Source organism: Myotis nattereri, assembly GCF_964212035.1.
Source record: "Myotis nattereri genome assembly, chromosome: 2".
In the NCBI taxonomy this organism is placed as follows: Eukaryota; Metazoa; Chordata; class Mammalia; order Chiroptera; family Vespertilionidae; genus Myotis; species Myotis nattereri.
Window position 1 is genome coordinate 116857631 of NC_138076.1, and position 288358 is coordinate 117145988.

Consider the following 288358-nt stretch of genomic DNA (forward strand, 5'->3'; position numbering starts at 1 on the left):
CTCTAACCACCATCTGTAGAATTCAGTATCAATTACCTTTCCTGTATAGCCTAAATCCTTGAATATTACTATGCTTACAGGAGACTCAGAGACTATCTTTTGGTACTTTCCCCGGAATAGGAATTATGCTTCTGTCTTGTACCAACTCCCTACTTTATTTCAACTGTCAAAATAATTGAAAAACTACTCTGTAAGGCTGTTAAGTGCTGGTACAAAACACAAAGAACAGCTAAGTTTCTATTATAAAACATTTACTGAAAGGACAATAAAGTACATAAGATACCCCTGCCATCACAGACATCCCCATAAAGTTTATTATCATTCATAAATTAGTTGAATTAACAAAAAAATCTTAATTCTTCCTTAATCTTAATTAACCCTATGAAATTGGTGAAATATCTTCTAAATTGAGGTTCAGACAAGCTTAGCAATTTATCCAAAGTCAGAGTCATTTAGTAGTAGACAATCCAACCCGATTTCAAATCTTGGTGCTGTCCAAGACTTGAAATCCAACATATGGAAAGCACTCTGGTCATGTAAATGGAATGACAAAGCAGGTTGAACTTAATCTGAACCTACTCTCTCAGGAGCAAAATATCCAATCACATCTTCACTTAAGCTAAGCCAACGCCTCACTTGGTAGAGACAGTAAAGAGTACCCTTTTGCCATTTCTTTTCCAATCCAAATGATTTCCATAAATTCTATTCTTGCTAGGAAAGTGGGTATGAAAGCATTTCCCTACACATTTCCCAGCCTTTTGCATTTGGGGCTTTGTGAGATGTCCTGTCAATTGCTCCTCATTCCACACTTTTGCTGTTTGAAAAGCATTACAATGCAGAAACTTGGCTGGATGCTTATCCATTCCTCGTTACACTTTCCACCTCAACAGGAATAGCTGCAGATGCTGCCTCATTGTTATTATTCATAACCAAGCAATTTGTCTAACAGATTAGGTGTTTTGCATGAACACCAATTTTTTGTCCCCTTTAAGTAGGACTGAGTTGAAGAAATGCTATAAACATGCATATTTCAAATAAATTAAATTCAACTTAAAATTCTCATGCTAAAAGAATGAAAAGCCTACCTTGTTTATATCTTAGCAATTCTTATTGCTATTTAGCAATGTTTTATATTTTAGCATTTTTTCCATCCCAGTCCAGAGAAAATGCTAATGTACATTAGTGGGAATACATTAGAGATAGGAAATCAAGTTGATATTATTTAGCCACAATTTTTAGAGGACTTCAAGAAGAGTGTGCTATAGTTTATTCAACCCTTGGAATTGGGTTCAACTTGAAAACAGAAGGCCTTAAAAGATACCTGGCAAGATCAGAATTAAAAGTTCAAGTAGCCATGCAACTTCCTTTACAGTCTTGACTCTTAGAACTGGGTGAAAAGTTCTATAGTTAGAATACTTTTCTTCATTCTCAACAAGTTTAAGAAAATGGAATTGTACAGTACAGGATTTATAAATTTACAATCTGTAATGATTACTCATTTAAAAAAACCTGAATTTCAAGGCAAGGTACATAATCCTAGCACACACATACATTACTCAAAACTCAAGGATTTTAACTTAATTCATCTAATAAAACTTTGCAAACTAATCTCTTTATTTGCAGGACATTCAGATGTAGCTGCCCAAGAGTTGTAAATATCAATCGACCTTCAGAGAGTGAGCTCTGAAATCTGAGTGTCAAGTGTATTAGGGATGACTATAACAGAAGTCAGTGGTTCTCAAACTGGAATATGCATCTTAATCACCCAGAACTTAAGTGCTGGGCCCCAACCCCAGAATTTGACTCAAGTTGTTCTGATACAGGTCTGCATGTTTATGCAGCCAGTTGGGGACCCATACTTTGTGAACCACTGGCTTAGAACTCTACTCGTAACGAAATTATGGACAGATGTGAAACATTAAGAATCCAGAGAGGGAAGTGAGACATATTTAAGAACTGGGAATAAGTATGGCAGAAACCTGTGGAACTCTGGAAGAGGGGAAAAAAATTGGCAAGTATTTAGGGATAAAGTCAAATTAAAAAGCTAGCAAGTGGTTGATACACTTTTGAGTAATAGTTTCATGGGAGTGGTGGAAGCAGAGCCATATTTGCAGTGGGACTAGGAAATTACGATACCAGAGAAAAGCACAGGAAAAACTGCTCATTTTATTTGCTGCTTTTCAAAAGTCTGTATGCTAAAGTTAAGAAAGCAGCAAGTGGAAAGGGTCAGACACCAGAGATCAGAAATAATCAGTGAAAACATAAGGCAGAAACAAGAAGCCTATTAGTACCAACTCTTCCCTCTGCTGTCCTACACTCCTTGATACCTTATTTTGCCTTGAAATGGCTAGACAAGATATTCAGGAAATGCAATTTTAAAATATGCAAAGTAAGACACATTAGAGTTAAAAATGATTTTAACTGGACACAGTAGTGCCATCAAAGATTGGAAAACAGCCCTAGCTGGTTTGGCTCAGTGGGTAAGAGCATCAGCCTGCAGACTGAAAGGTTCTGGGTTCGATCCCGGTTAAGGGCACATGCCCAAATTGCAGGCTTGATCCCCAGTAGGGGGCATGCAGCAGGCAACCAATCCATTATTCTCTCTCATTATTGATGTTTCTCTCTCCCTCTCTTAAATCAATACATTTTTTTAAAAAAGATTGGAAAACATTAAACAGGAATGACAATTGAAGCAATTCATAATGTTCCTGGTTGCTTTCTGTGATAGTGAATTGGTGACCAATATAAGCATGTTTAAACACAACTTCCTACTCATAGATGTAAACCTGTTTAAGGCAAATACCCATTTGACTTATGTTAGATATTCAACGAAATTCAAAACCAGGTTTGCTGGATTCCAAAGTAGACCCATTACCACCACACTTCACTGGAGTAAACTGAAGGTGGCTAATATTGGGCTTCCTACCCATTTATAGCACTGACTTAAGTTATACAAATGAATAGGTTCTTGTCATTGAATCTATTAGTAGGGAAGAGAATACTCAGAGGAACGTCAAGGTTTCCATGTCAAATAAACTGATACTATTGCTATAGGGATCACAGAATACTGAAGGCAGCTAGGATAGGATGTCATCAATTCTTTTTTGGATGTTTGCCATGTCCAAGTAAATATCTAGGAAGAAACAGAATTAACTTAAATGTGCTCCAACTACACAAAGTAGCTTTAAAATGTTCCCATTAATATGAAGCAATTTAACACCAGAGATTAAGACCGGGTAACGGAGCCAGGCTGCCTAGGTTTGAATCTGTAGCCTTGGGCAAAGTTGTGCCTCAGCTTTCTTCTATGGAAATTGGGCAAAACATATGAAGTGCTTAGAATGCAACACATTAACTGCTACATAAATGTTTATCTTCAGATGAAATAAAAAAAGGGATTCTAGTTCCAAATTATCAGACACTATTTTTTCTGAGCCAAGTTTCATGAAAAGTGGAAGCAACTCAGAACTAGTATGTAACTCACAATGAAGAGGGTAATTTGAAACCATCTAAGTAGCAGACTTCAAAGGCAAGTTTCTAATCCTTAACATAGGGTACTTAGATAATTATCTAAGTAACCAATTTTCCTTGAGCTTAACTATAATGCAACAGATGCAGCTTCCTAACTAATGGAGTACATTCTTTGTTGCAAAGTAAACCACCTCACATCTTTCAGCAAAAACCCCCACTAAATTCAAATAGTAAAGACATCACCCAATGAATCAGGACACAAAGTTTTTTTGTGTTTATTGATTGGCTGTCTCCTGCACGCCCCCTACTGGGAATTGAGCCCACAACCCAGGCATGTGCCCTTGACTGGAATCGAAACCGGGACCCTTAGGTTCGCAGGCTGACTGTCTATCCACTGAGCCAAACCAGTTAGGGTGACACAAAGTTTTCAATTATTCTTTGGGTGGAAGGGATGCCACACTTCTACTCAATTAAGAGAAACATTTTTATCAGCACATAAGTCTTTTTTATTTTTTCCCACTTATCATGCCATGAATTCATAGGGAATGGGTTCCAGCAGCTCAGGCTCCTTTCCATTGGTTCTCACAAAGTGTGCTTCTCTGGGTGGAGCAGGCTATTAAAAACAAATAAAAATAAGGCAATGGAATAATTATGTTAAGAACTGTAATTCAATTTCAAAGTTCTCTCAGAACCAATGAGGTAACGTATCTACTCAATGCTTTAACTTTACTAACTTTCATATAAAAGAAAATTATCACTGAGCAAAATTTCAGTTGTCATGATCAACCAAAAAACCCTTTGTCAAGCACTCACCTGACGCTTCAGTTGAACCCAGGTACCTTTCTCTTTGGCTTCCTTCTTTTTCTGATCATTTTCCTTCACACGTTTCAGGAAGCTATCTCGGCTCTTAGAGTGCTTAATATGCTCAATACGTACATTAATTCTCTTAGCAAGAATCTTGCCCCTGGAGAAAACAGAAATTCTTATAAATGCTTCATAAAAAATATAACCAAATTAAAAAAAACTTTTTGGCAGTTTCATTTATGAAATAAACCATGAACCCTTTACCCACAGACAGAATAAGTTAACAGACCCCAAAACACTAAATAACTTAACCAAAACCAGATCGCTAATAAAATTTGTAGCTTTTTATATTTTGGAAACTAGAGCTGCCTAATACCAAATCCTGTAAGTCTATTTTGTTTCCTCTGACAGGATACAAAACAAACACCCCGTTTGCTTGAGTTTTAAAAGGACATTTCCTTTGCCCCACTTGAATGACCAATAAGACATAAGTCCAACTGGCAAAGTGAAAAAGGGGTGTGAGGGAATACGAATCAAAGAATTACTTACTTAACTTGCTTGTTCACAATAATGCCCACTGCATGCTGGGTGACATTGTAGACTCTTCCAGTTTTGCCATGGTAACATTTGTGGGGCATTCCTTTTTGAACAGTGCCCATTCCCTGTTAAGAAAGGAGATAAACGTCACCTTAGCAAGTGCCTCCTCCTTTTAAACCGTGACTTTTATTAAAGTAACTAAAAGATTTTTCTCTTTTAAATGGCAACTCAAGAGCTTTCAGAGCCGGTGAAATGCATTTTTCACGTTGCTTTGAGCAATCAAAAAGACAATCATCATCAAGCTCCAGAGTGCCAGAATACATTCAAATATGGCTCTCAAAAGAACATAGCTTTCGCTGGTTTTATTAGTAATCCCCATTAATAATTAAACTCTGCACTAAGGTATCCCTTTTCACCTCAATAAATTCTCATGATTATATCTCCTATATTTTTCTACTTGCTGTTAACAAATAAAAAAACTGGCTTTAAAAGTAAAATTAAATTAGTTGTTCAAAGGCAATGGATTTTCCCCCATTTAGGAGGATAAAAAGAGCCAACAGGTGTACTATACACTAGTATTTGTTTTTATGTTAGACTAAATCCACTTTTCTTTTAATGCTATTTCCCCAATTTTACCTTGATGTCCACAATATCACCTTTCTTGTAGATTCGCATGTATGTGGCCAAAGGAACAACTCCTAAAAATAGTGATATCAAGATTAAAAAGTCAAGTCAAAAAAATATAACCTCACTAGTTTTCAACACACTCCCATCTTTGACAGTGTAAATTTTATTTTAAATATATATATATTTTTAATTGATTTCAGAGAGGAAGAGACAGAAACATTGATGGGAGGGAAACTTCCACTGGCTGCCTCCTGCACCCCATTACTGGGGATCAAACCTGCAACCTGGGCGTGTGCTGACTAGGTATTGAACCAGCGACCACTTGATGCATGGGAGGATGCTCAATCCACTGAGCCACTCCAGCCGGGCAGTTATGTACATTTTTATTTTAAAATATATTTTTGTTGATTTCATTAATCAGATGCCTCCTGCACACCCCCTACTGGGGATCAAGCCTGCAACCTGGGCATGTGCCCTTGACCTGAATTGAACCTGGGATCCTTCGGTCCACAGGCCAAGGCTCTTATCCACTGAGCAAAACCCACTAGAGCAGTGGTTACCAACCGGTGGCCCGTGGACCACTGGTGATCCATGATGTCTGAAAGGTTGGCGACTGCTGCTCTAGGGCATATATACATTGTTTAAATCTTGCTAGTTGACAATGTGAGAACTGCTATATAAAATTCATGCTTTTTATTACAAAATTAAGGTAGGTATAGGTGGTTAATTGCTACTAAAACACATTATATTATCTGCATCTCAAGTGTGTTAACATAGCACAAATGTATACCACCATGGTTGATTTCTAAGAGGACAAATCTACTTACCATGTTTCCTAAAAGGCCTAGAGAACATATAGCGGGTGCCTCTCCTCTTCCCCTTTGTGTTAGTCATTTTGGCGAGTTACTGAAACCGCAAAGAACAAAATAGTCAAATATACCTGCAAAACTGTTACTAGCCCCTTTAACCAAAAACCCCGTAATTGTAAATGGTTGCATCTCAGTAGCAATGCCAGAATTGGAAAATGATCTAAAAAGCTGGCTCATGAACAAGTATTTCTTACAAAGGTAAAAACCACCATTTTAGCAAGTAAGATCTTTGCCAAACCTGCCTAAGTTCTGTAACATTAAAACTCTTTAAGTAGCAGAACTGGATTTTAGGAACTAAAGCAGTACTTTGCTTGTTAAAAAAATATGAAAATACAACATGACCTCTACCACACTATTACCTGTAGAACCCAGCCTAGAATGCCAAGGGCGTTGGAATTGTTAACTACAAGAGAGTTTATTGTTGGAAGGCATAACTCAGCCTTGCATTTTATGTTGTGAATTAAACCCCTCTTACAGCAAACCTAATCTTTGTGTGACTGTATCTCTTGTACAAAATCTATTCGCTGCCCAAAATCTTCCTCTCCATATTTCTGACTGTTCACACAATTGCTTACTAGGTAATGTATGTACGGGAGAAAAATAGATTTTATAACCACTGACCTAATTTTGACAAAGGTTCTGCCACCTACTTTCTGGGAGACCTACATTTACTCCCTGGTTCCCGCTTTTAACATGGGACTAACATTATTTTGACAAGGAATTGAGGTAATGGCTACAAAGCACTCAGCCATTCCCAACACATGCAAAGTGCTTACTAGAAAATGGTAGTTAACTCATCAGTCTAAGAATTCCTCTATAGGCATTCAGAATGGAACCTTTCACTTTGTTTCCCAAAAGATGTCCATTGTTTCAGGTCATCTAAGGACAGAGTTACCATTGCTGACAATGACTGCAGGCAAAACAGGCCCAAGTCCGGTTTCACTTGTTGACAGTTCTAACACAAACTGGTCTCTTAACACTCCTCCATCCTAAAGATAAATGACTCCACCAGAGGACCCCTTCTGGGGCCAGGAGATCCAAAATAGTTAACCCAACCACCAGAGCCAAACAAACCAGTGTTACAACAAACGCACCCTTGAACTTTAAAAAGCAACCAAGTAGAAGTGACAGGTACCGGGTTTTCATTTTCAAAATATTAAGTTCACATAAACTTGTGTTAAGTTCATCAACAAGGAAAGATACTCAAAGCGGCAGCATCAGTCATGGGAGTAATATCTGATTCAAGCCCATGCTGCTTGCACCAGACTCGTCTTCCCGCGTAAGAAATCCATTTTACATCCCGGCCCAATACGCCCAAGTTCCAAAACTGGAACCCACCGCGGGGTGCACCCTGCAGTTCGCTCACCTCCGGTGGCCGGCAGCTACTACCTACAAACCGGACAAGAAATTATGTGGGTCGCGACCCCTTTGGCGGTCCAACGACCCTTACACAGGGGTCGCCTAAGACCATCCTGCATATCAGATATTTACGATACGATTCGTAACAGTAGCAACATTACAGTTATGGAAAAGCAACGAAAATAATTTTATGGTTGGGTCACAACATGAGGAACTGTATTGAAAGGGCCAGAAGGTTGAGAACCACTGATTAGCGGGTTCTCAGTAACCTTTCCCCCAAACTTCTAAATCAGACAGTTATTCGGGAGTTCATTCATTCAACACAAGATGCCCCAACATTAACAAAACAAAGTCTGGAACAAAATGTTTTCCTTTCGTCCAACTGCGACCCGGGTCCAAAATTAAAAAAAGGAAAAGTCATTTCATGCACCAAAACCGAGTGGTCTGGGATTCACTATCCAGGTCGACACAGTTGGAGCCTATTTCGTCCGCCGGCCACGAGGCTTCCACACACAACCAGGCCGCACCGGAGTTAAGCCCGTTCCCACCATCCCGCAGCCCCAAACCGACGGCGTCACAGGGTTAAGTAACAGATGAGGGGGAAACACCGCGTTGAAAAGTTTAAAAGGCATCACACCACGCGGCCCGACCCCACAAAGCCTGTCCGAGAAGGCCCAGGACGGCGGAGGGAAGCCGTGGGGACACAAATTTTGAGTTCCTTTCCAGACCGACCCGAGTCGCCTCAGGCAGGTCATGCGGCCTCGCTGTTCCCGAGCCCGGCCCCTGCTAGGCCGCGGCACCCGGGGGGCCCTCCGCGCCCGACCCGAGCCCGGCGCCGCTGGCCGCACGCCGCTACCGGGCCGGGGAGGCACAGCTCCGACCCCCAGGCCAGAGGGACCCAAACAGTCTGCACGGTCCCTCCAGGGCCCCAATACGCGGCCTCCGAGGTCTCTGGGTTAAGACTCACGTCTGTGCGACCACGGTCGCGGGGAGCCACGCGCAGGGCCTACCTGGAAGATGGCGGTTCCGGCCGAAAGGAAGGAGGCGGGGCCGCGGCGCGCGTCTTACAAGGGCCCGAGGGCTGCCCGCGGCGCTGCCGGAAAGAAACGCCAGCCGAGAGCGTCTCTTCTGGAATTAGGGAATCGTCTCCGACAATAAGAAGAGCCTGTCAGGATATTTTCCTTTCTTATGAAAAAGCAACAATCGACCAACATGAGCTGATACTTGGATCTTGCCAGACAGCCCGGAAGGGGGCTTTCCAGGGCGTCAAACACACGCCGCCTCCGAGAGCGCCTGCGGCGGCCCTACGTCAGAAGCCACGCCGGAAGCAGACGGCGGGAGTGGTTCCTGCACCGGAGCTGTAGCAGCGCTTCTAACTCAGTGGTTCTCAACCTTCTGGCCCTGTAAATACAGTTCCTCATGTTGTGACCCAGCCATAAAATTATTTTTGTTGCTACTTCATAACTGTAATGTTGCTGCTGTTATGAATCATAATGTAAATATCTGATATGCAAGATGGTCTTAGGCGACCCCTGTGAAAGGGTCCTTCCACGGCCAAAGGGGTCGCGACCCACAGGTTGAGAACTACTGTAACTGCTGTTTGTAGAAGTGATTACGTGAGCACAAACGTCATATTATCCAGTTTGTTTGTCTCTCAAAAGTTGTTTTCGCCAAATGCGTCAGAACATACTGCTGGTATGTGCATACATGATACAACCACTTTGAAAAGCAGTTTGGCAAAATCTAGGGGCACTGAAAATATTTAAGTAGTAAATCCCAGCATTCCGTCCAACGTATGTTATCTTGCAGAAACTTTGATGTGTAGACAATGATGTGCATAACAGCACTGTGAGTAGAAGCAAACACATTATGGGATAGTCATATGATGGAATATTATACTCCAATAAGTTAAGAATGAACCCAGAAATAGGACCAGGCAAAAGAGGATGATGTAGATTATATGTAGTATGACAATTTATATGTACACAATTTTAAAACAAAACAATACTATATATTGTGTAGGTACATATACTTCTGTAGTGAAAGTCAAGGAATACAAAGACATAAAAAAAAGTTTTGAAAAAAGATGGGGGACTATAACGGAAGAGGTATAAGGGAGGCTTTAACTGTTCACCATTTTAAAGCTGGATATTGAGTGTACGGAAGGCCATTATTTTCTTAACAGAGTTTATTTTTCAGGGTAGATTTAGATTTATAAAAATTGGAGATAGTACAGAAAATTCTCATCTCAGCACCTAGTTATTAACATCTTAACATTAGTATGACACATTTGTAAAAACTAATGAACCAGTATTGTACATTATTGTTAACTAAAGTTCACAGTTTATTCAGACTTCCTTAACTTTTATAATACCCTCTTTCTATTCCAGGATCCCATCTAGGATACCACACTCCAGGTTGTTATCATGTCTCCTTATGTTATGGCAGTTTCTCAGACTTTCTGTGTCTTTTATAACCTTGACAGTTTTGGAAGACTACTGATCAGGTATTTTGTAGGAAGTCCTAATAGAATTTGTCTTATTTTTTCATAACTGTATGTATTGTTTTTTTTAATTTATTTTTCCATTATAGTTGACATATGTTAGTTTCAGGTGTGCAACATAGTGATTAGATTTATATGCCTTATGAAGTGAGCACCACAATAAGTCTTGTACCCATCAAATACCATACAAAGTTATTACAATATTATCTATACTCCCTATGCTGTACTTTACATGCTCATGATTATTTTAGTAACTAGCAATTCGTACTTCTTAATCCCTTTCACCTTTTTAATTCATTCCCCCAACTCCCCTCTCATTTGGTGACCATCAGTTTGTTCTTTGTATCTGAGTTTGTTTCTGCTTTGTTTATTTATTTTGATTTTTTGGCTTTACATAGAAATAAAAATCATGGTATTTGCCTTTCTCCGTTTGTCTTACTTCAGTTAGCATATGTTACAAAATAAAGAATAGGAAGAGATAATTTGAAATGTAAGGTAAACCAATAAATTTTACTATATCAGTGAGAAACTTCACTGATAGCATTTCGGATTTCACATTCCAACTACTCTTTTAAAAAATCTGCCACTTATTGAGTGTTGAGGTAGTGTCAACTAAGAATAACCTCAATTACCTGAAAAAGGTATTGAAATACTCTTTTCTTTTAGAACACATCCGTATGAGTCTGGATAGTCTTCATATACTTCAATCAAATAACATATGCACTAGATTTGATGCAGAAGCAGATATGAGTGTCCAGCTGCCTTCGACTAAGCTAAACATTAAGGATATTGCAAAAATGTAAAACAATGCCACACTTCTCACCATTTGGGGAGAGATATAATTCTTTGTCATAAAAAGCTGTCATTGCCCTGACTGGTTTGGCTCAGTGGATAGAGCGTCGGCCTTCAGACTGAAGGGTCCCGGGTTCAATTCCGGTCAAGGGCGTGTACCTTGGTTGCAGGCACATCCCCAGTAGGAGGTGTGCGGGAGGCAGCTGATCGATGTTTCTCTTTCATCGATGTTTCTAACTCTCTATCCCTCTCCCTTCCTCTCTGTAAATAATCAATAAAAAATATATTTTTTAAAAAAAGCTGTTATGTTAACATGTAGTGGGGCTTTTATTATCTATACTAATAAAAGGGCAATATGCTAATTAGACTGGACATCTTCCGGACGTCCTTCCTGACAAAGCTGGGCCTGGGAGAAGCCACCCGCCTGCGATCCCAGGCGCCGGTGTCAGCTGCTGCAGCTGCAGTCTGGGAGAAGCCGCCCGCCCCTGGCCGCCTGTGGCTGTGGCTGGCCCGAGTCCAAGGTGCCTGTGACCTGCCAGAGGGAGGGAAGCCCGGGTCCCGGGTTCCTGTGGCCAGCCAGAGGAGGGAAGCCTGGGTTCTGGGTACGGGGCCAAGGCAGAGGCGGTTAGGGGTGATCAGGTAGGCAGAGCTGGTTAGGGGTGATCAGTCAGGCACAGGGGTTGGGGGCGATCAGGCAGGCAGGCAGAGGGGTTAGGGGCGATCAGGCAGGCAGGCAGGCAGGTGAGTGGTTAGGAGCCCGTGGACCCAGATTGTGAGAGGCATGTCTGACCGCAGCAGTTGGACATCCCCCAAGGGGTCCTGGATTAGAAAGGGTTCAGCCTGGGCTGAGGTACGAACCCTCGCCCCCGTGCACAAATTTCATTCACCAGGCCTCTAGTTTTTATATAAATTTATGGACATACCTAAAAATTCTTTATTTTAATTTCTAATATGGTAAATATTGATAGATAAAACCATGTAAACAAAAGTTCTAATTGGTCCCAGTAATTTTTTAGAGATAAAGGGGTTGTGAGACTAAAAAGTTTAAGAACACTGTCCTAGTTCCCTACTTCTGCTGGATGTGCTTTGACTCGCAGAAGGAGAGCCAGGAATGTCACTGCAAGTTCCTGAAATAACCTCTATTTGACACAAACTTTGACTAATGCAAGTTGGGTGAGTCCTAGGTCAAAATATGCATGTTTCCATAGTGATCTTGCTTCTGCAAAGTTATTCAGGAACATGGACACATGGGGTTATTTCCATTTTGCTTTATGAATTCTGGACAAGTCTCAGTACAACTCTTCTGAATTGCTTAGGACTTGCATTTTTAATTTATCCTGTAATTGGGCTGCTTTTGCTTCACTGTTATTCTGTCATGTCCTTAGATTTCTAGCGAAGCTGCTTATTAGTCAAACAGGTCAAATTTTGTGGGAAAATCAGATAGGAAACTAGCACTTGGTTATGCCTGTTAAATTTTATCTTGGAGGCACTTTAAAAAGAAGCCCACAAGAGCTTTCTCAAAACAGTCTTTCTGGCTGTCAAATGAAAGAGGGGAGCAAATGCCCTATGAGTAGATTCAGAATTTTCTGCTAACCAGCACAGTGTCCTTTCTCTGTCTCTCAGCTCTCATTCAGGTACTTGACTGTACTCTGATGAAGTAAGAAGAATCTGTGGTTGAAATACCTTAACTATAGTACTTGCTGACACAAGACTAAAACCTTTTTAGCCATTAGAAAAATTACTGTGGCTACAGTTTCATATATGCCAGGAATTACTGAAATAGATTTTTTTGGAAAATTGACAATAACTTTAACCATTATAATGAACCACAATGACATCAAAATATTCCTACAAAATAATTTGTACAAAATGCTTTTAAAAGTTTCAGCACGAGGATTTGTAGCTGAAGTATAAATGTTGTGTGAAGAACCTTTGTAAGACAGTTGTTGTTGTTTTTTTTAATGAAAAAGTTTTAATGTTGACTTAGATTAATGCTGATAATTTGCACTCAGCTTTCAATTTTTATAAATGCATTTCTAATGCCAACTATTTTCTTCAAACTATTCTTCAAATATTTGTGATGCTTAAAACTTGGTTTCTGCAGTAATTGAAAGATGATTTATGTGCATGAAGTTGATAAGGTTCAATTTAAATCATTTGCTAGAATTCAATTTAATTTTAGATGATTGATGATAAAAATAACCTGAAACTGAATAGTAAACTGGATAGGGAACTTCTAGGAATAATGGTGTGATGAAGTTTGCACAGTGAATTTCAGACAATTATAATGTAAGCTTCATAAAGGTAAGGACTTTGTCACTATAGGTATACTACTTTATATTCAACTAGAGGCCCAGCACACTGAATTCATGCACGTGTACGGTCCCTAGGCCTGGCCTGCGATCAGGGACACCTCCCCTGGCTGCAGCCTTACCCCCTGCCACCACCCACCCTGGTTCCCTGTTCGTCATCAGGTGATCGGAGCCTGATGGCCGGGGGAAGGGACCAAGACGTCAACCATTCCCACCCGCTTTCCAGCCCTGTCCTTGCCACGGCTTGCCCTTTGTGTGGGGGGCAACTGGCAGGGCAGGGGCCTTGGCCTGGTGCACCCCATGTTCCCTGCCACCCACCCCTGGCTCCCCATTCACCATCAGGTGATTGGAGCCTGCTGGCTGGGGAAGAAACCAAGAGGTGGTCAGTGTGTCGCATAGTGACTGGTCGAGCAGTCATTCTGGTCATTCTGCTGTTAGGGTCAATTTGCATATTACCCTTTTATTATATAGGATGCTTAGCATATAGTAAATGCTCAAAAAATAGTTGGAAACAGAGATCAGTATTAACCCCAACTGGATCAGTATTAATATTGATAATTTTAATAGCATTAATGGAATTTTAAGAAAATGATTGTTCACAGTTACAGAGTTTTATGTTAACAGAATAAATCTGTATTTAGGATCCACATAAATACATTGATTGACAATGAATACAACTTAGTCTGCTGCCCAGCTGACTAGTTTCCTCAAGCAGTGCCCAGAGCATCCATTCCTTCATGGAACATACATTTATTGAGTACCTACTATGTGACAGGCATTGATCTAGTGCTGGAAATAGGAATAAAACAAAAATCCCAGTGTTCTTGAAGTTTACATTCCAGTGGGAAAAGAAAGATTATAAATAATACACGATTTGCATTATTATGTTACAATTTATACTTTATGAAAGATGAACACCAATGCTATGGAGAAAAAAATCAAGCAGGAAAGGGGGAATAAGGAGACATTACAATTTAAAATAGAGTGATTAGAGAATACTTCACTAAGAAGGATATTTGAGCAAAAGTCTGAAGAAAGTGAGGAAGCAAGTCATGCTGAAATCTGAAAGAAAAGCATTTCAAGCAAAGAAAACAGCAAGTGTAAAGGTCCTGTGTACAGAGTGCCTGGCATATTTAAGGACTCTTGAGGGTGGGGTGTTGGCAATGGACTGATTCAAAGAAGAGAAGTTGGAGGATGGTATGGAATGCAGTAAGAGGTAATGGAAAACATTTTGTTGGATTTTTAGGCATTGCATATACTTTGGTTTATATTCTGAACTAGAGGCCCAGTGCATGAAATTCGTGCATGGGGTGTGTGTCCCCCAGCCCAGCCTGCACCCTCTCCAATCCCTGTGGGATCGGGCCAAAACTGGCAGTCGGACATCCCTCTCACAATCCAGACTGCTGGCTCCTAACCCGTCGTCTGCCCGCCTGATTGCCCCTAACTGCTTCTGCCTGCCAGCCTGATCACCCTGTAACCATTCCCCTGCCAGCCTGATCAATGCCTAACTGCTCCCCTGCCAGCCCAATTGCCCCCAACTGCCCTCCCCTGCCGGCCCAGTCACCCCCAACTGCCCTCCCCTGCTGGCCTGGTCGCCCCTAACTGTCCACCCCTGGTGGCCTGATTGCCCACAACTGCAGGCCATCTTGTGGCAGTGGGTGCCACCATCTTTGAGGGTGTGGCAGTCAATAGCATATTCCCTCCTTATTGGCTGTGAGCACCATCTTTGAGGGTGTGTCAGTCAATTAGCATATTCCCTCCTTATTGGCTATGGACGCTGCCACCTTTGAGGGTGGGGCAGTCAATTAGCATATTCCCTCCTTATTGGCTGTGGGCACTGCCATCTTTGCAATGGCATGAGTGTCAATTAGCGTATTCCCTCTTTATTAGATAGGATGAGGTGGGAAGGCATATACAGTTCTCAACCTTCCTAATGCCGCAACCCTTTAATTCAGTTCCTCATGTTGTGGTGACCCCCAACCATAAAATTATTTTCGTTGCTACTTCATAACTGTAATTTTGCTACTGTTATGACTTGTAATGTAAATATCTGATATGCAGGATGTATTTTCATTGTTACAAATTGAACATAATTAAAGCATAGTGATTAATCACAAAAACAATATGTAATTATGTATGTGTTTTCTGATGGTCTTAGGCAACCCCTGTGAAAGGGTCATTCAACCCCCAAAGGGGTCGCGACCCACAGGTTGAGAACCACTGCATTAGAGAATTTTGAAGAGGAGTGACATATCTGACTTATTTTTGTAAAAGATCAACCTGAGGTTAGTGCTAAGATTAAACAGAAAGTAATTGAAGGGAGAAATTACAAATTCAGAATTAACAATTGAGGATGTCAATACCCCAGACAAAGATAGAACAGCCAGACAGAAAGTTAGCAAGAATGTAGAACACTTACCCTGGCCGGTGTTGCTCAGCAGCTAGAGCGTCGGCCCTCACACTGAAGGGTCACGGGTTCAATTCCCAGTCAAGGGCATGTACCCGGGTTGCAGGTTCATCTCCGGCCCTGGTCAGAGCACACACAGAAGGCATCCAATCAATGTGTCTCTCTCACATTGATGTTTTTTTCTTTCTCTCTCACCCCCCACAACACTTCCCTCCCTTCCACTCTTTTTAAAAAACAATGGAAAAATATCTTTGGGTGAAGATTAAAAAGGAAAAAGAATATAGAACACTTGAACAATACTATCAACCAACTAGACAAAACCGACATCTATGGAACATGCAAACAACAATATCAGAATAGGTATCTTCTCATGTGCACATGGAACATTCTCCAGGATATACCATATACCAGGTCACAAAACAAGTCTCAGAAAATTTAAAATAATTGGATTTATACAGAGTATGTTCTCAGAACATGATGGAAACCACAAACATGGAAATTAACACATAAGTTATCAATGGATCATAGAAGAAATCTTAATAGAAATTAGAAAATACTTTGAGATGACTGAAGATGAAATATACTAATATTTATGGGATGCAGTGAAAGCAGTGCTTACAGGGAAATTTATAACTGTAAATTCTTTATTGAGGATAATTGACACATAATACTAGTTTCAAGTGTACAACAATGATTTGATATTGCAGAATGATCACCACAATAAGTCACATTAACAACCATCACCATACATACTAAAAAACTTTTTTCTTGTGATGAAAACTTTTTAAGATCTACTTCTTAGCAACTTTCAAATATAATTAACTATAGTCACCATGCTGTACATTAAATCCCCATGACTTCTTTTAAAATTAGAAGTTTGTACATTTTTCTCTCTTTACCCATTTTGCTCATCCCTACCCCCTGTAAATCTCATATTAGAAAAAAAACACCTCAAGTAATTTAACTTTTTTATATAATTTTTTCTTTATTGATTAAGGTATTACATATGTGTCCTTATCCTCCCAACAAGTAATTTAACTTTACATTGTTAAAATGTAGAAAAAGAAGTGCAAACAACACCCAAAGTAAGCAGAAGGAAAGAAATAATAAAGAAAAGAGATGAAACAAATGAAATAGAAAGCAGAAAAACAACAGAGGAAATAAATGAAACCAAAAGTTGGTTTTTTGAAAAGATCAACATAATTAGCAAACTTAGTTACACTGACCAAGAAATAAAAATGAAAACTCAGTTATTAAAATTAGGAATGAAAGAGGGGGTATCACTAGTGACTACATTAGTTACAGGGATTATGACGGAATGCCAACAAATTAGATCTTACATTAAATGAACAAATTGCTAGGAAGCTACAGATTACTGAAACTGACTCAAGAAGAAATAGAGTGGATCCAAGATGGCGACAGAGTAGATGGAAGTTACACTCACCTCCTGCCAGGACCAAACTGGAATTACAACTAAAATACAGAGCAATCAACCTGACTAACCAATTGAAGACTACTGAACAGAGGTCTTATCACCGAGGATTTACAGTAGAAGCCACATAGAGACTCTTAGGAAGGACAGAGAAGCTACAAGGGCTGGCCCCACAACCACGTGCTGCCGCTGTGAATCCAGAAGGATATCTCAGCTGCAGAGGTTCCCCTTGAGGAGTGTGGGCTCTCAGCACAGTGCTGTTAAGAGCACCAGAGCAAGGAAGAGGAGCCCACATAACCACCGGCTGTGAAAATGAGCAGGGATTTTGTCCACCTGGGAGAGACAGGCGTCTGCTAGAAACTCAGGTGCCCTCTTAAAGGGCCAGTGCACAAAACTTTGTTTGCAGTCACTCACATGGGCTCTGGCAGGGGGAGGGTGGCTTGGAGCTGACTAAAATCATGCAAGGAGGTACTGAGTTGTGTGGCTCTGGGGAGAGAGCTGAAGGGACAGCTGCCAGGGTCCCTATGCTGCGTTCCTCTTTCACAGTGCCCACAGGATGCCGTCTCTTTTGGGTCAAGCACTCCCCTCCATATGGTGTCAATATGGAATGCAATAGCCTCAGCATCTGACACCCTGTCGCCCTGCCCTGAGGAGCTCACACTCTGCAGAGCAGTCACGTGCCTGGGCAATGGTGCAGATGTCCAGGCAGACTCAGGGGGTGTCAGAGACTGAGCCATGTGGCTCTGGGCAGAGGCCATTTTTTCCCCTTCCTGTGAACCTGACTGGTGCTCCCTCGACTACCCTCAGGAAATCCACTAGCCCCACCCTTCCAACTCCCCAGTGGCCCTGTCCTGCCAAGCTTGGGCTCTTGAGGCAGCATCTGGGACAGACTGAGTTGTGTGGCTCAAGGGCAAGGACCATTTTTCCCTCACATGTCCGAACAATGCAGAGCTCTACCTGCACACAGCCAAATCTTGGTCTATTGGGGCCTGATAAACATGGCTGGCCTCCCCCTGATGACTCCCTGAGACCCTGCTGCCGCTACAAAGGACCGTGGGCTTATGGGGAGCGGCAGCTGGCCTTGGTATGCCCTGGGACTTTTCCTGAGTCGTCTCAGACCCAACACTGGCACAAAGTTTGAATCTGCAGCAATCTGGTGAATACGACTTGCTCCTACCTGGTGACTCACTGAAGACCTGTCTCATGAAACTCGAGTATCACCGGAGGGTCTTTCTTTGCGCGGGAAGGGTTTTATCTGTTTGTTCGTTCGTTTGTCTGTTTTTAAGTGTGCGCAGGACAACCCCTGGGTATTTTCGCGAGTGAGTACGTTTGAGAATTAAACGATGAAAGAGTGTAACGACGGCTAATTTGTGGCGGAGAAACAACTTGTATGCGGTTTGGACTAAACCATTCCGACTCGGGACGCAGACTGAACGTCGTGAAAGCGGAAGGGGCGGCCCGCGGTCCCGAGTGCAGCGCGCGGGTCCTGGCTAGTTGCTGCCCGCAAGAGGCAGAGGCCCGCAACCCCAAGCTTAACCCTTTCCCCGGCACCATCACCCTTCAATATGCGGCCATGCTTTTCCAGTCGCTGACGACGCACCTGCTAAAAACCAGGCGCTGCGCGTACCCACTGTGCTTTTTTAATAAATGGAGGCCGCGTTCATACCCACTGCGATTACGTGAGTCTTGGCATCTAACCACGGTGTAATGCCTTTCAATGAGGAATATTGTCATCGTCCCAGAAGAGTTTCTCATGCCTCTTCCCAGTGTACTCTCTGACCCTCCCCCCTTTATTTTTATTTCTGTTTAGAGACCTTAATATAAATGGAGTCATAACCGTATGTGCTTCTTTGTGTCAGGCTTCAGCATGATTTTTGTGAAACTCGTCCCTATTATTACATGTATTGGTAGAGTATCAGTATTTTGATACTTTTTTTATTTAGTATATGACATTGGATTCTTTATTCTCATTTTGATGGCCTCTTGAGTTGTTTCTTGGTTGGGGTTATTTTGAATAAAGCTACTATTAACATTTAAAAAAAATAAAAAATAAAAAATACATTTTTATTGATTTCAGAGAGAAAGGGAGAGTGAGATAGAAACCTCAATGATGAGAGAGAATCATCGATTAGCTGTCTCCTGCACATGCCCTTCTAGAGATCAAGCTGGCAACCCAGGCATGTGCCCTTGACCAGAATAGAACCCAGGACCCCTCAGTCGGCAGGCCGATGCTCCACTGAGCCAAACAAGCTAGAGCAAGGATCTTTCATGACTGAATCTAACAGGCAGCCAGCAGATGGAGACAGGAAGATGAAGATCTCAGTGTGCCTTAGGCCTTTTGCTAACCTACGCCCCAGGCTCAGTGATGAGGGAAGCCAGCCTTGGTGCATAGCTTGGTCCTTCCCATGCACAGTCAGGCTCAGCAGAGGCAACCACAAATTATGGATTGCTTTGTAGTTCCAAACAGGTTGCCCAGAGCCAGTCACAGGCACTGTCTGACATTGACCTGCACTGGTGACCCTCTCAAGAGGCCCCAGAATGAACACACATAAGACAACATCAGAACAGGATCCAATTGGCTCCACAAGCAGTACCTCTAAAGGGAGAGCTTGGCAAGCACCAGATCCTGCTGAAGCAAATTGTGCTTTGTGTGGTCACCACGCACACAGCAGCCTGTACACTGTGGTTGAGGTCTATCCTTACAGTCAACCAACCTGAAGACTGGCTCTCACACACAGACAACCCAACAGCAATTAAAACTCAACTACAGCAGGAGGGCTTATATAAGCCACACAAGGGACAGTCCAGGAGCATCCAGCTCAGGCGATCAAAGAGCATATCACTGGGTCTCACAGGACACCTACTACATAAGGACACCCTACCAAGACTGAGAGACATAGCAAATCTACTTAATACACAGAAACAAACATGGAATTGAACCAAAAATAAGGAGACAAAGAGATATGCCCTAAGTGGAAGAACAGGAGAAATCTCAAAAAAAGGAACTAAATGAAATAAAGGCAAGCAATCTACCAGATATAAAGTTCAAACCAATGGTTATAGGATGATCAATTAACTTAGAACATCAACAGAATGAAAAAAGGCATAGAAACTATAAAAAATAACAGTCAAAAATGAAGAATATAGTATCTGAAATGAGGAATACACTAGAAGAATCAATAGTAGGTTACATGAAGCAAAAGACTGAATTAGTAATTTGGGATACAAAGTAGCAGAAAACACCCAATCAAAGTAGTAAAAAGAAAAAAAATAAGTATAGTTTAAGGGACCTCTAAGATGCCATTAAGTGTAACAATGTCCACATCATAGGGGTTCCAGAAGGAGAAGAGAGAGAGCAAGGGATCAAGAACCTATCTGAATAAATAATGACTGAAAACTTCCCTAACCTGGTGAAGGAAAAGACATACAAGTCCAAGAAGCACAGTGAGTCCCAAATAAGATGAACCCAAAGAGGCCCACACCAAGATACATCATAATTAAAATGGCAAAGGTTGCCCTAACCCGTTTGGCTCAGTGGTTAGAGCATCGGCCTGCGGACTGAAAGGTCCCAGGTTCGGTTCCGGTCAAGGGCATGTACCTTGGTTGCGGGCACACCCCCAGTGGGAGGTGTGCAGGAGGCAGCTGATCGATGTTTCTCTCTCATTGATGTTTCTGACCCTCTATCCCTCTCCCTTCCTCTCTGTAAAAAATCAATAAAAAATATATATATTTTTTAAAAATGGCAAAGGTTATAGACAAAGAGAGAATCTTAAAAGCAGCAAGAGAAAGACAGTTAGAAATCTACAAAGGAGCTCCCATAAGATTGTCAGCAGATTTCTCAACAGAAACTTTGCAGGCCAGAATAGATTGGCAAGAAATATTCAAAGTGATAAAAAGCAAGGAATTTTCAACCAAAACTACTATACCTAGCAAGGCTATCACTTAAAATTGAAAGAGAAATAAAGAGCTTCCCAGACAAGACAAAGCTAAAGGAGTTAATTTCCACCAGACCAGTATTACAAAAAATGTGAAAGGGCCCTAGCTGGTTTTGCTCAGTGGATAGAGCGTTGGCTTGCAGACTGAAGGATCCTGGGTTCGATTCCAGTCAGGGGCATATGCCTAGGTTGCGGGCTTGATCCCCAGTAGGGGGTGTGTAGGAGGCAGCCGATCGATGATTCTCTCTCATCATTGATGTTTCTCTCTCTCTCTCTCTCTCCCTCTAGCTCCCTCTCTCTCATTCCCTCTCTGAAATCAATAAAAAAATATATTTTTAAAAATGTGGAAAGGACTTCTTTACAAAAAAGAAGAAAGAGCCCTAACTGGTTTTGCTCAGTGGATAGAGCATCAGCATGTGGACCAAAGGGTCCAGAGTTCAATTTCAGTCAAGATCACGTACCTTGGTTGCAGGCTTCTCCCCTGCCAGGCCCTGGTCATGGTGCATTCAGGAGGCAACCAATCGATGTGTATCTCTAACACTGATATTTCTCTTTGTCTTTCCCCCTCTCTTCCACTGTCTCTAAAAATCAATGAAAAAATATCTTCAGGTGAAGATTTTAAAAAAGAAAAAACAAGAGAAACATAGCTATTAAGAGTAAAGTGTTAATAAATACACACCATGATGGCATGAAACTATAAATCAATTAAAAGAAAAAATCTGAAAACACATAAACATGTTTATTACTAAACAATAAATGGGTTAACAATGAGATCAAGAAAAAAATTAAAGTTGAGGGAGGTTTCCTGTTAAGATAGCGGTATGCGTAAATGTGTTACTTGCATCCTCCCACATCAAAATTACAACTAAACTACAGAACAACTATCATTCAGAATTGCCTCAAATCTAGATGAACAGAAGTTCTACAACTAAGAATACGTAGAAGAAGCCTATCGGACTGGTAAAAGGGATGGAGACTCAGAATAGGCTGGTCCCACACCCATGTGTGAAGGATAAAAACCAGGAGGGATATCTTGGTTGTGGAGGTCCCCCCTGCGGAGGAAGGACTCTTAGCCCCACACCAGAAACCCCAGCCCAGGGTTCTAGTGCCAGAAAGAGAAGTCCCGACAACTTTTGGCTGTAAAAACCAGCAGGGATTGTGGCTAAGTGAGACAGAGGGCAGCCAGTGTCCCAGGTGTTCCTCTTAAAGAGCCCAGGCATTGACTTACTCAGACTCATTCGCTCTGAGACCCATCATAGGGGCAGCAGCTTGAAGGGCACTTGGGACAGATAAATAGGAATTGAATTGTCTGACATCAAGGCAAGGGCTGGAGGGGTGTTCTCCCAGACAGAAGTGCTGACAGAGGTCATTGTTTCTTTGCAGGGCCTTTTCTCCACAGAGCAAGTGGGTAGGAGCCTTGCCTGAGTCTCTATAAAACTGGCTATCACTGTTTGCCCTGGCTTGGTGATTCCCTGAGACCCTGCCCCACCCAACTTGTGGACCCACCCAAGCTTTTTCCATAGGTTTTTCCATAGGAATGGCCTATCTTGTCTCATGCCTCAGACTTTCCTAAAATTTCTCAATAACATCAAAGAAAATAACATACTTTAGAGTAAGTGTAGCAAAAGCATAAGACTTCTACACTTAAACGACAAAATATTGCTGAAAGGAATTAAAGAAGGTGTAAATAAATGGAAGAGCATTATATGTGCATAGATTGAAAGACTTAGGATTGTTAGAGAGCAAAAACAAAACAGAAACACAACCCATCCCCCAAAGTCAATGGTCTGCATATTCAATGCAGAACTTACTAAAATCTCTGTTGGCTTTTTTGGGGGTTAGGGGGGCAGATATTAACAAACTAAATTCTTATGGAAATGCAAAGGACTCAGAGTAGTCACAACAATTTTGAAAAAGAATAAAGTTTGAGAACCTACACTTTCTGATTTTAAAACTTAATACAAAATTACAGTAATCAGGACATTGTGATGCTGGCATAAGGATAGAATACAGATCAAAGGAGAATTAAGAATCCCACCACCAAGTCCTGGCTGGTGTGGCTCATTTGATTGAGCATTGCTCTATGCACCAAGAGGTTGCTGGATTAATTCCTGCTTGGGTTGCAGGCTCATTCCTCAGTAGGGGTTGTGTAGGAGGCAGCTGATTGGTGTTTCTCACTCACATGGATGTTTCTCTTATATTCTCTCTTACTCTTTCTCTCCCCCACCCCTTCTCCTTTCCTCTCTCTCTAAAATCAATTAAAAACATGTTCTTTAAAAAAAAAAAAAAAAAAAAAAGAAGCAGCCCACCAATAAACTATTACATTTATGGTCAATTGATTTTTGTCAAATGTACCAAGAAAATTCAAGGGAGAAGAAGAAATCTTCAAAACTGGTTCTGGGACAGTTGGACATGTACATATGCAAAAAAGAAAGAAGAAAAAGAATTCAGACCTCAATCTCACACCATACCCAAAAATATTAACTCAAAATGGATCACTGATTTAAATGTAAGAGCTAAAACTGTAAATTTTAGGACAAAACAAGGTCTTTGTAATCTTTGGTTAGGCAATGATTTCTTAGAAATAATACAGAAAGCACAGTAGTAAAAGAAAGTATAATAAATAAGACTTTTTAAAATTAAAACTTTTGCTTTCCAAAACACTTTCCAGAAAGAGAAAAAAAACCTGCAGAATAGGAGAAATATTTGTAAATGTTGTATTCTGTAAGGGACTTCTATCTAGAGAATATAAAGAACTCAACTACTCAAACAGATCCAATTTATTTCAAGGGCAATTTTTTTTTCTTTATTGAAGTATAATTTACACTGCACATGTTAAAGTGTACAATTAACACATTTCAGCATATCTGAATTCGTCATCAAAATAAAGATAGTGAGCACATTTATTAGCCCAAAAGTTCCCTTGTGCCTGTTGGTAATACCTTTATCTTGTGCCCAAGCAACCACAGATCTGTTATCACTATAAATTAGTTTGCAATTCTTACAATGTATGATCCCTAGAATAATACACTATGAATTCCTTTTTTAAACATCTGGCTGCTTTTGGGATGATCCTTTTGAAAGTCACCCATGTTGTTGCATATATTACTAGTCTGTTCTTTTTGATTGTTAAATAGTATTTCATTGTATACCTACATCAGAGTTTGTTTATCCATTTCTCTGTTGGTTGACATTTGGGTTACACCTAGTTTCTGGCTGTTAGAAATAAAGCTGCTTATGAACCTCTTTGTACAAATCCTTGTATGGACACATGCTTTCATATCTCTTGGGTAGACATCTAGGAATAGTAAGGCTAGATCACATGGTGGGCTATATATTTAACTATTTAAGAAACTGAGAACTGTTTTCCAAGGTGGTTATATCATTTAGAATTTCCACAAACAGTGGATGAAGATTCCAGTTGCTCCAGATCCTTGTCAGCATGTGGTAGGGTCAGTATTTAATTTGTCATCATAATAGACTAGAGGCCCAGTTCATGGATTTGTGCACCGATTTGGGTCCCTCAACCTAGACTGCACCCTCTCGCAATCCAGGACCTCGCAGGGGATGTCGGACTGCCAGTTTCGGCCCAGCAGTCCTGTGGGGATCAGGCCAAAACCAGCAGTCCCACATCCCCCAAGGGCTGTAGCAGTGCACAAAACGGCAGGCGGTAGGGGAGGAGCTTGAACCGGCTTGGCGCTTGGCACTCGGCGCTCCTAACCGCTCGGCACTCACACCTAACGGCTCAGCCCTAACTGCTCACCCCTTACCACTCACCCCTTACTGTTTGCTGCTTGCTCCTCACTGCTTGCCGCTCACTTTGGCTCCTTAGTGCTTGCCAGCTGTGAGCCTGGCTTCTGGCTGAGTGACGCTCCTGCTGTGAGAGCACACTGACCACCGGCGGGAAGCTCCTGCGTTGAGCGTCTGCCCTCTGGTGGTCAGTGCGTATCATAGCAACCAGTTGTTCTGGTTCTTCTGTTGTAATGGTCTCTTAGGCTTTAATATATACAGTAGGTCCTGGACTTACGTCAGAGATCCATTCCTACGGCAAGACATACGCGATTTTTGCCATAAGTAGGAATTCATCTACATAAGCACCCTACGTCACTCACATGGAGCACATACACAGCAGGAATGAAGTGAAACAGTAAAAAAAATTTAAAAGAAAGATAACAATTCCTGACCTTTACTTGTGGTAAATAAATAATAAAAAAACAAAAAAGCACATATGTACATACGTCAAAATGACAGAACTTTTTTTTTTTTTAAATATATTTTATTGATTTATTTTACAGAGAGGAAGGGAGAGTGATAGAGAGTTAGAAACATCGATGAGAGAGAAACATCGATCAGCTGCCTCCTGCACATCTCCTACTGGGGATGTGCCCGCAACCCAGGTACATGCCCTTGACCGGAATCGAACCTGGGACCTTTCAGTCCGCAAGCCGACGCTCTATCCACTGAGCCAAACCGGTTTTGGCGACAGAACTTTTTTTTTATAAATAAATGGGAGATAGCGACGTAACCATGAAACGATGTATGTCGAGTTTAACGTAACCCAAGAACTGTCTGTATTGATATGTAGTAGTGCCTCATCTTTTCATGTGCTTATTTGTCATATTGTATCTTCTTTAGTAAAATGTCTATTCAAAGGGCAAATGATTTGAATACATATTCCTAAAAAGTGATATACAGGTGGTCAATTAGCATATGAAAAGATGTTATTAATAGTAACTAAGGAAATGCAAATCAAGACCACAATGGGATATTGCTTTGCATGCACTCTAGTGGTTATAATAAAAAAGACTGATATTGCCCGGTCAGCATGGCTTAGTGGTTGAGTGTCAACCTAAGAACCAGGAAATCATGGTTCAATTCCCAGTCAGGGCACATGCCTGGGTTGTGGGCTCAGTCCCTAGTGGGCGTGCCAAAGACAGCTGATCAGTTGTTCTGTCTCATCATGGATGTTTCATCTCTCTCTCCCTCTCCCTTCTTCTCTGAAATCAATAAAAATAAAAAATAGATATTAACAAGGGTTGGCAAGGATATGGAGGTAATAGAGCCCTCAAGACACTGCTGATGAGAATGTAAAATAGTGCAACCAGTTTGGAAAATAGTTTGGCAGTTCCTCAAAAAGTTCAATCTGCCCTGACCGGTTTGGCTCAGTGGATGGAGCGCCGGCCTGCGGACTCAAGGGTCCTGGGTTCGATTCCAGTCAAGGGCATGTTCCTTGGTTGCGGGCACATCCCCAGTGGGATTGTGCAGGAGGCAGCTGGTTGATGTTTCTCTCTCATCGATGTTTCTAACTTTATCCCTCTCCTTTCCTCTCTGTAAAAAATCAATAAAATATATTAAAAAAAAAAAAAAGTTCAATCTATGTAGCTATGACATGCACTGACCACCAGGAGCAGAAGCCACAGGCATGGAAACATGGAACAGAGAGATGAATCTCAGAGGGCAGGGGGTGGGGGAAGGGTGGGAAGAGATTAACCAAAGATCTTATATGCATACTAGAGGCCAGGTGCATGGATTCGTGCACTGGTGGGGTCCCTCGGCCTGGCCTGCAGGGATCAGGCCGAAACCAGCTCTCCAATATCCCCCAAATGGTCCTAGATTGCGAGAGGCCTCTAGTATAAAATAACCATATGACCTAGCAATTCTACACCTAGGTATCTGCCGAGGAGAAATAAAACCATATGTTCATATAAAGATTTTTATGTTGAATATTCAGAATAGCAATATTCACAGTAGCAAAAAAATAGAAACCACTCAAATGTCTATCAGTTGCTGAATGCGTAAACAAAATGTACATCCATATAATAGGATATTATTTGACAGGGGAAAGGAATGAAATATTGATACATGTTACAATATGAATGAACTTCAAAAACATTATGCTCAGTGAAAGAAGCTAGACACAAAAAAACACATATTGTATGAATCTATTTAAATGAAAAGTCCAGAATAGGCAAACCTATAGAGAGATAGGAAGTAGATCTGTGGTTGCCTAAAGCAGAGGGGAAAGAAGAATTGAGCACAAGGTTTTTGTTGAGAATGATGGAAAGGGTAAAAATTAGATTGTACTAATGGCTGCACAACTCTGTGAATATAGTAAAAACCACTAAAATGGGTTAATTTTGTAGAATGTAAGTTATACCTCAAAAAAGCTATTTAAAACAAATACTGGCTCTTGCCCAGGAAAGTCTTTGCCCTGAGTGACTGTGAGATAATACTGAGGTAGAATAGGCCCACTGAAACCATGGAGACTGACTGAATGTTATGATAATAGGATAATGGATATCAGCATTGCCTCCCCCCCTTAAATAATTTAATTAATTCTTACGAAAAGCTTAGAAAAGGCATTATAGAATTTTTAGCAGTACCTGTCTTATCCACATTCATTTTTTTTTCTTTTTTGTTTGTTTTCTTTTTCATTTTCTTCTTATCCACATTTCAAAGGGAAAAAAATTTCTGTTACAATTTTAAGTGGATGGCATTTTATTTTAGTGATCAAAGAATTGTGTCTTTAGCCTATTATAAAAAATTAAGGAATTTCACTTATCATAATGTTTTCAAGGTCTATCTATATTGCAACTACAGTAAGAATTTCAATTCTTTTTATGCCTAAAATTCCATTCCATTTTGTTTATTCATTCATCAGTTGATGAACATTTGGGTTATTTTTATCTTTTGGCTAATGTGAATAATGCTGCAGTGAACACTGTCATACAAGTATCTGTTAAAGTTCCTGTTTTCAGTTATTTTGGGAATTCCATGTAGGAGGGGAATTGCTGGGACATTTGTTAAATCCTTAAGTTTTTGAGGAACCACCAAATTGTTTTCCACAGGTGCTGCATCATTTTACATTCTCAACAGCAATGTACAAGTGTTCCAATTTTCTATATCTTTGCCAACAATTTTTTTTTTCCATTTTGGTTTTCATTTCCCCCAAAACTAATGATGTTGAAGATCTTTCCATGTGTTTACTGGCCATTGGTATATCTTACTTGGAAAAAATATCTAATGACATCCTTTGCTTATTTTAAATTTGGTTTGTCTTTTGTTACATGGTAAAGATTTTTTTATATACTCTGGATACCAGATCCTCATCACATACATGATTTACAAATATTTTCTAACATTCAATTGGATTGTCTTTTCACTTTCTTAATAGTGCCCTTAGATGTACAAAAGTATTAATTTGGATAAAGTCCAATTTATCTGTTTTTTCTTTTGTTGCTTATGCCTTTGGTTTTATATGTAAGAACCCATTGCCAAATCCAAGATCATGAGAATTTATCTCTATGTTTTCTAACAGCTTTATAGTTTTAGCTACATTTAGAACATTTAGGACTTTGATATATTTAGGGATAATTTTTGTATATAGTATGAGGTAAGGGTCCATATTCATTTCTTTGCATATGAATATCCAATTTTCCCAGCACCATTTGTTGAAAAGATGATTCTCTTCTTATTAAATGTGTGCTGGGCCAGCTCAGCCAGGGGTTTGGGGAACCTGAGGGGGGGGGGGGCAGTGGCGAAGGATTTAGAAAAGACAGACAGAGAATAAGCTGGGTCTAGGTCAGTGATGGCGAACCTATCACACGCGTGTGAGAGGTAACACGCGAACTCATTTTTTTGGTTGATTTTTCTTTGTTAAATGGCATTTAAATATAGAAAATAAATATCAAAAATATAAGTCTTTGTTTTTCTATGGTTGCAAAGATCAAAACATTTCTATATGTGACACGGCACTAGAGTTAAGTTAGGGTTTTTCAAAATGCTAACACGCGGAGCTCAAAAGGTTCGCCATCACTGGGTGCACTTCCTGTGCCTGGCTGAGGCCACAGAGAGAGAGACCCAGACAGCAAGCTGAGCCTGTATTTTATAGCCAGAGGTAAACAAGGTAGTGGTCACCATAGTTACAATTTCTTGTGAGTTTCACTTGTTTTGGCAGCACTTGCTGCATCTCTCTCAGCCCATTAGCTGCCCAGATAAGATCTAGGGAGCATCATAAGGTCAAGCCTAATTATGCTAAGAGGGCTGTGCCCTCTAAACTGGGACTTGTTTGTGGCTTTGCCAACAGGTCAGTCCCAGGCTTAACGTTAGAGCTGCTCCCTACAAAATGATTCCCTTTTAGCATTCCCTTTAAGCATTGAGTTGACTGTAGATATATGGGTTTATGTTTGTACCGTCAGTTCGTTTCCATTGATCTATATGTTTATCCTTACACCAGTATCACACTGTTTTGGATCACTGTGACTTCGTAGTTAGTTGAAATAGGAAGATGGAAGTTCTACTTTGGCCTTGTTTTTTCAAGATTTCTTTCATTTTTTAGAGTCCCTGTACATAAATTGTAGGATTGGGAAAAAGGCAGTTGGAATTTGATAAGGATTGCACTGATTTTGTTTATCACTTGGGAGATTATTGTCATTAACAATATTAAGTCTTCCCATCTATGCACATAAGACATCTTTCCATTTATTTAGGTCTTCTTTTACTTCTTTCAACAATGTTTTGTAATTTTGTAGTGTAGAAGTCTTGAACGTCCGTGGTTAAATTTAATCCTAAATATCTTACTCTTTTTGATGGTTTTATAAATGGATTTATTTCATTACTTTTCTGATTCTTCATTATTAATGTATAGAAATACATAATTTTTTTGTATGTTGACATTGTATCTTGTAACTTTTCTGAAGTCATTTATTAGCTCTAAACTTTTCTTGTGGATTCTTTAGTAGATACAATATAAAAGATTATATTGTCTATGAGTAGTACTAATTTCTCTTTTTCTATTTGGATGCCTTTTTTTCTTTCCTTATTGCTCTGGCTAGGACCTCCAGAACAATGTTGAGAAGAAAGTAGTGAAAGTGGGCATTTTTGTCTTGCTCCTGATCATATGGGGAAAGCTTTTAGACTTTCACCATAAAGTATGTTAGCTATGAGTTTTCAAACATGCTGTTTAACACAATGAGGAAGTTGTCTTCTATTCTTAGTTTTAAGTACTTTTATCATGAAAGGGTGTTGAATTGTGTTAAATGATTTTTCTTTGTCAACCGAGATAATCATGTGGGTCTTTTCCTCTTTTCATTATATTAATGTGCTGTATTTTATTGATTGATTTTTGAATGATGAGCTACTTTTGCAGTCCTGGGGAAAATCCAAGGTTCCATTTGGATTCTGTTTGCTAGTATTTTATGAAGAATTTTTGTGTCTATATTCATAAAAGGTATTGGGCTGTAGTTTCATTTTCTTGTGATGTCTTTGTCTGGCTTTGGTATTTGGGTAATCCTGGCCTCATAGAAGGTTTTAGAAAGTGTTCCCTTAAACACGATTTTTTTTGGGGGGGAGGGGAGACTTTAAGAAAGAATGGTGTCAAGTTTTCTTTAAATACAGTTTCTTTTTATACAGTTCACCAGTGAAACTTTCTATTCCTAGCCTTTTCTTGGCAATTTTGGAACACTGTTTGAATCTCTTCAATTATTACAGACTTATTAAAATTTTCTATTTCTCTTTGAATCAGTTTTGGTACTTGGGATATTTCAAGGAATTTGTGCATTTCATGTAGGTTCTCTACTTTGTTGGATTTTAACTGTTCATAGTATTTTTTTAGAAGCTGATTTTCATTTCTGTAATGTCCCCCACTTTTATTTCTCAATTTAGTAATTTGAACCTACTTTCTTTTTCTTTCTTTCTTTCTTTCTGATTTTCATTTCAGTAATGCCCCCACTTTTATTTCTCAGTTTAGTAATTTGAACCTACTTTCTTTTTCTTTCTTTCTTTCTGTCTGTCTTCTAGCTAAAGGTTTATCTATTTTGTTGATTTCTTAAAGAACCAATGTTTGATTTCCTTGATTTTTTAAAGATTGTTTTTCTGTTCTTAATTTTGTTTATCTCCACTCTAGTCATCATTATTTCTTTCCTTCTAACTTTGGATTTAGTTTTCTCTCATTTCTCTAGTTTATTAAGGTGTATGGCTATTGATTTGAGATTTTTTTTTTCTTAATATAGTCATTTACAGCTATGAGTTTTCCTCAGCACACTGGTGAGCTGCATCCCATAGATTTTGGTATGTTGTGTTTTCATTTTCACTCAACTCAAAGTGTAGTGTTTTCTAATTTATCTTGTGATTTCTTCATTGACCCAATTGCTGTTTAAGAATGTATTGGTTAGCCCTGGCCTGGTGGCTCAGTAGGAGCGTCGTTTTGTGCACTAAAGGTTTGCGGGTTCAATTCTCCGTCAGGGCGCATGCCTCAGTTTCAGGTTTTATTACCAGTCAGGGCGCATGGGAGAGTCAACTGATCAGTGTTTCTCTCGCACTTAGATGTTTCTCTCTCCCTCTCCCTCTCCCTCCCTCCCTCCCTCCCTCCCTCCCTTCCTTCTTCCCTCCCTCACTCCCCTCCTCCCTTCCTTCTCTAAAACCAATAAACATATTCTCGGGTAAAGATTTTTAAAAAATAACGTGTTGTTTAGTTTTCATATATTTTTAATTCTCCAGATTTTCTTCTGTTAATTGATTTCTAGTTTCATTCTCTTATGACCAGATAAGAAGATACTTTGTTTGATTTCAGTCTTTTTTCAATTGATTAAGATTTGTTTTGTGGTTTAATATATTGTTTATTCTGGAGAATGTTCCATGTGCACTTAAGAAGAATGTGTATTCTGTAATTGTAACCCCTAGAATAATCACTATATATATGTCAGTTAGTTCTAGTGTTGTTCAAGTCCTCTATATCTTTGGTGATCTTTTTTCTAGTCGGTCTATTCATTATTGAAAATGGTGGATTGAAATCTCTAACTATAATTGCAGCATTGTCTATTTCTCCATTTAATTTTGTCTATTTTTGCTTCATATATCTTGGAGTTCTTTTATTGGATTTTTAAAATTAGGTACTTCATATATTTTGTAATTATTTTATTAGGTTTTATATTCAGAGCTCCTTATATATTTTGAAGGTTTTTTATTTGTGGCTCCTTTATTAGACATAATTATTATAACTTCCTGATGGTTTGATTCTTTTTGTCAATAATGTATATAGTGTCTTTGTTGTAACAATATTTTTCTTAAAGCCTATTTTAGCTAATATTAGAATAGCCACCCAGATTTATTTTGTTTAATATTTACAATAGAAACATTTTCCATTTTTCACTTTCAAACTATTTGTGTATTTGGCACTAAAATGAATCTTTTATAGACAGTATATAGTTGGATCATGTTTTTAAATCTATTATGGTAATTTCTACTTCCTCTTTGGAGAATTTAATGCATTTTCACTCAAAGTAATTATTGTTAAGGAAGGATTTACTCTGGCCATTTTTCTATTTCCTTTGTTCATGTCTTATATCCCTTTTGTTCCTCAATGCCTCATTCATAGCTTCTTTTGTGTTTAACTTTTTCCCACTGTACTGTTTTCTCTTCTTATTTCTTTTACCTTATAAGTTTTAGTTATTTTCTTAGTGATTATCCTGGGGATTACAATTAATATTATTATTGTTAACAGTCTAGTTTGAACTTATACCAAGTTAGTTTTAATAATATACAAAGCTTTGCTCCTATATAACTCCATATATGTTATTATGTTCTCCCTTTTATGTTGTTGTCACAGATTAACATCTTTCTACATTGTGTGGTGATTAACATATATACAGTGTTTTTATCTATTTGTCTTTTAAAAAATCTTTATTGTTGAGAGTATTACAGATGTCTCCCATTTTTCCTCCATTGTCCCCCTCCTCCCAGTTCCCGCTCCACCTCAGGCTGTCACCTCTTTATTGTCTATATCCATAGATTATGCATATATGGACATAAGTTCTTTGGTTAAACTCTGCCTGCCCCCTTCCCCCCTTCCCTCTGGTTTCCATCCGTCTGTGCCATGCTTCCATGACTCTGGATCCCTTTTGTTTGTTGGTTTATTTTGTTTGTTAGATTATACATTTGTCTTTTAAATCATATAGGGGGGGAAAAAACCCAAGGAGTTACAAACCAAAACTACTATAATGCTGGCTTTTGTATTTACTTATGTAGTTACCTTTACTGGTGTTCTTTATTTCTTTGGGCAAAGGAAGACTTAGAGACAGAAGATTTTATTTTACTTTCATATATTTTTTATTGATTTCAGAGAAGAAGGGAGAGGGAGAGAGAGATAGAGACATCAATGATGACAGAAAATGATCGGTTGGCTGACTTCTGCATGCCCCACACTGGGGATGGAGCCTGCAACCCAGGCATGTGCCCTGGCTGGGAATCGAACTGTGACCTCCTAGTTCACAGGTCAACACTCAACCACCGAGCCACACCAGCAGGGCAAGACAGAAGACTGTAAAGCAGAAAGTAGTTGAAAAGAGAACAAGGAGTTAGACTTCAGGAGAACTCACTCCCCAAAAAGAGAACCTACCTAGTATTTAATCACATAGACCAAAAAGTTAACTAGATTCCGAAGTTTATATTAGTGTATAATGGTGGCAGTAGACAACTTCCTCACGTGATTATGGCCATAAAGACCAAGATATATTCTCAGACATCAACATAGCAAAATCAGAAATAAAACGGTTTTTGTTCAGAATTCCGGGTATATAGGATATTCTATATTTTAATATCTTGGAGACCCAAACAAGTTAGAGTGACCCTGTTATTTTTGTTTTATCTCAGAGGGAAATCTCCTTTACTTTCTTCCTGGTTGTTTCTGTGAAGTGCTCAGTAATTTTGGAAATAGAGCAGGGTGTCAGTGTTGGCTTCCTGCGTAGCCTCTTTTGGTCAAGTTCCTGCCATTAAGCTGTAGATTTGACTGCAGAGTTGGCTTGTAGTTGTTTTAAAAATCAGTATCATTAAACAGCATTTTGTGTTATTTGACTAATAGGAATAGCTAGGGTTGTTTTCCTAGAAAATCCTTTTCATGATTAAAAAAAATACAGTCATATATTATGGAGGCTTAAAAGTACACTTTTTTGGGGGTGGGGGAGGAGATTTTATCCAGCCCTTAGGGTTATAACTTCCTTTTATGTTTGTATTTTACTGCCCTTATAAGATCTGTTAGAATTGGAAACGGGAGACTATGTTACTCTATAAGGTTGGTCTGAAGTAATAATGACTGTAAGGGTCACCATGTTTGTACTGTCCCTGGCCTACAAGGACATGACAAACTCAAAATATGGGTAAGAGGAAGGTTTCATAAGCCACAGAGCATACACAGGCAAGTTTTTCTGGAAGGAATTTGTGGGTATTATTTCCACATGTAAATCAGACCTTAAAGATTTGAGCAGAAATAACATAAAGACTGAAAAAAATATATAAAAAGTCAATGGAACCAAGAGCTGGTTCTTTGAAAGGATAAACAAAATTGATGAACTGTTAGCCAGACTCATCAAGAAACAAAAAGAGAGGACCCAAATAAATAAAATCAGAAACAAAACTGGAGAAGTAACTACTGACACCACAGAAATACAAAGGATTGTAAAAAACAAAAACAAAAAACTATAATACTATGAACAACTATATGCCAACAACTTGGACAATGTGGATGAAGTGGAAAAATTCATAGAAAAATATAATAACCCAAAACTGAATCAGGAAGAATCAGAAAACCTGAATAAGCCAATAACAACTGATGAAACAGAATCAATAATCAAAAAATTCCCAGCAAACAAAAGCCCAGGTCCAGACGGCTTCACAGGGTAGTTTTACCAAGCATTCAAACAAGAACTAACACCTATATTCCTCAAACTATTTTTAAAAAATCCAAGAGGAAAGAACACTTCCCAACTGTTTTTATGAGGCCAGCATTATCCTAATTCCAAAACCAATTAAAAACACTACAAAGAAAGAGAATTACAGGCCAATATCCCTGATGAACATAGAGATTAAAATCTTCAACAAAATCCTAGCAAATCGGATCCAGCAACATATTAAAAAGATCATACACCATGATCAAGTGGGATTTATTCCAGGTATGCAAGGCTGGTACAGTATTCGCAAATCAATAAATGTGATACATCACATAAACAAACTGAGAGACAAAAATCACAGGATCATATCAATAGATGCAGAAAAAGCATCCGACAAAATCCAATGCCCATTTTGATAAAAACTCTCAGCAAAGTGGTAATAGAGGGAGCATATCTCAACATGATAAAAGCCATATATGACAAACCTACAGCCAACAGCATACTCAATGGGCAAAAAATAAAACTATTTCCTCTAAGAACAGGAACAAGATCGGGATGTCCACTTTCACCACTCTTATTCACCATAGTACTGGAAGTCCTAGCCATAGCGATCAGACAAGAAGAAGAAATAAAAGGCATTCAAATTGGAAAGGAGGAAGTAAAACGCTCATTATTCACTGAGGACATGCTATTGTACATAGAAAACTCTAAAGACACTACCAAAAAACTACTAGATTTAATAAATGAATTTGGTAGTGTAGCAGGATACAAAATCAACACCCAAAAATCAATGGCTTTTTTATACTCCAATAATAAATTCTCAGAAAGAGAAACTAAAGAAACAACCCCATTTACCATTGCACTGAAAAAATTAAGATACTTATGAATAAACTTAACCAAGGAAGCAAAAGACCTTTGTCAGAAAACTGTAGGACATTGAAAAAAGAGATAGAAGATATAAACAAGTGAAAGAATATTCTGTGTTCATGGATTGGTAGAATCAACATCATTAAAATGTCCATATTACTCAAAGCAATCTATAGATTCAATATAATCTCCATTAAAATACCAATGGAATATTTCACAGAGCTAGAACAAATACTCCAAAAATTTATATGGAACAACAACAGCAAAAACCTGAATAGCTGCAGCAATCTTGAGAAAGAAAAACAAAGTTGGAGGAATCGCAATACCAGATTTCAAGTTTTACTACAAAGCCACCATAAGCAAAACAGCCTGGTATTGGCACAAGCACAGGCATATAGATCAATGGAACAGAACAGAGACTCCAGAAATCGACCCAAGCCATTATGCTCAATTAATATTTGACAAAGGAGGCAAGAACATACAATGGAGTCAAGGCAGTCTCTTCAATAAATGGTGTTGGAAAAATTGGACAGCTACATGCAAAACAATGAAAGTAGACCACCAATTTACACCATATACAAGAATAAACTCAAAATGGATAAAAGACTTAAATGTAACCCATGAAACCGTAAAATTCCTAGAAGAAACCATAGGCAGCTAAGTCTCAGACATCTCTCACAGCAATATGTTTACTGATACATCTAAGGCAAAGGAAACTAAGGAGAAAATAAACAGATGGGACTACATCAAAATAAAAATCTTTTGCACAGCAAAAGAAACCATCAACAAAATGAAAAGGGAGCCCACTGTATGGGAGTACAAATTTGGCAATGATACATCTGATAAGGGGTTAACATCCAAAATATATAAGGAACTCATACAACTTAACAAAAGGAAGACAAACAATCCAATTAAAAAATGGGCAAAGAACCTAAGTAGACACTTCTTCAAAGTGGACATACAGAAGGCCGGGGGTGGGGGGTGAGGGTGGGCTATAAGGGGTCACGGGGGGGGGGGAGAGGGAAGGGAGACATATGTAATATTTTCAATGATAAAGAATTATTTTTAAAAAAGAAAGTTAAATAAATAAATCAGACTTTAAGAATGGGTTTATGATACTTAATTCCAGAAGTATTGAACACTTAAATGTATAAAGATAAGACCTTTTAGCATTTAGAAATGAGACTATCTTTTTAAAAAATCTTTGCATAAGAAAGGACTTAAGGATGGAAACCAAGATGGTGGCATAGGTAAACACCGGAGATTGCTGCCTTGCACAACCACTTCAATAATACAACTAAAAGACAGAACGGGCATCTTTCAGAACCACAGGAAGGCTGGCTGAGTGGAAATACTACAACTAGAAGGAAAGAGAAAAGCATACCGAGACTCAGAGGAGCTGCGGTGCAGAAGTTAAGTGCACAGGTATGGAGGCGGACTCAGAAAGGGCTGAGGACACGGTTGGCTTTTTCAATCGGGAGGGAGTCTCAAGCTCCTGACTGCTCTGAACTCTAGTTCAGGGTGAGTCTTTGGGGACCCTGACTGATACGGGGAGAGGCTAGAGTGTCTGGCATCACTCACATCTCGAGGGCGGCTTTCTCTCAGAGGTGCTTGCAGTGATTACCCGGACACTGAGACTCGGGGCCTCTTAGGGAAGGACTGATGATCAGCCATAGCTGTTTGCTATGCCCTATTGATCCCCTGGGACCCCGCCCTGCCCAAGCTGTGAACAGAGTCTTTTGCAGCCTGAAAATTACCTAACAAACTTGCAGCTGGCCCAAGGCCCCAGGGCAACTTGCATTCCTTCACAGCTGAGCTCCTGCTGAGTAGCCTCAGGCAAAGGCTAGATTAGCACCTCCTGAAAGATCCAGGAGCCAGTATACTCGGTGGTCAGAGTGGGACCATCCAGATTGCAGCCCCTCGGACCCATAAGGGACACACTCAAGGGGCAGACTCAGTGAGCACCAAAGCCTCATTGAAGCAAGTCTTGCCCCGGAGGGATGTCTCCAGCAGAGAAGTTCTCCCACTGCAGACACAGCTGATTCTCACAGCCAATTGGCCTGGAGGTCAATTCCTCCTAGTGATACCTACAACAATCTAGGCCAGCTGTGGGCAAACTACGGCCCGCGGGCCGGATCTGGCCCGTTTGAAATGAATAAAACTATTGAAAAAAAAAGACTGTACCCTTTTATGTAATGATGTTTACTTTGAATTTGTATTAGTTCACACAAACACTCCATCCATGCTTTTGTTCCGGCCCTCCGGTCCAGTTTAAGAACCCATTGTGGCCCTTGAGTCAAAAAGTTTGCCCACCCCTGATCTAGGCTTAACTACAACAAGACTGTGCACAAAGCCCACCAGGGGGTGCACCAAGAGTGTCCTCCTCAGGTAATTGGGGAGGCTGAGCCACTGGGCCCTATAGGACACCTAGCACAGAAAGCCACTCCATCAACCCAGGGAAGCACAAAAAATGCGGAGACAAAGAAATAGGACACAAATGACAGAAATGGAAGAAAGCAAACACTGGATATAGAGTTCAAAACCACACTTTTAAGGTTTTTCAAGAACTTTCTAGAAGCCGCCGATAAATTTAGTAAGACCCTCGAAAAGACTGGTGAGACTGCTGATAAATATAGTGAGATCTTCAAGAAATCTAGTCAGACCCTCGATGTTATGATAAAGGATCAACTGGAAATTAAGCATACACTGACTAAAATGGAGGATATTATACAGACACCCAACAGCAGACTAGAGGATCACAAGAATCAAGTCAAAGATTTGAAATACGAAGAAGCAAAAGGCACCCAACCAGAAAAGCAAAATGAAAAAAGAATCCAAAAATACGAAGACGGTGTAAGGAGCCTCTGGAACAGCTTCAAGCGTACCAACATCCGAATTATAGGGGTGCCAGAAGAAGAGAGAGAGCAAGATATTGAAAACCTATTTGAAGAAATAATGACAGAAAACTTCCCCTACCTGGTGAAAGAAAGAGACTTACAAGTCCAGGAAGCACAGAGAACCCCAAACAAAAGGAATCCAAAGAGGACCACACCAAGACACATCATCATTAAAATGCCAAGGGCAAAAGACAAAGAGAGAATCTTAAAAGCAGCAAGAGAAAGACAGTCAGTTACCTACAAGGGAGTACCCATATGACTGTCAGCTGATTTCTCAACAGAAACTTTGCAGGCCAGAAGGGAGTGGCAAGAAATATTCAAAGTGATGAATGCCAAGAACCTACAACCAAGATTACTTTATCCAGCAAAGCTATCATTCAGAATTGAAGGTCAGATAAAGAGCTTCACAGATAAAGAAAAGCTAAAGGAGTTCATCACCACCAAACCAGTATTATATGAAATGCTGAAAGGTATCCTTTACGAAGAGGAAGAAGAAGAAAAAGGTAAAGATACAAATTATGAACAACAAATACACATCTATCAACAAGTAAATCTAAAAATCAAGTGAATAATCTGATGAACAGAATAAACTGGTGATTATCATAGAATCAGGGGCATAGAAAGGGAGTGGACGGACTATTCTTGGGGGGGAAGGGGGTGTGGGGGATGCGGGAAGAGATTGGACAAAGATCGTGCACCTATGGATGAGGACAGTGGGTGGGGAGTGAGGGTGGAGGGTGGGGTGGGAACTGGGTGGAGGGGAGTTATGGGGGAAAAAAGAGGAACAAATGTAATAATCTGAACAATAAAGATCTAATTTAAAAAAAGAGAGAAAGGACTTAAATAAGACACAAATAGCTCTAATTGGAAAGATTGATACAACTAACTAGATTAAAATTAAGAACTCTGTTTATCAAAAGACACCAATAAGAAAATACAAAAACAAACTACAAACAGAGAAAATATTTGCAACACAAATCACTAACAAAGAAAGTAATGTTCAGATAATGCCTTTTTAAAAAGCAGAAAAAGACAAACAGCCAATGGAAAAACTGCCTCAACACATGAAAACAGATTTCACAAGGAGAAAAAACAGAGATGGTGAATAAACATGAAAAATTGCTCAACTTCATTAGTAATTAAGGAAATGCAAGTTAAGACAATAAAGAAATACCACGTAAAATTGAATTTCAAAAGTCAATAGACACTCTTACTGCTGGTGGGATGATAAATATATTAGTATATAACCACTTTGGACTCAATTTGTAATATCTTAGTAGTTCAACATTCACATACTTTGTAACCCAGCAGTTCCACTAGAATGTACCCTTACAACAACTTCTGCACATGTACATAAGGAGACAAGCAAGGACATTCATAGCAAGACTGAAACTTCATATTTCTACCTTCTTTTCTGAAAGCATTGAATAGACATATCAACTGATGGTTGTTGGTGCCAATTCAACCCCAACAGGAATTTCCAATTTGGAGTGCAGTGAAGAAAGAAAATTTATTCAGTGCAGACAGCTCAATTGTGATGCAGCACAATTGTGAAACAACATGGCTGTGGAACAGCTCAATAGTGTTATAGCTCAACTATGAGGCAGCAGGTGGTGGAACAGCATGGCTGTGAGGTGGCCCTGGGGGTAAGGCAGCCCTCAGGCCCTCTCTGGTTAAACAGCTCCGCTCTGCTCTGCTGTGGTCCAATGAGACATCTTTGGTGCTTCATATCCAGCTTCATAAATGCAGTCTTCACTGTTTAGTAGAAAGGGAAAGTGCATTCTCTAAGCTGGAAGAAAGCTGGCATGAAATTTGTGCACCAGAGGGAGGGTCCCTTCAGCCCAGCCTGCACCCTCTCTGATCTGGGACCCCTTGGGCGATGTCCAACTGCTGGTTTAGGCCCAATTCCCAGGATCGAGCCTAAACTGACAGTCGGACATCCCCCTCACAATCCAGGACAACTGGTTCTAACTGCTTACCTGTCTGCCTGCCTGATCGCCTCTAATTGCCCCCCATGCCAGCCTGGTGACCCCCAACTGCCCCCCCACCAGCCTGGTTGCCCCACGCAGCCTGCTGTTCAGTCATTTGGTCGTCCCTCACTAACCCCCCTGCTGGCCTAGTCGCCCCATGTAACCTGCTATTTGGTCATCCATCTGGTTGTTTCAGTTGTGATGGCCCCTGGCTTTTTATATATTAGGACTAGAGGCCCAGTGCACAAAAATTTGTGCACCTGGGGGAAGGGGGGGTCCCTCAGCCTGGCCTGTGCCCTCTCACAGTCTGGGACCCCTCGGGAGATAACGCCCTGCTGGCTTAGGTCTGCTCCCGGGTGGCAGAGGGCAGGCCCAATCCCTAGGTGCAGCCCCTGGTCGGGCTCAGAGCAGGGCAGATTGGGAGGTTGCGATGCCACCCTCAGTCATGCTCAGGGTAGGGCCGATTGGGGGTTGGGGCACCGCCCCAGAGCAGGGCCGATCAGGGGGTTGGGGCACCGCCACTGTCACACTCAGGGCAGTGCCGATGGGGAGGTTATGGCTCTACACTGTCACACACAGAGCAGGGCCCATGAGCGGGGGGAGGGGTTGGGGCACTGCACCCTGTCACACACAGAGCCGCAGGGCAATCAGGGGGTTTGGGCACTGCCCCCTGTCATGCTGATCTTGGTGCCTGGAGGCCTCACGGCTCCGCTGATCCCTGTGCTGGGAGGCATATTACCCTTTTACTATATAGGATAGAGGCCTGGTGCACAGGTGGGGGCCTGTTGGTTTGCCCTGAAGGGTGTCCTGAATCAGGGTGGGGTTCCCACTTGGGTGCCTGGCCAGCCTGAGTGAGGGGCTGATGGCTGTTTTCAGGCTGGCGGGTGACTGAAGCTCCCAACCGCTCCTTTTTTTCTTTTTTAATTCTGGGCCAGCTTTAGCTCTGAGGCTTGGCTCCAGCTCTTAGGCCTCGTCTGCTGAAAGCAGGTATCTGGTTTGTTTGGGTTTCAACTCCAGCTCTGAGATCCCGGCTGGCTGAAAGCAGGTTTCTGGGGTTTTGTTTAGCTTCTATATTTGTAACAATGTTTCAAACTGCAAGCTCAGAGGCCGGCAGCAGCAGGTGGGGAACGCTGGTTTCCTCCATCACTGAAGCAAGCAAGTCTCATGTTTGCTTCAAGCTGCCTGGCTGCCGGCCACCATCTTGGCTGGCAGTTAATTTGCATATCGCCCTGATTAGCCAATGGGAAGGGTAGCGGATGTACGGCTAATTACCATGTTTTCTCTTTTATTATTAGGATTCTTCCAAAAGAACATTTGTAATTGATACTATAATTTGGGTTAAATGGATCACTTCATATTTATCTTTTGAAGTGTTTTCCAAACAGGACTTTGCACAAGGATGTCAGCTTTAGTTGTTATTATTCTGTAGAACAGAAATGAGGCTACTCCATGTGTAGTTTGGAAGTAATCTTAGCTATAGTGCACATAAGATTAATAGCTTTTCTATGTTGTGCCCTGGAAGTATCTGTAAGGTACTACCCAGGAATCTCTGCTGAATCCTGGACATCAGTTTCCATTCCTCAGGCCCATGGAGGACAACAGAGAGAACCAAAAAACTATATTGGTGAACGTTAATAAACTTCTCAACTTTAGCTAGAAATATTTCTTCAACTGACATAATGCATTCTTAAGCCTTTATCAATAAAAATGCAACTCCAGGAAAAGAAAACATAATCGATCCATTTTCCATTGAATCTGAATACTGAACCTGAGGCTTCAATTTTTAGGGTAGTTGCAACTTCACAACTTTTAAGAGTTGAGCTAAGAATGGTGTTCCATTTAGTTTATTTTTCTAGCATTTTCAGCCATTTGTCTGTCTTGTGATTAACTCTGCTTCTAAAGGTGCCACAGTTTGATCAGCAGGTCCTTGGTGCCAGCTCAGTAACTCCCAAGAACCTTTGGTGAGCAGCAAAAAACACTGCTCTAGATTCTGTTTTAAAACTTGAGCCCAGTTAGCCACCAAGGGACCTTCTTGGTAATTATCTTCTTTCTCAAAGATCTATATCTCTGGCTCCTGGCTGAAGTCATCTAGAATTTTAGTTTTGTGCATAATTCCTCAGGGAAGTGCTTCAACAAACAAAGAATGTTTTCATAAAACTACTCATTCTTCTTTTTATCCTGGATAATTTTAACATATCATCTGACTGGCAAGTCACCTCTAATAAAATATAAGCTGAAAATATATGTTTTTCTTCCTGGTCTAGACTACTTCATTTTGTTCTCCTTTGCTATTTCTAGTTCCAAAAGAAGCAGTCTGGTGTGAAATTTGTGGGGAGAATGCTAATCAGAGTTGAATTTCCTTATGTAGAAGCCCAATGAAAATCCAGCAGGAAGAATGTAGATATTTCTAGAAGATTCTAAAACCTCTATGAAAAACAAAGAATTCATAGACATAATTTCTCTAAAATAGAAGATTCAATCATCAGAGTTGGAAATTGAATAAATGAATGAATGATTGAATGAAGTCAATTAAAAATGCATCATTAATGAGTTAGAAATAATCAAGTATGTCATTTTGTTCTAAAAATATTCATCTAAGGAATCAATAATATATGGAAAACTTTTAAAAAAATGACACCCAATCCTTAGCTGAGTGAAACCTTCAGATGACTGCAGCTCCAGTCTGCACCTTAACTACCGTATCATAAGAGACACTGAACCAGAATTATCCAATTAAGCCGACAGTGTACCTCACATGTTTCCTTTAAGACACATGAGTTCCTTGAGGTTGAGAACTATGTGTTCTTTATTTTTGTAACTCTGGCACTGTACACAGGACCTGGTTGTGTCAGTCAAGTTCCTGGCAGGAAACAGAGGGCACCCTCAAACTAGGTGTTTAAGGACAGTTTAACAAAGGGACAAAGGTGTAGGCAGGGTTTAGTGAAAGCAACATGGAATGCTGCATTACTCTAGAGTTAATAACAACAGGGCTTGGAGAATGGGCAAAGGGAGGGAATGGTTACCAAAACTCAGACAGAGGGCTGTATGGAGCTCATAATGGAGGGACAGTCAATCCATAGGGACTCAGCAAGAAGAGAATCAGGGGAATAATTACCTCAACTTCACTTTTCTCCCACCCTTTGATCTTCTGCTCATGTCTCCCATTGGCTGAATAGAACAAGAACCTTGAGGTCAGGAGAGCCTACTGCTGCAGGCCATACAGGTCAGCACCCCCACCCCCTCAGGTCTGCAGAGAGCTGGCTGGGGCAAATGGAAGAGATCTGGTACAGGAGCTCTCTGCATCCACTCTTATCTTTTCCCAGCACGTGGTATCTCATAAGGTCTACTCATTGCAGTGTGATTTCAATTCAGTCATAGTCCTACCTGAAGTTTAAATGTTAGCCATTGCTAGTGCCCTTCATATAAAGTATGGGGGGGGGGGGTAGGAGTAAGTGGGAGGGAGGAAAACAATTAAACTAATCAACATAAAACGTAACTGCATAACTGCTACCAAACCTGTTTCTGTAGTACGCCACAAAACCCAAATGGGTCAACACAGCTTTCTTCTTACACCACCCATTCCACATTTGTCTTACCCTCTGCTGGGCTGAGTGGGGCTTTGCTACTTGGTAGGGTAGACCAAATCTTCATTCATACAGGCTCTGAGACCTCGATAAACCTATCTTCTTGGGTTGCCATCATTTTGCATTGAGTACTAGAACAGAGGTGCATCAGTGAGATGCAAATGGCTGAGGGTCAGACTGTTTTAACTTCCACTTGAATGGAACTGTGTGTTCTCTGACAGAAACATTCCTCCTAGGTCTCTAAGCCCAAGCTCAAACAGGAAGCAAGATTTCTATCAGTGGTTATTTTGTGTCATAGTGAGAGAGGCCACTGCTACCTCTATCCCTTGATTCCCAGACTGATGTAATCTGGTTATGGGGGAGATGCTGGCTGCTGGTTTGAGCAATTTACCTTGTTGGGTATTATACCTCCCAGCTATAACGATCTGTATCTTCCACATGCCATTCCACAATTCTATTCAGTCATCTCTTTCTAGGGAATGAAGCATGTGATAAAATCAGTGAATTCTGTGGTCAAGAACCCACTGTTACAATACCATCTCTGAGAAGTGTGGCTCCTTTGCGGGGAGTTGTTGAGTTGTAACAGCATAGTGACAAGTACAACATTCTCTAAGTCTGTGAATGTTGGTGCTGGCAGAAGTTCTGGGGACAGGGAACACAAATACACACTTGGAGCAAATACCAATCTGAGACTAATTCTGGACCCTCCCTGATGAAAAGCACCCATTGTCATCTACCTGCGTCCATGTCTCTGGTTGGTCCCTTTGGGGAATGGTGCCATTTCAGGTTCTCAATGTTGATCAACTGCCAGCAGATTGGCCTTTCAGCTCTGGAAGGAGCCAGATCAATCTTGATGAGAAAAAGATAGGTTATTGAGCCTGTGCATAGTTTCCATCCCTACCTCATGCATACTGTGTACATAGGCCTATGGAGGCGAGGGAAAGAGACAGACAGATTTGCACAGGATGGATTATCTTGGCCATGAGATTATTGTTATCTGCTGAATTGTGTCCCCCAAAATTCATATGTTGAAATCCTCTACCCCAATGTTTCTGTATTTGGAGAAAAGAGGCCATGTAGTAGGGACCCTAATCCAGTAGGTTGGTCTTAGTAGAAAAGGAAGATTATGTGGCAGTAATATCTTAATAAAGCTGAGGAAATTTTTTAAATAAGTAAATAAAAATGAGGAATTGTGGGAAAAGACAAAAGAGGAAGAGACATCAGAGAGCTCTCTACATGCATGCACCTAGAAAAGGCCATGTGAGGACACAGAGAAAAGGTGGCCATCTACAGGTCAGGAAGAGAGGTCTCACCATTCTTCACAACTGTGAGAAAATAAATGTCTATTGTTTAGGCCACCAAGCCTGTGGAATTTTATTATGGCAGCCTGAGCTGACTAATGAGATTATTGAGAGCCTCCTTCACAGTGGATGCCTTGGTGGACATTTACATGAGATATCAATAGCTTCACATTCTAAAAGTCTATCCACATACCTCTCTCCCTGCCCTCTTTGTCACCAAACATACACTTTATTTTTTCCAAGTCTCTGAACAACCTGGTGAACCTGTTAACCACTGCCCATGAATTAGGTGGTCATGCTTCAGACCATTTTCTTTCGATACAAAGTAAGCCAGCTGTCATACCTGAAGCTCTACCCACTGAGAGGCTTGTTCATCCCTTTCTTACAGGCCATCCCAGAGTGGGGCTCTAGTTGAGCAGCTCATCACTTCCATCTGGCTCCATCATACCATGTAAATCTGTTAATAAATCTAGCCCCCACTACGTCCTCTATAAGCGGCCCTAGGGAACTCCCTATTAGGTCAAAGGTGTGTGTTGAGAGAGGGTTATGAAGCAGTAGGAAGAGGTAGCATGGGAGCCTATATCATCTGACCCTGAAGTTTATTTGTGGTTTCCAGGTCTGCAGAACTTGGTCTCAGACATATCATTTACACTTTCCAATGAGTGCTACTGAGCATGCCCAACTCGTGATGGTCAGTTTAACTCACATAGTCATTTGCAATTCAAGGTCAGATGGTCAATCTCTCAAATAGTCCATGAGCTGTTTTTTAAGTAAAAAAGTTATCAAGAGTTGACTTTACTTGGGCTTCCTTGGGTCTTGCCAGGGCCGTCTATGGCATCTGTTTGTCACAGATTCTTCCACTCTATTGGGTCTGCTGGTTAGACTGCCTGTAATGCAGCTTGGATTTGTTTCTGACCTTTTTCATAGCCTGTGCCCATTCACAACTGGTAGTCTTGTAAGTCACGCAGTAATTAGATCTGAACAATACACCAGAATATGGTTCCAGTTACCTCTAAAATCCAAAAGAAACTCACGAAATGTTGCCTTTCCTATCTGGTATGCGGGGCAAGGTGTAACAACTGTGTCTCACTTGTGCAAAGAGATAGTCCAACATGTCCAGGACTACTGGACCCCAGAACCCTCACTGACATAGCAGCCCCTGAACATTCAAGGGATTATCTCCCAACTCCTTGGCATGCATGTGTGTGACCAATGTGCTTAAGGTGCCTGCCAGCTGTGTTCCCTGGATCCAGTTGGCATAATGCATTGGTAATGGCCCAGAGTAATATTCTGTGGACTATCAAGACAAACAAGGTCCCTCCAGATAGTATGATAGTGGGGTTTGATTTAGCCCTGAGGCAGGATAGTTTTAATATAATACTGACCTTCACACATGAAGGCAAACTACTTTTAGTTATTTTTGCTGATGGAGGAGAGGGTAGTGAAAGCATTTTCTAGGTCATTAGCTGCATTCTAGGTGGCAGGAAGTGTTGCCTTTGGAGCAGCCAACTCACAGCAATACTGCTGAGAGAAAGCCAGGGTAATAAATATGCCATCCACACTCCCACACTCTAGTCCCCGCCAAATAGCCAAACCCAGCTGCAAGCCAACCCTACAGTTCAGCCTTTGGGACCCAAAGCAGAGTGAAGAACATGAAGACTGGGTCTGAAGATGCAAATGGAAACCATCCACTGCACATGACATAGTGCTTGTCTGACAAAAGAATGAATAAATGACTTCTGCTCCCATGTTAAGGGAAACTTCCTTTTCAGGCATAAAATTAGTTAGGAGTCATGTCTCTGGGCAGGAAGCTCTCTGGGCCAAGTTTATTCAACTTTTCTGCCACTACATGATGCACTTTCTGACTACTTAATGTAAAATGGAGACAGTGATCATGTATGCTAGTGATACTGATAGCAGTAGTGAGTACAGGATTTGAGATTTTGAAAATTCTAGTGTCCTCTGCTGATTCATCATGGTTCAAGAGTCTCATTAATGTGGAGTTTTATCACAACTTAATTCTTCCCCTTTTTTAGCTCAGGCTGGGGCACATTCTTCCTTTTGGAAACTCTCAGGAGGTGCAGGGCATTAAAAAGATATTGGCACCTATGGACAAAGCTTGAGGACATGTTAAGTGAAATAAATTGGTCATGATAAGACAAACTACATGATTCTAATGATATGATGTCCCTAGAGTAGTCAATCTCATAAAGAAAGAGAGTAGAAGGGTGGTTGTCATGTGTTGGGGATGAGGAGCTGGGGAACTGCAGTTTACTAGGAATAGAGTGTTTTTTACAAAATGAAAAGAGTTCTGGAGATGGATGGCAGTAATAGTTGCACAAGAATATGCATGTACTTAACACCACTGAGTTGTAACGCTTAAAAATGGTTAAGATGATAAATTTTGTTATGTGTGTTTTACCACACATACTAAAAATAGATATTGGCACCTAATGTAGAAAAGCATGTGGCCTTTAGAGATGCCCCAGCTTATTAAAATCCCAGCATTAGCACCTACTGGCTGTGCGGCCTTGTTACTTAACCACTTGGAGTCTCAATTTCCTTATTTCTAAAATGGCAATGGCTATCACTGGATTACTGAGAAAATGTACATAAACACTTCCAGCAGAAGCTCTTTAGAGATGCTGATTCTCTTCCTCCTTTGAAATAAAAACATAGGACAGAGAATGTTTTAAGTGAGCAGGGTGGGCAGCTTTCAGAGGCAGCTTGTTGGTGCCCTTCCTGTCCCATGAGGCATAAGCATAAGGATGTTTTCAATCCTTTATGCGGCTAGCCACTTTTACCTGCATGGATTACACATTTCACAGGCCATTCCTTCAGGCTGGAAGGCTTTTTCCTCCCTTCTTTCTATCTTGGCCACCACTTCCTCTTGCCCTGACATAATCTCTGTTCACTCTTCACATCTCAGTTTAGACACCCCTTTCCTTTTGCAGCCTTTTCTCACCTATAAATCTCATTAGAGAGTCCCTCCTGAACACTCATTGTGCTAATGGCAGAATTGTCTGTTAAACTTCAAGTGCTTGTTTACTATTTTTTTTCTTGTTTACTATTGAAGAACATAAACTCCACGAAGAGGGGACTGTGTCTGTCTTCTTCCCAGTTGTAAGCCCAGAGCTAAGCAGATCCCACTGAAAGGGAAAAGAGTATAGAAAAACAGTGGAAAGACATGGGGCCTTGAAACAAGAAAGCACCAGCCATGGACAAGACCGTGAAAAACTGATAGAAAGTAGATGGGATCACGACAGGACAAAATGGTAACCACAGGCACGATGGACAGAGTAGCTGTTGCTCCTGTCAAAGCTCTGGAGAAATTTCAAGACTTTTTTTGAGTCAGCAAGTTTGGAGAGAAGGAGTGATGAATGGAAGGACCATCTACAGAATGAGTCTGTCACTTAGGTCCTCCCAATCCATTACATATTTGGAGCAGCACCGTTGGCCCAGTGGCAGCCCCGTGTATCCCTCCTCCAACGAAGTCAAAGCTATGTCTGGGGAGATGCCTCCATGAAGTTATGGGGGCTGCAGATTGAGGTGGAGCAGCATTGAGAGACTCAGGTCCCCCATAAGAAGCCACAGGCAAAGGACTCCATTTTCAGAGGAGATTTATTTATTTTGGCAATTCTGAGACTTCTGCCTGTGGGAGGACACATTCATTTACACAGAGATTTCTCACCTTCTATTCTGATGGGGGCGGAGGGTGAGAGTAGGGTGAGGGAGAGGCCTCTGAGTAAACAGGCCTATCCATTTATAAAGGAAGCTCCGGTAGCTTTATAAAAATCAATATACCCCATCATTCATAAGCCACATCAATTAAACTCATAAGACATTTAAAAGAAACTAATGCTGAGAAGGACCAATTTGAACTAATAGAGCAACTCCTGAACTCCAAATTCAATGGGAGAAGGGCTAGAACAAAATACGAGAAAAAAGAGGGAGAGCCATCACTGAGCACAGGCAAAACAGAAAGAAAACAAAGACCACACTACTTTAATATGGAAAGCAAAGTGTTATTCTTATGTAAGTCCACTCATCTCAGCACCAATGTGAAACCCAGAACTCCAGAGCAGTTGCTTTCTATCTGCTGAGAAAAAAAAGACTGGAAGGAAATACACAGAATGTTAATAGTGAGAGGAGAAACCAAGATGATGGCATAGGTAAACACTGGAAATTGCTGCCTCCCACAACAACTTCAAAAATACAACTAAAAGACAAAACAGACATCATCCAGAACTACAGAAAGGCTGGCTGAGTGGAAATTCTACAACTAGAAGGAAAGAGAAAAGCACACTGAGACTCAGAGGAGGTGCAGAGGTGGAGTGCAGAGGTACGGAGGCACACGCAGCAAGGGCTGGCAACTGAGGACGCGGCTGTCTTTTTTTTTTTTAAAAATATATTTTATTGATTTTTTACAGAGAGAAAGCGAGAGGGATAGAGAGTTAGAAACATCAATGAGAGAGAAACATTGATCAGCTGCCTCCTGCACGCTCCCTACTGGGGGATGTGCTCGCAACCAAGGTACATGCCCTTGACCGGAGTCGAACCTGGGACCCTTGGGTCCACAGGCTGACGCTCTATCCACTGAGCCAAACCAGTTAGGGCATCGCTGTCTTTTTGAATCGGGAGGGTGTCACAAGCCTCCGACTGCTCTGAACTCCAGTTCTGGGTGAGTTTCTGGGGACTCAGACTCATACGGGGAGAAACTGGACTGTCTGGCAGCAGGCAGAACTCTCAGAGGTGCTTGCAGCGATTACCGCGACACTGAGACGCGGGGCCCCTTAGGGCAGGGCTGAGGATCAGCCATAGCTGCTTGCTCCACCCTGTTGATCCCCTGAGACCCTGCCCCCCCAAGCTGTGGCAGAGGCTTTTGCATATGAATGCCCTGGCCCCTTGCAATCTGAAAATTACCTAACAAACTGCAGCTGGGCCAGACAGACCCAGAACTTCGAGAGAAGGCCCAAGGCTCCACAGCAGCTTGCATTGCTTCACAGCTGGGACTCATCTGGGCACCTCCAAACCCTAAACAAGGAAGGGGAATCTGCTGATCTCTTCATAGCTCCTGCTGGGTAGCCTCAGGCAGAGACTAAATTAGCACCTCCTTAGATCCAAGAGCCAGTGTACCCAGTGGTCAGAGTGGGACCATCCAGATTACAACTCCTCAGATCCATAAGGGACATACTCAGGGGGAAGACTCAGTGAGCACCAAAGCTCCACTGATTCAAGTCTTGCCCCAGAAGGGTGTCTTCAGCACAGAAGTTCTCCCACCATAGACACAGCTGATTCTCACAGCCAATTGGCCTGGAGGTCAATTCCTCCCAGTGATACCTACAACAATCAAGGCTTAACTACAACAAGACTGTGCACAAAGCCCACAAAGGGATGCACCAAGAGTGTCCACCTCAGGTAATTGGGAAGGCTGAGCCACTGGGCCCTATATGACACCTAGCACACAAAGCCACTCTACCAACAGGGGAAGCATAAAAAATGTGGAGACAAAGAAACAGGACACAAACGACAGAAATGGAGGAAAGCAAATGACTGGATATAGAGTTCAAAACCACACTTTTAACGTTTTTTAAGAACTTTCTAGAAACCGCCGATAAATTTAGTAAGATCCTCAAAAAGACTGGTGAGACTGCCGATAAATATAGTGAGACCCTCAAGAAATCTAGAGAGACCCTCGAGGGTATGAAAAAGGACCAACTAGAAATTAAGCATACACTGACTGAAATAAAGAATATTATGCAGAGTTCCAACAGCAGACTAGAGGATCACAAGAATCAAGTCAAAGATTTGAAATACGAAGAAGCAAAAAGCACCCAACCAGAAAAGCAAAATGAAAAAAGAATCCAAAAATACGAAGACAGTGTAAGGAGCCTCTGGGACAACTTCAAGCGTACCAACATCAGAATTATAGGGGTGCCAGAAGAAGAGAGAGAGCAAGATATTGAAAACCTATTGAAGAAATGACAGAAAACTTCCCCTACCTGGTGAAAGAAAGAGACTTACAAGTCCAGGAAGCACAGAGAACCCCAAACAAAAGGAATCCAAAGAGGACCACACCAAGACACATCATAATTAAAATGCCAAGAGCAAAAGACAAAGAGAGAATCTTAAAAGCAGCAAGAGAAAGACAGTCAGTTACCTACAAGGGAGTACCCATATGACTGTCAGCTGATTTCTCAACAGAAACTTTACAGGCCAGAAGGGAGTGGCAAGAAATATTCAAAGTGATGAATACCAAGAACCTACAACCAAGATTACTTTATCCAGCAAAGCTATCATTCAGAATTGAAGGTCAGATAAAGAACTTCACAGATAAGGAAAAGCTAAAGGAGTTCATCACCACCAAACCAGGATTATATGAAATGCTGAAAGGTATCCTTTAAGAAGAGGAAGAAGAAGAAAAAGGTAAAGATACAAATTATGAACAACAAATACACATCTATCAACAAGTAAATCTAAAAATGAAGTGAATAATCTGATGAACAGAATAAACTGGTGATTATAATAGAATCAGGGGCATAGAAAGGGAGTGGACTGACTATTCTTGAGGGGGAAAGGGGTGTGGGGGATGCGGGAAGAGACTGAACAAAAATCGTGCACCTATGGATGAGGACAGTGGACTGGGGGTGAGGGCGGAGGGTGGGGTGGGAACCGGGTGGAAGGGAGCTATGGGGGGAAAAAAGAGGAACAACTGTAATAATCTGAACAATAAAGATTTAATTAAAAAAATGTTAATAGTGATTTTTATCGGAGTGATGGATTATGGGTGAATCTAATTTCCTTCTTTATGCCTTTGCATGTTTTCAGACTTGTATAATGGTAAGAGAAGTAATTTAAAGGATTTCTGACTGTAAAAAATCAGCACTTTAATTCCATGTGCCAGGTTAAGAAACATACAATAATGGAATAAAATAATTAAAAGATGGAAAAGACTTCAAGATATAGCTTCTGAATCTCTAGGCCAATTCCCAGTTGCTTTAGAGATAAACTTCCTCCCCTCCATGTGTCCTCAAGGCCCTGCAGTCACACTGAATTGAGAATGTCTCAAATATGTGTTTTCTTAAACAGTTGGTTCAGGTTTGCTAAACACTTGGTTTAAGTTTGCTAAAGAGAAATGAAAAACTTAATTATTAAATATTTATTAAGAATTATGTTTCAGGAACTGTTCTAGGCTCTGGGAAAAACAGGTGAACCTCATGTTGATACATTCTGATGGAGTTTACATTTAAGTGAAGGAAACAGGCATAAGTGAATTTCTGAACAAATCCAAAGGGGTCAGGGTAGATGGAAAAGGAGTCAGAATGTCCTGAGAGATGATTTTTAAAAAAATAATTGCTCTTAACAGATTCATTCATTCATTCATTCATTCATTCACTCACTGTGTTCCCATTAGATGTTGAAGGTATTACAAAGATGAAGTAATGAGCTTCACATGGCTCATGTTCACATTCCTTATGTATATATACTTTAGGAGGAGTGCAAATGAAGCAAAACAGTAGTTTTAAGGAGTGAGATATAGAGATCAGGGCTGACTACATAGAGGAGATGACATTTGGACTTTACCTCAAAGTCCATAGGATTCCAACAGGTAGAGAGGGGAAGATGCCATTGTTTCCCTGAGGGCAGGAACTATGTTTACTTGCTCACTACTGATTCCCAGCTATTAGCTAGGCTAAAATGAAGGTATCAATGGGGCTGTATTCTTTTCTGGAAACTCTAGAAAGATTCATTTCCTTTTCTTCAGCTTTGAGAAGCCACCCACATTCCTTGCTCGTGGCTCCTTCCTCCATCTTCAAAGCCAGCATGGTAGCATCTCTCTGATCCGGTTTCATCATTACATTTTGCTTTTTCCCTTCTGACAGTGCTTGTTGGCCAGGGTGGCCCTCATCCCTCAGATAGCCTCATGCCTCAGCAGGAGCTGACCCTCAGCCCCAGCTCCAGGAGAGAGCCTATTTCATCAAGGGAAATCCCACGCCTGTACCCTCACCAGTGATTTGTACAGAAATGCGCTTATGTCTGTTTCCTCCACTTAAATGTGAACTTGATCAGAATGTATCAACATGATGTTCACCTATTTTGCCGAGAGCCTAGAACAGTTCCTGACACATAATTCTTTTTAAAAATATATAATTTTTTTTATTGATTTCAGAGAGGGAGAGAGAAATAGAAACATCAATGATGAGAGAGAATCATTGATCAGCTGCCTCCTGTATGCCCTCTACTGAGGAACAAGCCTGCCACCCAGGCATGTGCCCTTGACTGGAATTGAACCCAGGACTCTTCAGTCCGCAGGCAGATGGATGTTCTATCCACTGAGTCAAACCAGGTGGGTGTGACACATAATTCTTAATAAATATTTAATGAATTCAGTTTTTTATTTCTCTTTAGCAAACTTAAATTGAATAGCTACTACATGCCGTGGACTTTTCTGAGTGATGGAGATGCAAAAATATGTAAGACTCAAGAATTCTAGCAGGGAAGACAGGCATGATAATAATAATACACCGTGTTGTCATGGTAAACACTGTCGAGAAGTTACACATAAAAGGCTGAGTGAGCACTGAAGGAGCCATGGATTTCCTTTGTGGGACTTGGGCAAAGCTTCCCAGCACTGACAGTGAGCAGGTCCTGGAAGATGAGCAGAGATTTCCCAGGTTAAGAATTAGGGCATATGCTGGCTGGTGTGGCTCAGAGGTTGAGCATTGGACCATGAACCAGGAGGTCACAGTTTGATTCCCAGTCAGTCCACATGCCTGGGTTGTGGGCTTAATCCCCAGTGGGGAAGTACAGAAGGCAGCCTATCGATGTTTCTCTCTCATCAATGTTTCTCTCTCTCTCTCTCTCTCTCTCTCTCTCTCTCTCTCTTCTTTCGCTACAATCAATAAAAGTATATTTTAAAAAAAGAATTAGGGCATATGTAGTGTAACCACATAACTTGGTGCCCAAACCCTGACACTTTAAAGAGTAAAAAGGGAAGCTATTAATAATTATACTGAACAACAGGTGTAAACAGAGACTGAGGTCACTCTTGGTAGAAGGAGCACGGTGGGGGAACACAGGGGATGGTGGGAGCACCTGGGGAAAAACCTGCACTTCTGTATGATGCTGTGAGGAGCATAGCGCAGCCCAACGAGGGGCTGGGACTGGTGCGTGGCTAGAGGGTCAGGGACTTATTGTGGCATGCAAAGAATGCCAACTAGTCACTCCAGCATTGGGCACCCGTGGAGCTTTCTCAGCAGGAGAGCACCAACCGGAAAACAGCTCTAGCAGCCAGTTGGAGGAAGGTCTGGAGGGGCACAGACCACAGGAGAGAGACTAGACAGGAGGCTGGTGCAGTGGCTCATTAGGGGCTGATGGGCCCCTAATCTTAAGCAGTTTACGAGGGTGGGTTCAGAAGGAAGCACATACAACAGGCCCCTCTGATGTGGAATTGGCTGGGCTGCAGGGAGGGGCAGGAGATGTGGGGAAAGAGAAATGCGTGATGCTAACGTTTCCAGAAAATGGATGATGGTGGCTTCTGCTCTCATTTCCCATAGGGTGGTGACAAGCAGAGAATGTCCTCAGCTGCTTGGCAGACTCTGAGAGCTAACAGCGAGCATATAGAGAAAGCTGACTCTTGCAGGGGCCAAGTGCCAAGCTGAGTTACTAAACTCAAAGGGGTCAGGGTGGATGGAAAAGGGGTCAGAATGTCTTGCGGGAACCAAGGATACCTCTGAAGGAAAAGCAATGAAGCAGATGGGAATAGCAGGTACCCAAGGCCTGGTTATATGTTGAGCCCCATGCATTTGTATCCTCTATACCCCCTAGTCATGATTCAGACTGCAGCAGGTATCCCTGGGCAGAGCCATGAAAGTAAGATATGTGTCCTAAGAATGGAGTGGACTGGATGGCAGAAGAGGTATGTCTGTAGGCAAGTCAATGTAATAAGCAGTGTGTGCTCTGGGTGCCCAGAGGAGGAAGGAACCCTGTATCAATGAACAAACTGGCATTCTGTTTTGTCTATGATTCCTTGGTAAGTTTTTTTTTTTTATTGTGGTAAATGTATATAACAATATTTGCCATTTTAACCATCATTAAGTATACAGTTCAATGGCATTAAATACATTCACATTATTTACAACCATCATCAACATTTATACCCAAAACTTTATCATCATCCTCAACAGAAACTCTGTCTCCATTAAACATTAACTCCCCTTTTCCTTCTCCCAGCCCCTAGCAACCAACATCCTATTTTGTCTCTGTGAATTCCACTGTTCTAAGTACCTCATATAAGTGAAAACATACAATATTTGTCCCTTTGTCACTGATTGACTTCAGTTAGCGTCATGTTTTCAAGGTTCAACCATGCTGTGGTATGTATCAGAATTTCCTTCCTTTTTCAGGCTGATTAATATTCCCTTATCTGTATTTACCATATTAAAAATGTTTTTATTTATTTCAGTTAGAGGAAGGGAGAGGGAGAGAGAGATAGAAAGATCAATGATGAGAGAGAATCATGGATTGGCTGCCTCTTACACACCCCCTACTGGGGATTGAGCCCGTAACCCAGGTTGTTTCCACATTGCTATTGTGCATTCATTACTTTTGAATCATGGAAGCACACAGTATTCTGACTGAATTATCTTGTTGAGGAGGGGAGAGGAAAGATTCTAAGTGAATAACCATGCTTTCCTCTGATATTATTCATCCTGGGGTCCACTGAGGTTCTGTGTACTTATGCACAGTATCTCATTTAATTTTTCCAACAATAGTAGGGGTGTTTCCCTTTGTATAATGAGGAAACTGAAACTTAGAGGGTTAAGAGCTGTTCAGGATCACCAACTGGACATCCTGGGAGGAAAAGAGGGGAGATTCAACCAAGCCTTTTGACACCCTAATCCTTGAGACCCTGTAGTATTTCACAGCCCAACCACTACTTTAGAGCTTTATAAAATTTGACTTTTCCTTATTCATTATTTTTGTTGTCTATTTCCTACTTCCCATGCAATAATTAACTAATTAACAACAGAATCTTTAAACTAAACAAATTCCTTGCTGCTTACAGGCAGAAAAGAGAGGAAGCGGCAGCTCTGAGAACATTGTGTGCCAGGCTGTCAGGAGAAGCGGCCATGGGCTTAAGCTGTGGAAAGATGGGTGTGCATTTCCCTGTTACCTGGAAGCTTTTTAAAAAGAAATTCTGGTATAATCTATTATTTGTGGCTCCTCAAGGTTTGTTCCAGGAAGCAGATATATCTGCTCCTGTGCATAATTGCTGTTTTTTGGGTTTTTTTTTAAGTAAATTTCAGTTTATACCATGCCTGGTAGAATTGACCAGAAGGAAATGGGAAAGGCTAAAGCAAAAAATAAACAAAAACACAAACTCTACCCAAAAACCCAGAAAAGGTTAAGATGTAAAAGTGCCTGCGAAGATGAGGGTGCTTCCTATGATGGGGAAGAGCCAGCTACAGGACTGCTCTGCGAACAGCCACTGGCATCTGATCATGTAATCATATGATCGAGTGATAGACTGTGAACATTGCTTGTCTTTCCATTTGGGCCTTGAGGGTGGAATGCTAGGAATATGAAAATATAAAGGAATTTCTGGGTTCACTTCCCTTCCCATCTCTCACCCCACAACTTCTGCCTTTTGACAGAGGAAGAAAACAACCCATGGACAGCTCTCTTGAAGCAGGCAAATAAAAGCTTGCCCTTTAATTCATGTGTAAAGAAACTGTGGCTTTCTTTACTAGGAGAGTCTGAGCCAATGAAGGCAGAAGATAAGAGCTGTAAGAGAGTCTTAGTATTACTGGAAGGGGGACCTGGCCCATGGTGGGTCTGCCTAGGGCCAGCCTGTGGTGTGTAGGTTCTTGACTTCGTGCAGGAAAAATTTCACAGCATGAGTCCAGGTGACTATGAGGGAACATTTATTAAAGCTGGGGACATAAAACAAGAAAGGGCTTAGCATAGAAGGAGCAACAGGAGAGCCGAGGCTAGGCTGCCCTAGATCTCTGTGAAGTCAGAGTAAAGGGGGCTTTGGGATCAGGTTCAGAAGTTAGCCCAGGATGAGCTGCTGCTGCCCGTTGCTCCCCTGGTTGCAAGCCTCCTGGGGTCCTTCAGGGTTTAGGAGAGGCATGCCTGTGGGGGAAGAAGTGGGAGAAGAAGAGGGGATAGTGGGGGCTGCTCCCCAGAGCGAGAGCATTGCTGGGTACTTTGTCTTGAGACTTTCTCTCTTCCTCGCAGGAGAATCTTAGGGAGGTCTCAGGGGGACGGCTTTAGTAGAATATTCATCAGTTTTCTAGGTGTGCTCCTCCAAGGCCTTGGGATCCACTGATTGGTCAGCGTCAGTGCAGGAGGTCCTTAGTCATTGCAGCTGGTCCTGGTGTAGCCTACCTGGTTCTGCTGCTTTTCTGGGTGTGGAGCTAGGAATACAACTGAGGCCCAGATGTTATTTCTAGGGGGGTGACCTTCTGCATCTGCTGTAAATGGCTGTGCAGTTCATTTAGCTCTCTGTCTCAGGTTCCCTATTCCACTGGCCTGTCTCACTAGGGAAGGAAGTGTCAGAGTTCAAGTTCATATTCTACTCAGATTTAAACTAGGCTCACACTGAGAAGTCACTTTTAAAAAGAAAAAACTTGAGAATGTGCCTTGTAATTGAAAACTACTGTCATTTATTGTCATAAATGTCTTTTATTTAAGCTTTAAAATGTTCAACTTACTTTTTGAAATAGTTAAACATTTAATTCAATTTAATTTTTGAAATAATTAAATATTTGCATGGTTCAAAACTCAAAAAGCATTAAAAGGGTACAGTAAAAATTCCCTCTTTCCTCTTGTCTCCAATTTCCTCATTCCTACATCCTCAATCCCAGGAACTTACCATTAACAGTTTCTTGTATATCTGACAGGAATTTATGTGAAATATATTTTGGAATTTTTGCTTTTGTTTAATGCTGCTATGCTTAACTATTTTAATAGAGTATTTTTAAAAAAGAAGAAGTGGAAGCCATGCCTATTTCCCTTAACTGATGTGTGAATGTTTCAGGAAAGCCCCAGGTGGTGCACTGCCTCTCACTGGGTGCCCCAGGGAGGTGAATTAGGCCAAGTGGCAAGGGGGTCTGCTGGGTCTTTGCTAACATGCACACTTGACAGTAAAATCACAAGTTAGAGCCAAATTCTTACAATACAAACTCTGAACCTATGCTTGAACTCTTGAAAGCATATAGAAAAACCACCCTGAAACATTTGAGAAGTAGGTAATAGGTAGAGGGCAGGGTGAAGGAAGGAGCTGTCTCTACAGGAAAACAACAACAACACACAACCACAACCTCCCCCCCCTCCCCCCGCCCCACCACCAAAAAAACAAAAAACAAAACAAAAACAAAACACAGTAAAGAAAATCAGAGTTATGATTGGGGAAGTTAGACATAGGTACTGGATGGAGACCTTTTGGAGTCCAGATGAATTTTCCTGAGAGCTGAGCAAATGCTGAGGTGAAAATGGGGAACTCCAACCTGAAGAGGGTTGAGAAGCAACAGAGTATCTGCCACTATTTTAGGAACCTTCAAATTTATTGTGTTGAATAGTCAAGATGAAACACCTCTATCAGAATTCTTTTAGTTTTTTTATTTGTTCTAGGGTTGGGCATACTTATAGTGTAAATGTTTATTGGTTAAGTTCATTCAGTAGCAAGTATTTACTGAGCACTAACTATTCTCTCCCAGGCACTGGGGATAGAGCACAAATAGACAAGGTTTTAGTTCTCATAGAGCTTCTGCTGAAAGGAGTGGATCGGGAGTCAGGGCAGGCCTCCTTGTGAACCGGTAAGAGTGTTCCAGGGAGAAGGGACGGCATGTACAAATGCTCAAAGGAGGCATGGAGCTTGTTGGAAGCAAGTGTAATATGAACATGGTGATTGAAGCAGGAAGAGGATGAGATGAAGCTAGAAAGACAGGAAAGGGGAGGAGGAGGAGACAACAACAACAGATATATCTGTTCTTAAAGATATAATTATGTTACTCTTTCAGATTTTTCCACTTTCCCCTGTGTAGCAGGATTTAGTATGTGGTATCATTTTTGATGCCTAAAGAAGAAACAATCCCTGGATGGGTAGCTTCATTGGTTAGAGCATTGTCCCAATACCCCAAGATTGTGGGCTCTATCCCTGGTCAGGGCACGTACAAGAATCAACCAATGAATGCATAAATAAGTGTAACAACAAATCAGTGTTTCTGTCTCTCTCTCTCTGTCTCCCTTCCTCCTTCACTGAAATCAATTTGGAAAAAAAAAAAAAAGAAGAAACAATTACTCTCTTCTCTTAGCCCTTATAAAAGCATAAATTACACAACTGGCACCTATCTAATTTAAAATTGTTTGCATATACGTTTCTCTCTCAATCAAATGGCAGACTTTTTGAAGGCAGGACTCTTGTTCTTTAAGTGTCTACCAATAAGCAGGAGGTACTCAACAGACAAGTTGACTAAAAAAATGCGATTCAGATATACATGGCTGAATGCTTGTGTGACCAGAACGGATCATGTTTTCACATGAGGTTGTCAGTGGGGTCTACATTTTATGCCTCTATCTGTCTGTCTTCCTCTTTTCACAGAAGAAAGAGGTAACTAATGAAAGCACTGGGGGAGGTATCCAGTAAAGTTCAGCAAACTTTACTTGAGAAGGGGATACCTCCCCCAGTGCTTTCATGATTATGTCATCCTCCCCAGCATCTGAGTAGTCTCCTCTGGAAAGGCCCTGCTTAAAGAGAATCCAGGGTCACAAAGAAAATATTCTGGTTTACTTCTCTGCTCACCACAAGTCAAGGTTTCTCTCCAGTTATAGACCTGTTAGTTGTTAGGTTTGATGGAGCAATTGAACTGATAACCCTCCCCTGGGAACTGGCTTTTCAGATCTTTTCACTATGGACATTCCCTTGCTGAAGACCACATTTCATTTGTGGTGACCACATTCCATTTTCTCCCCTCCGGGGATGCATACAGAAATCCCCGCCCAGAAAAATCCCGCCAAAAGTCCTTTAAAAGCCGCTGACTTCTGTCCCTGGGTGCTGGAGCCATCCAGGCTCAGCCACCTGGTGTGCGGATGATCGAATAAATTCATAATCCCTCACCACTCTGGCCTCATGCATTTCTCCTTCTGCCATGTTTAGTCTCAACAAACTTCAGGATTAGGAATCCAAACTGATACTATGAAGAACAAAGAAGAAGGTTTAAGGCAGGCTGATTTTACCACTTACTGATGGATATGACAGCAGAGATCCCAGAGCCCATAACCTTTGCTGGTGTCACTATGGGTTGGATTGTCCACTTAACATCCTACTCATCTCTATAAACTCCCTGCAAAACTCCTCATGAGGCAGCCTTTACATATCCCATACTCTTTCAGGGTCCCTGTAGGCAACTTTCCCTCTACCTAAGAGACCACTGCCTTCCACTCCCCCCTCACTGTTCATCCTCTCCTGATGAACAGTTGTCCTCAGCTTATCCCCCCTCAGGCAGAGCTAGTCCCTCTCTCTCCCATCCCCAGCTGACAGCAGTTGGTTCATTTTCTTAGCTCATTTTCCGTACAAATCATCTGCCTACCCCAATAGACTGTGTGTTTCCTGAGGGGAAAGATTCTTTAGTCATCTGTAGATGAGCAATAATAATAGTTTTGCCCTGGCCGGTTTGGTTCAGTGGAGACAGCATCAGCCTGTAGACTGAAGGGTCCCAGGTTCGATTCCGGTCAAGGGCACATGCCTGGGTTGTGGGCTCGATCCCCAGTGTGGGGCCAGCAGGAGGCAGCCAATCAATGATTCTCTCAGCATTGATGTTTCTATATCTCTCTCCCGCTCTCTTCTTCTCTGAAATCAATAAAAATAGAAACTAAAAAATAATAATAAAAAAATAATAATAAAAAAATAATAATAATAGTTTTAATGAATGAACTTGAATTTCAGTTTTAAATAGAGTACACTGGGGCTGTGCTTTTGGTTCTCTTTAAAACCTAGATTTTAATAAAGACAAGTTTTAGATATATTAATTATATGCCATCCCGCCCAGCAAAGCAGTCATGTGTCCACTGTGCAGATGACTGGACTTTGCTCATTTGCATTAGGAGTAAGCCTTGAAAAATGAGTGGCTGACTTGTGATTCGAACCAACAAAAGAACATCACTGGTTTTTGTTGTTGTTGTTTTTTTAACATCACTGTTTTGATTAACATCTACCTTTGAGCAGCTGGATGATGTTAATTCATGCCACCAGGAAGGTTCATTCATTAAACTGTCAATGGGCAGGGTGGAGGAGGAGAGAGGTCATGGGTTCCCAGTCAGTGTCTTGGTGTGGACCTGGCTCTGCCCTGCCGGGCCAGCACCATGCTGACTGTGATAAAATGAGCAGCAAGTGACTGAGCTCCAAGGGCATTGGAAGGGTTCCATTAGAAAGTGCATCTGAGAACTAGGCGTCTGGCACACAGCAGAGGCTCATTAAACCTGAGGAAGTGAACTGGCATCCTGAGGGCTGTATTTGCCCACCTTGGCTTTTAAAATGTTGACTTTGAATAGCCATTGTGAGTTCTCCAGCTTGTATTGAGGGTCAGGCTATTCTAAATATGCTCCATATTTTGTCCTCAGAAGTAGACATAACCATTACCCTTATTTTCCAGAGGAAGAGAGTAAGATAAAGAAATATGTCTTTGATTATGTAGCTAAAACCTTCATGTGAATCCCAAAGGAGTCAGTGCCTCTCAGGTTCATCCTACTAGAATCCGAATGAGGCACTTTTACGGAGCTGGCGAAGCAGCAGAGTGGATGCAAGGGTGGCTTCTGGAGCCAGGTTCAGATCCTAGCTCCATTGCTTACTAGTTGTGCAACCTTGTGCAGGGGAAGACAACTTTTCCCTTCTTCCCTTCTAGATTTTTTGGCTGGTTTAATAATTGACATGACAGATTAACAGGAGAAAAAAAATTAATTTGGTATTTACAAGAGCTCATAGAAATATGAGACTCAAAAGAATTGACCAAAGCAGGCAGCTTTATACATTTTAGACAAAGAAACAACACACTTGTAAAGAGCTGACAAATGGGTGTGGGCTGGGGGTAGCTAATGAGTGGAGAAGTATCACAGTTTTTTATACAGCTTTCTCAGCCCTGAGTTCCCTATCTCTAGTGATAAGGCTGTTTCTCTATCCTCCTGGTACAGGGAGGGAACCTTTCACATGGAAGATTTATCTCCTGCTTTCAGAGAGATGAAGGAGCTGAGTGTCCTTCTTACACTGGCTTTTTCTCAAGTAACTTTAATTCAAAATAATCAATATGACAAAGTAGTATGTTTGGGGATAGCATATTCTGCACCCTCTCACTTGGGAAAGTTACCTGTGTGCCTTAGTTTCCTAGAAAATGGGGTAATAATAGCACCACTTTCATGGCTTTATGAGGATTTGATAAAATGCGTGGTGTAGCTCTAGCTGGTTTGGCTCAGTGGACAGAGCGTTGGCCTGTAGACTGAAGGGTCCTGGGTTCGATTCCAGTCAGGGGCACACACCCAGTAGAGGGTGTGCAGGAGGCAGCCAATCAATGGTTCTCTCTCATCATTGATGTTTCTATCTCTCTCTTCCTCTCTGAAATCAATAAAAATATATTTAAAAAATAAAAAATAAAATGCTTGGTGTACAGAAAACTCCTTAATAAGTACTACCTGTCGTTATGAATGTCTCATATCCCCTGTATTCCCCCCCCCACACACACACACACACCACTCCCCACCCTGTCACAGGCAGCATTTCACTCATTTACTAGTATGTTAACTGGTGCAAACCCAAATGCTTTTAGGGAGAAGAGGAAGAGAAGTGGCAGAAATATATGAGGGACATTTGGTTTGAGGGAGACAAGATAAGTAAGAGAAATATGGGTGGCTTGCAAGGAACTGGACAGTATATGATTGTGTAAAAGTCTTCAAATGAAACAAATTTTAAAAATGTGCCGACCAACGGATTAAGGATGGCTCTAGTTCATTTACTTGCTTGGTCCTTGAGGTTATCTGGGTCTGTTTTGTAGCATATACTCTCATGAAGGCCCCAAAGAAGTCAGACGTACTCAAACTCATCTTTCTCTAGGCATAATCAAGCACTTTGTAAAACTGATACAGTCGTAGGTAAAAACTGTGTTCTAAGCCCAGATGCGCCCCCCCCCCCCCCCCCCGAGCTCTAGGTGCAAAAGTGTGGCATTTTAGCCAAATATTATGTTCAACTGCATTATATATAGTTAAAAAAAAACACCCCAGGGCAGCGCATAGCACATAGAAGAATCCTTTTTGTTGTGCCTCTCTGATTAACCTTAAGCTGGGGAGAGAAGGCAAGGTGAGGTTGTGCAATTAGGTTCTATGATATCACCTGCAAATTTAGATGGCTATAACATCAAGCACAACTCCAGAAGATTCTATCAGAAATTCATTTTTAAAAGGTCTTGTTTTTCCATAAACTTATGTATAGGGCTGGTTGCCTCTGTTCCTGTGACGTTTAGGATTCATGGACAAGGTGACATGGTGGTGAGCACTGTAGATGGAGGTGGGGCTTAAATTCTGTTACATTAGACCTGTGTACTGGAACAGAAAAGCAAGTGGGGAGGACAGAATGACAATAGACATTTATCCAAGGATCCAGGAGCATTGTGACAGTGGTAGGAGGCCCAGGCAGGCCCTGGAGGTCTAAGTAGAATGGAACACAGCAAATAGAATTCAGGTGGGTGACACTAGGCAGGAAAGAGGAGGTAAACACCCATATACCTGAATCTGAATGGGTGGTGATAAACAGGGTCCTAGGCACTGGCTTGCGTATCAGGCAAAGAGGGAGGGCCCCAACTAACATGGAGGCAGGTGCCTGGAGAACCAAGCCAGATACTGTGGGACTCGGCTATATCCTATTTGCATTTTTTTTTCTCCAAACAAGCTTATAATGAAAATCATTATAGAAACAGAATTCATGTACCAGAAATCTATTTTCCACCTAATATTTTCTTTGAATGATTTGTGTTTTGAATACTTTGAACTATGGTGTAAAGCATATCTGATTTTATAAGTTTGTCTGAATTCAGTTCATCAGCCCCACTGAAATGGGGGAACCCAGGAAAGCACCCCATTAGTACGTTTCACCAATCAAAAAATATCACAAGCTTTCTAATATAATAATTTATAAAGTTATGCTACACACTTGAACTACTTTCTCAAATAGAAAGAAATAAAGCTGAGTTGCTTGACACGAACAGGGTAAAATGGATTTTATAAGCGTAGAAAAGAGGAACTATACCGCTAGCTAATACTGCTTAAATGTTTCTCACCGGACACTTCTGGTTTGAGAGATGTCTGGTCCTGGTAACATCATCATCATTATTGGGCTAAGATCTTCTCCATTTTGCAATTCAACTTTCAGGATGAATATGTTTAGAAACTATATTTATAAACAAATTCTGAATTTATGGCCAACAGGCAGGCATAAGGCAGCTTCGCCCTCTTTTCCGACCCCTTACCATTACTTACCTTTCTTCTTAATTCAAAGAGTCAAACATAGTTTCTTTTTTGCCTCTTTCATTTTTATGCAATTGGCCTTTTGCTAAGTTAGGGAGTTTTGACTCAGGCGATTCACCAAAGAAACAAACCACCTTACATTTTGTTTAGTGCTTGGAACGTTAGATTACCTGGGTTATTTTAAATGTACAGAGGCAGGTTTACTGATATCCCACTCAGAATTATCCACATCACTGCCCCATTTTCTGCTTCAGCAGTGAGAAATAGCTGTCCTCTCGCCCTCGGTGGAGGCTGCGGGTCAGTCCCTCTGGGATTTGCACACCCCTTCCCCACCCCAGCGACCCGCACCTCCCCAGCAGCCCTTAGCTGCACCTGGAGCTCGCGCGGACGGGAGCAGGCTCTAGGACCGCGAGGGACGCCGGCAGGAAGCGGCGCCAGGCCGAGCGCCGGGCGGGGCCGGCTCGGGAGTTCCCCCAGAGGCGCGCTCCGGGAGGGAGGGGCGTGCGCGGGGAAGTGGGCGGGGCTGCGCGCGAGGAGGTCCCGGCGCGCGGCGGGTGGGCGGGGCGCGCCGCTGGGCCGCGCAGCCGCGAAGCGGGCGGGGCTTTAGGGCCTCGGCGGAGCCCGCTTCCCAGCGCGCTGGGTGGGGTGCGTGTCGGGCAGCTTCGTGGGCAGGCGCGGACCCCGAGGCAGCGGCTGCGCCCTGTGCTGGGGAGGAGCCGGGGGCGGGCGGGCGGCCAGCAGGAGGGGGCCGGGGCCCGAGGTGGCAAGTGCCGGAGCGCCGGCGGCGACGACGGCAGCGTTGGCAGAGCAAGCTCGGTGCGTGGGTCCGTGGCGGATCGGGGTCCGCCCGCGGGCTGCGGTGCGAGAGGGCGGCCCGGCTCCCCTTCTCTCCCGCCCGCCGCCGCCGCTGTGATTGGGTGGAAGATGGCGCTGGGCGGATGGAAATCCTAATGACAGTCTCCAAATTCGCCTCCATCTGTACCATGGTAGGTGCGGCGCGGGGCGGCCCGGGACTTCTGGGGCGGGCTGGCGGCGGGACCCGTCCCCGCCCTCTGGCCGTCCGCGGGGCCCGGGTGGGGGTGCTGGGCAGCGGGGGCAGTTGGACGGCGGCGGGCGGGGAGCGCGGGGATTAGCGGCCCGGTGGACGGGGCGGCGCGAGGGTGACAGAGGGGGCGCCCGTGCCGGTCGTGGCGGGGGGCGGGCCCCGGTCTTCAGCGTCCTGGGGCTCAACTGCTGAAGGCTTCCCGAGGCGCGGGGGCCCGGCGGCGGGCGCACCCGGGCTGGAGCGCGGCCCCGGCCGGGGTCGGAGGTGGGAGGTCTCCGGCGCGCGCGCTCCGCGGCCGTCTGGCAGCGTGCGGAGCGGGGAGGTGGCCCTGCCGGCGGCGGGGGTCCGCGGGCGGGAAGGCGGGGTCTCATGCCTGCCCAGGAGAGGACGGAAGTCCAGTGCGGGTTCCCTCCCGGCGCCCCGGGAGGCCGAGTCCCCCCCGCCGGTGCTTAGGGGAAGGGGTGTGTGTGTATGAAGATGGAAACTTTAAATAAGTGCTGTGGAAATTTTCTCCATTACTGCTCTTTCGAGAGTAACGAGCTTTCCCTTACCCAACCTTGTGCCCAGGTGGCAGTCTTGTCTTTGGGAATCTACGTGAATGTTGCAAACCGCTTAAGCTTTCCTGTCGTTTGTTTACTTGAATATACTAGGGGCACATCTATGTGTGGCTTGATGTAGTTCTGTGCAGGGACTGACTGCAAAATTATGGTCTGTGTTCTCTTGGGGTTTCTAAATAGACTTGAAGGGCAAAGTGCTAATGCCTGTTGAAAAGTCCCAAGTGAAGCAAAACGTGGGTGCATGTAAATCTTGGTGATTTTTGTGCTTAGCCAGGAGGACCACAATTTCCCACCTGATGGGGCAAATTCGTTTCAAGCTTTTTATGAGCTTACATCTGAGAGTCATAATTATGGGCCACCACAGAAAAAAGTTACTCTTTTCAACGCGAGCCTGGTAATTATGTTTTAAAAGAATTTTGAAATCTTTCCTTGTGTTTTGTCTTACTAGCCTTTTTATAGGAGATCCCCAAACAATCTTCGATTTAAGGGTGGTATATTTTATATACTTTTTTTTTTAGAGGAGTGGTGAATCAGGTCCGCAAGATGCTTTAGAAGCAGATTCGATACTGCATGCTGATGAACAGTATTAAAAAATGGCTGAAATCAGGTGGGATTAAAATCTACAGCAGTGCTTTTCAACCTTTTCATCTCATTGCACACGTAAACTAATTACTAAAATTCTGTGGCACATCAAAAATATATTTTTTTGTTGGTCTGACAAAAAGATATACTTTTAATTCATTTACACTGATGGCTGTTGTTGTGGTGGCTGTTATCATTTTTTTAATTTGACAGTCTAAGGGAAAAGAGGTCAATGCCCCTGACTAAATAATTAGATATTGTGTGTTTTAAAAATTCTTGTGGCATACCGGTTGAAAATCATTGATCTACAGGATATCAGAAATCATGTTGAAGCATGAATCATTGGTGAATTCATTTCCTCAAATAGATATTTGTTTTTCTCACAATTTATATTTTAGGAGGTATTGATATTAAAGGAACTATATTAACATGATTTTTGAGGGTCATTTAGGTTATTTTTAGATATTCCAGTTATTCTATTTCAGAAGGAATATGATAATTAAGTCTTTGAGAGTGATAATCTTGCCAGATTGCTGAGCTACACAGATTTTTGGGTCATAGTTCATTATCAAAGTCTAGTTCTTCAGGAGTGATGTGTTACTCTTTACTAACCATTCATTTACTAAGGTATATTAGGTATACTAGTGCATTTGGCACCCACTAAGGGCTAGATACTGCTGAGTGTTAGGTAAAGAGCAGTGATCAAAACAGCCTCTGCTTTCATGGTGTTTACAATGTAGTTGAGGGAAACACACAATATTCAAATGAACATATTAGTAAATGTAAAATCTATATATATAAAAGGCTAAATTGATTCGCGCATGTGCGATACACATAAAACTCTCTGGTACCAGTTGCACATGTGTGTTTCCATCTGTCATTGTCGATGGCGAATTTGGTTGACACTTTTATTATAGAGAGGGCAAATAGTGATATTAAAATATTTCTTCTAATTAATTTCCTTTCAGTGTGCACAAATCCGTGCACCAGGCCACTAGTATACTATAATCAGATTAGGAAAATGAGGCACAGAGAGATTTGCCAAGTCAAACATGAGTAAGTGGGATTCTGATCTCAAGAATGTAGACTCTGAAGCTCTTCCTAGGGCTTCCACTCTGGGGCATTAATTGCATGTGGTGTGTGTGTATTGTTGGCAAATACAAAAACACCAGTGCCTGGCCAAATGAGAATGTTTCAAAAGTAATGTTAAAATTGTGTCTATATTTATATTTTGATGTGCTTCCAAAGTAATGCTAAATATCTCAAAGTAATTTGCAATTTTATCCTTTAAAGAAAACTGTAATTTACCTTCTGAGAATTTTAAAATTAATAATCAAGGAAAATGAAGATATTTACCCTTGTGCTTTTATAAATGCTATTTTTCTAGGCTTTGAACACTCTGCCTCCCCCCTTGTCTGGTGAATTCATAACTGTCTGTCAAGCAGATAGCCTTACTTGAATAATCGTACCCCTGTCTGTCGCTATCCTTCATCCCCCTCATATAACTTAACTGCATTTTTGTTATCGCAATAGCACTTATCATATGTAATGTGTTGTACATTTTCCTCTTATCTGCTTTTTAGATTGTGAAGGTTTAAGGGGAGGGGCTGTCATTTATTTCTGCCCTTTGGTGGAGCGCTAACTTTTGCATATAATAAAACAGTTTCCAGAGTCCTTTATACCTGAGCGAAGTGAGTTTGGTTAAACATGGATGAGATTGGAGGTGTGTGTGGAGTGGTGGAGAGAAGAGGGGCTGGACCTAAAGAGAATGATAGTTCTCAGAGAATCAGCAGCTGTGGAAACATTTATGATGAATTAAAATTTTATTCTATAAATAATAAAGTTCACATAATTTTTTCATTTGTCAACATAAGGTGCCTGGGCAAATTGGCAGCACCTTAATTGGGTTAAATAACTGTGTTAAAAGCAAATCTTTCAGATATGTCTTTTTTAGATCACTATTGTTCTGCTTACATGTGAAAATTAGTTTGCTTTTCTTGTTAGCCTGACTCAAATGAGTGGTTATGTTTAGATTGCCCTGAATAAATTTGCAAAGATATCTGTAGAAATGACTCTTGTTATTTGTCCGTGAAAAATACGTTTTCAGTATCACATGGTGTTATTTTGCCTCTGAAGTAGTTTTGAGACTTTCAGGGCCTGGCACAGAATAGCTATCCAATTTTTAATATTGTACTTAATAATGATGAAATAATGGGAAAAGTGGCCAAAACCATAGAGAGGCCTATGTTTTGAAATTGAGGTGGAAGTTCAAGAGCTGTTTTTGGTGGCCTAGGACTGGAGAGTGATAGTATGGATCCTGACTGTTAATCCTGACTAGCTCCCACTGTGATAATTATTGTCCCTTCCTATTCAGTGGTAGTAGGTGTCATGGTTGGGAAGGGATTGTTGGGGGAGGGATTGGATAAAAGGAGAAACTGCTGCAGCGGAAGGTAGGTAGATCATGAGGTGGCACTGGCCTGGCTGCTTGCTCACCTGCATCCATAGGGTGAGATAGGTCTGTTACAACGTGGTGTCAGTGAGGCCAAGGCCACAAGTTAGCTGCCCAGTGGATCTAACAGGTTTACCTTGAGCAAGCCTGTATCTAGCACAGCACCCTGCCCATGTTTAACTTTGAACTACTCCCAGGTGAAGCTGCTATTTGTCTTTTCTTCAGTCTCACTGGCATCATTCAGTAAGAGTAAGCTGTGTTGTGTGGTCATAGCACTCCAGAAAGAAAGGAAGGGAAGAAAAACCTCCAGGCTCATGCTTTGTTAAGGGGGTGGTTTGATAGTCACCTTTTTATGTAGTCAGAATATTACCCTATATAATCTATATAATAAAAGGCTAATATGCAAATAGACCGAATGGCGGAACAACCGAACAACCGGTCACTATGGCGTGCGCTGACCACCAGGGGGTGTGCGTGGAACATGACGGGCGTCAGCTGCAGCGGGATGGTGGAGCAGGTGAGCAGGGGTGCCAGACCAAGGTGGCACATAATTTGCTGTCATTGGGGCGAGCCTCTGGTGGTTACTGAAAATTCTTTGTTCCCGCGTGCCGTGGTCCCACCTGGCACTCACACCTGCTGCTGGCGCTGGAGCTGCCGCTCGCACCCACTGCCAGTGCCAGCCCTGCTCGCACCTGCAGAGGGTGCCAGAGTGGCTGCTCGCAACCGCTGCCAGTGCCCGGCGCTGGTCCTGATCGCTCGGCACCATCAGCAGGTGCGAGTGGTGGCTGCTGGTCCTGATAGCCCCTGAGGGCTTCTCCACCTCCCCCTGCTCTTCGGGGGCGATTGGGGCAGCAGCTGCTGCTTGCACCCACTGACAGCGCTGGCCCCGTTCGCACCCACTGTTGGTGCTGGCCTCAATAGCTCCACACTTTCAGCGGGTGCAAGCAGGGCTGGTGCTGTCAGCGCGTGGGAGCGGCGGCGGCGGGAGTGGGGCTGCTGGAGTGGGGCTGCTGGCGGACAGGGGACAGGGGGCCGCGGTGGGAGGGGCCAGGCAGGGGTGCGGAGGATGGGCCAAGACCCACCCCTGTGCCTAACGCAGCCTCACGGCCCACAGTTCCTTTCAAGGTTCACGAATTCATGCACTGGGCCCCTAGTATCCTATATAATAAAAGCCCAATATGCTAAGTGTATGACCGTTCAACCATTCAGCCAGTTGCTTTGATGTGCACTGACCACCAGGGGGCAGACACTCTGACTGGTAGGTTAGCTAGCTGCTGGGGTCCAGCCGATTGGGACTGAGTGAGACGGGCTGGATACTCCCTCGAGCACTCCTGCGGTACCCACCTCCACCCAGTTGGCCAACTTTCTGCGTCCCTCCTCAGCCCTGATCATGCACCAGTGGGGGTCCCTTGGCCTGGACTTCACCCTCTCAAAGTCCAGGACCCCTCGGGGGATGTCAGAGAACTGGTTCCAGCCAAGGGACCCCACCAGTGCATGAATTCATGCACCGGGCCACTAGTTAGATAATAAAATTCCTTATATTGTCCCAAGAAATAGGGCCAATGAAATTTTTTGTTAGTAAAATATTTAATTTTTATTAATATCTTATTAATAAAATAGTGCTTCAATGATAGGAACATTCAAAGTGAGTTGCCATTGTTTTACTAATTTTTGCTGTTTTTACGGTAAATATTAATTTAAGAGGGATGAAAACTTCAAAAGTAAGGAGTCTTCTATTATATACATATTGATTAAATACTGATAAGGAATGTTTGAGCATGTATTTGAGTAGGCTTAGTGGGGAGAACATTTAGCATAAATATTACAAATGTTTTATTTAAGCCTGCTGATATTTTGAATTTGGTTAAAATACATATTGGACATTAAAAATTTTACATTTTTATAGAAAATTTGGAAAATATTCTATAAGAAAGAGTTTGGAAATTCTTAAAGAAGCAAAAAAAAAAATAACTTATTTTACCTCTCAGAGCATATTTTGTCTTTTTTAGAAAACTTCATTGGGGGGTGGAGTGGAGGAAGGTAGGGGGCGGTAAAAAGCGTTGGAAAAAATAAAATAAAGATAAGTAAAACTTCATTGAGTTTATACCTAGATAAAATTTTGCTTTTTAGTTTGCCCCATAAATAATTGTCTTACTGGTTTTAAAATCTGTACAGTTTCAGAATTAGTGGAGAGTTAAATGTTATAAAATGATGATATAATAAAAAAGGCACAGTGATAGCCTACCGAGTCCTTCACAGGTTATTTCATGATTATTAGAGGACTAGAGGCCTGGTGCACAAAAATTTGTGCACTGGCTGTGGGAGGGTTGTCCCTCAGCCCCACTTGTGCCCTCTCACAGTCTGGGATCCCTTGGGAGATAACCACCTGCTGGCTTAGGCCCACTCCCTAGGTGCAGCCCCTGGTCGGGCTTAGAGCAGGGCTGATCGGGGAGTTGGGGCACTGCCCCCTGTCACGCACAGAGCAGGGCCCATCAGGCGGTTGCGATGCCACCCTCAATCACGCTCAGGGTAGGGCCGATTGGGTGGTTGGGGCGCCGCGCCCTGTCACACTCAAGGCAGGGTCGATGGCGAGGTTGGGGCGCCGCCCCCTGTCACCCACAGAGCAGGGCCAATCGGGGTTGGGGCGCTGCCCCCTGTTACACTCAGGGCAGGGCCGATGGGGAGGTTGCGGCTCCACCCCGTCACACACAGAGCAGGGCTGATGGGGGGGTTGGGGCACCGCACCCTGTCACACACAGAGCAGGGCTGATCAGGGGGTTGGGGAGCTCCCCCTTATCAGGCACAGAGCAGGGCCGATCAGGGGGTTGGGGCGCCTTCCCCTTTCATGAACAGAGCAGAGCGGATAGGGAGGTTGTGACCCCACCCTCTGTCACACACAAGAGCCGCAGGGTGATCAGGGGGTTTGGGCGCTGCCCCCTGTCACGCTGCTCCAGGGGCCAGGAGGCCTTGTGGCTCCGCTGATCCCGGTGCTGGGAGGCCTCATGGCTTTGCTGATCCCAGTGCTGGGAGGCCTCGCTGCTCTGCTGATCCTGATGCTGGGAGGCCTCACAGCTCTGCTGATCTCGGGTTCGGGAGGCCTCACGGCTCCGCTGATCCTGGTGCTGGAAGTAATATTACCCTTTTACTATATAGGATAGAGGCCTGGTGCACAGGTGGGGGCCTGATGGTTTGCCCTGAAGGGTGTCCTGGATCAGGGTGGGGGTCCCGCTTGGGTGCCTGGCCATCTTGGGTGAGGGGATGATGGCTGTTTGCAGCTGGTCACACCCCCTTCAGGGTAAGGGTCTCCACTGGGGTGCCTGGCTAGTCTGGGTGAGGGGCTGAGGGCCGTTTTCAGGCTGGCGGTTGACTGAAGCTCCCAACCTCTCCTTTTTTCCTTTTTTTTTTTTTTTAAATTCTGGTATTTATTTACCTTCTATGGCTGTCACTGGAGCTGAGAGCTGGCTTTAGCTGTGAGACCATCGGCTGCTAAAAGTAGGTTTCTGGGCTTTGTTTACTTTCTGTATTTGAAACTTTGTTGCAACTCCAGCTCTGAGATCCTGCTGACTGAAAGCAGGTTTCTGGGGTTTTGTTTAGCTTCTATATTTGTAACAATGTTTCTTAGAGAGCAGCTCAGAGCCCAGCAGTGGCAGGCGGGGAACGTTGGCTTCCTCCATCACTGAAGCAAGCAAGCCTCCTGTTCGCGTCAGTTGCCTGGCCGCCGGCCGCCTTCTTGGTTGGCAGTTAATTTGCATATCGCCCTGGGAAGGGTAGCTAAGTTATGGCTAATTACCATGTTTCTCTTTTATTAGATAGGATAAAATTATACAGGAAGTAGAAATTGAATTTTATAAGAGATGGTGGGTTTATTCTAATCTTAGGCATTTATTAGTTATTACAAAAAAAGGTATGACCACCAGGATTTGAAACTTTTAATATGCTTTAAATTTAGTTTTACGTATTTTATTTTTAAAATTTTATTTAAAAATTAAAATAATTTTAATGTTGACATTATTGCAGACTCCCCCCAATCTCTGCTTTCCCCACCTCCACCTATCCCCAATTCCCCCTCTCTTGGCTCTCACCACATTATTGTTCCTGTCCATTTGATATGCATATATGTTTTGTAGCTAATCCCTTCAACCTCTTTATCCAATTAAATACCATATTCAGTGATGTGCAATGTGTATAAATGCTCTGGTCTTCTTTTATATCATGTGGCTTTGTGTATCTGCTTGCTGGTGGTTTTCTCTTTCCACCTCTGGCTAATCTATCTATATATATAAAAGCCTAAATGACCGAATGACTGGTCCCTGTGATGCAGACTGACCACCAGGGGGCAGACGCTCAATGCAGGAGCTACCCCTGGTGGTCAGAGTGCTTCCACAGCCAACTTCCCGCGAACTCTTCCCCCACCGGCCAACCTCCCGCTGCCCCAATCTTCTTGATCGCCTGCCAGGCCAAGGGACCCCACCCATGCACGAATTCATGCACCCGGCCTCTAGTCTTTTCATAATAGATCTTAAAGTAGGTTAATTATCTAATTTATCATGAACCATGTAGCCACTCTCACCCAGACTTTATCACAACATGTGTTATCTTATTTAATTCTAGGCTTTTTACCAAGCTCCCAGAGATTGAGTTTACTTCCTTTTTATCTCAAGTTCTTTTTTCCTTTAAAGTCATATCTGTTCTTGCTCTCCTAAGAAACTTACTGTTTCAGGAGATTATTGAAGCATTTGTTTACTTAGGAATTAATCCCTCTCCAGAAACCTTTATTTTTCAGATTTAAATAATTTAATTTTGTTCTGATTTCCTTTTTAGTAGTTCAATTTCAGAAACTTTATATAGTATTTTATGTATCCTACAGCATGGCATATTAAAAAGAGCAGTTGAACCATAAGGTAAATTCTACTCCAGATTTTGACATTTAGATCTATATAGGAAAGTCTTTTAAAACTTTGAGTTGATTTTTCTCATTTGTAAAATAAAAGGATTGGACTAGACACTCTTTAATAAATATTCCTTATATGTTTGTTTCCTTCTAGATTTAAAACTCAGAACTCTATGATCTTTTGAGAGGTTAGAAATGATTATTGATATCTTCATCATCATTTTGGGAGCTCTAATCATGTTTTAGACAATGTGAGGAGTATGGAATTAGACATAGTTAAATATGAATTATGACTAGTTTCCCAGTTTTCTTTTTAATGTTATTAAATTTATAGAAAGTTACAATCCAAAGTAAATATATTTCTCTTCCTTTAAAAGCATTTAGTGGAGGTTAGTGATATCACCATTTTATTCATTATCAGGCTAATTCACATAGCTATTTACTCACTTTTGACATTTTTTTCTTTTCCAGTGCCATTAGAAAAGATTTTAAAAAAGAAAAAAGAAAGAAAAATAACAAAAATGAAAAAAGATTAGAATTGGTTCCCTTTTTTTCCAACCCTCATTTCCTTAGCCGTGAGTGAGATCTTGAACAAGTTACTTCTCTGTACTACAGTTTCTTGTCTTTAAATTGGGGTAAAATAATATCTTAGTTCATAAGGTTATAGAGTAGTCCCTGGGCCATGGTAATCACTGTGGTGGTGGTTATTATTGTTGTTATTATTACTATGATTATTCTAAATGGATTTGCTCCCCTCATGTGGTTAGAGGACTCATTGGCAGCACTAATTAACGTTAGCTCAAAAAATGCTAGTAACCAAAATTGAAATTTGTTTTATGAAATGCAGTTATTTCAGCCCATTTTCATAATAAGAAACATTAGTTTACTAGTAATATATGCCTCTGAGAAAAACACAAATTTTCTTTGAAGTTAAGTGGATTAGATTATGATATAAAATAAAAATATAGATCATCTTCAACTAAAGGACTTGTATGCATGCATATAAGCATAACCAGGGGACATAAGACATTGGGGGATAGGGGAGGCTAGGGGACTGTCTAGGGCGGGGGGATAAAATGGACACATATGTAATACCCTTTGTAATACTTTAAGCAATAAATTAAAAAAAATATATAGATCATCTTATCTCTGTGTTGAATAGTTTGTAGGAAGAGATTTTATTCTGTCAGGGGGTAAAACTGATCTAATTTGTGACATTCTTAAACATGTCTTACAAGTTTAGATAAGTTGGGAATACTACTTCTTTTTTTTTTTAAATATATTTTATTGATTTTTTACAGAGAGGAAGAGAGAGAGATAGAGAGTCAGAAACATCGATGAGAGAGAAACATCGACCAGCCGCCTCCTGCACATCCCCCACCGGGGATGTGCCCGCAACCCAGGTACATGCCCTTGACCGGAATCGAACCTGGGACCTTTCAGTCCGCAGGCCGACGCTCTATCCACTGAGCCAAACCGGTTTCGGCGGGAATACTACTTTTAAAATAAAACCTTAACATATCCTATATAATAAAAAGGTAATATGCAAATTAACCATCAGGCACTTACACAAGATGGCCGGCAGGAGAGGGCAGTTGTGGGCAATCAGGCCAGCAGGGGAGGGCAGTTGTGGCAATCGGGCCGGCAGGGGAGTGGTTAGGGGGTGATCAGGCCGGCAGGGGAGTGGTTAGGGGGTGATCAGGCTGGCAGGCAGAAGCGGTTAGGGGCAATCAGGCAGGCAGGCAGGCGAGTGGTTGGTAAACCGGCAGTTGGACATCCCATGAGGGGTCCCAGATTGGAGAGGGTGCAGGCTGGGCTGAGGGATAACATCCCCCCCCCCCCCCAGTGCATGAATTTCATGCACCAGGCCTTTAGTATATATATATTTTTATATATTTTATTGATTTTTTACAGAGAGGAGTGGAGAGGGCTAGAGAGTTAAAAACATTGATGAGAGAGAAACATCAATCAACTGCCTCCTTCACACTCCCTCCTGGGGATGTGCCCACAACCAAGATATATACCCTTGACCGCAGTCAAACCTGGGACCCTTCAGTCCACAGGCCGATACTCTATCCACTGAGCCAAACTGGTTCAGGCAACCTTACCATATTTGTTATACTAAAGAAAAGCACAACTTTTTTGTCATTAGAATGAGGTATATGTCTGATAAAAGTCAGCTTCAGGCCTTAGTTCCTTTCAGAATTTTCTCTGTTTACTGGGGCCATATTATTGGACTTAATTCCCTCTTGCCTTTGTCCTTTACTCTTGTTGGCCTACAGTGCAGTTACCCAACTTGCTTTTAGACATCTTGTCTACTAGTAAAATCTGTTCTCCCTATCTTGTGAACTGGAAGAGGATTATTTAAGTATCTGTAAAGTACTTTAAGGTGTTGGAAGAAAAGGGTAAATGCTAGCGATTATGAAGAGTTATGGGCTGCTGAACTAAAAACTCATACCCAGGATTGTTGAAAATATCTATTTATAAGATTTGATCATTTAAAATCTCGTGCACAAAATTTGTATTATAAGGAGATGAAAGAGACAGTTTATATACATAATTTATTTTGGAAGAAAAACTATTAAGTCTTAGACTGTTTTCACAGAAGTACCCAATGAAGAATTGTATGATAGTGTAAAGTACAGAATCCTATATAATAAAAGCCTAATATGCTAAGTGGCCGGTTGACTGGTTGGCTGTTCAACCAATCAAAGCATAATATGCTAATGATATGCTAAGGCTGCTCAACCGCTTGCTATGGTGTGCGCTGACCACTAGGGGGCAGATGCTCCAACTGGTAGGTTAGCTTGCTGCTGGGGTCCGGCTGATCGGGACTGAGCGAGATGGGCTGGACATGCCCTGGAGCCATCTCACGGTCCCTCCCTAGCTGGCAAACCTCCCATGTCTCTCCCCAGCCCCAATTGTGCACCGGTGGGGTCCCTTGGCCTGGCCTGTGCCCTCTTGCAGTCCGAGACCCCTCGGGGGATGTCGGAGAGCCAGTTTTGGCCCGATCCTGCAGGCCAGGCCGAGGGACCCCACTGGTGTATGAATTGTGCACCAGTCCTCTAGTATTTAATAGAGAACATGATTGAGTGAGATTCTGTAGTTCCTCATAATCCAGTATGTTCACTGGTTGTGTTTTTCTGTTGCTTCTCTGTAAGAAAGACTATTAGCTTTTTCTAAAAATTGTGTTGTGACTACAGAGTGATGTATAAACTTGCTTAGCATCTCTGTTTCTAGTAATCCACATGTCTAAAGCTGCAAACCTATAACAATTTATTTCCAGCTTAAAATAAGTGGTATTGATTTCAGTGACAACTGACAGAAATTCTTAATGAAATACTTTATAGGTCCAGGAACCATCTATATACATTTCCTATTTGTGAATAGTGTTTAAGTAATGGGATATTTTAGTGGTGTCTGAGTATTGTTTCATTCGGTTTTATTTTTGAGCCCTACTGAGCCTTCTGCCTGATGGTGAATAACTGTTTTTCATGGGATGAGGGGCAGGATTTTTTTTTTTTTAAACCAATAGTGACTTTTTTTTTTTTTTAAGAATACCTTTTCTTTAGTAAGTACTTACTGGAAGAAAATGGAGCCCTACATTATATTAGGGTATATGTGGGTTCTGAGAATACAGGGATGGCTATGATAACTCTGGTTTTATGGAGCTCCCTATTTTGCGTGTCCTGCATGGGGTATCATTTTGCTGAGAATGTAATCTAATCATCTTGGCCTCTGGGCAGCCAGGAGGTATCTAGGTTGACCAAAGACTCTTGACCAGTCACATCCAGGTGAGAAGAGTCTTATCTGTATAGTCTTGTGGGCTCTACAGCTCTTTTCTATGTGTTCCATGATGAGGAAAAATTTGGAGGGAGGGGAGACATATAGTACTAATGAATATAATGAAATGGTTTTCTTCCTGTTAGTGTAATAAGTGTATGTGGAAGAGAAAGTGGTTACTTTTTTTCTGGGAGAGTTAAAAGGGTTTCCAGGGAAAAAAACTGAATAGACTAACTTTATGAAATGAAGTCATCTATTGTATGGACAGGAGGAGATGGAATTTCAGATGTGAGCAAAGGTATAGAATCATGGAGTAACGTGTTATTTTTAGATTCTATAGCTGGATTGGCATGGAAGGGGTTTTGGGAGAAATAGGCTGGAGAGGAGGAATGGGCCAAATCAAGAAGTCCCAAGAAAGTTTACCAACTCTTGACTCTCATTAAAATATCAATAAAACATGTATTTAGCTGTAGGAAATGTAAGTTCAGAGGAAAGTTGTGGGGATAAAGAAATAATGGAATTGCTAAAAATATGTTGGTAACTTTCATTACATTGATTGTTAAAAAGTTACTTATATCAAAAAAAGAAAAAAGCTAAAATGATGACCATAACAAGATGGGTGAAGTAGGAGGACTATTCAGTGGGTAGTTAAAACCTATTAAAGGTCTTGTTGCCCAAAAGCCCTAATATTAGAAAGCTTAAATCTATGTATATATGTTAAAAGTAAAGGATAAATACACACTACACTAAGCATGTCAAACTCAAAGGCTAACAGAGGCCAAATAAGGTTTAAGTTTAGGTGGGCCACAAAAAACAAAAGCTTCAATTTTCATAGAAAAGTAGGTTTATTTCGATAGAGACATGCTGAATAGAAAGGGCTGAAATAAATGAGTAATCGTTAACATAAAATAATAGAACATTTTAATAAAAATTAATATTTTTTTGAACATTAACTTACCAGACACTGAATAAGTGCACAAATTAATAAGCATAACGCAAATAAACCTATTTTTCTTCTTCTCTGAAAGCGAAATAGTTCCTGTTGCGCACACCAAACAAGTCAGTCCAAGATTAATGACGTGGCAATCGGCTATTAAAATATTCGCTGCTAGTATTAGTGGAAAGAAATGGTGCACCTGCACGTAAGGCACATAGGGAAATGAATGCAATACAATTATAGTAATCAGTCATTAGTGAACGTTGTAGTTTGTTATTAATAATTATGTATAACAGAATATTGTAAAAATTAAATTATGAAATTTTTATTAAAATGTTTCTTACATACCGTTATATTGGATGGACTGCAAAAATATCCGTTGTGGGCCGCGAGTTTGACATGTTTGCACTACATGATAAATGGATATTTTTGCTTCAAACCAGCAGAAACTTAAACTTATCATTCAAACTTTGAGGGCAGGAAAATAGGAAAAACAAGATGAAAAAGGAGAGGATAAAAATAGAAAACCAAAATAATTTGGAAGGAATAAGCTTTATTTTATTAATTATAGTAAGTCAAAATGGGTCAAATTTATCTGTACTATATTAATAGAACTATCAGATTGATAAAAAAGCAAAATATTGCTTAACAAGAAACCTGCCTAAAACAAAAGGATGCTGTATATATAACAACACAATACAGTTATCTCACCTAAGAAAATGAAAAATACTGTACATATGTATATTACTTTTTGAGATATTTCAAAAGCACTTAGTCCCTTTTGTTTGTTAGTCTCATAATCTTTTTCTCATGTCTGTCATCGCCATGATCCATTTAGAGCTAGGGAAGCTCAGGTAATAGCCCACTTTCACAGATTGGAAAAAAAGTTCCATTAACCATAAATTCCTAACACATTAGATTAAAAAAGAAGTAATCCTAAACTTAGCTTCATTAATGACCAGAGCATCTTAAGACCAGGATCACTAAAATACTTATTTTCAAACCTTTAAATGACTACGTAAGTGACAAAGGTAACTTGTGAGTCCTGTTATAACTTCCACAGTTCATAGTATCTTAATGTACCTCTATCCTTTCCTAATGTGGACCAGGAATTCTGCCAATAATCTATATACATAAAAGGCTAATATGTAAAGTGTCCCCTTGGGAGTTCGACTGGGAGCCTGGGAGTTCGATCGCTTGTTATGACGTACGCTGACCACCAGAATGAAGGAAGGCCCCAATTGGCCCTGATCGCCGGCCAGGCCTAGGGACCCTATCTGTGCACAAATTTTGCGCACTGGGTCTCTAGTAATCATATAAGAATGGTTTTAATTTATATGTGCAGTACAAAAGACTTTCACATGCATTCTCTCATTTCATCTAATGTGGAAATTATTATTCCACTTCATAGTAGAAATCAGGTACCTGGTCTAGCCAAGTACAAATAATTAGTAAGTGAAGTAACTTTGTGTGACTCAAAGCCACACAAACACACAGAAAGCTTAGAAGTTAGGAAGAAAATAAAATCTCCATATTTTTTTGTATAAAATGGAAGAAAAAAAAACAATAAAAGCTGCAACACATTGGCTTGTAGATGTTTTCATGAATTTGGGAGTAAAGAAATGCGGACCTCATCTCTAGTGGATGTGTGGTTGCCTTTGCTCAGGTCACTGCTCCTTCCCGGCATTTCGTGGCCCTGCCCTTTGAGTGGTTTTTGCTTCCTTGTGTACTTAAAGCCTTTTTTCTGCTTGTTGCACTTTTCTACCCCAGACATTAGTTGCTTTAATTACTAACCATCTTTTTTCACTCCTGGAACCGAGTTGTAGTTATTACGCCGTTTTAGTGCTAAGAGCCTGGCTTTATTGTGATGTTTTTTTGCTATTCTGTGTTAATGATGACTTGGGTCTTCTTAGCAGACTTTGTACAGTTAAATGTGACTTCTGTAATTTCAGCTTTCTCAAGGATCTTATATAGAGATCTGACATTTATTGAGTGCCTGCTTTGTGCATTTGTGAGGTACTTTACAAATTGATATCTCAAAAATTAAGTTGTAGAAGGGTTTGGAGTTAGGTAAATTTGTAGATGATAAATGTAGAGTGGATTATTACAGAGAATTCAGATATTTGAGGACATTTTTGGTTGACATCAAAGTTAATAAGACCCTCTGTAAATGTTGCATGACTGGAACAAAGAGAAGGCTGAATGAATAAATGTGGCTCAGTAGAGAAATGAAATTCAATGATGGAACATTTGTAAAACCTCCAGAATTATATGTCTGGCAGACATGATATGGTTGGTAAATGTTATATTATTTTCCTTCTGTCATTTTGCAAACTCTATGTTTAATACTGCCTCTGAAATATAATAACATGGTTGCTATTAGAAGTGGAGTGCTAGATATGCCTTTATAGTTCAGCAATTAATGAATTGCTTTGAATTATCAAATTGAGGACTTGAAATATCAGCGTTATTTACAACTAGTGGCCCAGTGCATGGATTTGTGCACATTGAAAGGAAATTAATTAGAAATATTTTAATATCGCTATTCGTCCTTTCTCTGTAATAGAAGTGTCAACCAAATTCACAATCAACAATGACAGATCAAAACACACGCATGTGGTTGGCGCCAGTGAGAGCTTTATATGTATCATGCATGTGCCAGTCAACTTAGCCTTTTATAGATATAGAATAAACTTGCTTAATTAGACCTGCTTTCTGATTTAGCTAAACTTTTTCCAGCCAGCCCAGTGAAGCACCCGAACTTCTCTTTCAGGTAATTGTCAGCAACACAGCAGTAAATATCAACACGAAGCAGATTATTATTGTAAATCTCGCAGGGAGAACAAAGGGTGAAATATTTAACTGCAGCAGTGTTTGACTATATTCTGTGCAGTGAGAAAACCTGAAGTCATTTTCGAGGTCCACCATTTCTTACTTCTTTTCAGTCGGGTCAAGTTTCTAAACTTTCTAAATCTCCATTTTCTAGCTAATGAAAAGAAAATACAGGACTCTACCGAGTCTCCTTTCTACCTACTCCAGGACTTCTGTGAGGATCAAATGAGATGAGGCATGGGAAAATGCTTCACAGACATTTGGTTAAAGTGTAAAATGTTTGCACCTGGCTGTAAAGCAAGTTGTGTTCCTGGGCTGAAGAAACTCCAAGGAGGCTGGTCACTAGGGAGAGGAAGCCGGGCGTTGCTATGTGACGTCATTACCCGGTGCCCACAGTGACCGTTTCCAGGCTGGGCTGGGCTGTGGGCCGCATTTTGTGCCATGGGGTTTCAGCAGCATTGGCTGCGATTTGGTGGGCTGTTGCTCCGGGGTGGTGGTGGGACCTGTGTCCTACTTGGGGGAAGCCGAGTGTTGCTTTGTTGGCGCCAGGTCTGCAGTGCCATTTCTTTGTAAAATGGCCAGTGTGCGTCATGGCAGCTCCTGCGTTGAGCGTCTGCCCCTGGTGGTCAGTGAGCATCATAGCGACTGATCGGACGGTCAGAGGGACACTTATCATATTAGCCTTTTATATATATAGATCGCTAAGATCTGGAAACAGCCCAAGTGCCCATCAGTAGATGGATGGATAAAAAATCTGTGGTACATTTACGCAATGGAATACTATGCAGCTGTAAAAAAGAAGGCTTTCTTAACTTTTGCAACAGCATGGAGGGACCTGGAGAGTATTATGTTAAGTGAAATAAGCCAGTCAGAGAAAGACAAGTATCACATGATCTCACTTTTACGTGAAATCTAACGAACAAGATAATCTTACAAACAAAATAAATTCAGAGACATGGAAACATGCAACAGACTGAGGATTCTCGGAGGGAAGGCGGGAGTGGGGTGGGCTGGGGTGCAGGGAAGAGATCAACCAAAGAACTTATACGCATAACCCATGGACAAGATAATAGTGGGGGGAAGGCCTGGGGAAGGGACAGGAGTGGGGAGGGAGAGGATCAATGGGGCGGAAAAAAGGGACATCTTTAATACATTCAACAATAAAGATAAATTTTAAAAAATAAATAAAACACTATTTTCCTACAAAAAATGAATTAAATCACTCAGGTTTAACTGCATGTATTGTTAAAAAATAATACAACATCTGATTACCTTTTGGAAACAGTTTCTTTGAATTCTACATTTTAAAAAAGTTAAAAAAATCAACCACTTATTTTTCTAAAAGTACAAAATTATGGGAAGTAAGAAAAATCCTCCTACTACAAAGACTTTTAAAGAATGAATTGCTTGTTAAGAGTTTGTATGTATGTGTTTGTGTGGTTAGACATTTCCTGTGTATAATGCAAACTTGATGTTATGGGTTTGCTATTCCTCCTACCCCCAAATAAAATCTGCAAATTTATTGGCAACTTACTCTTTCACTTAATGTGTCATGGACATTTTCCTTTGTCGTTATGCTGCTTCATTCTAGGTCAGACTGGGCTCATTTTAATTCTCTATTATCTTTAGTATCTATCATATTAGGAAGGTTTGATTATGTAATACTGTTTCATTTTCATAAACATCAATTGTATTAATTTCCCAGGGCTCCAAAACAAAGTAGCAAAAACTGTGTAGTTTAAAATAACAGAAGTTTATTGTCTCACAATTCTGGAGTCCAGAAGTTCAAAATGAAGGAGTTGGCAGAGTTAGTTCCTTTGAAGGTCCTCTAAGAAGAGTCTGTTCTCTCCCTTTCTCCTAGCTTCTGGTGGTTTGCTAGCAATCTTAGGCATTTAGATGTATCACTCCATCTTCTGCCTCTGTTGTGTCTCTTTGGATTTACATTGTTTTCTGTCTGTGCATGTCTGTCTCTGTGTCCAAATTTCCTCCTTTTTTAAGGACCCCTCTCCCTCTCCCAATCAATACATGGCTTTTACTGCATCTTTTAAATATTGCAAATGAATCTAAGGAATCATTCAACATCTTGCTGTTTCTATAGCTGGACAACATGTCTTCTTTTTTTTTTTTGACAACTTATATCTTATTCATGAGCCTACTGAACTAATATTTTTTCAGAAACAATAGGAACTATCTCCAAATTTCCTGATATCCTTGTTTCGGCAGCTGAATTTGATACAAGTTCAATGTCATTTCCTTCAAAAATCCACTCAACTTTCTGGGCTTGATATATGTTAAGTGAAATATATCTGGGCTTGATATATATTATGTTGAACAAGCAACATATGATACATGTTAAGTTGAACAAGCAACACCTGAACTCTGTGGATGTATTTTTCGCCCAATTTCTGATTTCAACAAGCGAACAATGGCTTTGATGGGGAAGTGAGCATACACGGATCTCATCTTGTAATGAAAGCTCCATGGAACACCCTTGATTATGTTTTGTACATGACTGCAGATAGTGCAAATGGTGGCCCTTTCTTTCCTTTTTCCCCACCATTGGTTAACCGGAGCCTCTTTCTTTCCAAGGAGACTGAGTTCTACATTGATGTGGTTGAAGTCCCCCCACAGGGTCCCTCTGGGGCCCTTCCCAATAACTGTATGTCCCTTCAGAGTGATATTGATATTGTCTGAGATGTCCACAGTCTGATTGCTGAGAATGGTCTTCATTCTTGCAGTAGATGTGGCAAAGTGAGCTGAAGACCCTTTTTTTTTTAAAAATATATTTTATTGATTTTTTACAGAGAGGAAGGGAGAGAGAGAGTTAGAAACATCGATGAGAGAGAAACATCGATCAGCTGCCTCCTGCACATCTCCTCCTGGGGATATGCCCGCAACCCAGATACATGCCCTTGACCGGAATCGAACCTGGGACCTTTCAGTCCGCAGGCTGACGCTCTATCCACTGAGCCAAACCGGTTTCGGCGAGCTGAAGACCCTTTACATAGGGCCCAGCATGACCTTTTAACTTGATTACTGTTTCCAAATAATTGAGGTTCTGGGGGTTAGGACTTCAAATATCTTTACAAGTCATCCCATCACATCAATGGAGCAATCAGGTCCATTTTTACAATCAGTATCAATTAATGTTCAGTAAATAGGGATCTGTACCAGACACTAGATATGCAAAGGTTTTTCAGTTTTTGTCCTTAAAGGCAATCTATTTGGAAAGACCAGGCTTGTACATAACAAAGTGAGCAGTGAGTGAGGCAGACTTGATAGCTAAGTGTTAATGATGCTTACATGGAAGACAGGATGACACTTGGAAGTCTGGGCCCATTGGAGAAGAGGGCTTTTGGGAGTGGTGGAGAGGGAGCTGGGTGGGATTTGAAAAGTATTTTATGGAAGATGAAGAAGGGGAAAGGGTTTTGGAGAGGAGGTGAGATTGCGAATGAAACAACTAGCAAATATTTAAGAGTTTAGTTATTAAAATTGCTTATGTAGTTTAATGTCTCAGTAATGTTTGTCCTCAGACTTTGTGCTTCCTCAGGAAGAAAGGATGGGAAAGGGTTACTTGGGATATTTCTTATTCAAAGTGGAAAGATAGGGAGATTCTTGTAGGATGTGAGATTTTTCATGTTTAAAGATAATTATTAGAAGAAATTCTAACTTTAGGATTGCCAGCTCTCAAATGATTTTTGTTTTGCAGTTATTAAACAACTTTCATCATTAGATTTGATAGCTCAGTAAATTTAAGAGAAGTAGATTGAAACAAAAACCTGGACATTTAGGAATTTTATTTTTCACATTTTGCTTATGAGTTTAGAGGAAAATCAAGAGAATAGGGAAGATTAAGAAGAGACATGCTAAAGAGAAGAACCAGTAAATCTATTCAGTACTGTGCTAGGTGAATTGGGCACAAGAGCAGTTTCTTTCTTTTTTAAAAATATGTTTTTATTGATTTTAGAGAAAGAAGGAGGGAGAGGGTTGTGAGAGAGAAACATCCATTGACTGCCTTCTGCCCCTGTGCTCCAACCAGTGAGTGCATGGGGCAATCCTCACAACTGAGCCATACTGGCCAGAGCACAAGAGCAGTTTCTTTTTTTTCTTTTTAAATATATTTTATTGATTTTTTACAGAGAAGAAGGGAGAGGGATAGAAAGTCAGAAACATCGATGAGAGAGATTGATCAGCTGCCTCCTGCACGCCCCCCAGTGGGGACGTGCCTGCAACCAAGGTACATGCCCTTGACCGGAATCGAACCCGGGACCCTTGAGTCCGCAGGCCGACGCTCTATCCACTGAGCCAAACCGGTTCGGCAAGAGCAGTTTCTTAAAGAAGATTTGGTCTTACTGGGGAGATGAGACTTAAATTCATGGCATTGAAATATCAGAAAAGTGGGTATATGAGCTTTGCAAGGATTGTCTCTAGAAAGGGGAAGGTTGTCTGTTGAATCCTCAAACATAAAAATTGTAACTCTACTGTACCAGTTAACAGATTGTAGTACAACTTTCTGCTCTTACACAGGTGAGTTATTCACTCTTGCCATTTTCATTTTTGTAGTAGTTTATTGTTACTAGATTTTACAGAAATTATTTTATTTGAAACAACACAATAGTTATATGCTGTCACTTTATATATTTACACGAATATATGTCCATTTTATCTACACAACTATCATTTATATTGGAGACTATAAAAGTGAACTTGAGGTTTGAATACTATAAGCTCCCCCCCCTTTTTGTGGCATTTTTATTCATATTACACGTGCTAATGTTAGAAAACAAGCAATACATTGTTGTAATTAGTAATTTACCATCTCTATTTCCTAAGCCCAATACAGCTTTGTTCTTAATCATCTCATGTGTTGTTATCAGTAAATATGTTACATATAAATTACATTTATATATGTTATAGGCTGAGTAATACCTTATATACACACATATAATGTTGCACAGTTTCTTTTTAAATTGGTTAAGAGAGGAAAGAAGGGGAAAAAGTATTGATAGTGTTCTTTTTAGGGAAATAATTATCATTACAGGTTCTCTTTTAGTTGTTGTTCAAATGGACTTGAATTACTGCCGAGATCACCTGCTTTCAGCCTGAATAACCTTCTTTAGTATTTCTTATAAGATGTGTCTGCTAGCAAAAAAATTGTCAGGTGTTTTATTTTATTTTATTTTATTTTATTTTATTTATTTCACATTTAGTTTGAAAGCTTTCATGGATTTAGTATTCTTGGTTGACAGTTTTTTTTCTGTGAGTACTTAGAATTGTTACCCCACTTCCTTTAACTGCATTATTTCTGCTGAGAAGTCAGTTATTGGTAGTCCCTTATAAGTGACTTACCCTTTCTTTCTTGTTGCTTCAAGGTTTTCTATTTGTTTTTGATGTTCAGCATTTTTATTATCATGTGTCTGTTTGTGGGTCTCTTTGTTCTCATCACATATATTAAATTCTAGCTTATGTTAAACCTATACCTTTTAGTTCGAAGTATTGTTTTTGTTTTGACATTTCAGTTATAGCATAATATATCAACTTTATACGTTAGAATGATTACATTAATTTAGATTTGTTATGTCTTAACTGAAAATATATTACTATAGTTAAATATTACAAACATTTTCATAGAAGCCATTCATAAGAAAATTGGAATCAAACTAAAATGAAATAACAGTACAAATTCCTTACATAAGTTATACTAGTATATTGTACCTGCAGATTAGTAGTTGTGCTATACAGTTCACCCTTGAACAACACTGGTTTGAACTGTGCTGCCTCACTTACATGCACATTTTTTTTAATAACTACCTAAGCAGCCCTCCCTATTTCTAGGTTTCACATCTCTGAATTCTACCAACTGTGGATTAAAACCAGTATTCTAAGTCCGTGGTTGGGAATCTGAGGATGTGGAGGCTGACTATATGCGTTGTTCTGTGCCATCTATATATATATATAGAAGCCTAAGTGACCAGCCTACCGGTGGACTGACTGACTGGTAGCTATTTTGCGCACTGACCACCAGGGGGCAAATGCTCAATGCAGAAGCTTCCCCCTGGTGGTCAGTGCACTCCCACAAGGGGAGCGCCGCTCAGCCAGAAGCCGGGCTCACGGCTCATGGGGACGGTGCCTACGGTGCCTAAGCCGTCAGTTGGATATCCCCCGAGGGCTCCCGGACTGCAAGAGGGCACAGGCCGGGCTGAGGGGCCTCCTCCCCCCTCCTTGAGTGCATGAATCTCGTGCACTGGGCCTCTAGTTTTATATAAGGGACTTGACTATCCACGGATTTGGGTATCCAGGGTGGATCCTGGAACCAATTTCCTGTGGACACAGAAGGACAAGTGTAGTTACGTTTTTGGGGAGTCAAAAGTTATATGTGGGTTTATTCTACAAACAAAATTGTTCACTGCTAGCTCTTTTAAAAGGCAGTCAACATGAGGCTGTTTAGCTGCATAGAGTTTATAGGATGGTGTATTAGTTTCCTAAGGGCTTATGAAACAAGTACTACAAACTAGGTGGCTTAGAACAAGGGAAATTTATTGTCGTACAGTTCTGGAGGCCAGAAGTCCAAATTCAAGGTGTTGGCAGGGCTATGCCCTCTCTGAATGTACTAAAGAGAGATCTATTCTAGGCTTCTCTCCCAGCTTCTAATAGCCTCAGGGATTCCTTGGCTTGTAGATGACCATCTTTCCTTGTATCTTTTCACATTGTCTCTCCTTTGTGTCTGTGTCTAAATTATCCCTTTTTATAAGGACACCACTCATTAGATTAGGGCTCACCTTAATATCCACATTTTAAATTCATAATTTCTGTGAAGACCCTATTTCTAAATAAGGTCACATTCTGAGCTACTGAGAGTTATAACTTCAGTATATCCTTTTTTTAGGGGATGGGCACAGTTCAACCCACACCAGATGGTAGGTTAAAGAAATATTGTCATCTTAAGTCCTTTCAGAAACAAGGTAAGGACCTAAGGTACTGTACTTTTTAAAGGGGAGTAGCAATTGGTTAGTTTAGTTATCTTTTTAACTAGTTTCTATAACCTCACTTATAAGTCAGTATCAGACCTCCACAGTGATGGAATTTATACTTAATTTTATATTAATCTAATAATGGCTGACATTTTCCAGTAGTTAACTAATTGATTGATTTTTTCCCCTCTTTTCCATCTTTGTACCTGCTCAGTCCCCTCCCTACCTCTACCCTCCAACCTTTTACAACAATGTAATTTTCTTTTTTTTACTTACATGGGTACTTAATAAGAAATTTAATTGTTTATTGGTTATAAAAGGAATATATGTTTGAAATGGATAGAAATGTGTAAAAGATACTAAAAGTCAACTATAATACATTAGTTACTAGTAATTGATAACATGTTTGTGTATGTTATCCTGGCCTTTAGAATATATGGCAAACATTTTTAAAACAAAATTTGGGTCATTACTAGTAAATACCCTTTTAACTGTTCTGTGGGTGATTGAATTAGTTATTAATGTTAGTGCTCTCAACAGATTTTTTTCCCCCGTCCTATCTCCTTTTATTCTGTAACCTCTTGAGGGCCAATTTATTTTCATTGTTTCTCATTTTATTTATTGATAACAAAAGTTTGATGTTACAGGTTTATAGAGTTTTGGAGTTAAAAGGGACCTTAGGACAACTAGCCCTTTAAAGTGATAAGTACTGTAGGGGAACTAATCTAAGATCATGATATTTCACAGTGATGAGCAGATTCTAAATGAATTGGTTCAACATAGTAATTAAATTGAAGTTATGTAGGAGCCAGTTTATGTTAGTTGATTGGAGCTCATCATTCATTTTCCCATAAATTCAGTTTCTTAGCCAAATGGTTCAGCACTGATGGTTATTAAATGTCAGTAATATTATGGCAAATAGTTCATTCATAGGGCTACTGTCGCCATATGGAGAAGAGTGTGGCTCAGAATTTCATATCTTTTGCCACCTGTCATTCTTCAAGAAGGAAACTCACTGGGAAATACCTTATACTTTCATAGTTATTTGAGGAGAGCCCCATATTTGGGGAGGAAGGGGAAGGTAGGTGTAGTTAAGAGTGGGAACTCTGCATTTGACCAGAGACCTGTGTTTAGGTTTCCCCACTGCCATTTATTAGTTACAGCTGGGGGCAAATTACTTTAAATTCTTGAGTTCTGTCTATTATATGGGCCAAAAATAATGTGTAAAAATTAGGTAGTACTTACTGTCTGCCTGGCATTATTTTCAGCTCTTTACCCATATCAACTCACTCAGTTTCCACAACAACACTGTGAGGTTGGAACTGTTGTTATCTTTATGGATAAGAAAACTGAGGCACAAATAGCTGAAGGATTTTCCCCCACATCATATGGCAATGAAACTGTTAGAGTGGGGATCCAGGTCCCTGAGATTTGGATTCAGAGTCTTGATTTATAACTATCATACTCAGCTGCTTGTCTAGAAATACTGCTTTAAGGTTTGTTGATAGGAGTAAATAAGATAGTGCATATCAGGTATCCAGTTCAGTAAATGTTAGTTCCCTTCTTCAATTCTTTAGGTGTCTGCTGGGAACCTTCTATTTATTTTCATGGCTGACTGAACTCATAATCACAAGGTATGAAATTCCCTATATCAGCAGAATGAGTTTCAGTAATATAGTACCTCTCTTGATTTGCCTATACATTCTCTTCTTACTACAGGTGAAAATCCCTAGTCAGAATTTAGGACAGTTTCAGGGTGAGTGGAAAGGGGAGGGAAAAAGGCTGGGAAAGGTCTGGCCAACACAGTAGTAGTGTCACTTTAAGACAAGGATAGTCAGGGACTGGAAACTTCTGATAAATGTATTTCTCCTCTCTAGGGATTAAGAGCCTTCTCTTTGTAGTCTTGAATTATACTTTTCTCTTCCTTGATTTAGCCTCCTGCACACCCCCTACTGGGGATTGAGCCCACAACCCCGGGCATGTGCTCTTGATCAGAATCGAACCTGGGAACCTCCAGTCCACAGACTGAAGCTCTACTCACTGAGCAAAACCGGCTAGGACTCAAGTTAAAAAATCTTTTAAAGTGAGTTTATTATATTTAGATACTACTTTATTTACATATGAAGACTGAATAGCATTAATTAAGTTTTCAATCTTTTAAGGATTCAAATAGCTAATTTTGTTATCTGTCAAATTAGGATAATATCTAAAAGGGTTGTTTTGAAATTAAAATAGATCATGCATGTAAAGTACCTGGTATAGTATTTTGCCCATGATAGATACTTTTAAATGGTACCTATTATTGTTATTGAGCCTATTTGGCCTATAAGGACATAATAAGCATTAAAAATTATTTGATTAATAGTCCTTGTTGATGTAGATCTAAGATTTCATATTCTAAACTTTGGACTTTTTGTGTTTTCATAACTAGAGGCCCGGTGCACAAATTCATGCATGGGTGGGGTCCTCCTGTCTGGGTCCGGGGTGTGGGTGAATCAGATTCGGAGCTGTCACGACCCCAGAAGCAAGGTCTGGGTCAGTGCGCGTCATAGCTACCAGCCGGTCATTGATTGTTCTGGTTATTCAGTCATAATGGTCGCTTCGGCTCTTATATATATATAAATATTGATTTGCTTAACATTAAGTGAAAACCTCAATGAATTTTCAGACTAAATACACCTATGCAACCAGATCCAATATTAAGATACAATATTATCAGCACTTCTGAAGCCACTATTATGTTCCCTCCAAGTCACTCCCACTGTCTTTAATTTTAAGGGACAGTACGTGAATTTTTCTACTTTTTCTCTATTATGCCCCTCACAAAACATAAAAGAACTCAATTTTTGAGATTAGAATTGTATTAGATGAGAAACTTCAAATAGGTTTTGTAAAAAGCTTTTATATTGCATATTGTGATTTTTAATGTATCTACACTAGTAATATATTTGCAAGTGGAAAATAATTTGTATTACCTTATTACAGGGTAATCAGCAAGTAGTCTGTGAACAACAAAGGAAGAACCTCAATTTCCTTTTCTGTAGAAGTAAGCTGACTTTGTATCCCATATCCTTAGCATAGTCCCTAGTACATAGAAGATAATGCTTTTAAAATACAAGGTGGAGCAAAAGTAGGTTTACAGTTGTGAGTACTCAAAACAGTATATTCTTGTATTATTATTGTGTTATTTTTCATATGAACAACTGTAGACCTACTTTTGCCCCACCCTGTAAATACATGAATCAGTATAGGCAAGTACTTATATATATGACTTCACCTACATTTTTTAAAATCCTCACCCAAGGATATGATTTTATTGATTTTAGAGAGAGAAACATCAATTGGCTGCCTCCTGCATGTGCCCCGACTAGAGATCAAACCTGCTGCCTAGGTATGTGCCCTGACTGGGAATTGAACCCACAATTGTATGGAAGGATGCTCCAACCAATTGAACCACCCAGCCAGCGTGACTTTATCTACATTTATTTTTATCCTACCTATGTAAAATAATTAAAGTGGGACTTGCATATGTGAAATTGCTATAAGAGAGAGCTCTCTATTTCTAAAGAAATTTCAGGTATTACCAGTTTATATGAATGACTATTTTTGAAAGAATTTTATACAAGTATGTAGCATAAACTGTAGGAAACTTCTCATAGTTGTAGGAATGTAATATTATAGGAACTGAAAATACTCCATTCAGAGGTAGGGTAAGGCAAACTCTATTAAGTGTATTTGCACAGTAAGTATTGTGTTTTGATCTGTATGCTGAACATCTTTGCCATAGAAATCATCAATCTGGGAAAAATTTAGCAAAATGTTAACTGTAATGATTAGAGATATGAATGCAATTGGAGCAAATGAAGAGAATAAGATGATCTTGTCTGGAAAGATAATGATTTTTTTTTTATTAAATCTTTATTGTTCAGATTATTACAATTGTTCCTCTTTTTTTCCCCCCATAGCTCCCCTCCACCCAGTTCCCACCCCACACTCTGCCCTTACCCCCCCACTGTCCTCATCCATAGGTGCACAATTTTTGTCCAGTCTCTTCCCGCATCTCCCACACCCCTTTCCCCCCCAAGAATAGTCAGTCCATTCCCTTTCTATGTCCCTGATTCTATTATTATCACCAGTTCATTCTGTTCATCAGATTGTTTATTCACTTGATTCTTAGATTCACTTGTTGATAGATGCATATTTGTTGTTCATAATTTGTATCTTTACCTTTTTCTTCTTCCTCTTCTTAAAGGATACCTTTCAGCATTTCAGATAATACTGGTTTGGTGGTGATGAACTCCTTTAGCTTTTCTTTATCTGTGAAGCTCTTTATCTGACCTTCAATTCTGAATGATAGCTTTGCTGGATAAAGTAATCTTGGTTGTAGGTTCTTGGCATTCATTACTTTGAATATTTCTTGCCACTCCCTTCTGGCCTGCAAAGTTTCTGTTGAGAAATCAGCTGACAGTCGTATGGGTACTCCCTTGTAGGTAACTGAGTTTCTTTCTCTTGCTGCTTTTAAGATTCTCTCTTTGTCTTTTGCTCTTGGCATTTTAATGATGATGTGTCTTGGTGTGGTCCTCTTTGGATTCCTTTTGTTTGGGGTTCTCTGCGCTTCCTGGACCTGTAAGTCTATTTCTTTCACCAGGTAGGGGAAGTTTTCTGTCATTATTTCTTCAAATAGGTTTTCAATATCTTCTCTCTCTCATCTTCTGGCACCCCTATAATTCTGATGTTGGTACGCTTGAAGCTGTCCCAGAGGCTCCTTACACTATCTTCGTATTTTCGGATTCTTTTTTCATTTTGCTTTTCTGGTTGGGTGTTTTTTGCTTCTTCGCATTTCAAATCTTTGCCTTGATTCTTGTGCTCCTCTGGTCTGCTGTTGGGAGTCTGTATAATATTCGTTATTTCAGTTTGTGTATGCTTAATTTCTAGTTGGTTCTTTATCATAACATCAAGGGTCTCATTAGATTTCTTGAGGATCTCATTAAGTTTATTGGTGGCTTCTAGGCAGTTCTTAAGAGACCTTAAAAGTGTGGTTCTGAACTCAATATCCTCCATTGACAGTTTTGTCCTGTTTCTTTGTCTCCACATTTTTTATGCTTTCTTGGTGCACCCCCTAGTGGTCTTTGTGGGCAGTCTTGTTGTAGTTAAGCCTTGATTGTTGTAGGTAATACTGGGGGGATTTGACCTCCAGGCCAACTGGCTGTGAGAGTCAGCTGTGTCTGCAGTGGGAAAACTTCTGTCCTCTAGGGAGGTGCTAATCTAGCCTTTGCCTGAGGCTATCTGGCAAATGGCTCTTTGCAGGGCTTGGGCAGGGCGGGTCGCACGGGATCAACAGAGCAGGTGGAGGGATCAGTTATGGCTGCTCTCAGTCCCGTCCCCAGAGGCTCTGCCTCTCAGAGTCCCAGCAACCGCTGCAAACCTCTGAGAGAAAGCTGCCCTCGTGTTCTGACCGATGCCAGACAGTCCCGCTTCTCCCGTTCGAGTCTGGGTCCCTAGAGACTCGCCCAGAACTGGAGCTCAGAATCTGAGACTCCCTCCCGATTGAAAACGACAACTGCACCCTCAGCTACCAGCCCGCTCCGTGCGTACCTCCGCACCTTTGTATTTTCCGCACTGCACCTCCTCTGAGTCTCCTATGCTGTTCTCTTTCCTTCTAGTTGAAGAATTTCCCCTCAGCCAGTCTTCCTGTGGTTCTGGGTGATGTCCGTTCCGTCTTTTAGTTGTATTTTTGAAGTGGTTGTTTGAGGCAGCTAACTCCAGTGTTTACCTGTGCCACCATCTTGGTTTTCTCCGGAATGATAATGATTAATATGTAGAAGGTGAATGAATATAGGGCTGAATGATCATTTATTGTCTAAACTGGGGCTCTTTGGGAGTGAAAAGATGTGCTATTACTTATGTCATGATGACAACTGGCACACACTCTCTAGGCAGACTGGGACATTTGATCTCCTGTTACATGGATTCTCTGCCCTGTTCTACAGTTCCAGAGTTCATATTTCTTTAAACTCAGCAGAAGTAATAATAGCACAATTAAAGGGGCAAACACTACACAAAACATGTAAATGTGGAGCTTTTGAATTGAAAATAGAAGGGAAAGTTGTATTAATTTTCTGTGCCATGGAACAAATTGTCACAAATTTAGCAATTTAAGCCAACACACATTTATTACATAACTAGAGGCCCGGTGCACGAATTTCGTGCACAAGTAGGGTCCCTAGGCCTGGCCAGCGATCAGGGCCGATTGGGTCCTTCCAGCTGCCGGCAGGGGCCTTCCTTCATTCCGTGCCACCCCCTGGTGATCAGTGCATGTCATAGTGAGCAATAAAACTCCTGGTCAATCTCCCGAGGGGACAATTTGCATATTAGCCTTTTATTATATAGGGTAGATTCTGTGGGTAAGCTGTGCCCACTGCAAGGCTTCAACCCATGTGTTGACCAGAGCTCAGTTCTCATCTGGAGTCTTGACTGGCCATGGATCTGTTTCTAAACTCACTAAGGGTGTTTTGATTTGTTGTAAGATGGAGTGAGGGTTGGAAGCCACCCTCAGCTCCAAGGAACTAGTCATGTGGCCCTCTGTGTAAGCCCTCACAGCATGGCAGCTTGCTTCCATGAGTAAGTGAGTCAGAGAACAATACGGAGTCTTCTGTAATGTAACACAATCACAGAAGTGATGTCCCATCATCTTTGTTATAATCTGTTGGTTAGAGGCACATCACAGGTCCTGCCCATATTCCAGGGGAATGCTTGAATTTCTGTCCACCACAGTGATGCATTCACAGTAGCTTGTCAGTGAAAAGTCCCAGTCTGACTGAGGTTTAAGTCTCGCCTTGTGCGGTGTCTTATTTGTGATTATTTTATTTGCAGGGATGTCTCTTTTGGAACTAATGCAATTACTATCCAGATCATTTATTTGGCAGTTAATCATATATTGTATTTTGTGTTAACCATGCCTAATCTTTTTTATTATAGAAAAACTTAAACATATATTGAAATGGAAAGAATAGTATTATGTACTAGCTGCAGCAAAAAACCATCTGTGGACCAACTTGTGTCTTTTTTTGTTCCTACCTTCTTTAAACCTTCCTGGATTATTTTGAGGAAAATCCCATGTATTATTTTATTATTTAAATGTTGTGTGATTTGACTTTTTATGTGTTTGGTCTAGGTCCCCCTCTTTTATATTGTGTCTTCCCTGAGGATAGGACCATATATTGTGCATATTTGTCCTAGTAGTGCCTGGTGGGTAGTCAGTACATATTTGTGGTAGTCAGTATGTATGCATACACTTGGAAATCAGAAAGTCTGTGCTCTCTAATTAGTTTGAATTAACTCTATAAACTAATCTAGGATAAGTTATTTATCTACTTTATTCTCTCTTTTGAAGAAAAATTTTATCTTATTAAACTATTCAAAGGGTTTGTATTAAGGTCTGTTTTGTTCTAGTTATTCATAAGAGTAGGATTTAAGAGCCTTAAATTTTTTGGTGCTTCTCAAGCAAGTCATAGTTTTTTTGAAATTAAGACAATAGGTGGAATAGAACATGGAAAACAGTTTGCTTTATTATAGTCACTTAACAATCTCACCCTCAGCAGTAGGGCAGAAAATTAGAGTTCTGCATAAAATATCTTCTTAGAGCAGGAATCATTTTGGAATCCTGCAGCAGTGGGAAACTTGACCACTCTTCCTTGTTGCTTTTTCACAATTGACCTGTGTTGGGGAAATGGCCCTTAATGGCAGTAGCTCAGGCGTCCAGTGGGAAGAGTGGGTGGTAAAAGGGTCTGTTGCTGTCTGAATTCTAAGACAAAATGAGATGGCATATTCTTACGCAGCTTGGGAAGTGAAGAAAAGCATGTTTTCCTTTGTCATTCCCCCACCCCTTCTCATGCTTGCTTCTGGCAGTAAATGTTTATATACGGTTATATGCCTATATATAAAATAGCGGATGTCTAATAATATATATGTCATAGACCTTAATATTTAAGAGTTTGAATTATAAATCTTTAGGGATTCACACGCTATCGTAAAGGGTTACTTGTATTTAACTTATAAATTTTGATATACTTAGAGATTTGAGATTAAAAATTATAAATGTTTTCATTAATTTTATGATAATACTAGAGGCCCAGTGCATGAATTCATGCACCAGTGGGGTCCCTTGGCCTGGCCTGTGGGATCGGGCAGAAACCGGCTCTCTGACATCCCCTGAGGGGTTCCGGATTGCGACAGGGCGCAGGCCAGGCCGAGTGACACCCCTCCCGTACCCCCACTGTACGATCAGGGGCGGGGAGAGACACAGGAGGTTGGCCAACTGGGGTGGGACCATGGGAGGGCTCCAGGGCGTGTCCATCCCATCTCGCTCAGTCCCAATTGGCCGGGCCTCAGCAGTAAGCTAACCTACCGGTCGGAGCATCTGCCCCCTGATGGTCAGTGCACGTCATAGTGACTGGTCGACTGGTCGACTGTCTGCCCCCTGGTGGTCAGTGCACGTCATAGCAAGCGGTTGAGTGACCTTAGCATATCATTAGCATATTACGCTTTGATTGGTTGAATGGTCAACCAGACACTTAGAATATTAGACTTTTATTATATAACTAGAGGCCCAGTGCACAAAAATTTGTGTACTCAGGGGGAAGGGGGTCCCTCAGCCCGGCCTGTGCCCTCTCGCAGTCTGGGACCCCTCGGGAGATAACGACCTGCTGGCTTAGGCCTGCTCCCGGGTGGCAGAGGGCAGGCCCAAACCTTAGGTGCAGCCCCTGGTCGGGCTCAGAGCAGGGCCGATTGGGGAGTTGGGGCACCGCTCCCTGTCATGCACAGAGCAGGGCGGATCGGGAGGTTGCGATGCCACCCTCAGTCACGCTCAGAGCAGGGCCCATCAGGGGGGTTGGGGCTCCGTACCCTGTTACGCACAGAGCAGGATCAATTAGGGAATTGGGGAGCTCACCCCTGTCAAGCACAGAGCAGGGCCCATCAGGGGGTTAGGGAGCTCCCCCCTGTCACGCACAGAGCAGGGCTGATCAGGGGGTTGAGGAGCTCCCCCCTGTCATTAACAGATTAGGGCCTATAGGGGAGTTGGGGCACCGCCCCTATTACACACAGAGCAGGGCAGATCAGGGGGTTGGGGCGCCGCCCTCTATCACCCACAGAGCAGGGCTGATCAGGGGGTTGGGGCGCCGCCACTGTCACACTCAGGGCAGGGCCGATGGGGAGGTTATGGCTCTACCCCATCACACACAGAGCAGGGCCCGTGGGGGTGGGGGGGTATTGGGGCGCCGCCCTCTATCACCTACAGAGCAGGGCCGATCAGGGGGTTGGGGCGCCGCCACTCTCACACTCAGGGCAGGGCTGATGGGGAGATTATGCCTCTACCCTGTCACACACAGAGCAGGGCCCGTGGGGGAGGCGGGGTGGTTGGGGCGCCGTACCCTGTCACACACAGAGCGGCAGGGCGATCAGGGGGTTGGGGAGCTCCCCCCTATTAGGCACAGAGCAGGGCTGATCAAGGGGTTGGGGCGCCTTCCCCTGTCACAAACAGAGCAGGGCGGATAGGGAGATTGTGGCCCCGCCCCCTGTCACACACAGAGCCGCAGGGCGATTAGGGGGTTTGGGCGCTGCCTTGTGTCACGCTGATCCTGGTGCCAGTAGGCCTCTCGGCTCTGCTGGTCCTGGTGTGGGAGGCCTCGCAGCTCTGCTGATCCCGGTGCTGGGAGGCATATTACCCTTTTACTATATAGGATAGAGGCCTGGTGCACAGGTGGGGGCCTGCTGGTTTGCCCTGAAGGGTGTCCTGGATCAGGGTGGGGGTCCCGCTTGGGTGCCTGGCCAGGCTGGATGAGGGGGTGATGGCTGTTTGCAGCTGGTCACACACCCTTCAGGGTGGGGGTCCCCACTGGGGTGCCTGGCCAGCCTGGGTGAGGGGCTAAGGGCTGTTTTCAGGCTGGCGGGTGACTGAAGCTCCCAACCGCTCCTTTTTTTCTGAGCCAGCTTTAGCTCTGGTTCCAGCTCTGAGGCCTCTGCTGCTGAAAGCAGGTATCTGGTTTGTTTGGGTTCTATAATCAAAACACTGTTTCAACTCCAGCTCTGAGATCCCGGCTGGCTGAAAGCAGGTTTCTGGGGTTTTGTTTAGCTTCTATATTTGTAACAATGTTTCAAACTGTAAGCTCAGAGGCCGGCAAGGCAGGCGGGGAACATTGGCTTCCTCCATCACTGAAGCAAGCAAGCCTCATGTTCGCTTCAAGCTGCCTGGCTGCCGGCCGCCATCTTGGCTGGCAGTTAATTTGCATATCGCCCTGATTAGCCAATGGGAAGGGTAGCAGATGTACGGCTAATTACCATGTTTCTCTTTTATTAGATAGGATATTTTATTTGTATGATTTATTCATGTAATTATTCATGAATATCTTTTACATCAGTGTTTTGTTCACCTCTAGTTATTTTTTGTGATATCTAGTATAGGTTGTCAGCGTATCATCTTTTTTTATTTAAGTATATCTCTACACAGCAGTTTTCACATGCATTTTTTTCTAAAATCCTCACCCAAGGACATGTTTCTTTTATTGATTTGAGAGCGAGAGAGAGAGAGACAGACAGACAGACATGGATGCAAGAGAGAAACATTGATTGGTTGCTTCCTATACGCGCCCCAACCAGGGATCGAACCTAGGTATGTGCCCTGACTGGGAATGAAACCCAACCTTTTGGTGTATGGGAAAACACTCCAACCCAGCCAGGGCCCACATGCGTTTTTGATGGCATCAGTGGATGCTGTGGCTTGGGAGAGCATTTCTATTTATTGACAGTTTGTTTTTTGTGTGCTTGTTTGCTGATATTCCCACATAATATGTCACCGATTGCTGACCTATTCTCTCCTTTATAAAAGTGATTTGAAAGGTGTTTATGATCACATACATCATGTATAATAATGAGATCATTTTTCTAGGCATAATTAATCAATGTGTTCAAGTTCTTCTGTAAAGAGGAACTATCATTTATTGAGGTTGTTTCAGGTCCATGATACTTCGTTGGACAACCCTTTGTTCAAAATGAGGTAATTGTGAGTATTTTTTTTGTAATCTGAGATAAAACGTAACCTGGATAGAAAGTAATTCCGTCTTTTTTGAGAGATTTGGATGGAAGTTCACCTTGTTTGTGCATGTAGATATATGTACTCCCACCTTGAACTCTCTGAACTCTTATTTCCCCCCTCTCTGACTGAATAAAGGGGGCCTATTTTTTTTTTTACTAGTTATCTATAAACTTTTTAGCATACATAACTATAATTTTCTTCTGAAGTTATCAACATTTCTGTCCTCCCCTTTCATTTGTCAATTGCCTTTGTATACACTCACTACCATTTGAGTAATCTCTTTCCCCTTATGTTTTTTTGAATAAAGCATGGCAGATTTAGTTATAATTATAGAAGCAAAAGTAAGTGTTATAATCCTTGGATATATAAAGAAGTAATTGGGAGGTGGGGGAAACGAGATGTAGAAGGAAAGAAAAATGTGCTAATTTCCTTTTGTTTCATAGCAGAACATTTTAAAAATACTACATGAAATTGGTAAATCTAGCTGGAGATGTATCTGATGTACTGGTTTATAATGGTGGATTTGTAATCAAAGAAAACACGATAATTTCAAGAGAAATATCAAAAGTGCTTTATTCAAAGTAATGTCCATTGCTAGCTACACATTTCCCCCATCTTTCAGGTAATTTGTGGATACCATTCCAATAGAACTTTTCTTGTTTTGAAGGAACCATTCAGAGACTCAATTTTCCACTTCTTAGTACGTTTTGAAGTGCTGCTCAGAAAGTACGTGTGCCATCGATCAGAACAAGTGGTAATCTGAAGGTGCAAGTTCTGGTGAATATAGCGGGTGGGTTAATACTTCCCAGGCAAGATCTTTTAACGTGTCTTTAACTGGTTTTGAATTGTGTGATGGTGTGTCATCATGAAGCAAAATTACTTTGCCGTGTCTTCTGGCCCATTCTGGTTGTTTCACGATCAAAGCGTGGTTCAAATTATTTTTTGTCGGTAGCGATCAGTACTAACAGTTTAGAAGCTCGTAATACACCACACCTTCCTGATCCCACCAAACGCAGAGCATTGTCTTCTTTCTGAAGCCATCTGGCCTTGCAGTCAATGTTGATGGTTGACCTGGATCAACCCATGATTTTGTATATTTGGGATTCTCAAAATAAATCCACTTTTCATTGCCAGTCACAATTCAGTGCAAAAAGACTTTCTTTTGTGCCGCTGAAGCAACATTTTACTGATGACTTTTTGGTTTTCCATTTGTCTTTCGTTCAGTTGATGTGGCACCCATTTTCCTTCCTTTAAAATCTTTCCCATTACTTGTAAATGATTGGAAATTGTTTGCTGAGCAACGTTTAATCTTTCTGCAAGTTGTTTTTGAGTTTGATACGCATCTTCATCCAGTAATGCCTGTATAATTGTTGGTCTTCAGACTTTTTCGGTTGACCTGGACGTTGTTTGACAATCACATCGAAATCATCACTTTTAAAGCATTTAAACCAGCGTTCACAAGTATCTTGAGATGGAGCATGTTCACCATAAGCTTCCTGAAGTATATGATAACTTTTTCTTCAAAATAAAAGACGGCGCAGAGCGATTTGGGCTGGCTCCAGCAGCAGGTGTGAGCGGCAGCTGCTGCTCCGATCACCCCTCAGAAGCAGGGGGAGGTGGAGAAGCCCTCATAGGCGATCAGGGCCTGCAGCTGCCGCTTGCACCCACTGATGGTGCTGAGTGATCAGAACCAGTGCTGGGCACCAGCAGCAGGTGTGAGCGGTGGCTCCGGTGCTGGCTGCGATGTGAATGGGGACGGTGCCGGCAACGGGTGTGAGTGGGGCCAGCGCCGGTAGCAGGTGTGAGCGCTGGGCAGGATCGCGGCACGCGGGAGTAAAGAATTTTCAGTAATCACCAGAGGCTTGTCCCGATGATAGTGACCAGTGCCCTGCCTTGGTCTGGCACCCCTGCTCACCTGCTCCACCATCCTGCCGTGGCCAACGCCCACCATGTTCTGCACATGCCCCCTGGTGGCCAGTGCACGTCATAGCGACCAGTTGTTGAGTTGTTCGATTGTTCTGTCAGTCGGTCTATTTGCATATTAGCTTTTTATTATATAGGATGATGTTCTTCTTTGTCTCATAACTTCTCCTCCATGCATTGTTGAGATATTGTTGACATATAACATATGTAAGTTTAAGGTTTGTATACAATGTGATTATTTGATACATGTATATATTACAAATTGATTACCACCATAAGGTTATTTAACACCTCCATTCCCTCACATAAATAACTGTGTGTGTGTGTGTGTGTGTGTGTGTGTTGATAACATTTAAGATATATTCTCTTGCCCTAGCCGGTTTGGCTCAGTGGATAGAACATTGTCCTGCGGACTGAAGGGTCCCAGGTTCAATTCCGGTAAAGGCATGTACCTTGGTTGCAGGCCCATCCCCTGTAGGGGGTATGCAGGAGGCACTTGATCGATGTTTCTCTCTCATCAATGTTTCTAATTATCCCTCTCCCTTCCTCTCTGTAAAAAAATCAATAAAATATATTTTAAAAAAGATATATTCTCTTAACTTTTAAGTATGTAATATAGTATTATTATCAAATTTTTACTTAAAATATCTGATAACTAGAGGCCCGGTGCATGAAATTGTGCACGGGATCGGGCCTAAACTGGCAGTCGGACAACCTTCTCACAATCTGGGACCACTGGCTCCTAACTGCTCACCTGCCTGCCTGCCTGATCACCCCTAACTGCCCCCGCCTCTGCCAGCCCGATCACTCCTAACCACCTCTGCCTGCCAGCATGATCACCCCTAACTGCCCCCCCACCCCCGCTGGCCGGGTCGCCCCCAACTGCCCCTCCCTGCTGGCCTGGTCACCCCTCATGGCCCCCCCGCTGGCCTGGTTGCCCCACGCAGCCTGCTGTTCAGTCATTTGGTCATCCCTTACTAACCCCCCTGCCGGCCTGGTCACCTCATGCAGCCTGCTGTTCTGTCGTTACTGTGACAGAGTCCTGGACAATTTGCATAGTCCTCTATTATTAGCATAGATAATATGGCTCCTTCCCCTCCAATTCTCTTGTAGTCACTGTTGATATTTACTTGATTTTTTTGTAATGTACCATTTTGATTCCCTTTCTTCCTTTTCTGTATATTTTTTTAGTTTTCTTGGGGATTACCATTATCTTAAATTGATGACAACCTATCCTATCTAATAAAAGAGAAACATGGTAATTGGCGTACGACCGCTACCCTTCCCATTGGCTAATCAGGGTGATATGCAAATTAACTGCCAGCCAAGATGGCGGCTGGCAGCCAGGCAGCTTAAACTGAACATGAGGCTTGCTTGCTTCAGTGACGGAGGACTGCAACGTTCACCGCTTGCCTTGCTGGCCTCTGAGCTTGCAGTTTAAGAAACATTGTAACATATAGAAGCTAAACAAAACCCCAGAAACCAGCTTTCAGCCGGCTGGGATCTCAGAGCTGGAGTTGATACAGAGTTTTGATTATAGAACTGGAACAAACCAGATACCTGCTTTCAGGAGCAGAGGCCTAAGAGCTGGAGCCTCAGAGCTAAAGGTGGCCCAGAATAAAAAAAGAAAAAAGAAAAAAAGGAGCAGTTGGGAGCTTCAGTCCCAGCCTGAAAACAGCCCTCAGCCCCTCACCCAGACTGGCAGGCACCCCAGTGGGGACCCCCACCCTGAAGGGTGTGTGACCAGCTGCAAACAGCCATCATCCCCTCATCCAGCCTGGCCAGGCACCCAAGCGGGACCCCCACCCTGATCCAGGACACCCTTCAGGGCAAACCAGCAGGCCTCCACCTGTGCACCAGGCCTCTATCCTATATAGTAAAAGGGTAATATGCCTCCCAGCACCGGGATCAGCAGAGCCGCGAGGCCTCCCAACACCAGGATCAGCGGAGCTGTGAGGCCTCCCGGCACCGGGATCAGTGTGACTGGGGGCAGCGCCCAAACCCCCTGATCGCCCTGCGGCTCTGTGTGTGACGGGGCAGGACCACAACCTCCCTATCCGCCCTGCTCTGTTTGTGACAGGGGAAGGCGCCCCAACCCCTTGATCGGCCCTGCTCTGTGCCTGATAGGGGGGAGCTCCCCAACCCCCTGATCGCCCTGCGGCTCTGTGTGTGACAGGGTGCGGCTCCCCAACCCCCCCACCCCACGGGCCCTGCTCTGTGTGTGACTGGGTGTGGCGCCCCTATCCCCCCTCCCCCCCATGGACCCTGCTCTGTGTGTGACAGGGTAGAGCCATAATCTCCCCATCGGCCCTGCCCTGAGTGTGAGAGTGGCGGTGCCCCAACCCCCTGATTGGCCCTGCTCTGTGGGTGAAAGAGGGCGGCGCCCCAACCCCCCTATCGGCCCTACTCTGTGAGTGACAGGGGGGAGCTCCTCAACCCCCTGATGGGCCCTGCTCTGTGAGTGACAGGGGGGAGCTCCCCAACTCCCTGATTGGCCCTGCTCTGTGCGTGACGGGGGGCAGCGCCCCAACCCCCTGATATGCCCTGCTCTGTGTGTGACGGGGTGGTGCCACAACCTGCCCATCGACCCTGCCTTGAGTGTGACAGGGGGTGGTGCCCCAACCCCCCAATCGGCCCTACCCTGCGCGTGACTGAGGGTGGCATCGCAACCTCCCGATCCACCCTGCTCTGTGCATGACAGGGGGCGGCGCCCCAACTCCCCAATCGGCCCTGCTCTGAGCCCGACCAGGGGCTGCACCTAGGGTTTGGGCCTGCCCTCTGCCACCCGGGAGCAGGCCTAAGCCAGCAGGTCGTTATCTCCCGAGGGGTCCCAGACTGCAAGAGGGCACAGGCCGGGCTGAGGGACCTGCCCTTCCCCCCGAGTGCACTAATGTTTGTGCACCGGCTCCTAGTCTATAAATATAAAAGCATAATATGCTAATTAGACCAGAGAGCAGAATGACCTTCCGGACATCATTCTGGATGTCCTTCTGGATAAAGCCGCAGTGGCGGGGGCTGAGCCAGAGGTGATTAGAGGTGATCTGGCAGGCAGGCAGAGGTGGTTAGGAGCAATCAGGCAGGCAGGTGAGCAGTTAGGGGCGATCAGGCAGGCAGGCAGAGGCAGTTAAGGGTGATCAGGCTGGTAGGATAACAGTTAGGGGCAATCAGGGAGGCAGGCGAGTGGTTAGGGGCTATCAGGCAAACAAGCAGAGGGGTTAGGGGTAATCAGGCAGGCAGGCGAGTGATTAGGGGCAGTCAGGTAGGCAGGTGAGCAGTTAGGGGCATCAGGCAGGCAGAGTGGTTAGGGGTGATCAGGTAGGCAGGCAGGCAGACCGGTTAGGGGCAATGAGGCAGGCAGGCAGGCAGGCAGGCAGGCAGGCGAGCGGTTAGGAGCCAGAGGTCCCAGATTGCGAGAGGGTGCAGGCCAGTCCGAGGGCCTCCCCACCCCATGCACAAATTTCGTGCACTTGGCCTCTAGTGTTTAATAATACCAATAGTACACAAACACTCTGGTTCTATACATATCTGTCTCTCTACATATATTAATTGTGCACCCATTAACACAGTTTTATAGTTGTTTAATGTGTTTTCCTTTTATGTCATATATGAAAAAAGGGGGGTTAAAATCAAAAGTACAGTTATAAGAGATGAGTACTAGGGATGTGATATACAACATGATGATGATAGCTGACACTGCTGTATGATATGTAAAAAAGTTGTTAGAGTAAATCCTAAGAGTTCTCATCACAAGGAAAATTGTTTTCTTTGTATTGTATCTGTATGAGAAGATAGATGGATGTTAATGAACCTACTGTGGTAATCAATTCACAATATATGTAAGTCAAACCATCATGCTGTGTACCTTAAACTTATGCAGTGATGTATGTCAATTACTTCTCAATAAAACTAGAATAACTCCCAAAAATGCAATAATACTGACTTTTATATTTATCCGTGTTCTTTACTTTTCTACATGACTTTGAGTTATTGCCTAGTGTCTTTTCGTTTTAGCTGGAAGGGCTCCCTTTAGTATTTCTTGTAGGACAGGTCTACTAGTAATGAATCCCCTTAGATTTATTTTGGAATATCTTAATTTCTCTTTTACTCCTGAAGATTAATTTTGCCATTTTTAGAAATTGGTAGACAGTTTTTCTCTCCTAGCACTTAAAATGTTATCCTCTGCTTTCTGGCATCTGTGGTTTTTGATGAAAACTCCGCTCATAATCTTGCTGCAGATCCCTTGTATGTGATGAGTTTCTTCTTTCAAGATTTCGATTCTCTCTTTGTCTTCTACAATTTCTCTATAATGTGTGGATCTTGTTGAAGTTTTTCTGCTTCAAATTTGTTGAACTTCTTGGATGTGTAAATTCAGGTCTTTCATAAAATTTGGGAAGTTTTGGGCCATTATTTCTTCAGATTTTTTATTTGTTGTTGTTGCTTGCTTCTTTCTTTCCCTCTGGGATTCTCATGCATATGTTGATATGTTTGGTGGTGTCCAATTGGCCCCTCAGTATCTGTTCATTTTTCTGAATTATTTTTTCATTGTGCTCTTCAGACGATAATTTCAACTGCCTTATTTTCGAGTTCACTGATTTTTTTTTCTCCTGCCGGCCTAAATTTGCCATTGAACTCCTCTATTGAATTTCTTATTTCAGCTATTATACTTTAAAAAGAAAGCAAATAAAAAATCTGGAATTATTATAATTATAATCTCTTCATTGACCTCCCTTATTTATTTATACAGCATTCTCCTGATTTTCTTTAGTTCTTTTGTTTTCTTTAGTTCTTTGAGTATATATAAGACAATTGATTAAAAACCTTTGACTAGTAATTTCAATGTCTGGAATTCCAGATAAAGAGAAATGGTGGCTAGGTTGCACACTCCTCTTTCTCACCCAGCTTCAGCAGCCTCTCCCATCACCAGCCACTCCCCTGCTTGTTGTAAGTGTTCTGAGGTAGTTGATTCTGATGGACTTTTTACTAGTAGCTTAATGGTTTTGGTGGAGGGACTGGCCCCTGGAGCTTCCTACTCTGCCATTGCTGTGATGTCATTTTACCCTTGGTTATGTTTGGACATAACCGCTTATAGTGCCAACTGTAGCCCGTTCCTTTCTATATTTGGCCAAACGATTTAAATTTGATGATAATTTTACCAGAGGCTAGAGTACAGTTAGCCTCTGAAATCTGGAGTATGAGTTCTGTTGTTGTAGTAGTAAGAGAGTAATTAAGTCTGTCAATAATATACATGTTTTTTATTTCACTTTAACTTAATAATACCTGTATCTGTGTAGTGATTTTCCTTACAGGAATGCAAGTGTGAGACATGTGGACAGATTATCCATTAGTGTTGGAGATGGTGCCTCTCTATTCTGTTTGTATCCTCTCTCATCAAGGCTGGCTTTGCTTCGTGCTGACCTCTGATGCTCAGTGTTTGCAGCTCTCTGAGCTATGCTGTGATGGTACAGTGTCAGTGTTCAGTCTGCGTCAATCTAAGAATCCTCTATCTGTGGAGCCCATTTTAACTCTGATGGTAGAGTTAAAACCAGAGGAGGTCACTACAGAGGGCCTAGACCAAGATTCTTAGAATGACGACAAGATTCTTAGACAGACTTTCTCAGTGACTTTGGAATTTCAGTCTTTTGAGGGGTTCATTTGCTGGTAAGAAGGGACAAATAATTTATTTAATGCTTACTGTGCCAGGCATGGTTCTAAACATCTATGTGGGTTTCAGAAACAAGCCATGATAAAGGTGTTGTTTGTCCTTACAGATTAGGAAACTGGAGCACAAAGGGGTGAAATATCTTGTCCTAATTACACACTTTGATTGTGACTCTATATTGCTGCTATTTTGGAATTGTAGCATTTGAGATGTGCAATAGATACCATAAATCTGGCATCTTGCTGCTGAGGAAAGCAAGGCAGAGAGTGATTTGTGGAAGATGACCCTGTGCTTTAGCAGGTTGTATTAGAACCAGGCCAGTAGTGCAGGCCTCCTGATCTGAAGGCCTTTGCTCAGTGTACTGCAGAGCCTACAGCTGGAATGTTTGAGTGCCTACTCATGTTCTTCAGGGCTCTCATTTTACGAACATGAAAAGCTATAACGAAAACACCTCTGAAGAAAAATTCAAGGCTTGGCTCTTTTAGTTCCATCTGTTTGTGAAGTCTTTCCCAAATCCTCTAGCTCTCAGTGTTATTCCTGTCATGACATCCTATATACATGCTATGTTGTAGTTTGGTTCTTATTCTCTGCTCTATAACTTCACATTTATTTTAAATAATTTTCTACCTCTGTGTCATTATGAAAAACTAATTTTTATTCACCGTATACTTCCCAATTAGATTATGACTTTGCAATTTTTTTCGTATTTTTAAAAAAATCTTTCACAGCACTGTATGTCACAACTTTATTGATTTCAACTCACAGTGAGAAATACTTATTTCTTTACAGTGGACATAATTGTACTACATACTTAAATATAGGAACAAAAGTTTCATGAACCATTGTGTACTCTTAGTAGAGAGATGTACTGTGATTTATTCTGTTTTACTGAAAAAGAAAATGGTAGTTGGGTGCTACAGTTTGAAAATCACATTCTACAACTTCTCACACAGGGCTAGATATTCAGATACTTAATGAAATTCACCTTTTCTTGAAAGACTACTGCTTTGAGACTTTTTATGATGTCTGAAACTTAGAATATGGTAATGGTTTGTTATTTCATAAAAATTTCTGTTGTCTTTGATACAGTTTCAGGGACACAGTGTACAGTGTCTTCCAGATCAGGTGTGGGCTTTCAGCCTTGAGTTTCTTTCTTGTGTAAGATATAGAAACTTGTTTCTCATATCTTGTGTGCTCTGGATTCATTCACTTCCTCTTTTTGTGTTCACATTCTCATATTGGCTCTTTCTGTGCCTCCAGAACTTTTTTTTGGTGTACGAAGGTCACTTGCTTCTCTTATCTTTGGGAAACCTTTCCTGCCTGTTTTGGTAGTTTTCTCTTTTAGGTACTGACCTGATATGATTCTTTCAGTACTAGTCTTGGAATGATACCTGTTGGATCCTAAAACAGGATTTGAAACACAAAAGTGGGAAAAATATATTGTATTTTTTCTTACTTGTCTTAAATAAAAAGATTGTCAGGGAACTGATAGTTTGCCATAATTCATATAGAAAAGAGTATTCTTGATAAAGATGTTTTCTAGATAGATGTTCATCCTTTTACATTTTAATCACTTTTAATTTCTTGATAAGATATACTAAGTTCTCTAGTTTCTTAAACAGTATATACTGAAATGTGAATTAGCTTTCTACAATGATATGTATTCATAGATATCATTTTTTTTTCCTGCCATATTCTAGCTTTAGATTATGGACATTTCTTACCTTACTTCTTGAAAACATTCCTGGTTATCAGTTTTCATCTTCCTTATAATGGTAGAATGAAAGGCAGTCAGATAAGCATTTTCCATGGTTGACTATGTAAAAATTATGTAATGGGAAGCAGCCATTTCCCAACTTATTTTTTTTTTCTCTTTGCAGGTGGTATCTTAAAAATAATAGATCAAAGGTGTCCTTCTAGTTTCAACTTATTCTTTTACTTGCATGATAAATTTTTTGGGCATTAAAAAGAAGCATTTTTTAGCTTTCTAAGAATTTATTCCGTTTTATTGAAAAAGAAAATGGTAGTTGGGTGCTACAGTTTGAAAATCACATTCTACAACTTCTCACACAGGGCTAGATATTCAGATACTTAATGAAATTCACCTTTTCTACTAGGTAGCTTTAAGGAGGTACTTATTCAACAGCTTGCAAATTTTTATTATCACATGACTAGTTCTGAGGATTTGGTACTGTGTCCTAATTTTTATTCAGAATTTTGTTAAGTGTTTGACCTTTAATAGACTATCCAATATTTTAGCCTTAATATTTAATGAGATTGGAATAGCTGGTAGGTTCACATGTTGCTAGAAATGTGGGCATGAGAGGTACGATAGATACTAATATCTTACATACGAGGTAACCGAGGTCCTGTCTCCAGTTACACAGAGAAGTGGTATGGCCAAGTCCAGACTCCAGTCTGTAACTTTGCTAATTCAGGGCTATCTTTAGTATACCATGGTCTCTCTACAGCTGTAAAACAACATTTCCTAGTGGCCAAAGATGCAACTTCCATTTATAAAAATAATAAGTCCTAGGGTTGTACTGTACAGCATGCTGCCTGTAGTGAATCATACTATATTGTGTGGTTGGAAGTTGCTAAGAGAGTAGGTTTTAAAAGTAATCACCTCAAAGAAAAAGTATTTGTAACTGTGAGTGGTAATGTTAATTGGATTTATTGTGATTATTTTGCAATATACATTAATCAAATCATGTTCTATACCTGAATCTAATTATAATATGTGAATTATATCTCAATAAAATTAAAAATCCACAACATTACCTACTTTTAATAAAACGTTAGTTTTAGTTGCTAACATTATACTGACAGGAATATTGACTAAAAAATATTACTTAGTATTAACCTTGTTTTTTAAGCACAAACATTTTGTTTATTTTTCCCCTTGATTTTATTTATTTCATTTTATTATCTCTTAAAATATGTTTTTATTGATTTCAGAGAGAAAGGGAGAGGGAAAGATAGAGGAAACATCAATGATGAGAGAGAATCATTGATTATTTACCTCCTGCACACCCCCAGCTGGGGATCGAGCCCACAATCCAGGTATGTGCCCTGACCAGGTATCCAAATGTTACCTCCTGGTTCATAGGCTGATCAGCTACACCAGCTGGGCTATTTATTTATTAAGACTTTTTTTTTAAGAGCAGTTTAGGTTTATAGCAAAATTGAGGGGGAAGATACAGAGATAATTTCATACGTTCCCTGTCTGCACACATGCACAGTTTCCCCCATTATCAACATCCCTCACAAGAGTGGTGGTGCCGTTCTTACAGTTGATGAACTTATACTGACACATCATAATCACCAAAAATCCATAGTTTACATTATGTTCACTCTTGGTTTTGTGCATTCAATGGGTTTGGGCAAATGTATAAAAACACGCATCCATCATTATACAGAGAATTTTCATTGACCTAAAAAGTCCTCTGTACTCTGCACATTTATTCCTCCCACTACCTGACCCCTGGCAACCAGTGATTTTTTTTTTATTGTCTGTAGTTACCAGTAAGTTTTTACTTTAAATTATTGTAATTTTTACATTTAAAAGTTTTATTTGGTTCTTTAAAAAAATTTTGCTTTGACTTTAGAGCAGGGGTGGGGAACGTCCAGCCTGTGGGCCACATATGCTCCTGAAATCATTTGGTCTGGTCCTACCAAGGCATTGGGGGTGAGTTAATTAAGTGTTTGACTAAATATAGCCGGCTAATTTTTTTTCTTTTCTATTATTGATTTCAGAGAGGAAGGGAGAGGGAGAGAGAGAGAGAGAGAAACATCAGTGATGAGAGAGAATCATTGACCGGCTGCCTCCTGCACGCCCCACACTGGGGACTGAACCCGCAACCTGGGCATGTGCTTTTGGCCGGAATCGAACCTGGGACCCTTCAGTCCGCAGGCCAACGCTCTATTCACTGAGCCAAACCAGCTAGGGCAGCAGGCTAATTTTTAAGTTAATAATTTTGTATGTCTTGTGAATGATGCTATAAATATCTAGTTGGCCCTTGGCAGAGAAAAGGTCCCCCATCCCCGCTTTAGAGTCTCATTCTTGTAATTGAGCCTGTGTTATTTATTGGCACATACTAAATTTGTTTTTTATTGTGTCTGAATTAGTTCTGATATTTAATGTCTTTTGAGTTTAGTTTGGCTGTCTTTTTGCTGGCTTTTCTTTATGGTACTTTGTTTTCCTGTTTTTATGTATATACTAGTAGCCAGGTGCACGAAATTCATGCACATTGAAAGGGAATTAATTGCCCTAACCGGTTTGGCTCAGTGGATACAGCATCAGCCTGCGGACTCAAGGGTCCCGGGTTCGATTCTGGTCAAGGGCATGTACCTTGGTTGCGGGCACATCCCCAGTGGGGAGTGTGCAGGAGGCAGCTGATCAATGTTTCTCTCTCATCGATGTTTCTAACTCTCTATTCCTCTCCCTTCCTCTCTGTAAAAAATCAATAAAATATATTTTAAAAAAGGGAATTAATTAGCAGAGATATTTTAATATAGCTATTTGCCCTTTCTCTATAATAGAAGTGTGAGAGATGAAAGGAAATTAGTAAAATGTATATGAAAATAATATATAAATTTATTAATAAATAAACAGTAACAAAAGGATATAACAACAACAGAGGCATGATATAAAAACGACAACAACATGATATGAAAACAATAAAAACATGATATGAAAACAACAAAAACATGATATAAAAACAACAGTGATGCAAACAATGACTGATAAAGTGATTAAACTTATTCTAATATCTCCCTGTACACCACATTAAGAGTGAAAACACTTTCAGAGTGCTTGACTAATTCCCTTGTGATGAAGTACTTAGAACTTTAACTGTAACATCACATGCTCTTCAAACTTGAGAGAAAGCAACATATAACTGACGATGTGCAAAAACAGGTTCAGGTAGGAATATGCCTACTTTGTCTAGAGTTTGTCCTTGTGATTTATTAATAGTCGTCATAAATGCTGGCATCACGGGAAACTGTCGTCGAATCAATTTAAATGGGAGGCCAGTGTCAGATGGGGACAAATTCTTGGAATCAGAACAGTTTCTCCCTCTGCAGATCCTGTTAATACTTCAGCTTCGATAATGTTAGGTTGTAATCTTTTGATAATAAATCTGGTACCATTACAAAGACCCCATTTACTATTGAGATTTCTCAATAGCATGATGATTGCACCCACTTTCAATTTTAATTTATGACACGGCATTCCCAAAGGAGTAAATACTATTAAGAAATTCCATGGGAAAATTTTCCTTTTCAGCATCATCTGTGGAATCAGTGGAATCAATGGAATCATCATTCAAATATGTGTGAAAATCTCCATCAAGTATATCCAAATTTTCTTCATTTAATTTTTGAATATGCTCATTTTTTGGACAAAGAATTGCATGTTTAGATAAATTTTTAATATCTATAGCAGTGGTTCTCAACCGTGGCTGCACATTAGAATCACCTGGGAATCTTTTTAAAATCCTGATTCCTGGGCCTCATCCTCCGGAAATTGTTTCTTTGTTATAGGGTGGGGCCACAACATCAGTAACAAAGAAACAGAATTAAAACTTTATTGTGGGGAGCCGCTACAGTGTTTTGGACAGGTTTAAGCCTTGGACTGATGAGAGGGCACAGTTCTCTCATTGCCACGTGCAAGTCCCAGCTTGGAGGGCAGGGCCCTCCCGGCACAATTATAGCCAACAGCTGTAGTTGTAAGCTTGAACCTATGGTCCGAACACGTGGCCCCACGTGCCTGAGTGATGTGGGCTTGATAGAGTTCAGGTGCATGTAGTTGAGTAGGATTGAAACCCAGGAGAATGTTGTAAACATCTTGGTCATGCCCTTACTTTGCCTCATAGCATCTGCTATAAAATAAAGGCATGGCTGTGGGCATGGTTGCTGCCTCTCAGAGAAGCAGCGTCCAACCTAAACCCGGCTTTCATTCTCTTGTTTGTATTTTCTAAGCCTTTCAGCTACCCCCACTCAGGTTCACCCTTGGCAGTGCTGCTGCGGGACACTTTAGAAAGATAATGCCTCCCCGCTCCCAGGGCGGGCTCCTGCCTCAAACCCCGCCCTTACAGGAAGCAGCTCTGGGAAACAGCTTGGGGGAGGGTGCAGCCGTTGCCAAGACAACCCCTGCAGTACTGACTTCCTTCCACTTGGTTGTGGTGGTTGTGGTCGTGATGAACACCACCCATGGTTTTTATATAAGTAGATGTGTGTATTTTTAAAACTAAGCATTTTTATTGATTTAAGAGAGGGAAAGGGAGAGGAATAGAGAGATAGAAATATCGATAAGAGAGAAACATAGATAGGCTACTTCCTGCACATCCCATACGGGGGATGGATCCCGCAACCTGGGCATGTGCCCTGACCGAGAATCTAACTGTGGCCTCCTGATTCATGGGCCTATGCTCAACCACTGAGCACACCAGCCTGGCTGTATGTGTGTGTTTTTTGACTATGAACATAACTCTCTCTGAATTTTATTTATGGGAACTCATTTTTAAAAATATCCTCACCCAAGGATATGTTTTTATTGATTTTAGAGAAGAAGGGGAGTGGGGGGAGAAACATCGATTGTTGCCTCCCATACCCACCCCAACTGGGGATTGAACCCACAACCTTTTGGTGTTCAGGATGATGCTCAATCAACAAGCAACCTAGCCAGGGCTGTAGGAACTCTGTGGGGTGGATTAAATTTGTCTTCCAGAGTGAATTTATAATCTGCTAGTTGAGACACTGTCAACTCAGGATCTTTTTGAATTATATTTTGTGCTTATGGCGTTTTTCTTTTTTTATTATTGTGATGAAAAACATATAATTTTCCATCTTTTTTTTTTTAAATTATAGATCACATTCAATATTATTTTGTATTAGTTTCAGGTGCACAACATAGTGGTTAGATAATCATATACCCTACAGAGTGGTCCCCCTGATATTTCAAGTACCCCCCCCTGCCCATACATAGCTATTACAATATTATTCCCCCCGCCCCCCATTGACCTCTCCCTGGCCACTCCCATCCCCCAGCACATGCCCTCACCCGCCCCCCCCCGCCCTCCCCCCCCAGTGTTTGTGTCTATTGGTAATGCTTGTATGCATGCATACAAGTCCTTTGGTTGATCTCTTACTCCCCCCTCCCCCCGCCCCCTTTTCCCTCTGAGGTTTGACAGTCAGTTCAATGCTTCTCTATCTCTGGATCTATTTTTGTTCATCAGTTTATGTTGTTCACTACACAAATGAGTGAGATCATGTGGTATTTATCTTCCTCCAACTGGCTTATTTCATTTAGCATAATCCTCTCCAGGTCCATCCATGCTGTTGCAAATGGTAAGAGTTCCTTCTTTTTTCACAGCAGCATAGTATTCTATTGTGTAGATGTACCACAGTTTTTAAATCCATTTGTCTGCTGATGGGCAACTTAGGCTGTGTCCAAATCTTAGCTATTGTAAATTGTGCTGTTATGAACATAGGGGTGCATATATTCTTTCTGATTGGTGTTTCTGTTTTCCATTTTTAATTTTTTGAGTAAACTCCATACTATTTTCCACAGTGGCTGCACCAGTCTGCATTCCCACCAGCAGTGCACGAGGTTTCCTTTTTCTCCACTTCCTCACCAGCATTTGTCCTTTGTTGATTTGTTGATGATAGTCATGTTGTTTTGATTTGCATCTCTCAGATGATTAGTGACTTTGAGCATGTTTTCGTATGTCTCTTGGCCTTCTGTATGTCCTTTTTCAAAAGATGTCTATTTAGGTCCTTTGCTCATTTTTTGATTGGATTGTTTATCTTCCTTTTGTTAAGTTGTATGAGTTCCCTGTAAATTTTGAAGATTAAACCTTTATCGGAGATAACATTGGTATATATGTTCTCCCATGCAATGGATTTTCTTGTTTTGTTTCTTTTGCTGTGCAGAAGCTTTTTATTTTAATGTAGTCCCATTTGTTTAATTTCCATTGCCCTAGAAGCTGTACCAGTAAAGATATTGCTATGAGATGTGTCTGATATTTTGCTGCCTGTGGTTTCCTCTAAGATTTTTATGGTTTCCCATCTTACATTTAAGCCTTTTATCCATTTTGTGTTTATTCTTGTGTATGGTGTAAGTTGGTGGTCAAGTTTCATTTTTTTGCATGTATCTGTCCAATTTTCCCAACACCATTTATGTAAGAGACAGTCTTGACTCCATTGTATGCTCTTGCCTCCTTTGTCAAATATTAATTGAGCATACTGGCTTGAGTCAGTTTCTGGGTTCTCTGTTTCATTGGTCTATATGTTTGTTTTTGTGCTAGAACCAGACAGTTTTGAGGACAGTGGCTTTGTAATATAGCTTGATATCTGGTATTGATATCCCGCCTACTTTGTTGTTCTTTCTCAAGGTTGCTGCAGCTATTCGGGGTCTTTTTTTATTCCATGTGAATTTTTGGAAAGTTTGTTCTAGGTCTTTGAAGTATGCCAGTGGTATTTTAATGGGGATTGCATTGAATCTGTAGATTGCTTTGGGTAGTATGTACATTTTAATGATGTTGATTCTACCAATCCATGAACATGGTATATTCTTCCATTTGTTTATGTCTTTCTTCCTTATCTCTTTTTTCAATGTCCTGTAGTTTTCTGAATACAGGTCTTTTACCATCTTGGTTAAGTTTATTCCTAGGTATCTTAATTTTTTTGTTGCAATGGTAAATGGGATTTTTTTTAAATTTCTCTTTCTATAAGCTCATTATTGGTGTATTAAAAATGTCATAGATTTTTGGGTGTTGATTTTGTATCCTGCTACATTGCCGAATTCATTTATTAAGTCTAATAGTTTTTTTGATGGAGTCTTTAGGGTTTTCTATGTACAACATTATGTCATCTGCGAATAATGACAGTTTTACTTCTTTTTCAATTTGGATGCTTTTTATTTTTTCTTCTTGTCTAATTGCGATGGCCAGCACTTCTAATACTATGTCAAACAGGAGTGGTGAGAGTGGACAACCTTGTCTTGTTCCTGTTCTTAGGGGAAATGGTTTTAGTTTTTGCCAATTGAGTATGATGTTGGCTGTAGGTTTGTCACATAAGGCTTTGATTATGTTGAGGAATGATCCCTTTATTCCCACTTTGCTGAGGGTTTTTATCATGAAAGGATGTTGGATTTTGTCATATGCTTTTTCTGCATCAATTGATATAACTATGTGATTTTTATCTCTCAGTTTGTTTCTGTGATGTATCATGTTGATTGATTTGTGGATATTGTACCATCCTTGCATCCCTGGAATAAGTCCCACTTGGTCATAGTGTATGATCTTTCTAATGTAATGCTGGATCTGATTTGCTAGGATTTTGTTGAGGATTTTAGCATCTATGTTCATCAGAGATATGGCCTATAGTTCTTTTCCTTTGTAGTGTCTTTATAAGAAGGATGTATATTCTGTAGCTTGGGAGTGAAATGTTCTGAAGATGTCAATTAAGTCCATCTGATCTAGTGAGCCATTTAGAATTGCTGCTTCTTTGCTGTTTTTTTTTTGTCTAGGATTAGGGCAATGCTGGCTTCATAGAAAGAGTTTGGAAATGTTTCTTCCTCTTGAATTTTTTTGGAATATCTGAGGAGGATAGGTTTTAGTTTTTCTTTGAATGTTTGATAAAACTCCCCTTGAAGCCGTCTGGCCCAGGGCTTTTGTTTACTGGAAGTTTTTTAAAAAAATATATTTCATTGATTTTTTACAGAGAGGAAGGGAGAGGGATAGAGAGCTAGAAACATTGATGAGAGAGAAACATCCATCAGCTGCCTCCTGCACAACCCCCACTGGGGATGTGTCCGCAACCAAGGCACATGCCCTTGACCAGAATAGAACCTGGGTCCCCCAGTCCACAGGCCGACGCTCTATCCACTGAGCCAACTCGGTCATGGCTGCTGGAACTTTTTTGATGAGTGCTTCAGTAACCTTCATAGTTACTCATCTATTCAGATTTTTTGAGTCTTCCTGATTGAGTTTTGGAAAGTTGTATTTTTATAAGAATATGTCCATTTCTTCTAGGTTGACCAGTTTCTTGAAATGGAGTTGTTCATAGTATTTTTTTTTACAATCCTTTGTATTTCTGTGGGGTAGGTTGTTATTTTGCCTCTTTCATTTCTGATTTTGTTTATTTGAGTCCTCTCTCTTTGCTTCTTGGTGAGCCTGGCTAGAGGTTCATCAATCTTGTTTATCCTTTCAACGAAGCAGCTCTTGGTTTTATTGATCTTTTGTATTTTTTTTTTTTTGGTCTATTTGCCATTTATTACTGCTCTGACCTTTATTATTTCCTTCATTCTGCTCACTCTGGGCTTTTCTTGCTGCTCTTTTTCAAATTATTTAAGTTGTAGAGTCAGATAATATATTACAAGTTTTTCTTGTTTTTTGAGGTAGGCCTGTAATGCTATGAACTTCCCTCTCAGGACTGCTTTTATTATGTCCCATAGATTATGGATTGTTGTGTCTTCATTGTCATTTATTTCCAGCATGTTTTTAATTTCTTCTTTCATCTCTTTGGTAACCCAATCATTGTTTAATAGCATGCTATTTAGCCTCCAAGTGTTTTATTTTTTTCAATGTTTTTATTGTAATTGATTTCTAATTTTATGCTATTGTGATCTGAGAAGATGCTTGATAGGATTTTAATCTTCTTAAATTTGGAGAGATTTTGCCTGTGTCCCAATATGTGGTCTATCTTTGAAAATGTCTCATGTGCACTTAAGAAGAATGTATATTCTGTAGCTTAGGGGTGAAATGTTCTGAAGATGTCAATTAAGTCTATCTGATCTAGTGAGTCAGGTAGGATTGCTGTTCTTTGCTGATACTTTGTCTAGAGGATTTATCCAGTGATGTCAGTGTATTAAAGTTCCCTACTATGATTGTATTGCTGTCAATCTCTCTTTTGATATCTTCCAGAAATTTTTGTATGTATTTGGGTGCTCCTGCATTGGGAGCATATATGTTTACCAGAGTTATATCCTCTTTTTGTATCGATCCCTTTAGTATTATGAAGTGGCCGTTTTTATCTCTTGTTATGGCCTTCACTTTGAGGTCTATTTTGTCAGATATAAGTATTGCTACCCCAGCTTTTTTATCATTTCCATTTGCCTGAAAGATATTTTTCCATCCCTTCACTTTCAGTCTGTGTGAGTCCCTTGTTCTGAGGTGGGTCTCTTGTAGACAGCGTATGTATGGGTCATGTTTTCTTATCCATTCAGCCACTCGATGTCTTTTGATTGGAGCATTTAACCCATTTACAGTTAAGGTTATTATTGACTGGAGGCCCGGTGCATGAAATTTGTGCACTTGGGGGGGGGCTGGGTCCCTCAGCCTGGCCTGTGCCCTCTTGCAGTCCAGGACCTCGCTCCTTACCGCCCACCTGCTAGCTGCTCCTTAGCGCTGCAGTGAGCCTGGCTTCTGGCTGAGCAGCGCTCCCCCTGTGGGAGCGCACTGACCACCAGGGGGAAGCTCCTGCATTGAGCGTCTGCCCCCTGGTGGTCAGTGTGCATCATAGTGACCTGTCATTCTGCCCTTCTGTTGATTTGCATATTAGGCTTTTATTATATAGGATAGGTACTTGTTTGTAGCCATCTTTATTCTTTGTGCCTATGTTCCTTCTTGCGTTTCTGTTTCTTCTTTTTACAACAGTCCCTTTAGCATTTCTTGCATTGCTGGTTTAGTAATGATAAGCTTCCTTCACTTTTTTTTTGTTTGTGAAACTCCTGATTTCCCTTTCAATTTTGAATGATAGCCTTGCTGGATAGAATATTATTGGATTCAGTCCCTTGTTTTCCAATGCTTTGTATACTTCATTCCATTCCCATCTGGCCTGATGTGTTTCTGTTGAAAATCATTTGATAGTTTAATGGGACTTCCTTTGTAGGTAACTTTCTGTCTCTTTCTTGCAGCCCTTAGGATTCTTTCTTTGTCATTAACGTTTGCTATTGTAATTACAACATGTCCTGGTGTGGGCCTTTTGGATTCATCTTGTTTGGGACTCTGTGTGCTTGTGTGACTTTTTTCTTCCCCAAATCAGGGAGGTTTTCTGTCATTTCTTCAAATAGGTTTTCTAATCCTTCTCTTCTTGTCGTTCTGGCACCCCTATTATACGTATGTTACTTTGTTTCATGTTGTCCCAAAGCTCCCTTAGGCTCTCCTTCTGCTTTCTAATTTTTTTCTCCAATTGTTCAGATTAGGCATTTCTCTACCCTATCTTCTAACTCACTAATTCGGTCCTCTGCTTCTTCTAGTATACTGTTGAAAACTTCCTTTGTGTTTTTTATTGTAGTTATATCATTCTTGGTTTCTTCTTAATTTTAACATAAGTTGTTGATTTTCTCATCCATCTGGTTTATGAATTGTATGACCATTACTCTGAATTCTTTTTTTGGCACATTGCATGCCTCTGTTTCATTTAGTTCTTTTCCTGGCGATTCCTCCTTTTCTTTCCTTTGTGGGTTGTTTCTTTGTCTCCCCATTCTTGCTATCACCGGTCTGAGGTTCGCTGGCAGGACGCAAAGGGTTAGGGTCAACACTGCAGGTTTGCTAGGTGGGGAAACGCAGTCAGAAGCTCGCCTGCAGGATGTGCAGGGTCGGGGCAACGCCGCGGGCTTGTCCGGTAAGGGGTGCAGTTTGAGACTCACCAGTGAGATGCGCTGTGCCCAGGAATGATGCGATGGGCCGGCGTGAGGGGAGGTGCACTCTGGGACCCACAGGAGCCCCCATCTGGGGAGGCTGGAGTCCTGGTGTCCGTGGCTCTGCAGCTGAGGTAGCAGATCTTTGGCCGGAGTGCCTGTAGTGTCCGGGGTGGTGTCTGAGGCCATTCTGGGTGGTGGTGGGGTTGGGCTCCTAGTTACAGCAGCTCTCCCCTTCAAGGTGGCGTGGTTTCTGTCCTTAAGTTTTTTTTCTTTCTTTAAAGAACTACAGCTTGTGGGAATTTGAATCACAAACTTTCATGAGGACCAACTTGTGGTTTTGAAAGTTTGGAAGATATTTATTGCCCCACCTCCTCCAGTGCCAAGGACAAGTTTCCTTTCTGTCTCATTTAAGAATTATTTCTTGTTCTCTCTTACATTGAAGACATAGCCCTTTGGGGATTACAGTGTCATGCTGTGTCTTCTGCTATCATCCCTATCTTGGATGGGCCCTAAGTTTTAGCACTAGTTTTCCTGTTTTCATTTCATTCAGTTGTCAGAAGAGAGGCTAAAGGTCACTGGGGTTGGCAAATACCCTCAACATGAAATCTGTCTTTGACATTTGCTTATATCCCAGTGGTCCCCCATCACTATGTGTTTTGGTTTCTGTCGATTCTTCATTTTCTTACCAGCTTAGTAAATTATTATTTTTTTAATTTAGAAATTTATTCACCTTTTGGCTGTTTTAATCAGGAAGGTCAGGAATACCCAATTGCTTCTTCATGATGAATATGCAGTAATAGATACTGAGTCTAAAATAACCTTTTATGTAAGTTAGAGTAATGGAGACAGTACAGTCAGAAATGTCTTCTTCCTTCTATGCATGTCATGTACTCAGAAAAGACAAGTGAATCCCAGTGCCTATGAAAGCCTTAGAGCAGAAATTCTTAACTGAACATACCTCTATTCTTTTTTCCAAATAAAGAATTGCTTGGAAAAAAAACATTGTGAATTTTAGTAGGATCATATTTCTCAAGTATAGGGATGGAAATATTGACTTGCTGTAGAATCAGTGTAAATTTTGGGGCTCTTGATTGTCCATTATTTGACATGACAGAGTTTATTGGCCTTCAACAAAATCTTCAAGGGATGTCTGTGTTTGAGAACTTCAAAGATGCTGAAAATTGCACAGCAAGTTTTTGTCTTTATGGTTGGTTTTCACCAGTTACATCTAACTCAAGTTTTGAAAACACTTTTAAATTAAAAAAACACTCATTACAAACTGGATTGCTTAGTATACTCTTTCCTTTGTAGTTAGCATCTGGCTAGAAATAGGAAGTACTCTGATCATTTCTGCAGAGAAAAGCCTGAATCCATGCATAAGAATATGGTCCTGCATTCACAGAATCTATGATAGGCATCATTACTATAGTAAACTATAGTCTATTACAATGTGCCTTCATGTATAACTGTCATAAAGTAAATTCCATTCTCTCTCTTTTTATTTTATTGATTTTTTTTAATAGAGAGGAAGGGAGAAGGATAGAGAGTTAGAAACATCAATGAGAGAGAAACATCAATCAGCTGCCTCCTGCATACCCCCTACTGGGGATGTGCCCGCAACCAAGGTATATACCCTTGACCAGAATCGAACCTAGAACCCTTCAGTCTGCAGGCCGACTCTCTATCCACTGAGCCAAACCAGTCAGGGCTCCATTCTCTATTTATACTGTCCATTTCATCCTGCTACTCTTACTCCATCTGCAACCATAATCCTTCACTATTGAATTGGGGAGTTTTGTTTTAATTTTATAATGTTCTTAGAAGAAAGTGATTGGAAATGATGGAATGTTGATTTAGAGGAGACTTTCAAAATTACTTAATCTTTTAATTTTTAAACACATTTAGCTGTGGAAACCTTATTTTGATTATGGTTCTGCTCTTTGTTAGGCTTTTGGGGAGTACATTGTTGGAACATCCAGGGGCTGCTTTGTGGACTTGGCCAGACGGAGGAGAAGATCTGTTTTTTATTTTTAATGATAGCTGAGTTGTCTCTTTTGTTTCCTTCTCTTATTTCTTAGCCTTAAAAAAAAAAAGAGAATTTAATAAACATTTTATTGAGAACCCACCATGTGCTGGACATAGGATGAACGAGACACAGCCCGGTTCCCATGGAACTCAAGGTCCTGGCCATGCAGGTCAGGATAGAGGGCACAGGTGTCACCCAGTTTCCTTTCCTTTTCTAGGCTCCAGTGCAGGAAGGAGGAGGGTGGGGACAACTTAGTTCCTTTCTGCAGTCTTTCTTAACTCCTTTTGCTGTTCCTAACCCCCAGTTCCCTCTTCTACTTAGCTGCTCATGAAAGACTCTATAGCCAAAAATCTGGTGGTTGAATAAAAAGTAGACTAGAATCTGGTATAAAGGGCAGGGCCCCTGAGGACGAATGATGCCATACATAATACTTGTTCAAGCATTTAAGAGTTTGTCCTCTGTAGTCCAGGAGCAAAATAACTGAACTCGGTAGGTAGTGTCATATAGTTATTTTTTGGTTGCATGGAGCAGATGATAATTATTAATATTACTAACTCATGAGAATAACTTTTTACCCCCTTGGGATTAAGAGAAAGGGGATAAGAGAACCAACATTTATGGGGCATTTGCTTATGTACTAGGCACTGCCAGATGCCTTTTCAAAAGTTTAATTTTGTTTATTTGTAACTGTTAGCGGTGATTGATGGACCTCGATTTTTGAGTTTGGCAAAGGAAGAATTCAGAGCCAACAACTCCAGCACAAGAGGAAATTTATTTAGCACGCAAAATGAAAGTACACTAAAGAGAAATCTTCCCTTTAATGTACTTTCGGGCTGGTCAGAGAGCTGCCTTGGCCTTTTAGAGAGAAAATCACAGAGGAAGAACAAGTGAGCTAACTGGGCTGCTTGGACTCAGGAAGCAAGTAACAGAGGCAAAAGAAGGGCCTTTAGAACTTAGGAGAAAAGAAAGCCAAGATACATATCTGCACCTGAAAAAGGAAGGTGTAGAGATTTGCTGGGTTCTTTGCCTTATGGGTTTTTATCTGTTTTCTAAAGGTAGGATTTTAGGGGAAATCTCAGGGGAGGATTTCAGTAGAATATTCATCACCGTTCGAGGTGTGTCCTTTAATATACTGACTCATCAGAATGAGCTAGAACAAACATGCCAAAGTCGCGGCCCACAACGAATATTTTTGTGGCCCAGCCAATATAACAGTATGTAAGAAACGTTTTAATAAAAATTTCATAACTTAATTTTTACAATATCCTGTTATACATAATCTACACTAATAAAAGAGAAAAATGGTAATTGGCGTACGGCGATACCGTTTTCATTGGCTAATCAGGGCTATATGCAAATTAACTGCCAACTAAGATGGCAGTTAACTGCCAACAAGATGGCGGCTAATTTGCATATGTAGGCACAATGCAGGGAGGCGAAAGGGAAAGCAGGAAGAAGCCCCCTGCCACTGACAGTGATCTGAAACCCAGGGGGGAGCTAAGAGCTGGGGGGGCAGGGCAAAGGCGGCCCTGGGGCCGCCTTTGCCCTGCCCCCCAGCCATGATCGGAGAATCAGGCGCCTTTGCCGCCCTGGCCAGTGATAGCAGGAAGTAGGGGTGGAGCCAGCGATGGGAGCTGGGCACAGTCGAAGCTGGCAGTCCCAGGAGCTAGGGGTCCCTTGCCTGGGCCTAAAGCGGAGCCCATGATCGTGGCGCCCCCCGCTGCCACTGCAGGTCCCCACTGCCTAGGCCGGACGCCTAGGCCAGAGGCATTAGGCCTGGGCAGGGGCGGAGCCTGCAACCACAGGGAGCTGGGGGTCCCCTGCCCAGGCCTGACACCTCTGCCGGAGGCCTCAGGCCTGGTCAAGGGGCCGATCCGGTGATTGGTGATCGGAGGGTGATGAGGGTCAACTCCTCTGGCCGAGGCATCAGGCCTGGGCGGGGGGTGGAGCCGGGGATTGGGGGGATATGATGGTCCCCTTGCCCAGGCCTGAAGCCTGGGTCAGAGGCGTCAGGCTTGGGCGGGGGGTGGAGCAAGCGATCAGAGGGAGATGGGGGTCCCCTGCCCAGGCATGATTCCTGGGCCAGAGGCCTCAGGCCTGGGCGGGGGCCAGAGCCAGTGATCGGGGGGAGATGGGGGTCCCCTGCCCAAGCCTGACACCTCTGGCGGAGGCGTCAGGCCTGGGCAAGGGGCCGATCAGGCGATCGGAGGGTGATGGGGGTCAACGCCTGAGGGCTCCCAGTATGTGAGAGGTGGCAGGCTGGGCTGAGGGACACTCCCCCCCCCCACACACACACCCAGTGCACGAATTTCGTGCACCGGGCCCCTAGTTATTAATAATGAACTACAACGTTCGCTAATGACTGATTATTATAATTGTGTTGCATTCATTTCCCTTACGTACCTTACGGGAGCAGGCGTACCATTTCTCTCCACTAATGCTAGCAGCGAATATTTTAGCAGCCAATTGCCACATCATTAGTCTTGGACTGTCATGTTTGGTGTGCGCAGCAGGAAATATTTCGCTTTTGGAGAACAAGAAAAATAGGTTTATTTGTGTTATGCTTATTAATTTGTGCAGTTATTCAGCGTCTGGTAAGTTAATGTTCAAGAAAAAACTAATTTTTATTAAAACGTTGTATTATTTTATGTTAACGATTACTCATTTATTTCAGCCCTTTGTATTCAGCATGTCTCTATTGAAATAAACATATGTTTCTATGAAAATTGAAGCGTTTGTTTTCTTGCGGCCCACCTAAACTTAAACCTTGTTTATTTGGCCTGTGTTAGCCTTTGAGTTTGACATGCTTTAGCTAAAAGGTCAGGGTCATAGTCTCTATTGATTGGTCAGCACTGGGATAGAGGGTCATTGGTCATTGCATCTGGTCCTGATGTCAGCCAGGACCTCGCTTCCTCTGGTTTTGCTGATTTTCTGGGCCTGGAGCTGAAACACAACTGAGGCCTAGATGTTATCTCTGGTTTGACCAAAGCTTTGTTTCATCTCTGTGGTCAACAGACCCATGACTTTGTTCCTGAGATTATTTGATGCTGATCAGAACCTCATTGTCCTAAGGACCTAATACTTAAGGGAATGGTTGTGCAAGGGAGAAGGAGGCAGGCGAGTCAGGCTGCTGGATAAGGCCAGTTTGAATGAGCTGTCTGTCTCAGTTTCCCCATCCCACTTGCCAAGGAATTTTCCTCGGTTCTTACCATCCTGCCTCCTAGCTACCCTATAAAGTGGTTGGTAACATTTTCATTTTATAGTTAGGAATTGGAGGCACAGAGAGGTTAATAACTTGGCTCATAGTCAAAACTTGAGGATAAGGGGATGGGGAAAGGCTTTCTAAGCAGTGCATGAAAGTATGTGGTATATATGGGTTCAAATGGGACATCTGGGGTGGTTAGACTGCATGGTGTGTGGCATGTAATTGGAATTAACACTGGAAAGATAAAGTTAACATCTTGTTCTGTCTTTAGTTCATTTTAAGGCTATAGATGCTTTCCTAAGGTGTGTGTAACTGACAGCATTCCACACAGATAGATGTATGAGGTATTTTGGATAATAGCACCTTTTGTGTGTGTGTGTGTGTGTGTGTGTGTGTGTGTGTGTGTGTGTAGCACCTTTTGTGTGTGTGTGTGTGTGTGTGTGTGTGTGTGTGTGTGAAAGAGAGAGAGAGAGAGAGAGAGAGAGAGAGAGAGAGAGAGAGAGAGAGAGAGAGAGAGACACACTTTATACTCATTTGAGGAAAAAAAAATTTCAGTTTGAATTCTTACAGTAGGTGGTAAACATCTGGGCTTACTGATAGTTTTGAAGTTTTGTGACAAGACTTGAGCTGGCAGGGATGGAGAGTAGGGCTTGCAACATTCCCATGAGGACTGCTTTGATCAGTGGGCCTTGAAGTTGCTATAATAATTGAATTTGATATTGTTATAAAAACAGTTATTGGTATTCTAATTTAGAAATGAATGGTGTTTGTAAACTAATGATTGTGTCAGGATTTTATATAAAAATAAAACACACACACACAGTGCTAGATGGCTGCAAGTTATCAGAGGAAATACCTTGTTTTGGTAGAACTTGACCACCAACCCAGGAGTTCCCTTTAATGTATGTACTTATTTTTAGGCTTGCCCCATCCAGAAGTTGAGGATGTGTTGTCTAACAAAGGTCTGGGCTTCCCAGGTTCAGAAATGTACCTCTGTCAGGAGACAGCAGGGGTGGGCTTCTGCACACTAAAGGTGGTGTTAACCACAGGCCAGTGTCCTTGAGGCAGACTGTGTGTGCTGTTATATATATGATGGAGTTTTGTGCTAATCATTTTTTTTAACATTGTTTTTGAGAAGTATCCATGTTTTTGTATGTAAATCCAGTTTATTTATTCTGACTCTACTATAAAATATGCTATCATATTTTTATAAATCTGTTCTTATTTAAAAATATATTCTTATTGATTTTTTTTAAGAGAGAGAGGAAGGGAGAGAGGGAAACATTGATTGGCTGCCCCCTGTACTCCCCTATTGGGGATTGAGCCCACAACCTGGGCGTGCTCCCTGACTGGGAATTGAACCGGCGACCTCTTGGTTATGTCAGTGCTCAACCGCTGAGCCACACTGGCTGGGCTATGCTGTAATATTTTATAGACCCCGTAGATTACTGCCAGCTATACAATCATCAGTAATACTTCAGTAAACATTTCTTTTCCCCTTTAGTTCTATGTGAGAATTTCTTAGTTATATATCTCTGAAGAATTGTTAGGCCACTGAATATTATATGCATTTTAATTTCACAAAATTTCAGCTCTCTGAGATGGCTGCTATCAGATTACAAACTCCCTTTAGAGTGCATGATACAGCAAGGGCTTTAATTCATTACTTGGATAAAAGGAACAAATTAGGGATATAATTCCTTGATCTAGGCTTTGGTTATATGAGAAAGTTTCTTCAAACTAGTTTTTAGTAATATTATTAAAAGCCTTTATTCTTCACTATCCTTTTTTTATTTTCTTTCAGTAATGTTAGGTAGTTATAAGGAGCATAGTTATTTAAAGGATGTCTTCATAATGCCTACATTAATTATGATAAAGTTATGAAAATACTCTAAATACTACGATTTTTGTGTTTCATTTTGTAGGGCGCCAATGCCTCGGCATTAGAGAAAGAGATTGGTCCAGAACAGTTTCCAGTCAATGAGCACTATTTTGGATTAGTCAATGTAAGTATTCATTGATGCTTAACCTTCAGAATTATGGTTGGAAGTAGTTTTAAAAAATGATGAATGCATTTCATAATTTATTAAAGAAAACATGTTCATTTATATCAGTAGACTTAATGCCAAGAAACTTGATTTTGAATTTTGAATTTATCTTTAATGGAAGGGAACAAAATTATCTGATGACTTAAGTGCCTTAGAAATAGAATAGTTTCTACTTATAAGCCTGATGTTTCCTATTTTACGTCAAAATTTTCTCATAACCAAAATTTCATATGGCTTAGACCAAATGATCTCTTGATTCTTTCAGACTTATTTAAAGTCTACATATAAGTGGTCCAAATAGTTTAGTCAGTTCCTCCATGTGTTGAGATAGGGTCTTTGTCATTTTACCTCTGACATTGTTCTAGTATAAATGTAAAAGTACAAAGTATAGGGGGAAAATACACCCTTAATCCTTGTGGAGGTAATTCTAGTAATTATACATTATTGAAACTTTAGAAGAACCTGCTTTAGAATTTTTAACTCTTCTGCAACATCAGAAAACACCACAAATCTGTGTTATATAATTGTTGTGGTAATTTATATACTATTATACTATACTGTTAGGTGGATCCATGGTGAGTATTTAAAAATATACTATATATGATGATATAGGTAATTAAGTTAAATTGAACAAAATTGGTGTGTCGCTAAATACTAGTCTGTAATTATGATGTATGAGAGTTTTCTTGTGTGATTTGGGAAAAGCAGTTGGAGTGACATGTATGTCCTCCCCTGCTCTGGGAATCACGTTTGCAAATGTAAAGCTTATAACAAAGAATCGGCAATCTCCACTCACTAGCCCCTCTGCAGCAAAGACTACTTATTACTCCTCAGGCTATTTTTTTCTGGAATTTATCCTTAAATTATAAATAAAGTGTTTATACTTCTGTTTTTAAAATTCTGCTATTTTTTAAAAAAATTTATGACTTCCTGTTAGGATAGATAAGAAATTTAGTTCTTTACTTCTGCCACCATCCCCTGCTGCTCCCCGCTTCACTTTCTGCCATTCTCCCAGTATGGAATTAACCATTGCTTTATTTTTCCATTTCCTTAATTTCCATTTACTCTTCCAGCTAATCTTCATCAGAGCTAAAAAAAAAAAAAAAAGAATTTCTCAATATCAGTTTTCACTGAACATGTCCATCAGGCAAACTCTTCCTTCCCTGGAGCCCTCTGTCCTTTTGTGCAGCCATTGCCTGCCATTCCTTTTCCACCACTTGGACATTCCCTTCACGTTTTGCCTTTTCTAGATTCTATTTTCTTTTCCAGTTTTCTCCCTGGCTTTGTGGAGCACATAGCTTCTTTAGGAAATGTACGTGGGAGATAAAGTTTGAGATCTTGTGCATGTAAAATTTTTAAAAATATATATTTTTATTGATTTCAGAGAGGAAGAGAGAGAGAAACATCAATGATGAGAGAGAATCACTAATCGGCTGCTTCCTGCATGCCCCACACTGGGGATCGAGCCTGCAACCCAGGCATGTGCCCTGACTGGGAATCGAACCTTGACCTCCTGGTTCATAGGTCGACATTCAGCCATTGAGCCATGCTGGCTGGGCTAAAAACATTTTTGTTATTGTAACAGCTACATACAGATTTTAGGTTATAACCTGCCTTAGGAATTTTTAAGGCCTTATTCTATTATTTTCTGACTTCTGTTGAGAGGGCTAATGCCATTCTGGTTCTTGATCTCTTCTGTATGTGGCTTTCTCCCATTTAAAAATTTGGTCGTGTGGCTTTTAGGATGCTCTGTATCTACTGTTCACAATGTTCTGAGTTTTCATGTGTCTTGATCTCCCTCTCATTATTTCATTGGGCATTTATGTACCTGTTCAGACTGATGTTTCATTTTCCTTAGTTCTGGAACATTTCTGATACTATTATTTGAATAATTTCTTTTCAATTAATATAATTTCTCTGTTCTGTCTTTTTTTATAATACTATTAGATGCATATTGAAACACTTAGACTGATTCTCTATATTTCTTCCCCCCCTCCCTCCATTTTTGGTCATCTGCCTTTTTAATTCTGCATTTTAGACAATTTCTTTGACTTTTTTTTCAACTCATTACACTTTTTATTTCTTAGAATGTTACTTTTGTGTGTGTTTTTTTAATCTTGTTTCACGAAGGCAGTATTTTCTGTTATTTTTCTCAGGTTAGTATTTATAGTTTTTGTTGTTGCTGAAGTTTTCTGATACTTACTGGATTGTTTCTGAGACCTCTAAGTTCATTGCCCCACCCCATTTTAAACTTTGCTTTTTCTATTAGAAGCTTTCCTCAAATTTAATTCATATATAAAAGTAAAATTCTAAAAAAGCTGATTGGGGTATTATGGGTAGAACTTGTCTATTATGAGATTCACTTAAAGCAGGCTTTTAAGAACATAGCTTCCTGTCCATTTCCCTCCCCCCCACCCCAATTTTATTAGCTATAGGGTTTTCTTTGGGGCTATTTGTTTCCCCTTCCAGTCTCCATCTAGGAGTGGCTTAAGTTGGGCCTTCAGTCCTCTGTTTCCTGTCATTGTCTCACTGGTGCCCTTAAAGATAATGGACCAGTGTTCTCCTGGTTAACTTCTGTGGAGCCTAAACCTGTAGTTGAAAGACAGGTTAAGTGCCTGGGGGTTGAAATGGCCCTTTTAAAAATGAACAAACAAACAAACAAAGATCTTTATGTATTGTTGATTTTTAGAGAGAGTAAGGTGGGGGGCGGGGGAGAGAAATAAATTTATTGTTCCACTTATTTATGCATTCATTGGTTGATTCTTGTATGTGCCCTGACTGGGGATTGAACCTTCAACCTTGGTGTATTGGGATGATGCTCTAACCAACTGAGCTTGAAATGCTTCTTTTAAGGACTTATACCAGACTTGTGATTTTAGATGCAGCTTCCCCTCCCCGCAAAATCCCCAGGTTTACAGGCGTGAATCAGTTTGGGTTTTTTTGTTTGTCCCTTACAGGCACTTGGGCTTCTACTTTTTCTCCATCTGCCTTTTATCTTCTCTAAGTCCATTGATATCTCAAGTCTGTGGTTGTCTCCTTGGGCCTTTTGAGGTTTTCCCTAATCTATTCTTTTACTGTCATTTTATTAGACATGTGGAGTAGAATTAAGTGAGTATATTTAATATACTTTGTTTAATGAGAAGTCTAGCCTCTACTTTTAGTATCTAATATGTTCATGCTTACATGTGGAGTTGCCTAGTGATCAAAAGCCTCAGTTTAATTCTGGGGATGACAGTTTCTTCGGTGACTGTCACCTTTGTTTGGTTTCCAATGTTAATATGTGTATTGAATTGTAGTAAAGTTGTGCCCATTGATAGTCTCCCGAAAGACCCATTTTTTAAAGAACAATAGTATTATATATTGAAAGTTGTTTTGCTTTAACCTTTGCCAGTATAAATACAGGTTGGGCCCAGCTGGTGTGGCTCAGTGGTTGAGCATTGTTGGTTCGATACCTGGTCAGGGGGCAGCCAATTGATGTTGACATATCTCTCTCATTGATTTTTCTCTCTCCCTTTCTTTCTAAAATCAATTTTTAAAAAGCCCCACATTTAAATATAGGCTGGGGCAAAAGTAAGTTTACAGTTGTTTGTATGGAAAAAAATACTATAATCTATATATATAAAAGGCTAATTTGCAAATAGAATGGAACAACTGGAACAACCAAACAACTGGTCGCTATGATGTGCACTGACCCATCAGGGGGCACATGCGGAACATGGCAGGCATCGGCAGCAGGTGGCAGAGCGTGGAACATGGTGGGCATCGGGTGCGGTGGGATGGTGGAACAAGTGAACACCAGACCAAAGCGGGGCACTGGTCGCTGTCATGGGGCGAGCCTCTGGTGGTTACTGAAAGTTCTTTGCTCCCACGTGCCGCAGTCCCGCTCAGTGCTTGCACCTGTGCTGGTGCTAGCCCCACTCACACCCACTTCTGGCGCCGTAGCTGCCACTTGTACCCGTTGCTGGTGCCCACTGCTAGCTCCGATCGCTTGGCGCCATCAGTGGGTGCAAGTGGTGGCTACTGGCCCCGATCACCCCTCAAGGCTTCTCCACCTTCCCCTGCTCCTGGGGGCTGATTGGGCCAGCAGCTGCCTCTCGCACCCGCTGCCAGCGATGACCCTGCTCTCACTCGCAGATGGTGCCGGGCCGCCACTCGCACCCACTGCTGGCGCCTGGCGCCAGTCCCGATTGCTCGGCACCATCAGCGGTTGCGAGCAGAGGTCGCTCACCCTGATTGCACCTGAGGGCTTCTCCACCTCCCCCTGCTCCTGAGGGACGATTGAGGCAGCAGCTACTGCTGACACTGCTGATGGCGCCAGCCCCCATCACTTCAAGCTGTCAGCAGGTGCGAGCAGGGCGGACACCATCAACACGTGGGAGCGGTGACAGCGGGAGCAGGGCTGCTGGCAGACAGGAGACCAGGAGGCACGGCAGGAGGTGCCGTGTGGGGGCACAGAGGATGGGCCAAGACCCACCCTTGTGCCCACCACAGCCTTGCGGCCCACAGTTCCTTTCAGGGTGCACAAATATATGCACTGGGTCCGTAGACCTAGCTAATAAAGAGGAAATATGCTAATTGACTGCCCCGCCCTCAGAGATGGTGGCACCCACAGCCAATAAGGAGGGAATATGCTAATTGACTGCCCCGCCCTCAGATGGTGGTGCCCACAGCCAATAAGGAGGGAATATGCTAATTGACTGATATGCCCTCAAAGATGGCGGTGCCCACAGCCACAAGATGGCGGCGCCCAGCCCCCTCAGCCCCACTGGGGCGGCAGGCATGCAGGAAGGCTGGGCCTGTCTCCAGGCAGGCCCAGCCACTCCGTGCGCCTGCCTCCGGAGTCCTCCAGTCCCCTCAGCCGCCCAGCTGCTCAGGGTTGGCCCGAGGTTCAGGTGACCAGGGCCGGCAGAGGCTTGAGCTACCGGCAGTGGCAGCAGCAGAGGTGTGATGGGGCATCGCCTTCCCCTGATTTCCGGGTCGCCTCCCAACCCTGAGGGCTCCTGGACTGTGAGAGGGGGCAGGCTGGGCTGAGGGACCCCCCTCCAGTGCATGAATTTTCATGCACTGGGCCTCTAGTTAATAAATAATAGTACAGAATACACTCTGTGTTTTGTATACTCGTAACTGTAAACCTACTTTTACCCCATCATGTATTTCAACTTTGTGTCTAACTATTTTAAGAAAATTTTTTTAAGTTGATTTCAGAGAGGGAGAGAGAGAAACATCAATCCGAGAAAAAATCATTGATCGGTTGCCCCCTGCACGCCTCCTACTGAGGATTTTTTTTTTAATGAAATCTTTATTGTTCAGATTATTACATTTGTTCCCCCTTTTTTCCCCCCATAACTCCCCTCCTCCCAGTTCCCACCCCACCCTCCGCCCTCACTCCCCACCCACTGTCCTCATCCATAGGTGCACAATTTTTGTCCAGTCTCTTCCCGCATCTCCCACACCCCTTTCCCCCTCAAGAATAGTCAGTCCGTTCCCTTTCTATGTCCCTGATTCTATTATAATCACCAGTTCATTCTGTTCATCAGATTATTTATTCCCTTGATTCTTAGATTCACGTGTTGATAGATGCATATTTGTTGTTCATAGTTTGTATCTTTACCTTTTTCTTCTTCTTCCTCTTCTTAAAGGATACCTTTCAGCATTTCATATAATACTGGTTTATTGGTGATGAACTCCTTTAGCTTTTCCTTATCTGTGAAGCTCTTTATCTGACCTTCACTTCTGAATGATAGCTTTGCTGGATAAAGTAATCTTGGTTGTAGGTTCTTGGCATTCATCACTTTGAATATTTCTTGCCACTCCCTTCTGGCCTGCAAAGTTTCTGTTGAGAAATCTGCTGACAGTTGTATGCGTATTCTCTTGTAGGTAACTGAGTTTCTTTCTCTTGGTGTTTTAAGATTCTCTCTTTGTCTTTTGCCCTTGGCATCTTAATTATGATGTGTCTTGGTGTGGTCCTCTTTGGATTCCATTTGTTTGGGGTTCTCTGTGCTTCCTGGACCTGTAAGTCTATTTCTTTCACCAGGTAGGGGAAGTTTTCTGTCATTATTTCTTCAAATAGGTTTTTAATATCTTGCTCTCTCTCATCTTCTGGCACCCCTATAATTCAGATGTTGGTAGGCTTGAAGCTGTCCCAGAGGCTCCTTACACTATCTTCGTATTTTTGGATTCTTTTTTCATTTTGCTTTTCCAGTTGGGTGCTTTTTGCTTCTTCGCTTTTCAAATCTTTGACTTGATTGTTGCGCTCCTCTGGTCTGCTGTTGGGTGTCTGTATAGTATTCTTTATTTCAGTCAGTGTATGCTTAATTTCTAGTTGGTTCTTTATCATAACATCGAGGGTCTCATTAGATTTCTTGTAGATCTCATTAAGTTTATCGGCAGTTTCTAGAAAATTATTGAAAGACCTTAAAAGTGCGGTTTTGAGCTCTAAATCCTCCATTTCTGTCCTGTTTCTTTGTCTCCGCATTTTTTATGCTTTCTTGGTGCACCCCCTTGTGGTCTTTTTGCGCAGTCTTGTTGTAGTTAAGCCTTGATTGTTGTCAGTATCACTGGGGGTGATTTGACCTCCAGGCCAACTGGCTATGAGAATCAGCTGTGTCTGCAGTGGGAGAACTTTTGTGCTGGATCTCTAGGGCGGTGCTAATCTAGCATTTGCCTAAGGCTATCCTGCAAATGCCTCTGTGTAGGGCTTGGTCGGGGCAGGTGCCAGGGGATCTACAGAGTGGGCGGAGCGAGCAGTTATGGGTGCTCTCAGTCCCGTCCCCAGGGGCTCTGCCTCTCAGAGTCCCAGCAACCGCTGCAAACCTCGGAGAGAAAGCTGCCTTCGAGTTCCGACTGAAGCCAGACAGTCCCGTTTGAGTCTGGGTCCCTAGAGACTCACCCGGATCTGGAGCTCAGAGTTGGAGACTCCCTCCCGATTGAAACAGACAACCGCGCCCTCCGCTGCCAGCCCCCTCCGCATGCACCTCCGCACCTTAGTATTTGACTTCAGCACTGCTCCTCCTCTGAGTCGGTATGCTATTCTCTTTCCTCCTAGTTGTAGAACTTCCACTCAGCCAGCCTTTCTGTGGTTCTGGATGATGTCCGTTCCGTCTTTTAGTTGTATTTTGGAAGTGGTTGTTCGAGGCAGCAAACTCCGGCGTTAACCTATGCCGCCATCTTGGTTTCTCTATCTCCTACTGAGGATTGAGCCCACAACCTGGGCATGTATCCTCACCAGGAATCGAACTGTGACCTCCTGGTTCATAGGTCGATGCTCAACCACTGAGCCACAGTGGCCAGGCACCTTTGTATCTACTCTTACCACCAACTTTGTGTCTAACTTTTTTTACAGATAGCCTCAGAACAAGTAACAGAACATCCTAGATAAAATGAATACTAAAATTCTATAATATTTTTTCTCCTTTTTTTTTATTGTTTGTTTTATGTGGTTTTCTTTTTGTTGTTGTTGTTAATCCTCACCTGAGGATATTTTTTCCATTGTTTTTCAGAGAGAGTGGAAGGGAAAGAGGGAGGGAGGGAGGGAGGGAGGGAGGGAGAGAGAGAGAGAGAGAGAGAGAGAGAGAGGAGAGAGAGAGAGAGAGAGAGAGAGAGAGAGAGAGAGAGAAAGAGAGAAACATCGATATGAGAGAGACATATCAACTACTTGCCTCCAACACCAGCCCTTATTGGGGATGGGAAACGAGCTGCAACCCAGGTACATGCCCTTGACCAGGAATCGAATCATGACCCTTCAGTGCATGGGCTGATGCTCTATTCACTGAGCAACACCGGTCAGGGCTCTGCTTTTGTTTTTAATTTAATATGATAACAGTATCAAAATTTCACTGTCAGTTGTATACAAAAAGGGTTTCTAAGAAGGTACCATTTTTTTAAATGTACCACTTTTTTATTTTTTTAAAATGGTACAGCCACTTTTTTTAAATTTATTTATTTTAAATCCTTACCTGAAGATATTTTTCCATTGATTTTCAGAGAGAGTGGCAGAGAGAGGGAAAGACAGAGAGAAATATCGATGTGAGAGAAACACATCAATTGATTGCCTCCTGCATGCATCCCCCACCAGAGCCCAGGCTGGGGAGGAGCCTGCAACCAAGGTGCGTACCCTTGACTGGAATCGAACCTGGGACCCTTCAGTCCGCAGGCCGAAGCTCTATCCACTGAGCCAAACCGGCTAGGGCAGAAGGTACCATTTTTATTACTGCCTGTGGATCATTCTGAATGCTTAAGATAGTCTTTTGTTTTTCCCTAAGCTGAGTAACTGAAATTCAATGAAACCAAGGGAAGCAGAATGGCCTGGCTGGTGGTTGAGCATCAACTTATGAACCAGGAGGTCATGATTAGATTCCCGGTCAGGGCACATGCCCAGGTTGTGGGCTTGATCACCAGTATGGAGCATTCAGGAGGCAGCCACTGGATGATTTTCATCATTGATGTTTCTGTCTCTCTCTTTCCCCCTCTCCCTTTCTCTCTGAAATCAATAAAAATATACACTGAGTGGCCAGATTATTATGACCGGCCAGATTATTATAACCACCCCATCAGTACAATGAAGTGAATTAGTTATGCAAATAATAATAATAATAATAATAATACCTTGAGAGTATTTGCTTAGGAAGTTTTCAATATTCAGTATTTTTGGAAGTGTCAATGAAGTACTGATGGCGTGGTCATAATAGTCTGGCCACTCAGTGTGTTTTAAAAATGAAAGAGAAGCAGAAGGGAGTGAAGTTAGTATAAGACCGTCAGAGGAAGCTTTGCCTTTATCCCCTCTACAGATACACTTGATGAGTAGAAGTATAGTTTCTGATCTCTATTCCTAGTTAATGATGAAGAATTGAGATATCACAGGTAGTCAGCGCTCCAGCTATGAAAGATTGTTGAACACCTTGAATTATACTCAGAAATAAATTGATGGTAAGAGTAGATGCAGCAGAACCAGTATAATGATTAACTTTTCTGTGATTTATACTTCAGGCGACTTGGCAATTGTGTTTTCTACTTTTAACCTTTTTATATAAGTCCTTAAATTACTACTTCTGTTTCTTTCTTGCTCCCCTCTCCCTTTTTCATTTGTAGAGTTATCATACTATAGGAGTTTCTTAAAAATTAAGGTTAGAATTTGGGGTCAGTTAATGGCTTAGTTAATTCAGAGATTGACATTTCAGCTTTTTTTATTCCCTGTCCCTGGAAACTTTCTTTTGCTGAAAAATATCTTACTTGCATGCCAGCTATTTATACAGTAAGCTAAATCTTTCGAAAATAAGTTTTTTTATTCTGATAAGCCAGATTGCCTTCTTCCGTTTCTTGTAGCTAATTGAGTACTGTAGTAGAGTTGATAGTAGAGTGTATTTGCTACTTTTTGTGCAGTTGATACATTTTTAATAGCCTATTTGCATTTTATTGTATAGTTCTATATTAATTTTCTAATATAATACTCCCTAACACAGAAGAGGTTGAGCTCAAATCTATTTGTAAGGTTACCATGGAATGTGTTTCCCTCTCAAATCTTTGTTATAAAATTATGATTGTATTCCTAGACCATCTTATAAAAGGCTAATTAGCCTGAATTGCTAGTAGTCATTAGTTGGAATTCTGGATCTAGGGAACAAGGGCCATTATGGATGAGAGAAAGTAATAAAAATGAAACTTTTTATTTGTGGGTTATGAAGTTGATTAGGCAAATGTCTCGTAGTTCTGTTTTCTTTTGCATCAATTTGATGGCCATTGGCTAATTGAGATTTACATTATCAGAAACCCCAGAAAACGTCCACATCAGACCTGACAAAAAACTCTGGTCCAGGTTCTCTGGCTAGATTGGGTCAAGTGCCCCACATTGCCAAGTTCCCAAACTATGAAAGGATTTGTGATTGATAGGCAGCCCTACAGAATTTGCCTAGAGAAGTCAGTTCGTAGAAGGAAGCATGGGGCAGTAGAGAAGTGTGTGGGGTAGGTGACAGATGTCCACTAGCATGTGGAAGGACACTTTTGGATTAAGTCCACTTGGCTGCAGTGAGGGTTTTGGGTCGGGCAATGTGAAGTATAGTGTTACAGACAGGGCCACCTAAACAGAAACTGTGGTCCCAGGGAAGAGGGCCTTTCCTAGAGGGGGATTTTCACAGGACAGGCACCATCACCAACCTCCAGCATGGGGGATAGTGGAGCATTTAAACATTTGTAAATGGTTGACATAATGTTAAAACCAGTAGTCTCTAAAAGTAATGTAAGATGATCTTAGGGAAATGAGAAGAAAATATTAGAATTTCTAAGATTTATTTTTATTTAAAAATGAAAGCTAGATTAAGCTTTACTAATTCTTAATAAGTGGATGATACTGGCATCCATGCCCCATGTGAAATGGTGTGCTGTTACTTCAAGTCCAGTAGTGCCAAAGAGATGACAGTATCACACTCTCTTATTCATGTATGCCATTGCAATGTATTATAATTTAAATATAGACTTTGAGATTATGATTTAATTTCAGTTATTCTAATTCTTCAAATGGCCAAATGGCTTTAAAAGGTTGTTTCAAATGTAACTGAATGATAAGGTGCTAGGAACGATTATCCTAAGTGCTTTGTGCAGATTATTCATTTAATTCTTTACAAGATTCTAAGAGGTAGGTGTTGTCATAAACCCCATTGTTCAGGTGGGAAGCTGAGGAACTGAGCAGCTTAATAATTTCCACGGTTAAGTAGCAGAACCAGACGCAAACCTAGGTAGTTCGGCTTCATGCTTCAGGTATGCTTAGTTGCTTTGCTGTGCTGCTCATGAGGCAGATAGTTAGTGAATGAATTCAAACAAATTGGTAGATAAGGATTGAAAATTTAACACTATAATTTAGAAAGTGAATGCCATCAAGGGAACTTTTCCATTTAGCTCTGCATATGTATCTTTGTGAAGATACCTTTTTCAACTTTGATAGCCATTCAAACCACATATCCAAATAACTCACACTATCAAATCACTGTATTAAAATCTATAACCCACAGTTTACAAAACAAGCCCAAATAAACTCCATTTTCATTGTTCTCACTTAATTATCAATAATTTTTAGTGGAAATAAAAAAATTAGTATAAGTAAGACAAAAATTTTAAATGTTGACTTCATTTAAATCACATTTGTTATATTTTTAGTGTACACAAGTGGTACATACAGAATTTATAAACTGTATATGTTAGGGATATATGCTTAAATGATCTTATTGATGTGGATATAATAAATATATGTGGGGGGGCATTTTTTTAAGCTGTAAAGGAAAAGTCATTAGAGAAAGCAAGAATAGGTCATTGTGTTCAACATGAAATTGAAAAAAAATTAATGATCAGGTCCTGAGGAGAGTGGCAGCTTTTAAAATTTGTTTCCCCTAATTTTAATTCTAGTCAGTCTATTGATCATCAGAAACAGCTGAAAAAAACCACAGGGTAGATTTCAACCCTAAAGAATGTCTTTTTTTTTCAGAAATTGAGCATTCAGAAACAAGAAGAATAGAGGAAATCATCCCAGGCACTTTTTTTGTATGAGTATTTACTTTAAGGGTATAACTTTAGGTTTTAGGAACTCGAATGAAAGTTACTATTAAAAATCAAAGAATTGAAGAAGTTTCAGAGTTATGAATAAGATTAAAAGTTAGCATATTGTGGGGAAATATTTCAGCCTTTAGTATTTCTTTGGTGGGATTGATGAAGGTAAGTTAATGAACACCATACTAGAAACCTCAAATAAGTGATTATAATGTTACCGTTTGCTCTATAATCAGAAGATGAGCAAGGGGCTGACTTTCAACCCTCTGTACAAAATATAGATTCCCTCTAGTTCCTCAGTCTATCCCATTTACTTCTTATGATTTTTTTATAAGCAGATCAAGCTTCATTATAATATTTTCTAATATACTGTGAGATGCTGTCTTTTGTTTTTAACTACTTCCTCTGTGGAAGTTGTCAGAGACCTTATTGCTTATTCTTTAATAAAAATATCCAAGTTATGGAGATTGTATCTTCAGTTGACAGAACCATAGTTTGTTGGTCATTAGAGTCTGGTCATTGTATTTTTCATATTAGTACTGAGTAATTGGTAAATTAATCTTTACAATTATAGATTCTACTGCAGGTGTCCTGAGCCCCTGAATAAGCTTTATTGAAGTATATCCCTAGTTATATTTATAAACAATATTTTTAAAAATATATTTTATTGATTTTTTTACAGAGAGGAAGGGAAAGAGATAGAGAGTTGGAAACATCAGTGAGAGAAAACTTCGATCAGCTGCCTCCTGCACACCCCCTACTGGGGATGTGCCCGCAACCAAGGTACATGCCCTTGACCAGATTCGAACCTGGGACCTTTCAGTCCGCAGGCTGACGCTCTATCCACTGAGCCAAACCGGTTGGGGCGATATAAACAATAATATTAATGCAGCATCATCACACACTTCTTTTAGCATTTCTCTAGAAAGCCTTTAAAGTATCTGCCCAGTAAATAAAAAAGTTGTGGTACATTTACAGCATGGAATAGTATGCAGCAATAAAAAAGAAGGATCTCTTACTCTTTGAGACAGCATGGAGGGACCTGGAGAGTATTATGCTAAGAAAATAAGCCAGTTGGAGAAAGACAAGTATCACATGAGCTCACTCATATGTGGAATCTAATGAACAAAATAAACCTATGGACAAAATAGATCCAGAGACATAGAAGCATAGAATAGACTGATGAATCTCAGAGGGAAGGTGGGGGTGGGGGTGGGTGAGTGGTAACCAAAGAACTTATATGAGCATATGCATAACCTATGGATACAGACAATAGTGTGGTGAAGGCCTGGGAGGGGGCATGGATGGGGTAGAGTGAGTCAATGGTGGGGGGAGAGGAGAGAAAGGGGATATCTGTAATACTTTAAACAATAAAGATAAATTTTTTAAAAAGTATCTGCCTTTATGAAATCAGCTCTTGGCTCTGATTAGCATTATGAATGGAGAACTCGTATATCCTCTAGGAATCTCATGTCCCTATTCCTGTTTTTGTGGTATTGTTTAACTTGTTCCTCTGTTCCTGAATGTCTTGTAAATTGGTAATTCCACTTGACAAAAGTTTAGTGGTTGTGTTTTGTAAGACAAGAATACTTTATAGGAGATGCTCTATATTCCTTGGGGCATCACCTCGTGAGAATAAAAGATTATTGTTCATTTTTAATGATGCTGGAATGCATTGGGGATTCAGGTCTGAGCCCTCCATTTTAAAGTTTCCTATCAACCTTTAACCTAATGTTTTTAGTACCTAATTGATAATTTTTGCCTAATTCATTATTTACAACTGTTTCTTCTGAATTTATTAGCTGAAATTATCTATGAACAAGAATTTACTTTTTCAACTATTTAGTGCCCCCTGAAATAAGATTCTTATAAGAAAGGCAAGATAAAACTTGCTTTCTTATTATATGTAGTTTACAACCTCCACTGGAGACTAATGACAGGGTTTTTAAAATGTTATTATTAATTCATAGACTTTTATGTAGTTAATGTCCTCTTTATTCATTGTGGTAATTCTTCTTGATGCAAGTTGGTTTTTGTATCCACACTAAAAGATTCTCTAGGCTAATCTTGTACATTGTTCATTTCCTGTCCCAGACCTTGCATAACCCAATCTGCAAGGTGTCCTAGTTCCTTTTTGTGGGAAAAGGCTTTTTAGAGGCCACAATGTGGGTACAGGGAAAGCTTATTGCTGCTAGGCCTTTTCGGTAGGCCGACCTTGAACAAACACACGCTCTCTCAGATTTACAAAAAGGCACCAGCTTATACTGATATTTCCATTCCAGTGTAAGTTTATAGGGCTTTTACTCTGTGACTGGTATCGTTATCTTTTTTCCCGTTACATTAAAAATTTTGGTTCCTAAGGTTATTAACATAATTCCTTACTTGCTTTGTCCTACAGTATATCTGTACTAGTTTTAAAATCATATCAGTGGGTTAGTTCTAACAGTATGACTACTGAATGCTATTTTATATTTGTTCTTTAGTCTTAGACTGTATTTCTGTGGTATGTATAGTAAAAATTCTGTTTTAAAGTTGTTTGAAGTAATTCTTTTTTTTTAATCTTCACCAGAGGATATTTTTTTATTGATTTTTTTTTTTTTTTTTTAGAGAGAGAGTGGAAGGGAAGGGGAGAGACAGAGAGAGAGAAACATTGACGTGAGAGAGACACATTGATTGATTGCCCTCCTGCCTGTGCCCCTACCAGGGATTGAGCCTACAACTGAGTTACTGTGCCCGTGACTAGGATAGAACCTGGAACCCTTCCGTATGCGAGCTGACCCTCTATCCCCTGAACTAAAGTGGCTAGGGCTTTGCCTAGCTTTTTTTTTTTTTCTTTTTTTTTTTAAAAAATATATTTTATTGATTTTTTACAGAGAGGAAGGGAGAGGGATAGAAAGTTAGAAACATCGATGAGAGAGAAACATCGATCAGCTACTTCCTGCACACCCCCTACTGGGGATTTGGCCGCAACCAAGGTACATGCCCTTGATCGGATTCGAACCTGGGACCCTTCAGTCCACAGGCTGGCGCTCTATCCACTGAGCCAAACCAGTTAGGGCATTTGCCTAGCTTTTTAAAATTAATATATATGTGTTCTCACTCCATGGCATTACTGTGAGAATTGTCATCATTCCCTTTTTACAGTATCAAAGTACTCCACAAACCCTCATTCATTGATTTTTGGGTGTTTTATCAGCTGACTTTAGGAGCCAGTGTCTATTAGTGGGAAGGGAAAAAGAAGGCAATAGATGTTTCTTAAGCTCTGTCATTTTCTCTGTAGGTAGTATAGTTTTTCCTAAAGAGGAGGAAATTGAAGTTCAGTAAGGTGTAGTGACAGAATCCAGATCACATGGCCAATAAGAGACAGAGCCATACATAGTTCAGGAAATAACTTGGGTTAAAGTTCATTTCTTTCTGATAGAGCAAGAATAAGTCACCTAGCATTTCAGCGGGTTTAAGGCTCATATTGATGATTTTTAATGTAATATTTCAAAGGGTCTTGCTTTTTTCTAGCTTTTTTGTTTGCTTGTTTGTTTTGGGTGGCTCTTAAGAATCTGATTAAAAAATACACACCTCACTTTTATGTTTTTAAAATAATTTTTGAGAGTTATATTTTTAAATGTACAATATATAAAATGCTTAGTATATAACCAATACTATTAATAAAAAAGGGAATTTTAAAATTATCCAGAATCTGAAACCCTTACTAATCTTGCTATTTAAACTATTTAGTTCTTTAAACCAGTTTTCAGAAAGGCCAGATTTATTGTGTATATTTTCCTTCAATTTTAATCGGAAATGGATGCCTAGAGCATCTGTTTATTGTTAATATGGCTGGTTTGCAGTAAGAATAACTATTTCTAATTTTAGATACCTGCTAATATGTGAGGATCATAAATTCTCTATCTCTTTCTCTTCTCTCAACTATACACATGGAAATTCTTTCTCTTAAAAATGTGTTGTCCTAAATTTAACCAAAAAATTTTTTTTCTATTCTAGTTTGGGAATACCTGCTACTGCAATTCAGTTCTTCAAGCACTTTATTTTTGTCGTCCATTTCGGGAAAAAGTTCTAGCATACAAGAGTCAACCTAGGAAGAAGGAGAACCTTCTTACCTGCTTAGCGGATCTGTTCCATAGCATAGCCACCCAGAAGAAAAAGGTTGGAGTAATACCTCCCAAGAAGTTCATAACAAGATTACGGAAAGAAAATGGTAATCCTTTACTTGAGAAGCTCTCACGTTTCTCCTGATTAGGGCACTAATCTTAGCTCTCAAGACCTAAATGGCCTCCCAAAGGCCCTATTTCCCAATAGTATCACACTGGGAATTAGGGTTTCAACTTATGATTTTAGCAGGGACACAATGTATGAAGTCTGTAACATGATCTGTAAGTGTACTGTTATATTGCAAATCAGCGAGCTGAACAGAGGACACCTTAGTAAGCCAAATTTGGAGTCTTTATTACTCCAGCAGTCTCAGAGGAGTTGCCTCTCAAAGTGTGAGCAAAGTAACATGGAGGAAGCTTTCCCTTTATACCAGCCGTGGGCAAACTACGGCCCGTGGGCCGGATCCGGCCCGTTTGAAATGAAGAAAACTAAAAAAAAAAGACCGTACCCTTTTATGTAATGATGTTTACTTTGAATTTATATCAGTTCACACAAACACTCCATCCATGCTTTTGTTCCGACCCTCCGGTCCAGTTTAAGAACCCATTGTGGCCCTCGAGTCAAAAAGTTTGCCCACCCCTGCTTTATACCCTCCCAGTTTCTTTGTCTCCTAAATATGGGGCTTCCGAACCTTTTGCAGGCTTTACAAAGAACCCTATGTATTGGGAGATATTTTGCAGGAAGCTTGTAGCCTTGAACACAGCACAATTCAGTAACCTTGAACACAACACAATTCAGATAACTAAAAGACACCTGGCATGGGAGTAACCAGGGACAGACCAGACCCTTATGTTAGCAGAGCGGCTTGCAAGGCCAGATAATTGAGCTTATTTTCCCTATTATTCGAGCAAGTGTGTTTACAGAAGCCAAGAATAGCAGAGTTAATTCACAGAACAAAGGACCATATATATTTAGTGGAAAATTTCAAACAGCAGTTTTTACAACATAGAGGTTATGAGAACAAGATGGAGTGCCTATGCTTCACTACAATGATTTTTAAAATTTTAGATTGACTCAGAGTTCAAGTTACTGTGTTGTGAAAGTTTTATGTGGTCAAATACCCATAGCTTTATATGTTTGCTTCTCAAAGCTGGTATTAAAAACAGTGTTTATTACGTTTTAATTGTTAAATATTTTCTGAATTTTTTGTGTATAGGCAGAGTGAATTGATGCACAATAGACTTCTTAAATACCTTGTTGAATGAGACTAATTCCAAATTAAATATTCCAGACCTATCTCATAAGTTTTGCTTCATGTTTCTGTACTTTAGAAACAATATTTAATAGAAAAGCATTTTTATTATTTTGATGCTGGTGGTATTTGTAAGTATGTTTTGAAATATATTTTTGGCTTTTGAATTTTTCCTGGATAAATATGTAGAGAAGAGCATACAAATCAAAGAGGATTTAATAGGTTATCCATTGCATAACTTCCTTCTGAGATTTTATTTGCTGGTTTGTTTTAAATCTGTGTAAAAATAGGTTGCCCATTTCAGTATTTCCACTAACTTTCAGTTTCTCTGTTCTTAAATGTTGCCTTCCATGTATGTTATAAACTTCATGTTTTATAGTCTCAGTAGATACTAGCTTCATATTTTTAAACTACTGTTGCCTTATATAGCTAATCATTTTTATATCCTTTGGAAAGATTCTATTTTAATTTTAGTAATGAAATTTTTTTTTTTTAATTTTGTGTCCCCCACTCAAAACATAAGAGGACTGTGGCACAGTGCTCCTAAGTGCAGTATGATCAGACCTGCTCTGTACATCTTATCTTTGATGATGTGAAACTGGCTGAATATTTGAGTTAATTATTATATATTTAGTTCCTACTGTGTACCTGGCACTATGCAGAACTAGGGACATAGAAATAAGACAAAGCCTCTCGCCTTGAGGGAGCTGACATTCTAGTGGGGAAGTCAAACAATAAAGAGTTATGTAGTATAACGTGTCATAACTGTGCTGAAAAATAAACCAGGGAAAGGGGATGGAGGATGAGGGAGTTGATAAGTGGTATTAGATTAGAACTTTGAAGTGAGAAACAAGCCATTAGAAGGTCTGAGGCAAAATAGTCTTAAGCAGATAGAACAGAAACTGCAATTGCCCTAAGTGCTAAAAGGACCTCAAGAGAATTAGTGTAGCTAGAGTGGAGTAAGATGAAGATAAGTTAGAGGATGGCAGGGCCTAGACCTTGGGTTTTATTTTGAAAGCTGCGGGAAGCCACTGAGAGTTGTGGGCAGATGGGCAGGTGATATGTTCTGATCTGTGTTAGGGAAAGAGCTTTCTGGCTGCTAGGTGGCCACCTTGTGGGAGTGGGTAGGCTGGGCAACATGAGAAAAAGCAGGGAGACCCGCCCAGGGACTATTGGAGTGATTTACATAAGAAATGAAACCATCTGTTTAAAAATTAGTAACTTTCTCCAGGCTTTCTATTATTTTGGAAGAATTAAAACAGGTTGGTGATCTAATTATGTTAGCCAGAGTTGACTCAACTGGAGAGTGGGATCATTTACGGTGGCCTTGAGCATCAGATCAGATGGCATCTACAGCTGTGCTCTGACATTGAATCTTGGCGTTGTACATAGTTCATATTGTTGTTTTGGGCCATATTTAGTCTTCTCATGTCGTTTTTAGCTGTTTCAATCCCTGTTCCTTGTTAGTTTGTTCATTCATTCAAAAACTGTGAAGTCCATCTGCTATGTGGCAGGCACTGTTCTAAGTGCTGGGGATACAGCTATAAATGAGATAGAAAGGGTCCTGGTCTCAAGGATCCTGTATATACAAAATAATGTCAGGTGCTGTGAAGAGATACAAATATAAATTTACATATATATATATATATATATATATATATATATATATATAATTTTTAGGTGTTGGTCTTCCTCAAATGAGGAAATATTAGTTATTTACAAATAACACTTATTAAACATATTTGAGTAAATAATTTCCCATATTCGTTTCAGTCTTTTTTCTTCAAAAGAGTTTGAAGGACATTTTGTGTCATGAAAGCTATTGCTATTTCTGAATTATAAAGAAAACATAACTTATTTATAAGTAGTGACTTTGTTTTCTTTTTTTGGCATTAATGTTGCAGCTATATCTGGACTATAAATGTTTATACATTTTATATACATTTATTTAATAATGAAATTGTCTGTCTCTCCCACTAGACTATCAGTTCCATGATGGAGAGAACCCATTTGTTTTTGCTCACCATTGTATTCCCAGCACATAATCCAGTTCCTGGCACATAGTAGGTGCTTACTAAATATTTGTTGAATGAGTGGATGGATGAATGAATGAATGAATGAATGTGTTTAATTTTCCAAAGCAAGTTTGAAATTCACCTTTCCCATTAGGCTATTTAGCACAGGAGAAAGAAAACCATGATTTAAAAAATGAAATATAGTGTAGTTTACAGGGATTGTCCTGAGGCCATTTAGTTGATGTTTGGTGTTAATGAAGTGCTTGTTGAGGTTTTTAAAACTGTAGTGGCTGTTCTCAGATAGTGCAAGATTCTGGTATATTCAGCATACTATATTTATAGAAAATACACTGTATAGTATTTTAAATATTTCAACAAAACACTTAAAGAGTATTTTTCTGGTTTACTTTGCCTCTCATTTCTGGCTCTTTCAAGTCAGTCAGGGTATTTCTGTGAATATGAAGTCATTGTTCTCTGTTAAAAGAACATTCAATAAAAGGTGTTTCAAGTTTTTAAAAAACAAAAACATTTGCACAGTTTTGCTTTAAAAAGAAGTAATTATTTTGAAAAACGTGTATGTGTTAAAGTATATTTTTTATCGACCGTAGTGAATTATTTGGCTCTTACCTTAACTAGGCAGTGTTTATAAAATCTTCTTACTGGTCCTCTCCCATAATCCTCCTTTTTTAGATCTCTCTATGACTTTTCCAATTTATTTCCACTTTTCTTAATTCCCCTAGTCAACACTAGCATACTTTCCTTCCAGTCTATATATATATATTTTCATCCTCACCTGAGGGTATGTTTTTATTGATTTTTGTTCTTTTAGAGAGGGAGGAAGGGAAGAGAGAGAGAGAAAGAAAGAAAGAACGAAAGGAAAGGAAAGGAAAGGAAAGGAAAGGAAAGGAAAGGAAAGGAAAGGAAAGGAAAGGAAGGGAAAGGAAGGGAAGGGAAGGGAAAGGAAAGGAAAGGAAGGGAAGGGAAGGGAAAGGAAAGGGAAAGGAAAGGGAAAGGGAAGGGAAAGGGAAAGGGAAGGGAAAGGGAAAGGAAAGGGAAAGGGAAAGGGAAAGGAAAGGAACAAACATTGATGGTTACCTCCACTGCAACCTTTTGTTATAAGGGACAGCTGTTCCAACCAACTGAGCTACCATGCCAGAGCCTTTCAGTTCTTACCTTTTTGTTTGTTTCTTTTGTTAATTCTCACCTGAGGATTTTTCCATTGCTTTTTAGAGAGACTAGAAGGAAGGGAAGAGGAGGGAGGGAGGGAGGGAGGGAGGGAGAGAGAGAGAGAGAGAGAGAAACATCAATGTGAGAGAGACACATCAATTGGTTGCCTCCTGCATGCATCTTGACCTGGGCCAGGGATCAAACTTGTAACTCAGGTACGTGGTTTTGACCGGGAATCAAACCTGGGACCCTTCAGTGTGCAGGCCGCTGCTCTAACCACTGAGCAACATCAGCCAGGGCTCAGTACTTTTCCTAATGGGCCTTCTGATGTGGGTTGTTACGTATCTGTGACCTGGGGTGGAGAGTGAGAGAAAGGAAAGCTTTTGATTTTTAAGGGGTTCACGTGCAAGTAAGGAAGCTGCGTAAACACTGAAAGCAGCAAGGTTGGTGCAGGAGTCCCGCTGGACAGAGAAATCAGGAGTCAGGCTGGACAGAGAAATCAGAGGAGTCAGGCTGGACAGAGAAAGCAAGAGTCAGGAGTCAGGCTGGACAGAGAAAGCAGGAGTCAGGCTGGACAGAGAAAGCAGGAGTCAGGCTGGACAGAGAAAGCAGGAGTCAAGCTGGACAGAGAAAGCAGGAGTCAAGCTGGACAGAGAAAGCAGGAGTCAAGCTGGACAGAGAAAGCAAGAGGCAGGCTGGACAGAGAAAGCAGGAGTCAAGCTGGACAGAGAAAGCAGGAGTCAAGCTGGACAGAGAAAGCAGGAGGCAGGCTGGACAGAGAAAGCAGGAGTCAAGCTGGACAGAGAAAGCAGGAGTCAGGCTGGACAGAGAAAGCAGGAGTCAAGCTGGACAGAGAAAGCAGGAGTCAAGCTGGACAGAGAAAGCAGGAGTCAGGCTGGACAGAGAAAGCAGGAGTCAAGCTGGACAGAGAAAGCAGGAGGCAGGCTGGACAGAGAAAGCAGGAGTCAGGCTGGACAGAGAAAGCAGGAGGCAGGCTGGACAGAGAAAGCAGGAGTCAGGAGTCAGATTGGACAGAGAAATCAGGAGTCAGGCTGGACAGAGAAAGCAGGAGGCAGGAGTCAGACTGGGCAGAGAAATCAGGAGTCAGGCCGGACAGAGAAAGCAGGAGGCAGGAGTCAGACTGGGCAGAGAAATCAGGAGTCAGGCTGGACAGAGAAAACAGGAGGCAGGCCATCCATGGGTGAGTAAGGGGAGGTTGGCAGATGACTGCAGAGATAAGAGGGAGAAGGTAGTATGGCCAGATCTTAAGAGCTATTTTTGATTGAGAATGAGTTTTTACCTGCAAGTGAGAGTGTGGTTGTTTAAGTGGCAGCAGGGAGCTAGAAAGGTTGCAAAATGTTGAAGAGATAGAGAGTTTTGAACAGAAAGTGTTTTTTAGAAGGAACAACATAAAGGGTCAGGAAAGAAGAAAGTCCTTAGGCTGAGGAAGGAAATAAGGACAGAGGGAATGAGAGGAGTAGGGAACAGGAGACTGGGGTTGGGGGTGAAGTAGTATTTCAGGGATGGAAGTTTATTCTAGTAAGAGGCAAGGTTAAAGGCAATTGACTTCTGTCTTTTAACTTTGGCTTAGCCAGTGGTTCTCAACCTTCTGGCCCTTTAAATACAGTTCCTCATATTGTAACACAACCATAAAGTTATTTTCGTTGCTGTTTCATAACTCTAATGTTGCTACTGTTATGAATCGTAATGTAAATATCTGAATTGCAGGATGGTCTTAGGCGACCCCTGTGAAAGGGTCATTCGACCGCCAAAGGGGTTGCGACCCACAGGTTGAGAACCGCTGGCTTAGACTGATCCAATGGCAGAACCACCTGAGGGTTGCAAGCAGGGCTTGGCTTGGTCTCAGAGAGGTGGGGTGGCCAGGAGGTTTTGCAGAGGTGCAGGCTGTCTCGGTGTCAGGGGTAGTGCAGTGACTTCTGTGAGCAGTGGTGGGGAATAGTGTCATAGAGCTTTGGATTTACTGTCCTTGTGGGCAAAAACCAGTGGACACATGTCATACCAAATTAAAGATCTGTTAGATGCTTAGTCTGCATAGGCTAAAGCAGTAACTTGTAAAACTGTTAAAAACAACTTAGGGAGTTTAAGGCTAATCAAACCCCTCAGGACAAATTTGTAGCAGAGAAATGAAGTGTGGCTTCAATTTTGTTCTTAATATTACTGTATTTGATTTGCAGTCCAACAGAAAGGTAAGGTTAAGTAAATTGCCTATGACATGTGATGATTAGAGGTGGATCCATAATATGAATCCAGTCTTGCACATTAAATATGATATTTGGTCTTTTTGACACCAAAATTAAACTCGTGCTTTCTTTTCTTTTCATATAACTCCCCAAGAAATATTTTCACTTGTGCCCATTTTATTTTTATGGTAGCCTTTCAAAGGAAGATGCTATTCCATTTTACAGATAGGAAAATCATGTTTCTTAACCTTTTGAATTTTGTTTTTATAAGTTGTTGATTTGAAGTCCTTTGCCCATTTTGCATTTTCTTTTGTATATGTAGAGAATATTAATAATTTCCAGGTTTTACTGTTTATTTTTAACTTTTAAATGATTCCTAATGCGTAGCGCTTAATTTTGTGCAGTCATATCTGTAGCTCTTCTAAAATGCAATTTTTGGTATTTGTTTCATCTTACCATTGGTTCTCAACCTTCCTAATGCCGCGACCCTTTAATACAGTTCCTCATGTTGTGTTGACCCCCAACCATAAAATTATTTTCGTTGCTACTTCATAACTGTAATTTTGCAACTGTTATGAGTCGTAATGTAAATATCTGATATGCAGGATGTATTTAGGCGACCCCTGTGAAAGGGTCATTCCACCCCCAAAGGGGTCGCGACCTACAGGTTGAGAACCGCTGTCTTAGACTTTCCCTAAATTTTCTTCTAAATTTGTATTCTTTCATTTAAAAAATGTAGTCTTTCTGGAATTCATTAAATGTGTATTAAAGATCTGAAGGCAAAATTTCCTAACTGGGTAATTTCTCAATGCGTAGTGTTGACTAAGCTGCAGTGCTCTGTGTGCAAGGCTCACATTGTAAGCTTTGTGTGCAGCTTGGTGGAGTTCAGCTGTCTGGTCTGAATATTGGCTCTGCTGTTTCCTGGCAGTGTGAGTTTATCCTCCCTGGTCCCATTTCCCTATTTGTAAAATAATGTCAGTAACAATATCATAGGATTGTTAAGATCAAATGAGATTCCACCTCTAAAGTCCTTATTCTTCAATTTTAGGATTGTATAATGTCAAGCACTGGGTAAAACACTTATTGTTAGCAACTGTCAGTATGACTGCAGGGAATATTTCCTGGAGTTATAAAATCTCACATTTGGAAGAGCCCTTGGAGATTATCTAGATTAAATAGATAAATCCTGATATCATTATTTCTTAAAACTCAGTAAACATCAGAGTCACCTGGAAGGGCTTTGGGAAGTCAAGGTTGCAGGCCTCACCTCTGACTGACTGACTAAATAAAAATCTCTGGGATGTATGGCCCACTCATTTGTAATTTTGACATATGTTCTGTGTGATTTTTATGTGTTTGGCTTGACAGCAGCAAGAGGTTGTCCACCTTCTTAAAAACTGCCATGTTGTAATATATGTGGGATAATAAATTAGATGAGCTAATAAAAAGCAATTGTTTCTTGTCTTCCCAGTACATTATGTTAAATGTATGAGGATAGGTTTTGCCCTTTCCTCATGGATCAGTTAGTATTATTTTTTTTAAAAAAGATTCTCATTCATCTTAACTTTATTTCTCCAAATTCAGTCATAATTTTTAGATGTGAAAGATATTTATTTCTTGTAAATTACTAACACTATCAAATATTTTTACTTAGTTCTAATGGAATACTATTCTTTTTTAAAGTTAGCTTTTAAATGAAGTTATTCATTCTGAAATAATTCTCTAATATATTTCTATTTTTAGAGCTTTTTGACAACTATATGCAGCAAGATGCCCATGAGTTTTTAAATTACCTACTAAATACAATTGCTGATATTTTACAAGAAGAGAGAAAGCAGGAAAAACAAAATGGCCGTCTCCCGAATGGTAACATTGACAGTGAGAACAACAACAGCACACCAGACCCAACATGGGTTCATGAGATTTTTCAGGGAACATTAACTAATGAAACCAGATGTCTTACATGTGAAACTGTAAGTATATTGTAACATTTTGTATAGAAAGAAATTTAATTCATTATTGTAAAAGTTTTTTGAGGATAATAAGTATGAGAGATAAACTTGGAAGCTGTAATTCTTAGGTGTAGGACAGTGATGGCGAACCTATGACACCTCTGACACTTCACCTCTGACACGTGACCTCATTTTTTTGGTTGATTTTTCTTTGTTAAATGGCATTTAAATATATAAATTAAATATCAAAAATATAAGTCTTTGTTTTATTATGGTTGCAAATATCAAAAAATTTCTATATGTGACACGGCACCAGAGTTAATTTAGGGTTTTTCAAAATGCTGACACGCCGAGCTCAAAAGGTTCGCCATCACTGGTGTAGGATAAATGTTAAAGATGGACTTGTTAGGTGAAAAGAAATCTCTCAACATGGAAGCATGGAACAAAGTTTGGAATCTTGGAGGGAAGGTGGGGGAGGGTGGGTGGGTGGGAGGTAATTAACCAAGGACCTTGTATGCATATATGCAAGAAAGAATCTCTACACATTTTCATAATGCTGCTTGTGTGAACACCTGCGGTGACAGAAAAATACTGCAGTGAGCTGTTTGATTTTGTTTCATTTCAAAAGGCCATAGACCCTTGTCTGGAAATCATGTATTAGTTCAGCTCGTAAGAAACTTATAGGTCAGGAAGGTATACTATTTTGTTTTTCCTCTTTCACAGTTATATTTATTGCTTATGGCTGGAATAAAGACTAAAGCATACTGTGTACACTTGAAGAGGGAAAAATACCCCCTTGCCAAGCCCCCAGTGGCTGATGTGGAGCATCTTTTCATGTGCTTATTTGCCATCTGTATATCTTCTGTGGTGCAGTGTCTGCACACATATTTTTCCTATTTTTAAAATAGGGTTGTTTTCATGTTGTTGAGTTTTAAGAGTTCTTTGTATAATTTGGATATACTTCTTTATTACTAGCAGATATGTCTTTTGCAAACATTTTCTCCCAGTCTGCGGTCTTATCTTCTCATTCTTTTAACAATGTTTTTGGCAGATCAGAAGTTTTTAATATTTCAATTTTAAGATTTTTATATTAGTAAAGTCCAGTTTTTTTTTTCCTTCATGGAAATACTGTTGGTGTTCTTGAAATGCTTTTGGTGTTGTATCTCTAACAAGTTTTTACCAAACCCAAGGTCATCTAGATTTTCTCCTATGTTAATCTTTTAAGAGTTTCATAGTTTACATTTTATAATTTGTGAAAGGTATAGATTGATGTCTAGATATTTTTCCTTTCCATGTAGATGTCAAGTTGTTCCAACACCATTTGTTTGAAAAAAAAAATCATAACCCACACCAATGAGTGATATATTGAGTGTTTATGGATTAATTTTTAAACTATAAAAATGGATTAATTTTTAAACTTGGCATTTGCAGAATGATCATTGTCAGTACTGTGACTTTAATTAATGAAGGACATAATAGTAGTAAATAAATAAAATTTCCTTTTCTAAATAAATTTGTATTGGTGAGCCGCTTTCAGATCAAGTTAAAGAGGTATGACTGAATGGTTAAATACATTAACAGCCTGCGAAGATGTTTTTGAGTTAGAGTAAAGGTATCTTTGGTGTTGTGCTCTGTTCATTGGTGCAACCATCAGTTAATTGCAGTAATGGCTTTGAATGGTCAATGTTTGATGTTGGGGATTCAATTCAATACTCATTTTTATTCAATCTAAGCAAATTCAATTTTTTACTGAATTAATTGGGGTGACATTGGTTAATAAAATTATATAGTTTCAGATGCACGATTCTATAATACATCATCTGTATGTTGTATTGTATATTTACCACCCTAAGTCAAGTCTCCTTCCATCAACATTTATACCCCCTTTATCCTCTTCTGCCTGCCCCCTTTCCTTCTCAACTTCAATTATTTTAACATGAGTTTTTTGATGTATCTTATAAAGAAATTTTTTTTTTTTCGTAACTGAATTCTAAGCTTCAGGAAACATTGACAGATTATTGGAGCAGTATTTCATTTGGAATAGTAGTTGTAAATTAGAGAATTTGGCAGTTGCTTGATGTTTAGTATAATAGGACTTGGTTTGTGTTAGAAGATATATATAATTTAACCTTCATTGAGATAGAAAAGAATTGAATTTGTTTAGGATGTTGAGCAATGAAGTAATTGGTGAGACTGGCAAGGTAGGTTTGGGAATTTATGTGGAGGTCTTTGGGATGCTCTGCTAAGGACTTAGAAGTTTATTTTGTAGACTGGGGATATTGGGAGATGGGAGAAAGTTATATCAGCCATCCTTATTAGCGCTCAAATATTTATTAATTTGATTTGTAATGTGTAGATAGTGACCTGTCTACCCATTCTTCACTAGGACCTCCTGTGGCCTATAATATATTTGTAGATAGTCTCCCATGAATTAAGGGAATTGAGAATATTTTCTCATAATCTACAATGTAATTTTGATGTTCATTAGTACCAAATTTCATTTAGTTTTGCACAAATATTTAAATACCAACTATACCAAGTAAAAGATGGGTAGAGGTTGGGGGAAGATTTCTAGTCTCAAGATGCTCATAGGGTATTGATGTCCGCTCAACAACTAGTCAGCAATTCCAGTACAGTGTGTATGGTTTAGGGAACCATACACAAGATGCCATGGAGCCAGAGAACAGTAGACCTAATCCAGGTAGGAGTGGGAAGCATTTGGGAAGGTTCAGATGGGCTTCCTGGAGAAGGTAGTGTTTGTATGGCAGATTTTAGTGATGCAGTTGTCACTCTCCTAGTTGGTAGGAGGCTGGTTTCTGTAACAACACCCCCTTCTGGTGTTCTTCTCTGTTTTGTGATGCTTCTTTCTTGCTCTCATTACTTGGCTTTTCTTCTTTCATTTATCCTTTTAAAGTAAGTATCCTCCAGAGTTTCATTTTGGACTGCCTCTCACTTTGTATTGGGAGGGTTATGTTCCATTTCATTACCACCTGTGCTGGCAATTTCCCAGTTAGACTTGTTCACTTAGTTTTAGACCTGTATCTCCCAGATGCCGGGTCTGACCTCATATTGGGACATAGTAGCCCAACAATAACCAGACATGTTTACAAACGCTTAAAAGTTAAGCACTGCCCCATTTAGCAATCACCTGGCACCAACACAAATAATTGTGAACAGAAACATAAGTAACTCAGATATATCCAGATGATCCAGAGCATCCTTATGTCAAATTTTTTATGTTGCCATAAAAATGAAAATTTAAGATGAAGACCCTTGAGACAGTGTCTGAGAACCACAAAACTCATTTTGAGAAACACCATACTCCTTAATCTGTATTTCTCTTTGGGCCTGTCTGATCTGATACAAAGCTGATCTGATATACAGCCCTGCCTGATCTGGCTTTATCCTGCCTCTCCCATACTATCTCTTACCACCCTACCACGTTCCTACAACACCGGGCTAATTATTTTTTCTTAAACACATATTCTCTTTCCTCTGTTACTTGTCCTCCCCCCTTCTTCCCTCCCACCCCCCTTCTTTTTCACTGAATCTTTCAATACCCAGGTGAGTTAGCTTGCAGTGCATACACATACTCCTGTTTACTCATACTAGTATTTGCACAAGTACCTAATATATATAGTTACAAAATGTCACAAGGTAATGACTCTGAGCTTATAACGATGCAATTGAAACAGAAAAGCATTTACTGGATTGGGTGTATAGTCATTGTGGGTGAGAGACACAGGGGAACTGAGTCAGACTTTTCTCCTATTGTATGGTCACTTTGGACATGAAGTCACTGAAGGAGGAAATAGCAAGGAAAATTGATGTCAGAAGTTCTGGTCTAATCCAATTCAAATGAATAAGTAATAACCATTTTTATAAGGCGATTTGCCCATAAGTCAAACAGAATTTTATATTAGATTTTATTTTGAGATATAAAAGGACATAAATGAAGATTGGGATTTGGCATTTTGGGCTAAATTATTTTCTTAAATGGTAAAACAATACAGGTATCATGTCCTTTGCCAAGCATTCTCATTCATTCTTGGCCTGCTTTTGTTTTAAGAATTGGTGCATATGGTACAGTTTGTTTCATGCTTTACAGTAACACCAAGACTTTGGAAAATAATGGCATTTCATATCATACTAGCCTTTGCCAATAAGAGAATCATTCACAGGCAATCAGAGTTATTTATTCAGTGTTCTTTTGAATAATCCAAATCAAGTCCTTTTCTTTTGAACTTGGGGAAAAAGGATTCTTCATATACTTACTACTAATATTAGAATGCATTTAATTATATCATTTTTGGAATAGTGGTTTACTGATATTTGAAAAAAGTCAAAGGTAATTTCCTATTTTTACAGATAAGCAGCAAAGATGAAGATTTTTTAGACCTTTCTGTTGATGTGGAACAAAATACATCAATTACTCACTGTTTAAGGTAAGTGTAGTTATTCATCATGAATTTTAATGAATATCTTTAGAGTATTTCTAAATGAATACATGATTTTCTGGTAATAGACAAAATAAATTTATTTTGAATTTTACACAGGGGTTTTAGCAACACAGAAACTCTATGCAGTGAATATAAATACTACTGTGAAGAATGTCGCAGCAAACAGGAAGCACACAAGCGGTAATTTCGTGATTTTGGAATTTTTCAGTCATTCTTTGGCAGTACATGTTGTAGATGGGCTTTTCTAGCTGAAAGTGATCTATGAAAATTTACACTGAATAAAAACTCTTAATTTTATCACCAACAGTTAAGATTTATTAAGTAATTTACTAGATAAATGATAACTCTAACCTCAGTGATTTTTCTGTGCTTAATGATTGTTCAATAATCATGAGCCAGTACAGTTAAAGTATTTGGCTTAGAAGCTTTCTTGATTATGTAAACTTTTTTCTTGGTGAGGGAAAAGGGTCTTTTTTCAGCCCCACCCTAGTTTCTGCAATTCCTACATAGGACTTTGTACCGTCACTTAGTACGTCATTCTAAAGATGGGCGTGGGTACCAAGGAATGGTACCCACATCATCATCCTTGTTATTTTACTCTGTATTTTTAAACAATCTCAGACTCAGAGAAAAGTTGCAAGAAGAGTAGCAAGAATGCTTTTATACACTAAACCATTTGAAACGAAGGTCCTGGTGTGATTTCATGATCCTGGATATTTTAGTAGCTATTTCCTACCAGTAGGGAAATTTTCCTATATACCTTATCCATCCAAGTCAGGAAAAGTAACGCTGACATGTGACTGTTATTGTAGATCTGACTTTAGTATCACCGGCTGTCCCAATAATGCCCTTTTGAGAACAGAGGGTCCAGTCCAGAATCGCACAGCGCACTCAGTATTCACGTCCCTTCAGTCTTTCACATTGGGAACTGTTCCTTAGTCTTTTCCTGACTTTAATAATCTTGGCACTTTTCAAAATTGCAGATTAGTAATTATTTAGAAAGTTCCTCTTTGGGTTTATCTCATGTTTTGTAAAATTTGGTTCAGGTTATGTATTTGGGGTGGGGATCTTACAGAAGTGATGCTGTATTCTTCTTATTGTATCCTATTATGTAGCACCCGATTTTGATTTGTCTTCTGTTGGGTTTTCCCAAGACCATTCCTGGATTTGGTAGTTGCTATTGCTAGAAAGACTCAGTATAACAATCATGTTCACAGCTAAGATTTATTACAGGGAAAGGTGACAAAGCATATTCAGCAAGGAAAGCTAAGGCAAGCTCCCAAGAGTTTTGTCCTAGAGGAGTCACACTGAAGACACACTTAACCCCTCCAGTGTTCTGCATAAACCATATTGTTTGTCTGAACAATTTCACATTGAAACACCCTTCTCATTTAGGGAATGGTGGGACTACTCTCTAAAGCATGTCAAATTCGCAGCCCACGAGCCGCATGTGGCCCACAACGAATATTTTTGTGGCCCAGCCAGTATAATGGCTTGTAAGAAATGTTTTAATAAAAATTTCATAACTTAATTTTTATAATATCCTATTATACATAATTATTAATAACAAACTACAACGTTCACTAATAACTGATTACTATAATTGTGTTGCATTCAATTCTCTTACGCACCTTAAGTGCAGGCGCACCATTTCTCTCCATTAATGGTAGCAGTGAATATTTTAGCAGCCGATTGCCATGTCACTAGTCTTGTACTAGTGACAACTTGTTTGGGGTGCACAACAGGAAGTATTTCACTTCCGGAGAACAAGAAAAGTAGGTTTATTTGCATTATGCTTATTAAATTGTGCAGTTATTCAGTGTCTGGTAAGTTAATGTTCAAGAAAAAATACTAAATTTATTAAAATGTTCTATTATTTTATGTTAATGACTAGGTGCACTGGGTGGGGGGGGGGAGTGTCCCTCAGCCCAGCCTGCCCCCTCTCACATACTGGGAGCCCTCAGGCATTGACCCCCATCACCCTCCAATCGCAGGATCGGTCCCTTGCCCAGGCCTGACGCCTCTGACAGAGGTTTCAGGCCTGGGCAGGGGACCCTCATTTCCCCCCATCAACTGGTTCTGCCCCCAGCCCAGGCCTGATGCCTCTGGCCCAGGCGTCAGGCCTGGGCAGGGGACCCCTAGACCCCTCCAATTGCTGGCTCTGCCCCTTGCCCAGGCCTGATGCCTCGGCCAGAGGCGTAGACCCCCATCACCCTCCGATCGCCTGATCGGCCCCTTGCCCAGGCCTGACGCCTCCGCCAGAGGTGTCAGGCTTGGACAGGGAACCCCCATCTCCCCCCGATCACTGGCTCTGACCCCCGCCCAGGCCTGAGGCCTCTGGCCCAGGAATCATGCCTGGCTGGGCAGGGGACCCCTATCTCCCTCTGATCGCTTGCTTCACCCCCAGCCCAAGCCTGACGCCTCTGACCTAGGCTTCAGGCCTGGGCAAGGGGACCATCATATCCCCCCAATCCCCGGCTCCGCCCCCCACCCAGGCCTGATGCCTCGGCCAGAGGAGTTGACCCTCATCACCCTCCGATCACCAATCACCGGATCGGCCCCTTGACCAGGCCTGAGGCCTCCGGCAGAGGTGTCAGGCTTGGACAGGAGACCCCCATTTCCCCCCGATCACTGGCTCTGACCCCTGCCCAGGCCTAACGCCTCTGGCCGAGGCGTCCGGCCCGGGCAGCGGGGACCCGCAGTGGCAGCGGGGGGGGGCGCCGCGATTGTGCGGGCTCCGCCCCTGCCCCTGCAGGACGCCTCTGGCTGAGGTGTCCGGCTCGGGCAGCGGGGACCCGCAGCTGCAGCGGCCCGCGATCGTGGGCTCTGCTTTAGGCCCAGGCAAGGGACCCCTAGCTCCCAGGACTGCCAGCTTCCACCGTGCCCAGCTCCCATCGCTGGCTCCACCCCTACTTCCTGCTATCACTGGCCAGGGCGGCAAAGGTGCCTGATTCTCTGATCATGGCTGGGGGGCAGGGCAAAGGCGGCCCCAGGGCCGCCTTTGCCCTGCCCCCCAGCTCTTAGCTCCCCCCTGGGTTTCCGATCACTATCAGTGGTTGGGGGCTTCTTCCTGCTTTCCCTTTCACCTCCCTGCATTGTGCCTACATATGCAAATTAGCCGCCATCTTTGTTGGCAGTTAACTGCCATCTTAGTTGGCAGTTAATTTGCATATAGCCCTGATTAGCCAATGAAAAGGGTAGCGCCGTACGCCAATTACCATTTTTCTCTTTTATTAGTGTAGATTACTCATTTATTTTAGCCCTTTGTATTCAGCATGTCTCTATTGAAATAAACCTGCATTTCTATGAAAATTGAAGCTTTTGTTTTTTTGTGGCCCACATAAACTTAAAACTTGTTTATTTGGCCCGTGTTAGCCTTTAAGTTAGACATGCTTGCTCTAAATCCAAGTTCCCAGTAGTTAACAGTGGACCATCTTTGCATGCAGATCTTTCTTCCGAGGACTGTGTGAGGGCTGATGTATTAACTGTTTTCTTCACACTCCATTACTGATGCTGTTGTCTTTGAACTCTTAATTATGGTGATGTCTCCCAGAATTCTCCACTGTAATCTGTGCTTTTTCCCATTTGTAATTCATATTTTGTTGTGAAGGTATTTTGAAATTCTAAATATCCCCATTTCTCATTAAACTTAATTTTTTTTGTTTTTTGAAATCTCAGCATGAACTCAAAAGATTCCTGTTTATTTTCAGTGGGTTGTGATCCATTACTATTTTTATTTCATTTCATGTTCAGATTATCCCTGATTTGGCTAGTAAGAGCTCCTACAAGCTGACTCCTGTGTCTTTTTTGTTGTTGTTGTAATTTTATCCCCTTCACATGTATATACATGCACAATTCTCTCTCATGTAGATGTGTTGCTTACTCTGGGGGGGCTTCTCTATGCCCCTACCTGCACAGATGTCTATCTTTTATGGGCCTACTATGGTTAAACTGAAATGTTCATGAAGGGAAGGGAAAGAACTTAGATTTTTAATTGATTATATTTTTGTTTTTTGGACACAGACTTTATTTATTGGTAAGGGAAGTGCTTTGGTAATGGGCACAGGTAATCAAAAACAGACTACTCAGTATCCCCTTCAGATGTTTGGAATACCTCAAATAAGTTTGACTAGAGGCATAGGCGCTGATGTATTAGATTAATCCTGAAAATGTTGTAGAAAATGCCTAAGACTTTTGGTTAAGGAAGGCAGAGTCAGCTAAAAGGAATGTAACTCAAACTTCATTGATTAAATGGAGGAAAGCCCATCTGTGAGCATAAGCTGGTCTTCATATAGCATGACAAAAGAACCATACATGAGTGAGTAATTAGGAATTATCTACAGGGTTAAGCTGTTTGTTTTAAAGATGTATACATGATATTTTTCTACATTATTTAATATTAATCTTTTATTAAATTACATGGGGAATATATTGTCTTTGTACAGAAATTAGAAAATATATCTAAGTATAAATCACATAAGAATTATTATTCATGAAAACACTACATTTTTGTATAAATACTAGATATTTTAAGTGCATATGTATGTACACACATAATTTTTGAAATGGAATCAAACTTCATATACCGTTTTGTTACTTTTTTCACTTACTGAATTGCAACCATGTCAATGAAAGCATCAGTCTTAACAGGAGCTGTATAGTATTTTTTTTATGGTCATACCTGTCTACCAATCCTCTAAATCTAACAATGTAGATTGTTTCCATTTTTTTATTGTTTTGGTGCTTTGATGCAGATATTTTGTATGTGTACACACCTCCTCACCCATATATTTTCAGACAGATTTTAGAGTATTTCTTGTATTGTAGGATAAATTATGTGTAACTACATGGAAAGGCACCAATACAAAAATTATGTATTTTCCACTAGGATAGAGTATCAACTCTTCCTTGCAGTGTGATATTGGAGAAGTCTTTTTGGGTCTGAGTTGGATTAGTTGATTTCTAAGATCCCTATCATCTCTAAAACTCTGTAGTTTCTGGTCTCAGGATAAGATTGTATTGAATATATGATCATAGCTCTTATTAAAGAAACAAAAATTAATTTGACTTAAAAATGTGTCCATTTGGATGAAGGACAAAAACCACATCATTAGTGAAGCTAGAAAAAGCATTTGACAAAATTAAACACCCTTTCATGAGAAAAACACTTATAAAACTAGGAATAGAAGGAACATACCTCAACATAATGAAAGCCATATATGAAAAGCCTACAACCAACATCATATTCAACAGTCAAAAACAAAAAACTTTTTCTCCAAGATCAGGAAGAAGATAGAGATGCCTGCTCTCGTCACTTTTATACAGCACAATATATTGCTCAGTCCTAGCCAGAGCAATTAGGGAAGAAAAAAAGAAAAGGCTTCCAAATCTGAAAAGTAAAGTAAAATGATCTCTGTTCACAGATGGCATGATCTTAAATATATATAAATCACTAAATATTTTTATATGTTTTTTTAAAATTGATTTCAGAGAGAGAAAGGAGTGGGAGAGATAGAAACATCAATGATGCGAAAGAATAATCAATCGGCCACCTCCTGCACGGCCCCTACTGGGGATCAAGCCTGCAACCTGGGCATGTGCCCTGATCAGGAATCAAACCTGTGATCTTTTGGCGCATGGGTCAACACTCAGCCACTGAGCCACATCGGCTAGGACTCAGGTTTTTCGTTGTTAATATACAAAAACTGATTTTTGTGTATTGATTTTGTATCCTGTATTTTGCTGAGTTTGTTTTAGTTCTAACAAGGTTTTGTTAGATGTTTGATGTTTCTGTCTCTCTTCCACTCCCTTCTTCTCTGAAATCAATAAAAACTTAAAAAAAAAATCCCATTTACAAATCATCAAAAAATACTTAGGGATAAATTTAATCAAAGAAGTGAAAAACTTGTGAAAACTGTGAAATATTGCTGAAAGAAATTAAAGGAGATACATATAAATAAATGAAAAGGTATCCTCTGTTCATGAATTACAAGACAATATTATTAAAATGGCCATACTGCCCAAAGCAGTCTATAGATTCAAAGCAATACCTATCAAAATCGCATTGGCATTTTTTTTAAATAGAAAAGAAAAATTCAAAATTCATATGGGGAATTTTAAAGGACTCTGAATAGCCAAACAATCTTGAGAAAGAAAAACAAAGCTGGAGGGCTCATACCTCCTGATTTTTTAAATACATATTACAAAACTACTGTAATCAAAACTGTATGGTACTGCCCTGCTCGGTGTGGGTCAGTGGTTGAGGCATCGGCCTGAGCACTGAAGGGTCTCAGGTTCAATTCCCAGTCAAGGGCATGTACCTGAGTTGCAGGTTCGGTCCCCAGGCCCTGGTCAGGCAGTGTGTGGGAGGCAACCAATTGATGCATCTCTCACATCAATCTCTCTGTCTCTGTCTCTCTCTCTCTCTTCCCCTTTTCTTCTTTTTCCCTCCTTTTCTCCCCTCTTCTTCCTTCCACTCTCAAAAACACAAACAAACAAAAAAACAACGGAAAAATATCCTTGGGTGAGGATTAACAACAACAAAACAGTGTGGTACTAGCATAAAGATATGTAGACCAGTGGAACAGAATAAAGAGCCCAGAAATAAACCCTCACTTTATTGTCAAATGGTCTTCAACAAGCGTGCCAAGGCTACACAATAGGGAAAGGATAGTCTCTTCAACAAGTGGTGCTGGGAAAACTGGATATCTGCATGCAAAAAAATGAAGTTGCACCCTTACCCTATAGCATATACAAAAATTAAGTCTAAATGGATTTAACACCTAAACATAAGACTTAAAACTATAAAACTTATAAAAACAAAATAGGGGGAAAGCTTCATGACATTGAATGTGACAATAATTTCTTGACTATGACGCCAATAGCACAAGCAACAAAGCAAAAGTAGACAAATGGGACTATATCAAACTGAAAAACTTGTGCACTACAAAGGAAGCAATAAGAGTGAAAAGTAATGAATGGGAGAAAATACTTGCAGAGTATTCACAGAATGGGAGGAAATATTTAAGAACCAGATATCTGATAAGAGATTAATATCCAAAATACATAAAGAAGTCCTATAGTTCAGCAACAAAAAACCAAATCACTCAATTACAAAATGGGCAAAGACTTGAATAGACATTTCTCCAAAGAAGATGCACAAATGGCCAACAAGTATATGAAAAGATGCTCAACACCACTAATCATCAGGGAAATGCAAATTAAACCACAGTAAGATATCACTTCTCACAGTTAGGATGGCCACAGTAAAAGAGAGAAAGAGAGAGGAGAGAGAGGAAATAAGTATTGGTGAGGATGTGGAGAAATTAGAATCCTTGTGCACTGCTGGTGGGAATGTAAAATGGTGCCACAGTTACGGAAAACAGTGTGGAGGAACCTCAAAAAATTAAATTACCATGTGATTCAGCAGGACTACTGGGTATAGATCCAGAAGAATAGAAAACAGGATTTCAAAGAAATGTGTACTCCCAGGTTTTTTGCTACACTATTCACACTAACCAAGTGGTGAAAACAATTTAAAATGTCCCTTGACAGATGAGTGGATAAAGAAAATGTGGTATGCACATACAATGGGATTATTATTCAGCCTTATAAAGGAAGGAAATCCTGTTACATGCTACAACATGGATGAACCTTGAGTGCATTATGCTAAGTGAAATAAGCCAGTCATAAAATGACATTCTGTATGATTCCAGTTTTATGAAGAATCTAAAGTAGTCAAATTCTTAGAAACAGGAAGTAAAGTGGTGATTCTCAGAGTCTGGGGAAGAGGAATGTGGGTTGTACAGGAGGCCTAGTTTCAGTTTGCAAGATGAAAAAGTTCTTAAGATCTACTGCATAATAATACCGTGTATCTAACATTACTGTACTGCACACTTAAAAAGGATTAAGATGGGCCCTGGCTGAGTGACTCCGTTGGAGTGTCGTTCTATATACCAAAAGGTTATGGGTTCAATTCCTGGTCAGGGCACATACCTAGGTTGAGGGCTCCATCCCCAGTCTGGGTGCGTATGGGACGCAGCTGATCCGTGTATCTCTCTCACATTGATGTTCCTTTCTTCTCCCTTCCTCTCTTAAAACATAAATAAATAAGTAAATAACATATTCTCAGGTAAGGGTAATAAAAAAAGGATTAAGATGGTAAAGTTTATGTTATGTGTTTTTACAACAATAAATAACCATGGAAAGTTTGACTTTCATTCATGAAATATGTTTGAATTAATATAAAGACAGTGTCTTTAAAAAGATTCAATTTGGAAACAGTGAAGAACGATTTCTGCACGTTTTTAATATGCCCTAAAATAAGTTTTCTGTGATTAAATGAATTTGCTGTATAAAATTTCCTGATAGTTATTTATGATTCATATTATAGACTCTGAGAAGACTCACATAACAGAAAAAATTTCTTTTATCTAGCTTTTTCAAGAATTTGTTTGCACATAGACTCCTTTTATACAGCATACCTACTGAACTGTGTCTAGCACAGTCCAGGAAAAATGCCAGTTTGGTAAATGGGATGTAACAGTCATAGACCTTTGTCTAGCGGGAGGACAGAGCACAGGGAGAAAGTGGAGGCTGTCCCTGGGGAACTGGAATGAGAAAAGATTTGATGGCTTTGTTTCAGTTAGTGCTACCCTGTCCTCTGGGCCTTGTGGGAATGATGCCGAGATTTTAAAGAGTAATATTTCTGTTGCTCCTCTCTCACTCTGATGATGAATAACCGTGGACTGGGAGCTAAGCCAGCCTGACTGACTCCTTGCCTACACATGCTTCCTTTCTCTTTATTTGTGCTATCCCTTGATTCCGTATTTGGCTTAGCCTACTTCTAGGACCAAACCTGTCCTTATGAGGCATTGAAGAAGGCTCTGCACTGCCCAGGTGACTCAGCATCAAGTTGTCATGTCCACATGTCCATCTCTATCTGTCCTAGATCTCATAATTGAGATTCTCTCTATTCCTGCAGTCATGTCCTTCCCTTTTGCTCCATTTTTGTAACTGGATCCATATCTTAATCCTCTGTGTCCAGGTCTTATATAGTAAGCATCAAGTCAGGATCTTTTCAGCAATGGGAATTTGTCTTACTTTAGTCCACATCCCGAACTACCCTTGCACACACTTCATCTTAAGTCCATTCCAGGCTGCTCTAACAAAACACCATGAACTGGGTGCATTATAAAGAACAGAAATTTCTTTCTCACAGTTCTGGAGGCTGGGAAGTCCAAGGTCAAGATGCCAGCATGGTCTTGTTCTGGTGAGGATCCTCTTCCTGGTTCAAAGCTGGTGTTCTCTCACTGTGTCCTCACATGGTAGGAGGGTACCAGCAACCTGTCTGGTGCCTCATCTCTCATACACACGAGTCCCATTCATGAGGACTACACCCTCATAACTAAGCACCTCCCAAAGGCCTCACTTACTAAAACCATCACATTGGGCTTTTGGATTTCAACATGAATTTTGAGGGTGGGGCACATTCAGACCATAGCCCTCCGACCCCACCCTATTAGAATTCTCCTGAATCCGACCTGTGTTTGTGGTTTTCTGGGTCTTTCTGTTTTGACAGGTTGATGCTGCATACCTGGTAGCAACTCTAGGTAGTGCTCAGTATTTTGTTCCACCTGTGGTAGGGGCACTCCATGGACCTCATCCATCCACTGACCTGCCCTTCACTTATAACACAGGCTGGAGGTCAGGCTCTGTCTTGTCTGACTCCTCAGTGTCCTCCTCATACCAAATCATAGCATCATATTCCTTTCTCATTCCTCAGCCCAATTTGCCCCAGTTAGTTCTTATTGACATTACAGTTTATGAGAGTGTGGAATTTTATGTCTGTATAATTTTAAGCTTTTCTGCGTGGTTAAGACCTCTACTAACAGTATTTAGTAAATTTTTATGTGCCTGTGCTGGGATATTAAATATCTCTGTGTCAGAGTTTGCAAACTGTGCCCCCTGGGCCAAATTCAGTCTATAGACCTCTTCGCTTGGCTCACACAGTTTATACAAATGGAAAATTGTACTTTAAAAATACGGTTTCTCACTATTCTTGAAAAAAATCAAAACAGCAGACAGCACTGGGCCTGCATTCTACCATGCGCTGCCCTCAGTTGCCTGCCGTTGAGTCCTTGGTGTTCTAGTTAGGACTGGGTGCAGACTCTGGCAGTTCTCCTGCCCCTCCTGCTCTGCTGGCTTGATTTCACTTCTGGCTCTTCTTTGGAGGACTCCCTTGGGCTACTGCAGAAGGGAGTTTCTGGGAATTTCATCTCTGACTGACATGTGGAGAATAGAATATGAAAGCCCAGCTATCATTGCTGTGGTTGAGAGAAATTCAGTCCAGGGTTCCCTGGGGGGCTGGGGGGGCCTGCCTTCTGTGGTATTCTGTGTGTGACCTACCCCTTCCCCAGTTTTTCTCCCCTTCCCCGGCTTCCTCACCTTCCCTCAGTCTGCCCTGGAGCACTGCCTAGATAAACCTCCCAGTAGGACCCAAAGTGGGGAGGTTGTGCTCACTCCTCACCATAGTCTCACCACCTTTTATTATAGGGGCTGCAGTCATTTGAGTTTATAACCTGGTATGTAATGTGGACAGTAAATTCTTACTAAGAAGATAATACCTGTTGTCTACTCATTCCTGTCTCATGGAAAATACTTTGATTAGGTTGGAAGAGGACATGCTTGTTTTGAAAAATCACACTATTGATTCAGTGTAAGTTTCTGGAGAATTTACATTGGGGTGAGAATGCTTCTCTTTAGAAGAAAGAATATGCTGTAGTAATTTTAAATGCCTCTTCCATATTTATTACTTTATTACTTTAGGAATATAAAGGAATCTGCCCATGTTATTTTTACAGTTACTGATTTTTAGAAAGAACCTGAGGGAGAAATCATCCATTCATTTAGTGTAACATCATCACCAAGTGGGGTTTATATGTTGCTGGATCCAATTTGCTAATGTTTTGTTAATGATTTTCACATATATGATATCTAATGAGGGATATCGGTCTGTGATTTTATTTTCGTGTAATACCTTTGTCAGATTTTGGTACTGGGTTTATGCTGACTGTAAATATGAGTTGGGGATCATTCCCTCCTCCTTTTATTCAACAGTTTATATAAGATACATTTTCTTTCTTTCTTAAATGTTTGATAGAATTCCACAGTGATGCTCTTTGGTCAGGTTGTTTCTTTTGAAGGGGAGAGGGGTTGTTACAAATAGATAATGTAGTATTTAGATTTTTTTATTCTTTCTTATTTTCAGTTTTGATAAATTGTGTGTGTGTGTTTTTTAAACAGTTTGTCCAAGATCTAAGTTGTATAATGTTGAGAAAATTCTTCTGGATCTATGTTCTACTGGAAATTTTTAAAGAATAACTTGTTTTAGCAACTCTACATGGGTCTGATGTATATAAAGTTGGATTGATTACTGGATATAAAATTTCATGTCTTTTTTTACATTCAAGAAGTATTTTCCAATGCCATTTAGAAACTTTCACCATCATTGTTTCAAGTTGTATAATATTCTGTTATGTTTATAATGTAATATATTTCAACATTTCCTGTTGTTGGTGAGGATTTCCCTAAATTTTTTAAATTAAATCTTTATTGTTGAAAGTATTACATATGACCCCCTTTCTTCCCCCCATTGACCCCTTCTAGCCTGCCCCAAGCCATCACCATCCTGTTGTCTGTGTCCATGGGTTATACATACATGTATACAAGTTCTTTGGTTGATAACTTCCCACCCACCCACCCTCCCCCACCTTCCCTCTGAGATTCCGCAATCTGTTCTATGCTTCTATGTCTCTGGATCTATTTTGTTCATCAGTTTATTTTGGTCATTAGATTCCACATATGAGTGAGATCATGTGATACTTGTCTTTCTCCAACTGGCTTATTTCGCTTAGCATAATACTCTGCAGGTCCCTCCATCCTGTCTCAAAGGGTAAGAGGCTCTTTTTTACTGCTGCATAATATTCTATAGTATTTCACAGCTTTTTTATCTACTCATCTACTGATGGGCACTTGGGCTGTTTCCAGATCTTAGTTATAAATTGTGCTGCTATGAACATAGGGGTGCATACATTCTTTCTGATTGGTGTTTCGGGTTTGTTAGGATATATTTCTAGAAGTGGAATCACTTGGTCAAATGGAAGTTCCATGTTAAATTTTTTTTAAATCTATTTTATTGATTTTTTACAGAGAGGAAGGGAGAGGGATAGAGAGTTAGAAACATCAATGAGAAGAGAAACATCGATCAGCTGCCTCCTGTACACCTCCCATTGGAGATGTGCCCACAACCAAGGTACATGCCCTTGACCGGAATCGAACCCGGGACCCTTCAGTCCGCAGGCCAACACTCTATCCACTGAACCAAACCGGTTAGGGCCATATTTAATTTTTTGAGGAAACTCCATACTGTTTTCCATAATGGCTGCACCAGTCTGCATTCCCACTAGCAGTGTACCAGGGTTCCCTTTTCTCCACATCCTTACCAGTACTTGTCATTTGTTGATTTGTTGTTGGTAGCCATTCTGACAGGTATGAGGTGATATCTCATTGTCGTTTTAATTTGCATCTCTCTGATGATCAGTGACTTTGAGCATTTTTCATATGTCTCTTGGCCATCTGTATGTCCACTTTGGAGAAGTTTTTATTTAGGTTCTTTGCCCATTTTTTTTTATTGGATTGTTTGTTTTCCTTTTTTTAAGTTGTATGAGTTCCTTATATATTTTGTATATTGATCCTTTATCAGATGTATCATTGCCAAATTTGTTCTCCCATATATTGGGCTCCCTTTTCATTTTGTTGATGGTTTCTTTTGCTGTGCAGAAGCTTTTTATTTTGATATAGTTGCATTTGTTTATTTTCTTGTTAGTTTCCTTTGCCCTAGGAGATGTATCAGTAAACATAGTGTTACTAGAAATATCTGAGATTTTGCTGCTTATGGTTTCTTCTAGGATTTTTATGGTTTCATGACTTACATTTAAGTCTTTTATCCATTTTGAGTTTATTCTTGTGTATGGTGTAAGTTGGTGGTCTAGTTTCATTTTTTGCATGTACCTGTCCAATTTTCCCAGCACCATTTATTGAAGACACTGTTTTGATCCATTGTATGCTCTTGCCTTCTTTGTCAAATATTAATTGAGCGTAATGGCTTGGGTCAATTTCTGGGGTCTGTGTCCTGTTCCATTCATCTATATGCTTGTTTTTGTACCAGTACCAGGCTGTTTTGATTATGATGGCTTTATAGCATAAACTTGGTATCTGGTATTGTGATCCCTCCAACTTTATTCTTCTTATTCAACATAACTGCAGCTATTTGGGATCTTTTTTGGTAACATATAAATTTTTGGAGTGTTTGTTCTAGAATCTAGGTCTATGAAATATGCTGTTGGTATTTTATAGGGTTTGTATTGAATCTGTAGATTGCTTTGGGTAGTATGGACATTTTAATAATGTTAATTCTACCAATCCATGAACACAGTATATTCTCCCACTTGTTTATACCTTCCTCTATGTCTTTTTCCATGTCCTGCTGTTTTCCAAGTACAAGTCTTTTACCTCCTTGGTTAAGTTTATTCCTAAGTATCTTAATGTTTTTTGTTACAATCTTAAATGGGATTTAGTTTCTCTTTCTGAGAATTCATTATTGATGTATAAAAATACCATTGATTTTGGGGTATTAATTTTGTATCCTTGCTACCTTACTAAATTCATTTATTAAATCTAGTAGTTTTTTGGTGAAGTCTTTAGGGTTTCTATGTACAGTATCATGTCATCTGCAAATAATACAAGTTTTACTTCCTCCTTTCCAATTTAGATGCCTTTTATGTTTTCTTCTTGTCTTATTGCTGTGACTAGAACTTCCAGTACTATTCTATATAATAAAAGGCTACTATGCAAATCGACTGAACAGCAGAACGACCAGTCACTGACGCGCACTGACCACCAGGGGCAGACGCTCAACTCAGGAACTCCCCCCGGTGGTCAGTGCAAACCCACAGGGGGAGTGCCGCTCAGCCAGAAGCTGGGCTCATGGCTGGCAAGTGCAGAGGTGATGGCGGGAGCTCTCCCACCTCCGCAGCAGCACTAAGGACCCTTTGGCGGACATCCCCTGAGGGTTCCCTGACTGTGAGAGGGCGCAGGCCTGGCTGAGGGATCCCCTGCCCCCAGTGCACAAATGTCGTGCATCGGGCCTTTAGTGTTGAATAAGACTGGTGAAAGTGATGGTTTGGCTCAGTGGATAGAGCTGCGGCCTGTGGACTGAAAGATCCCAGGTTTAATTCTGGTCAAGGGTACGTACCTCGGTTGCAGGCTTCTCCCCGGCCCGGGCCCTGGTTGGGGCTCCTGCAGTAGGCAAATAATTGATGTGTTTCTCTCACATCGATATTTCTCTCTGTCTTTCCCTCTCTCTTCCACTCTCTTTAAAAAGCAATGGAAAAATACCCTCTGGTGAGGATTAACCAAAAGAGTGGTGAAAGTGGACATCTCTGTCTTATTCCTGTTCTTCTGGAAAAGGTTTTAGTTTTTTCCATTGAGTATGATGTTTGCTGTAGGTTTGTCACATATGGTCTTTACCATGTTGAGATATGATCCCACTGTTGCCACTTCGCTGAAAATTTTTATCAAAAATGGGTATTGGATTTTTGTGGAATGATTTTCTGCATTGATGGATATGATCATGTGATTTTTGTCTTTCAGTTTGTTTATGTGATATATCACGTTTATTGATTTGTAAATATTGTACCAGCCTTGCATCCCTGGAATAAATCCCACTTGGTCATGGTGTAAGGTCTTTCTAATATATTGCTGGATCCAGTTTGCTAATATTTTGTTGAGGATGTTAGCGTCTATGACATAGACTCTATGTTCATCAGGGATATTGGCCTGTAATTCTCTTACTTTGTGGTGTCTTTATCTGGTTTTGTAATTAGGATAATGCTGGCCTCATAAAAAGATCTTGGAATTTTTTGGAATAGTTTGAGGAGTATAGGTGTTAGTTCTTCTTTGAATGTTTGGTAAAATTCCATTGTGAAGCCATGTGGACCAGGGCTTTTGTTTGCTGGGAGCTTTATTTATTTATTTATTTGTTTTATTGCTTAAGGTATTAGTGGGAGTTTTTTTGATTACTGTTTCTATTTCATCAGTTGTTAGTGGCCTATTCAGGTTTTCTGATTCTTCCTGATTCAGTTTTGGGAAATTGTATTTTTCTAGGAATTTGTCCATCATCCACATTATCTAGCACGTTGGCATAAAGTTGTTCATAGTATATTTTTTTACAGTCCTTTGTATATCTGTAATGTCAGTGGTTACTTCTCCATTTTTGTTTCTGATTTTATTTGGGTCTTCTCTCTTTGTTTCTTGAGGAGTCTGGCTAATGGTTCATCAATCTTATTTATCCTTTCAAAGAACCAGCTCTTGGTTTCATTTTTGTATTATTCTTTTTAGTTGTCTGTGTCCTTTATTTCTGCTCTAATCTTTTTTATTTCCTTCCTTCTACTTACTCTGAGCTTCTCTTGTAGTTCTCTTTCTAATTCTTTAAATTGTAGGGTTATGTAGTTTACTATTAATTTTTCTTGTTTTTTGAGGTAGGCTTGTAATGCTATGAACTTCCCTCTCAGCACTGCTTTTACTTTGTTCCATACAACTTGGGTGGTTGTGTGTTCATTTTCTTTTGTTTCCAGAAATTTTTGATTTCTTCATCTCATTGGTAACCCATTTATTGTTTAATAATATGCTATTTAGCCTCTATGTTTTTGAGTGTTTTTACTGTATTTGATTTCTAATTTCATTCCATTGTTATCTGAGAAGATACTTGATATGATTTCAGTTTTCTTGAACTTTTAGAGCCTTGTTTTGTATCCTAACATATGTTCTATCTTTGTGAATGACCCAAGTGCACTTGAAAAGAATGTATATTTTGCAGCTTTGTGGTTAAATATTCTATAAATGTCAATTAATTACATCTCGTCCAGTGTCATTTAGAGTCACTGTTTCCTTGTTAATTTTTTGTCTGGAAGATCTATCAGTGAAGTCAGCAGAGTATTAAACTCCCCCAAAATGACTGTTATTATTGTCGATCTGTCCCTTAATGCCCTGTAGAAGTTTTAATATATGTTTAGGTGCTCTTATATTGGGTGCATATATGTTTACCAGGGTTATATACTCTTGTTGGATTGATCCCTTTTATATTATGTAGTGACCTTTGTTGTCTCTTATGATGGCCTTCATTTTGAAGTCTATTTTGTCAGATATTATTGCTGCCCAGCTTTTTTTTTTTCATTTCCATTTTCTTTTTATTTTATTTTATTTTATTTTATTTTATTTCACCATCTATTTTGAATGATAGCCTTGCTGGATGTAATAATTTTTGTTTCAGATCCCTGCTTTTCATTACCTTGAATATTTCATGCCTGTAGAGTTTCTGATGAGAAATCAGCCGACAGCCTTACGGGAGCTCCTTTGTAGGTAACAAATTGCTTTTCAGTTGCTGCCTTTTGAGATTTTTGTCTTCGTCTTTAATTTTTGGCATTTTAATTATGATGTGTTTGGGCATGGGCCAGTTTGAATTCTTCTTGCTTAGGACTCTTTGTGCCACCTGTACTTAAGTGATTTTTTTCCTTCAATAGGTTCAGGAAGTTTTCTGCCACTATTTTTTCAAACAAGTTCTCTATCTCTTGCTCACTTTCTTCTCCTGGTTCACCTATTATGCGAATGTTGTTACGTTTCATGTTGTCCCACAACTCCCTTATGCTGTCCTTCTGTTTTTTAATTGTTTTTGCTTCTTTGATGGAGTGATTTTTTTCTACTCTGTCTTCCAGTTCACTTATCATCATCTTTCCCTAATCTGTGTATTCCTTCATCTATGTTCTTTATTAGTGCTATGTCATTCTTCATAGTTACTATATCTTTTCTCATGCTGTTGGGCATCTTTGCTATCATTATTCTGCACTCTATGTGTGATCAATTTCTTTTTTTTGTTTTTGTTTTTGTTTGTTTTGTTTTTTAATTTATTTTATTGATTTTTTACAGAGAGGAAGGGAGAGAGATAGAGAGTTAGAAACATCGATGAGAGAGAAACATCGATCAGCTGCCTCCTGCACATCTCCTACTGGGGATATGCCCGCAACCCAGGTACATGCCCCTGACCGGAATCGAACCTGGGACCCCTCAGTCCGCAGGCCGACGCTCCATCCACTGAGCCAAACCGGTTTCGGCGTGTGATCAATTTCTTATCTCCATTTCATTTAGCTCTTCTGGAGAATTCTCTTGTTCTTTTGTTTGGGGTTGTTTGTTTTGATTTATTTTGTTTTGGGTTTTTTCTTTTGGTCTCTCCATTTTGGCCGCCTGTTTGGGTTTGTGACTATGTATTAGGTAGATCTGCTATGCCTTACAATCTCTAGTGCAGTGTCAAATGCTGTTTCTGACTTATTAGATCAGGCAAAGACTCAAAACCTCCAGAGACCACCCTTGCTTGCAGACTGTATTGTCTTGAGTAGCCTAACGCAATTGTACATAGGTAGGGAAGAGGTTTTCTACAGGGTGGGACAATTGCTTCTGCCTGGAAGCTAGTTGTTATTCTCAGGCTCTTAATGGGCCTCAGAAACTCCACAGGGTCAGAGAAGGGGTTTTCCATTAGGGTGGGGCAACTGCCTTTCCCCCAGGCAAAAACCACCTGGATAGCAAAGGTCTGCCTGAGAAAGATACCCTCTACAGCATAAGTGAATGATTTAGCATAGGGAACCAGGATGTCTGCCTTCTGAACTCTAACACCAGAGCCTCCAACTTTGGCTTCTGCTCACACAGCTTCAGTCCACTCTGCCCTCCCTCCTCTGGAGCCCAAGTTGAGTGGCTGCACACAAAATTCTGTGTGCTGGCCCTTTAAGGGGGTACCTTCATTTCCAGCCACCTCTTCCTGGCAGACAGCAACCCTGCTGCTTTTCATAGCCCAATTATGTGGACACCTCTTTCAGGTCTGGTGCTCTCTGTTGGGGGGCCTAGCTTGGGGTTTAGAGTTGTCAATGGCAACCTCCCACAGCTGAGATCTCTCTCCAGAACTTCAGCTGCTATCTGGGATCCTGGCCAGCCCTTAGGCCTCTCTGCCCTTCCTTCAGTCTCTAGGTCTCCATTTTCCATCCTTGGTTATCAGGGTTCTCTCCAGCAAATCTTCAGTTGGTTATTCAGGGTGGAATTTTTGTATTTTACCTGTAATTTCAGTTTGGTCCTGGGAGTGTGTCAGTGTAGCATCCACTTACTCTGCTGCCATTTTAAATCTCGCCCCCTGTTTTTCATAACTCCAGAAGTGAATATTTCTCAGAAGTCTTCTATTTGTGATATATTTAATTCCTAGCAATGGGATTATTAAGACAAATGCCCTAAAGTCTTTTAATTCATAGTGGTAGATTACTTTCCAGGAATGATTAACTGTTTACATTTGTTTTTTCTAATGTTTTTCAAAGGCCAGATTAGTAGAATAGTAAATATTTTCAGAATAATAAGCTGCCCACCACATTTAAGATATGTAGAATGCAGATTTAGTATAATTTTGTAAAGTGATTTTTTTAATTTCATTAGAAATCATGGCTTAGTAAATTTCATTTTTAATCATTAAAAGTGAGGCAAGACGTTGGGGCGAGATGTTTTGCTTCACTGCACTTATATAGAATTTAGTTCTGCAACGTTTGTCAAATATCTATCATGTGCCGGACATGTTGCTAAATAGAGGAGAAATAAAATGAAAGAAATTGTTTCAACCTGCCAACAGTTCAGACACTAGAAGAATAATCTAAATACTTTATAGTGTAATAAACTATCTATATATATATATAAAAGCCTAAGTGACCGTTACTACCGGTCAACCCAATGACCGGTGGCTATGACTCACACTGACCACCAGGGGGCAGACACTCAACACAGGAGCTGCCCCCTAGTGGTCAGTGCACTCCCATAGCCAACCTCCCGTGGCCAGCTGGCTGGGTGGTCAGTGCGTTCCCACAACCAACTCCTTGCAGTCTCTCCTCCCGGCTGACAACCCGGATCGGCCCCAATTGCTGGCCAGGCCGAAGGACTCCATCCGTGTCCTTAGTTGTATGACTTCCATTCAACCAACAAGTTTCAGGTGGTTCTGAATGATAGTTGTTCTATAGCAGTGGTTCTCAATCTTGGCTGCACATTAGAATCACCTGGGAATCTTTTTAAAATTCTTTATGCACCGGGCCTTTAGTACATACTGGTATATAAAGTGAATCTGTAAAGTGTTGGTGAAGAGAGCACTTATTTGTGCCAGTGGGTGTAACTTTTGAAATGAGCCTTTGAAAGGGTGGACTGTTGTTAGGTGAAGTAGGATTTCAAAGGTAACCCAGGGCATAATAAAAAGATTATTTAGAATGTGAAGGATAACCTATGTTTCCCAATGAAAAACAATTTCTAAAGTTTCCTGATTATTCTCTTTCTCGGAAACATGTAGCCTTATTCTTAATATGGAGTGATTTCTTCTTTCTTGCAAACACCTTTAATAGAATGATCTTTAATGCTTTTCTCATTGTCTCCTATTCAAAATCTGTTAGTTTTTTAAATCATTTTTTATTTTTCAATTACAGTTGACATACAGTATTATATTAGTTTCAGTTGTACAACCAATTGATTAGACATGTAATTTAATAAATGAGCATCCTGATAAATCTTGTGCCCATCTGGTACCATACATAGTTATTAGAATATTATTGACTATATTACCTATGCTGTACTTTACATCTCCTATTTACATGACTATTCTGTAACTACCAATTTATACTTAATCCTTTCACCTTTTTCACCCATTCCCTCAATCCTCTCCCATTTGGCAATGGTCAAGTGGTTCTTTGTATCTATTAGTGTGTTTCTGTTCTGTTTGTTAATTTATTTTGTTTTATAGATTCCATTGTTTTTTTTTTTTTTGTTTTTTTTTTTAATATATTTTATTGATTTTTTACAGAGAGGAAGGGAGAGAGATAGAGAGTCAGAAACATCGATGAGAGAGAAACATCGATCAGCCGCCCCCTGCACACCCCCTACTGGGGATGTGCCCGCAACCCAGGTACATGCCCTTGACCGGAATCGAACCTGGGACCTTTCAGTCCACAGGCCGACGCTCTATCCACTGAGCCAAACCGGTTTCGGCTAGATTCCATTGTTGATAAATATGTGTTCGTTGCCATTTTATTATTCATATTTTTATCTTTTCCTTCTTTTTAAAGAAGACCCTATAACATTTCATGTAATACTGGTTTGGTGGTAACAATCTCCTTTAGCTTTTTTTGTTTGGGAAGCTCTTTATATATCCCTTGATTCTAAATGATAGCTTTGCTAAGTAGACTAATTTTGGTTATAGTTCCTTGCTTTTTGTCACTTTGAATATTTCTTACCAACTCCATCTGGCCTGCAAAGTTTCTGTTGAGAAATCAACTGATGGTCTTATGGGAGCTCTCTTGTAGGTAACTAACTGCTTTTCTCTTGCTTTAACCCTTGGGATTTTAATTATTATGTGTTTTGGGTTCATTTTATTTGGGACTGTCTATCTTTATGTTTTCAAAAAGGTTTTCAATTCCTTGCTCTGTCTTTTCCCCTCATGGCACCCAATGATGCAAAAGTTGTTACTCTTGATGCACTTTACACTATCCTCATTTTTTGGATTATTTTTGCTGTTCTGATTGGTTTTTTTTTTTCCTTTCTTATTTTCCAATTACTGATTTGATTCTCGGCTTCATCAACACTACTGTTGATTCCCTCTAAATTATTCTTCATTTCTGTTAGTGTATCCTTCATTCTAACTGGCTCTTTTTTATGGTTTCCATGTTCTTTTTTATGCTGTTGAAGTTCTCACTAACTTCATTGAGCATTTTTATAACCTGTGCTTTAAATTCTGCATCTAGTAGATTGCTTGCCTCTATTTTGTATAGTTCTTTTTCTGGGTTTTTGTTCTCTTCTTTCATTTGGGACATATTTCTTTATCTCTTCATTTTGGCAGCCCCCCCCCCTTTGTTTGTGTATATGTATTAGGTAGAGCTGCTGTCTCCTGTGCTTGGTAGAGTGGCCTAATATAGTAGGTATCTTTTAGGGTTCAGTGGCACAGCCTCTCAGTTTACCTGAGCTGGGCACTCCAGGTGTGCCCCATCACCACCACTATGTGGGCTCTGTGTACAGCTTCCTATTGTAGTTGAGCCTTAATTGCTTTTGGCACTTAAGTGGGAGGGATTTACCCCCAGGCTGATCAGCTACAAGGACTGCCTATGACCACTGTGTAGGGACCACCTCATGGAGCAAGACTTACGTCAGCAGGGCCCTGGTGCCCACTGAGTTCTCATCTTCAGTGTGTCACTTGTGAAGGCTGTTGGGTTTTGCTTTGATGTGGTCTGAAGTTGTCCACTGGGTGCACTAACTCTGGGGCTTCCTGGAGCTGAAGACCAAGGTCAACTACCACTTTTGTTCTGTCTGGGGCCACCCGGCATGAGCTACAAAGCAATCTGCAGATGGCTGCTACTTGTGCTGGGCTTGGAGGTGCCCAGGAGAGGCCAAATTGGGAACCAAGTCTGGTTGCTGCTAGTGTCAGACCTGGGGGCATTTAGCAAGAGGTATAGATACATGGTGGTCAGATGCTGCTTATTTGAGAGGTTTTAGAAAAGTCAGAAGCATGAGCCAAGACAGGCCATTCATATGGAAGTAGACTGGAAGTCTTGGGTGGGTCTGCAAGTTGGGTGGGGTCTCAGGGAATCACCAGAGCAGGGTGAATAGTATGAGCCAGGTTGATGGAGTCTCAGATGTGGAGCCCATCTTTCAGCACAGAAAAGGAACAATGGCCTTTGCCAGCATTTCTGTCTGGGAGAAAGCTGCCTCTACCCCCCAGCTCTTGCTTTGATGCCTAACAATTCAATTCCTCCCCATATATCCCTGGTGCCTTTTGAGCTGCTGCCCCAGTGCTGGAGCTCAGATGGAGTAAATCTGTGAGCAGTCCCTTTAAGAGGAACTGTCTGGGATTTCAGCAGCCTTCTGTCTCACTCAACCACAATCCCTGCTGGTTTTTACAGCCAAAGTTATGGGGACTTCGCTTCCTAGCACTGGAAGCCTGGGCTAGGAGGCCTGTTAGGGACCGGGGACCTCTCACTCTTCAGGGGGGACCTCTGTAGTCAAGATATCCCTCCTGATTTTTATCCACCATACATGGGTGTAGGACCAGCCCGTTTTGTGTCTCCACCCCTTTTACCAGTCTTGATGTAGCTTCTTGATGTAGATCAGTGGTTGGCAAACTGTGGCTCAGCAAACCGCGGCTCGCGAGCAACATGCAGCTCTTTGGCCCCTTGAGTTTGGCTCTTCCACAAAATACCGACTTCTGCGCATGAGCCATGAAGTTTCAATTGCACTGTACGTGCGCGCCCATACTTGGTATTTTGTGGAAGAGCCACACTCAAGGGGCCAAAGAGCCGCATGTGGCTCGCGAACCGCGGTTTGCCAACCACAGCTTTATATCCTTAGTTGTATGACTTCCATTCAACCAACAAGTTTCAGGTGGTTCTGAATGATAGTTGTTCTATAGCAGTGGTTCTCAACCTTGGGTGCACATTAGAATCACCTGGGAATCTTTTTAAATCCTGATTTCTGGGCCTCATCCTCTAGAAATTCTACCCAGAAATCAGGATTTTTTTTTCTGGAGGTGGACCAGAAATCAGGATTTTAAAAAGATTCCTAGGTAATTCTAATGTGCAGCCAAGGGTTGAGAACCACTGTTCTATAGTTTAGTGGTAATTTTGACATGGTTGTGGGAGGGTGTGATTACCACATTTACCTACTCCGCCATCTTGACCAGAAACTCTCAATCTGTTATTAATTATATAGATTGATTAAACCAATGATTTTAGTCTCCACTCACATCCAGAAGAATTGATGGCTTTAAAGAACTGGTTTTCTCTCCACTAGTCATAGGTACCATGTGCATTTAGCCTTATCATATTTCAGAAATAGATTTCTTAACAAAGACCATAGCCATTCCATGTGCTTTGAAGCCATGTTGAGTGCTCAGTCAATTTATGTGGTTTGGTGATGATGGATAGGGTGGGCTGGAGTTGGTTTAAGATGTTCAGAATATTGCTTTCTCAATATAAAAATAATTGCTAGAAATATTCAAAGTGGGCAGTGCTGGGCTATTAAAACTGACCATTAACCGTTTGCTAATTGAATCATAAAATTTGCTCATTCTTTGAAGGATATAGTGTCCATCTTTTATGAAATTTTGTTTTCATGTTTATTTTAATAGGATGAAAGTTAAAAAGCTGCCCATGATTCTAGCTCTACACCTGAAGAGATTTAAATATATGGATCAACTTCATCGATACACAAAACTTTCTTACCGGGTAGTTTTTCCTTTAGAACTTCGTCTCTTTAACACTTCAGGCGATGCAACCAATCCTGACAGAATGTATGACCTTGTTGCTGTTGTGGTTCACTGTGGAAGGTAATTGCAGTTGTGGGGCCTGGCAGTGGGAGGATGGGTCGGTGAACAGTGAGCATTCAGGGTATTCTTAAGGGATTCCAGGGTAGACCTTTCAGAGGTTCTCATCCAGATACATTTTATCATTTCCTCCTTAAAACTTTAATAAATGAAAATATTTATAAATATCTATAGTACATTATCTGTATGCTTTGTTGTGTGCTCACCACTCAAAGTCATGTCTCCCTCTGTCTCTATAAATTTGATTCCCTTTGCCCTCTTTATTCCCCTCCACCCTCTTCCCTCTCTGGATTTGAATTTTTTTCTTATCTAATAAAAGAGAAACATGCAAATTGACCACACCTCCGCTATGCCCCAAGCCACGCCCACCAGCCAGTCAGAGTGACTATATGCAAATTAACCTAACCAAGATGGCAGCTGGCAGCTACGGAGCTGGAGCAAGCAGGAGGCTTGGTTGCCCCGGCGATGGAGGAAGCCAAGCTTCCCGCCTGCCCTGGCTGGCTGTGGCCTCCGCTCAGAGCAACAAAGTTTCAGCTATAGAAGATAAATAAATCCCAGATACCTGCTTCCAGCCAACCTCCACTGGGAGCTTGGGTGGCTGGGGACTGTGGCCAGCCTGCAAACAGCCATTAGCCCCTCACCCAGGCTGGCCAGGCACCCCAGCGTGGACCCCCACCCTGAAGGTGCTGTGGCCAGCCTGAAAACAGCCCTCAGTCCCTCACCCAGGCTGGCCAGGCACCCTAGTGGGGACCCCCACCCTTTAGGGGCTGTGGCCAGCCTGCAAACAGCCATCAGCCACTCACCCAGGTTGACCAGCCACTCCAGTGGGGACCCCCACCCTGAAGGGGGTGTGGCCAGTCTGAAAACGGCCCTCAACCCCTCACCCAGGCTGGCCAGGCACCCCAGCAGGACCCCCATCCTGATCCGGGACACCCTTCAGGGCAAACCAGCCAGCCCCCACCCATGCACCAGGCCTCTAGCCTATATAATAAAAAGGTAATATGAAACTTGACCCTAACAGCAGAACGACTGAGAATGACTGGTCACTATGACACACACTGACCACCGGGGGGAGATACTCAATGCAGGAGTTGCCCCCTGGTGGTCAGTGTGCTCCCACAGGGGGAGCTCTGCTCAGCCACAAGCCAGGCTGATGGCTGCCAGTACAGCGGTGGTGGTGGGAGCCTCTCCCACCTCCGCAGCAGTGCTAAGGATGTCCGATTGCAGCTTAGGCCTGCTCCCCGCTGGCAAGTGGACATCCCCCGAGGGCTCCCGTGCTGCCAGAGGGATGTTTGACTGCCAGCTTAGGCCCAATTCCCCCCGGGAGCGGGCCTAAGCCAGCAGTTGGACATCCCCCGAGGAGTCCCAGACTGCGAGAGGGCACAGGCTGGGCTGAGGAACCCCCCCGAGTGCACAAATTTTTGTACACCGGGCCTCTAGTTTATAATAATAAAAGCATAATATGCTAATTAGACTGGACAGCCGAAGGTCCTTCCAGACTACCTTCCAGACGAAGCCGGGGTTGTTAGGGCCAAGGCAAGCCACTGCAGCTGTGAGGCCTGAGCCCCTTGCACAAATTCCGTGCATCGGGCCTCTAGTTATTTAAATATTACTCTAAGAACATTAAGGCCTATTTTATTTTCCATTTATTTATTTTTAAATGATGGTGCCTAAATAGATTTGCAAAATAAATTGTTTCTTAGATTCATTGGATATGTTCATTGTATTAATGGTCATGAAAACCATTTAAAATGGCTTTGGAAATAATCTTGGAAGATAAGTTTTCTGCTTTTTACCTCAGTGTGTTTATTTCCCATTAGCCAATTTAGTGTGATTTCTCACTTTGTATCTTAATTTGTAAAATAGGTAAAAAAATTCTTAAACTATAAGAGCATCATGTGATTAGAATTTATACTTGAAACATACAGTCTTCATTGACTGTTGAGAATTTCCTGTAGTAATTATAAAATAAGACACTCATCTTTTTCTCCCAGGTTTGGGGAAAATTATACTAATAGTATGTTTTATCCAACTAAGAAAGCCCCTGCCTCCCCAGCTTTAGCTGTCCCCTTCCCGCTCTCTGCTCAGAATATGTAATGACAACTGGAAGTCAGCTCTGTCATAACAGTCTTCAATCACCATTGCCTTCATTAGCCTGTCTCCCTGTATTGTATACTTTGCTATCATCTTTCCATTTTTGGAGCATTCCATTTCTAAAGAGTGATGGCATCTGAATGGAGGAAAACAATAAGAAATAAAGAACCTGTAGTTATTCAGTCCAGAGGCTTTAGAGGCAAAGAAACCTTGGTTTCAGTTCTCCTTTTGCCATTTCTGGTACTTGTGACCATACAGAACTTTCCAAATGTCCGTTTTCTCTTCTATAAAAGGTAAATAATATCAACTGTCTTACTGCATTATCAGGATTAAAAGGGAAATGTAAATAACTTGGCTTCTGCTACTGTTTTTAACAACAACAATAATAATATTAGCTTTTCACACCGTAACTGTACCATTTGATATTTTTTTATATTCAGTGACAGTTTTACCCCATTTAAATTCTGCTCCATCTTATGGAATTGCTCTACTGGCAAGATCTTGAACTCTGAGATTCCTTATCACAGCCCTGGGCTCCCTCCCCTCACTGTTGTCTTTTAAAATTTAATCTACCCTTTTCCCCTTACAGCCTCTTATCTCTTGATCTTTCTTTTTAACCCTTTCCTTGGCCACATCTGCTTCTCCCAGCCTTACCACCAGTCAGTTATCCTTTATAATAAAAGCATAGTATGCAAATTGTCCCCTCGACCAGGAATTCATCTGGGAGTTCAACCAGGGGGCTGGGCCGGTCAGGGGAAGGGAGGAAGTACCCGGCCGGCAGCTGCTAGGGACCTCACCAGTGCACAAATTTTGTGTACTGGGTCTTTAGTTAAAGCATATTGTCGCAAAAACTGTGACATTCTCCTGCTGCCTGTTCATGTCTCCAAACTTAGCTGTCAGAATGCTGTAAAGTTGAGAGATGCTCATTGACTCCTCATGGGCCGGTTGACTGCAGGGGGCTCATTCCTGCTTGAGTTCCTCACAGAAGCTATTTCACACCCCTCCCCATGTTAGTCTCTTCTTCTTCCTTTTCTTTCACTGAGGTCTCCGCATGCCTTCTTCCTGTACCCTGCTGTGCCTGCTAAGCCTGTGTGTCTTCCTCGGTGCCTTCTCTACAGCCTCCGTCTCCATTTGGCGCTGAGCCTCTGTTCTGTAACTACTGGGTGTGTGTTGCTGGCCATGACTTACTGCTTTGTAGGGTGTTATGTTTACCCGCTTATACATCTGTTTTTCCTTATGAGAATGGGCACTATTTATTTATTCGTTTACTTACTTATTTATGTATGTAATTCTCACTAGAGGATATTTTTTCTATTGATTTTTTTTTTCTTAAGAGAGAGCAGAGGGGAAGCGGGGGTGGGGGGAGGGGGAGAGACATGGATATGAGAGAGACACATCGATTGGTTGCCTTCCATACATGCCCCAACCCGGCCCGGGATGGAGCTCGCAACTGAGGCACATGCCCTTGACCAGGAATTGAATCTACGACCCTACAGTCCGCAGGCCAACACTCTAACCACTGAGAAACTGGCTAGGGCAAGAATATGCACTTTTAAAAATGGGAAATAATTTGTTCATTAAACAAAACACTAAACATGTTTTTAAGTTTTTTCTTTTTTATTTATGATACTTATCTGTAGATACATTTCATATCAGTATAAAGGGTTTGCCTTTGTCTGCAACCTTTGATTATTGGGGGATCTCATTTTCAGCATGTCTGTGCCAGCCAGTTTGCTCGCTCTCTATCCCTAATGCCTGGCATATCATAGGTTTCCAACAAATATTTGCTGATCTTTCAGCCCATCTCAAACCCCAACTCCTTTGTATAACTAACCTTTCTTGATTCCTCAGCCCATTCCCTTCCTCTCTCACTGGATGAGGTTTTATTTCACTGTCCCTGTGGCTCTGCTTTTATATCTTCTTCTGTATATGCCTCTGGAGTAGTTTCCTAGTGTACTGGCAATGTCTTCAGGGCAGGACATTGTTGCTGTGTTTAACCCCCACAGAAATAGCATAGTCATTGGTACATATCAGGCATCTGTGCATATTGAACTGAACATGTTTTATGTTCAAAATGTAAATCACTGATTAACCACTTCCTTAGGCATCAATTTCTTACCCTCAGTCCTTCATCTTATTAGTTTCTGTAATTAACTTTTGCCTACCATTCTTCAAACTAGCTCTTAGCCAAAGGAAAAAGCTGTCTAACCTTTTCAGTCTGATACCTACCTGTCCTCAGTCCACCTACGCCTTCCCTCTCAGGCTGTGTTGCTCAACCTTTCTGTGATTTTTTTATTTTTATTTTCACCCCCTTGAAATGTTTTTACCCCCCATTTATTACTTCTCACTATAAAATGACTTTTTAGATGAATCCTATAGAAATGGAGAAATTAGACTTATTTTAGCATTAGAGGCATTAAAAAAATAAAACCACATCCGTTTTGAGGTGTTTTCCTCTGCAGTGAAAAAGCCCTCTTGTTTGTGCCATTTTGTCACCTAAGATAATCATCTCATCTGTATGACTAAGGATCCAACACATGGGAAACGTAGTAGGTCACTTATTCTAATGTCTGAGCTTGCTGCTTTTTAAAAATAGTATTCATCATAAAGAATAATTTGTACTGAAAATTATTTCAAATGCTATATCAATTATAGATTTATAATTTAATAAAAATTATACATTTTTATAATGAGTTATATTTAAACTAAGAGGTTAAAATCTTCAGCATATAAAGCAAAGAAATTTCTTTTAAAAGAATCTCCTTTATTTTTACATATATCTAGATTTCTGTACTCCAGATTTGTTTAAAATGAGACACAAAGGCAATTATAATAATTATAACTTAAAAATAGCACTAATGATACTGATCATTGGGCCAATGTCATTTGTTTTTAAAGAAGTTTATGAAGTTTGAGCTTGATTTCAGAACCATGAATTTGATATATCTTTTTGCCTTTTCAGTCATCATGAATAGGATCTAGAGAAAAACTGTTGCCACGGGAGTAAGACTTAGAAATAATTCTACATGCATTGTTTTGTAGTTTAACTCAGTATGTATTGCATGTAACTCCCCCTTTCTCCCACTAAAAATACTAGAAAATTTTATTTAAATCTTGCATAGAAGCAAATTTGAAAAAAATATTTTTAGAAATAATTACAACTGTTACAAAGATAATAAAGAATTTTAATAACATAGCTTTATATAAATGGAATACTGGTTGTACCTCTCAAAGTAGAGTACTAATCATTTGATTTTAAAATTGAATGCCAGTTCAAATCAATATAGCTTGATATGGTGGAGGGATAGAAAGGTAAGGAGTAGTTTTTTCAGTTTTGGGTTTTCTACTCTATAGAAAATGAAATTCAAGGAATAGAAGAGTAATAATAAACATTTTATAAAGTTAATTTTTCTTTCTCTTTGTTTCAGTGGTCCTAATAGAGGCCATTACATCGCAATAGTTAAGAGTCATGACTTTTGGTTGTTGTTTGATGACGATATTGTAGAAGTAAGTAATTTTTTAATTTTTTATTTTCCTCCAAAGTGTTATGTGTTTTACTTTTCACTTTTTTCTCCCAGCTTCTCATTCATATATGACAGGTTGAGTATTAGACAAATATCTAGGTCTTCAGATTGTAATCTAATTTCTGCTTTGTACTCCCTAACATCCAGTCCCAATGCTTGAATTGTTGGCTAACCTTTATGGTGTTTAGAATATGACAAGGGATAGCTTTCAATGACCGAACTAGTTTTAAAAAAAACTTTCATTTAAAGAAGAAATGTATCTTGCCGGCTGGTGTTGCTCAGTGGTTGAGCACCGACCCATGAACAAGGAGGTCATGGTTTGATTCCTGGTTTGGGTACATGCCTGGGTTTCAGGGAGTGTGCAGCAGGCAGTCAGTTGCTCATTCTCATCATTGATGTTTCTCTCTCCCTCTCTAAAATCAATAAAAAACATATTTTTTAAAAAGAACTGTATTAAACTATAATATACCTATAGCGCACAAATCTTAAGCAACAGCTATTAGTTGTTTCATATAGTTCAGGCCCATATCTACAAATAGAATTGATGGATTAAAGGGTAGTTGAATGTTCAGCTTTAGAAGATGATGCTAAACATTTTTCCAATGCATCTGTACAATTTTATATTTCCCCCAGCTATGTATGAGAGTTGTAGTTGCTCCATATTTTCAACCAACACTTGATATTATCAGTCTTTTAAATTTACGCTGTTCTGGTTGTGCAGAGCTATTTTACAAATGAGAAAATGAAAGGTACGTTTCAAAGAAATGTGAAAGGTTTTACTCGATTAAAGCAGTTCAAGGAGCTTGTTTAAGTACTAATGTTTACATTTTGCCTCACAGAAAATAGATGCACAAGCTATTGAAGAATTCTACGGGTTGACATCAGATATCTCAAAGAACTCTGAGTCTGGTTACATCCTTTTCTATCAGTCTCGAGACTGAGGGGAACCGCGATGAAGAGACTTCTGCCTCATTTCTTCTTTGGTTATTATGGAAAGGATCAAGCACTAATTTTTCAAGAAAAGAGAAATGCAGGAAGCTCAGGGGGCAGTGGCACACTTTGCACACAATAAAGCAAAGACTATGGATTAACAGGCTCTTCCTATTATGGTAGTTGATTTATTTGCTCAGGTATCATGCTGTCTGTGCAGTTCCATTCTACAAGGAAGTGACATCAGAGATAGCAGCTCCTCCTGTAAAGCAGCCTTCTGGTAATTGACACACACACGTTCTCTTTATTAATTGCATCAGTAATGATTTTAACTCCTTGGGGGTGCAGTAGAAAGAATAGGAATCTGTGCCAGGTTATGTAGATAATTTAAGGAGATGATATAGAACACACTGTTTAAATTTGCCTGTGTTGAATGTGTACAGAAAGGATACTTGGTGGTCTTTTCAACCGTAAACCAGAAATACTTTTGGGCCCAACACTTGCAGTTGCCTTCCTGATATAAAAAACTAACAGGTTTTAGAATCCAGTGTCAGGAAGACAAATATGTTTTGCTTCTCTAAAGAAGCTTTTAATAATATACAGTATATGTATATGTAGGGAACAATTGGTCAAAAGTGGCTTTTTGTTTCCCCAAGGGGAAAGACTGGCTTTGTAATATAATTTTTTTCCTTATTTATTTTACTTAAAACTGCTAGAGTCTAAGTATTGTATGAAGTGCCCATGATTCTGTCAGTAAATTTGAGCATATTTTTAATTTTTATTAGCTTTTGTCAGTTTAACTTGTCCTTTTGCTTGTTTCTGTTTTTAAGGTGAATTTTAAACTCTATTTAAATCAGTAAGATACCGTAAGAAAAATTGCAATGAGATGAGGTAAATATTCTTTTTCAGGAGGAACTGATATCTCTGGCTAAATATTTTTCTTTTGTTATAGTTTATAAGTCAGTTATTTTATTCAGCTTTAATTTCAGTAAAATAAGAAACTATAAAAAATTCCCTATAGTTGTTGGGATGATAAAAGACATTCTGGTGCAGTGATGGTATACCAGTCGTTAGAATTCTTAAATACTCTAATGTTTCCAATTAAGGCCATGTTTGGAAGATTCATGTCATAGCAGTTATATTATTTTCCAGAGTCATTCTTTACCTTGGAAAGAAGGAATTGTTCATCATAACCCCAGTAGCTAGCGGAAAAAACCTTTGAAAATTAACTTTTAATTAAGTAGACCAGGAATACACAAACATGTCCTTTTCTCCATCCACCTTTACAGATCTTACTGGGAGAGTGTTTGGAAATTAACTTTGTTAAGACTCCCTTCTGTTAGGAGTTTTAAGAAGTAATGTATGTAATTAAAATAAGTAAATTTTTGCAATTGACACTTTTTCATGCATCAGTAAGTTCTCTGACAATGGCCAAATGTCACTTGTGGAAAGTATTTGAATATATATTCAAAATAATAACAATCAAGCCTTGGATATTATTTATCAGAGTCTTTTCAGGCAGTAATTTTTTTAATTGCTGTAATTTTCTAAACTTATTTTATTAATACTATTGAATACGAAAAACAAAAAAGAATCCTTTTGTCTGCTGCTATTATTAACATTTGTTATCTGTATCTTTTAGCTCAGGAAATGACTTTACCTATTCATTCCATGAACATATCTTTAACAGGGTCACTTAGTTAATTGGGTTGTTTAACAGATGTGCTGGGAGAAAATTATGAGGTATTTTGATAAATTACTTTTTAAGGTATAGTTTCTGAAGCCTTATCTTGGCTGGAATTGTTCTGTACAAATCATATAGCCTGGCTGATTTACCAGCATTGCACAGAGAATCACAACCGAGAATGTAGAGAAGGCCATAGCAGTGGAACTGGATACATTTTTTATTTTGAGGGCTTAAACCAAATTGTCTTGGATTTTAAAGTGGTGTTTCTGTGGTTTTCAGCACAGAGAAGGTGAGTAAAGTGAAGCTGAGTCAGTTTTTATGTGAGTCAGGCCACGACATGTATAAGAAAGATAGATGAAGTCATTTGCATAAAGGTACAGCGTTGAAATACTTTGTTTGTTTTCACATTGTGCATTTTAAAAACAGTAAAAGCCAAGGTTAAATTTCATATTAAAGCAAATGATAGCATTCTTGTTGAGTTCCATGGTAGTCACACACTGTTGACATCTATACTGCATTTAATAGTACTGGTATGATTTGTCAGGGTAGGGACTGTGGGATGATGGTTCTCAATTTACTTTTTCCTCTTAGTGCAGCTGCATCTAAGTAGAATGTTTGCAAGCTTATCAGAAACTCAACATACTTTAAAAACATATAGGGTTAGGGTTGGGGGGGAAATGCAGGTATAGTAGGAAAAGTGACCCATATAGACGGCATTGTGAGGTTGTCTGTTGGTTGACTATGGTTGAAATGAAGGGTAGGCTTCAGTTGTAAACGATGGCTGATTGCTGTCTGTGTACATGATTGTTGGGAATGGCTGTTCTGTTCCATATTTTGTATATTGGAATAAAATTTCTATAAATTATCATAGCTAAAAGTAAATATTCTAAATTAAGTCTCACTTCGAAGTCATATGGCTTCTGTCTTGGCGACTTTATCTTTAGAAGATTACTTAAGACAGGAGCCATGAGACTTCCAGAAGGAAAAGAAAATGTGTAATATATGGATCTTGTTGTCTCTAACCATCAGTATAGGGTTTTTCTTTCCTTGATGGCAGTAGAAAGATCTCATTTTCATAACATACTTCTCTTGATACTTTCTTTAAAGATACTTTTCATTAAAGATTCTCTCATGAGGTATTTAACTGGGAGCTGGGAGGCTAAGGCGCTCAGGTCCTGGCTCTTCAGTGAATTTAACTGTGTGACCTTAGGCAAGTCACTTAACCTCTGTGCTTCAGTCTCCCTGTCTTGTAAAATGGGAGTAACACCTACCTCACAGGGTTGTTGTGGGGATTAATTAGATAAAATGTCCGTAAAGCATCTAAGGTTCTTGAAGAAGGCGCTATACAAAATAATATCTATTAAAGTTGTTTTATTTGTGCTTGTGGGTTTTAAGTGTGTGTTTTTTCCTTTTTGCCTGAAGTGTACTTGCAAATTAGAAGTACACACTTCGGAAATGGTCTTATTGCTTTTGCTCAAAAGTTACTACTTTAGTTATCCAAAGAGAATTTCACAGAACAGCATTCCATATTGCATTTTTCTTTATGGAGTAGCATTGTCTTTCCAAAAAGCCCAAGTTTAAACATTTAAATTTAGAATCATAGAATCTTACAGCAAATTACCTTCAAAATCACTGTTCCTAGCACTCCTCTTCCCTTTCAGTGTAGTAATTGCTCCTGTAAAATCTGTGCTTTAGTACTTGAAGCCTGTTCCATTGTTGAGTAACTTGAATAGTTGTTTATGTCTCCATTATATGTAATCCATCCTTCATCATTCTTGGAAACCCACCTCTAGAAGCACTTTTGTTTATCCATATGTCTGAAAAAGTGTTCTTAGAATAAACACAATAATAGGTGTACTAGACTGTCACTGGGGATCTAAGATTGCATTTTCTTTTCTCAGCATTTATATCACACCCTTCAAGTTTGAGTAAATGAAATTCTCTATGTTCAAGTTTTCATGAACTGTTGAAAAGCCAAGGCTCCCCATCCCTTTTTTAAAATTCCCTTGTTACCTGGTACCTGTGCATGTATTTTAAAGCTTTTCCACTTCTTTTCACTTATTTATTTTTTATGATAACCTATTACCTTTTGTTTAATCTTCAGAGCTGCTAAAGTAACAAACCATCACTGTCAAGTTGATAGTGTGATAGGCCCTGTGCTGGGCATTTTACTTGTTTTAAATGTTAATCTTGACAACAACCTCTATGAGGTAGTGATATCCTCATTTTACAAAAGGGGAAACTAAAGCTCTTCAGAGGTTAAGTATTTTTCCCAAAGTCACTCAGCTGGAAAGTAGCAGATCCAGGTTTCAGATAAGTATGACCTCACTGCCAAGTTCTTAACTATGGCTGGCATTATCAAACTATTTTATTTGTGGGAAATACACATAACATAAAATTTACCATTCTAACCATTTTAAGTGTACCATTAAGTGACATTAAGTACATTCACAATGTGCAACCATCACCACTATTTCCAGAATTTTTTATCTTTTCAAACAGAAATTGTGTACCCATTAAACATTAATGCCCCCCACTCCCCAACTTCTAGTTAACCCTTTCCTACTTTCTGTCTTTATGAATTTAACTGCTCTAGGTAACTCATATAAATAGAATCATACAATATTTGTTCTTTTGTGTCCAGCTTATTTCACTTAGCATATTTTCAAGGTATATTCATGTCAGAACTTCCTTACTTTTTAAGACAGAATAATATTCCATTGTGCGTATACACCACACTTTGTTTATCCATTCGTCTCTTCATGGACATTTGGGTTGTATTCATCTTTGGCTATTGTGAATAATGCTGTTATGAACATGGTTGTACAAGTATCTGAGTCCCAAATTTCAGTTCTTTTGGGTATATACTAGGAATTGCTAGATCGCATGTAACCCTGTTTAATTTTTTTCAGGAACTGCCATATTGTTTTACAAAAGCTACACCATTTTACATGCCCATTAATAATGCAGTAGGTTCCAGTTCCTGCATATCCCTGCCAACATTTGTTGTTTTCTGCTTTTGCTGCTGTTTTGTTTTGGGGGGGGAGTGCAGGGTTGGTAGTGGCCATCCCAACTGGTGTGAGGCCATGTCTCATGGTTTTAATTTGCATTTCCTTGATGATTAGTGATGTCAAGCATCTTTTCATGTGCTTATTGGCCGTTTATACTAGTATATCTTCTTTGGAAAAATGTCTCTTAAGTCCTTTGTCCATTTCTTTAAATTGAGCTGTTTATTTGTTGTTGAGATATAGGTGTTCTTTGTACATCCTTAATATTAATCCTGTTTCAAATACCAGGTGTACCAGTTAATGCGGATTTTTTCCAATAGATGGAGTTACACACATGTGATATATATGCAATTTGAAATGCATGCTATTGTGTTGTATTGACAGCAAGCTTCAAAATTTCATATGTCAAATTTTCTGAAGATGTTAACATCATAGATATTTTTACACTTAAAAATGTTGAATTTTGTCCCAAAAATAGAGCATTTGCAGGAAGTTTTAATTCATTATTTTGAAGAAAAGTACTGCTGAAAGTTATATGCTTCAAGAAGCTTATGGTGAACATGCTCCATCTCAAGATACTTGTGAATGCTGGTTTAAATGATTTAAAAGTGATGATTTCGATGTGATAGACAAAGATTGTCCAGGTCAACCAAAAAAGTTTGCATCAGAGAAACGTGACACGCTGCCAAAGTGATTTCTGACAAGAAATTCCTTGGAGAGGCTGCTGGCAAATGAGCCCCACAAGCCATCACCCATGAGGTGGGACTGGAAGGCTGCACTGAAGTCATCCTCTGTCTTATGTGACTACAACTGCTGCATCCGACATCCAGATTCTGGGAGAGTTTCATCCGATTTCATTAGTCTGGGCTTTAATCTACTTATCTAGCAGTAAATTCACTTCACAAAATTTCTCTCCAAAAATGTTCAAGTTGCCCATCACCTGCATTTTTTTTTTTTTTTAATTCTAAAGTCTCTCCAGGGTCCTTAAAATTCATCACCTTTCTATAGATGAAAAAAATTGTATGCCAGAGCAAATGATGCAGATTCATTAAATATGACACAAATAAATGAACAGATATCCCATGTTTATGGATTGGAAGAATTAATATTGTTAAGATAACAATACCACCCAAAGTGACCTATAGATTCCACACAATCCCTATCAAAATTCCAACAGCAATTTTTGCATAAACTAAAAAACCTATCCTAAAATTTATATAAAATCTGAAGGGACTGGGAATAGCCAAAATGATCTTGAAATAGAACAGCAAAGCGAAAGACCTCACATTTCCTGATTTCAAAACTTACTAAAAAGGCATGGTAATAAAAACTGTGGGCCGGCCAGAGTGGCTCAGTTGGTTGAGTGTAGTCCTGTGCATTGAAAGGTTGAAGGTCCAATCCCCTGTAGAAGGCAACCAATCAGTTTCTCACATTGTTGTCCCTCCCCGCCTCTCCCCGCCTCTAAGCAGGTCCTCAGGTGAGGATTAAAACACACACACACACACACACACACACACACACACAACAACAACAACAACAACAACAACAGTGTGATACTGGCATAAGGACAGGCATATTGACCAATGGAATAGAATAGAGCCCAAAAATAAACCATCACATATATGGTCAATTGATTTTTGACAAGGATGCCAAGAATACTCAACAGAGTAAGAATAGTTTTACAAGTGGTGATGTACCAGGTGTACTGGTGAATAATGCGGATTTTGTAATTAAAAAAAAAAGATAATTTCAAGAGAAACATCAAAAGTGCTTTATTCAAAGTAATGTCCATCGCTAGTTACACATTTCCCCCTTCTTTCAGGTAATTTGTGGGTACCGTCCCAATAGAACGTTTTCAGCAGCATTCTGTAGTTTTTGGTATATAAGTGTTCAACCACCTTGGTTAAATTTATTCCAAAGTGTTTTATTCTTTTTGATGCAGTAGGATTGTTTTTAATTTTCTTTTTTGGATTATTTGTTGTTAGTGTATAGAGGCATAACTGATTTTTGTGCATTGATTTTATATTCTGCAACTTTGGTGAATTTGTTTATTCTAACAGTTTTTGATGGACTCTAGGGTTTTCTACATATAAGGTCATGCCATTTGCAAATAGATAATTTTACTACATCTTTTCCAAATTTGGATGACTTTATTTTTCTAGCCTCATTGCTGTGGCTAGAACTTCTATAATAATAAAAGCATAATATGCAAATCGACCGAACAGCCGAACAACCGCCCAGACAACCACGCTATGACACCCACTGGTGCCAGGCCAGCCGAGGCGGGTGCGATGTGATTGGTCGGGGGCCAGCCTTCGCCTCATGATCACCCCACAGAGGGAGGCCCAGGCCATGGTCTGGCAGGGCGATCAATCCGGGGGGGCTCCACGATCGCCCCACAGAGGGAGGCCCAGGCCACCAACCGGCGGGTGGGCGGGGCCTCCCTCTGCGGAGGGAGGCTCAGGCTACCCGGTAGGGGCACTGCAGCAGGTAAGTGGGGCCCACCTCTTTGGGGCGATCCATTGCAGAGCCCCGGCCGGGTGTGCAGGGCCTACATCTTTGGGGTGATCGATGTAGGACTCCCAGGCACAGGCCAGGCTGAAGGCCGCAAACCCTTCCCCCCGCCCCGCCACCCCTGCCCCCACCTGCCAAGTGCAGATTTCGGTCACTGGGCCTCTTGTATTAATAACAAAGTGGTGAAATCAGGTATCCATGCCTGGTTTCTGATCTGAGAGGAAAGCTTTCAATTTTCCACCATTGAGCTGTGAGTTTTTTATGTATAACCTTTATCATGTTGGAGTTTTTCTCTATTTTAATATGAGTGTTTTTAACACTAAAGGGTGTTGACTTTTTGTCAGGTGCTTTCTCTTATCATTGATCGTGTGTGGTTTTTTGCTTCATTTTATTAATGTGGTATATTACAGTTACTGCTTTTCATATGTTGAACCGTCCTTGCTTTCTGGGAATAAATCCCATTTGGTTATGGTGTATAATCCTTTTACTATGCTGCTAAGTTTGGCTTGTTAGTAATTTGTTGATTTTTCCATGAATATAAGGGATCCTGGTTTGTAGTTTTCTTGTAGTGTCTTTGGCTTTGGTATCAGGGCTATGTTGGCCTCAGAGAATGAGATAGGAAGTGTTCCTTCTTTTTCAACATTTTGGAAGAGTTTGAGAATATCAAAAGATTTTTACAAAGAACCAAAATTTATATGCTCCCTTTAAGTCATTATTAAGAAAGTTGAAGGCATAGTTTTTGCCCTGGAGGGATTTGTCATCTAAGAGGAGTCAAAGGCAACAGCTGTACACTTAAGCAGAATACTGAATAGGTGGAGAAATGTGGGGTAGAAAGGTGTCATTGACATCCACAGAGATGCAGACAGATTGCTAGACCCAAAGAGAGAAGCTGGAAATCAAAAACAGTCAAAGGGACTAGAAACACTAAGTAAAGTAGAATATTAACTAATGATATTGTTTGGTAATAGAATTTCTAAGCTTGCTTCAAAATGTTTATCCCACCCTCTCCACCCTTGTTTCCCTAAGGAAAGACTCTATATTTCTCTCAGGAATTCTCACTCAAGCAGCTGCTATGAACCCCTGATTCCTGAGGAAATGAGTTCTCTTCTGCATCAGATAGCACTTACCATAATTCACCTCAGAAAAATTTCCTCACTGTTGTCAATGATTTGCCCTATAATTAAACTGAGTAACGAAACTTTATACTGCCTGATTATTTTCAAAGAAGCAAAACTTTTTAAAGATCAAGACAAATAGTCCCATTATTCTAATTTACTGAATCACTCCCAAATCTGAATGATTGGCAGAATCATGGGGGGATTTTACGAATGTTCAGATTCCCGAGATCTATCCCCCATGATTTTGATTAACTGGAGATAAGAAATATGGCTTCAGAAGCTCCCAGGGAACTCTAATTATCCAGGATTGAGGACTCCCTGGATTAGAACTTAATCTGAAGTTCTATAGTCTCATTTTTCTGTAAGGTCACTGCTAATCTGGAGTTAACCTGATGGAAGCATTGTCCCCAAACCAAGTTATTTAAGAAACGGTCAAGGGAAACGTAAGTGGGTGAGAGCTGGAAACTTGTCTTTACATGTGGCACTGGAAGGGTTGACCTCCAGAGGATATTTTGTTTCTAAGACTGCATTGGGATGAGATGAGGAAAGGGCAGAGAGGCTATACTAAGTCCTAGGAGAAGCTCTTGGTTTTTCAGCAGTGAGAGATGCTGACATGCTGATGTGACACGCTGATGACATTTGACCATTGGTAGGTGGGTTCTTAGACTGGATAGGAGGTGTGCTAGATAACCTTTAGCTTCTTCCCAGATTTGGCAGCAAAGATAGGGTAAATGGCAGAGCTGGTATCTATCTGGCCATATTTTCTATTCCAAAGTCCATAGTTCTACATCACTCTACTTTATCATCTAAAACAGTGGGACATAGAGTGCTATCATTTACTATGGGAAGAATCTAAATTGTCATTAGGTTATCACCAGCCCCTGACTAGGGAGCTGTGTTGAACAAAACACCAGTCTCAAGATGCTATAAATGGCAGAAGTTGAGGTTATATTGCTTTCATTTTGCACAGGCAAGATGGCTTTGGATGAGTCTACTGTACGTAAGTAAAGCACTTTGCACCATTGCTAAGAAACACTTTCCTTTGAAGAAAATCAGGTTCCTTACATTTAGGAGCCTTTGAATTGTGGCCAACTTAATAGAAAACATATTAAAAAGTAACTGAATGGCGACCTGCTCAGTTTGCATGTTTGTGCTATTTATAATACTGTACCAGTACGTCGTGGGAAATGTGAAGAATAAAATGGAATTTTGATTGTGATTGCAAAGTCCATCCATTCACTGCAGAGCCCAGAGCAGGACAGTGATATGCGGTCTGTGCACACTTTGGGATAATAAATGCAATGATAGGTTTTGTTGTTTTCAACCTACTTACTAAAACTTGTTTGCTAGTAGCTTTTCCCTTTAGGTGGAAACCATTTATTTTAGGCTGCAAAAATGAGTGTTTCCTTGGCCGGACTTTTATTGACTAGTTTTTTAACCTGCCAGAGTATTATACTTATTTTAAAGAAGAAAAGGGGTTATAAAATGATGAGGAAAGTAGACTTACAAAATTGCATATTAGTGGATTAGATTATGAAATGTAATAATGGAAGCTTCAGAAAACATGACTATAGGTAAGCATCTTATCTGTTTTTCCAGTGTTACATATATTTATCATTCCAGAAGTCAGTGGTCAATGTAGTCAGGGTTCCAGTACATTATATGGACTCTACTTTTTGCTGTATATTAAACTGTTGATTAGAACTGGTTTGAAATTACATTAATTTATCTCACTGAATGTAAAGTTTACAAACTGAGATAGGTTTATGGTTCTATGCCAAAGTAGGGTAGGAAATTTATACTTCGAGAAGATAGTCCTGGGCTGTGGTTTGGAGGGAGCCAGAGTGGGTGTGATGAGTCCTCAGAAAGATGGGACTTGGCAGTGGGCTGGGGGGGCATTTAATAACCAAGGCCAGACTGATAAATAGCAGCCTCGTGTTGAAGAATGGTGGGTGCCTTTTGAAAGTTTTACCGAAAACTAGTTGAATCTGCATCACTCTAACCACAGAGCAACACTGGCCAGGGCCCTTTTCTTTTTTTAATCCTCACCCGAGGATATCTTTTTATTGATTTTTAGAGAGAGACAGAAACATCGATATAAGAGGAAAATATCTATCAGTTGTCTCCCATACATTCCCTGCCAGGAGCTCAAACCTACAATGTAGGTATGTCCGGACTGGGAATTGAACCCCCAACCTTTTGGTGCACGGGATGACGCTCCAATTAATCCAGTCACGCTGCCAGGGCAGAAAATTTCTTTTAACTCAAGATACAGAAGAGATAAAGCAAGCATGGGTGAGTTGACATTTAAAAATGAAATGGAAGATTAGAAACAGGTTTGTTAGTGATTATGGTTAAAAGAAGAAAAAAACATAACCTTGAAAAAGAGGGTCATTCAGGTCAGATATTTAAACTGAAGAGTCATTTATTCACCAACTCATTCAAGAACTGTTTATTGGGCAGCTGATTTGTGCTTGGCACTAAAAAGTGAGTGAGACTGGCTGCCTTCATGGAACTTACGTTCCAGTGGTGCAGACACGACAACATTGTTAGACGCTGTGATGCGCATGAAGAGAAGGAACAGGGCTGTGTGCTGAGGAACTGAAATGGGGGTGGCCCGCTATCGATAGGGTGGATGGGGAAGTCCTCTGAGGCAGTGGCATCTGAGCTAGACTTGGAAGATGAGGAAGGGTCAGCCATGCAAAGAGCTAGGTTTATCTATCAGTTGTCTTCCATACAACTGTCTCCCCTTTGAAGGGTCAGCCATGCAAAGAGCTAGGTGGAGAGCATCCAGTTCCTGGGTGGATGGCGAGTGTGTGTATCCTGAAATAATACAGATAACCATATAGGGGTGTTCAGAGTTTTCTTGTGAGATTGTTGTAATACATGTCAGAAAGGAATATATAGGCATTGATTTTTTTTTAACTGAACACTATTAGCGTCCTATGGGACGTGTGTGGTCCCTAGACTTCAGTTTGAGAAATTGTAAACTCAGACCTTGCTGCTTCAGAGAGCTCTGGCAGGCCTGAAGGTGACCCTGGAGGAACTCAGATTCACCTCACATTCACTGAGCACCTGCCATGTGCCAGGCATTGCGCCCAATGCTTTTAGGTATATCTTCTCATTTAATCCTTTTTACCTACCCTTGGAGTATGTGTTTTAACCTCTATTTTCCTGGGGCAGAGAGGTTCAGGGACTATGTTATAAAGAGGGTCTAATATGTACCAAGCAATGTGCTAGGACCTGGGGATGAAAAGATACTTCTACCCACGTCCTCCGCTCTAGTTAAATTGGACTGCTTGCTGGACCCCAAGTAATAAAAGCAGCAGCTAATCTTTGTGGAGCACTTCTGCACGCAGGAGTCAGGCTTAGCCGAGTGCGTGCGGTCCCATTCTGCCCTCACACTGCTGGGTGGTTCTGCTGCGGCAGCTCCAGCCTGTTCATAAGCGGCGGAAGAAAGTGCAGGAGCCTTGACGTTAGATTGCATCTCACCTCACAGGTGAGCAAATGGAGGTGTGAGGAGTCAGCTAACTCACTGCTGGCAACGTGGCGAGGCTAGTATTTGGATCCAGGGGAACCAGGCTCGGAGTTCATTGCGGCACAGCAGACCACAACCTGGGCCCCAAGACTTTCTGCCTTTCCTTTTCCCTCATTTCTCATGCTTCCTTCGAGGCCTACCTGAGACGCCAGCCACGGCAGGAAGCCTTACGCATTCCTCAGCTGGAGTAACTTGCTTCTGTCTCCCCTGACCTGCCATGCTTGGCAGTGGTGCACCCGAGCTAGCCTGGCTACCAGCCTTCCACCTCCTGCAGGGCAGGGGCCACGGCGGGCGTATCCTCGGCAGCACATGGACTGTGCCCTGCACACAGAAGGGATATTTATTGATGTGTTGAACTGACTGTTTAGGGGTCAAGCCCAAGATCTTACGTGGGGAGAACAGTTGGGCAAAGGTTGGAACCCCTGTTTGGGACAGACAGGTCCTCTTTGGGGCTACTCTTAGTAAGTGGTACAAAGAACAGAGTATGAGGTCAAAGGAGACAGAACTGGTTAGAAAATTGGTTCCACCACTGATTAGCTGTGTGCTCTCTGAGTTCAGTGTTCTCCCTTGGGAACTGTTGTGAGATTAATATAATGCAATAATGCACTGTGTGTATAAAAAGTCCCGACCAAAGTCCTGGGAACATGCCATGCAGGTCCTCACCTTCCTCACTTACTCAACAATAGTTAAGAACCGCCCATGAAACTTGAGGCACCGTGCTGAATACTGAATTTATCAGTTTCTATGGAACAGTATTTCAGGGTTCAGGCTGGGAGTACCCCAAAAGCACCAAAATGGAGAGGTCATCACAAACTTGGAGAGCTGAGTGAGACCCCTGTGCACCTGCTCTGTGGATGACATTCCCCGGCTCTGGTTCCAGCACTGGCCGTCATTCTCCAGTTTATACAAGGATACCACCATTCACAAGCAGCAGGTGCCTTCGTCGGAGTGCCATGGAGGCGGTGTCTGGATAACTCAGCCCAGCTCTTCAGTTCCCCAGCAAGTATGGAATCAAGAGCTGGTGCAGCTGATCCTCTGATGACTCAGAGGGCGGGCGGTCTGGGGATTGGAGGGAAGGAAGGCCTCTCCCCACACACATTTAGGGTAATGCCATGGGACTTAACAATTGCAAGAACTGTCTGTTTTGATACTTCATGCACCTAATTGCAGCACGCCACGGCCGAGTGTTGTTAGATTCAGGCACTGCAGTAAATCTCCAAATCGGGTGGAATGAGTGTAGTGGGGAAGTGATTGTTTTCTCAAGGATTAAAATAAACAGAGAGGATAGTTATTACATAATCAATAATGTTGGCTTCTTGATTAAAAACACAGATGTAATTTAGCTCAAAATTATCCTCTGGTTTGCTGTTCTCCACAATTAGATGACAATAACAAATGAGTCAGGCCTGCTGAACGCAGCCAGCTACCTTCACATCAACAGCTTCTGGAGGAACATCCTCCCGGCCCCCATTCCTAGGGAGGCATTTTGGAAAGAAGCATTACCAATGCGAGCATTCACATCGTCATTCTTATACTCATTCAAGGCTAAGAGACAACATGGCATCAGGGGATAGCCTGGGCTTTGGAATCATAGACCTGGAGTGAGGAATGGCTTCTTTGCTAACCAGCTGTGTGAGTTTTTCTTAGCTATAAAAGAAAATGAAACATTAAAATGGGGATAATGACATCTATCTTCTAGGGTTGTTTTAAGTTTTCAGATACTGTATATAAAGGTACATAGCATGGTGCTTGCACTATTAGGCCCTCAGTACTAATACTATTACAAATGCTGAGTAGAACAGAGATTGGAAGACTGTTCAGATTGTTTCCAGAATCGAGGGCTCTGTCTTCATCTTAGAAAGAGACACACACAAAGCCAGTGATTCTCAACTCCAGCAGCTTGTTAGAGTCTCTTGGAGAACTTGAAGAATAGCCACTGTCCTAGCCTCACCTCCAAAGATTCTGCTTTTCACTGACCTACCTGAAGCTAGTGTCCACGCTGTTTTAGACATGGATGCTGTGCGTTCTCGCTGGGCTGACTGACAGATATCAGGAAGCCCATGGAGTGTGTGCTCTGGGGTCTGGTTTTAGCTTCAAAGTTTGGAAATTATCTTGTCAGAATCCTCGAGATGATTGGTCTCAGAGAGATGCACACATACTAAGAGTGGAATGAAAAGGCCTGAGTGTCATCTCATTAATCTATATATATAAAAGGCTAATATGCTAAGAGTTTGACAGTCTGATCAGTCGCTATGATGCGCACCGACCACCAGGGGACAGACACTCAAGGCAGGGGCTGCCATGACGCACACAGAGAAATGACACTGTGGACCTGGTGCTCACAAAGCAACACTTGGCTTCCCCAAAATGGGACACAGGCTCTGCCACCACCTTGGAGTGACAGCCCACGCAGCCGATGCTGCCGAGACCCCCATGGCGCAAAATGCAGGCCACAGCCCAGGCCAGCCCAGCCCAGAAACAGTGACTATGGGCATCGGGTAATAACATAGCAACACCCGGATTCCTCTCCCTAGCAATAGGCCATCTATATATATAAAAGGCTAATATGCTAAGTGTCCATCTGGGTAATGACATCATGTAGCAACACCCAGCTTCCTCTCCCTAGCTACGACTAGCTTCCTTGCAGTTTCTCCAGCCCAGAACACGACTTGCTTTATAGCCAGGTGCAAACATTTCACACTTTAACCAAATGTCTGTGAAGTGTTTTCCTGTGCCTCATCTCATTTGATCCTCACAGAAATCCTGGAGTAGGTAGATAGAAGACTCAGTGGAATCCTATTTTCTTTTCATTAGCTAGAAAATGGAGATTTAGAAAGTTTAGAAACTTGACCTGACTGAAAAGAAGTAAGAAATGGTGGACCTTAAAAATGACTTCACAGAATATAGTCAAACTCTGCTGCAGTTAAATAGTTTACTCTTGGTTCTCCCTGCGTGATCTACACTAATAATCCTTCATGTTGATATTTACTGCTGTGTTGCTGACAATTACCTGAAAGAGAAGTTTGGGTGCTTCACTGGGCTGGAAAAAGTTTAGCTAAATCAGAAAGCAGGTCTAATTAAGCAAGTTTATTATATGTCTATAAAAGGCTAAGTTGACTCGCGCATGTGCAATACATATAAAGTTCTCACTAGTGCCAGTTGCACACGTGCGTTTTGATCTCTCATTGTCGATCTTGAATTTGGTTGACACTTCTATTATAGAGAAAGGGCGAGTCGCAATATTAAAATATTTCTTCTAATTAATTTCCTTTTTATGTGCATGAATCCATGCACCGGGCCACCAGTTTATAATAAAAAATATATTTGCAAATAGACCAAGTGTGCGCACTAGCTAGAATGGCATGTTCTTCCATTAAGCAAATTCCACAGGAAGCCACATGATGAGCAATGACTCAGAACAGAGGAGTGGTTTCATGCTCTGAATGTCTCCTGGCATCTGGTCTGAGAGCCCATGAAGGGCATGTGCCCCCAGGAAGCTGGGGTGCACCTGTCTGTCCTCCTACCTGAGTCCCTTCTCACTCATGAATGGAGTCTCTCTCCATGGCATGTCCCTTCCTGTGTGTTTCAGAGACTCCCTTGCTTGTCACCATGATTAGGTCATTCAGAAACGGACTCCATGATGTGAGTCAAAACAGAAGATCTAGTTCACATCTGCATTTAACAAAATGACTTTCCAAGGCACCAGGAAGGGGGAGGACTTAGCTATGGTTTAAGGAAAGCAAGTGTCATAACCATACGGGGGAATGCCCAAAAGGAAAGGGTCTTGGCCTTGACCACCATCCTTCTCATTCCAAAGGAGGATTTGAAAGCGATGATTGGAGCCCATTATAGATCCCTCAGTTGCCTAGCCTGTCTGGGCTGAGGGTAGCATGGTGGACCAGGGTTCAGTAGAGAAAAGTTGCTAGGCTTCTGAAGCCCATGACCCTGAGAAGAAGGGAGGATGAATGATAACATCCCATGACCAACGTCCATGACTGTTAACCCCCTGGGTCAGCATCCTCAGTGGGGCCATAGGAAGAGGATCTCAGTGAGAGGCAGGATGGGGAGCCTTGTTGGGACAAGATCCATAGCTGAGGCCAAGGTTGCCCAGCACCACATAGGTGACAGATGAACAGAAGAACAGGGTGATGAGACATCTGGGTTGTATAAAATGTTACCTGCCTTTAAAAACTGAGTTGAATGATTTGGAAAGACTTGATAAGGCAGGTTGACTTAAAGATTTGCTTTAAATTAAGTGTAGTGGAGATTGGGGGAAATAATAAAAATATGGAAAGAGTCTATACTGAAATTGCTTTTCAAGAGTTTTTAAGATCTCATGTTGCTTAAATTGAATTATGAAATTATGGACACATTATAGATGTGACATATGCAAAACAGGAGACAACAAGGATCCCCAATGAGGACACCATATTGGTAAAGAAGAGGCTTTGGCCCTTTTAAAAATATTGGCAAATAAATGACCATATATTTGTTTTAATTTAAGATAGAATGTTTAAAGTATTTAAGTAATTTTTTTTTATCATTGGTTCATCCATTAACACATATTTATTGGGTGCCTATTGTGTTAGCATGCTAGGTTCTGGGAAAGCAGAAATAATAAGACCAATGAAGTTCCTGCCATCAGAATGTCCATTCTGCCAAAGGAGACTGCAGTGAGCACGCGTGTAACATATATCATGCTCATATGTGAATTATGCTGGGGAGCAGATGCAGAAGCAGAGGTAGAAAAGGCCTCTCTAATGGGAAGACATTAAAGCAGAGCTGGAACTCACACTGGGGAGTGGGGAGCCACATGACCTAAAGGAGGAGGGCCCGGGGCAGAGGGACCACAAGGCAAAGACCCCAGGCCGGGCCTGACCTGTATGCCCTTAAGGACAGCAAGAAGGCTGGTCTGCTGGGAGGAGCAGGTTGAAAGGCAAGAGGTAAGGGGATGGGGAGAGAGGCAGGGCCAGTCATCAAGGGCATGGGGACTCTTGGAAGGATTTGGATCTTGTTCTCTAAATGAGGGGAGGCCACTGGGGGGTATGAGAAGGAGACTGGCCAGGTCTGATTTCTGTTTCTATACGGTCACCCTGGCTGCTGTATGGAGAACCAACTATAAGTGGGATGGGGGACAAGAGTAGAAGCAAAAAGTCACAATTGGCCAGAAAAGGAACAGGCAGAGATGTCCACGGAGGACCAGTGGGAGGGGCTCCTAGAAAGCAAGCAGGACTATCCACTGCTATGGAGGGACCGTGTGCCCTGGGAGCCTGGCCAAACCCGTGGGGAGACCTCAGAGGCCCAGGGTGGGAGAGACAGGAGCAGGGGACAGACAGGGTCTGGCCCCCTTCAATTCGCTGAAATGGAAGGAACAGGAGGGACAAGGTGGGCCTCTCAGAGCCCCACGGCCTGCTGTGTCTTCCTCAGGACCATGGAGGACCCTGTGGGTTAGAGCGGGGATGACTTTGTTTATGAGAGAACAAGGCAGAGCTTGAGTTCCTTCATTAGGAGTGGTTTTCCCAACGTGGGAGCTATTTCCGCATTGTCTTCTACAGTTCCGCTTTGCTCTCTTTCCAGTAAGGAGGGCAGAGCGGGGAGATGAAAAGCCTGCTTTTTGCTTGTCTTGGCAGTGGACCTGTCTGGGGCCCCAGGGCCCATGGTGGGCCCAGCAGAGTGTCGGGGAAGATGGTCAGGTGCCCGTGGGGCAGGTCCTGCCCCTTTGTGGGGCAGTCACTGGTGAGGAACGCTGTGGGCAAGTTCCCACTTTGGGGAAAGCTGAGCTCCAGGCTTAAATTTCTCAGACTTCAGGTCGATATTGGTGTTTTAAAAGCTTTTGAAAAATACCTGTTTATGGGAATGTATTTTATATACAGGCGTCAGCAATCTAGCCGGAGAAAAAGTGGTTCCTGGAAGTCTAGGGACCTGGCATGGACTGGAAATGTACCCAGGTGTTTGGGGACCAGGTGTTTCTGACTGAGGAAAGGAAGGAGCATGGTTCAGAGATTTTACCCCAGAGGCCTGCCTTTAACTTTCCACCATTTCTGCCTCCACCCCTTGGTTCTGAGTTTTGGAAATAGACGATGCCAAAGGGTTGACTACCCTAAATCTTTGAATTCTGTCCCAACACAGTGCTCCCCCCTCTCCCCCCCGCTTGATGTGCCCAAGACAGGGAGGTGAAGGCAAATGCATGCTTTTCACAACAACAAAGCCCCACGTGGATGCTACAGACTAGTGTGGGTCCTGTGATGAATGAGTCCTTACTGCAGTGGCAGCAGGTCTGGGCCCAGGGCCAGAGCAGGCTGAGTGGGCATTTCATCCGGGACCTTCCTGGGGGAGGAAACAGCCATTCGGTCTAGAAAGGGCCTCGCATGGCCTGGGGGCAGAGGAGGCCGAGCCAGGAGCCTTCCCTTCAGCAGTAGCACTGGCCACCCTGGCAGCGAGGTGGGGGCATGCAGTGTGAGGCGGGGTGGGGGTGGGGGTGGGGGGAAGGCAGGTGAGAACAGGCAGAGTTTCTCTGGGCAGGACAGCCTCCAAGACCCAGCCTTTATTACGTTTTGCAAATATTGTTTTTATTGGTAAATCCGAGCAGCATACATAAACTTGCATAAAAGCATCTGTGCAGTTTTCAGTACAGCATTAGGCAGGGAAAGCTGGGTCATTGCTGCTTAGTCAGGAAGTAGATCAGATCCTTCCCCCCGGGACCACCAGCCTCAGTTTCATGAGAGCCACCTCCTTCCTTTCCTTTGTAGTGTGATCACTTACGTATGTATCTTACACAGCAAACTTTGGCCTTGATTGCTTTAAACTTTATAGGAATGGAATCATTCTGTATTTTTAAAATCTTGCTTTTTTTCCCTTTGAGAGTCATCATGCTGTTATGTTCAGCATTCATCTCTGATTTCCATGGTGGTGCAGGTTTTTCTCGTATGAATATGTCACAGTTCTTGTTCATTTGACTGTGGATGGGAAATTGGCCGCTGTTTGGTCTCGTTGGCAGTGGACAGCGCTGTCACGCATTTTTTTTTTTTTTTTGCATCTGAGTCACGGTGCACAGCATGCAAGTGTCTCTGCTGCCCGTATCTGGAATGGGAAGTTCTGGGTTTGCATAGCCATAATTTTAAAGATAACACCAACTGCTTCCAATGAGATCAATCGGGTTGTCCAAATCTATGTCCTTGCTGATTTTTATCTGTTTTTCAATTGCAGGGAGAAGTATGACAAAATCTCCTACTATGTGTGTGGATTTGTCTATTTATCATTTTAGTTCTCTTTTTTGTTTGCTTTATATCTTTGAAGCTATGTTATTAAATACATGAAATTGTTACGTCTTCTTGGTGAATTGATTGTATTCAAAACAGTTTTGAGCTACATTCAGAAACGTTTGTAATAGTAATAGGGTGGCCGACAGTACCAAACCACAACCCCAAATGAGAAACTCAGTGTTACCATTTTATTGCTGAGAAGTGACCCTTCATTGTTTCTGCTCATGCTTTCTGCTTTAAAGTCTATTTTGTACTTCTAACCTATTCCCTGCAGGACCCGGGGAGAAAAAGAGTGTGAGAGAGCGAGAGTGAAGTTGCTGAGAGTGAGGCAAAGAGGGCAGGAGAGAGAGAAGCCGGCCCTCTGCACTCAGGGAGCTGAGATCCTCAGTTTGCTCCCTCTATGGGGCTGGGGTGAGGCAGGGGAGGTGGAGCAGAGTCCCGAGGACAGCCACTTCCCGTGAGAACACCTGCTGGACCTGGGCTCAGGGCACAGGAGACTCAGCTGTGTGCATATGTGGCTCCTCACAACACCCCACAGTGCCTCCCAGTCCTGGATTGTTGCCTGGAGGGTTGATTTTCCTTGAGCTCTGGGTGGGAGAGAGGCAGAAGCTATGTTCTCAGGTGCTGTATGAGGGTGCTGCATTCCATCCCAGCTCAGAAGAGAACTCCAGATATGGGTTACTTTGCCATTGTCTTCTTCAGCTATGTATTCAGTCAGTCAGCAAATGTTGAGCTCAGTCAACAAATACTTAGTACCTGCCATGTGCAGGCACTGGGCGCAGTCAGGCTCTTCTCTCTGAACTTCCTAGGCATTGTATTACGGGCATTAGACAAAGCTCTGCCCTTGAAAGGCCCGCACTGCTCCCTGGGGTCCTGTGGCGGCCGGGAAGGCTTTGGCCAGTTAGCCGCGGAGAGCAAGAGACAAGGGCTTCCCACCTTCTGACTCCTCTCCTTGCAAGTCAGTCGCCTGTGATGGATGTTTCCTGCTCTGGGGAAGTGCTCTGCTCTGAGAACCATGAAGGTTGGTGACAGGGAGATGCCCTTTGAAACCACCTGGGGCTCTGCAGGTGAGGGTGACAGGCAGAGCGGAGTGTGCTACCAAATGCCCCCTCTCCCTCCCCAAACTGGCAAAAGTCTTCCTTAGGCTTCCCCCTAGCAGACAATTCAAGTAAAAACAACTGCCAATTACCAGGAAGGCCCTAGAAGCCTAAAGGTATAGCTGCCATCATGTAGGCTGAGGATAAGTCTGGACACTTTTCAGAGAGAAACTGGTGCTGTTAATATGTACAAGAAACAGCCATAAACCACGACTGTCTGGGGCAAACTGAGGCATATGGTCACCCTCCGTAGAATGGAGTTTTTCAGAAATAACCTGCAACGGAAAATGTTCCTCCCCTCTGCCTCCCGGGAGTGCGACCCAGAACTCATGCTGACCAACAGGGATCTTCCAAGACTAGGGCCCTCTTGTTCCAGAACATTTACCGGGAGAACATGTTGGAACCCTGGGGAGTCAGGGCCATTTTATAAAGCCCCCTGGACCTCAGGGCCGGGAAGGACATGGAAAAGATGTGTGTGAAACGCCCACGAGGAAATAGCACCAAGACTGGAATCAGAACACAGGCCTCCACTCCACACTGACATTTTTCTAGAAGGTCAAGAATCTGGGCTCCATAGACGTTCTGCTGAAATATGATTTAGGGGGAGTTCCATGCTCTGAGATTCGGTTTCTAAGGCCAGTGACGGTTTCCATGCCGGATGTGGTTATTGACAGTATATTTAGAAGAGGATATTTGAAAATGAGGAGGCATTTATGACAGTGGAGTGACTCAGCCGCCGTGGGCTGCGCCTCTGATCTGGATGGCTCTGGGACGTGTGTGGGTCCTGGAGGAGCATGAGCCATTGCTAACGAGTGAACAGGAACCTAAGGCCCTTTAAGCAAGGCTCCTGGCTGGTCCAGGGGGGGCAGGAATAGACTGGGATTTGGACTTGATTGCAGGGCTGGAATGGAGCTGGCGCCGCGTCATCACTTCCATCTGTGGGCCAGTGTCACAGGAAGCACCAAAGCCAAAGCAGCACCCCCTGCCAGTGTCTGCCTGTGTTGCCTAAAAGCCATACGGTAGAGACCACGTGTGAAAGCCTTCCAGGTCGGCTGGGCTTTGCACCTAACCGAGAAATCTGTTTGAAGCAGTCCTGGGAAAGCCAGCATTTTCCTCCAAGGGCAGAGAGCTGCCTGCGGCAGAGCCTGTGGCTGTGGAGAATGGGTGCACCTGACCCTCTGGGCCAAGGGAAGGGCAACAGGAAAGGTTTTATGTCCCTTTTTTGTTTCTAAAAACTAGAAATGATGACCAAAAGAAGAGACTCTGTAATTGATTTTGACCAATAAAGATAGATATACTAATACTAGTGTTGATGGTGATAGTTTTTAGACAGAATAGCAAACGTTCACTGCACATGCTTGAATGTAGTACTTCAGTGAATCCTCACAATAACCCTCTGAGGTTGGGGTCATTAGCCCACATTTCTGATGGGGAGGCCTGCTGGAAGTGGCACCAGGTAGACCACAGCTTCCTTGACTCACAGGACAAAAAGACAATGATAAGTCAGACAGAAAAGTCCTCCAGCTCCCATCAAGGAAGATCCTCTGTTTATTCACATTCTCCCCCCTTAATGAAAAAGGAAGCGTGGTGCCCTCGGGGACCATTCTCTTGGTCTGCAGCCTTATCTTCCCTCCCTGTTGGCCCTTCTCCTCAGAAGCAATGTGCTCAAGTCTCCCATGAAAAAGAAACATAAGCAAAGCCCACTTCCGTGAGTCCACCGCCTCCGCTTTATCATGGTTTCCTCCTCCCACCACTCAACTTCTAGAAAGAAACTCTCCTGGTTCCCTGTCCCCTTCCATTCCTTTCACTCCACAGTCTACTGCATTCTGCCCCATCCCTGCCCCACGCTTGTAACCTATGACCAGCCCAGTGTCCATCTCCGTTCTTCCTCGTTGAAATGCTCCCTGCCTGTGGCTTCCCCTTTCTACCTTGTCTTGATTTCCTTCTACTCCTGTAGCCACTCCTCCTCAGTTGGCTCTAGGGCTCTTCTCTTCTGCCCATCTGTGATTGTTAATTTTATGTGTCAACTTAACTGGGCCCACGGGTGCCCATATATTTGGTCTGACGTTTTCTTGGGTGTGTCTATGAGGGGGTTTCTGGGTGAGATGAACATTTGAATCAGTAGCCCCCAGTAGAGCAGATTGCCCTCCCTTGTGTGGGTGGGCCTCATCCAATCCGCTGAAGACCTGAATAGACAAAGAAGCGGAGTGAGGGAGAATTTTCTCTCTCTGTCCAACTGTCTTCAAGCTGGGACATCAGTTTTCTCCTGCCTTCAGACTTGAACTCAGACTGGAATTTACACCATCAGCTCTCCTGTGTCTTCAGCTTGCTGACTGCAGATCTTTTTACTTCTCAACCTCCATAATCATGTAAGCCAATTCCTTATAAAAAATACAACTACATCTATCTACCTATCATCTATTCATCCATCTACCTACCTACCTACCTACCTACATACCTATATCTCCTATTGGTCCTGTTTCTCTGGAGCACCCTTACCAAAGGTGTCCCTGAGTACTTTTTACTTCTTGCTTCCATGACATTATGTCTGTAACAATAGAATTTGTTTCGCATTGTCATAGCATAATGAGCTTTTTAAGGACACAGATTACTTCTTATTCTTCTACCTCGCACATAATAAGTGCTCAGAAAATGTCTGTTGAATGAATGAACTATGAACTTGGACACATATAGAACAAAGTACAGTATGTATAACCACAGTTGACTCTCATCAACTGTCCAGGTGCAGCTCATGTTAGCAATGGGGCTGCCATTGAGGCCCAGGAGGCTGAAGATCTACTCCTGGTCTTCTGCCACACCCTGAGCCTTGCCCACATCCTCAGGCTGACACTAAAATTAAGGCTTTTTGTCTTAACTGCTGAGATGACTTTTTATAAAAATTAATCTTTCATTCTTTTTTGTCTCTGCATTATATTGCACAGACAAAATGGATTCTCTCCCCCCTGTCCAGCAAGGCCAGCACCCAGTTTTCTCACCTGTTTGTTGCAGGAATCGGTCTGTGCGGGGCTCAGTCCCCCAAGCTACACCAATACCTGGCTGGGTGAATTGGCATTTTTTAATTTTCTTTCTTTGCATTTTCTTCTCCTTTTGGCCAACTAGTCCCAGGCTCTCAGGTTCCCAAAGTTTCTCCTCCGGCCTTGAGCCACAGGCCAGCACTTCCCATCACAATCTCAGAGTGTGAGTCCTCTGTGGCCTGCTGAGAGGCCTTCCCTTACCAGGTTTGGTAACGTAGCCCTCCCGGCCTCCTGCCTCAGCCCCTCACTGCCTCACCACCTGTCTGTTTTCTTTATTAGTTCATATGCTTGCCTGTTTGTCTCTCTCCGGGCTGCTGTGCCACTCCAGAATGTGAATGCCTTCAGATTGGCCTCAGATTGGCCTCAGATCCTAGGACACAGCTAGGCCCCTAGTAGGTACTCAATACATATTTATTGAGTGAATATTGTTGAATGAATATTTGCATTTGTTGTGGCCATTTTTATGTTCTGACCTGCACGAGACTGCGCTTTCTCATTTGTCCAGGCTCTCTGCCTGAGGCCGGGTGATCCCTCTGCTCTCAGAGCCCCTCTGTACTCCCTTCTCAGTGGTCTAGGCAGGTAATGCCGGGGCAAGGTGTCTGTAGGAATATAGTATTTTCAGGTAAAATGTATTCTCCCCTTTCTTGTCTTCCCTTCTTTTCAGTGCCCCAATCAGTGTTGTATAGTTTTTAGTGTAAGGTTTCTTACATAGGGGCAAGGTGTCCCTATGAGTACTTTGAATGCAAAACCTCTTTCAGGCAGATCAAAGATTTTCATGCCTTCCTGTTCCAACTCATGTGGCCCTCACATATACATAGCAAATATCTTATCATTTATATGATTCTGCCATTTCACAGATAATATAAAATTATCCTAACTGTTTAGCAATAATGATGATCCCAGTGGAATGGTCCCCATGAAATGTTTTCCATGGAATAGTCTTTATAGAATGATCCCCACAGAATGGTCCCCATGGAATGGTCCCCCTAGAATAGTTCCTCACCTTTTTTTCAGTTAATTTTTGTATAAGATATGAGGTATAGGTCAAGGTTCATTTATTTGAAAAATTAATGTCCAATTTTTTTCAGCACCATTTGCCGAAAAGACTGTCCTTTCTGCATTTAATTGCTTTTGCATCTTTGTACAATGACAGTTGGCCATATATATGGAAGTCTATTTGTGAACTCTCTATTCTGTTCCACCGATCTATGTGTCTATCCCTTCAGCAATATCACATCGTCGTATTTACTGTAGCTTTGTAGTAAGTCTGGGTAGTGCAATTCCTCCAATGGCATTCTTCTTTTTCAAAATTGTTTTTGTTATTTTAGTTCCTTTGCTTTACTATGTAAATTTAAAAATTAAGTTGTCTATAGCTATAAAAATATCCTACTGGAATTTTTATTGAAATTGTATAAAATCTATAAATCAATTATGGGAGAACTGACAACTTCACTATGTTGTGTTTCCTAATTTGTGAGCACATCTTGTCTTTCATATCTTTAGCTCTTCTTTGATTTCTTTCATCAGTGTTGTATAGTTTTTAACATATAAGTCCTGTAGCTGTTTTGTTAGATACATTCCTAAATTAGGGTTGCCAGATAAAATGCAAGTTGTCCAGTTAAATTTGAATTTTGGATAAATAATGAATGACTTTTTAGTATAAGTATGTCCTATGTAATACTTGGGACATGCTTATACTAAAAAATTATTCTATAGATAATAAAATTCTATATTTTAATATAATAAACCTGATAACCTCAATTAATTAATTTATTTTTTGGGAATATGACAAATGATGTTTTAAAAAATTGGTTTAATTTGTCTATATATCCTTGCTGATTTCTACTAGTTTTATTTATAAATGAATGGGAAAAGAATTGAATATTCCAACTATATTTGTGGACTTATTTATTTCTCCTTTTATTACCCTGGTACACTGTTAGTTCTGTCAGTTTTTGTTCAATGTATTTTGAAACTTTATTTTTTGGTACATACACATTTAAGATTATTATGTCTTCTTGGTTAATTGATCCTTTTAACATTATGTAATTTCCTTTTTTATCTCTTGTAATTTTCTCTGCTTGAGTCTAGTTAGTCTGATGTTATCGTAGACCCTCTAGCTTTCTTTGGTTCATGTGTCATGTCTCTTTCCATTCCTTTACTTTTACCTGTATCATACGTTAAGTGGCAGCACATAGGTGAGTCATATCTTTTAAAATTCATTTTTTCTAATCTGTCTTTTTGTTAGTGTGTTTAGACCATTTATATTCAATGTAGTTAATAATAGTTTAAAATTAGACATACTAATTTATTATTTGTTTTCTTTGTTTTTTATTCTTGTGTTTTCTTTTTCCTGACTTCTTTTAGGTTATTTGACTATTTTCAACATTGTCTTTTTATTATTTATTATTTGAATATATCTCTTGTATAGCTTTATTTATTACCATAAGGATTACAATATAAATATTTAACTTTAACAGTCCACTTAAAATCAATATTTTACCACTTAAATTGAGTGTAGGATCTTTACCACTCTGATACCTTCACCCTCCCCCTTACTGTTCTTGTCTTATATATTACATCTACACCTACATTAAAAAACCCATCAGACACTGTTATAATTTTGGCTTTCACTGTCAAACTGTCAAAATATTTAAATAACTCAATAGGAAAAAGAATAGTCTATTTTGTCTAGCCAGACATTTACTACATTTGTTGCTCTTCATTCCTGACATTCCAGATCTCCTCCTGGTCTTACTTCCCTCCTTCCTGTCTGATGAACTCTTATTAGCAATTATTTTGGAACATGTCTGCTGGCAATGAGTTCTCTTACATTTTCTTTATCTAAGAATGTCTGTGTTTAATCATCTTACCAAAGGACGTTTTCACTGAATATAAATTCAAGGTTAGCAATTCTTTTCTTTAAGCACTTTGAAGATGTGCGCTTACCTTCTTGCTCCCTTGTGTTTGTATGAGAAAGCATAGTCATTTGAATTGTTGTTCCCCCACAGGTAAGTTTGCCTAGTTTGGGATCAGCCAACACTGTCTTACTCTTACTGGGAATTGCGAGTGTTTTTAATCTTTATGTATCTGAAATCTAGTATGGAGCTTAAAACCCCCAAATGCACTACTTCAGTCAGGCCCTCTATGCTGGGGTCTCAATGGCCAGGCATTCTTGACTGGCTTTTGGTAAACTGAAAAGAAAGGAGTAAATACAGTTATCTTCCTTAGCTTATCCAGAGGTTCTCAACCTGTGGGTCGCGACCCCTGAAAATACATCCTGCATATCAGATATTTACATTATAATTCATAACAGTAGCAACATTACAGTTATGAAGTAGCAACGAAAATAATTTTATGGTTGGGGGTCACCACAACATGAGGAACTGTATTAAAGGGTCGCGGCATTAGGAAGGTTGAGAACCACTGAATGTCCAAACCACATCCCCACCTAGGGACCTAGATGCCTTTCACTGTGCTCTCTCTCTCCCTCCCTCCCTCCCTCCTTCCCTCCCTCCCTCCCTCCCTCCCTCCCTCCCTCTTTCCTCCCTCCTCACCACTCCCCTTCCTATCACTGAGTGACATAGGAAGGATGGAAGTGTTAGAGAAGAGAATGAGTCTGCATGCCTTTTTTCTATGGTTAGACATTATTGGGCAGGTTAGCATTTAGCCCCAGGCCTTGTTCTCTGTCTTGAATTTGTAGATGAAGTACCTAAACTCCTCTAGGCTGACATAAAACAACAACCACCCATTAGGTTTTTGTGTGAGCTGAGACTAGTCTGCAGGGACCTGTACAAATAGAGCAGTATAAATGTTAGAAGGCACGTCCAGGCCTGAGGCTGCTGGCGATGACAGCAGGAGAAAGTTCTGACAGACGCTTATAAAACACAAAAGAGCAGAAAAACAGGTTGTGAGAGTTCTTAGGCCAATTAGGTACAAGTTTCATCTCATTCCCCTGTGTTTTTCCCAGGGTGGCAGAACCAGTTTTTCTTCCACGTGCTTTACCTGGGGTCACCCCCTTGGCATAACCTTGGGTGAGGCTGCCATAGTGCCTTCATTTTATTTATTTACTTTATTTTATTATACATTTTTAAATCCTCATGCAAGGATATGCTTTTGTTGATTTTCAAGAGAGAGGAAGGGACGGAGGTGTGTGTGTGGGGGGGGGGCGCAAAAGGGGAATAAGGACACATATGTAATACCTTAATCAATAAGAGAGAGAGAGAGGAAGGAAGAGAGAGAGAGAGAGAGAGAGAGAGAGAGAGAGAGAGAGAGAGAGAGGAGAGAGAAAGAGAAACATCAAGTGAGAGAGAAACATCAATCGGTTGCCTATCATAGGTGCCCTGACCATGGGTTCTACCCGCAACGTTTTGGTGCATGGGCTGACACTCCCACCAATTGAGCCACCCGACCAGGGCAGATCCTTCGTTTTAAAAGGTGTAGAGGCACTGGCTCCCACATCCATCTACTTGCTAAGTATAGTCAGTGAAGGATATCTTCCTTTCCCCCAAAACATGTACTAAACATTATTATGTGCAAGGTACTGACTACAGCTAAATTTTCATATTTAAAATGGCTGGTAAGTATTGTTAATCAGAGTGACATAACCATGAGCTTGTATAAAGCTGAAATTCTTCCTCACTTTTGAAGAGAACTCTAGGGACAATGCCCACAGTCCAGTGGTACAAAAGGACGGCAGCATTACCAGCTGGGATGTCTCCTGTGTTCTTGTGGACGTGGCTGAGCATGTTCAGCTCATCTTTGTTGGGGATAACTCCAAGGTGGCAGCTTCTTTTAAGTTGAAAGTGGATGAATTCTTGAAGTGTTCATCACCTATACTCAGCAGGGCCGAAGCAGAACCCGAGTATCTTCGTGACTATAATAGTGACAGCTACCTCTCAATGACTGTGTCTTCGGGTCAGCCCCTTTGCACATGAGGCCTATTCCTAATCAAGACAGATCCTTTCACGGCTAAAGACACCTGATCCTGAAGAATTCTGCCACAACCTCTAGCCAGTTACCAGCAGAGCTGAGAGGTAACCCCCAGGTTCTGGCCCTAAGGCGTATGAGCTCCCATTCTCCCAGCCAGCATGTTTTCCATGACTGCTTTTGTCTTTTTCATTCTCTTGGTCTTTTTCCTGCTCAGCAGAGAAGCTATGGAGAGGAGACTCTTGCTTACTTAGAGGGACACTCTGGCTGTCCTGGAAAGCCCGAACACCTGCCACTGCCCTCAACTTTAAGATCCCGTGGGTACCTCTGACCTCTCTCGTTTTCGTGCATAAGCATGTACCTCAGGCTGTGGACTGCTGGAGGCAGAGTCTGCCTTATTCATCCTTGCCTTCCAGGGCTGAGCCTCAACTGCATGCAGAGTCAGTGTGGACAGAGCCGCCCTTCTGACCTCCCACTAGTCCCATTAGCCCTTCTCCCTAGTCCCAGTGTCCTGACTGCCCCCATTGCCACCTCCCTGGCCTTCAACACGCCCGCTCCTCGGGCTGCCAGGTCTTTGAAGGTACCTTTCCCCACTGAGGGAAAGACGTGAAGTATAGGGGCAGGGAGTTGTAGCTGGAACGAAGTTGCCGTGTGTGTTTTTTGTGGCTGCTGTAATAACCTCCACAAACTGACCACCTGAACACAACAGAAATGGATTTTCACCTAGTTCTGGAGCCAGAATCTTAAATCAAGGTTGGCAGGGCCTGTTCCCTCTGATCGCTCTAGAGGGGAATCTGTTCTTGGCTTCTTCCAGCCCCTGGGAACTCTGGGGCACAGATGACAGCATTTAGGGTCTGCCTGATAATCCAACGTTATCTCATCTCAAGATCATTCACTTCATCACATCTGCAAAGACCTTTCTAAATCATGTAACACGTACAGGTCCCAGGGACGAGGACTTGCTGCTTTGGGGCCATTATTCAGCCGCCCACTGTCCTTGAAGAATAGGGAGCGAAGGAGGGATCCAAAGTGCAGGTGGAAACATTGAGTTGGGAGCCGCAGGGATTGGAGGAAGACGGGGAAAGGATGTGTGAGGGTGCAGACAAGTTCATAAAAGGAGTTAGGGGTGGGCATGGGGGAAGTGGTAGAAAAGGGCTCACAAGAAGATTGAAGACAGTGTGAGATAACTTCTGAGAGAATTAGAGGGTGGACTGGAGACAGAGAAGAACTGCCAGGCAGCATGAGGCCACCTGTGACCGGAGGCCACAGATTTATACAGATTTATACCGATGTCTAGTGTTACTACATTCATGCTGGGAACAGTCTCTGATAGTTCAAGGAGAGAGAGAGAGAGAGAGAGAGAGAGAGAGAGAGAGAGAGAGAGAAAGAGAGAACATAAAGCAGAGAGCTGATTTCATCCAGAGCTGGGGTTTTGTAGGGTAGGTTTGCAAGGAGAACATGGGGCTGGGGAGTGGAGAGTGCTGGTGAAGTCCAGCTGCCCAGAAAGGAAGGGCTGCGGAAAGGGCACAGATGGATTGAAGAACTGGCCATCTCGGTAATCCAAGCAAAGTGTGGTGGCTACCACCAGAATGAGAGTGTTTAAAGTGTCAGAACTGCCAAGTAACCAGATAGAGTTTAAAGGGGGGTGACACTGCAGGGGCCCAGGTATACTCACAGATGCCAGCGGCTGAGATGCAGAGGAGCTAAGGAGCCATGAGTGAGACCAGCCTGTTGAAAGGGCCACCCCAGCAGTGGATTAGACCTGCCAGGATCACAGCACAACCCATGGGAGGAGGAAGAATGGGCTCAAGGGCCATGACCTTCCATGAACATGGGGGAGAGGGAAGGGCGGGCAGACATGAGCCTCATGGTGGCAAGATTTCATTTTTCTAAGGAACGGCATTTAGAAAGCAAAGGTGTAGAAAGGGATTGGAAGCTAGGATAGCATATAAGAAAAGACCAGGAAATCAATAAAGCCTTCTTTAAGACTTACCGTGGATGGAGGGTGTCAGAGGCACATGGGCAGCCTGAGGGGTGGGGCAGCCCTGGGAGTCTGAGTCAGTGAATGGAAGCCAAGGCAGCACAAGGAAGGCCTCAGGGAGGTGCAAGAAGCACGAGGAACTGATGCATCTCAAGTTTCAAAGGTAACTCTGTTCCCCACTGTAGGCCTGTGTTCAGCCCCAGGTGGTGAGGGAAATTAGCACTCGCGTTAGCTTCTGGCACATATCATTGACAGTTTGTTCTGTGTTTGAAAGAAGGTAGCTGAAGTTTAGCATGAGCCAGTGAGAGGCAGTTTCAGAACAAAGGAAGAAGGAATGGCCTATTCGTCAATTAGGGCCTGATGAAGGCTTTTGTTGCCTAGAGTAGCCATTTATTGGTGTAAGCCAGTGGTTCTCAACCTGTGGGTCGCAACCCCTTTGGGGGTGGAACAACCCTTTCACAGGGGTCGCCTAAATACATCCTGCATATCAGATATTTACATTACGATTCATAACAGTAGCAACATTACAGTTATGAAGTAGCAACGAAAATAATTTTATGGTTGGGGGTCACCACAACATGAGGAACTGTATTAAAGGGTCGCGGCATTAGGAAGGTTGAGAACCACTGGGTAAGCAAAGGCCTTGGCTCAGGAAGCCTGTGCAGTTTAATCTGGTAGCTGATATGAGCCCCTGCAATCAAGGTGTGAAGAAACCTATGCTAAGGGGCTGGCCAAGGACAGTGGGGAACTGCCCCCAGGGTACCGAGCCTCGAGGACCATCCTCATAGCTGGATGGCTGTCTGCTCTCCTGCAACAAACCCTCCAGGTGGAGACATGAGGCCCCAGGCTCCTTTGGGAGAGTCAGGAGCTGCAAAGGAGCCTGAGTGGGGGCTGGAGGGGCACATTTTAGACAAGGGGTGGCTTTATCTGGAAGAATTCAAGGTCTATTTTGCCAAAGAAATAAATTCAAAGTAGCAGGACAACTTCTGAAGCCCTTTGTTTAGTTTTGCCTTTAAGTTTTCTCAGCCTGGCTCTGATCTTTGGCAGAGTCCTCTCCCCTGCAGCCACAGGCGGTGTCAGGACGCAGTCTTACAGCGAGTTTTGTGAGTTAGCTTCTCCAAAGTTAATGGGTTGCAGGCAAATCTTTTACCATATGCACATAGTGAATACTTGGATGACATTTTTATTGGCACCAAAAATACTTTAAATTATAATGTTAGCAAATGATAAGATAATAGCACACTAGTCATCAAAATCACTCATAGGATTTCCAATGTTCAATAACAGCTTGGCTCAGGGTGTACTGAATCCAGAGTTAGCAGCTAAAATGGTGCCACCATTGGGATACTGTACATAATAAAAATATGTGTTTGGTCTTTGTCCCAAGTTTCTGGCACAGACCTCCAGGACCCTCGGAATTTCCCAAGTGACAGAGGCGAATGGAAGAACTTTTGTTTTTCATAGCAAGCCCCTGTCGACCACAGCTGAGTTTGTGTTAAAGAGGTGACTCTTGGAGGATGGGGGCTGGCCGACAGAGGAACCAACCTGTGATTACAGGGTTGAAACTTTCAGCCCCACCCCTTGACTTTGAGGAGGTGAGATGGCCTGGAGGCCGAGTTCAAGAGTTCAATCACCAATAGCCAGTGATTTAATCAAGCAGGCCTATACATTGAAGCCTCCACAGCACCCCAACCTCCAGTGTATGGAGAGCATCTAGTGAACGGTGGGGGTGCTGGGAGGGTGGCACACCTGGAAGGGGGGCAGGGAGGCTCTGCCCCTTCCCACACACCTTGCCTGTGCATCTCTTCACTCGGCTGCTTCAGAGCTGAATCTTTTATAATAAATTGGTAATAGCAGCTTTTCTGGGGTTCTGTGAGCTATTCTAGCAAATTATTGAACCCGACGAAGGGTTTGTGGGAAGCTCCAATTTGTAGCCAAGTTGGATAGAAGTTGTGGGTAACCTGGGACCAAATACATGCAATTGGTGTCTGAGGTTGGGGGCAGCGGTGGGACTGACCTTTAATCTGTGGGGTCAGGGCTAACACCGGGCTGTTAGGGTCAGAGCTGCGTGAGGCTATAGGACACCCCGTCAGTGCACTCCAGGAACTGGGTTTCTTGGTGTGGAAAAGCCTACACACTTGGTGTCAAAAGTGTTAGGAGGACAGAGACAGATGTATTCCTTTAACCATGGTTAACAGCAAAAACACAGCCTACAATTTCCCTGTCCTACTGGCTTTGAAATTGTGTGAATCTTGATGAATTCTTACAATTTGGGAACATTCGAATCACTTCAAATTTTGCAAACCAAGTGAGGAATCATTAATATTTTACATGGCACCATTTCGGCTTTGTACAACTTGAATTAGCCTTAAATATATTCAGTCAGCAAATCTTTTTTGGAGTATCTTCTAGGGACCAGACTCTCTTTTAGTTGTTGGAGATTCAGCACCGTGAACAAAACAAAGTCCTCACTCCTGAGGACTTTGGGGAGACTGATAATAAACAATAATAAGCCAGCTAGAGACCCAGCTGGTGAGAGCTGACACATGCAAAACAAGGAGCACGTCCTCTAAGACTGGCTTGTTTACACTCTCCTTCTCCACTGTCTCATGTTGTTCTGGACTGAGTGCCCTTGCTCCCGACCCTCACCAGCTCTTGTCAGCAGGAGTTCGTGTGTTTGCATTTCCACAGACTTGTTTATGTTTCAGACATTTTCTGGCAGAGACAGCCTCTGTGCTCTGCCACATCCCATGCACTGACAGGGCCAACCACATACATGTTGCTTTCAAACATGTTACATCACTATTCCTGGTGATGATGATGATGGTGGCAGCCATCTTGGTTTGAGCACATCCTATGTTAGGGTCATTCTCTGAAATCAATTAAAATAAATAAATAAATAAATAAATATAATTTTCTCGGGTGAGGATTAATAAAACAAACAAACAAAAAAGTTTGTGTTAATTTTTGCTGGGGTCCAACCCCAGCGGGTCCAGGGGTCCCCAAAGGCGTAGACGGAGTCGGCGAAGAAGGAATGACACGGAGACAGCGTTCAGTTGATCAGCAGCCTAGCCAGGATCTCCAGCCAAGTTTTGGTCTCGATCTCCAGAGAGGTTCTGCTTAGGATCTCCAGCCAGGTTCTGTCCAGGTTCTCCAGCCAGGTTCAGTAGCCATGTTCCCTCGCTAGGTTCTCCAGCCAGGTTCTGTCCAGGTTCTCCAGCCAGGTTCAGTCACCAGGTTCTAGTCAGGTTCTCTTGCCAATTTCTGTAGTCAGGTTCAGTCCAGGATCTTTTGCCATGTTCTCTCACTAGGTTCTGTCTCTAGGTTCTGAGGCCAGTTTCTTTCCAGGATCTTTTGCCATGTTCTCTCCAGCAAAGTTCTTCTGTCTCTAGAGAACGTTCTGTGTAGGTTCTGTGCCAATTTCTGTCTCTCTTCGTTCTGTCTTCTTACATCTGTATTTATACCAGTTGATTCCAATCCTATCAATCTCTATTTCAAAGGTTAGGGCGTTTCTTATCTCCATTCCAGGGAGTAAAGATTATGTAGCTTAAGCATGATTGTTCGTAGTTAAAGTGATTAATTACCCGCCTGGCACTTAGTTAAGAGGTTTTATTCCCTCCCTAACTTCAGGGGAAAATCCCTACCTGGGGATTCAACCTTTCTCAGAGAGGTGACCTTGGTTAAAACACAGCGCCAAGAAGGTGAGCAAACATATTAAGAACCGTATGCCATATATGCCAGGTCCCTTGAAACAGCAAGGATGGACCAGCTCCCGGCAAATTTTAAATTGATAATACTGGTGTGAATTCACATTAAAACAATAAAAGCATTTCCTAGCTTTGTCCACGGAAAGGCCTAGAAACAATGACACCGTAGTAGCAATGAGCACATTTAGGGTCCAGACCGTGGTTTCTGGTATTAGGTTGAAACCTGTGAAATTGCTGTTTTTGTATAATTACATCTAATACTGATCCTCCCTAAAGGAATCAGGACTTTTGGAGAAATGGCTGATTCCAGATTTGGGCAGAGAAGGAATAAGGTAAGCCTGGTGTATCATGCGTCCAAAAGTAGGAAGCTGCCAAGATTAATGAGGTTGTACCAAACACAGATAGAAACCAACCCGAAGGGGTTTCCTAATGGCCAAATTTGGGACAATTTGAACAATGGAAAAACAAATGAATTTTTTATTGAAAACTGAATAAATAAAAACCCATGGCTCCATAATTTTATGGAGAGAGAAGGAAATCATTTACCACCATGGGTTATGATAGTTACACTAATTTCTTTTTCTAAAAATTTGCAATTAAAGGGAAAGAATTAAGCATTTATCATGCCTTTTGAGGACAAAGTGCATTTCATTCCTAATTGATGAGAAGCAGTTCTCTACAGAAGTACATCAGCTAATATATGTGGAAGAAAATAACTGAATTAGAAAAATTAACATTTTGCAAACCTCAATGAAATAATCGACTTAGGCAATAATGGAGTCTATAAACCAGAGGTGAGCAAACTACCATCCACCAGTGAAGTCCAGCCCACTCTCTGTTTGTGTATCCCACCAGCTAAGAACATTTTAATATATTTAGATAGTTGAAAAATCCAAAGGAGAACAATATTTCTTGACACATTAAATTTGTATAAAGTCAAATTTCAGTGTCCATAAATAAGGTTTTATTGGAACAAGCCACATTCATTCGTCTACATACTGCCTAGAACTGTGTTTGTGCTATATGTGCAGATTTGAGTAATTGAGATGGAGGCAATATGGCCCACAAAGCCTAAACTGTTTAGTATCTGGAACTTTACAAAAGTGCTTACTGACTCCTGCTGTAATTTGATGAAAGGGAATTGAAGATGAGGAGTATTTGCATGGTGCCAATGTATCACTCTATAAATGATTCTCTAATTGCAAAAAGAATCCACATTATAATGGAGACATCTGGCAGTCATCACCTTACTAAGTTATCAAAACTTAGCATCACTAATACAGAGTCACCCTGAGATTAGGAATCTGTTGACATGAGGCAGTATGAAGTCCACACATCACCTCAAAAGTTTGCCATACATGTTTAACTTGAGAAATTTTTATTTTTACTTTATTTATTTTTGGTTAAAAAAAAACCTTTATTTTTGAGAGTATTAGAGGTGTCTCCCTCCCCCCACCCAAATGCCCTCTTCCACCCAGTTCCTGCCCTGCCCCATATTGTCTGTGTCAATAGGTAGTGCATATCCTAACTAATAATAGACAAGCATGGTAATTAACCATACCTCCGCTACACTTCCCATTGGCTAATTAGGGCGATATATAAATTAACTGCCAACCAAGATGGCGGCTGGCAGCCAGGCAGCTGAAGCGAACATGAAGCTTGGTCACTCCAGTGATGGAGGAAGCCAAGGTTCTCCACCTGCTGCAGCTGGGATCTGAGCTGCACTCTAAGAAACAATGTTGCAATTACAGAAGCTAAACAAACCCCAGATACCTGCTTTCAGCAGCCGAGGTCTCAGAGCTGAAGCCAGGCCTCAGAGCTAAAGCCGGTTCTCAGCTCCAGTGACAGCTATAGAAGGTAAATAAATCCCAGAATAAAAATAAAAAGAAAAAAAGGAGAGGTTGGGAGCTTCAGTTGCAGGTTGGCCCACCTGAAAACAGCCCTCAGCCCCTCATCCAGACTGGCCAGGCACCCCAGTGGGGACCCCCACCCTGAAGGGGGTGCAGGCAGCCTGAAAACATCCATCAGACCCTCAACCAGGCTGGCCAGGCACCCAAGCGGGACCCCCACCCTGATCTGGGACACCCTTCAGGGCAAACCAGCTGGTCCCCACTCGTGCACCAGGCCTCTATCCTATACAGTAAAAGGGTAATATGCAAACTGACCCTAACAGCAGAAAGAGGGGGAATGACTGGTCATTATGACACACACTGACCACTAGGGGGCAGTTGCTCAATGAAGGAGCTGCCCTCTGGTGGTCAGTGAGCTCCCACATGGAGGAGCTCTGCTCAGCCACAAGCCAGGCTGATGGCTGCCAGTACAGCAGTGGTGGTGGGAGCCTCTCCTGCCTCCTCAGCAGCGCTAAGGATGTCTGACTGCAGCTTAGTTCTTCTCCCCACTGGAAAGTGGACATCCCCCAGAGCTGCCGGGCTGCCAGAGGGATGTCTGATTGCCATCTTAGGCCCAATCCCCCGGGGAGCAGGCCTTAGCCAGCAGATGGTCATCCCCCGAGGGGTCCCAGACTGTGAGAGGGCACAGGCCAGGCTGAGGGACATCCCCCCCCCCCCCCGCCAGTGCACAAATTTTTGTGCACCGGGCCTCTAGTCCTATATAATAAAGAGGTAATATGCAAATTGACCCTCATGCCCTTGCAACATCACAAGATGGCTGCCCCATGTTGTCACAAGATGGCCAGCAGAAGAGGGCAACTGGGGGCGACCAGGCCTGTGGGGGAGGGCAGTTAGGGGGGACCAGGCTGGCAGGGGAGGGCAGTTGGGGGTGAGATCAGTCTGGCAGGGGAGGGCAGTTGGGGGCGATCAGGCCATCAGGGGAGCATTTAGAGGGTGATCAGGCTGGCAGGCAGAAGCGGCTAGGGGCAATCAGGCAGGCAGGCAGGTGAGAGGTTAGGAGCCAGCAGTCCCAGATTGTGAGAGGGATGTCCGACTGCTGGTTTACATCCCTGAACCAGCAGTCAGACATCCCCTGAGGGGTCCCAGATTGGAGAGGGTGCAGGCTGGGCTGAGGGACACCCCTCCCATGCATGAATTTCATGCACCAGGCCTCTAGTATGCATATAAGATCTTTGGTTAATCTCTTCCTACCCCTTGTCCCCCTTCCCTCTGAGATTCGTCAGTCTGTTCCACGTTTCAGTGCCTCTGATTCTATTTTATTCATCAGTTTATTTTGTTAGTTAGATTTCTTGTTTGTTTATTTTGACTTTTAGATTCAATTACTGATAGATATGTATTTATTGCCATTTTATTGTTCATATTTTTTCCTTCTTCTTCTATTTCCTCTTCTTAAAGAATACCCTTCAGCATTTCATATAATACTGGTTTGGTAGTGATGAAACCCTTTAGCTTTTTCTTAACTGTGAAGCTCTATCTGACCTTCAATTCTAAATGATAGCTTTGCTGGGTAGAGTAATCTTTGTTGTAGGTCCTTGCTAATCATCACTTTGAATATTTCTTGCCACTCCCTTCTGGCCTGCATAGTTTCTGTTGAGAAATCAGCTGACAAACATATGGATACTCCCTGGTAGGTAACTAACCTCTTTTCTCTTGCTGCTTTTAAGATTTTCTCTTTGTCTTTAACCCTTGGCATTTTAATTATAATGTGTCTTAATGTGGGCTTCTTTGGGTTCCACTTGTTTGGGACTCTGTGCTTCCTGGACTTGTAAGTCTCTTTCTTTCACCAGGTAGGGGAAGTTTTCTGTCATTATTTCTTCAAATAGGTTTTCAATATCTTGTTCTCTCTCTTTTCCTACTGGCACCTCCATAATGCGAATATTGGTATGTGTGAAGTTGTCCCCGAGGCTCCTTACACTATTCTCATATTTTGGATTATTTTTTTCCTTTTCTGATTGGGTGTTTTTTTCTTCCTTATATTCCAAATCATTGATTTGATTCTCAGAATCCTCTACTCTACTCTTGAATCCCTGTAATTATTATTATTATTATTATTATTATTATTATTATTATTATCATCATCATCATTTATTGTTGAAAGTATTACATATGTTCCCCCTTTTCACCCACTGACTCTCTCCATCCCACCACCACACCCCATCCTAGGGCTTCACCACCCTATTGTCTGTGTCCATGGATTATGCATATATGCATACAAGGTCTTTGTTTAAAAAAAATATATTTCTTTATTGATTTCAGAGAGGGAGGGAGAGGGAGAGAGAGAAGCATCAATGATGAGAGAGAATCATTGATCAGCTGCCTCCTGCACGCCCCCCACTGGGGATTGAGCCCACAACCCGTGCATATGCCCTTGGCCAGAATCGAGCCTGGGACCCTTCGGTCTGCAGCCGACGCTCTATCCACTGAGCCAAACCGGCTAGAGCCATACAAGGTCTTTGGTGGATTACCTCCCACCCACCTACCACTCCCTTCCCTCCAAGATTCCACACTCTGTTCTATGCTTCTATGTCTCTGGATCCACTCTGTTCATCAGTTTATTTTGTTAATTAGATTCCACATATGAGTGATATCATGTGATACTTGTCTTTTTCTGACTGACTTATTTCACTTAGCATGATACTCTCCAGGTCCCTCCATGCTGTCTCAAAGGATAAGAGAGTCTTCTTTTTTACTGCTACATAGTATTCCATGGTATAAATGTAGCACAGATTTTTTATCCACTCATCTACTGATGGGCACTTGGGCTGTTCCCAGATCTTAGATATTTTAAATTGTGCTACTATGAACAAAGGGGTGCATACATTCTTTCTGATTGGTGTTTCTGGTTTCTTAGGATATATTCCTAGAAATGGGATCATTGGGTCAAATGGCAGTTCCGTATTTAATTTTTTAAGGAAACCCCATACTGTTTTCCATAATGGCTGCACCAGTCTGCATTCCCACCAGCAGTGCACTAAGGTTCCTTTTTCTCCACATTCTCACCAGCACTTGTCATTTGTTGATTTGTTGATGGTAGCCATTCTGACAGGTATGAGGTGATATCTCATTGTCATTTTAATTTGCATCTCTCTGATGATCAGTGACTATGAGTATTTTTTTCACATGTCTCTTGGCCATCTGTATGTCCACTTTGGAGAAGTGTCTATTTAGGTCCTTTGCCCATTTTTAAATTGGATAATTTGTCTTCCTTTTGTTAAGTTGTATGAGTTCCTTATATATTTTGGATATTAACGCTTTATCAGATGTATCCTTGCCAAATATTTTATCCTATATAGTGGGCTCTTTTTTTTGTTTGTTTTGTTGATGGTTTCTTTTGCTGTGCTTTTTATTTTGATGTAATCCCACTTGTTTATTTTCTCCTTAGTTTTCTATGCCCTGGGAGATGTATGCTATGAGAGATGTCTGAGGTTTTGCTGCCTATGGTTTCTTCTAGGATTTTTATGGTTTTCCAAGTTACATGTAAGTATTTTATCCATTTTTAGTTTATTCTTGTGTATGGTGTAAGTTGGTGGTCTAGTTTCATTTTTTGCATGTATCTGTCCAATTTTCCCAAACACCATTTATCGAAGAGACTGTCTTCACTCCATTGTATGCTCTTGCCTCCTTTGTCAAATATTAACTGAGCATAATGGCTTGAGTTGATTTCTGGGGTCTCTGTTCTGTTCCATTGATCTATATGCTTGTTCTTGTGCCAGTACCAGGCTGTTTTGATTATGGTGGCTTTGTAGTATAACTTGATATCTGGTATTGTGATTTTTCCAACTTTGTTTTTCTTAAGATTGCTACAGCTATTCACGGTCTTTTTTTATTCCATCTAAATTTTTGGAGTGTTTGTTCTAGATCTGTGAAATATGCTGTTGATATTTTAACAGGGATTGCATTGAATCTGTAGATTGCCTTGTGTAGTATGGACATTTTAATGATGTTGATTCTACCAATCTATGGAACACAGTATAGTCTTCCACTTATTTATATCTTCTATCTCTTTTTTTAACATCCTGTAGTTTTCCAAGTACAGGTCTTTTGCCTCCTTGGTTAAGTTTATTCCTAAGTATCTTAATTTTTTTGTTGCAATCGTAATGGGATTGTTTGTTTAGTTTCTCTTTCTGAGAATTCATTATTGGTATGTAAATTAATCTTTATTTCAGTTTAGTGTATGCTTAATTTCTGACTGGTCCTTCTTTATGTTTGTGACATTCTCACGAAGATCCCTGAAAGTCTCAGAGGTCCCTTGAAACTCTCATTAAGTTACTTGAGTAACCTTATAACCTTTGTTTTTAACTCTGTATTCAGGAGAAGGTTGCTTGCTTCTATTACTTTCATTTGTGAGAGGTTTCTTTGACTCTGCATTTTGGCTGCTTTCCTGTGTTTGTTTCTATGAATTAGGTACAGCTGCTATGTCTCCTGGAATTGGTAGAGTGGCCTTGTAGTAGGTGTCCTATAGGGCCTAGTGCAGGGGTGGGCAAACTTTTTGACTCAAGGGCCACAATGGGTTCTTAAACTGGACCGGAGGGCCGGAACAAAAGCATGGATGGAGTGTTTGTGTGAACTAATATAAACTCAAAGTAAACATCTACACTAATAAAAGAGAAACATGGTAATTGGCATACGACCGCTACCCTTTTCATTGGCTAATCAGCGAGATATGCAAATTAACTGTCAGCCAAGATGGCGGCGGGCAGCCAGGCAGCTTGAAACTAACATGAGGCTTGCTTGCCTCAGTGACGGAGGATCGTTGGAGAAAACCAACATTCCCCGCCTGCGGCTGCAGGCCTCTGAGCCTGCAGTTTAAGAAACATTGTAACAAATACTGCCAGACTTCAGCCAGCAGATTCGCAACATTGTAAGCAAAGGCCAGAAACCTACTTTCAGCCACGGAGGCCTAAGAGCTTTAGCCAAGCCTCAAGGTAAAGCTGGCCCAGAATAAAAAAAAAAAAAGAAAAAAAGGAGTGGTTGGGAACTTCAGTCACTCCCAGCCTGAAAACAGCCCTCAGCCCCTCACCCAGACTGGCCAGGCACCCCAGTGGGGACCCCCACCCTGATCCAGGACACCCTTCAGGGCAAACCAGCTGGCCCCACCCATGCACCAGGCCTCTACCCTATATAGTAAAAGGGTAATATGCCTCCCGGCACCGGGATCAGCGTGACAGGGGGCAGCGCCCAAACCCCCTGATCGCCCTGCGGCTCTGTGTGTGACAAGGGGCGGGGCCCCAACCCCCTGAGCAGCCCTGCTCTGTGCCTGATAGGGGGGAGCTCCCCAACCCCCCCCCCCCCACGGACCCTGCTCTGTGTGTGATGGGGTAGAGCCATAACCCCCCCATCGGCCCTGCCCTGAGTGTGAGAGTGGCGGTGCCCCAACCCCCTGATCAGCCTTGCTCTGTGGGTGATAGAGGGTGGTGCCCCAACCCCCTGATGGGCCCTGCTCTGTGTGTGACAGGGGTAGCGCCCCAACCCCCTGATTGGCCCTGCTCTGTGCGTGACAGTGGGTGGTGCCGCAACCTCCCCATCGACCCTGCCTTGAGTGTGACAGGGGACGGCGCCCCAACCCCCCAATCGGCCCTACCCTGAGCGTGACTGAGGGTGGCAACACAACCTCCCAATCTGCCCTGCTCTGTGCATGATGGGGCGGCACCCCAACTCCCCAATCGGCCCTGCTCTGAGCCCGACCAGGGGCTGCATCTAGGGATTGGGCCTGCCCTCTGCCACCCGGGAGCAGGCCTAAGCCAGCAGGTCATTATCTCCCGAGGGGTCCCAGACTGCGAGAGGGCACAGGCCAGGCTGAGGGACTCCCCCTCCCCCCCGAGTGCACAAATTTTTGTGCACCGGGCCTCTAGTCATTACATAAAAGGGTACGGTCTTTTTTTTTTTTAGTTTTATTCATTTCAAATGGGCCGGATCCGGCCCGCGGGCTGTAGTTTGCCCACAGTCTAGTGGCTCAGCCTCCCCATTAGCCCTAGCTGGACAAGGTGCACTGCTGTGTGGGCTGTGAGCACAGTCTTTTTGAAGTTGAGCCTTGATTGCTATTGGCATCAATGGGAGGAAGTGACCTCCAGGCCAATTGGCTGTGAGGACCAGCTGCAACTACAATAGAAGACACACCCCTATGGAGCAGGACTTGCTTCAGTGGAGCTTTGGTGCTCACTGAATCTGCCCCTTGTGTGTGTTGCTTGTGGATGTGTAGCATTATAATCTGGTATGGTCTGAAGCTGTCCACTAGGTGCACTGGCCCTGGGGCCTCCTGGGAGGTGCAAAGTCAGCCACTGCCTGGGGCCACCCAGCAGGAACTACAGGGAGATCTTCAGGTGGCTGCTACTTGTATTGGGCTTAGAAGTGCCCAGGTGAGGCCCAGCTGTGAAGCAAGACAGGCTGATGCTAGTGCTGGGTCTTGGGTGTCTTATTGATAGGTTATGGGCATGCTGATACCAAATGCTGCTTGTTTGGGAGATTTTAGGAAAGTCTGAAGCCTGAACCAGGATGGGCCATTCTTATGGAAAAGCTGCTGCAAACAGTTTGGGTGGGGCTGCAAATTGGATGGGATGTGGTCTCAGGGAATCACCAAGGCAGAATGAACAGTGTGGGCCAGGCTGATGGAAACTCAGATATGGCTGCCAATCAGCTCCGTGAGGGGAGAGGTCTCAGCATAGGAACAATGATCCCTGCAAGCACTCTGTCTGGGAGAGAGCTGCTTCTGAGTTCCTGTCCTTATGCCAGACAGTACAGTTCCTCCCCATATGTCCCTGGATCCCCCAAAGCCGCTGCCCAGCACTGGAACTCAGCAGAAGCGGGGCCACCTAAGTCTGTGCACCAGCCCTTTAAGAGGAACTGTGTGGATCTATAGCAGACTCTGGTCAGCCACAATTTCTGCTAGTTTCCACAGCCCAGAGTTATAGGGGACTTCCCTTTCCAGCTCTGGAACCCTGGGCTGGGGGTCTGGTGTGGGGCAGGGCCCCTTTCTTCTCATGGGAGGCCTCAGCAGCGGAGATATCCCTCCCGATGAAAACAATGCCCCATGTGGTCGTCAGGCCAGTCTGATCCACGCCTCCGCCCCTCCTACCAGTCTCGGTGCTTTCTCTACTTCTCTAGTTGTAGGACTTCCATTCAGCCAGATTTCAGTTCCGAACGATGGTTGTTCTGTATTTTAGTTGTAATGTTGATGTGGTTGTGGGAGGCAGCAAGTACTATGCCACCATCTTGGAAATCATCTTCAGTATCTAACCTGAGAAATTTTTAAATGGTTTTTATTGAGGTCAAGTTGACATAATACAGTGCACATACAGAGTGGGGCAAAAGTAGGTTTACAGTGGTTGGTATAGAAAATAATACAACAATTAATGAATAAAAATACAGGAATAAACTGTGTTTTGCATACTCACAACTGTAAACCTACACTTGCCCCATTCTGTATTTAAACCATTTTTTCATGTGTTTGAGTCTGTGGCACCGTCACTGCAATCCGGAGAATGAGTGTGTCTACGCCCTCGGAAGTGCCACTGTGCCCCTTCTTCGTCTCTCCACCTTCCTCGGTCCCATTGGTCTGTTTTGTGTGACTATAACATGGTGTCCATGTTACAGAATTTTAAATAAGTGGAATCATACACTTTTGTATTTACACTTTTGTATCAGGCTTCTTTCATGCAGCATAATTATTTTGCAACGCATTCATGTTGTTTCATGCATGAAAAGTTTATTCCCTTTAAGTCCATGAAAAAGTATGATTAAAATTTTTCCATTCACATGTTGATGGGCATTTGGGTTGTTTCCAGTTTGGAGCTATTACAAATAGAGCTACTACAGATATTCATATACAGGTCTTTGTATGGCCATCTACTTTCTTTTATTTTGGGTAAAGACCTAAAAGCAGAATTGTTGAATCATATTATAAGTTTATGTTTAACTTTTTAAGGTACTTCCAAACTGTTTTCCAAATGTTGCTCCATATCTTTGCCACACTTGGGATGGTCAGCCTTTTCACTGTTAGCCATTCTAACAGATGTATGGTGGTAATGGTGGTTTTAAACTGCTTTCCCCATAATGGCAAATGCTGTTGAGCATTTTTCCTGTGTTTATTGGCCATCACATCTGTATAACTTTTGCCTATTTAAAAATAAGTTTGTTTCACCCTAGCTGGTTTGGCTCAGTGGATAGAGTGTCAGCCTGTGGACTGAAAGATCCTGGGTTCAATTTTGGCACATGCTGGGGTTGCAGGCTCAATCCCCAGTAGGAGGCTGCCAACCAATGAGACTTTCTCATCATTGATGTTTCTACCTCTCTCCCTCTCCCTCTCCTTTTCTTTCTGAAATCAATAAAAATATATTAAAAAATAAGTTTTTCTTATTCTTTAATTTTGAGAGGTTTTGAAAAATATGTGGTATTTGCAACATCATAGATGGACTTTGAGAGTATTATACTTTAAGTGAAATAAGTAAATACTGTATGACCTCACCTATATGTGGAATCCTAAACAAAACAAAATGAAACGATAATCAGAAAAAGTGATCATATGTGTGGTTACCAGAGTTAGGGGTGGGGGTTGGGGAAGTTGGATGAAAGTGGACAAAAGGTACAAATGTCCAGTGTTAAAAATAATCAAAAGTATATATTTTCTTACGTTTAATGTTATTTTGTATTAGTTTCAGGTGTACAGCATAGTGGTTAGACAATCATATACATTACAAATTGTTCCCCCAATATTTTCAGTACCCACTTGGCACCACACATAATTTTTACAGTATTATTGACTATATTCCAGTGCTGAATTTTACGTCCCCATGACTATTCTATAACTACCAATTTGTACTTTTCAATACCTTCAACTTTTTCACACAGTCCCTGATTCCCACCCCTCTAACAAGCATCAGTCTTTTCTATGAATCTATGAGCCTGTATCTCTTTTGTTTTTGTTTTTTTATTTTATTCTTTAGATCCCACATATAAGTGAGACATATTTGCCTTTGACTGACTTACTAGTATTTCAATGAGCGTAGTACCCACTAGATCCATCCATGCTGTCCTAGATTATAAGATTTCATTCTTTTTATGGCCAAGTAATATTCCATTGCATATATGTACCACCACTTTTTTAAAAAAAATGTTTTTATTGATTTTAGAGTGAGGAAGGGAGAGGGAGAGAGAGATAGAAACATCAATGATGAGAAAGAATCATTGATTGGCTGCTTCCCATACTCTCCCAACTGGGGACTGAGCTCACAACTGGGCATGTGCCCTGACCAGAATCAAACCATGCCCTCCTGGTTCATAGGTCAATGCTCAACCACAGAGCCACGCCGGCTGGGCCAATTTTATTTCTTAATATAGCTCCCGCTCCACTTTTTACCACACTAAAAATTACTGAATTTGAACAGGATCCCTGGGTGATTTGTACTCACACTGAAGTTTGGGAAGCCCTGGCTTGAGTGACTTTTGCTGAATGTTCTTTTTCTTGTATCTGAGCACATACTGACACAATTGATGTGACCTCGCTTAGATCTACAGACTGAGGTTTATGAATATTTTGTGAATATTTGGCTTATGTGGTTTTTTGACCATGCAAAGCCTCTTCTCTCTTGCTTGTTCCTTTGGAAAGCCTGGTCTCTCTCCCCTCCTCTCACGTTTTCACGTGGCTCACATATCTACACCTAGACTCAGCTAAGGCATCGTTCCCACCAGAAAGACCACCTGACGCCCTCCAGATTGAATCGGGATATTCTGATATCCGGTACTGGTCATGTTTTATTTGCATCTTTACTACGTTGACTCTTCAGTTAGAACCTGAGTGCCTTGAGGGAAACCTGTTTTTATGCTTTGTGCCCTCCTCTGCTGCCCACTGTCTGGCACGTACTAACAGCTGAATGCATGCGGCTAAGACGGAATGAATGGTGCTCTGCCAACCGGCATCAAGGGCCCTGGGCAGCTGAGGCGCTAGTGGGGCAGGACGCCAGGGGTGGGATTAGAGAATTCTGAGGCCTGTTGGTGCAGCAGCTGCCTCTCCTTCCCATCCCACCCCCTCGCCCTCCAGAGAACACACATATCAAAAGCAGCTGCGTGTGTGTGTGTGGGGGGGGGGGGGGCGGGGAAGCTACCTCTCCCTCCTCTTCTCTCCTCCCTCTTCCCTAGGAACAAACGTCACAACGCAACAGACAGCTTAGGCAAAGGGAAGGCCTCACAGTAAGAGCTCCTGGAGCTGGGAGGCCCCTGCCCTCGCCCTGCACTGGCGCAGGTCTGTGCACCGCACCCAGCAGCTCAGGCTCTGGCTGTCATTTTAGAAGCCGAGTAGAATGGGAATAAAACCTGACAGGAATGGGGCCATGATGGAACACTACCAGTTAGACTATGGAACCTAAGTGTGTTTATGGCACTTTCTTATTAAGAAATGATCAAGCCCAGCTGCTGTGGGTCAGTGGTTGAGCATCAACCTATGAACCAGGAGGTCACAGTTCAATTCCCGGTTAGGGCACATGCCTGGGTTGTGGGCTCGACCCCCATCAGGGGGCATGCAAGAGGTAGACCATTAGTGATTCTCTCTCATCGTTGATGTTTCTCTCTCTCCCTCTCCCTTCCTCTCTGAAATCAATAAAAACATTTTAAAAAGTATTAAAAATGTGATATTTCTCCCTCGCTAGAATGCAATGCCATCTGGGTCTATGCACCAAGCTTTTCTGCAAAAGCAGCCTGGCTTTATTCTGGGATAAGTGTGGGGCTCCCAGGGATGGAGCTGGGAGCCAGCTGTCCAGGCTGGAGCCCAGGGACTCTCTTGGGAAGGCAGAGGTGGGGGGAGATGGCGCTGTTTATTCCCCAGCGGCTGAGGCACATCCTCCCTCATTAGCGGGAGCTCTCCAGCTGCACCGGCGGCTCACTGTTCAGGTGCTTGGGAAATCAACGCCGGAGCTGAGATGCTCCCGCCAGCTGGTGCCCGATGTGCAGATGTGCTAAGGGCTTGGTTTGACTTCAAGCAGCGGGAAGTACAGAGGACTCAGGATGAGGAAGCACAGTGTCTGTTCCCAGAGGGAACATGCCTTTGCGGGGGCAGTGGAAATGGCAAAGCCACAATGAGTTCATTTACTTTGCAAACGTTGGGGCGAGCAAGCCCCTGTGACCAGGAGCCAAGGTCTGTGGTGGGCCCTTGGGATTCAGATCCGGAGGACGGTGCCTGCCCTCAAAGACCTCCTGTCTGGCGGGAAGACAGTCAGGTCCAATCGGGTGTGGCAGTGCTGAGAGGCAGTCACGGGGTCTGAGGGGAACAAATCCCCCCTACTAAGGGGTTGGAGAACGCCCCGGAGAAGGAGCGCCTGAGCTGTTTCTTGGAAGGACAAGCCTGGAGAGGAGGAAGCTGACATTCCTTCAGTGCTGATTGCGTACCTGCAGCGCTGGCCACATCACCCACATTTTGCCCGTGACCTCTCCACAGAAGGGGAACCGAGGCTCCGAGAGGCTCCCTGGCTGACCTCAGGTCACAGGGGAACCTCCAGAGCCTTATGCTGTGAATGCTGCCCACCAGTTGTGCCAGGGATGAAGGGAGCGGCTTTTCGGGCCATGTTAACCACGGGTCGTAGTTTCTTAATGTGTTGACATCTGGAGCCTTGCTGATCAGGAGGGGACCAGCCCTCCCGGGTTAGCTGATTCCTAGGGAAAGCAAAAGACTTGTCCAGGAATTGTCTTTCATATGCAAACCAATCAGCCCAGAGCCCCCCTCCCCCCCCCCCCCCCCAGCTCTCACATCCAGGGCCACTATCCACCCAGGGCAGGCACCAGACAACTAGAGACTGTTCTATGCCCAGGAGCCTGCTGAACCTACTCAAACCAGCCAGTCCTAAGCCTGTTTGCCCTGCCTCACCGGCTCCTTCCCACAGAAACAGCGTTCAAGGCTCTCGCCCACCTTTTCCTCTGGCCCACGGCATCCCGAATGCCCTGCATGTGGCCCTGCATGGCATGGCCTGTCCCCTCCTCCTGGGAACTGTGAGTAACAGAGTATCTTATCAATGGCAGTTGACTCCTGATCTCTTCATGACTGACCTGAATAATAATAAAACCTATACTTAAGACAGGCAGAGAGCGTCGCTGGTGCAATCGGACCAACAGGAACAAATCATGTCTATTCCATGAGCTGTTTGCAGGTCTGGAGCCTAGAGGTATGGGGGCCCGGGAGGTGCTGTGCTGAGAAGCCATTCTTGCACCCAAAGGTGCTAAGGGTGCTGTTGAGCATGGGGACAGTCTTGTGCTATATCACAATCCCTCCCTCAGAAGCCAGAATGGTCAGAAGGAAGAGAGACATGGGGATGCTTGGTAGCAGTCCTGGCGTGACAAGAGGGAGACTTAGCTGAGGCCGTGGGACAGAGTGAGGACAGACCTGAGAGCCACGGAGGAGACACATGGTCAGCGTCTGGTGGCTGGTCTGATGAGGAGTCGGAGTGACCGGGAGGGCCTGGGTTTTGGTGAGTAAACGCATTGGTGGCTCCTTACCAAGCCAGGAACTGCTGACTCCTATCCTAACCACCTCAGAGCATCCTTGGATTTAGCCCGGGGAAGGAGATTAAAGTTATATCTGAGGCTTGTTTTTTAAAATAAAAATGTTAAATTTATTTATCTTCTGTAATTGGTTTTTGTTCAACATTTCTCACAAAATTTGGCAGAAAACCTAACTGAAGGAGTCTGATGTGTCTCCGCACAGGGCTTCTGTTTAGCGGTGGGATGACTACAATGAGGCAGAGCGTTCCTGTTTGAAACCTGAGATCCATTGGGCAGGCATCCGGTATTCTGGAATTGCAAACATCCCAAGGTCAGACAGGCCAAAAATGACTGACGAAGAAGAGGCAACATCTGTGTGCTGGTTAAGGGTGCGGGATCCACAGTGGCCTTAGCCCCCTCATCTTCATTTCGGCTCATGGTTCTCTCCTCTTCTCTTCTCCTGACGAGTCCTCCTCATCTGTCAGATTGTAACTTAATGTCACTTCTTCAGAAAAGCCACCTTCTGTGGCATCTGTAACAAAGTACCACAGACAGGGGGCCTGAAGCAACAGAAATTTATTCCCTTAAGTTCTGGAGGCCAGAAGTCTGAGATCAAGGTGCCGGCAGGATTGGTGCCTTCTGAGAGCTGAGAGGGAGAATCCGGGATGGTTCTCTCTCCTTGGGTTGGAGATGACCATCTTCATATTCACATAGCTTCTCCCCATGTGTGTCTCCGTGTCCAAATTTCCCTCTTTTTTAAGCCGCACCTTAATGACCTCATCTTAACATCAGTGACCCTATTTCCAAATTTCAGTTCCATTCTGAGGCACTGAGGTTAGGGCTTCAACATATCCATGGCGGGGCGGGGCGGGGGGGGGGGGGGGGGAAGGGGTGGGGAATGACACAATTCAGCCCATAGAATTCAGGTTCCCAATTGTAACCTGTCATCAAACTCTACTCTTTGTCCAAGTGGTCAGTATCGTGTGTGACAATGCAGGCACTTGGCCGGTTGATGTTTGTCTTGCACCAGACCACAAGCTCCATCACCGGGGAGACGCCTGCTTATTGGTTGCTGCATCCCCAGTGCTTATCACAGTGCCCGGTGCACAGCCAGTCCGCAAAAAGTATTTGTTGAGCTGGTAAATGAATGAACTGATGAATAAATAATGATTATATCTAAAAGCTAATGTAAGACCTAAAAGACAAGTAGTTCAATCAACCAAGACACAGTTGTTTATTCCACAGCTATTATTGTTGTTTACTGCACAGCTAGTAAAGCCTGTTTCTGAAAATTTTCTAACAGTGTGTAGAAACGCTTATGATTTGTCATTGAATGACATAGGAGAATAGAACTGTGTAGTCAATATTTTTAAAAAATAAGAGGAAAATGAGCTAGAGCCCAGCAGTGAACCTCACAATAAGTGAAAAATCCTGATATAAACTTTGATTAAATTTATAATTTTAGACATTAAAATTATTTAACTCTTCTGATTCATTTGCTTAGTTCCTTCATATCAAGGCTAAGCAATTATCAGCACCTTTAAAAATTAGGACACTATTAACTATCATATATTCTTTGAGCCATAAAAAATGGGGATATGAGGAAATAAATAGGGCTTGTCTGTATTTCTTTGGGGAAATATAATCTTATTTTTAGTCACTCATTCTGCCATTAATAAAACCATGTCTGAGCACATTTAAAAATTATGGCTTTAAATTTATTTGGTATATTTTTTCTTTAAAACTAAAAAAACTCCCCCCCCCCCCCCGATTTCAGTACTAGTACATGCTCATTATAAAAAAAAATTAAATATCAAAGTAAAATAAACACTTACAGTATCTTAAAATTGTGCTTCAAAGAAATATCCACGTATGACGTTTTGGTGATATTCTCTAAATTTATATATTTTTGGTGATATTCTCCAAATATATATATATACACACATTAACACATGCAAGCATTGTGCAGAAATGAACCCACACCACATGATGATCTATGAATTGTTTGCATTTTAAAACATTCTTTGGCCATTGTTTCATGTCAGTTTTCATGTACCTCTCTGGTTCTTTTTATCCCAGGTGGGTCTCAGACTCTGAAATGGCAACTTAGGTTCTGAGAAAAGTACCCCAAATATCGGAAGATGACTGGTCATCCTCCCAAGGGCATAGTAGCCAGGATCCAGATGCCCAGATTGGTTTATACTCTGCTGCTCATTGCTTTTATTGGCCATGGACACCAATTTCACTTTCCACATGTGCTGGATGAACCATATGTGGAATCCTTTGTGGGTAGAAGATATTATGGGAGTAGCAAAAGAAGAGAACCAAGGCTGCTCTGTGCTTCCTGAAGTTAAAAATCCAACCACATTGAAGAATTCTCTAAAGCTTCCTAAGGTTAGTAGACTTGTTTCACCATCATTCAGAGCTTGACTAAGTATGTAAAACTGAATGATATGGCAAAGAATACAGATTACTAGTAAATATCTTGTAAGCGATGGTATGGGATGTGGACTGTGTGTGTATATGTGTTTCTATCTGTGTGTCTGTGTGTTTTACTAAAAATTTAGTAAATTTCAGCCTCCACATTTTGTTGTAAACCCATCGTCTTCACATGGCCTCAGAATTTATGAATGATTTATAGACATTGGTTTTTCTATTTGGTGAGTAAAAAAATTATATCTTTAAGTATATTAATACATCTGAAACATTAGAAGTATATTTTGGGTACATTTACACAATGGAATTCTACACAGCAATAAAAAAGAAAGGGCTCTTACCATTTGCAATAGCATGGATGGACCTGGAGAGTATCATGCTAAGTGAAATAAGCTGGTCAGAGAAAGATAAGTATCACATAATTTACTCAGATGTGGAATGTAATGAACCATATACACTGATGAACAAAAATAGACTCAGAGACATGGACGCATGAACAGACTGTTGAACCTCAGAGGGAAGACAGGGTAGGGCGGATAGGAGGAGCTCAACCAATGAACTTGTATGCATATATGCATAACCCGTGGACACAGACAATGAGGTGGTGAGGGCCTGGGGTGGGACAGGAGTGGACTGAAAGAGGTTAATGGGGGAATAAGAGGGACCTATGTAATACTTTCAACAATAAAGATTAAAAAAAAAGAATTATATTTTGAAGTATTGGATGAAAAGTCGAGGTTACTGTAGAATCTGTAAATAGCTTTCCTCCCTCAAATTTAGAATAATATGAAGTCATTTTTAAAAATGATCTCATTGTTTAGTATTATAGAATACTAGAGGCCTGGTGCACGAAATTCATGCACGGGGTGGGGGAGGGTCCCCTCAGCCCAGCCTGCACCCTCTCCAAGCTGGGACCCCTCGGGGGGCATCCCTTTCACAATCTGGGACTGCTGGCTCCTAACTTCTCACCTGCCTGCCTGCCTGATCACCCCTAATGCCCCCACTGCAGGCCTGGTCACCCCCAACTGCCTCCCCGCACCGGCCTGGTTGCCTCCAACTGCCCCCCACCCCCCGCTGGCCTGGTTGCCCCCAACTGCCTCCCCCCTGCCAGCCTGGTCACCCCACGCAGTCTGCTTGTTCAGTCGTTTGGTTGTCCCTCACTAACCCCCTTGCTGGCCTAGTCGCCCCATGCAGCCTGCTGTTTGGTCATCCGTCCACTTGTTTCGGTCGTAATGGCCCCTGGCTTCTTATATATTAGGATTATATAAGATAATCTATTGGTTAGCTCATAGGTAGGACAATTTGTTCATTAACTTAACAGAGCAACTCTATTCACCTTCTTTCAAGGTATAGTACTGTATTTAATAGCCCACAGTGATAAGAAAGGGGCTCTGGGGAGTGTTATTCCTGCTCACATCAATACATCATTCATGTTTACTGGCTTTACCTTTGAAATGAAGCAAGGCGCCAAACACATCCTTTTATGTCAGAATCAGGAGATGTGTTTCCAAAACAATGACCACACATTATTTCACAGAACTAAGACTTAAGTAGAGCAAGTGACGAGGAAACACAAAGAAGGACCTTGAACTTGACTCTGGCCTCTGAACTTCATTGGCACATACGGTGGTTTTCTCCTTATCTCATGTCTGGGCAGCAGAGAGGAGGAAACTACCAGCTCATTTCCTGGGATCACTCCATAGTCAAGCTCATGCGCAGCCCCGGTGAGAGTATTGAGCACTTTCCCAAACAATCTGCCACTTGAGCCGGGGTCCTGAACACAATAGGAGTAGGCCTGACACACGTAGCTCTGTCACTTGGACTCAATTCACTTGTAATTTTTTAAAAATACATTTTTATTGATTTCAGAGAGGAAGGGAGAGGGAGAGAGAGATAGAAACATCAATGATGAGAGAGAATCATTGATCGCCTGCCTGCTGCATATCCCACATTGGGGATCAAGCCCACAACCTGGGCATGTGCCCTGACTGGGAATTGAACCGTGACCTCCTGGTTCATAGGTGGACGCTCAAACACTGAGCCATGCCAGCCGGGCTATAATTTTTATGCTGTTTTTAATGTTCTTTCTGAAGGAAGTTCAAGGAAAGAAAACAGCTTGAGGCTGCTGCTAAACCCAGCTCCATCCACACTGCATGCATGGCTCTATGTATTTTTGTGTTAATCTTTTTTCCCATGAGCAGGGATTCCTGGTGGGCACAATCCTGGGTGGCAGACCTTCAGTAAATATTCCCTGATGGACAAATACAAAAATACATGAATGAACCCTAGGTTGAGATGTGCCTGCCGGTGGAGTGCTGAGGTCTTCCATGGCTGGCAGAGCCACTGGGCGTGGTGACCCTTAGGCTGACGTCAGTCCCTCAAGCCCTTATGGTCTCAGTGCTTTCTCAAGGGTTGGACCTTGCATTGTTAGCCTCTATTTGGGCCAAACAAATGTTTTTTATTTCTTTAAAGACAGAATTCTCCTCTGTCTTCCTCATAGAAAAAGCAGAAAAGCAAGGAAACAAGCTGTCTAGAGCAGAACTGAAATGGGGAAAGAGAAGCAGGGAGGGAGGAACACAGAACTTCCTTGGCGCTTACTATGTGCAATGTGTGGTACTAGGGTTTTCACACACATCATTTAATTTACCCCCTCCCCCAGGAGACTCAGAGGGAGGTATTATGCTCATTTCAAACATAAAAAAAACAAAAGCTGGAAGCTCACCGTTTAAGGCTGGGATCAAAGGTTGCCTCTGTGTGGCCACCTGCTGTTCCGTCCCCTGTGTGCCTGCCTGCAGCACGTTGGGACTCAGCCAGGTTGCTTGCTCCATTTCACGTGGTAGCTCAATGAGCCCCGCACACACCTTGCTTGAGAGGAAGGGTGGGAGGAACAGCTTTGCATTCCTCTTAGTGCTTTGGGCTAGTTACTAGTAGGTGCTTAGTAAATGTTCATTGGCTTGGGCTGGACGGGGTTGTAATAGGAGGCAAACTGTTTACTGGAGAAACTAAGAGCAGCTTGAGCACAAAGATCATTGGAAACGGGGCCGAAGAGACAAGTGCCCTTGATATCTGAGCAGCAGCAGAGATCAGAGAAGCAACAGGTCTCAAGAGAATGGAGGCTGAACCTCTCATGGGAGGTGAAGGGCAGAGGCCTCCTCTGAATTAGTGATGTGTGTCCAGCTCAGTATTCAATCTGTGCTCAGAAATTTGTACTCTTCTTAACAGTTACTCTGCAGGGAGCTATGGTTCATGAGTTCAACGCAGAATCTGAGAGGTTTGCATTGTGTTATTTTAATAAGGTTTGAATTGGGTTCTTTTACTAAGGTTTGATGTCGGTTGAACATTCATGAGTGGAATGTGTCATACTGTCCTAAGTTCTTTACAAATAGTAGCTCATTCTTTAGTCCTCTTGCAACTCTAAAAGGAGGGTGCTCTCATTATCACCATCACTATCACCCCTTTTACTGAGGTAAACAGGGAGACTGACTTGTTCGAGGCCAACAAGAGAATCAGGAAAGTGCCCGCTCTTAATCACAGTACTTTGCAACATCTTTCAATTGACCCCATAGAAAGACAGCCTGTCTCTCAAATCTATGATTTCCTTGTTACAGTGACTGAAGATGTCAACTCGAGCCTGGCTGGTGTGGCTCAATGGTTGAGCATCGACATATGAACCAGAAGGTCATGATTCGATTCCTGGTCAGAACACATGCCCGGGTTGTGGGCTCGATAGCCAGTGTGGGCCCTGCAGGAGGCAGCCAATCAATGAATCTCTTTCATCATTGATGTTTCTATCTCTCCCTCTCCCTTCCTCTCTGAAATAAATTAAAAAATATTTTTTACAATGTCAACTCGATGCCTTAAAGATCTCTACAGCCCCACAGAGAGCTAGTCTTTTAACGGGAAGCTCATTTTGAAGACTAAATGAGACGCACAGGGAGAGGGAAAGGCAGTGCGCCCGACACGGTCCTCTTGGACTTTCAGATCCTGCAGCAGCCTGGGTTTGAACAAACTGCTGTGCAAACCTGCTGGCCCCGGGGTCTGATTTCATTGCCTGGGGCATCGGGCACCATGAGTGCTTACAAAGCAGAGGATGGGTTTAGTTAGTATCACTGTTGCTGCCAGGGACATCCAGGGGTTTGCTGAGTACATTTCCTTTGAAAACATAAAACAAGAGAAGAGATTGGGAGCAGGAAGAGGGCTGAGCACAGATATGGGAGATTTGAGGAGGAAAACATGAGAAAATGTCCATATTTCAAAGGTTCTCCTTTACAAATACTTCCGTCTTGAGCTGAGATGTCCGGTGACATACCAAAGATCCGATTATTTAATTTTATCAGGGTTTTGGTTAAGTGGTATCCTTTCTCTTAACCATCTCTAGGAATCCTTGAGGTTGAACAATCCATTCAGGAGTGGAGCCCAGCCGGCATGGCTCAGTGGATACTCCTGCTTCTCGTAGCCATGGCAACAGCGAGCATCCGGGAGATTCTATTGCCCAGGAGTCCATGCATCAGGCTTTTGGGCAAGAGTTACACATCTGAGGCATGCCACTACTCGATGTGCTCCATTCCTTGTAGGTGGCCGCACTCGCCGAACCAAACAGGCATCTTCATCTAAAACAGAGCGTGGCTCAGGCATTGGCCACACTGACTCCTATGCCATGTGCAGCATTAGACACACCCAGTTGCCTTTACCTTATTTAAAAGACAAGCTCAATAGTCTATAACTGTGGGCAAATCGAACCTTTTCAAACCTCAGTTTTTCAATCTGTATAGTGGGAAAAATGACAACTGCTTCATTGAATTATGAAAATGAAGAGAGAGAATGTACACTGTACTTCTCACAGGGCCAGGCAGAAGGACTGCTCAGGAAGTGGTACAAAAATCACAAGATCCTGGTTCTAGCTGTACAAGGAACCTGGGAACAAGGAGACAGAAAATGTAATATGCCTGAACTGCACAAATTTAGTGGTTAATTATGTAATGTTGGATTTGGAGCAATATCCCCTACTTGTTAGCTGGTTCTTAGGTACAAGATGACAGAAGCAAAGCGTATTTATTAAAATCCTTCCATGAGCTAAGCAATCCTCAGGGCAGGAGGCCCAGTAGTGAATTTCCTTGCGCTAGGTCAGTGATGGCGAACCTATGACATGCATGTCAGAGGTGACACGCGAACTCATTTTTTTGGTTGATTTTTCTTTGTTAAATGGCATTTAAATATATAAAATAAATATCAAAAATATACATCTTTGTTTTACTATGGTTGCAAATATCAAAACATTTCTATATGTGACATGGCACCAGAGTTAAGTTAGGGTTTTTCAAAATGCTGACACGCCGAGCTCAAAGGTTCGCCATCACTGGCCTAGGTGCTCTAGGTGCTCTAGGGAAGGAACTGTGCGTGAGGAGTACAGCTAGAAGGCAGACCGTGCCCAGGGCCCCTGTGCCCTCCAGGGGAGCCAGGCCACAGAAGAGCCTCAGTAAGTTCTTCTTACTGACGACAACGTGGAGGTAATGTTCGGAGGTCTTGTGCTGCAAAGACAGTACCCCACAATTCAGTTTACTTAGCTTCAAAAAAATCCCCAAAGCACTACAGCTCAAACTATACTGTTTTTCTAATTTAGCATATCTTTCCTGACTTCCAATATCTAGTTGAATGTATTCAGAGTCAAAAGCTGAGAAAGGAGTTATATTTCCTGCAGGGCCTTTTGCTTATTACGATGTAACGATGTAGATTGCCTTATTTGACAAGAGGGTCACACACCTCTGAGTTGTTCTACAAGTTTCTGTTCCGAGGAGTTAATCCCTTGGTGGGTTTGCTTCAGAAAATAGCTTGTCTTTGCCTGACATCTAGTGGTCAACCTTATAGTTACATTTTGTGTAGTTCTGTGTTTCTGTACGTATATACAGTGCCCATGGTTGTTTTTAACTAAAAAGTCAGTTTCTTGCTCTAGCTGGTTTGACTCAGTGGGTAGAACATCAGCCTGTGGAATGAAGGGTCCCAGGTTTGATTCTGGTCAAGGGCGTATCCCCGGGTTGTGGGCTTGATCCTAGTAGAGGATGTGCAAGAGGCAGCTGATCAATAATTCTCTCCCATCATCGATGTTTCTATCTCTCTCTCCCTCTCCCTTCCTCTCTGAAATCAACATAAACAAACAATAAATAAAAAGTCCGTTTTTCCTATAAAAAGTCCTATTACCACCCCACTTTCATGTCTAGTCATTTCCTCCCCCCCACCCTAAAAACTAGTAAGACTTTTCCTCTCTTCCTTTCTCTTTTAATTTATCATTGATCTCTCTTTGCAGTTGGCCACAGGGAGCATCTTTTCACATTTTCCTTCTTTGTTTCTCTCCTTTCCTCCCTCCCTTCATCCTTTCCTTCCTTCCTCCCTCCCTCCCTTCATCCTTTCCTTCCTCCCTTCCTTCCTCCCTCCCTCCCTCCCTCCCTCCCTCCCTCTCTTTCTTCCTTCCTTCCTTCCTTCCTTCCTTCCTTCCTTCCTTCCTTCCTTCCTTCCTTCTTCTTTCTTTTCTTTTTTGCTCTTCGTTACCTCTTGTTCATTTTCCATCTTGTTTCACAGCCAACATCAAGCCATGGCGCTGTTGTCTGCTGGCTGCTACTCCAACCCCTGCCTCAGAAGGGAGACAGCATTTCAATGACCTAAGACCTAAATATAACTCTTCCTCCAGACTCCATGACCAAGTTGGATCCTCTCCAATTGTTAGACTCCTTCGGGGAAGGCATTTCCAAAGAGGCTTCCAGGAACGCGCTGCAATGCCTCACATTCCTGGAGCTGAGGCTAAGCCCTTATATGAGCCCCACTAAAGCCTGTGAGGACGGAGGTACACGTCTGTGTGTGTGGGAGCGCACGCACGCGGATTTTCTCCGTATCACAATGGATTCCTGTGACCCATATTTCCATCCTTACTAAATCACTGGGTGAGGACAAGTTCACATGCTGATGTGAACAGAGGAGGAGAAGGGGGATCAGGAATAGCAGAGAAGTGAGGGCCATATAAGGACCAACCTAATTCATTAAAAAACAAAAACCAGTCATCCTTGAAAAGAATTCATCACACTACACACACCAATGTGGGTGAATATGACAGGCATAAGGTGGAGGGAAAAGCCAGGCACATAGAGTACCTGTGTGTGATTCCATTTATACCAAGTTCACAGCCAGACAACCCAAAGCTGTGGTGACAGATGTCAGAGCAGTGTTTCCTCCAGTCTGGGTGCACAGAGGGCGGGGTGGCTGAGGAGGGGGTGCATGGCGGCCTCTGGGGGACTGGAAATGCTCTTCATCCAGCTGCGGGTTATACAGATGTGTACAGATGTAAAGTGCCCTTAAGAATTATGCACTTTATTATCTGTAAATTATACCAAGAGAAATAAAGAAGAAAAAAATGGTCATGATCATCACTGGGAAGCCTCCTTACTGACCACTTGCGGAAGTTGTGGGAGAACGTGCAGCCTCGGGGTCGGCGTGAGTCTTCGGAAGCCCGCACTCTGCTGGGATGGCCATGGCGCAGCCCCGCATGCGAGGGCAGAGGCCCTGTCTGGGCGTGGGAGCACCAAGAGGTGGGGAGGTAGGAGGGGAGAGAGGAGTGCTCAAAAGATCTCATTCTAGTCCCTCAATTTTAAAATGAATTGACAATATTTCCCCCAAACATCGCTTTATTAAATGGCAACAATCTCTTGTCCGTCAGGATGACCAGGCGGTGGCGGCCTTCCCGGGGCCAGGGATTCCGCCCTGACTGCGGTCACAAACCTCTGCAAGCCTCTCCCTCCCCTGGAGCAAGCTGGGCCCTCTCAGACCCTGGGATCCGCTGACGCACCGGCAGCTTAGCTTCTGATTTAATGCTCCTGGAGCTCAGCTCTGCGCAAACCCGCTACCAGGAATCTCAGTTCACCGAGTTCCATTTTCCAGGAATCGAAGGCCTGGCGGCGGGTGTGGAATGCTCTGAGCTGGACTGGCCTGAGGGCCCAGCAGCCCATATTAGGCGGGGAGAGTGCGGATTAAATAGTCATTTGTAACCTGAAGACGTGTAATGTAAACTTTCCCTCACCGGCACGCTGGCCACATAACGATGCCAGCACAGACGTTTATGAGCTTTTTATTGGTGCTTCAGGGTGACATGCTGAACGGCCATAGTGCCTACTCATCTCTGGTTATCAGCGCGCTGTACTGCTCCCAACTGCCAGCGGACAGTCAGAGATAAGCGTGGGCTAGCCGCAGACTGAGCGGCGCCTGGGACGTGTCATGCGTCCTGAATTTCCTTTCTTTCTTTTTCTTTCTTTTTTACATTGTAGGATGATGTCTTATTTTTTTGACCTGGAAATATTTATGCAAAGGACAGAAAGAAAAAAAAAATCTCCTAAGTGTTCAGGCACGATCTCCTCCTGTCCTTTTCCTTCTCTGTATTTGACCGCAGAAGCAGCAGAAAACACCAGAGGGACCTTCCAGGTTTGGGGGGACGTGCCTCCCAGGAAAAGAGAGCAAGCAGGGCTCCACGCTCATCAGTGTCCCAAGTACCCTCTGGAGGCATCTACACCCACGTTAGATTCATAAAGATGATGCTTGACCAAAATTACCTTTGAAATTCCCTTGAACCCCATAAAGCACAGTGAAATGACTTTGGTGAAACTATCCTGCAGATTAATTCTTGCTTCACATACGTGTGGGAACGACTGAGTGTGGCTGGACGGGACTGTGTGTAGGACGAGGCTCCTAGCTGTGCGAGCAGAGGTGAGGAGCCCGCGTTGCCCTGCAGGGCCCCTCTGCTTTATGCAATAGCCAGCCTCTCTGACTGCAGCCCTGGTGATAGGTTTGCTGTTGTGAGGAGTGAGACTGAGGAGGTACAGGGGACAGCCTCGGTTTCAGTAGGACTTTGAATGCAGACTACTGACAGTGTCTTGGGGACCTTGCACTTTTTTATGCCACTAACAAGACTGACTAGAATGCTGCAGGCAGTTGGCACCCCTTTCTCTTTGGCCCCCCAAAACAATTCACCTGAAAACTCTGCTCCCTCCTCACCAAACACTGGGGACAGTGTCTGGGTGTAGGCATCTCAGACGGCCTCCAGCCAGCAGACCTGACCTGTGTGGAAAACCCACTACTCACTTCCTTTACCACTGGCACTGGGCCATCTCCTGGTGGCATTTGTGGTGCTTTGGAGACCTACTTAAAAACCTACTTGAAAAACCTACTTGAAAACCAAATTTCACAACAATCTTTCAAGCATTGCAGAAGGTCTGAGTGTTTGGACACTTTCGGGTTTCACCATTTTATTCAAGATGGTGGTGGGAACCACTTTTGAGCCCAAGGTGTAGCTTGGCATTGCTTACTGAGGTCTCAGATTCCATCAGAATTGTTCTACTCCTTCAAAAATGGCTACGGGACAGACTCACTTGAAATGCCTGTTAGATGGAAAGACTGGATGAAATGTGTTTTGTGAAAACCAACAGATATCAAACGGAAACAATGCACTGAGAGCTGCTGGAACAAGGCCGAGCAGCGTCCCCAGCCAGAGGCGGGAGCTGCCTGTGCTGTGGCCTCCTGCTTGTCATTCCCTGAAGGGCTACGACTCCCAGGAGCACAGGGAATGCAGCCGCGTGGCGTCCAGGTTGATGTGGGGGCAGTTGGTCCAGCTGCTGCTTAGCTCTGCAGCTTTAGCTAAACTGTGGAGGCTGCGATATGCAGGGGACGTCTCGGGAAGTGCACACAGGAGGCTCTGTAAAACTTGGGCCCTGAGTGCTGTTTATGCAGCGTTTGTAAGGAGAGCACAGAGCAAAGCCAACCCCTTTCCTCTAGATTTTTATCCTGCTGATGTTACTACTCTCTTTGGGCCCCAAAACACACAGCTCTTTTTCTAAGTGAAGACGATTTAAATTATAAGTTGGCAGGGGGAAGAGATCTCTGTGGAAGCAATGACTATTATAAATTGACTAGAGGCCCAGTGCACAAAAATTCATGCACTCAGGGGGAGTCCCTCAGCCCAGGTGTGCCCTCTCACAGTCCAGGAGCCCTCAGGGGACGGATGTCCAACTGACGGCTTAGGGAGCGGGTCTAAGCAGCAATCTGGCCTCCCTCTGCGGGAGGCAACTGGCTGGCTGATCAGGGGCTGGCACTGGCTGGCAAGCAGCGCCCCCTCCCTGCTGATCGCCCCTCCATTGCCGCTGGTCACTGCCACCATCCCCCTCCCCCATTGCCGTTCCCTCCCTCTTCCCGCTGGCATGCGCCTTGGTTGGCCTGGCACTGCCTGCCCCGCCAACTGGTCATTCTGCTGTTTGGTTGATTTGCATATTATGCTTTTATTATATAGGATTGCTGACCACCATGCTGCAGGGTTGTGGGTGCGGTGGCCAGGGTGGACTCTATGTGCCACCCGGGATGCTGGGAATGGCCGGCAGGCAGATGACCTGACAGCGGGAAGAGGCAGGTGACTACCTGGGGGTGGCTGGGTCTGGTCCAGGGCCTGGGACTCAGGTGTCCTGAGTCCTGGTCTTTCCTCACTCACAGCCTCCAGGCATCCCTTAAGTTCATCAGCTGTTTCCCTTCTGAGTTCTCAACAAGGACGTGTAGCTGATGATGATGGTTTTTATGGAGAAAACCAGAGGCTGAGTTTGTCCCCCTCCCCAGGTGCCAGAGGTGAGGTATGCGGAGGGGAGCAGGTACGGAAGAGGAAGAGAGCCGGAGCTGAGCAGGAAAGTTCTAGAAAGCTTTTCTCCTAACTGGAACATAGCTGCCGATAGGAAAAACTGACAAACCAAGGAAGTTTGAGCAATGGATTATGGCTCCCGAGGGAGTCCCTGGTGTGAGCAGGGCTCCGCAGTGGGGAGGGCCCTGGAGCCCACACTGCCTCGGCGCCTGCGTGTCTGGGCTGACCCTGCTCCTCCCACCTGAGCAAATGCCCACGTTTTATGGAGCTCGGTGACTTCACTCTGAGCAAGGACTGTCACTGGTCCTGAAAGGATCCTCTGACTAGTGAGGCTCAGGGAGCTGTGTGTCCCCTCTTTGCCAGGTCAGCGGAAGAGTGTGGGGACGAGTGGTGGCCGAGACCTGCTCTTCAGAGGAGAACCAGTTTCATTCGAGTTCTTGGCATCATTCAACCACATGTATTACAGCTCCAACCTCCAGTGTGGACGTTGGCCCGGCGTCTGCAGCAGCCTTGGGGGGCAGCCATGTCATGGCCTCGCCACTCGACACACTGGTTCTTCAGCAAGACCATTGACTTCCTGCTCCAGGGCTGGGGGCTGTGCAGGCACCGTGGGCATAAAGCTGGGGAAAGGCCTCAAATATCACTTCACCTTTTCCCTGCCTCAAAGTATGGAGTTTCTTAAAACTCAGTGAATTAGGAACATAAATGCCCTCTCGGGAAACTGAGTCCCTCCCTGCTCCCAAACTCCTCAGGATCAAAACCCAGTCCTTCCTGGCCACTGGGGACCCACCAACAGTCTTCCTTTTTCAAATATGAAAAATGTGTCCAAATCAGTTCTGTGCCTGCAAAGCCTGGCTGCACACACCAGGTTAGAGTCCCGTGGGGCCCTGTAAGCCCGAAAGTGCTCAGCATAATGCGTGGCTGTCCTCCTGGCTGTCACATCCTGTTCCGTGGTCCTTCCAGGTGACATCTGCTTTTCCTTCATCCACTGCAAGGCAGAGGTTATAACAATTCAGGTTCTTCTGAGTTATTCACGTGCTAAACAATATTCTACAAGAAACATAATAACATGAAAATGAAAGCCCCCGTCAGTCACCCTCCAGAGAGAACCCCTGTGCACATTTTGGCTGTCTGTTCTCATCTCCTTCCAGTGCACACTTCTATGTCTGATAGGCAGTGAACAGCCAGAGAAAAATGGTGTTGCGGGCAGTTCGGAAAGGCAATTTACACTGCTATGGCTCACAAACTTTAGTGCTTGTAAGAGTCACCTGGAGAGCTTGTAAAACAGCTCCCCAGACCAGGACCCAAGACTTCTGCAGTGCACAGGTGCTGAGAGAGCCGGCCTCCGAAAGGCACAGGGCCTTTCCTGCCTCTGAGCCTTGGCTTCCTGCTGGGCCATGACCTGATGAGACCTCCTGTGGGCCTGCAGTGAGGAGGAGGGGAGGTGCTGAGGTCACTGCAGAGGCAGAGGCAGAGGCAGAGCCAGGGGGAGGAGGGTGTGGATCCTACACTGTGACCTTGGGCCAGCCCCTTCCTGGAGCCCTGGCTCCTCCCTGTGATGTGGGGGTGGTCACTGCACCTTCCCCAGGGGGCAGTGGCTGAATATGGAGATAATGTGTCACCTGTTGAGGCTCGGCCCACAGTGAGCCCTTCGGGAGTGACTGAGAGGCCGAGGCTTAGCCCACAGTGGCACCTCGTGTGGTCTTGTCACTTCCTTACGAGTTCCCCTTCGACAGACTGTGGGGTGGTGGGTGCCTGCCTTGTGGGTCCGAGGTGCTAATTTCATGAAATAAGGCACATGTCACAAAATAATGCCAAATATCAGCCTAGCCTAAGTCATTTGTCCAACAAACATGAATCATTATTCTAACTGTTTAATAACTTTGTGCTGAGCTCCATAATCCTGGAGATACACCAATAGCCTTTTTATTTTAAAACTAGAGGCCCAGTGCAAGACGTTCATGCACTGGGAGGAGGGGGCCTCAGCCTGGCCTGCGCCCTCTCAACGCTGAGCTCGCTGCTCCTTAGTGCTGCCTCGGAGGTGGGAGAGGCTCCTGCCACTGCCATTGTGCTCACCAGCCGTGAGCCTGGCTTCTGGCTGAGCAGTGCTCCCCCTGTGGGAGCACACTGACCACCAGGGGGCAGCTCCTGCATTGAGCGTCTGCCCCCTGGTGGTCAGTGCACATCATAGTGACTGATCATTCCACAGTTTGGTCAATTTGCATATTAGGGTTTTATTATATAGGATTTTGTTACAAAACTCAAGCATGCACAAGCCTAGAGACTAGTCTAAGGAACTCCCTTACACCTATCACCCAGATTCAGTCATTAGCAAGGCTCTGCCTCCCAACCATCTCTTCCTGGGCTAAGGTTTGGTCTGGGGGTTCAGAAACAGGGGCAGAGATGGGAGCTCTGGGGTGGGGGTGGGTTAGTTCCCTGGGACAGGTGGGGCTGGGATATAAAAATTAGGAGACAGTAGGAAGTGAGGACAGTGTGAGCTGCCCGAATTCAAAACAAGCAAACCCAGAAACGTGCTTCGACAACCATCAACGGCGGCAATGATCCCAAACTGCTTGGTGCTGTCATTTCTAATTATTCTTTATCAATGTCTGCGCTGGCTCTTACCAACAGAGGGCGGTCCTCAGCCCGTGCTCCCCTCCCTGACAGTGCCGGGCTCAGCAGGTGGTCCCCCAGGCAGAGGGTGGGCGATTCGCATCTCCAAGTGCAGGCTCTCTGCAGGATGAGTGCCCCTGCCACTGGCCTGTCCTGCTTCCCTGGGGACAGGACGCCATGTTGCAAGTTCTTGGTCCAAGTGACTACAGGTGTTCCAGCGAAGGAAATGCTGTCAGACCCCTGGGACCGGAGGGTGAGTGAGGAGCCTGAGGACTTAGGCTGGTTTATCAAGACCAAAAAGGGATGGTGCTGCCCAGGCAGGCACAGTCCCGGGTTCCCTGGTCCTGACTAAGGGGAGAAAGAGAGGCGGCAGGTGCGGGGGACAGTGGTGGCCCTGGGCTCACGTTTTGGGGTCTCAGCCAGGTCCTCACCGTGTGATTGGGGGCAAATTCTGTGACCTCTCCATCTGTTCCAGGGACAGGGTCCTCCTGCCTGGCTGGGGAGAGGAGCGGGATCCACACTTCGCCAAAGGAACAGAGAAGCAGAGCCCACGCATCATAAGGGGCTGTGTCCCCTGCCCCTCCCCACCCCCACCCGCACAAGAGAAATGTCCAGGGAATCAGCGAACTTTTACACTTTCTCCTGAGTATGTTATACCAAGACACGTAGTGAAAATGAATTGAACGTTTAATAGCTTTTAGGGCTTTAAGGAAGATAGGAAGAAAAAATATACTAACTTAAACACACTTCGTTAGGAAAAAGAGAGTGGTGGCGAGTGTGGCTGTGGCGGCGCCTTCCGGGAGCGAGCGCAGCAGGACTTGTTTCCATGCTGCCTGCCTTCCAGGGCTCCCAGCCAAAGGGTGAGTTTGATTTTTGTGCTACGCATCGCACAGTATCAGTAACTAACTGCCCGCCTCATGCCTGTGGCAGGAAGAAGAGCTTAGGAAATACTTTAAAATCAAGTGTCATCTGTTAGTTACAGTGTCTCGGGGCTTTCTATGAACTCATTTACTCCTCAGGGCAACCCTATGACGTAGCAGTTACTGTTCCCATTTTGCAGATGAGGGAGCTGAGGCCGGGAGGCTCCTGGGCAGCCTGGGGTCACACATCCAGTGATCCTCTTGCTGCACGTCCATGTCTTCTTTCTCCTCCCCTCCTTGGCTGCTGCCTGGGCTTCTCCGGCCTGGAACCGGCTGTAAGATTTCTCATTCTCTCTGCCTGTGGTGATGATAGTGATTCCCGTCAAGGGGCCAGCCCCCTCCTCCCTGACCCTTTCTGTCCGCCTAGGCGTTCTGCATCCTGGTCCCTGTCTGCATACCTGAGTCCTGCCTGGACACAGGCTCTGGAGGCCTCCAGGAGGAAGGTGTCCCACACCCACCCTTGGCCACCCAGGAGGGATCGGAGGACAAGCCTCATAAAAACCCAAGGAGTAGGCCCTAGTCAGTTTGGCTCAGTGGATAGAGCATCGGCCTGCAGACTCAAGGGTCCCAGGTTCCATTCCGGTCAAGGGCATGTACCTTGGTTGCAGGCACATCCTCAATGGGGAGTGTGCAGGAGGCAGCTGATCGATGTTTCTCTCTCATCGATGTTTCTAACTCTCTATCCCTCTCCCTTCCTCTCTGTAAAAAATCAATAAAATATATTTTAAAAAAACACCCCAAGAGTGGGAATCTGGGATTGCGAACAAGGGCCGAGAGGGGCAGCCTTGCCATCTGAACTTCAGAAAGGATTTCTTGAGGGACGATAAGCCCATGGGGGAGAGTGAGGAGGAACTGGGCGTCGTGGGCGTCGGAAGGGGCGGGACCAGGAAAGGTTTGAACAGCTGGCAGCCCCAAGAGCAAACAGCGTTTCAGATTACCCAGGTGACAACTGTCCTCACAGCAGGTTTGAAGCTGGGAGGCCTCTCTGGAGGTCTTGACAGGCTTGGTTCTGGGAACACGTGGTTGATGGCTATGCTCACGTATAGATGCGGATGCCTAAGCACAGCCCTTGTGCAGTGTGACTGCGGAAAGGCAGGCTTGTCTGCTGGGCTGGGAGGGAGAGGGGCCCCATCATTCCCGTGTTCCAGCCCATGGGCGGGCTGCTGAGGACAATTAATATGCATGTCCTGGGGGCTTAGAGCCTGTGGTCCTTACAACCACACCAGCCCAGTCTCTGAAGTGAATAGGTGCATTGATTTTTAAGGCTAATACGTTTAGCAAACATTTATGGAGCATCCACTGTTGCAAAGCACAGTGCTGGGCTGTGAGGGTGGGAGACAGTCCTGTCCTCCAGGAACTACACAGGGAGGAGGAGGCTGGGCGGGTGCTGGACCTTGACGGCCATTGTGATGGTGGGGATGGGGTGGGGGTGGGGGACTCAGCTGGCTGCCATCCTGGGCTGTGGGCTGTGGCCATGGGATCCCTCAGGGCACTGCCTTCCACCTCTGCCACCGCTGTTCCACCACTGGCTCCTTGGCACCTCCATTTTCCCGGTTCTCACTGCCCGGAGCCCTGCGAGTGGCACAGAGGCTCCAGAAGAGCTGGGCAGGGACCCTGGGGAGGCGCGGGCACTCACCTCTCCCCAGCGGTCGCTCTTCGCACACAGTGCACTTCCCCAGCAGGGCCATGCGCGCTTCTCGCCTTTGTGGAGGAGGGCAAGGCATTTGCCTGTCCCTGCTCCTGAGATTCTTCACGTCTTACAACAGGCATCCTGCCCTACTATTTGGGAAAACATTGTTAATGTGCAGGGGCGGGAATGCCCGAACCGCAGGCGGTATACGGCCTGAGAAATCATTTGGTCTGGCCCTGCCAAGGCATTAGGGGCGAGTTAATTAAATGTTTGCCCAGTGTAGAAGGCTAATTTTTAAGTTGACAATTTTGTTCGGCCCTCGAATGATGTTATAAATACCCAAATGGCCCTTGGCAGGAGAAAGTTTCCCCACCCCTGGTAAGAAGGAGAATCTGGTTTGTTTTCTGTTTTTGTCTTTAGAAATAGGAAGACCATCTTGGCTAACAAATCTGGGGTTTGGTAAGCTGGTGATGATCGCTGAACAAGCACTGATGTGTAAAAACAGGCCTCCTGTGTGCCCAGCTGAGGGGGTGCAGCTGCACCCCCACGGTAGCTACATCCCCATACTGGGTGCACCCCACAGAAGACGTACCCCTACAGAAACCCCCACAATAGACACACTTTCACAGTAGGCACCCTCCACAGTAGGCACCCCACACACAGTAGGCACACCCCACAGAGACCCCCCACAAAGATACACCCCCACAATAAGCACACCTCACAGTAGGCGCACCCCCACAGTAGGTTCACCCCAACAGAAATCCCCCACAATAGACATACCACTACAGCAGACACCCCCACAGTAGACGCACCCCCACAGAAGGCACACCCTCAAGCTTCTACCCTGCAGACATTTTCACATCAGTCCCCAGTTCCCTGGCAGCGAGTCCTGTTGGCCCTCAGTCCCAGTGCACGCAGTGTTAGAGCTGCCCAGCTCCTGCCTGATGTCCCACCGCGCTGGGCATCACAGGAAAGCTGAGCTGGGGGACATGGCGGGGGCGGGGGGGGGGAATCCCCTACACTTTCACTTGCTTAGGGAACAGGGCTTGTACAAATCGAGAGTGCTCTCTATCCTGAGGACTTGCGATGAAGATTTGGGGGATCTAAATTTTAAGAAAAAGAATAAAAAGTTAACCAGTTATTTTCATTTTTGGAGTGAGAAGAGAAAAAATTCACAAATTACACATTTTAAAAAGCTGCCAAATACCACAAACAGCAAATGAACACGTGTATGAATCAACTGCCTGGCACACCCTATTGCACTTCTCTTACATTCTCACTGCGTGCGCCCTGATTTTGCAATGTAATCTGCTGTAGAGAGACTAGAAAGATATTGAGGGCGGCGTCCTGGGCTGCGGGGCTGGGGTGGCCTCTCTTTCCCACCGCCCCTCAGGAAGCGCCACCCGGCGTGGGGACCAGCCCTGAACTCGGGCTCCTGGAAACCTTGGTTCCAGAAGGAGCCAGGGCACGATGCAGGGATCTCTCTGAAATGGGAGAGAAGAGGCCACATTTCCCCGCTAGCCTCGGGTTTCACTGTGTCTGCATTTGGTATCTTTCCTTTTCCTAGCTGTACTTTCTCTGACATGTTTTTCATGGAGTCCTGCTCAAACCCCATGCCTCACGACTGTGTATGTGTGTGTGCGTGTATGTGTGTGTGTGTGCATGTGTGTGTGTGCTTTTTCCCTGGAGAAGGAATCTTGTTGCATTGTAGAACATGTCTTGTCTATTTTGCTACCAGCAATGGCCCATAGAGAGGCTGAGTGGGGCCTTTTCTCTTTCTAGCTGCAAAGAGGACCAAGTGTTTCTCCCCAGTGCACCCTCTGTAATAATCTCCTTAGAGAACCATCCTCATCAAAACACCCTCCTCAGAGCCTCTTACGGCCCCATTGCCGTCCACAGGCGCCAGCACACCGGGCACATCCCTGGCCTCACAGCCGGGCCCTCACCTCCTTGCAGGTTTATATCTTAGTTTTTCCCCCGTCACCGAAAAAGATTTATTCAGGAAAAAGAAAGAATTGCAATCTAGTACATGCAGACATGGTACACACATTGAACCAAACAAAGATGGAGGAAGGACTATTTATTTATTAATTAAAGAGATTTTCAATCTTAGTGTTTTTACTTCTTTTTCAGTTACAGTTGACATTCAATATTATATTAGTTTCTGCTGTACAGCATAGTGGTTAGCCATTTATGTAAGTTACAATACCACTTCTTTCTTATGCCCTGGGCTCTGCCTCCCTCTGCCCCCGTGCCCTCCTCTTCCCATCGGCCTGCTGAAATCCTATCTGGCAGAGTCCTGCCCAAATGGCAGCTTCTCCTGGGATATTCAGATACCAGTGACCCTCTTTAGCTCAGAGCCTCTAATGGCCATCCAACCTTGTATAATAGATTCCTTGTGCTTATTTCTTGTTCCTAGTGTGCAGGAGTGGTTGTCTACCTCATCTTGACATCCACCACAAATGTTTGTTGAATTAATGACTCTCATTTTTTAAAAAATATATTTTATTGATTTTTTACAGAGAGGAAGGGAGAGGGATAGAGAGTTAGAAACATCGATGAGAGAGAAACTTCGATCAGCTGCCTCCTGCACACCTCCTACTGGGGATGTGCCTGCAACCAAGGTACATGCCCTTGACCGGAATCAAACCTGGGGCCTTTCAGTCTGCAGGCCGACGCTCTATCCACTGAGCCAAACCAGTTAGGACATGACTCTCATTTTTTGATAAAGGAAACCATTGGTGCTCAGGGAGTTGAAGTGATTTGCTCCGAATCACTCAGACCTGAGATACAGGCTGGCATCACCCCCTGTCCCCATGCTCAGGGTCTCCTAGAGTCATGCAGTGACTCTGATTCAGAGTCTGATGAGCCAGCCCAGAAAGATGAGGTGCGAGAGTGAGTGAGGTGGACATTTTGGTTCTTTCTACAGATTTTCATCCTCACTGTCTCCCATTATAATGGGTGAGGGAGAGGTGTCTGATTGCATCTTCTTTTGGATTGTGTATGTGTGTATGCAAAATATGTGCAAGTATTTTTAACTCTTTGTTGTAAAAATTTTACATTCACAGAAGCAAAGCAAATTATACAACCGCCCCCCGCCCCCCCCAGTGCTTCCCCACCCACCCACGCCGTCCCTCTGTCAGGCACCCATCACCCAGCTATGACAGGGATCACCTGATGTACAGTTTCCCACATTCCAGATTCTGCTAACTGACAGCCCTGACAGCCCTGAGTGTCATTTAAATTCGCTCCCACCAATCTGTATTTCTTGTATGCTAGTAATTATATTGAAAAACTTGATTTTTTTAACTAATAATACTGAACAGGATGGTCTTTTTATGATGAGCACATAATGTTGTTGATGTTTTATTTTATTTTTTACCCTCACCCAAGGATATGTTTTTATTGATGAGAGAGAGAGAGAGAGAGAGAGAGAGAGGGAGAGAGAGAAATATCGATTGGTTGCCTCTGGTACATGCCCCCCCCCCGCCCCCCCCGCCCCCCCCCCCCCCCCCCCCCCCGCCGCCCGGGGATTGAACCTGCAACCTTTGGTGTACTGAACGATGCTCCAACCAACTCAACCATCCAGCCAGGGCTGTTGTGGATGTTTTAAAGTATAACATACTTAAAAGTAGATCACTGGGGATGCAAGGCTAGTACAATTTTTGCAAATCAATAAAATGTGATACATCACATAAACAGATTGCAAGGCAAAAATCACATGATCATATCAATTGATGCAGAAAAAGCACTCTACAAAATCCAACACTCTTTTTTTGATAAAAACTCTTAGCAAAGTAGGAATAGAGGGATTATACCTCAACATAATAAAAGCCTTATATGACAAACCCACAGCCAATATCATACTCAATGGACAAAAACTAAAACCATTTCCCCTGAGAACAGGAGCAAGACAGGGATGCCCACTCTCACCACTCCTGTGCGACATAGTACTGGAAGTGCTAGCCAAAGCAATTAGACAAGAAGAAGAAATAAAAGGTTTCCAAATTGGAAAGGAGGAAGAAAAACTGTCATTAATCGCAGGTGACTTGTTCATAGAAAACCCTAAACACTCCATAAAAAACTACTAGATTTAATAAATGAATTTGGCAATGTAGCAGAATATAAAATTAACACCCAGAAATCGATGGCTTTTTTATACACCAATAATGAACTCTCAGAAAGAGAAACTAAAGAAACAATCCCATTTGCCATTGCAACAAAAAAATTAAGATACTTAGGAATAAACTTTACCAAGGAAGTAAAAGACTTGTACTCTGAAAACTACAGGACATTGAAAAAAGAGATAGAAAAAGATATAAACAAGTGGAAGAATATACTGTGCTCATGGATTATTAGAATCAGCATAATTAAAAGATCCCTACTACCCAAAGCAATCTACAGATTCAACGCAATCCCTATTAAATACTGACGACATATTTCACAGATCTAGAACAAACACTCCAAAAATTTACATGGAACCATGAAAGTCCCAGAACAGCAATCTTGAGAAAGAACTAAGTTGGAGGGATCATAAGACCAGATAACAAGTTATACTAATCAAAACGGCCTGGAACTGGCACAAGAACAAGCATATAGATCAATGGAACAGAACAGAGAACCCAGAAATCAACCCAAGACATTATGCTTAATTAATATTTGACAAAGGAGGCAAGAGTATATAATGGAGTAAGGACAGTCTCTTCAATAAATGGTGTTGGGAACATTGCATAGGTACATGCAAAAGAAAATAAAAAGAAACTAGACCACTAACTTATACCATACACAAGAATAAATTCGAAATAGATAAAAGACTTAAATGTAAGTTGGGAAACCATAAAAAGCTTAGAAGAAACCATAGGCAGCAAAATCTCAGACATCTCACATAGCAGAATTGTTGCCAATACATCTCCTAGGACAAAGGAAACTAATGAGAAAATAAACAAATGCAACTACATCAAAATAAAAAGCTTCTGCACAGCAAAAGAAATCATCAATAAAATGAAAAGAGAGCTCACTGCATGGGAGAGCATATTTGCCAATGATACATCTGATAAAGGATTATTATTCAAAATATATAAGGAACACATACAACTTAACAAAAGGAGACAAACAATCCAGTTTAAAAATGGGCAAAAATCCTAAATAGACACTTCTCCAAAGTGGACATACAAAAGGCCAAGAGGCATATGAAAAAATGCTCAAAGTCACTAATCACCAGAGAAATGCAAATTAAAATGGCAATGAGATATCACCTCACACCTGTCAGAATGGCTACCATCAACAAATCAACAAACAACAAGTGCTGGTGAAGATGTGGAAAAAAGGGAACCCTAGTGCACTGCTGGTGGGAATGCACACTGGTGTAGCCATTATGGAAAACAGTATGGAGTTTCTTCGAACAATTAAAAATGGAACTGCCATTTGACCCAGTGATCCCAATTCTACGAATATATCCTAAGAAATCAGAAACACCAATCATAAAGAATATAGGCACCCCTACGCTTATAGCAGTGCCATTAACAATAGCTAAGATTTGGAAACAGTCCAGGTGCCCATCAGCAGATGAGTGGATAAAAAATCTGTGGTACATTTACTCAGTGGAATACTATGCAGCTGTAAAAAGAAAGAACTCTTCCCATTTGCAACAGCATGGATGGACTTGGGAGAATATTATGCTAAGCAAAATAAGACAGTCAGAGAAAGATAAGTATCACATGATCTCACTTTTATGTGGAGTCTCATGAACAAAATAAACTGATGAACAAAATAGATCCAGAGACGTAAAAGCATGGAACAAACTGTTGAACCTCAGAGGGAAGGCAGGGGAGGTTGGGTGGGAAGAGGTCAACCAAAGAACTTGCATGCATGTATGCATAACCCATGGACACAGACAATAGGGTTGTGAAGGCCTGAGGCAGGGGGCGGGGGCTACTAGAAGAGGTCCAAAGGGGGTGGGGGTGGGAAAGTGGGTATATGTTATCCTTTCCACAATAAAGATTTTTAAAAAGTAGATCAAGTTTATGATGCACATCTGAAAAATGGAAAAACTGACTTGTTACTAGATACTGACTGGAAATGGAATGGTTTACTCTGGGTGGTGTCTTAATAGAAGTTTCTTGATGAATTAGATAACAAATAAAAGAATATAGGACAGTTGCTCAGTGATTGGCCTCCTGAAGTAGGAAGATTCCAGAACTGGGTACGTGTCTTCCTTCAGCATGGCTACCTGCTCACCCAGACAGGATGTCAATATTTGATGACGTCCTGGGACAGCTCTGTGTGACACGGGGTGGAGTGTCTCTGTAGGAATCAGTACCAGTTTTTTCAAGGAACCAGCATGGCTCCTTTCCTACAGGAAGAGCTGTAGAGGTGTAGGGAGAGCCTCCTGCTTCAGTATTAGGCAGAAACGGCGCTTCTAACTATCGCCTTCCGTTTGCAGAGAGTGGTGGAGTGGAAGATAAAGGCGTGGCAGTGTGAGTGTGTCTTTGAATTGAGACCCTGTTGGTGGCTGGGTTCCCCACTAAGATGTGTAGTTCAGCAGAAGGTCCGAGAGCCAGCATTGGGTTAGCAGCTAATGGCACCTCTTCATTGCTGACAACCTCATGCCCTCGAGTGAGTTGCTTCTTTGTGCCTTCGCTTCTCTCTGCAAATTGAAAGACTCCATTGGTCCCCAACTGACATAGAGATTTCCTAGAATGCTGAGGGTGTTCACTGAGCCTTCTTTATCTTACAGTCCCTTTTACACCTCTCCTCGGTGGCGGCCTGCCTTCCCAGTGAGAGAATTCTCGGGGGTTCTGTGCTGAGCCCACAGTGGACCAGCAGGGGCTCAGCAGTGTCATTAGTTTGAATGGAGGCATGAGTTCTGCATCTGAAGTTGTCTAGAAATTTCAGAAGAAAATTGCTGAAGAATTCCACTGCAAGATTCGAAAGTACTAAAAAAAAACCACACACACACACAGAGGCCAGAAAGTCCCCTTGAAAATCCTTTTCCAGCTTCACTCAGCAGAGAGGCCCTCAGTGCCTTAGGATGTGCCAGGCCATAAAGATAAGCCCTAACCTTCCATCTTCTGGGAAGGGCTTATCGGTCCCCATGTTTGGGGAAAAGCCGCCTTCTGGAAAGATGCCCTATCAGCGTCCTCATCCTGTACTTTACCTGGGTCCGCGTCGCTGGGGCTGTGATGTCAGTCCGCCTATTCCCAAAGGGAGGCTCAGTGTTTGGTCCTTGAAGCGAGCACACCCTGGAGGGGGCGGGAATCGTTTGCTCAAGATCAGGCCCCAGCCAGGGCCCCTCCCAGGCCCTCTGCACTTGAGATAGCTCAGGGAAACTTCCTCACTATCACTGTGACCTCCAGGGCCCCCGCGTTGCCAGTTAATCATTACATGGGCAAGGCTGTATTCCTCTGGCTTTCTGGCCTGTTTTTGCAGCTGGCTGGGTTTATTACTGGCCAAGGGCCTTGGCTGGTGTTTGGATTGCATACTGATAGGCGGCCGATTGGCCCCAGCTCAGCCCTCACTGCACAGGAGTCAGGCTCCCCTTGGGAAACTGGAGCATCTGGGTTGTTAGCACCCACTTCGCCAAGTTGCTGAAAGGCCCAGGCACTGAGCACCCACATTTCCTTCTGGAGAAATTCCTCAAATAAAGTTGGGATCCAGGTAGCCCAGAGCCAGAGCAGGAAACCTCAGAGTGGGAGGTAAAGAGGCGAGGATGAGTCATGGCCCTGCTCCTTGGGCCTCTGCTCAGGGTCCAAACGGCGGGGCCTGATCATGTATCCTGTTCTGAGATCCACTCTTCCTCCTCACGTCCCCCTCATCCTCCCCTATTAGTGCACGTGGGCTCTGAGACAAGCCAGAGCTGTTTGACGCGTATATTGCAAAAGCAAGCTGACTTTCTCCAGAAGCACATCCTAGCTTTTTCAACAACCATCAGAAAATTCTTAGGAATTAAATAAGTTGGGGAGGGTTCCAGGGGCATCTGCCCAAATGACCCTGTGAGCTAATCCGGTTCACAGAAGAGCCACAGGGTGACTGCTCATCTCTGTCCCAGTCGTGTGCTTTCTCACCTCCTCTCCTAACTGGTCACTTCCAGCCAGTCTCCTTATCGAGGCTTCCTTCTTATTCTAGGCCTAAAACGTTCTTCCTCCTCTTCAAAGCTCTGTTGAGTGGTGTCCATCCTTGCCTGCCCTCAGCGCGCACCCCCGTGCTCAGAGCGGGGTGCACCCTGCACGTCTGCGTCGTCTTTGATCTGAGCTGCTTCCATGTTGTCTCTGAAGTTAGTTCTCTGGGGCTGAGGCTGGGCTCCCCTTTCCTGGAGGTAGTTCAGGGCTCTTTCAAATATGGAGCCAGCACAGTGGGTGGCACTGTGCCCTAAGGGTCCCTCACTACCACATCTGGGTCGCTGGGAAATCCGGTTATGATTGGGTCAGTAATTGACAGCACAGGAGGACGGGAGTGACTCCAAAGCCATTTCCTCCTGCGCCTGTGTGTGTTTTCCGAGCCACTCCCACCACATGCAGTGACAGGGACATGGAGGCATCGCCCGTCCCCCACAGCCTCCCAGCTTTCAGTTGCAAGTCCTTAGACAAAACCTCAGCTCTGGTGCTCCCTGGATGGCAGGCCTGGGTCAGGCATGAGCCTCCTCCTCTTCCCTCCCTCGCATCCCACTACCTCCTCAGAACCCACGGTGTGGACCTGATGGGAAAGGGGCGCAAGGAGCCATTAGGAGACGCTGAGGGGGAACCTGCCCAGGAAGCTTCAGGAAGTCCTCGGGGACAGGGCAGGGTGCTGGGGCGTTGCTTCCCAGGAGGCTTTGCAGACCTGGGTGCAGTGGGCACCTGCTGGCTTCTGTGAGGGGCCAGAGGAAGGCAGAGGAGCAGCTGTGGGACTCCAGGCCTGGGGTGTGGAGCAGGCACTCCCAGGGTCTGGGCCATGGCCGCTGTGGTCGGAATAGAGGGTGGGGAGAGTGGTGGAAGCATCCTCCTCCGGTGGTTTAGACACAGACTGGACCGGAGACCCCGTCCGCCTCTGCCCCCCAGCGCACTGGAGGGGGCTCTGCAGTCGGTGCCCTGGAAGGTGGGCACCTGGAACCAGGTGCGGTCTGTCCTTCCAAACGTGCCTCGCAGTCCCTTCCTCCTGGCCTGCCTCCGAGCTTCGAGCTTCGAGCTTTGTGAGACTGGGAGAATTGGTCATTACAAACAAAGCCTGCTTCCTCCCTTTTATGACATAGCTGACAGCGTTAGTTTCCTCCGTGATTTCTTTTATTGCCCTCAATTTTTATTAATCCCGCGGCTGCCAGGGATAACTGTCTCATAAAATAATAACTGAGGGAGCTGTTGCCGGAGGCCCTTGCCGACGAGTTAGAGAACATCTCGTCGCTCCCTGGAGTGGGGGTGCTGGGCACAGTGCGGGGTCTCGTCAAGGTGTCAGCCTGGCCTCAGAGATTTGTGATGACGGCCCGTGTCCTGCGGCAGGCAGGCCCGGCGCTTTGCAGCAGCCGGAGTCCAGAGCAGGCCCCTCTGTGACCCACAACCCCTCCAGGCGAAGGGCTGCCATGCAGACACGGCTGAGGGGAGGATGCAGCCCTGAGGTGTCACAACCCCCCGCCCCAGAGAGGATCTGGGCACATCCAACTGAGAAGAGGCTGTGGTGCCTCACTGTGAGGTTAGATGTTCTACCCGGGGAGCCCCAATTTTCCTCAGAACCCCCCTGCACCTGCCACTTTCCTTGCCTGGGTACAGAATGGTCTTGTCTTTCTTTCTTTTTTAAAAATATATTTTACTGATTTTTTTGCAGAGAGGAAGGGAGAGGGATAGAGTTAGAAACATCGATCAGCTGCCTCCTGCACACCCCCCACTGGGGATATGCCCACAACCAAGGTACATGTCCTTGACCGGAATCGAACCCGGGACCCTTGAGTCCGCAGGCCGACGCTCTATCCACTGAGCAAAACCGGTTAGGGCCCAGAATGGTCTTTTCTTTAGCACCCTGCCTCCCCCACTGGCCTCACTGCCACCTGCCCATCAGCCATCTTCTGAGGCCTTAGCAGAGAGAGCAAGGAGCACAGACAGTTCTTCCCGCAGCCGGAGTCCAAGAAGAGTCTTTCTTGGTCTAGTGGTAGGTGCTGGGAGCAGAGAGCCCCTGGCCCCTGGCTGGGGTCCCCAAAGTGGCTTTGGCTTTCTCTGTTTTTGTCCACTGCCTGCTCAGCTGATGGGTTTGAATTGGGTATGGGACTCACGCATCAGACACATATTACAGTGGCCTTAACTGTCCTGACTTTACCAGCGGGCAGCTGTCACTGGCCATCAGAAGGACACCCCCATGGAGTGCCCTACGACCTGGCCAGCCGGGCTCCATCCGTGCGGCGCTGTCCGTGTTTCCTGTTTTCTTTCTTGCACCACTCCCTCCCTCCATCCCTCAGCTAACGCCAGGCATCCAGCGGAGATTTGTAAAGAGTCACCTTTCCTACTAGAAACTTGCTCCTTTGTCATTAAAGGCGTGCGCAGGTCTTCTGTGCAACTTTGCACAGGGCAGGGAATCTTGACGGATGGCAATTCACGTTGGGAATAGGCGGATTTCACAGTCATGGGGTGCTCAGTGCCTGCACCGGGCCGCCAGACACAGTGTGATGGGAATTGCTCTGCTTGTGGTCTGGGAGGGTGAGGGACAGGGAGGTCCAGAGAGAGAGGATCAGAGGAATGCCCGCAACCTTCAATACCCAGGAGCGCGCAGCCCAGGAACACCAATGCCTCCATCCTTCTCTGGGCAGCCCTGCCCAGCACGGAACCCCTCCCACAGCACTGCATCCCAGGTCCCGGGCACTCACACTGTTGCTGCCAGCCAGCCACACCGACGGCCTACTTGGCAGGGGCAGTGAGAGGTTTAAGAGCCACTGGCCTGCATTTCAGTAGCATGCTATGTACTAGCTTTCATACTCAATTTCATTAAAAGCCAGTACTATACAAACAGTCCCTTTTCATGCTCATGGCTTGCCTAATTCAGAGAGGAAAAAAACTTTACATATCCCTTGGCCCCACCCCTGAGTCGAGGCCATTCCCCATCCCTGTGAATACCCAACAGAGGTAAAGACAAATGTCCACTAAGAGTACATGCACATGGCCCTAGCTGGTGGCTCAGTGGTTAGAGCATCAGCCTGTGCACTGAAGGGGCGCAAGTGGGAGGCAACCAATCGATGTGTCTCTCACATCGATGTTTCTCTCTATCTCCTCCCTCTCCTTCTCTCTAGAAAACAATGGAAAAAATATACCCGGGTGAGGATTAACAACACAAAAAGAATACATGCACATGTATTTTATTCATAATGGCTTCAACCATAAACAGCCTTCATGTCCCTTCCCAATAGAATGGGTAAAGAGATGGTGGTACAATCACGCACTGACATACAATTCAGCAATGAGAATGTGAACAACAACTCTAGGCCGCCATGTGGGTGAACTCACACATGCATCATGATGAACCAAAGAAGATGGACATAAAAACGAGCTCACGGCACATAAGGTTCAAAAGCAGGCAAAACTCCTCCACGGCATTTCAAGTCAGGATGGTGGTTACCCGTGGGCCCCAGGAGAGGCTGGTCTGTTTTCCATCTGAGGGCAGGCTGCCGAGCAGGTTTGCCTGGGGGGCTCAGCTAGCTGTACACTCGTGGTATTAATATTTCAAGGAAAGGTTTTCTGGAAAACACCAAGTTCACTCTGGATTTAGTGCCATTTCAACCAGACCCGTCATCTAGATGCCTTTTTCTTCAACTGTCCCCAAGGACTCTTCTCCGACAGCACACAACTGCTGATGGCTTCCATCTGTGTCATTATTTCAAATAGCTTTTGCCATCTGACTCTGCTCCAAAGCACTTTGCAGCAACATTGGTATCCTTAACAGGGAAGGCATCACTTTTCTCTTCTTCCTTTATTGTTTGGAGCCGAGGGGCAGGCAACAGACAAGAGGCTCACCCTGACAGGGCCAGGAGTGCAGGCCAGCCTGCAGCCTGACTGTTGCTCTGAGGTGAATGAGCTGAGGCCTGGGAGGGTCAAGGCCTTGCCCAAGACACTCAGAAAGGCTCTCGGTGACCCCACATCACTGCCTGTCACACCACATTTGTAAAGTGGGGCTTGTCCAGGGAGACAGGAGTTTTCCAAGATCTTATGACTGACCTCTTGGATTTCAGGGGTCTGGCGTTGACAGCACAACCTCAAAGGAAGACCAGAGATAAAGGAACGAGAAAGAGGACGAAAGAGATGGGGAAAGTGGGCATCAATAGGAGGAAGTCCATGAAGAAAGGGCAGACAGGTGCCATCCAAGGAGGTCTAGAGCATCCCTCTCCCCTAGCCTTCCACACCCTGGCCTCTCAGCTGCCCCCTGCTGGTATCACTCTCCAAGCCGGGGTTGGGGGTGGGGTGGGGGTGGGGGGTTGGTGCTCCAGGAGGAGCCCTTAGCGCCTGGCTGCCCTGGCTGGGTCCAAGAGCCCTCTCCCCTTTCCTGGGGCTCACACTGCCGCCACCCCCTCCAGGGCATGCCGGGCATGGTTTCCAGACATCTGCCAGGCTTTACTTTCTTTGGCTCCTCACTCTTTGCATATTTCCTCTGAAAAAAAAATCAGACTTTAAGTGGTTGATTTCCTCTAAAAACATGAATCTTCATCACTCCCACCTGGTGTCCAGTTTGCACTGGCACCTGCTTTTCCTCTTTCCTGGGGAGGGGTGTTTGGGGTTGTATGTGGGGTACTGACAAGTTGGCAAAGCTCACAGCTCTCGGCCATGGCCCCTTCATCTCCAAGCTGTGCTTTCTTTTCTGCAACAAGGAGCCACCACACCTCACCCTGACACCCTGCCCTCCAGGGTCAGAGGTCATGCGTTGAGCCACCCACGTGTTCGGTGATCACTCCTGCCCATGGTCGGAGACCAAGGCTGGGAGAAGCAGGCCCTTAGGGTCAGGTGGAGGCTGCAGTGGCTGCCCTGAGAGCCGGCTCCTGGACATCCCTTCCCAGCGGGGTTGTCCCAGCAAAGAAAGGCAGCCGAAGCGAAGGGGTGGGAAGGAGAGCCCCAGGTGAAGGCAGTCTCTGCACCTGCCTCATGAGGGGGCTCTCACTGGTTACCCATTAACAGGGACCGGGCTGCGTGGTGGCCTGGGCTGCAATCGAAAACCGAAAGGGCATGTTTATAGCCAGCAGCCTCCCAATAAATTACCTTTCCTGCCAAAAATGCGCCCTTTCCCCCTTTTCTTGTCAGCCTTGTCACAAAGCTGAAATGACAGGTGAGCAAACAGCAGGCGCAGAGCAAGGAAAAGCCCACAGCAATGCAAGACCACAAATCTCCCCTCCGTCTGACCTGGGCCATTATCTCCTGGGAACAGGCTCTGCAGATTATGGACGCACAGAGGGGGGCTGGGCGGGAGCTGTGAGCGGGGGCCGGGACAGGAGAGAAAGGGGCACAGGGCTGGGGGCAGAGGGAAGGAGAAATATACTTTATCTCCACAGGATGGAGCTTTTGAGTTTATTGCTCTGGATTTTGAGAAACAATGTGGGAGCAGCATCTCTAAGGGCCCAGCAGGAGCGAGGTTGCCAAGGGGGGTTGGAGGTCTGACCCTCTGCAGCCACTTAGCATTGCCAAGAACACTGACCGCAGGGGGCAGCTGAGCCCCAAGCTGCTCACAGCAGAGAACAGCAAGGATTCTGTTCCAGGGCAGGGAGGACCTGGAATACCTCCTAGCCCACTGCAACTTTCAAAATTCTGGCAAGGACACATTAAGTCCTAAGATGAAACCCCAGGAATCCATGGGAAATGCAGAGACTGCAGACAAACTCCCCTGGTTCTCAGGTCACATATATGTGCACAAACCAGAGATTGAGCCATGTCCATGTTTGTCTCCAGAAAAATCTTTGTTATCCGCTCCACCTGTCCCTCCATTCCTCTCTCTCTCCCGCTTCCTGCCTGCCTCCTGCCGACAAGCCTGTATTAAGCACTAACTGTGTGTACGGTGCTGCATGACCACTTGGAAATACGGAGAAAGCGAGTATGCTCCCTGCTCTGGGCAGCTCCCAGCCCAGCTGGGAAGGACACAGACGCAGGCTGTCCTGACCCCACAGGGGCACGGGGGCTCTGGGGAAGGCACCGCTCTGGGCAGACACAGCCCAGAGGCACAGGGCTGGGGGCCAATGGCACCTTTGTACACACCAGGAAAGGCATCCTCCTTCTGGGCAGGAAGCAGCCCTGACCAGGACACGGGCTGGTGAGCAGGCCGCACACAGGTGGCTGTGAGGGAGGCCAGGGCATCCGCTCTGCATGTGGAGAGAGCATACTGAGCTGCTCCCCAGACGATGAACCCTGGCAGCCTATGAGTCTGAAGGTATGAGGACCCAACCTCCAAACATTTTTCTAAATTGTGACAAAATTCACATAACATAAAATTTACCATCTTAACCGTTTTTAAGTGTACATTGAGTAGCATTTACATTATTGCGCAATCAGTCTCCGGAGCTCTTTTCATCTTGCAAAACTGAAAGGCTATCCACATTAACCAATAACTCCAATCACCTACACTCCCCCAGCCCCTGGCAACCGCCAGTCTGCTTTCTGTCTCTGTGAATTTGACTACTCTAGGTACTTCACATAAATGGAATCATACAGGATTTGTCTCTTTGTGACTGGCTTATTTCACTTAGCACAATGTCCTCAAGGCTCATCCACATTGTAGCACATGTCAGAATCTCCTTCCTTTATCAGGCTGAATAATATTTGATTGTATGTATATACCACATTTTGTTTATTCACTTATCCATCAATGAACATTTGGGTTGCTTCTACCTTTTAGCTATTGTGAATAATGCTACCATGAGCATGGATGTACAGATACCCAACCTCCAAACTTTTAAACCATTTGGAAGTCCACAACGTCTGCTGGAGTGATGGACACCCACATGGCGTGGAAGGAAGGTGTGTGTGTGTGTGTGTGTGTGTGTGTGTGTGTGTGTGTGTAAAGATCCTTTGGTGCCACACTGGGGCTGGAGGATGGGTCCCAGACAGAAACGTCTGCTGGAAGATAGACAACACAGAGGCAAATCGTGGCCAGCCCTAGCCTCTCCCAGCCCATGCCATAACCTCACAGCAGTTTTGCTTACTTTGGCCTTCACCTGGGAGCTGAGGCTGGGGTCTTTCTTGCCTTTAACTAGGGTGCCCTCATGTCCCAGAAATACCAACCTTCAATTCCAGGAGTTGCACTCCCCCTCCGCCCCTGCCCCCATACAAGGAAAAATGTCTCCCAGCTTGGGAATTTGGAGAGAGAAACTTCCGGGCAGGGGAGTTGCCAGCTTGGGGTGTGTTGGTCAGCAGGCCCCCCTGAGGGTCCTTCTCCTCTTTAATTGGTCTCTTTAATTGGGGCAGAAGAGATGAAAGACCTGGACAATTTTCCCCAATTAATTAAATTATCCGCTGGCTTAGTTGCCTTTTATCATCTTGAATGGGAGGCATTAGGTAGACTTTCCTGTGATATGTAATTTGCTCCCGTCTCTCTCCCTCAGCTCCAGGGTGCTGTTTATCTTTCCTCCAGGGCCTGTTGCATCCCTCACTCGTCCTTTCATTCACCTATTCATCCAACATCTCTTCCCCTGTAGTACTGAACAAACAGCATCTCTGCCCTGAGGTGTATTAGTACTCCCGGAAGACTCAGTCACACTGGAGGTGGGCTTTATTTCTGGATTCTTTGAAGATCTCTGGTTTAAGTAACTCAACTCCTCTGACACTTGCTCAAGAAAGTCAATTAAGGAAATTCCCAGAGAGCGGGGCAATGGTTAGGACTCTGTCGACTGCTGCTAAACTCAGAGGGTTCCATCAGTTTCCCCAGAAAATTGAACAGAAGTTAAAATAAACATTTCCAAAGTTATAGTTTATGATGTGCTACTAAATTGCTACCTCTTCTTCTCCTTTCTCAACTCAATTATAGAGTATTGGTTTACCTTGTGGCACCAAATGACTCTTTATTTCTCCTGGACTGAATTTTTATTGTCGCTCTGGTCCCTGCCCTTTGTCTTGCTGGGCCCCCTGTGCCCATATCTGTGAAGAATTTCGGGAAGGGGAGAAGGGGAGGTGGTTTCTGAATGTGGGCAACACTCCAAACAAGTTCTGCTAATCTCAGGGTTAGTGAAACTCTTTGCTCAGAAACTTTATGGCCGGGGGAATGGGTGCTTCGTGTTTGCTCTTCAAATAAAGGAACCTTGGCGGCAGAGAAGGGCATTTTCGTGGAGCTGCTGACTTTTGAAATCGTGAGCCTTCTTCCTTATCAGGCCGGTTTATGGCAGGTTTCATGATGTTTTATGAGGGAACGGAGGCCCTGCTGACGAGGGTGGTGGCAGCTGTCTCCAACCTTCCACATTGTTGACAAGATCAAAGGACAGATTCACCACCTGATAAGATTGGGTGGATAAGATTGGGCGGAATCCCTCTGACTTCTTGCCTCCACACACGGGGGCAAACAGCAGGCTTGGTCTTGTGCCTTTTCTCCCTGGCCTGGCCTCTTCTGTTTCTTGTATATTTGTGGAACCAACTGGACCTCCCAGGCAATGCCTGCCCCTCAACATTAATTACTATTTTTCCTTAACAATTTTAGGATTTAAAAAAGTATACATTTTAATGATTTAAATTGCCTGAGCACTTCAATACCCACTGTTCATACAGGTGACACCTGTAAAATTTGTACAATGAAAAATAGAAAAAATGTGTGCATGACAACAATTTATAGTCAAATAGTTGTCTCTAGAACACTGGTATTTCAGGAAGAGAGATTCTATGGACTGTATTCTCAGCCACTGCTACAGTTGCCTCGACAATCTTTGAGACTTTTTAAAATTTGTCTCATTATTGAGAATTGGAAACTTCCATCACCAGAAAACGACTTTCTTTCTTTCTTTCTTTCTTTCTTTCTTTCTTTCTTTCTTTCTTTCTTTCTTTCTTTCTTTCTTCCTTCCTTCCTTCCTTTCTTTCTTTCTTTCTTTCTTTCTTTCTTTCTTTCTTTTTCTTTCTTTCGAGACAGAGGAAAGAATTATTTCCTGATTCAAAAGAAGCTTCTCTGATTTTCCAGAAATATCCCTGCTTCTCACCTTCTCTGTGACTCACTTGGCTTTCTGATCTGGCTGCCATGCTGATGTTGGGCCAGACAGATAGTCCCTTCTCTGTTTTGGTTCTGAGGACAGCAGGCATGTTCTGGCGGCAGTAAGCACATATCCAGGTAACTCGCTGCAGCTGCCAGAGTCTGTCCTCAGCAGATGTCAAGGGGCTACTTTATAATCTGTGTTGTGCTAGAAGGGTTGTAGAGCATATCCTGAGAAATTTTGTGACGACAGCTCTGCTTACCTTGATTTTGTGTTTCCATTGCTCTAAACTCCCTTCTCCCCACCCTGAGCTTTCCTCTGAGCTCCCTGATTCTTCCCTGCTGAGGTGCCCTTCCTCCGCGCCCCCCCCCCGCCCCCCGCCTCCCCCGCCTTCTGGAGCCAGGCAGGCTCATGTCTTCTGTATTTCTCTTTCAAATGCACCTGCTGAGTGTCCTGAGGCCTCTTGGAGAGCAAGTTGATGAACTCATCCCCATTAAGGTAGTATGCCAGATAGCTCTCACTTACTGTATCTACGCCCCTCCCTCAAACCTGCACATTTTCAGAGCATTGCCATCTCTTTCCATCCAAGGGAGGCAGGTCCATGGAGGAGGCTAAGGTTGGGGGTGCAGCTGGGGCCTGGGGGCAGGGGGAGCTGAAGAAGGTGAAGAGGCAACTTTTATCATCTGTGATATTATTTCCGAAACATTATCAACTCATATTATTGCCCACAAATTTTCACCTGAAATTTAGAGAGTACTAGGCTTTTATAGTGCAGTAAAAAGTGTATTAGCTGGTTCTGGGGTTGTCTCGCCAGCCATTTACTCCACTGTTTTATCAATATTGCCATAATTTGACACTTGTGAATAGAGGAAGATTGTAAAGTGTTCACAGATCCTGTAAACTGTACTAAATAGAGATTAGTATTACTACTAAGTTTAAACCCTAGTAAAAGATAATTAAATTGATGGATGTGGCTATAAATCTCCCTTTTATCAAGTGCTCACTCTCGTGCCGGCGGTCTCACCTTATTATTTTACAGCATCATTAATGCTCTGGCAGAATTGGACCTAGTGGATGCTGCTGCCTGCTGAGTGAGGAGACAATAAGATATGTAAGACATGCAGAAACCCCGTGTGGGCTCTCCCCTTCCCTTCTCCGTCACAGCGTCCACGCCAGGGCTGCCTCCAAGTAAACGAGGGGCTCCTCCAGCCCTGCCCTTCCCAGCCCCCAGCTCTGCAGGGGTAGGCCCTGGTCTTTAAAGAATGCCATTCCTCTGCTCTTGAAAGCAGTACTTTCACCGAAGCTCCTTTGGGGCCTCTGCTTCCTGCCGAGACAGTGTCACATGTGGCTGAATAACGCCCCTTCTGGGAAAATAAAACTGTCAGCTCTCAGTGGGGGCAGCTGAAACACAAGCATCTTTTTAATCGGCACCACACTAGCCGGGGAGACCCCTGGATGGAGCTGTATCGAAATGGCTCAGTCCTAGCAAGGAGGTTCCCTTCATTGCTTTTGACGGGGTGTGTGTGTGTGTGGTGGTGGTGGTGGGGGGGGGGCCGGGGGGAGGTTGGCGGGGGGAGTGTGGCACAAGAGCACAGCAGAGTAGTTGGCATGGGACAGTGGAGCACAAGGGCCACCATCTCTAAGGACGTGCCTCTGGAGCTGCCATGCTAAGGAGTAACTAGTGGGGTGCCCTCATTCCCACCCCTCCCTTCCCACACATCCACCAGCTGATCTGAGCCTAGCCAGGGGTGGGCAAACTTTTTGACTCGAGGGCCACAATGGGTTCTTAAACTGGACCGGAGGGCCGGAACAAAAGCATGGATGGAGTGTTTGTGTGAACTAATATAAATTCAAAGTAAACATCATTACATAAAAGGGTACGGTCTTTTTTTTTTTTAGTTTTATTCATTTCAAACGGGCGGATCCGGCCCGCGGGCCGTAGTTTGCCCACGGCTGGTCTAGACCAATAGCAAAACCAAAGCACCGAGGCCTGGCTCAAGCTTGTGGGCCTGGGATCCTCTCTGGTCAGCAGCACAGCTCCCCAACATCAAGAGTGTGTGTCTGCCAAAAGCTGCCTCATCTGCCATCTGGTTTCTACTCTCCAGGGCTACTGGGATGAAGTGACATCTGCTACTTGCCACCAATCCATATCCCTTCCGTGGCTGTGCTGCCAACCAGAAGCATGGACCATTGTCAGGTGGAGTAGGTAGCAGTAGGGGTGGGCCTTGTGTCTCTGGCCTTTCGCTGGCCTGAGTCAGAGCTGGCTGTCACCTTCGTCCTCCAGGTGCCACCTAGAGTGTTAGTCCTCCTGGACCTCCCCGAGGCCAAATCTGGCCTAAAAAAGGAATTTACTTAGATATTTTCAATGCCTTTGACTCCCAGTTGACCAGCACCCCATTATTTATGAAACAGAGAGCCTGGGGCCAATGTTCTTCTCATTGCCTGCTCCTGACCTTGGCCGTGACCCTGAATCACTGCTTATGGGTAACTGGCCTGTTTGACAAGTCCAAGTTCTCAAGCCACCGGGCGAGCCTTGCTCTTTGGCTGGCCTTGACTGTCGAAACTGGAACCTGGAGAACAAGGAAATAGTCCTACCAAAGAGTCATCTGGGAGAGACTGGATTTGGCCACATCAGATAAACACATTTCCCCCCTCTTTTATTGCCTAAAGCTGAGTGATATGTACCCTGGTTGGAATTAGCAGGCTGAAAGTCCAAGCGATAAGCAGCTTCTCCTAGAATGAGAGATCAGCAGGCCCCGCAGTGGGCTTGTTCCGGAGGCCTCTTCACCTTTTGAACTTGGGGCCTGACTCCCCTTTGCTGTTTCACAGTCGCCAGCAGCAGGAGCCCGGGCAGAGGGAGCGGAGCGGAGACTGGGCTTGGGCTGAGAGAAGACCTACTTCCCGAGGCCCCTCCCCAGGGCTCCCGTGCAGGGTTGTTTATACACCAAGTTCTTGGTACCCGACCCTGCAGTGTGAAGATGGGGAGCCCTGGTCTCGCGGTGAACAATCGCACTTATCATCCCTTACTGAAAGGCTGATGAAGGCAAAAGAGCTTTATTTCTGTAAACACGCAAATGATCGTAGTTCCACAGGTATGGTCAGGGCCTCACGAGTAAACCACCCCGCTCTTCTGCTTTGGACCTTTGAGTGTTGGCGCGGTCGTAAGTACGCTGCAATGAAGACAGTTGGGTAGAAACAGACACAAGTGTGAGTGCGCAGGTCTTCACAGAGGTCCTTGATGAGGAAGATGAGCTGGGACTCCTGGGGTGGGCGCCCAGCTGAGGCCCAAAGATGAAAGAATCAGGTGCCTTTAGCACAAAAAGTCTGCTCCCAAAATGCTATCATAAAAATTATTTCTCTAGCCGAAACCGGTTTGGCTCAGTGGATAGAGCGTCGGCTTGCGGACTGAAGGGTCCCGGGTTCAATTCCGGTCAAGGGCATGTGCCTGGGTTGCGGGCACGTCCCAGTGGGAGATGTGCAGGAGGCGGCTGATCGATGTTTCTCTCTCATCGATGTTTCTGACTCTCTGTCTCTCTCCCTTCCTCTCTGTAAAAAATCAATAAAATATATTTTTTAAAAAAATTATTTCTCTAGTTCTGAGTCTGTTTATTTACCATCTCCTTCCATAAGTGCTCATTAAATGCCTCTGTGCCTAGCACTCTCCTGGGCTCCCAGGGCGTATCGGCCCAGTCCTTGGCCTCCTGGAGCTCCAGGACAATGGAGGAGACAGACAGGCGGACACAGCGCGCTGAATGTGACACAGAGAGCACAGGGCCCTTCCTGCTGTGGGGTGTTTCCGTGTGTAGGATTGTGTGTGCGTTTATATGCGTTTATGTATGTGTGTGTGTGTACACGTATGAACAGCATGGACACATGTACCCATCAGACATACTTTCCAACCTGGTCAGGCCTCTGAACTCCCAGCCTCTTGACCTGGAAGTTCTCACTTAGGGAAATTATGACCTTTAAGAATTTAGCATCTGACAAACTGTTTTTTTCTCTTGCAGGATATTTTTCAGTTAAGTGAATATGTGCTGCATTTGAGATTGTTGTTCCTTAAAAGTCTCACCTTAGATCCAAGGGGCGGAGGAAGGGAGAAAAGAAGAACAAAGGAAAAAACCCTGACAATAACAAATGAAACCTCAGGTGCCGTAACCCAGGTGAACCTCGAAGAAGATGCTGGCTGAGGCTGACTGGTGCCTAAGCTAATAAACCCGATTATCTTGAAGAGTAAACACTGAATTGTTTTGCCAACTATTAGATTTTTACTACTCTCCAATAAAGCAAGCAGGTTCTTCATTTTAAATAATATTCCGTTCACTGTTTCCTACAGATTAGCAATTGAAAGAGATGTCAACAATTTTCACTCTTCAAATTAAGTATAATAGGCTTTTATAGCACAGTATAAAGATATGGAAGGCAAGGGCTGCCATCACCACAGCTCCATTTCTTTATCTATCAGCACAGCCCCAATTTGACACTTGTCAGCTCGTAAAGAGCCGTAAACAGCCGCAGACCCCATAAAGCTGCCAATGCTTGCATTCGCTGTGCAGCTCACTCCAGGCACAGTGCGGAGATAATTTAATTAACGAATGTGCTGTGAGCAGAAAGGGTTATCTCATGAGTCCTCTCCTTCGCCTGCTGGTGACCCCAGTGCTGGGTGTTTGCTTATTAGCAGCAGCCTGGGCCTGGGCTCGTGGAGGAGAGCATTCGGTGCAGGTGCCCCGGCCTCCGACTGGCTTCTGTTGGGTGTTTCTGTGGAAAGGTGACATCACTGTTGCTTCCAGGGAAAATGGCAACAGTTTATCGTAGCTGGTTTCCGAATAGCTTCACAGCGGCTATAACCAATTTCTCCTCAGGTGTTTAATATATGCTTATTATGTACATGTGAGTGCGTGTATGTGCATGTGTGCATGTGTGCATGACAGTGGGTCCAGGAGGGACTTCTAACTGCAGCTCAGCTTCACCTCTGACCCGGCTCATGTGGCAAAGGACAGGCTAGGAGCCGGGGCAGAGACCGCTGGGGGTGGAGGGCTGGGTTGGGGCCCCTCTCCCAGCTCCCAGGGCAGTGCTTTCATAACCCCGCCACCTTTGAATTATGAGACGTTTCTTTGGTTCCGTCCCCTCATTTCGCGGTCCTGCAGGCTGCACCTGCAGCTCTGAGGCCAAACCCACCTCCTATCAGAGGGAAAGCTCAGGGGAGAGGAAGGACTCCTCACTCAGCTCTGCATTCCTCAGGGCCTTGCTTTGGGGTAACTGCAATCACAGCTAAGCACACGGAGGTGTCACCCTAACCCCAAGGCCAACCACCCTTCTTCAGGGCCCAGGAGGCCACTGAGCCTGGAGGGGCCAGCTTATGGTTCCAGGCTTTAGAGACAACTGGAGGGGGCACTGTGAGGGCCTCCTGTTCACCTGCCACACGGCCAGCTCGAACCGTCCTGCTGGAAGGACGCAGGCTCTCAGGGGACATGCTTGCCCTCTAGTCACTCCTTGGAAGACAACTGCAGGGAAGATATGGGCCTAAAGCAGTGATGGCGAACCTTTTGAGCTCAGCGTGTCAGCATTTTGAAAACCCTAACTTAACTCTGGTGCCATGTCACATATAGAAATTTTTTGATATTTGCAACCATAGTAAAACAAAGATGTATAGTTTTGATATTTATTTTATATATTTAAATGCCATTTAACAAAGAAAAATCAACCAAAAAATTAGTTCGCGTGTCAGAGGTGTCAGAGGTTCGCCATCACTGGCCTAAAGAATGGGCTCATTTCCAGATTCCAGTCCCAGTGGAGCCTTTCACAACCTTGTGGTCCAAAGCCACTATCCAAACTTGGGTTTTGGAGACGTCAGCACTCACTCAGCAGCTCTGGGCCTCCTGAATCCCAGCTGCCGAGCATCAGGAGACAGCAGAGGTGGGTCACGGGGCGGTCTGAGCCAGAGCCCCCAGTCCCTCCACTGCTCCCGGCTCTGCTCCAGTCTGGCGGTGGCCACCCACCCGAGGGCTTTTCAGCGCTCACTCTGCCTCACAGTCCCTACGGGGCTTGTATAAGAGACTGACGCCGGGCTCTACCCCAGAAATTTGGATTGCTGTTCTGGTAATTTCTTTTCTTTTTCTTTTATTTAAGTATTTTTGAAAATTTGTAAAAGTAAGCTTTTAAAAAATTGTGGTAAAATATACATAACATAAAATTTACATTTTAACAATTTTTAAGTGCATTGTTTAATGGAGTTAAGTACATTTGTAAAGTTGTGCAACCGTCACACCACCATCTCTGGAATTCCTCTCATCCAGCAAGCTGGAAGTCTGTCCCCATTAAACAGTAACTCCCCTCCCCCCTCCACTCCTCCCCAAGCCCCTGGCGGCCGCCCTCTCCTCTCTGTGCTTCTGAATTTGACGACTCTAGGGACCTCATATAAGTGAAATCAAACAGCATTTGTCCCGCAGTGCATGGCTAGCACTTCACATAGCACGATATCTTCAAGGTTCATCCATGTTGTGCTTATGTCAGAATTTCCTTCCCTTTTAAGGCTGAGTAACAGTCCACTTCAAATGGCGTATAATAGGCTTTTATAGCTCAGTGCAGATATGTACCACATTTGTTTACATAGATATGTATGTAAGTATAACAGGCTTTTATGGATATGTATCACATTTGCTTATTGATCTGTTGATAGACATTTAAGTTGTTTCCACTTTTCGGCTATTGTGAATGACGCTGCTGTGAAGATGGGTGTGCAAATATCTCTGAGTTTCTGCTTTTGATTCTTGTGTGTACCTATCTAAGAAGTGGAATTGCTGGATCATATTTTAAATTCTGTTTAATTTAGAAAGAATTGCCATAATGTTTTCCATAATCACTGTACCATTTTACATTCCCACCAGCAATGTAAGGATTCATATTTTTCCACATTTCTTGTCCACACTTTTTTATTTTCTGTTTGTTTGTTTGATAGTAACTATCCTAATGGGTGTGAGGTTTTGATTTACATTGGGGATAGGTAATTTAAAAGATTGCTCAGGAGGTGCCAGTGAACACCAAAGTTGAAAACCACGGAGATAATGCCTATCATTTATTGAGCACGTATTATTCCCCAGGGAGTCCTGAGTACTCATTTACCGCCCCCCCCCGCCCCGCCCAAACAGCTCAGTGAGGTAGAAATCATTCTGGTTCCTACAGGTGAGAAAATTAAGCACACGGAAGTGAAGACCACACAGCTAGTAGATGGTGGGGCCAGGGTTCAAGTCCAGGTCCCTGGGCACTTGGCTGTTTAGCCCTTGGATGAATGAGCTCTTTTAGGGACCCTTCCACTGCAGGAGGAGAAAGTGTGAAGGGACACTATCTAATTTTCAAGGGGTCAATACAATATCAAAATTAAGTTGTTAGTTTCATTCTTAAAAGAAATATATTTTTTACATCACATTTTCAGTAAGGAGGTTTAATAAAGAAGAGTTGTTTAATTCTAAATACTCATAGTTATGTCTTTTAAAGGAATAGTTTAATAGTTATTTTATACTCATTAATTCAAATAAAACTTGAACCTATGCGTTTTGAAAGAGGCAGAAAACTAGAATGCATTTCATTTACACCTGTACCTACTGAGCACCTATAACAGGGCCATGCTTTAGAATGTGAGTATGACAATACTGCCATCTTGTGGGAAATTAAAACGTGGCCATTTACAACTATAGCAACATAATCCTAAAGCTAGGATTCTGCACATTCTGTGCACAGGACTATTTAGACCCACTTTTGGTCAAGGAGAGGAAAGAAGTCATGTTCTTTTAAAGCAATTCACGCTATTGGAGAGCAAAGTAAGAATCCCGCGCCCGGGCGGCGGAGACAATGGCAGAGGCAGTCCTTTGCGGCTCCGGGACTGTCAGAGGGGAAGCCGAGGCTGGAGCCGGGCATTGGCGGAAGGGCTAGTTACCCCAGCAACCATGCTTCCACTCTACCCACAAAGACAGGGAGGAAAAATCTGAGCCTCGGACGCATACCCTAATTGTCTTTAGTTTTAGAAGGTCTAGATAGGCAGGAATCTTTCTTCCTCCCTGCCTCTCCTCTTCCTCTTCCTCCTCCTTCATAACTACTTTATTGAGATACAATCCATACATTGAAAGTGGACAATTCAGTGTTTTTTAGTTTATTCACAGTTGTGCAATCATTGCCACAATTTTACAACACTCTTGTCACCCCAAAGAGAAACCCCATGACTCCTCAACCCTCTCATTTTTCCAAGGCTGTGCCAAGCATTAACCTACTTTCTTTCTGTATGAATTCATTTGTCCTGGACATGTCATATAAACAGAATTATATAATTATGAGGGTTTTTTTTTGACAATAACCTTTTTCATGGTTTATCCAGGTTTTAACACATATTAATATGCCATTCCTTTTTAATTGATTAATAATATTTCATGGTATGCATATACCACATTTTTTATTTATCCATCCATTAGTTGGGAGCGATTTGGAGTTTTTCCTTCACTTTTTGGCTACCTTGAATAATGCTGCTATGAACACTGGTGTAAAAGTTTTTGTGTGAAGATATGTTTTTGTTTCTTTCGCCCAGGAGTGAAATCGTTGGGTCAAATAGTAATTCTGTTTACCATTTTGAAGAGCTGTCAGACTGTTTTTCAAATGAGCTGCATCATTTTACATTCCCACCAACAGTGTAAGAGGGTTTCAATTTTTCTAGAACATCACAAGCATTTGTTAATGTCTTTAATAATAATAATAATAATAATAATAATTAGTTTAGCCATCCAAGTAGGTATGAAGTGGTATCTCATTGTATTTTTTTTTAAATTTATAAATTCTTTATTTTATTTATTTATTTTTTATTTAAAATTTTTATTGTTGACACTACTGCAGGTGTCCTTCATGGTGGTCTTAATCCCCATCTCCTTAATGGCTAAGGGTGTTGAGCATCTTTTCATGTGCTTACTGGCCATTTGTGTATCTTTGGAGAAATCTAAAGCTCTTTGCCCATTTTAAAATTGGGTTATGTACTTGTCTTCTTGTTACTGAATTGTAAGAGTTTCAGAAATATGATTTGCAAACTTTTTCCCCATTCAGTGGGCTGTCACTTCACTTTCTTGATGGTGTCCTTTGAAGTGCAAAAGTGTTTAATTTTGATGAAGTCCAACTTATCTGTTTTTTCTTTTGTTGTTTGTACTTTAGGTCTCATATCTAAAAAATATTTTGCCAAATCCAAAGTCATAGAGATTTACTCCTATATTTTTCTGAGTTTATAGCTTTATCTCTTTTTAAAAAATGATGCTTTTATATTGCAATATGATTATTATTGTAACATTATCTAACACAGGGGTAGGGAACATCTGACCCGAGGGCTGTGTGAGGCCCAAGAAATCATTAGGTCTGGCCCTACCAAGGCATTAGGGGCGAGTTAATTAAATGTTTGACCAAATACAGCAGGCTAATTTTTAAGTAGGCAATTTTATATGGCCCAAGAATGATGTTATAAATATCAAAATGAACCTTGGCAGAATAAAGGTTCCCCACCCCTGATTATAACACCTCCATCATATCAGATAATTACCTTTATTTTTGGGTAGTGAGTATATTTAAAACCTAGTCTTTTAGCAACTTTGAAATATATAACATGGTATTATTGACTGTAGTCACAATGCTATGCATTAGATCTCCAGAATTTATTCATTTTCTAACTGGAAGTATATACCCTTTGACCAACATTATCCCAATTCCTTCACCCCAGCTCCTAGCAATGATCATTCTACACTCTGTTTGTATGAGCACAACTTTTTTAGATCACACATATAAGTAATATTATACATCATTTGTCTTTTCCTCCAACTTCTCTCACTTAGCATAATGCCCTCAAGGTCCATCCATGGCAGAATTTCCTTCTTTCTTATGGCTGAATAATATTCCATTCTATATACTCCTATCTAATAAAAGAGTAATATGCAAATTAACTGTCTCTCTGCAACAAAGATGGCAGCACCCATAGTGGCTGAGGCAGGACACTGGCAGCATTGCCTGGGCAATGCGAGCCCAGAGTCCGCTCCTTGGCCACACGGAGGGAGGGGAGTGGCCTCTGGCAAGAGGCCTGGGAGTGGGATGCTGGTGTCATTGCAGGTTGGGCTGAGGGACCGCCCCCCCATGCACGAATTTTGTGCACTAGGCCTCTAATATATATATATCACCTATTTTTATCCATTCATCTGTTGATGTACATTTGGGTTGTTTGCATATCTTGGCTATTGTGAATAATGCTGCAGTATGTATTTCCTTCGAATATATACTCAGACGTGGAATTGCTAAATCATTAATTTTTGTGAGTAGTGTAAGATAGGGGTTCAATTTCATTTTTTCAACAGCATTTATTGAAGAGACCATCTTTTTCCCATTGAGTATTCATGGCTCCATTGTCAAATATTATTTGACTGTACATATGGGAGTTTATTTCTGGGTTCTCTATTTTGTTTCGTTGATCTGTGTCTACTTTTATGTCAGTACCATACTGTTTTGATGATTATAGCTTTGTTGTATAGTTTGAAACCAGGAAGTATGATGCCTCCATCTTTGTTCTTCTTTCTCAAACTTGCTTTGGCTAGTTAAGTCTTTTGTGATTCCATACAAATTTTAGAATTGTTTTATCTATTTTTGAGATATATGCCATTGACACTTTGATAGGGATGCACTGACTTTGTAGATGGCTTTAGGTAGTATGGACATTTGTTAAAATATATGACATATATAATATTAAATATTAATTCTTCCAATCCATGAAAGCAGGATATTTTTCCATTTGTTTGTGCTTTCTTCAATTTCTTTAGTTAAAGTCTTATAGTTTTTATTATACCTATCTGTCACTTCCTGATTATAAATTTATCCCTAAGTACTTCATTGTTTTTGATGGCATTGTGAATGGGATTGTTTTCTTTATTTCTTTTTCAGATATTTTATTGTTAGTGTATAGAAATGTAACTGATTTCTGCATGTTGAGTTTATATTTTGCAGCTGAATTTGTTGATTAGTTCCAACAGTTTTTTGGTTTAGTCTTTAGAATTTTCTAGGTATAAGATGATATTATGGGCAAATAAAGACAATGTACTTCATGCTTTCCATTTTGGATATCTTTTATTTCTTTATCTGGCCGATTTCTTCAGCGAGGGCTTCCCGTACTTCCTGAATAAGAGTGGAAGAGTGGGCATGCTGGTCTTGTTCCTGATCGCAGAGGAAAAGCTTTCAGCCTTTCGTTACTGCGTATAATGCCAACTGTGAGTTTGTCCTATACGACTTTCATTATGTTGAGGTATGCTCTTTCAATATCCAATTTGTTGAGGGTTTTTATCATTAAAGGATGCTGTATTTTGTCAAATGCCTTTTTACATCCATTGAGATGATCATATGATCTTTATCCTCCATTTTGTTAATGATGTATCACATTTGTTAATTTGTGGATGCTGCACCAACCTTGCATCCCAAAGATCAATCCAACTTGTTTCTGGTCTGTGATGCTTTTAATGTATTGCTGAGTTCCATTTGTTAATATTTTTTTTTATTAATTAAATCTTTATTGTTCAGATTATTACATTTGTTCCTCTTTTTTCCCCCCATAACTCCCCTCCTCCCAGTTCCCGCCCCACCCTCCGCCCTCACTCCCCACCCACTGTCCTCATCCATAGGTGCACGATTTTTGTCCAGTCTCTTCCCGAATCTCCCACACCCCTTTCCCCCCCAAGAATAGTCAGTCCATTCCCTTCCTATGTCCCTGATTCTATTGTGATCACCAGATTATTTGTTCACTTGATTCTTAGATTCACTTGTTGATAGATGCATGTTTGTTGTTCATAATTTGTATCTTTACCTTTTTCTTCTTCTTCCTCTTCTTAAAGGATACCTTTCAGCATTTCATATAATACTGGTTTGGTGGTGATGAACTCCTTTAGCTTTTCCTTATCTGTGAAGCTCTTTATCTGACCTTCAGTTCTGAATGATAGCTTTGCTGGATAAAGTAATCTTGGTTGTAGGTTCTTGGTATTCATCACTTTGAATATTTCTTGCCATTCCCTTCTGGCCTGCAAAGTTTCTGTTGAGAAATCAGCTGACAATCGTATGGGTATTCCCTTGTAGGTAACTGAGTTTCTTTCTCTTGCTGCTTTTAAGAGTCTCTCTTTGTCTTTTGCTCTTGGCATTTTAATGATGATGTGTCTCGGTGTGGTCCTCTTTGGATTCCTTTTGTTTGGGGTTCTTCAAATAGGTTTTCAATATCTTGCTCTCTCTCATCTTCTGGCACCCCTATAATTCTGATGTTGGTACGCTTGAAGCTGTCCCAGAGGCTCCTTACGCTATCTTTGTATTTTCGGATTCTTTTTTCATTTTGCTTTTCCGGTTGGGTGTTTTTTGCTTCTTCGCATTTCGAATCTTTGACTTGATTCTTGCGCTCCTCTGGTCTGCTGTTGGGTGTCTGTATAGTATTCTTTATTTCAGTCAGTGTATGCTTAATTTCTAGTTGGTTCTTTATCACAACATTGAGGGTCTCATTAGATTTCTTGAGGATCTCACTACATTTATCGGCGGTCTCACCAGTCTTTTCGAGGGCCTTACTAAGTTTATCGGCAGCTTGTAGACAGTTCTTGAGAGACCTTAAAAGTGTGGTTTTGAGCTCTATATCTTCCATTTCTGACATTTGCATCCTGTTTCTTTGTCTCCGCATTTTTAATCTTTTCTTGGTGCACCCCCTAGTGGTCTTTGTGTGCAGTCTTGCTGTAGTTAAGCCTTGATTGTTGTCGGCAATACCGGGGGTAATTTGACCTCCAGGCTAACTGGCTATGAGAGTCAGCTGTGTCTGCAGTGGGAGAGCTTCTGTGCTGGACCTCTAGGGAGGTGCTAACCTAGCGTTTGCCTGAGGCTATCCGGCAAATGGCTCTGCTCAGGGCTTGGGCGGGGCTGGTCCCCGGGGATCTACAGGGTGGGCGGAGCGAGCAGTTCTGGCTGCTCTCAGTTCTGTCCCTAGGGGCTCTGCCTCACAGAGTCCCAGCAACCACTGCAAACTTTGGAGAGAAAGCTGCCTTCGAGTTCCGACCGAAGTCAGACAGTCCCGCTTCTCCCGTTTGAGTCTGGGTCCCTAGAGACTCGCCCGGATCTGGAGCTCAGAGTCTGAAACTCCCTCCCGATTGAAAACAACAACCGCTCCCTCCACCACCAGCCCGCTCTGTGTGCACTCAGCACCTAGTATTTCACTTCAGCACTGCGCCTCCTCTGAGTCTGGGTATGATATTCTCTTTCCTCCTAGTTGTAGAATTTCCACTCAGCCAGCCTTCCTGTGGTTCTGGATGATGTCCGTTCCGTCTTTTAGTTGTATTTTTGATTGGTTGTTCGAGGCAGCAATCTCCGGCGTTAACCTATGCCACCATCTTGGTTTCTCCCATGTTTCTCTTTTATTAGATAGCCCATTTGTTAATATTTTTGAGAATATTTGCATCTGTGTTCATCAGGGACATTGGTCTATAATTTTCCTTCCTTGTGTCCTCTCTGGCTTTGGTATCAGACTAATGCTGTCTTTGTAAAACGAGTTTGAGAATATCCCCTTCTCTTTAATTTTTTGGGAAGAGTTTGAGAAGAATTGACATTAATTCTTCTTTAAATGTTTGGTAGAATCCCCCAGTGAAAAACATCCAGTACTGGGCTTTCCTATGCTGGAAGATTTTTATTAATGATTCAATTTCCTTACTCATGATTGGTTTGTTCATATTTTTCATTTCTTCACTAGAGGCCCAGCGTGCAATATCTCGGCCCCGCCCACCACCCTGCTGTGCTTGCAGCTGTGCCTGCAGCTGTGCCCACCCACCGCCCCGCCATGCTCACAGCCGCACCCGCCTCGAGCACCAACCTGCCTGCCAGTGGCCAGCCTTGCTGCAATCGGAGCCTGTGGGCCACAGGGGAGGGCCCGAGAGGTGCTCCATGCACCTTATGGTGACCGGTTGTTTGGTCGTTTTGGTCGTGATGCCTCTTGGCCTTTTATTATTATAATGATTCAGTCTTGGTAGGTTGTATGTTTCTAGGAATTTATTGATTCCTCTAGGCCCGTCGTCGGCAAACCATGGCTCGTGAGCCACATGCGGCTCTTTGGCCCCTTGAGTGTAGCTCTTCCACAAAATACCACGTGCGGGCGAGCACGTACAGTGCGATTGAAACTCCATGGCCCATGCACAGAAGTCGGTATTTTGTGGAAGAGCCACATTCAAGGGGTCAAAGAGCCACATGTGGCTCGCGAGCCACGATTTGCCGAGCTGCAGTTTGCCAACCACTGCTCTAGGCTATCCAGTTGGTTGGCATATAATTGTTAATATTGTGTATTTCTGTGGTATCAGTAAAAATGTCTCCTTTTTAATTTCTGGTATTATTTATTTGTCTTCTTTTTTTCTTATTTAGTCCAGCTAAATATTTGTCAATTTTGTTTATCTTTTCAAAAAAATCAAATCTTAGTTTTTAGTTCTGTTGATCTTTTCTATTGTTTCTCTTGTCTCTATTTTATTTATTTCCACTCTGATCTTTAGTCCCTTTATTCCGCTAACTTTGGGCTCCATTTGTTTTTCTTTTTCTAGGTGTAAATTGGAGCTGTCTATTTGAGAGCTTTCTTTTTTATGGTGTGAGGTAGAGGCCCTTTTTCTTAATATATGCATTCATTGCTACACACTTTCCTGTAAGAATTGCTTTTGCAGAATCCCATAGGTGTGTTGTGCTCCATTTTTATTTGTTTTGAGACAATTTTTATTTCCCTTTTACTGTTTTTACCCATTGGTTGTTTGGGAGGATACTGTTTAGTTTCCACATGTTGTAAATTTTCCAACTTCGCTCTTATTGTTGACTTCTGGAGGATGTTCTGTGTGTTCTTGAGAAGAATGTGTGCTCTGCAGCTTTTGAATAGAGTGGTGTACATATGTCTGTGAGGTTCATTTGATCTGAAGTGTGGTTCAAGTCCAATGCTTTCTTCTTGATTTTCTGTCTTGCTGATCTATCCGCTGCTCAAAGTGGGGTATTAAAGTCCTCTATTGTTATTGTATTGTTGTCTATTTCTCTCTTCAGATCTGTTATTGTCTGTTTAATATATTTATGTAATCCAATGTTGGGTGCATATGTTATTTTCAATTTGTTATATCTTCTGATGAGTTGACACTTTATCATTACCTAATGACCTTTTTTGTGTCAGGTTACTGTTTTTGGCTTAAAGTCTATTTTGTCTGATATAAGTATAGCTACCTCCACTTTTTTGGGTTTCCACTGGCATGGAATATTTTTATCTCTTCCTCCCCTTTGAACATGTGTGTGCTTTCAAAGCTGAAGTGAATCTGTTAAAAGGTAGAATATAGAATATATACTTTTTATTCATCCTGCCATTCTGTGCCTTTTTTTTTTTAAATATATTTTATTGATTTTTTACAGAGAAGAAGGGAGAGAGATAGAGAGTTAGAAACATCAATGAGAGAGAAACATCGATCAGCTGCCTCCTGCACATCTCCTACTGGGGATATGCCCGCAACCCAGGTACATGCCCTTGACCGGAATCGAACCTGGGACCTTTCAGTCCGCAGGCTGAAGCTCTATCCACTGAGCCAAACCGGTTTCGGCCATTCTGTGCCTTTTGATTGAATTTAATATATTTACATTTATAGTAATTGTTGATAGGTAAGGGCTTACTAATGCCATCTTATTAACTACTTTCTGCCTGTTTTGTAGTTCTATTGTTCTGCCTACCTTCACGAAATGGTGATTTTCCCTGGTGATATACTCTGATTCCTTTCTCTTTATTTTTTTGTTAGTCTACTATATATTTTTGCTTTGTGTTTGCTAAAAGGCTTACATAAAGATCTCATCGATATAACAGTTTACTTTATGCTGATAGCAACTTAACTTTGATCACATACAAAAACTTTACCCTTTTACTCCTTCTTTTATGTTTTTGATGTCACCATTTACTTCTTTTTATATTGTCCATTTGTTAACAAATTATAGTAGCTAGTTATTTTTCAACAAATTATAGTAGCTAATTTTCATGCTCTTTTCCTTTAAACTTTATGCTGTAGTTAAGTGGTTAGCATACCACAATAAAACAGAATTATTGTTTTCTAAATCTGACTGTATATTTACTTTTCAGTGTGTTGTATATTTTCATGTTACTAATTAGCATCTTTTCACTTGAACTTAAAGAACTCTTTTCAACATTTCTTACAAGGCAGGTCTAGTGATATGGAATGCCCTCAGCTTTTGTTTGTCTGGGAAAGTATTTCTTTTTCATTTATGAAAAACAACTTTGCCAGATACAAAGACTCTCACCACTTTGAACCTATAATTCCACTTTCTTCTGGCCTATAAAGTGTTTGTTGAGATGTCAGCTGACAATCTAATGTGGGTTCCTTTCTAAGTTACAATCTTTTTTATTTTTTCCTGTTGCTACTTTTAGGATTCTGTCTTTGTGTTTTATTTTTGACTATTTCTTTATATGTCTTGGAGCAGATAATTTTAAATTAAAATAATAGGGCAATCTATTAGCTATATGAACTTGGATATCCAACTCTTTATCCAGGTTTGGAAAGTTCTCAACTACTATTTCTTTAAATAAACTTTCTGGCCCCTTCTCTCCCTCTTCTCCTGGAACTCAAATGATTTTGATATTAACTATTTTGATGGTTTCTCATAGAGCACATAGGCTTTCTTCACTCTTTTTCTATTTTACCCCCTTGTTGTCCTCTGACTGAGATATTTCAAAGGTTCTGTCCTCGAACTCACTGATTCTATCTTCTGTTTGGTCTATTCTAATGCCAATGCTCTCTTTTGCTTTTTCATTTTATTCATTGAATTTTTCAGCTCTAGGATTTCTGTTTAGTCCTTTTTTATAATTTCTCTCTATTAAATTTCTCATTTTGTTTGTGTATTGTTTTACTGATTTTATTGAATTATCTTTCTGGTGGTTGTTTGTTTTATAGTTCATTGAATTTCCACAAAGCAGCTAGATCTTTATGTCTTTGGGTTTGTTTACTGGAGGATTATTGTGATCTCTTGGTGATGTCATGTTTCCTTGATTCCTTATATTCCTTGGAGTTTTGCATTTGGGGTAGCAGTTTCCTCCTCCAAGCTTTTCTAACTTTATTTATCTCAGGTAGGACTTTCTTAGCCCTGCTTATATCTGGCACTTTCCGTGACCTTGTTTGGATACATCTACTCCACACTTTTCACTCCCTCTTGTGGCAGAATTCTTAAGCTTGTATGTCTTCTCTGAACCTTACAACACACCAGACTGCTACGGAAACCTCTCCTTTCTCTCCCCGACCGGATTGTCATTTTCCCCCTGCTTACAGACTGGCTTGTCTCCTGGGAACACTCCAGCTCACTCTCACTGCTATCTTCCAGGAATAAAGAGCCGGTTGCACAATGTGGGGAGGTGTAGGTTTTGCCTTTGGGGTTGCCCACAGGTCAGGTTTTCACAGCAGTTTTTGGGAGGACTTCTAGCTGGAGTCCATAATGCACTCAGCGAGCACTGTGTTCCTTTAATGCTTTCTGATATTCATATCTGCTTCTCTCCTTATCTCCTCCCTTCCCCCAGTCATGGAGCTTTCCACTTTCATACTCTGGGAGAAGGATGGGTTTCTTTAGCAGCATCCTGCAAAGCTGAAAAGCTGGGTACTCGCTCACTGCTTTCTCCATGGGAGAGATCCCTGTGACCCACAGCTTGTTTTGTTTTGCTACAAGAGATGACTGGAATGTTTCTTCTGTAAAACCTGGACTTCTATAAAAAACTCTTTTGTTTGGCGGTGTCTGCCCAAGTCAATGTTCTCCAGTTGATCTCAGACTATGGCCAAGAGGGGCTGAAGCCGGTGTTCAGGTTCTTGCTGGTTCCACAGTCTATACGAAGGACTGTCTGCCTATTAGCCGATGCACAGGCCCCATGACTATGGTACTGGATCTCACAACCCCCCAACTCCCACAGAGGCACTTTCGTTCATAGATGGATTCTGAATTTTAGCTTTTAGGGGGGCCAAGAAGCAGGGAGCGCTATGTTGCCATGATGCTGACATCACTAATTTTCTCTTACATTTAGGTCTTTGATCCCTTTTGAGTTGTGTGTGTGTGTGTGTGTGCGTGTGTGTGTGTGTGTCTTTAGCATGGGGTAGGGGTTCAACTTCATTCTTTTGCATGTGGTTATTCAGTTGTCCTAGTACAATTAGTTAAAAAGATTATTTTACCCCATTGAATTATTTTACACCCTTGATCTATAAATACACACTCATTAAAAAGTCTCTAGGACCTGTCTATGGAACTTGGATTCTGAAGGAACATCTGGCCACATGAACAGTGTTTTCTCCTGGTCATATAATTTCCCATTTATCTCTGCCTCTTTCATAGCCTAGGAAACTGAGCTGAACAACTAGAGGTAATATAAATATCTTTTTGTATTGCTTTGTAAGACCCCCTCTGGCACTTTTCAGATTCCTACACATCTTCCAAGCAGATGACACACCAAAACTAAGAGATATATATAGAGAGAATGCTAGGAAGGATTGGGC

At 42.5% G+C, this 288358-nt stretch overlaps 2 protein-coding genes and 1 pseudogene across 6 annotated transcripts; 1 reads left to right on the top strand and 2 right to left on the bottom strand.

The window, feature by feature from the left end:
- Nucleotides 1-2146: 2146 nt before the first annotated feature.
- On the bottom strand, nt 2147-8949 carry RPL21 (ribosomal protein L21). Of its 3 annotated transcripts, none has more exons than XM_081083460.1 (6): nt 8675-8949; nt 6264-6342; nt 5446-5507; nt 4822-4934; nt 4282-4432; nt 2147-4081 (listed from the first exon to the last, which is right to left on the bottom strand). In XM_081083460.1, exons 2-6 carry the CDS (start codon nt 6328-6330, stop codon nt 3992-3994), a joined length of 483 nt encoding a protein of 160 aa, XP_080939586.1. In that variant the 5' UTR covers nt 6331-6342; nt 8675-8949; the 3' UTR covers nt 2147-3991. The 3 variants fall into 3 exon arrangements, with proteins under 3 accessions (XP_080939586.1, XP_080939587.1, XP_080939588.1); XM_081083461.1 differs by having other exon boundaries at nt 8632-8702; XM_081083462.1 differs by lacking the exon at nt 8675-8949 and adding an exon at nt 8397-8637.
- Nucleotides 8950-65490: 56541 nt separating this feature from the next.
- On the top strand, nt 65491-187793 carry USP12 (ubiquitin specific peptidase 12). 2 transcript variants are annotated; one of them, XM_081083625.1, is made up of 9 exons: nt 65491-65823; nt 127367-127447; nt 143021-143234; nt 151507-151736; nt 156084-156160; nt 156272-156355; nt 179472-179669; nt 185189-185267; nt 186124-187793. In XM_081083625.1, the coding sequence occupies exons 1-9, from the start codon at nt 65776-65778 to the stop codon at nt 186223-186225; spliced, it is 1113 nt and encodes a 370-aa protein (XP_080939751.1). In that variant the 5' UTR covers nt 65491-65775; the 3' UTR covers nt 186226-187793. The 2 variants fall into 2 exon arrangements, with proteins under 2 accessions (XP_080939751.1, XP_080939752.1); XM_081083626.1 differs by lacking the exon at nt 143021-143234 and having other exon boundaries at nt 65545-65823.
- On the bottom strand, nt 84085-84643 carry LOC308512092 (large ribosomal subunit protein uL6-like; annotated as a pseudogene). Its single transcript has 2 exons — nt 84263-84643; nt 84085-84219 (listed from the first exon to the last, which is right to left on the bottom strand). The product of its transcript is annotated as a large ribosomal subunit protein uL6-like (transcript).
- Nucleotides 187794-288358: the final 100565 nt, after the last annotated feature.

Excerpts from the sequence above, each read along its gene's own strand:
- RPL21 (XM_081083460.1), bottom strand. The coding sequence starts at position 6,330 with ATGACTAACACAAAGGGGAAGAGGAGAGGCACCCGCTATATGTTCTCT. Across the intron at positions 5,508-6,263 it reads TAGGCCTTTTAGGAAACATG|GAGTTGTTCCTTTGGCCACA; the intron begins GTAAGTAGATTT and ends CACTATTTTTAG. Across the intron at positions 4,082-4,281 it reads GGGTTCAACTGAAGCGTCAG|CCTGCTCCACCCAGAGAAGC; the intron begins GTGAGTGCTTGA and ends TGTTTTTAATAG.
- USP12 (XM_081083625.1), top strand. The coding sequence starts at position 65,776 with ATGGAAATCCTAATGACAGTCTCCAAATTCGCCTCCATCTGTACCATG. Across the intron at positions 151,737-156,083 it reads GATGTCTTACATGTGAAACT|ATAAGCAGCAAAGATGAAGA; the intron begins GTAAGTATATTG and ends CTATTTTTACAG. Across the intron at positions 179,670-185,188 it reads GTTGTGGTTCACTGTGGAAG|TGGTCCTAATAGAGGCCATT; the intron begins GTAATTGCAGTT and ends TCTTTGTTTCAG.